This window comes from Podarcis melisellensis (genome assembly GCF_964234715.1).
Source record: "Podarcis melisellensis genome assembly, chromosome: 7".
Classification (NCBI taxonomy): domain Eukaryota; kingdom Metazoa; phylum Chordata; class Lepidosauria; order Squamata; family Lacertidae; genus Podarcis; species Podarcis melisellensis.
The window spans coordinates 56,823,119-57,071,214 of NC_138539.1; the positions used below are offsets into that span (position 1 = coordinate 56,823,119).

Consider the following 248,096-nt stretch of genomic DNA (forward strand, 5'->3'; position numbering starts at 1 on the left):
GAAGATGACTTGCTAAGCAGCTGGATCACACCAGCTCTGTTGACCATTTAAGGTAGCTAGACCAGGACCCAGGTTGGGACCCACAATGCTTTGCAGTCATTGTACTGACAGCTTCCAGTGTTCTGGCCAACGAGAAGAAATGTATTGGGATGTCTGCCAAAGCACCTTACATTTAAGATATTTTATTTAAAATTAAAGCTTATTTTATTAATGTATCTGTACTTTAAATGCATTTTAATTTAGGCTGCTTCTCCTCCTGATGGTAAGATCAAGCATAGCCACATGAGTCTATTCAGAATGTGATGATGATGACCAGTGTTTTTCCTCAAGAAAAATAGGTGCCAGAACTCACCATGAAGGTGTTACAGTAAGTCATTGGGCAGCCCTGAACAGATGCCGGTTTGACAACAGCCATGTTCCCCTTTCGAATGTGCCTTAATGTGAAAGAAACAGCACATCATCTCCACTCGAGCATCCTGTAATAACTGACACAAGAAGTTGCAGATTAATTACCTGCTGTATACCATAAGGAAATACAGTAGTACCTTGGGTTACATATGCTTCGGGTTACATACGCTTCAGGTTACAGACTCCACTAACCCAGAAATAGAACCTCGGGTTAAGAACTTTGCTTCAGGATGAGAACAGAAAACACACGGTGGCAGTGTAGTGGCAGCAGGAGGCCCCATTAGCTAATGTGGTACCTCAGGTTAAGAACAGCTTCAGGTTAAGAACGGACCTCTGGAATGAATTAAGTACTTAACCCGAGGTACCACTGTAAATGTATGTCCTAAGGAAGCAAATACTGTATACATTTTCTTTCGCTGTGATTGTAGACAGGTTATGTATATGGGTTAAATGAAATGCAATATGATCTAGGTAAGGGATGGCCAGTGACCTTGCACACACCAGCCCCTTTTGTGGGACCATACAAGCTCTAAGTGTGTCATTGCTGTGTCACACTAAGGCCCAGCACATATGCAGCAGTCGCTGCACTGTAGCTAAGTCTGGGCTTTGACCCAGAGCGGGCATGAGCAGACAAGCTGTACCCTTGCCTTGATACAGGGGCCCTTATGCCAGATTTCAGTAACTTACTCCCCAGCACGCAAAAGCTAGTCATAGGCATTTCCCTCACCCCCCTTCTCTATTCAGGACTCAGCCAAGAAACGGAGAAGGAATAAATAACAACTAGATGATTGCGAGCCAAGCTGTATGCAGCTGCAACGAAGCTGTTGCAGCTGATAATTGATTTATCAGTCAAACAAAGGGTGCCTGCTGTTAAAAGGCAACAGTTTACATGGCAACTGGGAGAGTTTCGCCTCTTCTCTGCTCTGCCTTCAGCTTCTTGATGAGCACAAGCTCGCCTCCTAGCCAGAATGCAAGTTCAATACATAGTAGCAGGCCATTCATCACTCTTGAGACTGTGTATGTAATCTTTCTTTCAAAGCTGAAAAGGAGAGGGGATCTCACATCTGGAAACCTCCTATTTCAGTGCTATCGGGAATTCAGCCAAGGGGGCAGATGGGCTGAAGCTGCCAAGAGGTCTTTGAACACCAGCTATGAGGAAGCAAAATGGATAGCTAGTTAGATCTCCAGGTCACTGCTCTGCATCAAGCCTTAAGTAAACACCAGGGAGCAGTCCAGAAATGCCGACTATACAATTAACACGGGCCAAAAGTAAAATCCCTGAGTGCCCTGTTCTCCTCCGGCAGGAGGCTAGTTCGTCCCAGCACATGTTCCTGATTGTTCCCAGTTTATTGCCTAACTGCAGCACTTTACAAAACAAAAAACAAAACAAAAAGATGCATTGAACACTGGTGTGATATAACATGATTGCAGGGAGATAAATTGGGAGGCAGGTGCTTGGTGACGAAATCGCACAATCATTCCAGAAGGAACAATGCCAGAGCGTACATTTTCTCAGGGTAAGCGCAACATCTACTACCAGCTGAGGTCTGGCATCTACCCTGCTCATTCAAATGATATATTCTGCATAAAGTTAAAAAATAATGGTATTTTTTTTCTAGAAAAAGAGGTGCCGGAGCTCAACCACGAGCTTCTCCCTTGTTTTTTGATAATGGCAATGGTGCCCATCTGAGAGGTGCCGGAACTGAGTTCTGGCGAGTTCTGGCTGAAAATAAAGCCCTGGTCCAGAGCATTTAGAACCACGCGATGTTCCCAGTGCTGCACATAACACCTAGGAAACCTCCATGGGGGGGGGGGGACATTTTCAGAAATTATCTTCAGCTTTGGAAATCAGGATCCAAAAAAAGGAAGGAAGGCCAATTCATTAAATGTTTGATTTAGTGGTGAACCTGCTTTGGAGAGGGTCAGTGAAAGCACAAGTTGTTCACTGTGATTACGGGAATGAAGAAGCTGCTTCAGAGGAAGAGAGGATTGCCCCACAGCGAGTATCAACCTGTTTTAGAATTTCACATCTTCACCTCCCCTCCCCTCTCTGTTCACCCAAGACTAACCTGTTTGCTTACTTTTCACAGGCATATCTGTTCAGCACAACTGGGGAGGAAAACAAAGTCTGTCTGCCACCTACAGACAAGCTGGGTATTTCGAACAGTTTCAGACATAGCTAGTTCTTAAGACGCCGCCTCCCTGAAAAGGTAGTGGCCATATTTATCTAGTTACGAGAACAAACGGATGCAAATGTAAAGGAATGTTTAGATCTCAACCAAACATTGGGAGGAAGGTTTCTGAACTACAACCACCGTCAACCCCAGCCAGCACATGGCCAGTAGCCTGGGATTATGGGAGTTGAAATTCAGCAGCTTTGGAGGTCCAGAGGTTCCCCATATCTTAAGAAGAGGCAGGATGGCCACTTGCCAGGGATGCTGTAGTTCAGCAGTTCCCAATTGGCAGTCTGTGGACCCCAGGGGGGTCCGCGTAACCCATCCAGGGGGGTCCATGGCACATACCCGTCAACTGTCCAGGACATCCTGTTTTGGGGGGGTCATGCTATCACATGAGAGTCTGGTACCCGAAAACACACAAGGTTGCGGCACCCAAAAATGGGGCACCATACTCTCAGGTGGGTCTCATGTGACTCATTGCAGGAGTGTCGCTTGGGAGCCAAGTGTCCTGGTTTTGCCCTGAGACATGTTGGAGGGTATGGTGGCACCATTCACATAACAAAAATGACTGCAGAGATAGCAATGTTTTCAAAAGTAGGAGGTCCATGGCTTGGCTTTTGAAAAACAGAACATCCGCAGAACTTAGCTAATTGGTAACCATTGCTGTACAATGGTACCTCGGGTTAAGTATTTAATTCATTCCAGAGGTCTGTTCTTAACCTGAAACTGTTCTTAACTCGAAGCACCACTTTAGCTAATGGGGCGTCCTGCTGCCGCCATGCTGCTGCTGTGTGATTTCTGTTCTCATCCTGAAGCAAAGTTCTTAACCTGAAGTACTATTTCTGGGTTAGCGGAGTCTGTAACCTGAAGCGTATGTAACCTGAAGTGTATGTAACCCGAGCAGGAGGCCCCATTAGCTAAAGTGGTGCTTCAGGTTAAGAACAGTTTCAGGTTAAGAATGGACCTCCGGAACGAATTAAGTACTTAACCCGAGGTACCACTGTACGCACCATTCAGTCTCTTCTCATACACATACAAACATAAAACAGCAAGTGTGTGCTTCTGAAAAAAAGGAGACTGCCCATCAACCCCCTTTACTCCAGACCCTGTATGAATAAATCACAATGAAATAGTAATACACAGCAAGCATTCTAAACCTAAAGCATTCACAACAAATGATCATCTAGCCTTTTCTTGATTATCTCCAAGGAATGTTTCACAACCTCCTGGTCCTTATTGTGTGGCCAAACTGCTCTTTCTAATTCAAGCAGGGAATAAGTGCTAACATGAAAAATACTTAACCCCAGCAGGAGTTCATAGGTTGCACAAGCCATAGGCATCAAAGGATATTTGTGTGGGAAATCACATTGCAAATTCTGATTCTCCCTCTAGCCCGTAGGTGGCATAGTTCGACTGCCTGTGTTCTGCAAAAGCCAGATTGGAAAAATGGCAAGAAATGATGAGGAGAACGGAATAAACAGGATGTAACTGAACTTCTTTTTCACTCAGGAATGCGAGCTTCATCCTCAAATCTCATACGGCAGAACGTTAACTGGTGGGAATGATAACAGCTTTCAGATGGGCTCCACTCAATGCCATCAATGGCATCCAATCAATTGCAGCCTCTCCCAAAAGTAGGAGGAAAACAAGCACACAATCCCATACAATGCAGCCTTTTTGGCCTTCATAGGGGAAAAGAAAATAAGTACTCTGGGAAATGAAACATGAAATGCAACACAGATGGAGATTCTGAATAGAGGAAAATAAAAAGATTCTCCTGAAAGAAACTAGCAGAAACGGAATGATGTTATAACTGCCTATTAGCATCTCATGGCAGGTGTAGTCAAGTGGTGTCCTCCTGGTGTTGTTGGACAACAACCCCCATCATCCCTGACCATTGGCCATGCTGGATGGGGATGATGGGACATGGGAGTCCAAGAATATTTGAAAAGCATGGCTACCCCCGTTTTATGGTACCACAGGTATGACTGTATCTGACAATCAGTCTTCACCTTCCCCACCCCAGGTGTTTCCCTGGACTGGACAAAAAGACAGAAAGATCTGTCCCTCTAGATTCTAGATTCTATTCTCATTACCCTCTTAAACCCATGGCAGATGCAGTTTTGGGTTAACACATGCCGACTTGGCACCCACATGGCCATGAGCTGAGCAGGTTGTGTGACACATGCTATGAAGTCAGTTCAGATCAGCTTTTGGCAGTCGATTGCAGCTGCACCTTTCAAGTAGCTGCATCTGAGTTGCAAATAAAACATTGTTAGAGGCAGCACCTAATATTCTGAAGACAGGGAGCGTAAAAAGAGGCTACTTTCGATTGCCTCATAAATCCTCCGACTAGCAGTATTCAGAAAGCATCTTCTCCAGTGCCCAAATACATTTTATGGGATCCGCCATTGTGACGGCAATATCTTCCACCTATAAATCTGATTTTATTGTTGTGAATGGCTGAAAACCAGCAAGCAAATCCTGTGAAATAAATAAACCTGTGATGAGTTCAGAACATGTTGCTGGCAGGTATGCCATTGGCTCAACCCGGGGTAGTGTAGCTGAAAGTTCTCAGGGAGGAACAAAAACTACAGCTGCCACACGCTCATGAGAAATGTGGGAATAGTCCATTTCAGTTCTCCAATGAGCTCTAAAGATGATTTTAGCTTTAAATTTCACATAGCAAGCTGAATAATGATAATGGCTTGATCCACTATTAAAAACTATGTAGTTGTATTAACCCTGAGGTTAGCAAAACCCACACATCTAACTTAGTACACATATGCAATTTAAATGTATGCCATTTTTCAACTGTTTGTTGGCTTGGAGGGAGCAGATACCTAGTCCACCACCTGTTATGTGGCAAATCCCCTGCTAATTTAAAACTAGCCATGCAAAATTCCTGCTGCTGTGAACTTGCTGTGAATAGGCTTGTCTCTGTGGCTTTGCCTCAAAGCAAGGCTGATAAGAGTTTGGAATTTGCCCCAAAGAAGGCTAAAATAATATTTCTTAGTGGACTAGGATGACTGGTATAACTCTCATTTTATAGGAGCTGTTAGAAGTTACAGTAGATCCTTGATACAAGCATGTTTGGAATGGGAAAGCCATCAGTTTGGAGAAGATGACACTGACCCTCCTCTTCCCCACCCCACACCCTGCAGGTAAGAGAAAGGGCTTGGCGCAAATCATGTGTGTATGAAGGGGGGGGGAGCAGTTTGGGGAAACAAAGAGCCTCAAGAGGGATCTGAAAGTTAGATTAATCCTGTGCAGGGTGAAAAGATTTTGGGAGGACTGTACATGCTGGTTGGCTCTGCTTAAGCTCTACCTGTCTGTTTGTAAACAAAGCAGCTATGAATAAACCATAAATATCGTCTTTCAAAAGTAGCCAAACCAATTCCAGGTAGCCTCTAGGATCTCTCACTACTTGGGAGAGTGGGAAGCAAGTCATACTTCCCACTATAGATTTGGATTCAGGCCTATTCATATATTAAGCAGCACACCCAAACGACTGTTATTACTTATTCATTTGCATAGCACTTAATTGCCAAAGTGGCTTCCAAGCAGTTTACAGGCATAACATCAATTACTAAAAAATTATAAGCACACGTAATTAAAATATGCAATAAAGCAACTCAATCAAAACATGAAAACAAGCACCCACATCTTAACATCCAAAATGTGCAATAAACAAATCCCATTAAAACAGCACAAGTCAAAACAGTCAAAACACCATTTTTAACTGTTCAGGTCATGCAGACAAATGCTAGGGAGCTATGGGACCATTAACGCTCCCCAGGCTGCATCCTTTAGCAGATATCCCCAACCATTTGGAGATTGTATCTTGCTGTCAAACTTTCACCAGTATGAATCTGACCTTAAAAGGCCTCTTAGACACACAGTTTCTCTTACATGAAGAGTAGCCATGCCATTAAATGTGATCTTATAATCTCATTGCTAAAGGAATGAAGCTACCAGCATGAGTTTGACCAAACTGTGGGAGGCAGTGGAAGACAGAAGTGCCTGGCGTGCTCTGGTCCATGGGGTCATGAAGAGTCGGACACGACTAAATGACTAAACAACAAAGGAATGAATGCATGTTGGAAAAAACAGTATTAGCTTCCATAAAAGTCATTCTACTCTTAGCTAGAAAATGCTGCAACCTTGCAAGTGATAGTCTGATCTTCCCCATTAATAAGAAATCCAATTTCCTTAGCTCTGGCTAGAATTGTATTTTAGCAATATAGCCTGCCAACATTTCCCACTGATAGCCTCACAATGTGAACATTTTTACCATATTTTGATTGCACAGTTTAACAATATTTTGATTGGGATTTACAGGTCGACAGTATTATGGAGCGAAAAGTGTTTTCCTGACTTGTCACACGTCTTTTTGTGGACTTTGGCACTTTGGATACTTCATAATAAAACAGGGCATTGTGGAGGCCCAAATTTGCAGTTGGCAGTGTTAAAGCTACCTTTGTAATCTAAACTCCAACCCATCTGGATATCTGCAGCAACGGTCCCCAAAGCTAATAAAACAAACAGCAGTTATGCAGGAAATGATATCAGTAACAGCCCGAGGAGGCCATACCTCATGCCGGGTTGCTGGAAGTTCATCAGGGATTCTGATGGTCTTTGTACAATAACAAAGGCTTGCTGCCTTTTGTTTTAGTAATACATGAAAAAGTAGTGCCCTCGGTGACATGGTTGATCTATGCCAGCAAGAAAACAAGGAGTGGAGAATGGATTGGAAATATTGCAGAACAACAGAGGGCAGGGAAAGATCTAGTCAGCTTTGATGTGGAGCATGTACCTTAGCATTCCACAGGAAGAGTGTGTCTGAGGCCCCTCGGAAAGCAACCAGGAAGCAACAGACACATCCCAGCAAACATTTTAAATAAACTTGAACACAGGAGCTTTCCATTCAAAGCTTTCCATTTGAAAAACAAAACTTGAAAAGATTTTTTTAAAAGCTCCAACGCCAACTCAAGATGGAGATGTATAGTACATTCAACATTAAAGGGAAATTTGCAATATTGTATGTGTGTGAAAGCATTGCAAGAATCAGAAGAGTCTACATGGCAGTTCTTATGGTTTTCCCTACTCCAGTAATTAATCAAGGGGGCGTGGGTGGCGCTGTGGTCTAAACCACTGGGCCTCTTGGGCTTGCTGATCGAAAGGTTGGCGGTTCGAATCCCCGTGACGGAGTGAGCTCCCGTTGCTCTGTCCCAGCTCCTGCCAATCTAGCCATTTGAAAGCATACCACTGCACGTAGATAAATAGGTACCGCAGCAGCAGGAAGGTAAACAGCATTTCTGTGCACTCTGGCTTCTGTCACAGTCCTCCATGTGCCAGTAGCGGTTTAGTCATGTTGGTCACATGACCAGGAAACTGTCTGTGGACAAACGCCAGCTCCCTCAGCCTGAAAGCGAGACGAGCGCCACAACCCCATAGTCGCCTTTGACTGGACTTAACCATCCAGGGGTCCTTTACCTTAATTAATTGAGACAGAACAGTTTTAGCACAGAGCAGAAGAAACTCATGTGGATAGTTGCTTCCCTTCACCCAGGACTGAGGAAACATGTGGTCCTCCAGATATTTTGTTGGGGGGGGGGACTACATCATCCCTCACCATTAGCCATGCTGGTGGGGGTTTCTGGAAGCTGGAGTTCAACAACACCTGAAGGGCCAAGAGCTGCTCACCCCTGCCTTAATCTGATGTGGTGGTACATTTTTTGCTCCTTTAAACACATGCTAAGTTCACTCCCTTGGAAGGTTGTGGACTCTCCTTCCTTGGAGGTTTTTAAGCACAGGTTGGATGGTCATCTGCCATGGATGCTTTAGTTGAGATTTCTGCATTGCAGAGTGTTGAGCTAGATGATCCTCCAACTTTATAATTCTATGATTCTATGTATAAAATTCACTGCTGAACAACTTCTCCAGTGATAGGCAAAAAAAGAAAAGAAAAGAAAAATAAGTTCTATTCTATTTCAGGCACATGATTGTTTTCATAGCAACGAATTATTTGTGCTCTTAAATTCTCCATTAAATTGAGTTTGAAATATACAAAACAGCCATGGCCCAGTGAAACTGTAATTGTCTCCAGCCTCTTACAAATATTTGCAGAATCAACACTCAAATTCCCTGGAAGCCTCATTAAAGTAGGACACTATCATCTTCTAGGTGAGAATATCAGTGCAGTAGAAAAGCTTTCAAGATGGGTTTTTTTTAAAAAAAGATTACTTTGGGTGCCTATCTGACTCTGTATTTTTGATCAATAGGGTCACTGCTTTAGTCTTCTCCACCAGAAGCAAGTGAGGCAGTAAAGATTGACATGGCAATTACAGAGGAATGCAGCCATGGCAACTGGAGTTGTCTGCAAATTTCTGAAGTTTCAGTTGAACAGAAGAAAAGATACAAAGAAGTGGATTATCGAACCATTTGCACAGAAGGCAGTGGGCTTCCACTCATGCTTGCAGGTGATCTGTTAAGAATACAGTACCGTGGTACCTCAGGTTACAAACTTAATTCATTCAGGAGGTCCGTTCTTAACCCAAAACTGTTCTTAACCTGAGGTGCGCTTTCGCTAATGGCGCCTCCTGCTGCCACCGCCCCGCTAGCACGCAATTTCCGTTCTCATCCTGGGGCAAAGTTCGCAACCCGAGGTAACTACTTCCGGGTTAACTACTTTCCGGATTTTGTAACCTGAAGCCTTTGTAACCTGAGGTACCAATGTACACTGGCTCAAACTGACCCCCTCATTACATATTGTAAGGCACCGGGCAAAAACATTCCTCTTCTCCCAGGTCTTTGGCTAATGAAGCAATCTATGGCCTTTTACACCATGGTATTGTTTCTGCTTGTTACTATGTTATGTATTTTTGTGTTTTTATATTGTAAACTGCTCTGGGATCCTCAGATGAGGGGTGATATAGAAATAATAATAATAATCTAAAAATAAGGCTGCAATCCTATACCCATTCCCTGGGAGCAATTCAGTGGGACTTGCTTCTGAGTAGACATGAATGAGACAGGGTGATGGGCAGGGTGCTGGCAGCCATCTTGGCTCTGCTGGTGCATTTGCACTGTGCAGTCTTCCCTGCTGCCTCATGCTGGCCCCTCTCAATAAGCAGCTGCTACTCACCTGCCATGAAGTTAGGCAAGTGCCTCTGCCCCACCATGTAGTCTGCTACTAGGTAACACCATTTTGTATATGCTTAGTACCATTACTAGACATACCCCCTTTCCTGTAACCAGAGGCAGAGTTTGATGAAGGGTGAAAGAGGTGCAGAAGGAGATAACATGGGGGAGAAGTAATTCTTGACTGTGTCCCCCCCTGCTTCAGAGGTGCAGCACACCCATTACTCAGAGTGTGCTTAATGAAAGGAAGGAGTGGGTGGTGTGTGTAATCCCCTTGCAATGAGGTTATTCTACCATCCAATAGCTTTAAATCATCATGGGAGAATAATATATGGTGGTCCTAACCCAGACCTGAGGACCTGGAATTTCTTTGTCATAAGACCATGTTTAATTTTCAAGAAACAATGCACTGGGGAACTGACACATAGGAAGCTCCCTCTGAGCATTCAAATTATGATACTTCTTGGCTATATGAACAAATAGCCTCATAACGCTTTCAGTGCTTTGCTTTGCCGAGAGCAACACAACTAGGATGAAACCCATGTTGGTTTCCTAAAAAGGAGAACTGGATAATTTATCTGTTTTTCACACAGGTTGCTTATAATTGTGAGGTTTTCCCACCTCCCACCCACAGCCATCCTTGGACAACTCTGAGAGAAAACGAGTAAGTTTTACTGCATTACATTTTGGGTGACCAGCAGAAGAAGGGATCGAAGAGATTAGCTTGAACAGCAGTCTGCCAGTAAGCCGCTTTCCAAGGGAGATGAGACTGGCAGTCCTCCTGGAGGTAAACAACACTGGTACCTTCTATTGTCGGTTTTAAAAACTCAGTTGGCTACAACTTAGCTAATGTTATAAGGGATTCACGAGAAGTTTGCACTGGACGGCTTCCACTAATCTGAACATTTGTGGCGAGATAGCAGTATTCATACCTCCAGGGAAAGATTGGCGAGATACCCAGATCAACGTTGCCTATATTACAGAGAGGAACTCTCCATCACTTCTTAGCTAGCTCTCGCCTCTAGAGGGAGTAAAAGCTAACTTCTGGAATGGAAACGATCAGGGATATCATCATTTCTTCCCTTCATGAAATTGTGCTTTGCATGTGGATGTGCTGGGCCCAAAAATAGGATCAGGGATGTAAGTGAAAGTGCGGAAGGCAAAGTGTACACATTTCTTACTTTCAGGGGTTTATGGGAGCTTTTCAGGTGGTGGAGAAGAAGGGGGCTTTATTTTTTTAAAAAAGCAATTCCTACATTTTCTCCTCCCCCTTGAATTCTTTTTAAACTTGAGTAGTGGCTACAAAGGATGAACTGATACACACTTCAGAGTACGCTCCTGGTTCTTCCTTGAAGTTTAAACCACATGACTTCAGATGACTGACAGATGGGCTCCCTTCTCCACCTGTCAAAGTGGTCTGTGGAAAGTTGGCCACTACCAGATCTGACCCTGTAGCTGGATTCAATTCCTTACCCTTCGATTAAAACCTTTGCTGCTGAATTTTGTTTAAGGCAAAAACTTTGCGTATGTTAACAAAACTGAAGTTGGTTACTAATTCCGTGTTTGCACGAAAGTTCAAAACACTGTTATAATCAGTAAATATGTGATGTCCTCAGAGGACAACAGCAAATATGGAACTGGGTGTATGCACACCATGATGAGCTTTAGGTGATCCCAAATCTTACCTCTGCACCTGCAGGGGGAGTGTCCTCTTTAAAAAGGAATTTAATTTATTCATGCTGTGGAAACACAACAGCTTTGACTGGAGAAAACTCTCACAGATCTCAGAGGAGGTGGAACCCCCGGTCATGGAGATATATGATATAGGGGAGATCAAAACTTATTTGGAGGATCATTGACATATATATTTTAGTTCTTAAAAACAACAACAGAAGTTTAGTCTGCCATCTTGATTCAAATCATGTTCAGTTGTATCCAAACACAGACAAAAACCAGGCCCATGATCTTAGTGACCATTGGTTATGATGATTGTAGCCAATGCTAGTCCTACTCTGAGTATACCCATTGAAATTAATGAAAATGACCAACTTAGGTCCATTAATTTCAGTGGGTCTACTCAGAGTAAAACTGAGTTGGATACAACCTGGCATCTTAAGAGGTGTCCAAATGAAAACCAAACAACCAACTTTGCAAAATGTTTAAGACCCAAGGCATAGTAACTAGTGAGTGATAAGTCGCCACAAGTAATAACAAATGATCATCCTCTTCCCGAGAGTTGCTAACTTTTTTCTGGGTGGGGCTCCTGTGCCTTGAACAAGTAGTAAAATGATGATGAGAAATTCAGTTGATCAAGTTTTCCACATTGTTGTATCTGCAGCATCTACTCCACAAGATCCTTGCCAGGAAATAGCCGGCAATGTTCCATCAGCCATTAATACCACAGGGCACAATGCTCTATTGTTTTAGAACACGCTGCTGCAAATTAATATGACTTGCTGATTACTGTATTAAGATTGACATTCCAACCCCAAACATTTCTGCCAATATACTTGCAAGCTGCTTTGGCATCATGACATCCTTTGCAAAGTTGTGCAAAGTATCCTAGCCATTCCCACAAAGGCTCAGCAAATCCTGGCACATATGCTACCAATTCAATGTTGTTGATTCAGCCTCATCTGCCATATTAGCTAGAAGCAGGCAGCAGAATTAACATATGCTTTGTGGGTATTGGATGTGTAGAGATCAGAAGATCCAAGCCACATCACCAGGTGGTTAACAACTGATGAGTAGAAACTGGAAATATGAAAACAAATCTTATAGGGCCAGATTTAACTAAGTTCTTGCACTAACAGAAGCCAGCATGGGTCCTGCTAATGCAGTGGGGCTTTCCTCCCCATTCCTCCCTCCAGGCTTCCTCCTCCCAGAACAGCACATGGTTTGGGGGTTGGTGGAGATAGAAATTCTTGCATTGATGGAACAATCTCTTTAGAGCAGGGGTAGGCAATCTAAGGCCCAGGGGCCGGATGCGGCCCAATTGCCTTCTAAATCCGGCCCGTGGATGGTCCAGGAATCAGTGTGTTTTTACCTGAGTAGAATATGTGCTTTGATTTTAAATGCATCTCTGGGTTATTTGTGGGGCATAGAAATTCGTTCATTATTATTTTTTAAAATATAGTCCGGCCCACTACATGGTCTGAGGGACAGTGGACCAGCCCACACCTGAAAAGGTTGCTGACCCCAGCTTTAGAGCAATGTTGAATTCCACCTAGAGTACCTCAACCCAGCTGGTATTGAGAGGCTACCTAATAAATATCACAGTGCCTTTAACAAATAAACTCCTGATTGTTTGAAGAATATGCTTAAATGATTTGTCAAAGGCATCACTCCTGACTACAGTAATACTGATATGCTGCGTATACTTTGAGAAGTTACCCAAGTGTATTTTGCTTAAATCACCCCTTCCCCAGCTGTCTTGTTCCTGTGAAACCTCACCAGTATCATCTTCAAACAGTCATGTTAAAGCCTTGATATCATAAGAAGTATAATTTATCCTGTACATTTAAAATGCCAGTTACTAAAGAACCAATCACACAAAATGTTCTAGGCTTCCTGGTTTTAAAACGCCTCCTGTGCCTATGAACTTGGGATTGTTTACTTGGCAATGAAATGCTAAGATTTATTTTTATTTGAAAAGGACTTGCATTGGCATGTCCATTGTTACATGATTTTTAAAAAATTGAAACAGAAAGGTGAAATGACAACCTCTCCCATTGGCATAAGCCAAAAACAGACCTAAAGAGAAGAGAGCAAACATATTCCCCAATAACCTCTCAACACAGTACCCAGTGGAACAATAACAATAGAATAGGAACCTGAAAATTAGAGAAAGAGGCTACACATTCCCCATCCCTGGTCTAGTGTGTTGTTGTTGAATTCTATAGAGGAAACACCTGAAGCTTGTCAATACCAGCCTCAAAGTCTTGAACTTATGACTTTGGAGAAACATCCATAATATCTTTACTTTTAAGTTTAAGAAAGAGAAGGAAGTCAACTTGATGTCAAAGCTTAAGATCAGAAGCTATGTTTGAATCCAGAAATTCAGTAGCATTGCTCTACCCTAGCTTTGCTGTTCCACTACCATGAAAACACCTATCTGCAGTACAGCGAGAAGCAGATTAGACATGTTTATGTGTGTTTTACATAGCCATGAAGTTTTATAAGGACAGGGCCAGCCTAAGACATTTTGCTGCTTGATGTGAAGCAGCAAAAGGCACCTCCTCTTATTCAAGGTGCATAGGTAAAGGTAAAGGGGACCCCTGACCATTAGGTCCAGTCGTGGCTTTTATTCCAAGTCAGTAGCGAATCCACTTGTTCTCCCCCCCCTTCTTTCCAACCCCCTTTCTGTCTTTGCTGCCCTCTTTCTTTTGCCCCCTACCTCAGGCTACTATTGTAAGGGCTCTGCCAGGCGACCTGTTTCCTGAGTGTTCATCCTGATTTGCTTGCACAAAGCTCACACGGCAGTTGGGCGATGTCTGGTCTTTATGGAGCATTTGTTCCCACTTGTTTTTGGGGAGTTTATATGACCATGAGCATCCACCCCAATTTGATGGATTAGGATTCTACTGAGTCATGAGAAGAAATAGGTACAAGGTATGGAATGTGAGTAGGGATGCGGGTGGTGCTGTAGGTTAAACCACAGAACCTAGGACTTGCTGATCAGAAGGTCGGAGGTTCGAATCCCTGTGACAGGGTGAGCTCCCGTTGCCCGGTCCCTGCTCCTGCCAACCTAGCAGTTCGAAAGCACCTCAAAGTACCGCTCTGGCAGGAAGGTAAATGGTGTTTCCGTGCACTGCTCTGGTTCGCCAGAAGCAGCTAAGTCATGCTGGCCACATGACCCGGAAGCTGTATGCTGGCTCCCTCAGCCAATAAAGTGAGATGAGTGCCGCAACCCCAGAGTCGGCCACGACTGGACCTAATGGTCAGGGGTCCCTTTACCTTTATGGAATGTGAGTAGCAGAGCACCCTCACTCATCTGCCACCCGAGGCCAGCATCTACATTTTGCCTAATGATAGAGCCAGTCTTTATGAGCTTGCAAGGGGCATTTCACCGTGCATCTGACACTAAGCTGTTTGTTATCAGTCTTAGTGCAAATGTATCTTGATGTAAAGAAACAAAGAAGCTAGCTGCCTATGTTTTGTGCCCTTTTAACACTCATAAAGCCTTTTTTAAAAGGGGTCAGAAGCTAAAACCGCTTGATGGATGGGAAAGCAAAGCGGCCTGCCCATTATATTAGCTCTGTCATCATCAGGATTCCATCTGCTTCTAATGAGGTAGCCGATAAGAAGCAACAGCTTGCTCAAGTAAAGAAAAGTTTTTTGCACTCAGCGGCCTCATTTGATGCATGATGTTTTGCTTTTGACATTTGTTCACTCTGTTGAGCTACGGATGCAGTGCACTCAGTTACTGCCCAGCAACAGAGCTGCTAAGTGGCCTTCCTGGCAGATTGTTCTGTTTAATGCACTTTTTATTCCCTCAAAGGCGTGTAATCAAGGCTTGCTCTAATGCTTCCTATGCTGAAGTTAAACTGAAACTCAGAACAAAATGTATTTTTACCAGCCAGCATCCGGAAAAGAAAAGAAAATACTAGGAGGACTCATTACAGGGAGAAGCCCTGCCACTTACTATCCTTTCATGTATTTATAGATGAACATTTAAAGAAATAAACAGCATGAGGGTGGAGTGATAATGGTTCTTGATTCCTCTATGGATTTTGCTCCTGGATTTCCAGAGTGCTCTCATATCCTCTGATCATAGGAGGTTGTGGTGGCGGCAAGTTGGACTTTGGTATTGTCCATATTTTGGCAACACCCAGCTCGCAGTTTGCTTATTGTCTAACTGGCAACAGTAGTGTCTGTCTGTGACTGTTGGGAGTGAGTTGACGGAAACTCAAGCTAGAGCAAGAGATCCAGGGTGGAAGAAAGGTGCTCTCAAGTTGCCCATGCCAGCATTTGGGGCACTCAACAATGTTACGGTTTTGTGATATAGTCCATAGCCTAAGTGGATCTTTGGCTTTCAATAGGAGAGGAGACATATGCTGAAAAAGGAGGAGGAAATAATTCCATAAAGGTTGGGAAAATATGTGAAACAAACTCTCCAGTCCACAAGAAGGGACATTATTACATAAAGAAGCCTGTGTGTAAATCTGCTGACATACATAAATGTTTCCTTTTTACTAGAATTTAAACCCCACTCCTTAGGGCACCCAGGAATTGCTTTTATCTTTCTCACATTATTAGTGTAGATCTTATTATGAAATCCACATATTATTCATCCTTTCAAGCCTTCATCTTTACATCTCTGCATGGGGTTGGACTAGATGATCCTCAGGGTCCCTGCCAACTCTACAATTCTATGATTCTATGAGTCTATGATCATGGTAGTTTGTAGCTAGCAAAGACCCACCTTGGACAGTCCCATCAGGTTGCTTCCAGGATCTTGAGGAGGTCATCTTGTTGAGGTGCCCTGCCATAGGCCAACCATTCCTATCTTATCACTCCTGTTGGAGTGGAAGTCTTGGGTTTATATTTCCAGATCTCTCTTTGTCCCTTAAAACCTCTGGGACAGCCCCCAGCAGTTATGTTCTTCCTTTTCTCCCCTGTAAAACTTCTTGTCCCTGATGCTTATGCTTTTTCTGTTTATAAATCTCTGTGCTCTACTCCCTCTTAGAAATCAATGCTCTTCTGTTGTCCACCTGCAGAACTTTCATGTATACCATACTTGGTTATTGCTGAAGATTTTCTGGCATTGGTACACGGTGGGGTTCTCATCCCATGCATATGTCCTCCTCACAAAAGACTGAAGTGAGGGTGCTTGGGGGCTCCCCTGGTTGCTCAACTTCACAGTCTCACAGGGATCCTAGACTTACCATGGCATCTGATTGTACTGCATTGTGTGCTTGTCATGATGGTTAGAAGACGTTCTCTCAACTCCATGTGGTGAGAAAGAGGATGGGGATGAAAAACAAAAGAAAACACAATGAAAAACTGCAGTTGCAAGAGTGGCCTTTTGATGATGCTACCAGAGGGAGAGGGAGCCACTGTCACTACAGACTTTGGGATAGCAGTCTAGGGACCCAATTGTCAGGAGGACACCCCACATGCAACAGCTGTATAAGGAGTTCCCACCTTAAGACTGTTAAATTTAGAGTCTAATATTACCAAGTCGCACCATTGGCTACAGTAGGGGTTGAGAACATGTTGCCACTTCTATCATCTCTGAAGATCAACCACACAGGCCGGGGCTGATGGGAGTTGAAGACCAACAATATCTAGGGAGCTACAGGTTCCACATCCCTGGACTACAAGGTAACTCATGCAGGTTTGGGTTCACTATCTTCCCAGGCCATTGATGGCATCTCTTTCTGCCCTTGAGCACACTTAGGTTAATCCAATGCTTGCTCTTCTCTCTTTAGGGACTTTTAATTTACAGTGCCGCACCGAGACTTTTACTGCATTGCAGTTCTCCCTTTGATCAGTGAATTATCCCCTTAATTAGTCTATGAATATTAATAACTGCTAAGTACATTGAAGGCAGGTGTCCTGGCACTGCATTTGTTGCTTTTGGAGAATAATGCTTGTTTCATGGAAACAAAAAGAGGATATTTTTGTGTGTGGGAACAATGCCCACTTCTGCAGCACGTACCCTTGGAGAACCAGGATGCTATGTCATTTGGCCACAATGGTCAGGAGCACTAAGAAATAGAATGTGGAGTCATGAGTTCTTAAGAGTTGGAAAGTCTCCCAGTTCCACAGAGGGGTCTTTTTCTTTCTTTTCGCAGCGGGGAGTGGGGTGTGTGTGTGGAGGAGAATATGATGCAAATCCTAACAACAACTGGCTCCAAAACAAGACATTTGTGTTTCTTATTATTTCCTGAAAACCAGCAGAAATATAGAACTAACCACTTTCTGAGGACTACAACAACAACAACAACAACTGACAATAGTTCTGAGGTTCCAAAGGGAAAAGTTCTGAAGGTCTTTCAGGAACCCAGGCCTGTACTAGGGAGAGAAGGCATGTGTCTATTGTGACAACACTGCCTGAAACTATTGGTTGTATTCACAGAAACATCCGACTAAGTTAGGTCCATTCATTTTAGTGGGTCTGCTCTGAATAAAATCTGATTGAATACCCCCCCATGTCATCACCATTGTCTCTGGAAATGAGGACTACCAGCAGAGCAGGGTGAGGCTGATGATGAAGCAAGAACATTTGTATAGAAGCCCAGATGTCCATGGAGGGGCAGTATGGATCCCAATCATCATCAGACTGACCACTTGGCCTAGTCCATGCTTCTGGCAGTCTTGGACTAAAATAACTACAAGAGGAATTGCTGGACTTGAACCCGAAAGCCTGGTCATCCTAAACTGGGAAGAACGGATCTATGAGAAATGGACAAACCACAGTTGTGGTGAACTCCTCAGGCAGACCTGAGATGGCACTACACTGTCCTATCACTACATTGGACGTGCCAATGAAATTTCATAAAAGCTGCAACCCTATACACAGCTGAGAGTAAATCTCGGCTTTCTTCTGAGTAGATATGCCTAAGATTGTTCTGTAAGCTTCTTGAAAGCTCATGCTACAGCAGTAGGGCTGTAGTAGCTTCTGTGAATTTTCTGTGCTTGCTGATTTATCTTTTTCTTTGATTAAATTTATATCCCTGGGTTCAAAATCTCAGCTCAGCCCTGATGCTCACAGCAAAACCCATGCATACCTATTCAATAGCAAGTCCCATTGAACTCAATGGGTCTGAGTCCAGCCATAAGAACAACAACAACATATTCCAATCACTTGGAAAAGTTATATTTGACAAGTCACTATCCCTCTGCATAACTTCTTAAAGTTTTTGAGTCTTGCTTGAAATTGGATAACCCAATGCATACCAACTTTAGCTCCTTGTTAAAAGAGAGGATAGAATACAGACATGATAAATCAATAAGATTATACCTAGTGGCCAATCCACAGTCTTTTAATGATCTATATCCTTTTGTAGTGTGTAGTAAGAAGAAATGCAGAGCGAGATTTTATGCCACTGGGAAGCATATTGCAGCCATCTATGAATCCAGCTTTAATTTTTCTCGAGGCTTCTTGCCAATTAAAGTCTAGATTGATTACTATATATGCTGTGTAACTACAGGATAAACAGAAAAAGGCACAGCAATGATTAAGCCAGGAAGTTCATGGAAGCCATTCATTACAATGCACCAAATTGGTCTCTGGGCCTCTGTTCTGCTCTGTTTGCAATTATTAAAAACTGCATAACGCTACCACACCATGATTACTCCCAGGTACAATGACAGATGCCATAGAAATACAAGAGCCCCTTGATTTCCTTCAGCCTCATTTGCAACCAGGAAACCAAACAATTAAATTGACTTGGATGAGAAAAAGAAGAGCGTACATGCCATAAAACCATGCCACTGTGTTGCAACGCTCTCTGCAGCTGCTACAACTTTTTTTATACTTTTACTGTCTGAAAAGTTTGTGCATCATAAATAAGCTCCGATTGATTTAAAAGTGCAGTTAATGTGACGACACCCACATTTTAAATTTGCTTTAGTTATTCTGCTCAGGGAAAAACTTTAAAAACCTGGTTTTGTGGCTTGCAAGTTCTTTTTGTTTGTTTTGATGTGTATAGCAGACAACACCCTTCCCCCCCTTTACAAGCAATTGCTCTAGTGCTGATTGAGATCCGTGGACTTAAAACCTTAGACAGTTGCCCAGGCACAGGCAATACCCAGAATCAAATAAGGAAAAAGGCATATATAGGAATTCATAAGTAGTTCAAGTGATGGGGAGAGTGAATGCCACCACCATGCCTCTATAGAACAGGGATGCATTTATTTCCAAAAATGTAAATGTGGATGAAGTAATTGTAGTAGTATTCAAAAGCTGGGTGCTACAATCCTGCATTCAACTAAGAGGAAATGTAAAATATAAAATGCTAAATCATTTGTGAAGCCATTCATTCTAATTGGGGCCCATGCCAGATATGGAAACTAGGATTATTTCTTACATCTGTGGTGGCCAACCTTTTTTTGGCTGAGGGCTACACTGCACCATGTTCAACCCTCTGACGGCAAAGTGGGCATGGCCAATTTTCTTTTTAAAAAAAATAATGACAAATGGGGTGCCTTGGGAGGTCACCAAAACCTTTTAACATTATGGAATCACAGTAGAGGAGCCATGGAAGTACTCAGCAATAAAATAAAATAAAATAAAATAAAGAATGAAAAGAATGAATTAAAAATAGACAGTTCTTCTTTCTTGGATCACTGTGTGTAGGGCCTACATGGTGATTTATTAAATCTGGCACCATATATAATTTGCTTAATAATGAGATCTAATTGCTAAATTGCAATCCCCCCAACCTTGTACATCTGTTGCAGAAGGCTAAGAAGTTGCGCATTCAACATGCTGCCAGCCAATCTGTTCTCATTAGTGGGGTATGAAGTATTTTCCTCACTGCCCAATCCATCACGTGCATCCAGTTGCCTCTCACTAACAAAACTGCCCAGACTTGTGGCAACCTTGTTATTCGCTATGCAAAAGGCATGAACCAATGCAGCCCCAGGGCTGAGTCTCACAACCTAATCAGCCTGGCCAGCACCTACGATAGAGAATGTCTGTCTGACTGTCTGTCTATACTGGCCTAGAGCATTGCTGGCCTATTGCAAGGCAGGAATCCAGTGTCACTTCCTTCTGTAGCGGTGTGCCAAGAGCAAACCTGGGCTGAATCATGTGCTTGTCACCAGCTGACATCTCACCATGGTCTGGTCTTGAAGTTAGCATGACTGATTTTTTACTCAGGGCTACTATGTAGTCATCAGCGCCTGAATTAACATGTAAAGGAACTCTCACTGGCAGAACATAACATGGAGCACTGTATTAAACCAAGACAAACCATGGATTCATCTAGCTCAGTATGTGTCAGGGGGCTGTCGGGAGAATGCTGGACAGCGATCTCCTTCATGGCTTCTTGATCATGCCTGGCCTGAGACTCTTTGTTTGTGGTGCATCCACTCTGGGAAGAGTTGGCATGCTAATACAAATGGGTTGTCTATGCATCAGGGATCATTTTGTGAATAGCCACCATTCTGTTTCATTTCGTTTGAATTTCATTCGTTTACTTAGAGATTTCCATTTTGTCCTTGTAACGGCCATGAACTGCTCATTCAATCTATTCTATCCAATGACAGTAGGACAGCATTGGATAAAAACCCACCCACTTCCAGCTGCATCACATCTGGGATGCAGATCTCCAAAACATCTGGCTGTCAGGGAGCCAGGATCCTCCCTAGGGACTTTTATTTACCCATGAGATTTTTATTTTAAAGACACTCGCAGAAAAAGATTAGGCCACGTTTTAAAGCCAGTTGAAATATTCATTACGAAGAGTCATAAAATGTGAGCAGAAGCCCAGCCAAGACTATAATATTAATATTATCATTGCAAGTTGGAACACATGAAAATTTCATGGGCTAATTTCAGGGAGGGAAGTGGACTCAGAGGTTCTCTTCATATTGTGACCCTTTAAGAAACCAAAGGACAGCCCCCCTCATTACCTGAAGAATCCTTTTTGGGGTGGAGGAAGGAGGAAGGAAAAGAAGAGTCAGGATCTCAGGGACAAAGCAACCCTCCCTATTTCATAATGACATAATGATGATGTCATTTACTGAGGGCAGCATGCTTTTCTCAAAGGAAACCTTCCAATTAAGCTAAGCTTTGGAATAGGTAGAGTGCATTGGCATGCATGTATAAGTGTCAAACAGGCACTGAAATTTTTTAGAATCCCCAAGTCCTTTCATTACAACCTACAGAAATGAGCAAGCTTTTGAGTCAACCAGAGCTCTTCATTAGACTTTACATTATGCTGTGCAGGTGGGAGTAAAGCTATGGTGTCTGCCACTGGTCAAAAAAGTCCATTTTTGATGTATAGTTTTAGAAATGGTGTGGCTATGGGGTTCTCATGAAGAAAGCTTGCACAGCAGTACTTGTTTGGAGGGGTGTGTATGCCATGTGGCATTGCCATTTTAGCTCACTTTCCCCATGCTGCAATCCTAGAGACACGGAAAATGAGCACCCCCACATCCCAGATCAGTTTTCCCAGACCTTTGTTATAGTTTCTGCAGAATGATAGCAATTGAGTTGGTTTTAGCTTTTGAAGGCGTGCTGAGTATTGCTGATTTTGTGTCTTTTTTCCTGCCAAGTTGAATTATGCCTTTGTCCTCTTTTTCCAGGACACATCCTCTTCTTCATGGGTATGTAAAATGAGAGTTGTCATAGCCATCCACAGTTAAAAGTAGAATTCGGCAAATGCGCCCTCTTTTTTGCTCTTCAGAATATGGCAACCCTAGTTTTGCTCATATTGTTGAACTGTTGCTGGTCTGGCATTATTGTTTTATTACCGAACTGCTGTAGGTGATTTTTTTGCCCCCCCCCAGGCCACTGTGGATAGGCTGAATTTGAATCTGGGTTTGGTGGGAACCCAGAAGGCTCTGCAACGGCGAATGGGGTGGAGCAATGGTTGACAAAACAGTGGGGCTCCAAGAGGACAGGGAAGCCGTGAGCTGGGCCACAAACCTCGCCCACCACTGGACAGAGTGAGCAGCCGTTAGATTCAATAGCGCATTAGACTCAAGTAAATACGGCATTTATTTAGAGGCTGCCCTTCAGAGTGGTTTCTCTCAAAGCAGCTCTCTACGTGTGAAAAACAATGATGTATATATTAAAAACATCGCAAATCATAAAGCAATAAAACAGGCTCTGAAGCACAATGACACATCTACAAATCATCACCCCAGGAGATAAAAACAGACTAAAATAATGCAAATGTAAAAAAAAGAAAAGAAAAAGCAGAGAGCAAAAGCAGTGCATTAAAAAGACCAGAAGCAGGAAAGTATCATATTGTTACAAAATTTGGGAACCACCCGTTCCTTTGCCTAGCGGTGGCAAGATTCCAAGGGGCTCCATGTGCTCACCCAGGGTCTTGTGTTCCAGTAAGAATCAAGGCAGGCGGAGACTGTCTTAGTTTTAAGAAATATGACTTATTCCCATATTTACACCTGAGTTTGGAAGGAAGGAGTCCAGATCTTACAGCATGGTCCTCTCAAGAGTGCAGCACTGGAGTCTAAGGCATCTCTTCCAGCCTGCCTCCAGGCAGCCTGCCTAAGATAGATTTCCCTCTCTGTTCTCTCGCTTCTTCTTCCCAGCACACCTTGTGTTATGTACTGAGTTGAATAGGATCCAAAATGCAGCAGTCTGATTGGTCCTAGAACAATAGGATCCAAAATGCAGCAGTCTGAGTGGTCCTAGAACAATAGGATTCATAATGCAGCAGTCTGATTGGTCCTAGAACAATGCAGCACTATGATTGGTCTGCAGGAGCCACCCAATCCAGCTCCAGATGGAAGTGAATCCACAACCTGATTGGCCTACAGGAGAATTCCGGAATTAGCCAATCACGTGCAGCCCATTGTGCAAATCATGTACATAAAGCAGATACTTTGGGGGAACATTCATTCCTCCTCACCACTATGAGCTGAATGAAGAGCATGAAATCCACTCTCGACTCCGAGTATATTTCACCTTGCTAAAAACTCGCATTTCCTGTCGCTTCACACCCAGTTACCTGGCAACCTTCTGTTTGCCCAGCCCCAAGAATTCCTCTCAGTTGGGCCATCAATACCTTTTGTCAAGATAACGCCTCTATCTATCCTAGGTCTAGGCCTTGGCTTGGAAAGGAAGCTTAGTCTGTATTCCTCCCCCCCCCCCACTGGATTGCAATCTTCCCTTCAGTACTCCAAATAATTAAAATCCTATTGCTTATTAATTTCTAGGGTTTGGAGGCATCTCACCCTCAGCTCTATAACACCATTTATTTAACTTTTGTGCTCCGTTTTGAGGTTTCAGGGGGAGAGGAGGTTGTTGTTGAGCCTACTTTTTTTCAGCCCCAGGAACAGCACAGCCTGCTCCCAGCAGAGACTCTTTCCTACCCCTCCGCTCCATCCAATTACGGACAAGAGGAGTTTTGCATTCAACATGCCCACTCTGTTTGTATTGGAGGCTATTATTTTACCTGTTTTCCAATGGTGGAACAGGATTAAGGAGACTAAAAATAATTTCTAAATGGCACTTGAGCGGTAAAAGCTACAATGAGAGGGGGGGAAACGCTCAGTATGCATGGTTTTATTTTTTTTTAAGCACTAATTCATATTCAGAAGGGAGCCTGCTGGCTTCCCAGAAAACATGGAACATATGAACTGAAGTAGGAGATAAGATGGGGAGTATATGGGCAAAGGCACTTACAGATTTTTTTTAAGGCAGGGTGGAAGGTGTCTCCTCTATGTACTAAGGCAGCAGAGAGTGAAAAGGAAACTGAAGGAAGGTTGTTTTTGTCCTAGTTTGGGACAGATGCATACCGTCCATCTAAATCACATCCAACACATGTTTAAAGCACATGAATGCCCCCCAAGAATGCTGGTTAGTGTAGTTTTTTTGGTGTTTTTTTTTAAGATTTTAAATTTCAACTAACAAAGCATACCTATACAGTTGTACCTTGGTTCGCGAATGCCTTGCATGACTAGTGTTTTGGCTCCCGATTGCCGCAAACCCGGAAGTGCGTGTTCCAGTTGCAAACGTTCTTTGGAACCCAAACGTCCAACACGGCTTCTGATTGGCTGCAGGAACTTCCTGCAGCCAATTGGAAGCTGCACCTTGGTTTCCGAACGTTTTGGCAGTCGAACGGACTTCCGGAGTGGATTCCGTTCGACTTCTGAGGTACCACTGTACAAGGAAAGCCGGTATACAGAAAAGAAATAAGAACGATGGCTGCATTTGAAGCACATCCAACACACATTTATAGCATGCTATAAACTCATTTTTATTGGCACTGTTAGCCATTGAGAATGAAAGGTAGCATATGTTGTTGTTGTTGGCAACCGCCTTTCTCATGGAGTACACCTCCAGCGGTGAAGCCAAATTGCTGCGTTATCAGCACAGAAATGACCTCTCTTGGGCGCATGCCTGGGCCATGAGTATGGAAGTCCTGAACTGCCCAAACAGCCCCCTCAGCCTTGCTGTTGTTGTCTAAAGGAAAGCAGAGCACTACTTTTGGCACCAGCCTGTCTGCAGGAGTTGCTGGAAGGAGGCATACTGTATAAGGTACTATCCAACCATCTTAGAGATTATATATATTCGTTAAGAGAAAAGTGTTTATTTGATTGTTGCCTCTCACTCTTCCCTTTTTCCTCACCCACTTTATGTTTTGGCCCTGTGGTAAAGAAATCTCCAAGTCATTTAGAATGTTTTAAAATCTCTCATTATAACATAATGTCCTCAGGTTTCCTTTCATATACTGGAGGGAATCCAAGAAATTTGTTGGGTTCTTTTGTCAGTCAAAACAATATGAGGGAAATAAGACTCAAGCAGATCAAATGAGCAGTGCAAAACCCTAAAAAACAACAACAAAAGCTGGCATAAAAGTCTGGCAGGAAATGTTTTGCAGTTCATCAAAAAAGAAAATCAAATAAATATTCTAAAAGCTTTTCAGAAGAAAGCCATTTACATTTTCTAAAAAAGCAAAATATTATGTTGCACAGTTCTGCCTGAAAAATAGGCAATGCATTCTAAGTAGACGAGTTGGAAAAAATAATCCACTTAGAGATTTCAGTAAATAAAATATCCTTTTAGAAAAAAATAAATTGTGTCAAAGGAGAATGAATAGACTAGGGGCATACCAGAAATTTGTTCTTAAAGCCAGCCGTACTGTATGTATATTCTCCATACAATGAGTTTGAAAAACAAAGGAACCCTTTTTGATATACAAACGCTCTTAAGAAGCCAGAGAAAGAAAGACCCAAAGAATATAGAAGAATAACAATGCAAGTGAAAACACACACACAAATGGCTGTGTTTGTTAGTTCAGACCAAGCGTATGAATTGCCTTCCTTCCAAGTTATTTCATACCGCAGACAGTTTTCAAGATTGTTGTTTTCTTCCTGGGGCTGGCCATCTCATTAACAGTGTCATGTTTCATTTTCCCACTCAGAAACATCTTAACCACTTGCCCCCACCACCTGGAAGTGAGCAGGCAAAATAAATATTTTTAAAACTGATAAACATAGACTGTTGATGTCCTCTGCAGAATGGTTCATTTAAAAGTGGGCATCAGTGGTAGCACCAGGCAAAATAGTGGGATAGGAGTGCATAGAGGGGGCAAATCACGTTCTGGGAAGAGTGGAAGGTTCGTCCCATGCATCAAATTTATGAGACAGAAAATAGCTGTATATTTCACATGAATGCTCTCATCCTAAACATATTTTCTTTGAAGAAAGTCTTATTAATATTGATGGAATTAACTTCCAAGTAGGCATTCCAGACCCTTCAAGTGTCCCTAATTCCAGGGGCAGTCCTGGATTTACAGAGGCCGTCCCAGTTTCTGATTTGATCCCAGAATGTCCCGCTTTTCCTTACGACGTCCTTATTTTCATCAAAATGTTGGAAGGTGTGAAGCAAATACGATACTGATAAGTTCTGAAGATGTGTACACATCAGAGCGCATCCAATTCAGTGTGTTTGGAAATGGTTGCTGCAACTGAGCAACGCTCAGGGATATATTTTGCATAATTATTTCTAGTCAGTTGGTTTGATGTTCCGGAAACCTGTTAAATAAACCTTGTTCTGTTACTTAGAGGTTTAGTTCACAGTACTACAGTATATAAACAGGGCAGAGATGGGCCAGACATTCTCCATCGCTGGTTTCAAAACTACTGGGGTCAGCATTATTTTTGCTGCTGCCTAGATTGTCTTCTTGTATTTTTCTTGTGAATTGTCAATGGATTGCTTAATTTTATTGAGTTGTATCCAATGAGAGTCCAACTCAGAGTAAAGCCATTAAAGTCTAATAGACGTGACTAACTTTGGTTCATTGATTTACAGTAGATGGGTTTACTCTGAGTGGAACTTAGTTTCATACAACATATTGCAGGTTTATTCATTTGAGATGTTTTCATTAGCCTAATGTTTAGAAGAGTATTTCATTGTGTCTTGTAATTGTCCTTTGTTTTAAACTCCTTTTTAATATTGTGGGGTTTTTTTTTTAGATTGCTGTGAGCCATTTTGAGCATGATTTGCCATGGAAAGTAGCATACAACTAAAATAATGATGATGAGAAGAATCCATAAAGTGTATACCTTGTTGGGATGACACTCCTCCCGTGCTGCAGATACGTGGGATTGCTTTTCATCCCCTGGTTCCGACACACCTAAGATATTGGTGGTGGCTGGGGTAGAGGGAAATACAACATTGGTTTCACTGCCTTACACTTTGCCCTGCTAGCCTGGAATCGGCAGGGCCAGAGCAACAGTATTGCATTCCTTTGTCTGTTTCCTTTTTTGCTTTGTTTTTAAATTAGCGTTTTGCCCTCCCATTTGAAACAATATTAAATCGTGGTATGAACCAACGATTATCCCAGCATCTGCATCCCACAAGCAGGAGGTTGCAATTGCCCAGATGATCCTCCAGAGCCTAGCGCCAAAGCAAACAAAGACGATAATTCAGCCATTCATCATCCCTTACGCATGAGTGGTTTTCAGTCAACAAGCTTATCCTACCTTACTTAAACCAAGTGTCCTTTGGGCATTGCTAGGAGAGGTCTAAGCTCTTTCAGCAAGAGCAAGATGACTGCTTAAGAATAAGACTTGAGGGGTGAAAGGTTGGCTTGGTTTAAGCCCTGTGACATGACACTTAATTGGCATGACTCAGGATGCCCCCCAAAATTCCCCACATGTATCCTTTGTCATATAATGGCTTATACATCTAAGTCCACACTTTGTTAAGGGGGAAAAGGCCCTTTCATATTCCATGATCAGCTTTTCCTGTAACGGGGCGATCATTGCATCCATTATGGGGATTCGAACTGCCGACCTTCTGATCTGCAAGCCCTAGGCTCTGTGGTTTAGACCACAGCGCCACCTGTGTGGAGCCAAATGCAAAAGTGGATAGAGTCTGAAGAAGTGGGAAGGACCAAATATGTGACTCTCACTTCTGCATCGTAGGCTACATTGCTGAGAAATTGCAGCAAGAGGTTTTTGCACATATGCAAACACATCTCTCCAAGCAAGCAAGCAAGAGGCGTTGCCACAATTCAATGACACATTCTAGCACTTGAGGATGACATAGCCTGTGAGTGTTATACCCTGGGGAGGCTGGATGCCCTGGAGAAAGTCCTCAGGGCTGGATAGAGAGGCCTGGAGGTCTGCACCTGACCACCCCTCCTTACAAGAAAGCTGCAGGATTATAGCCACTATTGCACTCAAGAATTATTCTCTCTCATGCATGTCCTTTTTTACACAATCACAGATTTTTTTAAAGAAAGAAAACCAAAAAATCCACTCATTGTTTATATTTAGGCACCTGGTAGCCTAGAGCAAGGACGTGGGTGGTACTGTGGGTTAAACCACAGAGCCTAGGACTTGCCGATCAGAAGGTCGGTGGTTCGAATCCCCGTGACGGGGTGAGCTCCCGTTGCTCGGTCCCTGCTCCTGCCAACCTAGCAGTTCGGAAGCACGCCAAAGTGCAAGTAGATAAATAGGTACCACTCCGGCGGGAAGGTAAACGGCGTTTCCGTGTGCTGCTCTGGTTCGCCAGAAGTGGCTTTGTCATGCTGGCCACATGACCCTGAAGCTGTACGCCGGCTCCCTCAGCCAATAAAGCGAGATGAGCGCCACAACCCCAGAGTTGGTCACGACTGGACCTAATGGTCAGGGGTCCCTTTACCTTTACCTTTAGCCTAGAGCAGGGCTGGCGAAGCTGTGGCCCCCTCTAGATACCATTGGACTCCAACTCACATCAGTCCCAGCCAGAGATGATGGAAGTTGTAGCCCAAAGGCATATGGCCTACATCTCAAAAACAAAAATACTAGTGTGGATTTAGTTAGTCCTGCTGCTCACTAAACAATGTTTCACTTCTTTTCCTGTCCTACTCTCCTTGTTGGGGGTCCCTTTGGAGCCCCCTCTGCAAACGGCTCCTTGTGGCATGATGTAATTTTTTAAAGGATGCAGTGAAAATGCAGGTGCAGCTAATGGGAGCAAACTGATAGTGCCTCATTATCTCCTGGAGTCTCTGACAAAAAAGGGGCAAGGGGGCTTTCACGCCTGTGTTCTATGGTGTAATTACACAACAATGCCCCATTAAAGGTTTCCCTTTATAACAGCAACGTTCTCTTCTAAATCAGATTATTGTTACGATTAGCCGTCCATTTAAAGAGATAAATACCGGTAATTAGGGTGTTCCTCATGATGGGTTGTTATTAATAGGTGGCAGATGCTCAGTGATACTCCTGTTGGCAGCTTCCTAGACAATTATTTTCATTAACGCCAACAATATTTTCTTGCTACACAAACCAAAAACGATATACCCAACCATGCAGACTAATCAAAATATTATAGCATTTTGTTATGTTCTTGATTGTGTTTCTGGATGCTGTTCAGGCCAATACTATATATTCAAGAGTCAAATAATAGAATACAGAAGATACTCCCTTTATGCCTACATGTACTCCAACTATCATCCCCTTTTAATATATGTAAAAACCAGAAACACACGGTTTTTATTTTCTAGCAATTGCCCCAGGTAAATCACTGTCCTGATTTTGCCTTTGGGAGGTTATGAAGGATCACTGAGAATCTACCACACCTCTCCTGTGGAAATGCCATTCTTGGTTTTTCACAACAGGGAAGGAAAGCATTTTCTCTCTCAGGGGCCACACAGGGGAAAGTAAGGGGGGGCAGGTTTTAGGATTGATTGGCATTCTTGTCTTCATTGGACTTTCTGGGTGCATCACTTCCTCTCTTTTTCTTTGTGCTTCCCCCTTCCATCTCTCCGTTCAACTAGGCTTTACTCCTCTTTCACCAATACAATAAAAGAGGTCAGAGCTGATTGCATGCTTTCGCCCCTTTCCATCACTCCATCCATTTTGGCTCTAACCATTTCTGTTCCCCCAACTCTCCTCTCCAAGCCCCTGTTACCTGTGACTCACTGCAGGGGGTTTTCTGTTCTGGGATCACTGCGCATCAGCCATGCCTCCTTCTATACCTCTGATGCACACCCATGTCTTAGAAGAAGCGGAAGCGATTCCCCAAAGGATGGAGGTGGGTTTGCAGTATCTGGAGAGCTGCATGAACGTAGGGAGGAGGCTTTGGGTATTTCTGTTAGGATATTTCCGTTCCACCTTAAAAAGGGGACAGGCTGTTGTGAGTCACAGCCTACGTATTTCCTGCTCACAGGAAGTTTCTGTTTTTGTATATAGCTGTTGTTTCTCTCTGTGCCTCGACACGCAGGCAGGCAGTCATGTTTTTTCTTTGTTCTGACCAACGCTGAATAAAGTTGTAAATATGCTCTCCTGAGCGCATCTTTCGTTGTGCGAACCCTGCGAAAGGGCGTGCACCAGTCCTTGGAATGTGGACAGCTGTTTCTGAGACTTGTGTCGCTAATTGACTGATACTGTTCTACGGGAGATTGATGGATCGTCCGGAATCGACGTGGAGGCATGATAGCCTTTGTCAACCTGGCAGTATCCCAACAATTTCACCACTGCTCTAGATCAATGTCTGAAGAAATAGAGGGAGATGCGGGGGGGGGGAGGGGGAGGAGAAGAGGCCCAAGGAGGATGACCAGGAGCCTGGAAATCAAGTCCTTTGCAGAATAGTTGACAGAGCTGAGTATGTTATATTATGCAATGCATTGACTTCCAAGTCCCCTTCCACCTTCCAAAATGTTTTATTCTGTGCTGCTATTTTGTAACAACTACAACCAGGTCCATGACTGGAGTAAACATAATAAAAGTGGGGTTTTTTTGGGGGGGGGGGTAGAGAAAGAAAACAGAAGCAATTAGTTTACTAGAACCGCAGACACACCAGCAGAGAAGTGGGGTTTGTGTGTGGGGTTTTCAGGCACATTCTGAACTGTAGTCATTCTCACACAGCCATAAAGCACTGCTTTATCAAAACTGTCAGGATGCCTTATCCAGAAAGCCATGCTATGGACGAAAAACAACAAATCCAAATAAACCCCATTTCTAGCTATTATTGCTGGAACAGTATTTGCATCCTCCTATAAGGGAGAACCATGCTTTAAAATACTGGGAGACCAAGTTTCTGGAGTCTTCCAGTAGCGTAAAAATAATAATAATAATGGCTGACAGAATTCCATAATAGACTGAAATGGGCCTGCCGCCTCTCAGCATTTAGAAGTGCTCTCAGCTTGTGGAGATAAAATTGTCAGAGTAGCTTTAGCAGTAACAATGACTGAAGTATCTGGGGGAATAATGAGAGATAGTCTCTAGAGAGTTGAATATGCGCTTTCCACAATATGGTAGATATTTGCTGGCCATAAGATCAGTTTTGGGGATGGCTCATTTTTTTAGGCCAAGATTTGTGGAATGCTCTCCCCAGGGAGGCTCACCTGGTGCCTTCATTATACATCGTTAGGCAATATGTGAAAACAGTCCTCTTCAACCTGGCCTTGGGCTGATTAATATTCTATGGCTTTTAAATGTGTTGTTGAGAGGGGAGAGAATTGTTTCATTTTAACTAAAACTAGTACAGCTTTTAGCCTCTACTTTTATCTTGTGACCTGCCCTGAGATCTTCAGATGAATGGTGGCATATAATAATAATAATAATAATAATAATAATAATAATAATAATAATTTGACTTTAATTTTTCTTTTTGTAAAGTGAAGGGAAGGATGTGAGAAGGCACCAATTTCTGTTCTGACCTGTGTTGCTCGCATGCAGTGCTGTCTCAGTTCCGCTGCAGTTTGCCCTCCAACAAAAACAGGGTTACTTGTCATGCTGTCTGCTGCGATGGAATTCTACACCCTTAATTACATTAATGAATTACAAAATGAATTAGGTGGTTTGAAGCTGACTTATTTCATACAAACCATATTTAAGATCTGTTAGGTTTGGACAGTACAACTACTGTAGCTGTGGTAGTTCCTTTCCAAAGGGAATGAAAACTTTCAAACTCGTCCTTGCAGCAGAAGCAGCAGGAGAAGCGCGACAGCCTACAACACACTGAGGCTCATTCTCATCTAGTCCTGGGCCCCATGAAGGGGACATGTAGTGCAGACCTTGGCATTTCCTATGTCTACTGCATCACTCTGGTTGACCTTTTATTTTAGAGGTTTGAATTCAGACTTACTTAGAGTAGTTCCACTGGAAGCCATGGACTTATGCTAAGTCTGAATTCAACCCCATAAGTCAAAGCAGTGGCGTAGCGTGGGGGGTGCAGGGGGGGCCGGGCGCACCGGGCGCAACATTTGAGGGTTAGGGTTAGGGGGCACAAATCCATGGGTTAGGGGGCGCAAATTACTTGCCTTGCCCCGGGTGCTGACAACCCACGCTACGCCACTGAGTCAAAGCACATGGCAGATCAGATGCTCTGTGACTTGCTGCAATTAGAGGCACAATTAATCAGAAGCAGGGGAAGGGAAAACCACGCTGGTCTGTGCCAACATCGCTAGAATCATCACAATTCAGGCTTCTGGACTAGCTGCTTTTACACTTGCAGTTGATGGCATTTCTGGCTCCTGATTGTGAAGGGTATGAATGCTGCTGTGATGTTTCTGGGAAAAAGCCAGAACAATATCCCAGCTTGCTTTGGCTTTGTTCAACAACTGGTAGCAACGTTGCCACGAGGGCTTACTTGGAGGCTTTGAAGGGAAAAAATGAAATGGAAAGTTGGAACATGCTGTTCAGTAAACAAAAATCCTCCCTGTGTTTCTGGGTTGTTCAGCATAGCAGGATAACCATCTGTGTCGCTAGGGAGAATCTTACAAAAAAACAAAACGCAAATCAGGGTGGGGGAGGTCCCCCCCCAGTTTCTCTCTCCCCCCCCACAAGACTCTTATCAACAAAGCAGCTCATAGTTCTCAATGGGGTGGGTTTTTTTGCTAAGTTTTCTTTGTGCGTTGCAGATTTGTAATACCAGGAAGCCCAGATAATTTTAGTTTCTTCATATTTTAGACAATTTAGCTAAACAACATGTTTCTTTTGCTTCAGAAAATGCATTATTCTTGACACTCTGTTTGACGGGAACTATTGGAGGCTTTTCCAACAGTTTCAGAAATGAATTTGGAATATTTTTCATGGATGTTAGACTTTCATCCCATCACACCGGAAAGTTGATATGGATAGGCAGGCAGCAAATTGAGTGTGGCTGAGACAGCCATTGACATTTGGATCTTATCCACCCCAGATGGCTTGTGAAAGCTACTCTTCTCCCTTAGCCACAGCGGCTCTCCTGCAAAATGGACATGTTCTAAGTTTAAAATTCAGCTGCTGGTCCACTTAACTTCAATATATGGAACGGGGAAGGAGGCACCATTTTGTCCTTTGCCCGAGGTGGCAAAATGTCTAGGACCAGCCCTTTGAGTTAATAAGGTTCTTTTAGGTACACTTGTGTGCCATTATTTAGGGATAAGGCATTGGGAGCCAGACACCCATACCTCTTTGTACACAGTTGGACTGAAACTGGATTTCCATAGCCCACAAAGTACGCCATTTAGGAAAGAAGGCATTCTCCCATTGTGCTTTCCGATCCTGTCCGGCAATTCCTAGAAGGCACATATGTCTATTGCAAACTCACTGGTTTTGCATGTGCGGCAATTATTTTTGAAATAAGCAGATTACTAAGGGCCTCTCCAGACTGTTTTTAATGATATATTTTGCAACATGTCCTTGATACAATAATAGAGCATTAGTGGTGGATTTCCAGTGGACCATCCACACACCTGTTTGCTTTATTACTTGCACACTCCTGCACTATAACACAACAAAAGTGTGACAACTCCCCCATTCCCCTCTCAAAAAACTGTGGTGTAAAAGTTGCAGGATCTTAGGAGGAAGTTATGGGATATACACTGATTGACAACATAAAAGTATGTCTGCCTTGAAACATTTGCAGGTGCAAACAGTATTGAAAGGGGATCGCATGTAACTGCCCCAATACCATTATGAGCACAAATCAAATTGAATGCAGAGTAAAAAGAACATCTGGAGGAACCACAATTATGCGCTAGGAATGCATGCAAAGGCCTTGTAAGAAAGGGCAAGACAACCGATCTGTGTTCATAACATTGCTACAGTTATTTTGCGGTAGTCAAACAAGGCGAAGAAGGAAATAACTTTGTTATGTGTCTTCCCCTCTTCCTGAAATGGTAGTCCCTTTTCTGCCCACCAAGGTTTCCCAACACTCAATTATTTTACAGCTAGAAGCAGTTTTCTTGAATTTTAAAAACTTAGCCGAACTTCAAATATGTACCAGGTTTTGAAAGTACGGTAATCCCTCTTGGGGGCCATATGCGAAAATCACTTAAACCTCCCTGACGTTTTTACCAGAGATGAAAGCCATCATATTTCTTCTGTCCATTGGTTTCCTGTCCTTCCTGCCAGCAGCATAGAGCAATCTAGGAAAGTTAGTGTCTTTGCCCTCCAGGTCCCCAAATGAACTTCAGAGCTGTTGGAGAAGGGGAGGGAACTGGACATGGGTTTTGCACATCCAGCCCAACACTCTGGTCCTTAGCCCACCTGCTGCTCTCTCCAGATGTTCTTGGCTTCCAATGCCTATCAGCCCCAGCCAACATCTGGAAGCCACCAGGTTGGTGGCTACTGCTCTAGGCAGTTTTGCTGGTACTTCTTCTGATTTTAATTTTTTTGAAAAGAGAAAAGATTCTGCCCGGTTACAAAAAAAGGTGAAATACATTGCAGTCCCAGTCAATGTTTAAGTGAGCAATGCTTAAATTTTACCTGGATTGCAGCCAATCTGTTTGGCTCACAGTGAAGGCTCATGGAAGGTGGAGAAAAGGTGCAGCTGGTTAAATGGAGAGGGAAGCAGTGAATAACATCATGAACAGAGCCACAAAACCAAATCTTTCCCATTTTCTCTACTGGCACCTTGTATAACTGGTTGAGCCAAATGAGGCTTTTGCTCTAAGTGTCCTGTTTGGCATTCTATTTGCTTGTAAGCCTGGTTTGTTTGCAATAAAACAACTCCCTTGTAGATTGAAATATCACAGAGGCATGTGTGGTATGCACATTCAGGACACAAACCCATCTTTCAAGTTCAAATAGCAGCATGACTTCAATTGCCATAATCAGAGTTGGGAACATAAAAATGCAAAAAAAAGAAAAACATTAGCAGTGGTGAAAAGGGGAAAGGAAGAGGCAGTTATCTTTAATTCCAAATTATTTTGGAGCCCAGAAGTGTAGACCCACTGAAATCAATGGACTGAACAAGTTGATTTATTTGAAGGGCTCTGCTCTGAATGTGACTAACTTCGATGATATCCAAAATATATTAGAATTACATTGTATAGAAATGCAAAGGTTAAAAGAAGTTAAAGGTAAAGGACCCCTGGACAGTTAAGTCCAGTCAAAGGCAGCTATGGGGGGTGTTGCTCATCTTGCTTCAAGCTGAGGGAGTCAGCATTTGTTCACAGACAGCTTTTCCAAGTCATGTGGCCAGCATGACTAAACCGCTTCTGGTGCAATGGGGCACCATGATGAGTGCCAGAGTGCACAGAAACACCATTTACCTTCCCGTCGCAGCGGTACCTATTTATCTACTTGCACTGGTGTGCTTTTGAACTGCTAGGTTGGCAGAAGCTGGGACAGAACAACAGGAGCTCACCCCATTGCAGGGATTTGAACTGCCGACCTTCCGATCGGCAAGCCCAAGAGGCTCAGCGCCACCCGCTCCCCTCATACAAAGGTTCCTGTTTATGGCTTTGTAAATCCTAGCCGAGTCACAGAGAAAAATATGCTATTGTGGCTTAAAGTAGGAAAAAGCAGGATGGATGGATTCGAGCATATACTGGACCTCAAAAGCCTTGCACAAAAGAGAGCTGGGTTTTTTTTGTTTTTGTTTTTGAAAAGAAAAAGTTGGAGCATTGTCAATGATCAATTTATGGGTTGAAGCAGACAAGAGAGATGGTTCACACTAGAAGGACAGGAGATGGAGCAGAGACTTGATCTTAAACCAGAAAGACTTGGGACCCTTGAAAGGAGACCCCTTGATCAGGATCAGCTTTGGTGCTAAGATTAGCACCACTTTGGGGGATATGTCTGTCCAGCCAAACCTTTGCTGTTTTCCAGCTTTGTCCTCCCCTGGCATTTAAAATCAGGGTGGAGGGTGTTACATATTATAAGTAATACACACACCAGTTGTACTCTGATTTCTAAACATTTGCTTTTATTCTTTTACAAACACACTGCCTCCAACACCATCAAGCTTTTGTGCCTTAAAAAGGGGGGAGGGGGAGATACTGTGAGTATCACACACTACACAGTTGTCACAGACATGGACTACCAAGAAGGAACCGATAGTTTTAGGGATATAGCATAGGGAGCAGAGTAGAACGAAGTCTGATGCTATATAGCAGCAGTCCTGGTACAATGGCTATGTAGCTTTCTGACAGACTGGGTAGTTTGTAGATATGAAACATGTTTTAAAAATGTGTAAGAAACCCCACAGACGAGATCTCCTTTGGAACAGCATGTGTGTTATTACTGTTCATTACATGTATTCTGCTGGGCTGAAGACTTGCAAATGAAGATTCTCATCTGCACTGTGAGTTGCCTCTATCTTCTAGGCTCAGCATAACAGAGATTGTTAACACAGCACTGGAAATGTTCTACCAGGACCAGCAGGCTCTCACAAAAGACAATAATTGGCAAGCCGCAGGAGAAGCACATTCAGGGCTATGGGGCAATTTTGATTCCCAGACACAAGGCGAGTTCGGATTTTTGAATTTTCCCATCCTTGTTCACATCACAATGGCGAAGCAGGATCTGGCGGAACTTATCCAGGTCAGTGCCACTAATGCTGGGCTACAATGGGAAGGAGGGGAAAGAGAGAGAGAGAATTACTTTCAGAGGACAAAATATCCATTCTCAGGAGTTATTTTTCTAACATCAAGCATGAATGAGAATTCCACAGCAAAGAACAACAAAGAGGACAAAGGAAGAGAAGAGCCAGCAAATAGGAAGCCTCAGTACATCTTGAATGAAGGAAAGAAAGAAAAACAAAAAGGAGAAATAATGGATTTGTGATTTGCAGCAGATGGTGGCATGGCAGCACTTAGTTGATCTCCTGACAGTTGAATCACTTCTGCTTAACATGAGGTGGAGGAGAGAGGTGGCAGTGAGATTGGCACAGTGCAAACACAGCAGCACCGGACTGGCTCTGCCAGCGCATTTGCACCACACAGACCTTCTCACTGCCTTGCCCCTCACTGTCCCAGTAAACAGCAGTGGCTCAGTTGACAGGAAGTCAGGTAAATACTGACACCGCACTCCACTGTCTGCTATCTAAATAGAATGATGCTGTGTGTGTCTTCTCTAAATGTACAAACATGAATCTGGCCAAGTTTATACTACTAGTCCTTCACTTGTGTGCCTAGTTTGGAGGATTTGGAAGAAGGGGTAGAGGCGATGATGGTGCAAGGTATGTACAGCAAGAGAACATGGCCAAAGCCCTATGGGACATAGAGCTCTAGATGGGCCAATGCTTTCCATCCTCTTCTATAATGGAAAATGCTCCACATGACACAAAGTGTTCATGTGTGTATGTGTGTGTGTTTGGAACACTTTCTGGTTCAATGAAAGTATGAGGAAGCTTTTTGTATCTGGAAAACCATGTGCACCTCAGAGTTGCTGTATTGGGTCTATTACATTCATAAATCTGTCACAAGGAAAGCTAAGTCCACATCATAATTTATCACTTCATTAGGTTACCCAGGCCCCCAAGTTAACAAAGTGACGTTCCTCATTCTTTATTGTTCCACAAAAGACCTGGAGTCAGTTATTTGTTTTGGTGCCTTATGATTTTAAGCTACTGAAACCAAGCCACATTTGTCACAAAACCTATGGGAAATAAAACATGGAAACCACTAAGTAGTCACCTTGACAAGTTCCATCATATCTTTTACAAATCCATCCACTTCTGGACCTTCAAGTGCTCCTGTCTTACTCTGGAATATATACATGTAAAAATCATACAGTTTTGCAGACTAGAAACACATCCATCCATGAATACCTGGGTGCCTGTTCTCTTTCTGGCAATATTATCTCCAACCTCCCAAGCAATATGCCTATGGACATTCCAAATCATATGGAAAATCCACTGAATGCTCCTTGTTGTCTTGATAAGGTTTTGTCATGGCAACTACGCTACAAGGAAGGTGGTCATCAGAGCTGATTCAGGCACTCTGATTCAGAAGGGAGCAAGACAGCTGTAATCCTAGTTGTCCCGACTTCTGATATAACGGGTCTACTTGTGCATCTCACAAATAATCTGCCAGCGGCAGATCATTCCCCACCTGTGCCCTGGGCATGCACCAGGGCACACCATGGGGTTGGGGCCGTGGGTGTAGCGTGCCACTGCAGTGGCCCCTCCCCACTGCTGAAAAGCGGAGTGCATGCCTGCTTGCAGTGCCCCAAGAGCCCTGTGTTGTTTTTGTGTTTTATGGTTTTTACTAATATATTTGTTGTTTATTCTCATTGTAAATTGCTTTGAAGGTTTTCTTAAAAAACAAAAACAATCAAGCTGTATATATATTTTAATGAAATAAATGAATCCACTTGATTTCCCTGCATCCTATTCTAATGCAAAGTCTTGTAAAGTCTGATGTGCCACTTGATCAGCATTAACATACCCTCCAACAGTTCTCAGATGAACATAGGGACTTCCTATTCTATTTATTATTATTATTATACCCCACCCATATGACCGCACCGCATTGCCCCCCCTCTAGGCGACTTCCAATATATATAAACACATCATAAAACATAAAATATTTTAAAAAACAACAGGTCTGTCTTCAGATGTCTTCTAAAGGATGTATAGTCACTTATCTCCTTGGGTTGTTTTGTTGTTTTGCTTTTTTTTTTTGCAAAACTCCATCCCTCCAACATTTCTCTGTTGAAAATAGGGGTGTCCTACCGTACCCTCCCAACATTTCTTTGATGGAAACAGGGACACCCTAAAGAAAAGGGGGACATTCCAGAACCAAGTCAGAAACCGGGGTGGCTTCTGTAAACTTGGGACTGTCCCTGGAAAATAGGGACACTTGCAGGGCTTGCAATAATCCCAAACCCATGAAAGAAACAAAAAAATAATCTTACAACATCATAGTGTGCAAAGATTTTTTCAAAATCTCTCTTCCTTTCTTCTGTACTACAAGCCTGAATGGAGGAGAAAAAATATTTTAAAATGTTTTGGGAATTTTTTTTTTTAATGGGAAAAGGGGGGAAGGTAACTAAATGCACTAAAGATTACTGTACTTACATCCAGTTTAAATTGAAGGAGAAAATTTTCCTGAAGAGCCAGAATTCTAAATGGAAAAAGGCACATGGTCATTTTCTCAGATACCAGTTATACAGAGATAGGCATTTCTGCCTGATAGATCTCACAAAGATGAAAGATGAACAGTCTGAGAAACAAAATCCTGTAACATTATGCGTAGGGTTGTCGTTTTTTCTCTCTAGACAAATTCTAGAAGTGCTGGTTCCTCATGACAGGCAGGAATTCAACAGATTTAGCATTTAGGGTAGAGGGAAGACACAGCAATGAGGAAAGTTTTGCCTGTTGAAGCTACCACAGGTTCAACACTCCCTTTCTGAATAAGCTGAAGAATCATTAGAAGCTACCTTGCTAGGTCATTGAGATCCAGTCGTCCATCTTTATTTTTGTCAAAGAGCTTCATCTAAAAAGCAAGATAAGAAAGCCTTTATGAAGCTGTCATTAATATAGGAAACCTGGCATACACAATGAGTCAATATACAGGGGCATTTTACTATTCATAGTGATGCTGCCCACATTGTGGAGTCACATAGCCCTGATGGGCATCATGTCAGATTTGCCAAGGACTGGACAAGCAATCCTCTCTCCTTCTCAGATTTTATCATGGGACATTTGGCCAGATCGCAAAACAGTTTTGAAAGAGTGCATTGTGTGCCTGTCGGATGTATACATGAGAATGATACCAACTTCCTTCTGTCTTTCCCAATTTTTATGGAACTGTCCTTGGAAAACATGGTGGAGCACCATCCATCTTCCTTCTGATAGACAGATAAGTGAGCGTTTGATCCGACTCAGTTTCATGATGAGTATGTTTGACAAATGCTCTTTCCCTCCATAAGCACGTGCTGCCGCTGGGAAATTTCAGGCTCTTAATGTCAGAGCACTCATGCTGATAACTGTAAGAGGTTCTCCCCAGTATATTCAGATTTCCCTGAACTATATTTTGATTGCTCCCCTACAGGCTGAATCACTTCTCTTCAAAGTCCCCCCTTCCCCCGGTCCTTTCCCAGCTATAGCCCTGTTGCTATAAAATGGCAATCACTTTCAGAAAGGAGAAAAGTAGCCTGAATAATTCATGATAAAAGAGGGTTGAGAAACTGAATTTAATTTTTTTAGGTGTTGGGAGATGACTAAACTGTGTATCTCATAGATTAGCTGTAAAATATTCACTACCGGGATAGTGTTTAACTTCTCTTTTATGAATGCTACCTCTTTAGGAATGATGATGCTCTGAAAAACCTACAGGGGGAAATATTGTTGTGTATGTGTTTGTCTACACACCCCTCAAGATGCATAAGTAAATATCTCACCCTCCCAGGGTGTGAGGCCAAAATTTGGTATCCCTCCTAACTCTTGCCATCTGTTCTGCTCAGTTCATTGCATCATAGTTGTGGTGCCCTCCAGCGCCCCCTAGGATCAGGGTCCAGTGCGACAGAACTGGTTGAACTGCCCTAAATCTGCCTCTGTTGTGTCAACTGTGGTTAACCTTAACTAAGCTCCCTTCAAACCATAGTTTACAAAGCCTCATTGGCCAGATTGGACCCTCTAACTGGCCAAGAGGTTCCCCATCCCAGGATCAAGCTACAGCTCTCTCTCCTTTTCCCCACCCCTGAAATTTGAAAGACCAAAGTCTACTCCTGGACACAGAAAGCTATAGTTAAGCTACAATATCCTGAACTTCCCACTGGAAAAGTCATGCTGAAGGGCAAGGGAGAGGATGGAGTGTGCAAGTCTAGGGGAAAGAAGCCTCATTCTCATAACACTAAACTATGGTTTAGATTCACCTCCAAGCCAGCCTAATATGAGCAGGACGCTTCCTCCCCTACCCCTTCCTGACACATTCCATAATTTTTCACAAGTTTCGTTTTTTTGCTAGTGTCGTGGGAACTTGCTGCTCATAGTATTTTCCCTTGCAACTGTGGCGAGAGCTTGGTCCCAAAAAAGAAAAGGATGGTTTAATTTGAATCGGGGCTCATCTCCAGAACCTGTTTTGCATGCCTGGAACCCGATATATCCAATAACAAGCGTAATCAACAAACATTTGGACAGATGTGGAGACAGCAAGGGAAGGAAGACATAGGAAGCACGGAGTTAATCCAAACAAAACCTCCATGGAAACATAGCACATGGATTTTTCATGTGCCTTAAACTATCTGTGATTCTGTAGACAAACTAGATGCTGTTTTATTCAGTAGAAGCATATTGTGTGGTGCAAATAAAAGCCCAGGACTGACAGCTTGTCTGATATTATCATGACCTCCTACTCTAGCCAATGAATAACAATAGCCTTAGCCAGGAAGTGATAATTTTGGCAGGCTAGGTAATGTGATTTGCTGATGAATAAACCAGTAATGAGCTTGCCTTGCATATGGCATTGACAAGATGTAGCTTTGTGAACTGCAGAATTTAAAAACATACTGGTGATTTAATAACGACTGTATGCTCTAATTTATCCAAATGTGATTGGGGAACATTAAAAACATTTCTAAAATCTGGAAGTCAGATGTAAGGAAGTAGCATTTGAACTTAGAAATTAAAAAGGGTTACACTGATACAGGGCACACTGGGATATAATAAGGGACATAGAGACAGTCAACAGAGCTAAGTTTCCACAAAGTGAACTGGATACATTTCTGAGTGGTTTTGAGTGATAACACCCTATAACCTTTAAAATATGTTTGGGGTGGGAGTGGGAATGGGATGGGGTGGTGTTATTGGTTTATGTTTTTTATGTTTTTTTGTGTTCTTATGTTGTATTTTAAGCACTATAGAAATGATCCCTAAAAGTACAGTCTTTTTATGTTGTATTTTAATGTTGATCTATGGATGAAGGGCAGGATACTTAATAAGAAGAATAATAAGAATAATTTTAAAGTAGGTTTCCTTCTTCCCTAGTTGCATGATTAGAGATAGAACTTAAAGGTGACATGTGGGACATGACAGATGAATGCTAATGGCAAACCACTTGTTGTTCATTTACCAAACCTTTTCCTTAGCTGATTTTCACTCCTGGAACAACATGGTCTTCTCTTCTCCTTCAGCCTTTGATACCACTTAAACTGAATGATGTGCTTAGAAACACACTTGCCCTCTAGAATTCATCCTCTCATAAGAGAGTTTCCACAGGTATTGAAGGATAATTGCTCGTCACCTCTTTGGGACCTTTGTGGCAGGATTCCTTCCCTTGTCATCCCTCTTGTGCAATGTATACTTGAGGAGGCCACTTGACAAGGTCAATTTCGCAATATAAGGTCAAGCTTGTGTAACAGCTGCTTCCCATTTGCATGAAGTGCCTCAATGGCTCTTCCTTAAAAACAGTACATCTCTGGGGAATGAGCCCTATCTGAAACCAACTCTCCTGTGGACAAATAGGTACTGGAACAACTTATTGAAAGACACAAGAAATAAAAGGAAATCACAAATACCTGATGTAAAGCCTACTGAAATCAACCAGGTTGCTGCAAGATTACAATGTTAACATATGCAGTAACTCATCAGATGGTATCCACAAATCAGTTGTCTGGGCATGGATAGAAAAGATTTAGTGCCTGTTCAAATCCTTCTTGTGGATATCACAAATATTCTTGTAAAGTATAAGTTTTCAGTCTAGCCTAAATAGGTTATAATGGGTTCCATCTTGATCATAATGCAGTTTATTTTTAAAAATAGTTTTTTTGGGGGGTCCATGAATCTGTAGTCTGTGCTTGTGATGGTGATCATGCCAAGTCCAGGCTGAAAACAACTACAAAGGCCAAGAACAATGCATATGAGAGAAAAAAACCACACTAAATCTCAGTCAGATTGGGCCTGTGGGTTGGTGTGAAATATGGGAGCAGTACACACTGCAATAGTTTTATGATAACTGCTCTCAGTTCTTTTGCTATGATTTAATCTTTGCTTATTTTTCTGCTTTTCTTTCCCCCCTCTCATAATCCGGATGACAGAATCCCTTTTCCCCAAGCAAGATGTTATTCTGAGGTACAGTCCAATTACTTATTCAAAAGCAAAACACAAGTCATCATAAAATAGAACAGGGAATAAATACTGGTAGTTGGTACCAGATGACTTCTGAGCACAAAGGAGATAACTTCTAACCACCAGGGACAGCAGCTCACGACTGGGATGACAGGCTTTAGGGACAATGGCCACATTGGCCTAATTGGACCCCCTAGCTGGCCAAGAGGTTCCCCATCCCAGGATGAGCAACAGCTCTCTCTCCTTCTTTCCCCCCACCCCTTAGGTATCCCCTGACCATTCTTATGAAACGTTGGTCCATCTTGTGCAATAACCATATTGGCTATTTAGAATTCCTGAGAATTTCTATAATAACATAAGTATTTGATAATTTGCATTCTGCTTACCATGGTTTCTGTGTATTCTTGCAGCTTTGCCTTAGAAATGATTTTTCCATGCTGCCGGAAAAGATCTTGCAGAAAGTTCTTTGTCAGGAAAGGAGAGAAGTAGTTTTTACTGTTTCAGATTCATACTAGGAATAATATAAAGGAATCAAGGCCTGTTTCATCAGACACTTCACAAAAACTAAGGCAGTTGCTTGAATGCACTTAATCTGTTTTATATACGATCAAAATATACATATTGAGTAAAGAAGGCATCTGGATAAAAACTCCCTAGAGAACTTACTCTGAGTTCGGCAGCTGAAATAAAACCACTGCTATCAACATCATATTGGCGCCAGATCTAAAGGGGGAAAATGAGTGAACAGTTATCATCTCCAAATTGATGTTCAATACGTAACTATATCTCAGTCTCATTTATGGAGTGTTATGGAACATAGCAAATGTTTGGATAGCGGGAGTTTGGATAAGTGATTATATCCAAGGGTTGCAACCAACACGGGAAGGATTTCAGATGATGGGAGTCTGTTGCAGCCCTTCAGTGGGCTCACTGTGTGGCAATTGTATGCCCACTCTCCCTTGTACTTCAGTCATGGGGAGCCACAGCAGAAAGAACGGGCTGCTCTACAGTATCAGATGGAAAGTAGCCCCCATCACATCAGGCCCATTGCTCATGAATCAGATAGTTTGGGAAGGAGAGTCTTCTGGGCTCGTGTTCCTTCAGGCTGTGCTGAGTCTCCTAGTAGATGAACATGCCAGACTCATTTGGAGCTATTCAGCAGCAGGCCGGATTCAAAAATACGCAGGCAGGTGGAGTTACTGATTTGCTTTTCTAAGACTGAGCATTTATTTAGCATGTTCTCTAGATCTTGGCTATTACCCCACCATCTCTAAAATAAACTGTTTGAAGTGTGCACATTTTGAAGAGCAAAAAAAGAGGACACATTTGCCGACTTCTACTTTTAACTGTGGATTGCTATGATGACTCTCATTTTACATACCCATGAGAAAGAGGACATGTCCTGGAAAAAGAGGACATATGGCAACCTTAAATGGCTAATCTCAGCATTGACATCGTGGAATTATTAACTAACATTTTGTTTCTTTCCAAAATATTTAGAAAACAAGGATTTTGAAACCTGGAAAAAACCTTATGTGTCACTGACAAGTTCCATCTAAAAGAAGTGTGTAAACAGATTTAAATCATTTTTCATCCTTAACCTGGACATGTCGTTACCATGGCTGCATATTCAGATTCATTATTTGTTATGTAAACAACACAGCCAGTCAAGGGACTAAGTGGCTATTTGTATTCCTATTTGTATCCCCTTGTTCTTAGTCATCCTAAGGTGGTAGTTGACATTAGATGGTATTTTTAAATTGAAACACTAGGCCCAGATTAGAAGAGATTTTATTTTGTAAAAAAAAAATTCCCAGTGCACTTGATGGTACCCACCTGGAGCTAATTGATGGTATCCACCTTAGATAGGGCAATATAAACAACTCAATGCCTCAGTTACAAAATTACGGAAGCTGAGTATTTCCTCTGTGGTGTTGTTCCAATATTAATTTTTTTTGCTGCCCCTTCACTATGAAGCTCCAGTGTGGGTTATAACAATTAAAAATATAATATTAAAACAGTTAAAACAAAGTACAGTCAAGATAATAGGCTGGGTCCTAAAGTATACATCTCAGATGTCAAATGGCAGGGTAAAAAAAGGTGCATCTTCAGCATTTGAGGAAAGTGACATAATGAAAGTGTTCAACACACTTCTGTGGGGAGGGAATTCCACACTTTAGAGGCTACCACAGAGAATGTCCTCTCGTGGGCCACCACTGTAAATTTCTGAGGGCAGTGGAATTCCCAAGAAGGCCCTCTCTGCTGATTGTAAGACCTGAGAAAATCTGTAGGGAAGGAGGCTGTGAGTCAAATTTGGGGCCTGGGCCATTTAGGATTTTAAACACTAATTTGGACACCTTGAATGTGACCCAGAAGCAAACTGGCAGCCAAAACAGGGTTTGTGTGAATTCTAAATGTAATCCCAACCAGTAATCTGGCCACTGCATTTTGGACCAGTTGAAGTTTCCATCTCATTTTTAAGTATTGCTTAAAAAAGAATCAGGAGATTCCTCAGAGATCTCTTTGAGTAATGTACAGTTTGGTCTAGTGCTCACAATGGAACCATTCTTAGCCAGGACTCCAGAATGGCCCTCCTTCAGTAGCTGCAGTGTCAATCCCATGTTTTATATTGGACTGAAAAGACAGAGAGTGATCTGGGAAGAAGAATGAGAGTTGTTTGTTAGATGTTTATATGGTGACTTGAGTCATTAACCTAGTAGGTATATTATTTTAAGCGTCAAGCCTCATAATCTCATTTCTCAGGTTCCAAAGTTCAAAGGCACACAATACTTAACAGCTTGTGTTATGTAATGAAAGCTGATAATATTATTCTTGAATTTAATAAACAGCTGTGCAAAAGATCCCCACAGACCATCTGTGGCCAAAAGCTGCACACTGCTTCTTCCATAGCTGATAAGTTCCGCATCATGCAAACTAGGCCATCGTGCTTCACAATGGAGAAGGATGCTGAGCCTCAACATATATGTGACGAAGGGGGCAAACTAGAGATAAAACAGGAGAAGTGTCTACTTTTGAGAGCAAAGGTGTGGGTGTATGGGAGGATTCTGAACCTGCCCCACACCTCTCCCTCACTTACTTCCTTGCTCTCTATCACCTCCAGAGCTCTTTCCTGGACCAAATTCTAATGTTGGAAGTGAGTGCAACTGGGGAACGCACTGGTTGGGTGGAATGCAGAGCCAAGGAAGTGATAGGTACAAGGAGCAAAGTACCAGGTTACGCTTCCTGGAGCCTTTTCTTGGGCTCCCAGAATCCGACCCTCCATCTCATGCTTTGTACTTGATTGGGAAAGACCTGGGTTCAAACCAAGCGTTGGGAAGCTATGGCCTTCCCAAAGTCATTGGACTACAACTCTCATCAGCACTGGTCATTGGCTATGCTGGCTTCTGGGGCTGCTAGGAACTGGAGTCCAACAAATTCTGGAGGGCTACATGTTAGCTACCCCAAGGTTAAACAAATGTGAGCCTCAGCGTGTGGCCAATACACCAACTAAAAGTATGTGATGCAAAATACTTTGAAAGATGGAAACAGACAGCAGGAAATTACACCCACCCGCATGAATTCTACGCTGTTGTCCAAAGGTGTTTCTCTTCGGAAAAGAAGCAGGAAGTTCTCATCCTCCGACAAGAGTATACTTGCAAGCTAAAGTTTTTTTGGGGGGGGAGGGGGGAAAGGTTACATTTCTCAAACTGTTCTCTATGCAGTTATTTTCATCATCATCATCATTGGTGTTATTGTTATTCAGAATAAATTGCTATACCACAAGGACAGAAGCAGGGCAGAGCAAAGCAAAACTACAAAATCTGGCAGCAAAATTCTGACAGATGCTTTTGTCAAAAGGACATTTGGACAAAAAGTTCCAATACTACATTATCTAAACGAACCGGTGAACCCACTCTTTGCAACAGTGCAATTATTATTCCTCAATTGCCTGTCATCTATTTTCTAACACTGCAAAATAAAAGGCAGCTAGGTACCTCTTGTATTTGTAAGCGTCCATCTGCAGTCACATCGTAGGCTGACATAAATCGTTTTTTCACCCTCTGCACCTTTTCTTCTGTTACGGGGCTCTGTGATATGAAAAGCAACAGGTTAAGGATAAAACCAATTTCCCCGAATACAATGTGTTCTCTCCCAACTCTTTTAAGACCAGCCATGCAGGACCTGCAGTGACTGTTTCCTTTAGGCTCAAAGGAGGGGAGCCTGCTGCAAGAGCCATTTTGTTCTGGTTTCCTAACACCCTGCCTTGAAGTCATCTTTGGAAGTGATGTGCACACACACACATACATTATCAGAAGCGACTTGTTCCTTACCAAAATAACAATAGTCTAAGAGCACATGAAGCCACCATCTAACTAACATTAAGCAGGAGTGGGTCTGATCAGTGCCTGGATGAGAGACTTCTTGGAGGCCACATGTATGCTATCTTGGGTCCCATGATGGAAGAAAGCCAGAATATAAATGTGAAAAAGGAAAAAGATTATTGGAAGAAAAGACAAAGTCATGGCAGCTAGACACATTAACCTATATTGCAGTTAGCTTAGCTGAGATTGGGAACCGTTGGTGTCATGGAAGGCTCTGGTGAACAACAACACAATAACTTTATTTAGACAAGAATAGAATAGTGACAGGAAACCCCTGACCATACCCAGATATAAATTAAGTGCAGTGCCACTTCGTGATCAAACTAGACACTCGGACTATCCATACAGATAGAAAAAAGAGCTTACACGTTTATATGAAAGGTTCAGGACCACACAAAAAGAGGAAGATATCAACATGGTCTCTGAAATCTTCAAAGAGCATATCGAACTCCTGGCTGGGAGCCATTGTGGCTAAAACACAGAACAGCACTCCAGGAGATAGTTGCAAAGGGAGGCACCTAAAGGCAAAGCAATACTGCTGCTCCTGAAAAGGATTCGCTGCTCATATGCATCCACCCAGAGCAGTAAGATGTTGTAGGTATATGTAGCTCCCTCTGCATTTCAGACAACCAACTCACCTTGCAGGTACAGCTAAGGATCTCTGCCTGAAACAGTGAACAATTTTTAGCACCAGAAGGGTGGGATATAATTGCTCAAATAAATGTCACCAGGCAGCCAAAACAACAATTTCACTGTATTACTGTGTTCCACACTGTACATAAGAAAACTCCTTTTGTGCCAAGAAGCCGATGACAGCTTGTAGAAATAAGATGGCCTAAATATATTATGAGTAGCCTTTAAAGCCAGTGAGAAGAATATCAGACTTCAAGTGTTAAATATCCCTGAGCTCAGCCTCTGCTCCAAAAGTTAATTCTATGGGAGCCAGGTTAATTAAACTTCATGACACTTCCAAGATATTTTAATCCCATATAAAAAGATAATGTCTGCTTTAAATTCTTTGAAGAAGTCATTAAAATAATCCTGCATACAACTGAACAATATACCAGGGTTTTTTTTAAAAAAAGAAAAAGAAAAAGGGCAAGCTTGGTTGCTTTTTAAAAGAATACCGCATGTTATTATAGTTTAAAAATTTCCAATGTGAGACTGTAACAGAAGTTTAAGACCAATTAAAAAACCACCAAAAAAGTAAAATAAAAGTGAGAATAGAATAGTACATATTCAAATAGACCTTCCTTTGTATAGTCATCTTGGTCTTTTAAATTTAGCTTTCTTCCCACAATGCCATGTATATTCCATCAGCTAGTAACAAATGCAAGATTTGCTCCTGTATTTTAAGTAGAACATATATATATAGCCAACCAAGAACTTCTCCTTGGGGTTTCAATGTTCTGTCCTTATTCATGGGCTCTCATTTTAATGTGATATCAGCAAAGAGATTAATTATTAAGAGATTGTTTAATTATTTCTCCATTAAATATGAAATTAAGTTGGTAACTTTACCAGCAATCCTGCTGGATTGTGAGGCCACTCTCCATTATGCTCAGAGGAGGGATATCAACCCCATTTCCATTTAAAATACATGGAAACAGTAACCAGGAAAAGATTGAGCCTAACTTCCAGGTCTGTTAGAGGGAAATGCAGCTATTTTGACACAAGGACACCATTTCAAACTGTCACCCGCAGCCACCCTGAAGGAGATATAATGAAAGTTTGCTGGCTGAACTTCCAGCTGAACAAATATTTTAAAAGAGGAGACTTTCAATCGGCAATATAGCTGTTCCCTTAAAAAGTCTGAAGCTATGCACAAACCCCACAGATCTCCATTTGAAAACACACACACACACACACACACACACACACACACACACACACACACTGGTCACCACTGTAGGGCAACCAGAAATGAAAACAAACACAGACTCCTCCATTTCCTCATTCATTCCACCCCTTCCCCATTTTGCATGCCCACTGAATTCGGTCAGTCTTTTGTTCTCCCAGCTGGGGTTCCTTTTCTTGCCTTTAGCATTAGTTGAGAACGCTTCAGAGTAGATGAAAGAGAGGCAGGGGAAACATAGTGCTAGAGACTACAGTGGTCATTAGGGAGAAATAACAACAGGGTGCACAGAGGTTAAAAACAATAATTATGGAACAGTTTGCTATTCAAACAGAGACAACTTTCGGAGTGCATAATAACTATTCATTTTATTTCGTCCGACACTTTTAATCTTCAAAGCATATAAGTAGAAATGGTTATTCTTGACAACAACTTAGTTAGGTTGCTTGGTAAGCAGGATCGTCTCATTCTGACGCACACCAACACGGTATGACAAATTCATAACTCAATAAGTCACTGTAAAACAATCACCACTGGGAGATGCTCTTCCAGCCTCCAACTCGCTGCTCTTACAGAATTACAACATTGTTAGAGTCTACACTACAGAACTCTGCAGAACATCAAGGGCATGGAAAGGCAGAAGTGGTCCACACAACAGGTGTGGCAGAAGGAACACCAAGACAATGGAGAACAGGGTCACGGGGTGGCACTTGGGTGAAGATCAGTGAGCAAGCAAGAAGGAGGGATGCTTTATCCCCCGGATGCCAGTCATGTCTCACCTGCAAATGCCAGTCTGGCAGCATTGGCTTTTCAAGAGGCCTAGGAGAAGCAACCTTAGGATCAGGGGCTGAACGTGTCCCCTGGCTTCTTTAGCCAGCTTACCTACTCATAGGACATTCCCCAGGCCATGCCCCTCACTGGTCCTGCCCTGTGTCCTTCTCAAGAGCAATTGTTGGGCCAGGATGTGTCCTTGAATTGTGACAATGCCTCTTGTTTGGCTGGATGAAGGTGTTTGTAAGGGTAACCTCTGAGTTTTGCATGGACGGTACAAAGATAACAGTCTACAATCTTGCTTTGCCCACTTGCCCCTGGCTCCACCACTGTCCTGTGACCTCTGCAAGCTTGCCCAGGGGGACAGGCAGTCCTTAGGCTGAAACAGTTCCCTGCTCCTACCCTGGGGGGGCTACCTTGTCCCCTGCAGGATCTTACTTCCCACAAACACAAGCCTGCCCTATTCACCCTGCCCTTTAACCTTCATGGTACCTGATGTTTGAGGGGAGGAGAACAACACAAACATAATAATGTAAGAAGAGGCATCTGGATCTGTCCAATGCCCATCTAGTCCAGCATCCTGTTCTCTAAGTGGCCTGTCGGAAAGCTGCAAGCAGGACCCAACCACCAGAGCATTTCCCCTTCCTTTGGTTTCCAGCAACTGGTATTCAGAAGCATTCCTGACTGTGAAGGCAGAGCATAATTCTCATGGCTAGCAGCCAGGGGAAGGGAATCTTCCACACTTTCCACTCAGTCCAAGAGACGAGAAGTGAATGATGTTCTCTCCGCTTTCTCGCAGTCTGACTTCCTTTCCTTTCCCTCTTCCAAGTGTTTGGTAGGGAAGTGTTTAAGCAAGCAGGGCTTTGTTATTGAAACAGCAGAAACCCATTAAGATGTAGAGAATCACCTATTGTTCATATATTATGAAATCCATCCTCCCCTTTAAGAAGAATACCAGCAACTCAACATAGTGGGAAATAATGTCTGAAGCAGCTTGCAGTGTTTGCTATGAGTAATTTGAGGCCACTTCCTCTCATTGGAGGTACTAAACCTATTATCAGTCATTCTAAGGTCACACAATCGCAGTTCAGAAATAATTTCTAATCATCCAGGGGTCTTTCCCACTCCCTTTAACTTACTTCTCTCTCATGATTTTTCCTTTGATAGTAAAAAGAGAATCCAAAGTGTCAAGGTTTTATGAACGCAGGATAAAAGGTAAAGGGACCCCTGACCATTAGGTTCAGTCATGGCCGACTCTGGGGTTGTGGCGCTCATCTTGCTTTGTTGGCCAAAGGAGCCGGCGTTTGTCATCAGACAGCTTCCGGGTCATGTGGCCAGCATGACTAAGCCACTTCTGGCGAACCAGAGCAGCACACGGAAACGCCGTTTACCTTCTCGCTGGAGCGGTACCTATTTATCTACTTGCACTTTGACATGCTTTCGAACTGCTAGGTTGGCAGGAGGTGGGATCAAGCAACAGGAGCTCACCCTGTCGCGGGGATTTGAACCGCCGATTTTCTGATCGGCAAGTCCTAGGCTCTGTGATTTAACCCACAGCGCCACCCATATCCCGACATGAATGCAGGATATCTGATCACAAAAACAAGATCACAGTAATCAGAACTCATTTCCTTTTTTGGTGGTTTATGGCAACTGCAGATAGTCAGATAATAGACAGAAGAAAGTAAGCACAAGTTGAGAGCATGGCTGTTTGCTAGTGGCAATCAAAAGTAAAGGGCCAATATGTCAGGGAAAATGAAACAGAACCGCAAAGAACAGGACCTGCACATAATTGACTGTGCTGTTGATTCTACCGTTCATTTTACAGCTGTTTACAAGCAGATCCATTTTCCTAAGCAAGTGTCAATTAACTCTGGAGAAAGACCCATGTTAATTGATTTTGGAAAGCAGAATTTTGCATCTGCAAAACTAATCAGCAATGTTTTGAATAAGCAAAAGACACCTGCTGCCCTAACTCCCTTCATCCAGATTAATGTGTATGCAAACCTCTTGACTCACCTTCATTAATCTAAATGTGTTTTTTTGTCAGTAGCCTAGCATTTGCTTCATGCCAAAATTATGACCAGTGAGTGGGTGGCCAGTGCAGAGGGACTCAGAACACAAACAGTGATAAGAACACCTGTTGCAAAAGGAACCTGAGCAGAACACACAAAGAACAACACTATTTACTTTAGAATGTTTCTACTAAAAAAACAACAAAGTAGGTGGGGAGAGAAATATGGTTACACACTCTTGGCTTGGTCTAAAACAGTATGGACAGCATTGCCAGTTCTCTCTCTCTCTCTCTCTCTCTCTCTCTCTCTCTCTCTCTCTCTCTCTCTGGGTAGAATTAATTTATTACTGCATATTGCATTTAGCGGTGGGGAGAAGGCAAGCAAAAATGTGAGGGAGATAGTGAAAGATACAGGAAATTGAATGCAGATTTCCAAAAAATAGCAAGGATAGACAAGAAGGCCTTCTTAACTGAGCAATGCAAAGAAATAGAGGAAAACAACAGAATGGGAAGAACCAGAGATCTGTTCAAGAAAATTGGAGATATGAAAGGAACATTTCATACAAAGATTACCATAATAAAGGACAAAAGTGGTAAGGACCTAACAGAAGCAGAAGACATCAAGAAGAGGTGGCAAGAATACACAGAGGAATTATACCAGAAGATATGGATGGCTCGTACACCCCAGGTAGTGTGGTTGCTGACCTTGAGTCAGATATCCTGGAGAGTGAAGTCAAATGGGCTTTAGAAAGCACTGCTAATAACAAGGCCAGTGGAAGTGATGATATTCCAGCTGAACTATTTAAAATTATAAAAGATGATGCTGTTAAGGTGCTACACTCAATATGCCAGCAAGCTTGGAAAACTCAGCAGTGGCCAGAGGATTGGAGAAGATCAGTCTACATCCCAATCCCAAAGAAGGGCAGTGCCAAAGAATGCTCCAACTACCGCACAATTGCACTCATTTCACACGCTAGCAAGGTTATGCTTAAAATTCTACAAGGAAGGCTCAAGCAGTATGTGGACCGAGAACTCCCAGAAGTGCAAGCTGGATTTAGAAGAGGCAGAGGAACCAGAGACCAAATTGCAAACATGCGCTGGATTGTGGAGAAAGCTAGAGAGTTCCAGAAAGACATCTACTTCTGCTTCATTGACTATGCAAAAGCCTTTGACTGTGTCGACCACAGCAAACTATGGCAAGTTCTTAAAGAAATGGGAGTGCCTGATCACCTCATCTGTCTCCTGCGAAATCTCTATGTGGGACAAGAAGCTACAGTTAGAACTGGATATGGAACAACTGATTGGTTCAAAATTGGGAAAGGAGCATGACAAGGCTGTATATTGTCTCCCTGCTTATTTAACTTATATGCAGAATTAATCATGCGAAAGGCTGGGCTGGATGAATCCCTAGCCGGAATTAAGATTGCTGGAAGAAATATCAACAACCTTAGATATGCAGATGACACAACCTTGATGGAAGAAAGTGAGGAAGAATTAAAGAAGCTTTTATTGAGGGTGAAAGAGGAGAGCGCAAAATATGGTGGTCTGAAGCTCAACATCAAAAAAACGAAGATCATGGCCACTGGTCCCAACACCTCCTGGCAAATAGAAGGGGAAGAAATGGAGGCAGTGAGAGATTTTACTTTCTTGGGCTCCATGATCACTGCAGATGGTGACAGCAGCCACGAAATTAAAAGACTTCTGCTTCTTGGGAGAAAAGCAATGACAAAACTAGACAGCATCTTAAAAAGTAGAGACATCACCTTGCCAACAAAGGTCCGTATAGTAAAAGCTATGGTTTTCCCAGTAGTGATGTATGAAAGTGAGAGCTGGGCCATAAGGAAGGCTGATCGTCGAAGAATTGATGCTTTTGAATTATGGTGCTGGAGGAGACTCTTGAGAGTCCCGTGGACTGCAAGAAGATCAAACCTATCCATTCTTAAGGAAATCAGCCCTGAGTGCTCATTGGAAGGACAGATCGTGAAGCTGAGGCTCCAATACTTTGGCCACCTCATGAGAAGAGAAGGCTCCCTGGAAAAGACCCTGATGTTGGGAAAGATGGAGGGCACAAGGAGAAGGGGACGACAGAGGATGAGATGGTTGAACAGTGTTCTTGAAGCTACCAGCATGAGTTTGACCAAGCTGCGGGAGGCAGTGGAAGACAGGAGTGCCTGGCGTGCTCTGGTCCATGGGGTCACGAAGAGTTGGACACGACTAAACAACAACAACAACATTGCATTTATACAAAATATTCAGCTTTTCCCCAAGGAGCTCAAGGCATACAGCATGACTCTCCCTTTTTCCATATTGCCTTCACAATACGAAGGTTAAGATGAGAGTTCGTGACTGGCCCAAGGTCACCCAGCAAGCATCATGGCTGAGTGGATATTTTAACTCCCAGGTACTAGTCCAATGCTCTAACCACAATACCACATTGTGTGTGTCTGATATGTCTCATCAGGTGTTGGGCAGGAAGGAGAGAGGTGGGTCACATCCACACCATACATTTAAAGTGCATGGCTTCCCTCAAAGAATCCTGGAAACTGTAGTATGTTAAGGGCATTGTAGCTCTATGAGGGTTCCCCACAGTTCTTTGGGAGAACCAGGGGCAGACTTTGGTAATCTTTAGTAATACGGTGCCTTGAGCGAGGCTAAAATTTGGGACCCCCAAATGGATCTTTTCAGTTACAGTCCCCCCACCCCTTCAGCTCAAATCCCTGTGCAGGGAAACCTCCTGCACTGCCCTAAATTTGGTGCTGGAAGAAGCCATGTGATTTAAATGTATGTTGTGGATAATCCATGTTTCTCCTCCCCCTACCAAACAGCTGAGTGGCAGAATTCTCAACTTCCTGAAAGTGCTCTGCAACAAAGAACCCCAGCTCTTGGTTCTATGTTCAACACCAATTTGCAGGAAACCTCTGCATATGCTCATGGTTATATTTACATGCAGAATATAAGACACAGTACTTACTTCACTGCCCAGTGTCTTCAGCAGATGATGGAAAAAATTATCAAGCTCTTTCCCTTCTATGTAACCGTTGTCTAAAACCGATTAAAAACATATTACTGAATATTGTACCATTAATGTTCAGAATCTAAACTGAAGAAATAACATGCAACATAAACATTTCATAAATCTAGTAACAATTCAAACATTTAGCCAAACTGACACACACATATAAAGAAAATGTGAATGCTTGTTTTTTGCTTTGATAGATTGTTTAAATATGCAGTTACTTTATTCCAGCTTTCTAAATTTAAATATTCCTCTTCTTCAAATAAATAAGAGATATGAAACTTTGTCCAAAATCCACCAAGAGCTTCTCTTGTTTCAGCCTCCTTTGATATCAATCAGATAGCCAAGAACTGTATTGATACAAAGGTTGGAAAACATAGGTACAAGGTGCCAGGCTGCGTATGCCAGAGCAGGCCTACAACTTTAGACTGCAGGCACATACATTTTGAAGTACACGAAAGAGGAATAAAGTTTTCATGCATGTATAAATGCACTAATCAGAGAATTAACATGTTTATTTTAAAACAGAATAAATACGTCTAAATAAAAACAACAATAACAATAATAATTTATTTATACCCTGTCCATCATGTTCCAGGTTGTACACAATCTAGGGTTACAATAATGTATTAAGACATTTTGGGATATGTTGTTTTAGTGTGATGTTTAATGAAGAAGAACCATTTAAATCAAACTTGCATCAGCCTGGAAAGCATAAATGGCAAACAACTGCAGGCAGGCAAATGAGGGGAGTAGTGCAGAGGTCTCCCCACTTTCTTGGTCTCCAGCACAGAAATCAAGCAGTCAGCTGGAAGGAGAGTGGGATTCTGCATTCCTCCCTTGCCAGCCTAAGTAGGCTGGTATTTTATGATTATTTTTTGCATGCTAGTAACTTTGGGGGTCTAATTTACAAGAGTGGTTGAGAGTGTAAGCTCCTTGGAGAAGGGACATGTCCTTTTGCTAATGTTACTCAGCACCATGCACGCTGATGGTGTAAAACAAGAACAGTAACCTCCGCAGGGTTAACATCGGTATTGAAACACAGCAGTGTTTCTTTTAACCAGCAAATTATTATTATTATTAATAATAATAATAATAATAATAATAATAATAATAATAATTTATTTATATCCTGCCCTCCCCAGCCGAAGCCGGGCTCAGAGCGCTAACAACAGTAATATAATACAGCATTCTAAAATCAATAATAGGTGAAAAAAGTCAGCTGATCGAGGTCCACGAGGATCTGTAATTAGCCTTGCTTCTCAATTAAATGGCTTCAATCAGACCCACCAACCACCCTAATCTCCTCTGCGCACCCATGAACACAAGACACTCTGAGATCACGGGAATACAAGCATATGTCTAGTCGAAAATCGAACTTGGAAAAGCAAAAACTTCCTTGCAAAGCAGAGCGAGAAAACTTGGACAAAGAAACACCCCAGCTAGCGCCCGTGCCTACCGCCTTTTCTAGGCGCGCTCCGTCCCTTCCCTATTTAACTCCCAGAGTGGAAAGAGCCTCTCCCGGGCGCACTCACCGTCGGCGTCGAAGCGCTGCCAGAGTCGCAGAAAGGCAGCCGCCTCGAGGGAAGGCAGAAAGTCGCTGTCCATGGTGCTGACGCCTGAGAGACCGCGATGGGCAAAGGTCAGCGCGTCGCGTTGGCAAGTCCAAGTGGGCTGCGCGGCGCTGGGGCTGCTGGCCTCGAGTGCCCAAGAGGCGGGCGGGCGGGTTTTCAGAAGGCAGCCCAGCCGGGGACACGCCCAGGCTCCCCCCAAGATCCCACCTGCTGCCTGGAGAGAAGGTCGGAGCGAGCCAGCAAGCGAGGCAAAGTCGGCTGCTTGCTGCCCCCTTTCGTGCCAAAGTTTCCCTTGTCACCTGCTTGGAGGAAGAGCTGCTGGGCTCGCCCTTGAAGTGAGACTGCTGCCACCAACTTTTGTTGTTTTTTGTAAGGATATATCCTTGTAAGTAAGGCGAGAATATAAGGGGATTTATTGGTGCACGGAGGTGCAAGATGGAATTTAGAAGGCAGTGTCACCAGCTTAAAGGGACTTTGAAGAAGCTTCCTCGGAGAAAGTCGAAACAGCTGCAGTATTAAAAGCGGTTAATGAGTAGGATTAATTCAGAACTGCATTCGCGGCAGGCAGAAGGGTCGGTTTGAAAGCTCGCTTTGCATGCAGCTCTCTCACTTTTTCTTCTTTTTATATTGCCAGAGTTTCAGAGTTGCAAGTACAGCAGCTGTAGAGGAGCTAATCATGCATTACAAAGGAAGCCTATGGAGCTGTTGCTACTTTTGGAAACAATCCAAAAATCACCTGAAATGAATAGAATGAAACCCATAGTGGTGGCTTTAAATCAAGATTTATTTATTTGAAGTGAGGAATATAAATTAGTTATTTACTTCACAGAAAAGTACATTGTTAATTTGTGATGGGCAAGGGTGTGTGTGTTGTTTTTGTTTTTTGTTTTTAAAACCCCCCTCACAGAATTAGGGGTAAATAAATATTACATAATTGTAATGTTGCTCATGCACACAGTGAATTATTCACAAGTTGCTCTGAAGCACCACCTCTGTTTTTAGTTAGTTTTCAGAGTGGCATCAGAGAAGGAAATAGCTGTTGTGCCTGTTTTTCAGTACAGTGGTACTTCGGGCTAAGAACGTAATTTGTTCTGGAGGTCCGTTCTTAACCTGAAACTATTCTTAACCTGAGGTACTAATGGGGCCTCCCGCTGCCGCTGCGCTGCCACCACACGATTTCTGTTCTCATCCTGAAGCAAAGTTCTTAACCCGAGGTACTATTTCTGGATTAGCAGAGTCTGTAACCTGAAGCATCTGTAACTTGAGGTACCACTGTATTCCTCATTTGAAAAGCTTGCAGGTTTTATGAACCACTGGTGGTAGACTGAAGTAGACTTATCTATTGCTCGGGGACAAACTGACCATGGGTTTCTGCAAATTATGGCAAACCTTGGTTCTTACGCTTTGATTATCAACTGGTCTGTGAATGCAGAAGATAAGTTATTACTGCCATATAACTCTTATCCCACATACTGGTGTTTAGAATTACATTAGTATGTGAAAGAGGAAAAGGAAAACAACAACAGCAATTACCTGTAAGTTTTCCATTCTACATATGTTAGTGTTGGCAAACCTTAGCAGTTTTGAAGATTAGGATGTGAAATGGCATTTCCAAGTTAGAAGTTAGAAGAGTAATGCATTGCAGGGGGTTGGACTAGATGACCCTTGGGGTACCTTCCAACTCTACCAACTCTATCTCTATGATATCTCAGGCAAGCATCCTGCAGAACTGTACTTTGTGAACACATTTGCTCTACTACAGTTGCATTATGTACACATGCATCTGCAATATTAGCTAATGCACAGAATATTGTTGCTATTAGGGGTGGCAGCGTCAAATTTCTCTTGAGTGGATCACTAGTCTAGAAAGTCTAAACATACACAAGCACACAAACAGATGAATTAAATCTGCCCAATATATATTAATTTGTCAATTTGGCCCGATTGATAGCAAATGGTAAAAAAACGGGAAAAAAACCACCCACTATCAAATTACGCAAATAATGACTGGTGTGATATAGAAGCTTCTGAAAACAGGCACAAAGTCAATGTTGCATATTGAGGTGTGTGAGAGGGATTCTTAGCAGCATGGCTACAGTTAAAAGCTTGACTTGCTCCCTTCTTGCATGGCAACTGCCTATTTGAAAAGAAAGAAAGAAAGAAAGAACACCACCCTTTCGCTTTTCCTGTCTCTCTTTTCCCCTTCCAATATTCATTTTGACAGTGAGGCTTAATTTTTAAAGGCACTCTTTCTCAAAGGCTGACAGTTAATTGAAATACAACGAAAGTGTTGAGACAGCAATACAAAAGATTTCTAAATGAAAATTCCAGAAAAACAAAAGTACGTACACAATGCAAGTCCACGTTTGTCCAGCTGCTTATCCAGTTGCTTCATGCATAAGTGAGCAAGCTCCATTTGCAATTTTAATATCAGCTTTATTATATTTGGTGTGGCTCAGGGGCAGCTAACTAGTAGCACTGCCATACATCTGGAATTTCCCAGACATATCCGGGATTCATCTGTCAAAAATAGCGTCTGGGCAGAATTCTCAGAAACCAGTTAAAATGTCCTGAAAAACCCAGGCATATGGCAGTCCATATCGGAAGTGTTGGAATTTCACTTTGGGGGGAGATTTTGCAAAACAACAACAACAACCCACCCCTGGTCTGCATGATGATGCAAAACAGTATGATTGACATGTGCACACCTGTCCATACGAATAGAACCTCGTGTTCGCTGCTGGCAACTGGACAACTGCTTGTTGGAATGTCTAAAATACCCTACGGTTATTACTTTTACACTGTTGACACCAGAGAGTAACCCATTAGGTTCCAAAGGTATTTAAGAACTAGTGGCAAGCGCCCAATCACAGAGATTTGCCTCTGGGCAGGTTAAGTTGGGAAATGGCTGGAGTCTCACTGGTACTGAGCTTCGTAGTACACTCAGAACCTATATCCCTCCAGATGCTGCTAGACTACAATTCCCATCATCCATGTATGTAGGCAATTACGGTTGGAGCTGATGGGAGTTGCAGTCCAACAACATCTGGAGTTGCAGTCCAACAACATCTGGAGTGCCATAGGTTTCCTCCCCCTGCTATATAAAAAAAGATAAGGGCCAGTGCAATAGACCCAGGTTTGGATCTTCTGGGTTCTGGTAACACTGTACTAGCATTCAGTGGCAAATAGCTGTCAGCTCAAAGGCTGTACCAGAAGCCTGCATTCAAGAAAATCTTGGAGCAAGTTTGGCAGAAGTAATAGTTCACACAGAGGCCCCATTTTCTCACACACCAGCCTGCTATGACAGCTCCCCTGCATTAACATTTTAATAAAAGAAATATATAGAAATAATGGAGCTAATCTTAAGTCAATAAAACCCACCCAAACCTTTTATGTTCATTGAGCAGAAAGCATGTGGCTGTTGAAGGCCATTAAAGAGAAAGGAAACTTGCCACAAGAACCAAAGCATTCAATTAACCCCATGAGGTCCCAAACTGACTAGAATCACTATTGTGCTCTGGGGTAAAGGGTTTCTGAAATATTAAAAGGGATGTCTCGAAAAAGAATTTCCTCCACATCTAATGAATGGGCTGGAGCAAACCCTTTTCATAATTCTCCACTCCCAGTTTTCAAGAGTGGGAGAATGGCAGCAATGGGGGAAGCTGGAGGAGAATAAAGAGGAAGGGATTGGGAGGGGGCCACGGAATCAGGTAGTTTTGCTTAAGGGGTCATTTGGGGCATCTACAATGTTTGCTTTATGTCAAATATGGGAAGTTCACACACACACACACACCATTGCACATTTCCCTTTCCCCACAGTAATTATCATGTGGGCTTGAGCACCCAGATTCCAATATATCTGTTCATGTGCTGCAGTTCAGTGCAAGGGCGCTGATTACTCTTCAGCACCTGGATAGCTCAGCTGATTAGAAAGTGGGGCTGATAAGGCCAAGGTTGCAGGTTCAATCCCCATAAGGGACAGCTGCATATTCCTGCATTGCAGGGGGTCAGACTAGATGATCCTTAGGATTCCTTCCAACTCTAGGATTCTATTTTGCCACAGCCAACACCATTGCATCATGCTACAAACCACTGATCCTGGAACATTTTCATACAGATTAGAACAGTTGTTGGGAACCTTTAACTGCCCAGATGTTGCTGAACCGCAGCTCCCATCATCCCTGGCCATCGGCCATGCTTGCTAGGGCTGATGTGGAGCAGCAACATTTGGAAAGCTAAAAGTTCCCCACTCCTGTGTTAGAAGAACCAGAGAAGGCCTCAGATTCAATATACCCATCTTGTGTATGGCTTTTTCTCCACACCACCCACCTAACCCCACTTTAGCAAAGTACTTGTAAAGAAGGACATCATTATTACATGAATAGCATGAAGATTATCACTATCATTATTACTATAAAATGTATTGTTAAAATTATTATAACTCAATCTGAAAAGAAATATTGAAATAGAAAAGGTATTCTGAGTTTTAAATTTAACAAGCATTATGTTAAAGCCTGCAAAATGCATTTAAGTGCATCGAAAACTGGATAGGCTATTATGAAAGAAAATAAAAGGCACTAACTAAATTGTCTACATTTGGTTGTCTCAGTTATTGACTTATTTTGTCTTCATGATTGTATAGTAGCACAATGCAAGCAAGCTAAGCTTCTCGCACAGCACTGAACAATAAGTATTGACAAAAATGACTGCCGTTGCCACACCACATTCTATTTGCTATTTTGTAAGAATGTTCGTAATCAAATTCTCTTTTTGCAAAAGAAAATGACTGTCTCACAGATGGATAAGTAAAGCCTTATCCAACCTCCCAACTCTCAAATTATCAAAAGCTGTTACAAGTTTCAACAAGCTTTTCTTCAAGCTGTAAGATGTTGCTAGAAGTAGAGTGAAGCATTTATAGGAGTACTGAATTGTTCAGCATTCAGATCTGCCTTCCGTTGAACAAAAGCTTTCGATAAGAAGTACTGCAGGAGGCCTGGAATCCTAGGACTTGAACCCCAAATTTAGGAGAGCAGAGGGTAGATTCCTCCCCCACCCCTGAGGAACATTGTTTGCTTGTAAATATGTGTAGTATGCATGCTTCGCGTGTACGAGGCAACGGGTTCAATCCCTGGCATCTCCAGGTGTTTTGGGACGCGGGTGGCACTGTGGGTTAAACCACAGAGCCTAGGTCTTGCCGATCAGAAGGTTGGCAGTTTGAATCCCTGCGATGGGGTGAGCTCCCATTGCTCGGTTCCTGCTCCTGCCAACCTAGCAGTTCGAAAGCACGTCAAAGTGCAAGTAGATAAATAGGTACCGCTCTGGCGGGAAGGTAAACGGCGTTTCCATGCGCTGCTCTGGTTCGCCAGAAGCGGCTTAGTCATGCTGGCCACATGACCCGGAAGCTGTCTGCAGACAAATGCCAGCTCCCTCGGCCAGTAAAGCGAGATGAGCGCCGCAACTTTAGAGTCAGTCACGACTGGACCTAATGGTCAGGGGTCCTTTTACCTGTGCCTTGATTTCCCAATGGGAATACAACCCTGGGTAAGCACCTGGAAACCCCTGAAATCTTGTTGCTGCTTGGCAGAGATTAGGAGTGGTGCACAACCTCTGTAACAATATGTTACTGGTGCAACATGGGAGCTGCTAGCCCACGTCACTCACCTGAAATTAGCACTATCACCTCCTAGATATAAGCCTGAAAGCAAGTTAGAAGCAGCAGTTAGGAGAAAGAGTCGGAAACCAAGAAGTCCCTGGTTCCAATCTTGTTTTGGGTTTGACCTTAATAGCTGGCTTTAGGGCAACAGTTATCTCTGAGCCTCAGACATGCCACCTGAAAACAGGGAAAGTGCATCCTGTCTACCTTAGTTGGGGTAAGGTTTATTGTCAACATATGTGAAGTTCTTTGAGCATGCAGGAACAAGTAATTATTTTTTGCTGAAAGGCAACTGTGGTCTAAATGATTCCACCACCATACAGAGCTCTTAAATGTGGATTATTTCCATGGCCTAGGTCAGCATATCACAAGGTGTGAATACAAGGTCAGGTCAATAGCTGTGAATACCAATACTAACTAATTTTCTTCAACAGACATATTTGTTAAGGGGAATAAATATAGCCCAGGATAAGTATCATAAATGGCCCCTTAAAGTTCAAACAATTCAGACATACAACTGAATGCAAAATTATGTGGAATTTTAGTTTTAACTTTATAAATGTGGAATGTTCAATGATAATTTACAATTGCATGTCTGACGGATGATTTAAGACTACAAAGAAAACACGCTTATCTGCCTCACAGCATACAATTTAAATTGAACCTGACACACATGGTTCTGCCAAACAAGCCTTTTCAAAGCAGCTGAGAAGATATTTGATAGGAAAACAGGCAGCAGCCCACTAAGGGGGTCTTTGAACGTTGAAATAAACATTCAAAGTGGGGGAATTGATCAAAGACATGCTGATAGCTGAACAAAGTTGACACATCACTTTCCAGTCAGACCCTGCTATGCAAGAACAGCTAAAATAAAAATTTGATTCTGTTTTGTTTAAAAAATGATCAAATCCTAACTTTATTTTATTTGTAATATGTATGCTGAACACCTGTGGTCTGAAGAACAGAAAGATATGAAAGCCTGCAACATTTCCACATATTTCCTGCATATCGAGCAACAGTGAAAAGCAATTCACCAAGGCACCTACCTTGAAGAAACATGTAGAGTGGAACTCGTGGCTAGATGCTGATGATGAAAATGTGTTAGGCACCTCTGGGTAACTGTTGGTGGAAGGTCCTTTGAGTACAAAGTTATCACAACCTACAGATAATGTCATGGACGTTTAGCTAGGGTGCCACAAACTTGTCTACAATGCTTTTATGCTGAAAGGAAGTCAAAGACTGGTCACAAGGATGCAATACCATGTAATGTGGGATAGTGAAGATGACTGCAGTGTGTTTGTGTGTTTCAGTGAAGCTACATTGATGCAACTCACAATCTGCCTCTGTTCATACTCTTAGTCCATCCACTCCATTCTGTGTTGTGGCTTTGGGTAGAGAAATCTTAGTCACACTGTCTACAGGCAGTCTGTTTTAGCTCCACCCCCTAGTGATGCTCTTACTAGAAAACTCCTGTCTGACAACCAAGAGGAGGTACTTCCCAGAATTGAAAGAATGCCCCATCTAGAACTACTAGATAAATCACTCTGTTACTAGCCAGGCAGGCAGGGATGAGTTGGAGAGCTGGACAGGCCCTCCCCATAGCATCTCAACACTACCTGTAGCCAAGAGTAGGTGCGACTGCAGATGGAAACAACTGCCTTTGCCAGCAAACTTCATAGGAGAGAAAGGGAGTCTCTGTCCTTCGACTGCTGTTGCTTGCTGATCTGCATTATGCTTACACAAAGGAGAAGCCTTTTTCTGTAGGAACTGCCCGACTTTGAAATACCCTCCCTGGGGAGGTTCAATTGGCATTATCATATTTTTGATGCCTGCTCTAGCCATTTTTGTTTGCTCATGAAGTTTAAAAGGGTTACATTTGTTTTTGATGCATTTTTTTAGCTGTTGTATTTTAGATGTATGCTGGGGTTTTGTTTTTTTAATGATCATGTTTCACTTTTATTTTATTTGGTTATTGTTGTCAATTTCCTTGGAATCTGTTTGGATGAAGGGTGGCTTGGGATGTGATTAATTAATTAATTAAACCATTTTTTCCTACCATAGCTCTGGAAGGGGAAAAGTGCAACACTATAAACAAGCGTGGCCCCTTCCATTGTTGGCTCAGGAACCACATAAAGGAATCAGCAACCATCCCTCCAACTTTTTAATTTCAAGATTAACGTGGCACTGAAACATAGTACTCTATGGACACTGATGGGACAATCATATTGGCAAACCTGTTGGGTTTTACATTGACTGGTAATGTAACAAACGTCTATGCCACTGTCCCTTTCCCAACCTATAATGCTTCAATCAACTCTGCAGGCTGCATTAACTTCTAAAAGGATTTTTTTCTGCCAGAGGGTTTTGGAGAAAAAAGCTTATGGGAAATGAGGGGAGAGACTTACTTCATTTCCCCCTCTGCTGTGCCTTTCAGCAGTCATTTAGAGAGTTAACTTTGCTGAATTCAAGCAAATTGGATTTGTGCAGATAGCAGCCCTATCCCTTTCCTGGACACGGTCAATCTAATTAAAACAACAGTTCTTCTAAGAGAGCTTTTATATCCTCCTCTGGTTCTACATGTTCACTTCCTCATTGGAAGAAAGAAAGAAAAATGACTCGAAAGATGGAAAAACCCAGGGTCACTTTGCTCTGCTCACCAGATATGGTTACGAACAACCTTCCTGAAATAATATTACCTAAATGATTATTGTAGAGAAAAAGATTAATGTTTCAAATGTTTAACCTTATGTTTCTGGTTCACTTGATCCCATTTATTTTCATAGAACCCACTTATACTAATAATAATGGCTGTGGCATAATAGATTAAATAATGGTAGAGTTGACCTCTGCCTTCTTACGTGTTGAATTATTTCATTCGCTGTATATTATAGGTTGAAAGAGAAGATTGGCAGTAGTCCTCTAAGGTAAAGGGCTTGTTTTGAAGGCAAACCATGTTACATGTAACTGTCTGAACAGTCTTTATTTTTATTTTTAAAAGCAATTTTAGGATGCTACATTTTTTAGCAGAGAAGGGTATGACACTTAAAAACTCTTCCTATCCTTTGCCAAAGCTGTCCCTCTTTATGCAATTGCAGTATTTCCGTGTGCTGCTCTGGTTCGCCAGAAGCGGCTTAAGTCATGCTGGCCAAATGACCCGGAAGCTGTACGCCGGCTCCCTTGGCCAATAAAGCGAGATGAGCACCGCAACCCCAGAGTTGGTCATGACTGGACCTAATGGTCAAGGGTCCCTTTACCTTTATTTATAAAAGGAAATTACATACTGGGACCTTGCATGGAGGAAGCAACGCAAAGGGGCAGTGCTGAGCAGGAAAGGGTTAAGCATCACTTGTTTTTCCACTCAAAATGGCAGGACTATTTTTCATTATTATTTTTTAAATGCTGTGGATTCACTACTCTCATTTGCATGTATCATGCCTTTTAACTAAGGCCAGGACAGCCCTGCACACAGAGCCCTCCCCTCTTAAACTAAGGTACGCCTGATATGATCCACTTTCCTTAATTTAGCCCCTGTTAGTTTTGATATTTGGTTAACAGTAAAAGAACATTTTTGGTTACTGTTTGCGAACCAATTAATGAACAGATACACATCGGTGTTTGATCCCTTTGTGACAGAGAAATGTAGATGTGGAGGGGAAATCTGTTGATTCACTGGCAGAAACATACAGAAAGCATCACAATAGGATTGTGTAAAGATGATGGGTTGTTGTGCAGCAATATGCCTCATATTCTGCAATGTTACGTTCAGAAGAAATGATTGACTTTAAAAATAACGAAGATTTTTTTGTCCACATGAAGTTACTTGCTACATTATGTACAAAAATTGATTTGAAATAATTTAAATGCTAAGTTTGCCTATATTCAGGGTTTGAAAAAAATGTACTGGAGTATGGAACTATAGATTTATAATTTATAAATATACAAAGGCTTCGAGAAAGTATTTCTTTAAAATTAGAAAGTCATATTCCAGTTGTAAAATCATTTTTATTGGTACAAATATACATTATGAATAAACTCCCTTCAGCGTGTATTATAAGCAGATGCCTGTGAAATATGCAAAGGAAAAAAATGAAAAATTGCTTTTACAGACGAGAATCTACTTTTCTTTCAAAAGTACATGTTAGAAGCTAGAGCGAATGCAGACTGACCCCCCAAGGTGCCCTCTAGAAAATACCAACAGTAATAAAATGTCCATTGCCCGCATTCCAATCAACAACAAACATTTACTTATGGATATGGAAGCATATCAAGTTATTAGTAATTCTGGGTTGTTGTTGTTGTTTTGTGCTTTAGAACAGTACACAAAATGTAGGATATTGTGTTCTTATATACAGTACAACAAACGAGAAAAAAGGTCTCCCAAAGGAGAATGTAAAAATCATATCCAAGCATCTAATATATATTATTTATACAAATTATTTTATTAGTGTGCTCTGTTGATATAATTACAATGTGCAATTGCATTCAGCAAGAATATATTTATAAAGTAAGTTGCGTGCAAGTTTGACACATTTACATTCAGCAGTACAACACCTCTCATGCTGTACAGTGTGGGTTAGTGTAAGAAATTGTCCAGTTCCTTTGCTTGGGGTTTCCTCCCGCAAAGCCCCGCAAAGCAAGGCATTATTTTTATAGCTGCTTCAGAGAAATTCAAGTAGAAGACATGAAAAAATTGCTGGCTTTTGCAAAGGCGTGAAAGGGAATGTCTGGAATCGTACAGATCAGGAAAGAACAAAGGATCAGAGTCATGAAGTTCAGCTACCAGTGCAATCACTGACACTCCCCCCCCCCCATTTCCAAATGCTCCTCTATAAAAGGAGAGTAACTGATCCAAAAGAGGGATAAGCGGTACCCTTATTGTTACAAAAGAGCACTGCCAAATACACGACCAACCAACTAAACAAAAATAAAATCTTTATCAGCTTCTTCACCAGAGTCACTGGACTTGCTTCCCTGCTGACCATCTTTACTTAAAGACCTCTGTTTCTGCTCCTTGTGTCCTGGGCTTCTCTTTGGACCTGTATCAGAAGACAGAATGTTGAGTTGGGAAGTTGCAGAGTGGACATCTTCATTTGCTATGACCCCAGAGCTATATGACCCCAATATCTGCTCTGTTGCTCCAAATTGTTCATTGATTAGAGTTCTGTGTAACTCAAAAGGTCATATCCTACGTTCCAAATAGAAGCTGGCTAAAATAGTAAGTTATGGCCAACATCCAAAGGATATCACAGATAGTGGCAGGATTTCCACAGTTATCATGTATGGCAGGGCACAATCAACATTGACAGGAACTGTCACATTTTCCTGAGCGGAAAGCTCACTCAGAGGACAGGCACTTTCAAAGCAGCACGAATCAAGTTAGGCCCTGCACATGGGGCCCTATCAAACCCAAAGAAACCATGGCAGTAGTGTTTTTCAATAGTTTGGTACTTCTTGACCCTGAAAGGGATCCATGTGTAACTTTTCCATGATTGGAGAGCAGAAATTACCTCATTAGCGTGCAAGTAGAAACACTAACTTGAAACCAACAGAAGGTGGCAGAAATACATTAATTTAAACCAAACCAAAACATATGAGAACTTGTTTACATTGTAAATGTAGCAGCAGATTTGATAATAAATGAACACAGCAATGCTTACATCTGTTTAAAAAGATATTGGTAGTTTTTCATCATATATAAAATCTACAACTAGCCTTACCAAGCAGCCAAGTTGTTGTTGCTGTACAGACAATTTATCTCCCAATGAGAGAAATGGTTTGCTTTTGACTTCCATTGCAATCTTATTATATTGCACACATTGTCAAACTCATTTCATCATAGGCAAAAAGTGGGTAAGTATAACGCAGGAGATTAGAGCAAATTGTTGCCTCCTTTTTTTTGCCCACAGCAGAATGCATGTTATGTGGAATGCATTGTAAAGAACAATGTGCTTGACTATGCACAGGTCAACAATTATACCAATAACCGTTCCCTAAGATAATAACTGAAATTGCTCTCATTCTCTTTAAAGCTCTGATGAGTCACATATGCAATGAGGCATATTCTCAACACAGAAGAAATTCCTCCATGTTTGGCAAGTGAGCACATCTGCTTGTTTCCTATTATTCAGAATTCACCAAAAAGACAATTCCACTCTATTCTTTATCAATGTGAAAACATACTCACTGGAAAACTAAATGTAAGACTAAGAATTCTGAGAGGAAAGAAGAGAATGGGTGAAACCCCGTTTTTTAAAAAAAACACACCCTAAAATCAGATTTAAAGGTTTGATTGCTGAGTTGCAACACATGGTAATTTGATGATATAAGGCCCATTTATTTCAGCACTGAATAGGTAAAAGATCGAACTTTTTTGCTGCAGTGCTTTTGTTCAGCACAGCATTTAAAAACCTGCAGGGATGAGAAGTACTTCCTAACATACAAAAATGAATAATGTAGTTGGGAAAGAAATATTTTCACGTCAGATATATATATATATTTGCTATTCATTAAGACTGCTACCCTGTGAGGAACATGTAACTGTCTCTAAAATTTTATTATTATTATTATTAAAATTGATACTGCACATTAGAGTTCATTTTCAGAAACTAACTTTCTCAGGAAGGAAGTCTGAGGAACTGAGGCAAGAGTCAAATTAAAAACTGAAACATCACTAGGCCTGGATGGCATCCACAGAAGAGTTCTTAAGGAATTCAAACGTGAATTTGCAGATCTTCTAACAAAAACATCACATGCTCTTAAGATCAGCTCTTATACCTGAGGACTGGAAGGTGGCCAGGAGAAGGGAACTAAAGGGGAGCTGGTGGGAGAATGCAGAATTACCATGCAAACAGAAGAACAAGTCTTGCTGAAGCAGAACCAGCAAGGCTTCTGCAAGAGTAGGTCCTGTCTGACTAACCTATCAGAGATCTCTGAGAGTGTCAATGAGCACACAGAGGAGATCCAGTTGACACTGTGTACTTTGAAAATGCTTTCATAAAGTACCTCACCAAAGATTCCCGAGTAAGTTTATCAGTCATGGAATAAGAGGAAATATCCTCTTGTGGATCAGTAGGTGGTTAAGGAACAAGAAGCAGAGAGTGGGAATAAATGGACAATTTCCCCAAGGTACAGTTCCTAGAACACTAAATCCAGTTAACTCTTTTCTAGATCCGCTACAAAGCTGTGGTTCTGGGGAGCTTTCCAAGCTGAGCTGGGCTGTCCTGATGGCTCTTAAATCAGGAACTAGATTGGATCGGGGCATCATTAAGGCAGGATAAAAAGAAGCATGATTCTGAACACCAGTTGGCTGGGAATCACAAATGGGGAGGGTGCTGTTGTGCTCAGGCATTGATTAGTCACAGTGGGAATAGGATGCTCGTCTAGATGAGCCTTTTGGCTTGATCCAGCAGAGGTCATCTTTGGCACTGATCTATACGGAAGTGTCCATGATAATTGTTTTTATTGCTATACGATGTCTTCAGTCTGTATACCTTTGTATGTGAAAGCACAGTTTATAAATAAATAAATATTTATTATTATTACATATAAATATTTAAATAAATACAAATGAATAAAATGAATGAAAACACAGGTACTTCAGGCGTGAGAGCTTTATTAGGTTGTGTAGATAAGTCTCCAGTAGGTCTAATGGTGCTAGGAAATCCTGCTCCTTGATGCATGGCGCAGTGGATTTCACAATTTCAACTTTGCCAGGAATTCTTTGCCAGGAGTTGCTTCAGGTAAAAAAATGCCCACAGCCCTGTTTTCTGGCCCCAGGGGGGATAGGTAAAGGAGAGACCCTGGAATGCCTCTGGCCGTAAGACATTCCTACGTCTAGCATGTGGCAAACCTTTAGTATGTTTACACATAAACATATCCTACTATGCTCAGTGGGGCTTACTTCTAGGTAATAGGATTCCAGCCTCAGAGTTTGAGAATGAAACCACTTAATAAGGTTTTACAAATATATATATATGGAATTAAATATTAAAGCACTTAGTCTGCTTTATACAGAGGAGAGTTACCAGAATTGCTGTGCTGTTCCTTCAGCATAAACCTGAGAAAGGAAAGCACTGAACAAAAATGCCTATTAAGTTGACTAAAGGTTTCAGAAGGGATGTATTGTAACTGACACTAATGAACTTCAAGCTCAACTTGTAAATACCGTATTTAATTTTCTAAGTACAGCTCTTCAAAGAGACAGGTGCTTAATCACTAGGCGTAATCAAACCGCTGAGCAGTTACACTGAGGACTGTTTACATTTGGAGCATGGAGAATTGAGAGTGCTGTTGATTCTTGAGAATGTGACCAAATGTTAAGCCAATGGGCTGCTTGGCATGTCATACTAAGCCAAACCATGGCTTAGAGCAGGTATCAGGGCTCCTGGTGAGGAGATTGTGGCCTCTTTGTTCTTCCCTTGTTGTTTTGCTGAGCTAAGCAGCAGCTTGACAGTGCAGCGATGGAGAATTGGATCTACCTGGCCGGCTAAACCAATAAGCAGAAGTTTGGACTACATGCTAAGCCAAGCCATGGCTTAGCTCAGTGTTGTGCAGCAGCAAAAGAACTGGGGAGAGCAAAGGGATGGCTATCTCCTTCCCAGGAGTCTACACACTCATATGTTCGCGCTTAGTGTGACATGCTAACCAGCCCAATGTTTCTTACTGAACCAGCCTTCCCTGCAGAAGCAAGAGCCTCTCATAAGGACATTCCTTTTTTAGAGATACGCTACAGGGTCAGAAATGAATTGGATAAATATTACACTTGGAGATTTCTACAGCAGGCAACAACTGATGCCAAACTGCATAGGACAAAGACCTATGTACTACTACCTGAACCCATATAAAGGATGTGACTGTTGTATCCATTGCAGAGTTGCAAACATTTCCTGCCCCTTTAATAGGCAGCCCCTGCAAGGCACATGTATCACTCACTGCAGTAAATGACAGAGGCAAATTATTTCAGATTTTGAAGCCTGATTAGCTCAATCAGCAGCATTCTTAGCTTCATTTGTTTATATTATACAATTTAGCAGCCCTAATAATGAAAATGTCATGCTTTACATATCCTGATATTTAGCATGCTTAGTAACACAACAATACACAAGAGAAAATAAGATGGCATTATTTTATCATTTTTGCCAAACAAATCATGCCAATGATTTACTGGTAAAGGAACCGATTAACTGAGTGTGTTGGTCCACATACATTTGTTTTGAACTGTTTCCAATGCTGCTTTTTAAAAATCTGAGGGTGTTACGGTGAAGAGTGGGGAATAAATAAAATGAATAATAATAAAGTTACGGGGGTGAGCGTGAAATGGGAGCCAGACATAACACAGAAGTATAGGTTGCACAAACAGAACTGTAACTTAAAAAGAGAGAGCGGGAGGGTATAGCTTTTAACCAGCCCTAACATATACCAAGAGGTAACAATAACAATATACCTGAAATGTTCTAATCATACACTTCATACTTTCCAGGGAGCTGGGATGGATTGCAGGTTTCTATAGGGGCTGAACATGTGGTCAAAATTCATGGGAGGGGTGTTTTCAGTTACCCCACCCCTTGCTTTTGGAAGCCTTGTAAAAAGCTTATAAGCAGCTCCTGCTGCAGGAGACGGCCTATGAGCAACATCATAGGAGGTGTGTTTCTAGGATAAGGCGAAACCTTGGAGCTCCCTTGTTATTTTTGCTATTGGATGCCGCATGTTGTTTCAGTAATCTTATTATATTTATAGTATTGAAATGTAGGTTTTTTATGTTGTTGCATTTGCTATTGTTTCGCTACATTATTTTGGAGTTGTTTTGCAGTGTTTGTTTGAAATGCACTCCTATTTTCTTTGTTGTAAGCTGCTTTGAGCATGGTTGTGGTTGTGTGTGTGTGTGTGTGTGTAAGCGGGATACAAATAAAATGAAGGAATGAAAAATCCAGTTTTGCCTCTTTGTAATGTGTGAAATGTCTGTGAACATCACCACACCTCCCTTACTCAGCAGATAGAGCACGGTAGAGCTTTTTTAATGAAAGAACATATGAAGAGTCTGCTAGAACAGGCGAATGGACCATCAAGTCCACCTCCCTCTTCTCCCAATGGCCAACCAGAAGCAGGATCTAAGTGCAATCTGTATTGAGATTTGACTTCTGCCAGCCAATGACAGGAGTTCTCTGGGTCAAAGCAGATGGTACACAGAAGGATTCTTTGTATCTAATGCGCAGGTTTTTAGAAATGCGAATACTGTACCAGCTTAGGGAGTGGGGGTGATATTTATCGGGATAACAACAGATGAGGAGGGGCAATTTAACCTTGCCCTTGCCTGCTGAGGTCCTGAGGAAAATCCTTCCCTACAAATTGGTATTTGCACTGGGAGGAAATCGGCATTTGATGCCCAGGGAAATATCAGCTTCAGAGGCAGCATTTTCTGCAGGGCTGCAGCAGGATGAAATTCTGTCTTCATGCCTCCTGCTGTCACAGTAACTACCAGCCCCTCTGGAGAATGCTAGCTGAATTGTTTTGAAAACCCTGCATGTTAAGTGTAAAGATGCATTTAACATTAGCCTCCTGCCTAGTTTGGCCCTGTGACCGAGAAGGAAATGATGGAGGCTGCAGATAACACAAAAGATAATGGGAGATATAATGAGCACCATGGGCTAGAATGGAAACAACCCCTGCAGAAGGGCGAGGCGTGTGCGTGCATGCAATTAGAACACATAATATAGGTAAATTAACACATTATTATGACCAGACATTAAGGTCATATTCAAAATCAGGAACTTTGCAAATTGACTTCCAATAGCTGAGGACATGAACAATTATACCATGGGTAGGCAAACCAAGGCCCAGGGGCCGGATCCGGCCCAATCGCCTTCTAAATCCGGCCTGCAGATGGTCCAGGAATCAGTGTGTTTTTACATGAGTAGAACGTGCCCTTTTATTTAAAATGCATCTCTGGGTTATTTGTGGGGCATTGGAATTTGTTCACCCCCCCAAAAAAAAATATATAGTCCGGCCGCCCACAAGGTCTGAGGGACAGTGGACTGGCTCCCTGCTGAAAGTTTTCTGACCCCTGAATTATACAAAGGGGGGGAGGGGCTGGAGAAATATACTAGCATTCTCACCTTCGTGTGAAAGAGATCTGAGAGCTGGTTGGGGGCTGCTCTGTCCATCTTTTTCTTTATCAGAAGGAACTCTCTTCAGAATGGGGGGAAGAAGAGCAGTTTTAGGGGAACCTGGACCAGATGGAGACTCTGGGATGTCCTCTGTGGAAACACAGCGTGCACACAGAAAAATTCAGTCACCAGCTGCACATCATCTAGGAAATTTGTTCACATAAAACCTACCAACCCACCCAAATGTACTGATTTAGTTTTTGAAAGCATGATAGATGAGGAACAGCCTCAAAGCTAAGTATCTCCTATCCAAAGTGGGTAAGCTGGAAGAAATGAAAGCGCTGAAGGGCTACGTGGCAATAAAGCACAATAGAGGGGCTTAAAAAGTTGTTTAAATATGTTCCAACGAAGCCTCAAAAAAGTTTGTTAAAACCTGCATTTCAATACTCAGAAATGAGGGGAAACAATTTGCTTAATCAGACACAAGAAGAATGTAGTAATCTTTGAGACCTTTAGGGCAGTACTATAATGCAAAGGCTACAAATTAGTACCTCAGTGTTTAGGGGAATATCTCATTCTTTCTTATAATTTACCATTGCAATCCCATTTCTAGCATTTAAAAGATTAGTCAGGATTAGCAAAGAACAATTGAAAAACGCCGCCAAACAAAATAATAACCATTATCTTATTTTCTGAATTTTCTCTTCGGTATTTAACTATTGATTTTTCCGCACATAAGCCATTGTGCTAATGCTAGCGTAGTGTACAGAGGCTTCTCACCAGTCCGAGAGGCAGATCGTGGCTTCTGAGGAACTGTTGGCCGTCCGGCTAGGCTGGGCTTTACTGCTTGGAGTGGGGGCTTTGGGCTGGTAGGTGTGCTGGAAGAACTTCGTGTCCTCGCCCCAACTTCTGTCTTTGGTTCAGCCTTTGTGATTTTCTCTGATGAGGTTACAATAGAGTCACCTTTACTCAGGGCAAACCGGTTCTCTGGAGAAGACTGGTGGAGCTTGGTAACTGAAACAAAAGGACCCAGCGAACATTGAGACCAAGAGTGCAGCGTATTCAAAAGTTTCTAGCCTCCGTAGGTGCAGAGGGATGTGTGTGGACTGACAGTTACTCAGGAAAAATAAAAGCTGCTACTTTCCCCAAGTGTCCTCTTTTCTGACCAATGTGAATATAGTCATTGACAAGCAATATCAGTGAGACATCCAACAGATTTTCCATCTCTGTGGGAGCTTTAGAAGGAGAATGTGCCCAGATTTCTGGAATGGTTTCGGCCGATATATCACTACTCTGGCTCTAGAAACTGGCTTGATTCCCCTGGTCATTAGCACTTTAAGCAAGAGTTATGGTACATGATTGGCTCCTCAATGGGGCCAAGGTTGATGACTGTAACACATGAGGGAATGAGGGGGATAATCTGATATAGTCAGTTTCCATAGAGGAACACCTGAGCATTAGACACAAGCCTGATGATATGGAGAGTGTGTGAGTGCAGAATACTCACTCCTTTACTGTCAGAAAATATCACCACCACCCTATTATTCTCTGAGGTCTGGCATTAGCTGTGTGCTCCAAAAGAAAGCTTTATGAGGCAGAGAGAAACTGGGCTGAGGCTTAGAAAGCCCCAAAATATCTCAATGGACCTTGGGCAGATCTACTCTCATCATTTATAACATTAAAAAGGTGTTATGAAAATGTGACCAACAGAGCAGTGAGCCACCGGCAATGGAAAACTGCCATTAAGCTTTCTAGAGTGTTATACTGAATAGCATTCAGAAGATCAATGTAGATCCAGCCCTTATGTCAGTGACAATATTTCTGTGACAATGTAGATCCAGCCCTTATGTCTGTGACAATGGCTGAGGAGCTGCCCTGAAGACTGGTGTCCAGACAGGCCAACAGAGAAAGAGCCAAAATTCCTCAGTAAAGTCAAGGGATCTTGATTCACCCACCATTCAGCCTAGGATGGCTAATCACACAAATATCTTGAAGGTTGTTTTGGGGTGGATGCATTTCACACTTCTATAAAATACAATGGCCTGTGAATTACCACCCTGGAATTTCTTAAACATGTTAATTCACTTACTGAATTCTATGGAATATAAAGATGCTTAAGTCTGCCTGGGTGATGCTTTCTTTTTTTATTCTCAAATATATATAGCTTATATGTGCTAGGCTTATATACATACACATGTATGTATATAACATGTAGGTTTTTTGTGTCTAATGGAGAAAGCAGTTTTTCTACTTACACATTTTATAACTGCACATAATCCTATCCTACTGAAGCTACTTGCCCAGTCAACTAATGCAGAACATTATATCCCAAACTCATAACTTGGCCCAGCTACCTGTTATTTTACTTCTAAATTCTAAAGAGCTAGGTGATTCAGGACGCAGGCCACTTTCCAAGACATTCTTCTAGCTTACATAGATGTTTTTGTACTTTGACTTGTACATGCGTGCATGCATTCTGTGGCTAAAAGTGTATTATCTATGCGAACAAGATGTTCTTCCAATTTTTAATTCGAATTTTTGGGAGAGTGTTTGAGAAATACTGGTAGATTCTTGTAAGATCTGTGAGAACTAAATGTTCTCTCTCCCAGAATTATTTAAATATATGAACCACCTTTTCCCTCAGTAATATTTTTCTTTCCAATATATATTCTGTTGCCTTCAAAACCCTCTCCCCATATCCATCAGTTAAGCTCGTTCAAAGAGAGGGCTTATGTGGTCAAAACCAAAAAGGATCTTAGCACATGCACATTGTATATATAGGGAGCAAAGCAAATGTCTGTGCAGCTGGCTATGTGTCATTTAGACACCATTTTCTCCCTGGAAGCATGCAACAGAACTTCCCTGTTCCCTGAGCATTGCATAAATCTGCACTGGAGAAATCCTTAGAACAGATTTTAAGGTCACACACAGAGGTGACAAACCACGTAAGTTCCACTGCACAGCTTAAACTCCTTGCATTAGCAAAGGTGGATGTTGCCAAACTACAACTCCCATCAACCCCAGCAAGCATAGCTACTGACCATGATGGCGACTGCAATTCAACAACATCTGGAGGGTCAAAGGTTCCCTGCACCCACACTAGCAGAACTGTTTCTAGGTGGTCCAACTTTCCATACCAAGTCGGCCACAAGAGTACTTCAACAAGGAACCCACAGGCCACACACTGCCTTGCTGTGTGGGGGGCATTCAAAATTTGATACACCCCAGCCTTTGTGCTGCCTTTCCAAATATGGGTAAGTGAGGTGCTGGCTTTGGGAAGAAGGAATGAGGGGTCTGGCAGGGTCCCAAAGCTCTCCCATCTCCTCCCCAAAGCTGGGAAAGCATTAACTAGGCTTGGGAATGAGGTGAGAGGACACTAGGACCCTGTCAGACCCCTGATAGCTCCTTCTCAAAGCCCAGTGCCTCCCTTACCCAGCTTTAGGAAGGCGATGTGAGCTAGGGTGGTGGTGTGTCAAATGGGGCCACATGTTGGACCAACCTGTTTTAGTTGGATACAGCCCAATCTGTCACGGATCAAATAGTTGGTATACCAGCCACAGTCAAAAACAAACAAGACCACCTCTTCTCTTTCTGCTAAATGCTTTCCCCAATTTCCCCTCTTCTTGACACAGATATGAAGTTCACTAGGGCCACACTTTGCCCAGCTGTGCTTCACACAGATGGGGTTGTTTGCATTTAATAAAAAGAGAAAATACACAGTTAGGATGTTTCAGAAGTTAAGAGAGGATGGGAAGCCAAAGTAGCAGCGACAGATGAAGTGGCTACATTTTAAATATTGGTTAAAGTCTGGCAGCCATTTTATATCCTTGAAGTTCCTTAAAGGAGTGACATACATTTTGTGAGGAACCATGGAAAAATGCCTTTTTTCATCCACAGACAAATGAACATTATTTCTGGCACTAATCGGTTCTATTCTACTTCTTAGCAGGTGTCTTCCACTCTAAAATTCCATAAAAACTGAAATGCATTTCTTCCGTCTCCATTTGCATTCATAAGGCAGATCTATAAAGGCTGGAGGGTAAATCCACAGCACACTCTTAGAACCACTTTCTTCTGTGTTCCCATCACTGCTGACTGGAACTTCATTTCCAGGCCTGGCATAGAGGATGCTACTAGTTAATTATTCCCTGTTGGAAGCGTTCTAGGTTAGCTTCCCCACAGTGTAGTGAATGAAAATGAAGCAATCTGCTAAGCAACTGACATCACCTACACATAAGACAGATCAGAATTCTGCCCTACAGAGGGAGTCAAGGAATATAGCAAAGTAGGTCAGCTTTCACAAATATAAGTAACATGTTTCTACTCTGTAAAAATTGGACAGGATATGAATAATATAATTGCACATTTAAAAAAAAATCAAGATTTCAAAAGGGGGTTGTGGCACGGAGGCCAGATGTAAGAGAGGGCAGTTGTGCAGGGAATTTGAGCAGGTGTAGTTTGCACGGCAAGGTGTGGATATGAGGGAAATGGAAACTAATTTCCATGGTATTGTGCAGATAAGGCTCGGTCTGCATGGCTGTAATCACGCTAACAATCAAGTACATTCACAAAAAGTATATTGCCTCTAATCATTCATTTGTACTAACTGATCGGCAACAGCAAGCTTGTGGACACTAGTTAATGAAGTAGCATTTTACTAATAGCAACGCACCTGTAGCACCTCCATCCAGCCGTTCTGAATTCACCGAGAGATCTGTTGAGTCTCTTGAATCATTCCCTAGTTTCTTTAAAACAGAAAGAAAGAAAAGTGTGATAAGGAATCCTTGAAAATTAACAGAATTCTCTTAACTTGGTTGATAGATCACCATTTTCCAAGGCTCCGGACTATTATTATTATCAACATCAACATCCCCATCATCATTAATTCAATCATTATTCATATTCATATTCTTATTTCAATTTATATCCTGTTCTTTCTTGTAAAGGACCCAGGGTAACAAACATGTAATTAAATCATCTCTCTGTCCATTTTATATTGGGGCAGCCTTTGAAGAATATTTGAAAACTCCAGTTGGTACAAAACAAGACAAGCATGATTGCTAACAAGAACCGACCAAAGAGAATATATTTTGGTGGTATAAAAATACCTATACTGGCTGCCAGTATGTTTCTGGGCTAAAAGTGGTGAGATGAGTGTCTTAGCCTTTGAAGCCCTGAATGGCTTGGGGCTCAGGAATCTTAAGGACCACCGGGGGTGTGTGTGTGTGATTCATTCAAATGGTGGAGCTCCCTTCCTAGACATGTGCAACTGGTGCCTACTCAACAATCTTTTTTGGTCCCTGGCAAACTCCATCCTGTTCACCTCTGCCTTTGGTGGCCTTTATTAAGGCCTGAGATCCTTGTAGCTGCCCTTTGCTGGTCTATCAGCTGTGTTTCTTTCTTTCTTTTTTACATCTAGCTTTATTATTTTCACTGCGGGTTCATATTTTTGTTTTTAACTTTATTCATAAAGGTGTTAGGAATTAATTCAACAAGGCTGGATAAATATTTATTCCAGTCTTGTTGCATACCTGCATTTCTCTAGCACTTTCTTCACTCTGCAAGGGGTGGTGGGAATTCTGAACAGCCTTCCTTTTGGCTTCCATGTACTTACGGTTTCATTAAAAAAAATGAATCTATTAACAGAACATCATTTCCCCATGATGATATCAAAGTAGCATTGTGTGCAAACTTAATTGTAATCCCATTCAAGCAGTTTAAATCCCATTTAGGAACATAAGAAGCTGCCTTATACGGAATCAGGCTGTTGTAGCACATCCAACTCAGTATTTACGCTGAATTGTGGTGGCTCTCTTGGGTTCTATATGGGGGCATCCCCTACCCTACCTGGAGGTGCCAGGCTGAATCTGAGACCTTCCATAAACACAGCAGATGCCTTACCCCTGAGCAATGGCTCTGCTACTTCTGCACTCAAACAGGTGGCAACCAGGATGCCTTTATGAAGTCGTGTGAACTCCCCTGTCCTACTTTAGATTTACTACCACCTGTGTGCCCAGACTTGATCAGTTTTTATGTGGCATTGAAAGCTTGACACTGTGCTACATCACATCTGAACAACAGTAAATAATTATCACATTTCAGCAGTCCTTGGTTTACAAGTACATCTCTGCATTATAGGATGTGTGGTCTAAATTAGTTGTTATTGAACACCCTGCGTTGACATTTACCGTAAGCAAAATCTACACTTTGGGAAGATGGCTAGCCTGTGACAACCCACACGTTGCTGAACTACAACTCCCAGAATCCTTCACCATTGGCCATGCTGGCTGAGGCTGATGGGAGTTGGGAGTCCAATAACATCTGGGCAGCCACAGGATCCCAACTGCTGCTTTGAAAGCATTCTTCTCCCTGTATTTTCTAAAAGTTGAACACATCTTCAACGTGTGCATGTTTAGCTTTACACGCTTGGCAAAATGAAAATAAATAAAAATAAAAATGGGGCAAGGATCTGGGAAATTTGTTTTCCCCCCATCCCACCCACCATTAAGCCCATTAGGGACACCTGCCTGTGCTATAAATCAACTTCCTGGCATCCCTTTTTTAATTTTTGGAGATGAAATTTCTAGATAATAGAATTTCATCTTAGTAAACTAGGCCACAAATAAAATAGATTTACTATCATGTACCCATATCTTATAGCTAAAACCATTTCTACACATAAATAAGGTAATGTACATACATTACAAAGTAGGAACATACATCACACAGGAATAAAACATTAAATAACTTATATCCACTGCATCAAAAAATCCTGGAGGGTAAGGCTCCACCATAAAAGCTTTTTGGTTGGAGTTTCTTCACTCTTTCTAGCCAACACCAGATTTTGTAACTTGTTGGATTAGGCCAATAATATATATTCCAATTTCACATATACGTGTGGTACCTGGGAACGTAATTCCCACGTAAGTGGGAAGTCGCATGTATTTTTTTAACCTATTTGATATCTAACTGCACTTCATAGCAACTGCAAACAATACCATCTCCCAAATCTCATTAGTCTTGCCGTTGCTTGCTGGAGAATTCTGTTTTAAACCATCTCAAGTGCTAACTAAGCCATGCTACTTGGTCTTATTTGCACTGCATTTGTTCCTAGAGCTAATATTAAAATCTCTTCAAACACTAGGTGGAGCAAGACCACTGCTGAATATTTGCTCGGAGAGAAGACTAATCCCCTATTCACTGATCGTTCACTGTTCCTGCAAATTCACACAAAAAACACCCCCACCCCGCCCAACATTTGCCATCTTTTCATCTAGCACACATCTGCTCCTCACCAGCAATTGTAGTAGGATTGTACTAGGTCGCACATCAAGTAGTAAATTCCTTATAGTTTTTGTTCCTACCTCAGGTACGTTTAAGCAGCCAGCTGTCACCTCAACACTTATACAAACGTGCTATTTTAACAACAAATACAAAAATATAGAAACCGTAAGTCCTAATGGCAATTTTGAGTATATATCTTGGTCAGAATCAAATGCCTCAAGCTGGCCACCAATATTTAGCTACGTTGTTCCATGTAAGCCCTCAAATGAACTGCTTGGACCATTAAAATGAAAATGTCACTCACCTTTTGTGCAAATGCCGCTCTGCGCTCCTGCTTGGCTTTCATTTCAGCTAAAAGTCCGCTGCCCATCACTTGCACCCCATACCGACGTCCTCCTTGAGGACTGCCTTTGCTGTCACTCTTCTCAAGCTTTGAGGCATCCTCTGAGGACCCTTCCTCTATTGAGTCTGGGGTTTTCAGTTCCTCGTTTTTTTCAGTGTTGCCATTCTGTTCAGTCAATTTAACCTCCTTCTTTGCAGTGTCCGCTGTGGGGCCTTTGGCAGCCCCTTTGGGTGCTGAAGGGTCCTCCGACACCAGAACAGTTGGAGGACGTTCAGATTTTGATCTAGATTTGATTAAATTGAGAAAGCCACTTTTCCGAGAATCTCTTTTCTTCTTTTCATCAGTGGCTTCACCGGAATCATTCGTGTCCCCGCCTTTTGTTGAGGATCTCCTAATAGATGAAAAAGGCACATAAGCTATAATGGCCTCAATTGGACATAACGCTAAACTACGGTTTAGTGTTGCATAGACTCTTGTGCTTCTGCTCTCCATATCTGGTGAGATCACAAGGAGATTGAAAGCTTTCAGTTGTCTTTTGACTAACCACAGTTTTGAGCCATCATAGAACTGTAGAGTTGGAAGGGTCTTCAAGGGTCAACTAGTCCAATGCCACTGCAATGCAGGAATCTCAGATAAAGCATTCATGATAGATGGGTACCCAACCTCTGCTTAAAGCCCTCCAAGGAAGGAGAGTCCACAACCTCCCGAGGGAGTCTGGTGCAGTACTGTATTAAATTCTCCTTGTTTAAATTCCATAGACAGGCTGGTTCTAAATAAAGAATGCACTTTATATTACCAGAGAAGTCAATCTTCTCTGGTAGATTATGTCTACCAGAGACACAGTTATGTGGAGTTATCATACCTCTCCCTGGGGAAGTTCACCTGGTGCCTTCATTATATACTTTTAGGCAAAAACATTCCTTTTCAACCAGGCCTTTGGCTGCTAAATATTCTACAGCCTTTAAAATCTGTCTGTGGGAAGGGGGTGGTTTGTTGTTTTGCTTTAATACTTGTGATTTTATCTTGTATTTTTATTTTGTGAACCACCCTGAGATCTTATGACGAAGGGCGTTACGCAAATTTAATGAATAAATAAAATGGAAGTGAATAAAATAGCATAATCAAGTCAGAACACATTCTGTTTGTCCAAGGAAACGAGGGTTTTGTGGGGTACCAAATTTTGATACCTACCTCAAAATACCCACATTTGCTTCAGCTGAACAAAATCATCCCTCCTGCACTAAACCACTTTGAAAAGGAAATGCAGCATTTAAGTACTGCTTGGCACACTTGTTTCACTGTCTGCTTTTCCTCACCACTGCCTTCCTCCTCAGCCTCCCTTGCTTATGCCACTCTTTAATCCTACACGATGCCCTGCAGTGCCGTGCCATGACATGTAGAACTGGAAGGTCACCAAGATATGGTGACGCATAGGTTTCGCATGCAGAAGTTCCCAGGTTCAATCCCTGGCGTTTCCAGATGCGGCCTAGAAAAGACTCCTTGCCTCAAACTCTGGAGAACCATTGCCAGTAAATATGGAAGATGCTGAGCATCAATGGTCTCAGTATAAGGCAGCTTCCCAAAAGAATGGCTCTTCTGCTTAAATTGCAATCATAAAGAATTCTAATGAACATAAGTGGCGCTATGGTGACATAAACCCAAATATATGTATATTGATGTATTTAGCATATATAAGTCACTTTAACTTACTATTGGTATAATTACGTTTATTACATTAGTGCTAGCAGCATGCTGTACTTGCTATTTTGAATTTTTAAAGACAGAAAACACCCCCAAATATCTACAGCAGCTTCAGCTACTGTACCTTGCTGAAGAATAAGACTTACTTTGAATCCATTTTTGTCACCTTCTTAGTGAAAAATTCGTCAACGCCTTCATCCACTCTTCCCATAAGACCATTCTGTTCGCCATCTTGAGGTGCTGTCGTACTCACCTGATAAGACACATAGCTTTACTTAATATAGAAGCCTCTGGAGGTTCTATATTGCAAGTTATGGGTGTCAAAAGCCATAACTGCGTATGGATTTGAGAAGCAGCAGTTTTTCTTATGAAGAGTGCTGACAAGAGGACAGAAAAATAAGCAGCCAAACAAGACTGAATGTGGCTATCAGAAATCTTAAGGCATGGCTTAAAGCCTGCACATTATTTAAATAATAAAATAATAAGAATCCTAGAATTGTAGAGTTGGATGGGACTATGAGGGTCATCAACCCCCTGAAATGCAGGACTCTTTTGCCCAATGTGGGGTTTGAACCTACAACCCTGAGATTAAGAGTCTCTTGCTCTGCCGACTCAGCTATCTCTCATATGAGGTAAAATATCACAACCAAGATTTTCACTCACCGCAGCTTGCGTGGGCTGTTGTTTTTTATTCCTCTTAGGCCTTAGTTTTGTAAAGTGCTCCAATTTTTTCCCTTCCTCAGAGGGCAGCTCTGACATAAGCCCAGAAGTCCGTTTGTCCACTCTTCCGGAAAGGAACGGGGGGTCTTCTATGTGGATGGGAACTTCTTCCAATGCTTTGTCCAAGTCAAACTCCATCTCTAAGAGAAATATTTGAAGTTTATTATATTTGAACCTCTGCTTCTGTGGTCAGGTTTGTTAACATAGGCATAACTCTGTCAATAAGCCCCTTCAGTGGGTAATGGCATTTGTAAACAGACACGTATGAAGTAGTTTGGAATAACGACAAATCATGCTTTGATGGTTGGATCCGAGCCGCTGGATCACTTTTTCACCCCACCCTTTCTGCACTCCCCGGTTTGTGGCAATCCAGAACTATGGTTTGCACATAGTTTCCAATTCTGATTTGGATATAATGGTGAACTATAGGATGTCTTAAACCAGAATGGGTATGAGGAAATCGGAGCCCATAGGGGAGGGAGAAGCATGTGAGTGCCTGAGGCTTGACAATAACCAGGCCTACAGCATCTAAACTATCTTCACTCATAATGTCTTTAAATATAGAATTGCAGTTATCAAAGTATTTCATCTTTTTTTGTAGACACAGGTTCCTGCACAACTAATACCCCTAAAGAAGCTTGAGCATCAGTATCTATTTTGAATTTATTTTGAATTTAATTTGTATAAGGTTAGATGAGAGCATCAGACCAAATAATGCTTATATTCTAGAACAGAAATGGGTCCTTCACTGTAGTCCATCATCATATTCCCCACAGTCACAGATTCCCCATCCCTGGTCTATTTAGGTAAATCTTATAAAGGTCAATTTATGTAAATCTTATAAATCTTAAGGAAGTAGCTTAATAAATTGTGAAAAGAAACAACCACTTACCAAAAGCTCTGGATACAGGCCTCAGCATTCTGCTGTGGATACTTTTCCTTTTAGACTTAGGAGTCATCTGCAGAATGAAAAGATGGCAGAACTTAATGCCATAAGTGCGGACAGAAAAGTTAGCTGTACCAGTGCAGCTGTTAGCTCTGAGTAAGACTGGAATATATTCTTCCTATTATGAAGTCAACACAGCTGTGAAAGATGGAGCAAAATCAAAGCTCGTTTAATTCTGGATCAGAAATCAAGTGATTTGTTAATCAAGTAACGGTTAATTAAGCTTTCTGTCTTCAGAATAATTCATAATGATCATTTATTGTGCTGGAAAGCATTCAAACCTGGTGTTCAGACTTTATAATGAGTCTGCAAATTCATCACATTTGATGAAATGTGGTTGGAAAAGGAGCAATATCACATAGTGCCATCTGATTTTTAAGAAGTTACTGAGATTTCACACACAACAGTATTATTATTGAACAATGGAAGCATTATCCTAAGCGTTATTTTTAGTCAAGCTACCTTTGAATGGTGTTTTCTATTTTTAGGCATTATACCGACAAAGAAAGAAAGAAAGAGAAAGAAGACACACACGCGCGCGCGCGCACACACACACAGAACAGATAAATTCCTTACTATAAATTGTGCACAGTGTCATTCTTGTAAATTTATCAAATTTTGGTGATAACCTTATACATCACTTTGGGGATTGACTTATTGTAGTTTTAAAATGCTACAATACAAAAATAAACCTAATGATTTATACTCAAAGCTGACCCTTGCCACAATATTCACAACTTTTCTTTCTATCTTTTATGAGTTATAACAATATATGAAATACTCATTGTATTAGGCAGCCTCAGCACAAAGGTTTTAAACTGTAACTGGTTAGTAGTACACTGTGTACACCTTTGCTTAAAACCTGCACTTTTGGAATCACTGTACTTGAAAACAATACATTATTTACTTTAAAAATAAGAGTAGAGTTCACAGTGATAAATCAAAGCCTGAATGTAAAGACCAAGAAGAAATTAATGAAACGATGGATGTACAAATATACTTGTTACTCATTCTAGAACCCACTGAACTCTGAATGGGAGTTTCCTCTTTGATATGACAATCTAGCCTCCAGTTTGGTTGATCTACCTGTTCACACCAGCTGAAAAGAGAAATGAAGCCCTAGGAGATTATCTTGCTCAAGTTTTTCTTGCAGGATCAGATGGGTGAATCTCAAGTCTAGCTAGAGCCTTTTTAGCTGTCAGTGCCATTAGAAGGGATAATGAACGGAAATTCCAAATGGCTGAATAAATAAATAAATGCTACTACTGCCAAACAATGAAAGTATTGATAGGTAGCATTATGCATTATTTGTTTTAATCAAATGTAAGTCACAGTGGATTAAGCCAGCACAGAAAAAAAATGTTGAACAAACTTCACTTCACTTCACTTCATACAAAGTTTATCTGGCCAGTTCACACCTAAGCATGAACATCTGAGGGTGTGCGTACTCACAACAGGAACTGTGGTTACTTTGTTCCTCCCCTGGTCCTCCTGTTGTGGTGTGACCTAGTTTGGCTTAGTGCTAGGACTGAGTCTGCGCTTATGTTTGTTCTTGGCCTACCTCCCCCCTCCCCCCAACCCCCCCAAATACAACTAAAGCACAGAAAAAAAGGCAAAACACCCTAAACAAACAAAAGCCAAAGGAAAGAATTCAACTCCCTCAAGTAAAAAAACAAAGAAAGAGCAAACACAAAAAAAATAGGGAGGGACAGGGGGAGGACCACAAGTGGGGTATCAAAGAGCATTGTTGTGCCCATTGGCACCATGCTGAGAACTTCAGGTATCATCATAATAATCTCATTATAAACAACAGTAGTACTCATCAGGGAAGAGCTTCAGGTGAAACCCCTAAAATAATCTAGTTCCTACTACCGTGGCAAACACAAAAAAAGCCACAGAATCAAAATAGGAAAGGATACAGATTTAGGGTGGGGGTACCTCTTCTGTAAGCTTGATGAGCCTATTCCTATTATTTTGTTGTTGTCTGGGTAACCAGTTCCAGAACCAAAAAGTACAAGTGAAAAGAAACTAAATGATGCTAACCAGTTAATTAGAATCTGAGGTACTTTGGTGTGCAACAACTAGGAGGGGGAACAGGGTCTGATTAAATGCACACAGAGAGCCCTCAGTCCCCCTGCCCAAATTTTCCTCCTCGCTCCACATGGGTTTCTTTTGTACTGCCTTCCGTTCATGCAACACAACATGTTATTTTATGTTTACAGTTGTTTTCCTGATATTTCCCATGTCAACCCCACCCCCAACACACTCACTCACTCCGTGTACTCTCCTTGAATCCTGCCTCTGATTATTCCCCCTTCTGGCTTCAGCTAGTCATCGGGATCTACAGCTTCCTGGCTCTTATTACGCTACATTTACGACAATGTCCAATATATTGTTAAAGCCATGCAAAGTAAACAGATAATTAAACAAAAGCCTAGATTGAAGCAATTTCTTTAATGGGCACTGAGAGGAACATTCCTGCTTAGTTAACTGAGCTTTTGATAGCAGGTGGATTGTGGCTATTGGACACGCTCTGCCTGATTTGAGTAGGATTGAAGAACGTTGTTAGATAGTTGGACTGTAGTCAATGAAGGAAAAATAAAAGGAGGGTTTGATAAACACACTGTTTCCTTTTGCAGGACTGAATGATGCCTTAAATATTAGCACTATATCTGGGTGCATGTTCCCTCGGGCACAGCTTGCATATTTATAAAGAAGCAGACATTCCAAGCATGCCAAAGGTCTTCAGTACTGCCTTGTAACAATATGCCAGACAGTGTAAAAGACTTCCCCTAGAGCTTTCTACTGCTTATGGAAGTGGAGATCATGAAACAATATTATTATTCTAACTGACTAAACCTAAGAGTAGTGGCAAGGCAGAGACAGTGATTGTGTCCTACAGCCACCAGGCTGGAGCAATTAATAACTGTTACACTGGTACACTGATCAATTTGTCCCAACCATACAAAGAAAGCACAGTTTATCTAACTTATTTCATTAATAATTTCTGGCACAAGATCATCTACACATTTTCTTGGTGACTTTAAATCAATAGGGCAGTTTTAGTTGGTAAAATTGAGTGCAAGTAATCTTTTAAGACATGCTCAATGCTGCCATACTAAAAGCTTAATTGAAGATTGCTGAAAACTGCAACTCTTCCATTTTCAGCAAAATGGGATGGAGCAGGGAAGAATCTTGTGTTTACCTATCTATGGCAACTATTATGTTTTGAGTGAATATGGTAATGAAGTGCATACAAGATAATCTCTTTTCTACCTAATTAGCATTTTGGTACCTGCAGAAGCTCGTGATCAAGCCATTTTTTACCTACATATGTTAAGACAGCCTTCTCCAACTTGATACCCTCCAATGTTCTGAACTACAACTCCTATCGGCCCCTGTCTTCTCTAGCCAATGTTCATGGATGTTGAGAATTGTAACCCAAAACACCTGAAGGCTGCCAGGATGGGGAAAGCTGTCTTAAGACATTACGTTCTGCCCATACAGCTGAATTTGAGTGGCATTTGGTTCAGCAGAAAGATTGACAGATAAGCAGACGCCATTCATACAAACCTAAAGGCAACCCAATTAGTATGATTTTAAAAGATATTTTCATTATTAGTCTACTGCACATTAGTCTAGTGCAGTGTTTCCCAACCTTGTGCCTCCAGCTGTTTTTGAACTACAATTCCCATCATCCCTGACCACTGGTCTTGCTAGCTAGGGATGATGGGAGTTGTAGGCCAAAAACATCTGGAGGCACAAGGTTGGGAAACACTGGTCTAGTGTAATGTAGGATGCATGAGAATGCACATGTCTGCTCAGTTTTCAGGATGCAGTATGAATAGCAAATATTCCATCAAATGTAGGAATTGTAGAACATATATATGATTTTTACAGGTGGCAATAACCACTCCTGCATAACCACTTTTGATAAAATATTTGCATGTGTGATGTGACCGTAACTCTTTTCATAGAGACCACGAAAAGCAGAAACAGTATGCTGAAAGTGATGCAAACCAAACCTTCACGAATTGAAAAGGAAAAGTCCTGCAGCGCAGAAGGAGAGAAAACATGTTCTTCCAAGTACCCAAGTTACACTCCAACTCTAAAGCAAAATGGTGGTGCACACCACTCCAGACTCCTGTTGTATCCCACTCTATAACAGCTCATGTCACCTGTAGTACTTGTGTTTGTTGCTCCTCCTTAAACCAAAGCCTGGCTAGCAAACGATCAAGAACAGAAATGGAAGTGTAGAATTGCCAGAGGGTGTGAGCATCTGAGGAAAAACTGGCAAGAAACCTAGTGTATTGATTCTTCCACTGCCCAAGGGGAAAAGTAGGGATTTCTGTTATATCCTCTTATAACTGGAAGTGGAAATTACATTTTAACACGTATGGAGAGCTTCAATTTTGGTATTAGGGGGAAACTTTACACGCCATTGCTTAGCATAATTAGACTTGAAATGACTCCAGAAGAGGTTATACACAAACGTTTCCCTGTTTCCGCTGCCTCTGCTCTATTCCTGTTACATAAACTTGCTGAATGCATTTTCATTCAGATCAGATCCAGTCTCTTTTCCTTTTCTCCCTCTCCCCGTCAAAGGTACGAATATTGCATGCTTGAATGGCATTTGCCAAGCAGAGACAATGCAGTGCAACAGAAAATAAAATCTATGACAGGAAAACCAGTGCCACAGCTACAGTGGGGCTAGCCAGGGTTATTTTTGCCCTGGTGTGAAGTCTCCAGAGGGGCACCTGTATGTGTGGGGGTAGGGGTGTGCCAAACTGGATCTTTGACTCAGGTGAAATAAAGCCTAATTTGCCCCTGGGAAAACCCTACGTTCTGTTCCTTTAAAGCTTTGTTTTCAATAAACTGATCTTAGCATTAATGCACAACTGATTCCAGAGATTTTCTTAGCCATTAACTAGTGATATGTGAACATTATGCTTGGTATTGTTCTCATGTCTTCATGTCTTCGCCACACATTATGCTGGCTGGAGCATCTTGTAAAATCCAACTTCGCTTCCAATTGTCACCTGTTTCTGTTAATAGCTGCACACTGATGGTACAGCATTTCCCCCAACAGATTAGTAAGGCACTACAGAAGCAAATGGAGCAAGAAAAACGAAGTAGGTAAGAAACAGCAAAGCTGAAAACAAAAATACTTACACTTGTACAGCAGAGAGTCTCCATGCAGCCAGAAGAGAAAGATAAAAGAATATGAATGGGCAGAAGATAAAGCAAGAGCAGTTTCAAGGGAGAAGAGTAGGGAGAAGCAAGCAGTGCTGAAATTTGGCAAATAAAAAAAAATATTGAAGCAGAAATACTGAAGCAAAGATAAGCAGAAGATACAAACCTTTCACATTAAGGCAAAATGGGAACAGATTTATATCAGGTGCATATAGATGTGAAACAGGGAAGCTCTCTCTGTGCTTTCATTTATGCTTTATTACTATTCCCTGAAGAGGTGAAGATGACTAAAAGGGGAAGGGGAGCATGAAGACCTCCAGTGTAGAACCTCATGCACTTTCAAAACATTTGAGGATCTTGATTTTTAATTGAAATAATGTAAATTCCTGGCTCAGATGACTGAAGGGCCAGTAGCTTCTTGAACCTGAAGTTGTTATTATTATTATTCTTTATACTGCAGCACAGTTCAGTGTTACATTTCAAACATCTGGGAAAAATAGACGCTTGGTAGAAAACATGCTCTTCTGGTCTATGTCCAAATGCCATTACCAGAGTTAACATAAACGAACAATACATTAAACACATTATACCTTATCTGCCCAAATCAAAAATCAGCAGCAGTTAAAACTCCTGGCACACAAGACTTCAGCCAAAGAGAGATTGAAACAAGTATTTCTTCAGAATCCATTTAAAGGCAAATAAAGATGGGATCGTACACATCCCTGTAACCAAAGAATTCCATAGGTGTGGGGGCCACCACCCAAAAGCTCCTCTTGCTAGTATCATCCACTGGACTGGTGGAACTTTCCAATAAGCCAGAGATGTCATCTTTGAAGTCAATCTTAAGGCTGGGCAAGCTAACATAGGTATGGTTGGTGCCTATGCTGAAGCCTTAGTGCAGGTGGAAAAGTCTTAATTACATATACAGAAACTTTGTATACTTCAGAAGAGGAGAGAAGGTTGCCGTTTGTCTCTTGCACCATTCTATGCATTCTATGGTTCTAAATTGACAGAGTTTTGTTCCAGCTAGTAGCTGTAAGCAGAGGATTTCCCTTTAATTTTAGATGGAAATGGAATGTGCCATTCTTGCCTCACCCACACTGAAATACGTGTTTCTGCTTGGGCAGGAAGAGCCATAGAAGGCTGCCCAGAAGGGAAGTGGAAGGCAAAACCTTTCCTTGCTTTTATTAGACTGAACAGCTAAATACTAGTGTGTTAAACACCATGGCAGCAAGATGCATGGAAAAAAATTCCTCTTCAGGTATCATTTTACTAGCTTACTTGCTGCTACATCCAACAGTTGCTCCAATACCAGTCACAAAACATCTTAAGTCTACCACTATGAAAGTTGCTGCCACACTGTCATTAGCAATGTAATGTCTGAAGAGCCTGGTTGTTGTTTTTTGGCAGGTTTAGCTATCACACAACTAAGGGTTGCATCCAGATTGTACAATGTTCCTAGGCATACGTCCTGGCTTTAAAACTCTGTGTCTGAGCGTTGCTGAGGTGTTTTTTTTTGGTCCCAGAGCTTTCCCCAGGAAAACCCATGTTTTACCACTGAATCACAGCAAATGGCAACTGGGTTTTCTGCAGATAGCCATTTACTCCAATTCCGCAGTAAAACAAGCGTTTTCTGGGGAAAGTTCCGAGACAAAAAACAGCAGCAACCTGCTCGAACACGGAGCTTTACAGCGGGGGACCTGTGTCTGAAAAGTGTGGAAGCAAAAGGAGGTATGGATGAGCTGCAAGAGAAGTATGACAAGCACTAAATTATGCCAGAGCACCACGCAATAGCTCAGCTTCCCATACAATAATCCACGACTGAGTCTGACCATTGTCGGTTTAAGAGTTCACCTGCAAGTCAACTCCACAGAGCAAAAACAAAAATACTTAAATATCCTGTTCAACCTTACAAAGCTACTTCAACTACAACACTAACAGCACCAAGCCTGTATCCAACAGTAAAAGACAAATTCTTAATTTATAAAGTAGCCTTTAGAGAGAATCTTCTTCCTTTCCTTAAGTCTGGACATTAATTCTGTGCCAGTGCCGCGTGAAGATTGCACAGTCATAAAGAAGATGAAAAAATGCACACTTGCCTCTTCTCTTCAGGCAGGTTATGATTTAGTGCTCAAATCGAAGTGAATGAACCATGAAATACTGAGAAAGAATAATGGAGCGTGATCTATATTTAGCACCTAAGTGTGAAGTCTCCAGGCAAATTGGAGTGGTCTGAACAGCCTAGGAAACCTGACCAAGGGTTAAACTAATCATGAAAGACATTAAAAAGAGCATGTTGAGAGCAATACTAAAAACAAAAAAACAAAACCCAGTACATAAAACATCAGAACAAAGTGTAAGTAAGCTTGCTCAACATTACAGCAATCAAAGAGTCTTAATTAGCATTTGAAACTCTGTGGTATATTAAGCAGGGATGCTCTTACGATAGGAAGTCAAATATCCTTTAACGCATATTTGAACACACCAAGATCTGCAGTGCAAATCCCAGGAACAAATTTGATTATGGCTAGATTCATAAGATGTTTCAGAAGGTAACTCTTTCCCCTACTGATGGGATGAGGCTGGGTGCCTTTCATCACAGACTAATCTTAGATTTTTTCTCAGTCCTTTTGTTGCTATGCTCAGGGTTGGAGCATCTCCTGGAAATGACTTCAAATGTTTTTCTTGAATTCTTGGACTCAAACAGGAGCCAGATCTCTCAAGCTTGCACCAGAAGCAAAAGCTCCTTACTGGAAATACAAGCAGTAGTTTGAAAATTTTAAGTAGGAGATCATCTGTTTAAGCTTGAACTGTTATTTACTTCTCAGAATAACTTCTACCCATTTGAACACTCCCACCGTCACACAGAGAAATCTTTGAAGTAAAAATACAATGCTGATATTGTTACTGCATTAACATTAAAGACACAACAACCATAGATCAGACCAAACAACATAGTTGTAGTTGTATGGCTAGTTGTATGTAGTTGTATGGCTATTATTTCAAAAACTATTGGGGCACAATCCTATGGTCCCCCAGGAAGGTGTTCCAGGGGTCATGGGTTTTTCAGATCCCCCTCTCTGATGTTGGGGAGAGAGATGTCTACCCTCGAGAGGGAGATTTGATCTCCTGGCTATGGAAAGATAATACTGAGAAGTATATGAAGGCAAATGTCCCCATCTTTCTCTTATGTGTATCGCTGAGCTTTTAAGAGGGAACAAGAACTGATTTGAAGCCCTTCTCTGGCAAAACCCAGTGCTAAATCATCCACTAGAAAGCTTCCACTAGAAAGATTCTAATTTGCAATATTATGCTTTTCTTTTTTCAATTTTATTTTTTTAAAAAAGTTGCTCCGTCAGTTAATGCAGACATACCAACCACTTTAATTGTAGTTTGTCATACAAAAGAACATAAGAGTCTGCTGGTTGGGACTCTTGATTCCACTGTCAATGAAAACCACACATTCCTGAGTAAACAGCTCATTCAGAGTTTGGCAGATGTAGCGATCACTTTGGCCCACAAGTACCTTATAACTTCTGATGGTGGCTGAGATGTATGTAAGGGGAGGAGCCATTCCTCAGAGGTACAAGCATTTGGCTTGCATGCAGATGGTCCCAATTCCAGAGGTCTTTAGCCAAAAATATTTCATGTGTCAGGGTTGATGAGGAATTTTGTCCAAGGATTTATCAATCTAATTTATATCCCACCCTGTTCCCCAAAGGACCACCGGGTGCCACACAACAAATGATAAAACAAAAAATCACTATGAAAACAAATATGATACAGATGCAAACTGGAAAACATACTAACTTAAAATACTTGTTGAAAGAGGACAGTCTTCAGTAGGTGCTAGAAAGACAACAGAGATGGTGCCTGTCTAAATACCCAAGGGGAGGGAATTCCAAAAGGTAGGTGCCGCAACACTAAAGGACTGATTCCTACATGTGCTGAACAGACTTCCTGATAAGATGAAATGTGCAGGCAGTCCTCACCTGTACAGGCCAATGATAAATTGAGCATACAAGGAGGGAAATGATCTTGTAGGTGTCCTGATCCTGAGGTATACAGAGCTATACACACTAAAACCATTGTCTTGAGCTTGGTCCAGTAGCCAATTCGCAGCCACTGCAATTATTTCAACAGTAGAGTAATGTGTTAGTGATATCCTGTCCCTGTAAGTGGTAGAACCACTGCATTTTGCTTTAGCTGCAGCTTCTAGACCAGCCTAAAGGGTAGCCTCACACAGAGAGAATTGCAACAATACAGTCTGGAGGTTACCAAAACTTGGACAATGCTGCTCCAGCTATTCAGGTCCAGACATGGTCATAACTGACTTACCAACCAAAGTTGGTAGAAGTCACTCCTAGCCAATGAGGTCAGCTGAGCCGCTGGCAACGATGATGAATCCAGGAGACTTCTAGACGATGAACATGCTATTTCAAGGGGAGCACAACCCCATCCACAGAAGGCAATTAACCAATTATCTGGGCTCAGGAACCCCCCACCCACAGCACCTCCGTCTTGTCAGAATTCAGTGTTTATTCCCCACATCCAGCCCACCACAGAGTCCAGGGCTTGAATGGCCTCTCCTGATTCAGATGTTACAGAGAAGTAGAGTTGGGCATCATCAGTGTACCTTGACCCAAATAACCTAATGACTTGAGCAATCTTTTGTCAAACAAAGCTTAATGGTCTGATAGTGTGAGTCAGTAGAAGACTGTTTTAGAAAGTATGGCCGATATTGTTCTGTAGCCAATGCATTTTTTAAAATATATTCTTAAATTTGTAATTATGGTCAACAAACCACTGCCGGCTGCCCTTATTTGATTCTGAACTCTGATACAATTGCCAAGACATCTATAGGTAGGACATTCGGAAAAATAAGAGCCATGAAATAAAGCAATGACAGGCAGTTATGCCCCTTATTTACAAAACCGCCTACAAGAGCTAGTTAGATAACATGTACCATCAATAATGCAGCATGCAGAATTCATGCTGCTTGCTGAATGAGTTATTTGATTATTTTGACCCAGTTTAGCTCTGTATAAAAGATCAGTCTCTAGTGTACATAATAAATAACCAAGAGTCTTGCAGTACCTTGAAGACTGAGATATTTATTGTGCCATAAGCTTTCATGTAGTAAAGTCCACTTCATCAAACAAAATGTTATTCTCAGTTGAAAGGCATGTGTGTGCATGTGTGTGCATATGCACAAACACTGGACGGAAATGAAAAATGTGTACATCACAACTCCCTTGAGAAAGGTCACTTAAGTGTCAAGACTCAGCTGCCTTACTTGAGCTATCTACTGAGCAGAAGAAAGATTCACACACACAATTTTCAGTTTCCTTAAAGTCATGAACAAAAGAAATCCATATAAACAAAAAAGTCTGAGCCAGGGGCAAAAAGGATCTGTACTATTTGTAAGAACAGATTGCCAATACATTCATAATAAGCCTTGGAACGACAGCAGCAGCAACCCAAACCCGCCAAATGTCTGCCACTAAAATGAGCATATAATAAAAATGCAACCATAGATAAAGATAGCTCCATGGCTACCTGGGTGGAAATTTCTGTGCTGACAGAAGCAACAGTTTGCTGCTGCGGAATGGCTTGATTTATTGAGGTAATCATTCCCTGTGTACTGCCAGTCGCTTATAGAGAGGTAGCAGCATAGCACACACTAAAAGATACCATAAAAAGATAACTACAAGAAATAAAAGTGAAAAGGAAGGGAAAGTGCTACCTTTCCTTTTGTCTGCAATGTTTCTTGGACAAATGTTTCCCACACCATTCATATTTACTAGCTCAATTTTTTCAATAACAACAAGCAGAAGTTTAAACGAACTAGAATGCCGAGATCTAGACAAGGGCAAAAGGTGTCTTACCATGCATGTATCTAGGTCTTCCAGACGTTCGATTTCAGTTAGCTCCTCAACTGTGATGATGGAACGTTTCGCAGGTTTTTCCTCTGCTAGTTCAATATCTAATGATTCCTGACTGGGAAGGGGCTTGCCTCGCCGGGTCAGATGATCAGCCTAGAGGAAAGGTTGAAATAGGAGAAAGTGCTCTTAGTAAAAATGAAAAAAAGTTTGATGCAAAGATCATGAGTCAACTCAAGAGCCCTTCACAGAGCAACTCCTCCCAGAATTGGACAGGGCCTTGTAGGAAATCTAGTTCACACCCACCTCCATGCAGGAAATCCAGAACTAGAGCAACTCCCAGAGATGATTGTCTGGCCTCTGCTAGAAGAGCCCATTATCCCGCCAGGTAATTGGCTCCTTGCCAAACAGCTCTTAACCTCAGGATGTTTCTCCTTATGTTCAACAGAATCTACCCTCCCGCAACTAAAGCCCATTATATTTAGTCCTGCGAGCTCTCTCTGCAACAGAAGAGAAGACGACTTTGTCCTCTTCCAAACAACATTCTTCAAGTATCTGGTTTTCCTACATTCTAGTCAAAGATCTGAACTCTTGAGCAACAATTCTCTGACTATATTACAGAGATTACAGAGGGTTGAGGATGTATGCCACATGACAAGCCTGTTTTTAAATGCATATCCAGTTGAGTCTTTGTCCCCTTCGTCCTCATTCACATTGCTACCTTACTAGTATCAATTTACACAGTATTATACAGATATTTTGTCCATTATGGGTGTTAGTGCCACTGTGGTAGCCATTTGTGTAACTACAACGTGTTACACAATCCTAATTGCAATTACACAATCCTAATTGCAATTATAATTTGATTTCTGACCTGTCCTTCACCCTAACATTGTTGGGTGGATTATAATTAAAAATATAATATTAAAGAACAGTTTGAAACAAAACAGATGGGTATAATTTTGGAAGCTACAGTGCAGGTGAGTGCAACGTAACAGGCAAATCATGCTGAGCTGTTATAAATATCTTGAAATACTCAGATCTGTGTCAGCACTCACCAGTTTATGATGGCAATGTGACAATGCGTCAAGGATCTCATCTACGATTCGGTCTGAGAGAAATGAGGCCACTGTCAACTTCACTTCACTGTGTGAAAGTTGAGAATAAGAAAATGAAAGCTTAATTCACAGAAGAGTTTCCGTTATTCTTTACATTACTGGCTGTATGATGTAAAAGTTACAAAGATCTCAAAATTTCTCCAAGGAGAAATGTATGAATGTGCATGTAGGAACAGAGGACATTTAATAATTATTATTAATATTATGAAAATACACAAAATGCCACACACTCTTTCAGCAAATATGATGAATTATTTCTATCACAAAGAACCAGATGTATTTCTACCTTGTTCCTATCCGTCCATTTGCAAAAAAAATAAAAATAAGAATAATTTATTCCCTCCTTCTGCGATACCAATCAGCACCATTATATGGTTGTAAATTGCACTTATTACAGTGCAGTGTGACAACAACAGAAGTATTTGCACTACAAGGCTGGAACTTCTGGAAGTGTTATGTTGATGTTGTCTCAGGGGCCATTTCAAAGATCTGGCACTCTATACAGATGGAGTGCCTTAAATAACCCACACAACAACCAATGTTGATACATGACATAGTTCATGCAATTATGCCACTGCATAATGTGACATCATTTCAGATGCATGTGTGCCATTGGTTTGTACCAAGCTGCAAAATGTGAGAACAGAGTAGGAACGTATGGCACTTCTGAGCCATGGATGCTTAACAGCTATGTGGGGAGCACAGTTAGGCTGCCCTGGTTTCCTTGCAAGGTTGCTGTGACATCTGCAGCGGTCCTGACCATTGTATCAATAGAATTTGATTGTAAACTTAGCCTGGGAGACGAGAGGGTTGAAGAAGACTGGAAGAAATTCAAGATTTATTTGCAAAAGTATTGTAACTTGGTTGAATCATAACAAGGAAGTCAGAGTAGAAATAACTGTCTACCACTAAATTACAATTTCATATCTGAGTGTAACATAAATATTGGATTTAAGATCATAAACAAGATGATAATTTGCTTGGAAAAATTTGTTTGTAATGATGAAAGTGGAAGCGGGAGACGTGAGGGAGTCCACAATAGAATGATAGAAGGAAAGAATGTTATGAAATTTATTTTGTTTGTGAAATATGCATTTGTATGGAAAAAACCTAATAAAATATTATTAAAAAAAAAGAATTTGATTGTAAACTTAAAAAAAAAAACCTGATGAATTTGCAATTTTGTTACAACTTATCTCAGGGCTTTTGCTTTTGTATTAAACAAGAAGAAATAAAGCAGAGGCTAATTGTTGTAGTAAATAAACCAGGTTACATAGAGTACATGGACAGTAAATCAATATTTCTTTTGCTGATTTGCACTCTGTAGAGGTTTTATAGGAAACATTTCCTTTCCAAACTGTGTTCATCATCATTTTATTTGTGAAAAGGTGTATCTGGAGTAGAGATTCTAGGGCAGTGTTTCCCAACCTTTTTTGGGCAAAGGCACACTTGTTTGATGAAAAAAATCTCGAGGCACACCACCATTACAGCCCCGTGACGTCAGCGCGCAGCGTCACGCCGGGAGGGACGCACGAAAGTGTAACTTTCAATTTTTTCCCCCTCCCCCTTGCCGGGGAACCTCCAAGCTTTGGGGGTGGGGGGGGGGGGAGGAGGCAGCAAAGCGAGGGACTGAGGGACTCCTCCAACGACAAGGGTTGGGGAAGAAGAGAAAGGGCTATTCCGCTCCAGTCACGGGAGGGGAATATGTACTGGCCCAACTGGTGTGCGGTCTTCGGAAAGCGGGGTGCGGAAAGGAAGCCTAGGCTCGGGGTCCACCGACCTCGGCGGAGAAAGGCAACAACCGGAGCCGATTACGAGCCGGCGCGTGCGTGCAGCGGCTGGCCTCAAGCTCGGGAAGCTGCGCGCGGCGATGTTGACGCGGGGCGCGCGAGAGCTTGGGGGCGGGGCGGGAGAGAGAGAGAAAGAGTTGACAGCACCAGGCGCTGTTACTTATTGCGCTGCGGACGCTGCCAGCAACTGCGGTGGTTGTGCGGCGGCCGCCGCCGCAGAACGTCCTCGTCAGTCAGCTGAGCTGCCTGGCGGCGTAGGGAGCCGAGGGGTGGGGCTTCCTTTCTGAAGGAGCTGAGGGTGGGGGTCCTCCGGCGCCTTCGGTGAAACGGCGCCGGCCCAGAGCGCTTCTAGGTCTAGGAGGCTGCCTTTGTGCGCGACGTAAAGCCCTCTTTCCCTCCCTCCAGCCCCGTGTCACATGTGGAAAAGGGGGCTGGATCCAGTGACGCAACTCAGAAAACTGTTAGGGAAGCCAGAGCAGGAAAGTGAGTGGGAGGCGGCGTCGCCGCTTTAACCCACGTTTCCTTTTTGAAAGAGAAACCAGTGTTTCCCAACCTTTTTTGGACTCGCTCGCGGCACACCAGGCAACATCTCGCGGCACACTAGTGTGCCGCGGAACACCGGTTGGGAAACACTGTTCTAGGGGATTTCATTCAGTCTGCATTTAAGGTACCAGCCTGAGTTGCATTTGCCAATATACAGATTGGAATGCATTATCTTTTGGTTTTCACACTTCCCTGAAGTTTGTGATATAGCTCTCAGCTAAACAATAAAGAAAAAAATGCCTCCAAAAATAATGTGGGTTTTTTTGCAGTTTTTTTTTCCAAATTTCAAGACTGATGTGGACTCAGAATGAAAGGGATATATAAATGAACATGTGTAAAATTGACACAGACTGTAAATACATGGTTCTACCCATCCCTAATCTGGAAGCCCCCACCTCAATGGTGATAGCCAACAATTCTCAAGAGATCAAACTAATGAATCATATTTAAAAATCAAATAATGAAATTAATTGTATTCTACATTAACTGTGGCACCATAGCCTGAACTTCAATTTCTATATGTGTTGTATAAGACCTTAGTTCTGTGTCAACAAAACATTCTAATCAGAAAACAAAGTTGGACATGCAATAAACCAGTATGTCTGTTAGGACTTTCTGGACCATGAGATGAGCCAAGAATCAAACACATGGAAATCCAGGGCATAAGTGTTTGACTTAAGGGAGGTAGAAACAAACTAAGCCTAGAACCGCTGGTATTCCCCATTTGCTGTTGCAGGGACAGGTAGATGTCTGTTTTTAACAATATACAATTTAAATATGTGCCACTGAATCCACAGACGAACCGAGAAATCATACCAACTTACCTAATTTTATTACGAATGTCAATGCCAGACTGCTCCAAGAGAACGTTTTTAACAAATGTCCGTGGAATGGAAATCTTTTCAGTGCCTGACTCAATCAGATCTTGCCTTATGTGTGCTTTCTTCATTGCACTTGGACAGAGATTTTCTGCTGCATCAACCATAGACTCAAGCAGTGTCTGTTGCACAAAGTGAAGGAAGGCAAACTTTTTCAAGAAACCATCTGAAATACTGCATGTGCTGCTTTAATGCTAAGGCTTGGTGATGTGCAACTCGCAAATTATGAAGAGAAATCAAATTAAGTTCCAGTTCCTACCGACACTTTCTTCTGCCATGCAGTTTATCCCTAGGCAGATTCATATGAGAACGTCTTTTGAAATTACCCAACATATTTCCAGCATGAATTGTGATACCAGCTCTAGATAACTTCAAGTTTGTGTGTTGGTAGCAGCTGAATAAGATCTACACAAATCTTAGTAAGAATTGATTACAAAAAGGAACAAAAAGGAGCAGCAGCAATGTTTTTAATTGAGTGTAAAATACAGAAGAGGAAATGATATTTAATCAACACTGATCTGCTACCCACTAGACATATGAATGCTAATTCAGTTGCTTCAGTATAGACCTCTATACTATTACCTATAGCAAATAGTGACCCGTTTTAATTTTTTTAATAGCTGTCTACAATAAGGAATTTGAGTTTAAGCAGAATGCACTGCAATTTTAAGTAGCCAGCATTGCTATCTTACATGGAAGATCTCAATAAAAATCTGAATAGTGGCTTTGTTTCTAATAATTCCAAGAACTTAACCCGCCACCCCCCTAAAAACCACCATCAAAGCCTGATCAAATAATGAGCAATGATAGCTCAGTACGGTGGGATTGAGCACCTCTATGAAGTTTGCAGATCAAATTACTTAAACTTGACTTTGGTAAAATGGAAGTTGGAAGAGAAACTGAAATACTTTGTTTTTTGTTTTTTGTTTTCACGAAACTGAAATACTTTGGATGCCAAAAGTAGTTCTGAATTTACAAAAAAAGAAAAAAATTGTTAGGTTTTTTTAATAAAACAACATTATAGATAAACATAATGGTGGCACTTTAAAAATTAAAAAGGGTCAAGCAGGCAACCTGAAGAAGCAGGGTGTTGGGGTTTGAGTAGCAAGACTGACAGCAGAGACAGCATTTGATTCCCTGGGATAAATGTCTGTCATTTCAGTTGTGCAGTCAGAAGAAAGCTGAACTCACACACCCTAGCAGAACCACTAGGAGATCCTAGTTTTGCAACTGTAGCTTTTGGCATTATCCCACATACTAGGCTTGGATGAAAAGCTTGCTCTCAAAGGGTTATTTCTTTGGTGCTGCATTGGCTAGGATTTCATCAAGCTATACATGGTCCGCTTTGGTGGGAGGAGTCTGGAAAAGAAGGTCTTTCAAACTCTATGGTCATGTTCAGACGATGAATAAGTTGGGGTTTTTTTGCCAGTGCACACCTTCTGTTTGCTCCTTCATTCACAGCACCAGCAATCAAACCAGAACACTTCCAGTTAGCTACAGTTTCCTGGTTTGGGCAAAATGGGAAACTGTGGTTTACTTGCTTTGGAAAAAGCCAGAATATTAAGCTGACGCCAAACTGTGGCTACCCTGCCTTGTTCTGAAGAGATAAGCATAAAATGGGATTTCCAAGCCCTACAACATAGGAAAGGGCTGCATGCCAGTAAGTCTTAAATCCTGGGAACTTGTGGGAAGATTTAAGTTTGTCCCTTCAAATGCTTCGGCACTCTGGGGATTTGAATCAGTACTCTAAATTGCAACATTTTTTTTTAATAGCAAAGTGGTGTTTCTATAGTCCTTCATTACCTTCCCACTGACTGAGGCATTTTCTTTTTTCTTTTTTGCTTCTTATGAGCAGAAGTCCAATCTGTAGCTTTAGAGCTGCTACTACGTTCACAAATACACTAACACAACAAGCAGTTGGAAGCAAAAGCCATTGCAGGAGAAATTCCAACACTCTATGTGTGATGATTATGCTTCCCCACAGATAACCCTGAAGGTGACAAATTTCCACTGAATTTTAGGCATTGCTTTTTTCACAATGGAATAGATGCTGCTTAGAAAGGTAAAGAGACCCCAACCATTAGGTCAAGTCATGGCCGACTCTGGGGTTGCGGCGCTCATCTCGTTTTACTGGCCGAGGGAGCCGGCGTACAGCTTCTGGGTCATGTGGCTAGCATGACCAAGCCGCTTCTGGTGAACCAGAGCAGCACATGGAAACGCCGTTTACCTTCCCGCCGGAGCGGTACCTATTTATCTACTTGCACTTTGATGTGCTTTCGAACTGCTAGGTTGGCAGGAGCAGGGACCAAGCAACGGGAGCTCACCCCGTTGTGGGGATTCGAACCGCTGACCTTCTGATTGGCAAGTCCTAGGCTCTGTGGTTTAACCCACAGCGCCACCTGCATCCCTTAGATGCTGCTTACCTTCTCCTAATAATACCTCCCAGGGCTGATTACAACAACTAACATCACTAGGCACTATGATTCCCTTTTAATATGGCACGATCCATTCTCCCTAACTTAGTTTTATTCCAAGTATTACTGTTCTTGTTGGATTTTCTTTTAGGCAGTGAAATAAATTACAGCAGGGGTAGGGAAACTTTGGAGTGTGTGCATGCCGGGTCGTTTTTAGAAAGTCACGGCAACCTGCTCTACATTGAAGACGGCAGGTAGATATGGCAACCTGCTCTACATAGAAGATGGCAGGTAGATATGGGCAAGACTTCAAGGGAACAATTGAGAACTTGAAGCGAAGTCCTGATTGTTCCTTTGCTGGAGCACAGCACACTCCCACTCACAATAGAAACTGCTTCTCCTTCCTTGCACTTCTCTTTGAACCTCCAAAAACTAGAGGTTCCCTTTCCAAAACAGTTTTGAACTGCTCTTAAAGCTTCATGTTTTCTGAAGTTTAAGGAGCCACACAGGACTGTTTGCAAAATGGCTTTCAAGCAGCTCTGTGCTGAAATTTGAAAAATTCTGAAAATCGGGGCATCAAAGCGCAGCTTCACCTGATGTCACTCTGACGTCTGGTGATTGACAGGAGGGTGGCTTTCAGCCTGCAGCAACAGCAGCAGATATGTTCTATGCTTAAGATGACTTTTTATTCCCTTGCTAATTATGCTGTTTTAAATATGCATTTTATATTTGACTTCCTTCAGTAATGTTTTCTTCTGAAACTTTTTTTGTTAATTATATGTGCATTCTGTTAGCTGACATACCGTATTTTTCGCCCTATAGGACACACTTTTTCCCCTCCAAAAATGAAGGGGAAATGTGTGTGCATCCTATGGGGCGAATGCAGGTTTTCGCTGAAGCCTGAAGGCGGGAGGTCCCGCCGGGTGCGCAAGGCTTGCGGGCAGCAGCCTGCATCCCAAAGCACGGGGCGAGCTGCGGAGCCCGCCCCGTGCTTTGGGCAGATGTCGGCAAGCCTTGCGCGCCAAGCTCGCAAGGCTTGCAGGCAGCAGCCTGTTCTGGGGGCTGGGGTCAGGGGAAGCTCGGGCTTCCGCCGCACCAGCCCCGTGCCTGGGGGGGAAATAATTTTTTTTTCTTTATCCCCCCCCCCAAAAAAAACTAGATGCGTCCTATGGGGTGGTGCGTCCTATGGGGCGAAAAATACGGTACTTCATACTGTTTTGTTTTATTTCTTGTTTTATTTCTTTAAGGTAACATTTTCATTTCCGGTAAATTATGTTGCTTTGAAGGTATACTTTATATCTGACTTCCTTCAGTAAAGTTTTACTCTGGATTATTGTATTTGAAAGCTTCAACGTGTTGTAAGCCACTTTGCTTCCCCCCCCCCCCTTTAAAATATAAAGCGGTATAGAACTGAACTGAAAAATAATAATAATACCTTGAGTTGATCATCGACGACTCTGGTAACCTCCCCAGCCATCGATTCTAGTGTCTCCTGGATTGGGTTGGATAAGGAACCATTTGCTCCTGCCCATGAAGGTCCACCAAGATGATACAGATTGGGCAGTAACTGTAAAAATTATTGCAACAAATTAACTCAAATTAATCATTATCTACAGAATCCTGTTAAGCAGGTAAACGTAAATAATATATATTTAAAAATACTTAATCTACATTAATATTTTAATAGTGATTTATTCTATTGGAATTAGTATGCCAGTAACATAAAAGCCTGGTACCACTTACAGTTTTGGAGTTCTTCGCATCTTTCATAAGTCTTTCTGCTGATTTCAGATCTTCCTGTATTGTATCAACACCACAGTTTCTTAAAGAGTTGATATGGTCTTGCACTTTGACACATATTCTGTCGATCATCTACAGAGAAACAGAGTGGGAAGAAAAGATAATATTAGCAACCATCAGAAAAGCTGTAAAACATTTTCATTCCCAGTATTCTGGGTAACCTTATGGGGGCCACATGATGGCTAGAGGCAAAAATGGGCAGAGCAAGATTAATCCAGAATGCGGCAGCTAGACTAGTGACTGGGAGTGGCCACTAAGACCACATAACACCAGTCCTGAAAGACCTACATTGGCTCCCAACATGTTTCTGAGCACAGTTCAAAGTGTTAGTGTTGACCTTTAAAGCCCTAAATAGCCTCAGCCCAGTATACCTGAAGGAGCGTCTCCACCTCCATTGTTCAGCCTGAGGTCCAGCGCTGAGGGCCTTCTGATAGTTCCCTCACTGCGAGGAGTAAGGTTACAGGGAACCAGGCAGAGGGCCTTCTTGGTAGTGGCGCCTGCCCTGTGGAATGCCCTCCCATCAGATGTCAAGAGAATAAACAACTATCTGACTTTTAGAAGGCATCTGAAGGCAGCTCTGTTTAGGGAAGTTTTTAATGTTTGATGTGTTGTTGTGTTTTTAATATTCTGTTGGAAGCCTCCCAGGGTGGCTGGGAAGACCCATTATTATTATTATTATTGTTGTTGTTGTTGTTGTTGTTGTTGTTGTTGTTGTTGCTGCTGCTGCTGCTGCTGCTGCTGCTGTTGTTCAGCAGTTCAATTTCTACATGTGCTCACAGAGCCTTCTCTACTCTCCACCCAGGCAAGCAGGAGGCATCATCAGAATTCAAGGACACAAGCCAACCATGCAAAAACAGTCAAGAAGGGTGTAAGGCAGAGCTAGTGAGAGATGTGGCCTTGGGGGAGGCCCAAGGGTCTGGCAGTGATCCTAGGAAGGTCACATTTGGCTCCTGGGTCAAATCTTACTTCAGACTTAGAATGGTGGTTTAGCAGGCGATGGAAAGAATCTGATGTTCAGGAATACGTGTTGGGATCCACAGTTCTACACATAGTCAGTTCAAATCATACTGTTAGGTTCAAAATCTCCTTCCCTACTGAAGCACCTCTGAAAATATGCTCCACAAGGTTGGGGACCCTTCAAAATAGAAGGTGGGGCAGGAGGTTTTGTGGAGAAATTGGTGAAAGTTATCTCCCCTCCACTTCCATTTCTGAAAACCTTTTCTGTGAGTGGAATTTTATGGAGACCAATTTAAATCCAACCCACTGAAAATTACCATAGTTTTTTGTTTGTTTCCTTGCTTGCTTGTTTAAGTGAAATGTATTCACCTGCTGTGTTGTGCTAGTAACTATGCCCTGCTGCAGTCTGTATGCTTGTTCCTGTAGATATTTTCGGGTCTCATGATTGCGAAGCAAATAATTTTCTATCTGAGAACAGAAGTAAAAAGTAAGTTAGGAATATATGTGCATGAGTATGCACACAAACAGTTAACGTATTTGTTTTTAAAAATCAAGTGAGAAAAACAATGAAAGAAATGCAATTTCACGCAACTGATACAAAATGAGTAAACGAGATTGGATCAAAAATGAGTCAAAAGAAAAGGGGAGTACTATTTGAGGCAGGAAAAGTATTATCATCATTAATTTATTGAATTTATATACCGCCCTACACCTGGAGCTCTCAGGGCAGTTCACAGAAAATAAAGCAAAACGTGTTTGCCACCACCAGCTGTTCTGATACATCCCAGTATTTAAAGCACAAAACTTAACAGCCACATTTCTCAGATAATATTGTTAATATTCTCTATATCTGCAGTCACTAGCAATTAGTAAACAGAACATGTACAAATAGCACCACACATACATGTATTTAGATTGAGGGACAAGGGAAATCCTATGGAAAACTTCAGCAGGTTTCCTTGCATTAAAATGCAATTGGGAATTCCTTAATCCAGTGGATTCAGATAGTAACAGGCACAAGTCATTGGTTCAGTTTTTTCCATGGTGGTGCCTTCCTTTGCAACTTTTGGGTGGGGCCCCAACCACCCAATCACTGGAGATGCGAAATTGTTTTTTTAAAATAATTACTAACTGGAAAAAAAATTCTGTTCCGTTGTTTTTGTGTTTTAATTGTAATAACAAATATTATTTTTAACATTGTAATTACAAATTGCTTTGAGTACTGGAAACAGAAAAGTAACTAAATGTATTTATAAAATGGGATAAAAGTGGCAAGTACCATCATGTCCAAAGGTACTTTCAATTCATTGATTTTCACATATGTGAAATACATCCGTTTTATTTGTGTTATGTACCAAAAAATTCTGCTTAACTAGCACTACATAGGACTGTTTACATTATGCTATTATTTCTGTTATTTTCACTTCTCACACTTTATTTGGAGGGAGAGTTATTTTCATGCACTTTTGGATATCATAACCTTTGCAAACATACTCATATGGGCCCCCAGGGTTAAAACACACACACACACGCACACCTCAAGAATTTTGTTCTTTCAACCATGAAATGACAAGCATTTAATAATATTAGTTTCTTTGCTTCTCCCTGTCCATCCCAATCTATAAGTAACTGTAGGCAATACCTTTTGAAGTGCCTCTTCGGTTTTTTCAGGGCTTGTTTTAAGTGCTTGAGACGCATCATTCACAGGTATAGGCATGAATCTTAATGTATAATTTCTTTTTTAAAAAAAGATGTAGAAAAAAATCAGGTTAGACGGGCACATAGAAAAAAGAATTATTTCTAACATTTCTGTAAACTTCCTAGTCCCTTTATCAAATGCGCACATTTTGTTATACACAAGCTGAAACGCTGTATCAATATATAGTTTCCAGGACTACATTTCAAAATGGCTTTGAAACATAGCTGAGATGTAAAAAGTTATATATATGGTGTTCTGCATCAGTTTGCAAGTAGATTCTTACACCCCTTCTTAGAAAATAGATCTCAGTCTTTCATATAGATATAGGAAAATAACTTAACCCATCTAAATATTTTCTTGAAATCAAGCTTTTTAAACAAGTATGCCTAATGAAAATAACAGAGGCTGCACAGCAGTTGTGTTTCATAGCATATAAGAGTATGAATAATAACTACCAAGTGGGAAAAAATGACTGTACAGGGAAGTTTTTAATGTTCAATGTCTTACTTTGCTTTAATTTGTTGGAAGCCTACCAGAGTTGGTGGGGCAACCCAGCCAGATGGGTGGCATATAACTAACTAACTAAATAAATAAACACCTGCAAAATAAAATGTGACTGCCCTATATAATCTTACATTTGGCACAAACACAAAGCTGCTTCACAGTTTTCTTAGTTGACAAGTTTTTTTAAACCATATCTAATATGAAATATGACTTGTTTTCACCCTTACCACATAAATGGCCTATTTCAAGGAACCAAAACTGCTTCATGTTTGGCATCTCTCAGTCATTCTTTTGGTTTGTTGGGGATGACAGTTAAAGTTCTGCTATGACTACTTAAGAATCAGCAGCACTACAGAATCCAAATTTGATGCGCCCTTTCCGGCCAAATTCATCCCTCACCAATCCCTGACAGTTATTCAGACCACAAGCAGGGACCATTTGAGCTTCAGAGGTGGCTCAACAAGCACCCGAGCCAAGCCAGTAAGGTATAGTGGTTAGCACACAGCTTGAATCTGGTTCAAAACATTACACGCCAAGTGGGTTCCATCTTTCTCATGTCTGCAATGTTTGATCAGCCCACATCGTCCTGTGATCCCCTTCAACAGGTTATTGCACTTTACAGACCCCAATGCAAACAAGACCCCATTTTACAGATCCTGCAGCTCACATTCAGGCAAACCGCAACCCTAAAAATAATCTCTCCTTGTCTCTGCAAACTTTCTCCCTCTTAGTTGAGGCAGGGGCCCTTCCCACAGCTGTCTGACTTAACAGCCTACCTTCCTGCCTTTTGCTTGGTTAATGACTCGGCCATTATTAAATAACTGGCTTGTGTTATTTCCAGCCCTTGCTAGATCCAGGAATTTAGGAGTTTGCTTAAATTCTAAACTTTTACTGAATTCAGAGATCCAGAGGAGTCTGACCCGCCCCCCCAATCCTAAAAATATATTTCCAAGGGGAAAGTTCTCATTTCCAAAGACAATTCAGGAAATTTAAAATTCAACATCTGAAAGAATAACCAGCATGTATTTTCACCCCTATATTTACTGTTTCATACTGAGTGCAAAATACATGGATAAAATGCAACTGAGCTCCTTGGAGGAACAGCAAAATACAATAAATTACAGTGGTACCTCATGTTACATACACTTCAGGTTACAGACTCCGCTAACCCTGAAATAGTACCTCGGGTTAAGAACTTTGCTTCAGGATGAGAACAGAAATCATGCTCCGGCGGTGCGGCAGCAGTGGGAGGCCCCATTAGCTAAAGTGGTACCTCAGGTTAAGAACAGTTTCAGGTTAAGAACGGACCTCCGGAACGAATTAAGTACTTAACCCAAGGTACCACTGTATATGTATTTTATAAAGTAATGCAGGATATATGTTATTTAAAGAGAACAAGCAAATAGGAAAAAAGAAATTTAAGCAGTCTAGCAATGTTACTCGTATGCCCAACAGGTGTACTGCTAGCCTATTTAAGTTTTCTGACAACAGATGTAGCAACTAGATCTTCCATGCAAATATAAACCACTGAGTGGTTTATAAAAATTTGGAATGAGGGATAACAACCTACTTTAAAAATATGACTAAATAACCCATAGGCTTCTGCAGAATTAGCTTGCAAAACTATAGCCCTTTGTTTAATGAATACATGACGTTATCCACCAAAATGTCAGTAACTGTGGGAGTCTCGACCTCTTCCTGTGCTATATATTGACTTATTTTTCACTGCTGTGATCCTAATCTATGTTTGGAGTTTTTGTCTCTTGGATTATAACACATTTCTAAAGAGTTATTTCCCACCCTGCAGCCCTGATACAGTCCTGAAAATTCCAGTTATCATAATGCACAACAAGTGGGTTTTTTCATAATTATCTCAACCTGATTCTAGACTTTGCATTTTCAGTCCTGCAGTGCAACCATCAATAAATCACTCCCTATTGAACCAAAGTAATTAAGATGAGAGAATGCAACACTGTTTGTTGTTCTTCATAATGGTTTTCATATTTCTGTAGCAAATATATAACTTCACTGTTACAGTTTGAAAAACTCCCAAACCAATCATTCTCATGCTGTTAAAAAGGAAAACATTGTACTTCTTTTACTCTATTGTTGCAAAAAAAGGGATACTTTGGAAGAAAGAAATAGTTTATCTAAAGTAAGGTTAATTTTTTAATGCAAAAAACAACTACGTACCCTGATAGCAGAAGAATTAGTTACATTACTTGATCTGCTAAGAAGCATATGGAAGAGAATGTTTTCTAATAAAGATGTTTATTAGTTTTCTAATAAAGAACACACACCCCTCTTAACAAATGTTGACATAAAAGGCTGTCTTCCCCATTAAGAACTTTGCTGATCACAGCTGGGGCCATCTTTGTGACAATTATAATACACAACTGGGTGGAACTTACTTTTCTAGAGCCACTGCTATATCTTGGAAACCCTGGGCAGAGATATTATTCTTGTCCCATATAACAGTTCTGTTGAGAAAATAGAAATGACACAGGTGAACGGATGAAGTTGTTTTTTAAAAGAAACAAACAAACACATATTAAAAACTATCAGTAGTAGTGCATTTCCAGTATTTAGAACAGAGTAGATCTGTATGTTTGGTTTGGGAGATTAGACAATATGCAAGAAACTCATGAACAAAGCATGGGCTATGGCATGCAAGACAGACATTGTTCAAGTTAAGGAAGATGTTATGTTTAAATAGGCACATAATACCTGAGTTTGGTGTTTATTTGAAGAGCCTTTGCTAGCATTTTTGCCCCCATGTCTCCCATGCCGTTTCCACTAATATCCACTTTTGTAAGAGATGTATTGCTGCCCAAAGCATTGATGATAATAGTAACCTCCGTCTTCAGCTTGGAATCTGCTAGAGACAGCGACTGCAAGGGCTGCAGAGTAAATAAAGAACAGGCATATCACTGCACTACCCCTTAAAGGTAAAGGGTAAAGGGACCCCTGACCATTAGGTCCAGTCATGGCCGACTCTGGGGTTGCGGCACTCATCTCGCTTTACTGGCTGAGGGAGCCGGCGTACAGCTTCCGGGTCATGTGGCCAGCATGACTTAGCTGCTTCTGGCGAACCAAAGCAGCTCACGGAAACGCCATTTACCTTCCCGTCAGAGCGGTACCTATTTACCTACTTGCACTTTGATGTGCTTTCGAACTGCTAGGTTGGCAGGAGCAGGGACCGAGCAACGGGAGCTCACCCCGTCGCGGGGATTCGAACCGCCGAACTTCTGATCAGCAAGTCCTAGGCTCTGTGGCTTAACCCACAGCACCACCCGCTTCCCACACACGACCCCTTATGCTAGCCCAAATCATTAGATCAACCGGCAGCACAGTTCTGCACAAGATGCCTTGACACAGGAAGTTCTAAGTGAAATGCTACAAATGTAGAATTTTACACTACAAAAGAGCAATACATTCCATCATATTATTTGAAGCTACTGCAAGGCGCAGGCCTGGTTCATATGATCACCTCAATCAGGCGTGGAGAACCTGTGGCCCTTCAGATGTGGCTGAACTGCAACTCCCCTCATTCCTGATCGTTGGCCATGTTGGCTGGGGGAGATGAAAGGTCTAGTTCAGCAGCATCTGGAAGCCACATATTCCCCACCCCTGGGTCCAGACCATGGTGCAGATGGCTGCAAATGAGCTGCAACAAGTTCTGGACACGTGAGGTCCCCTTCCCTTCTCCTCGTCTTTTGTGCACATGAGATATAGAGTAAAAAGCTTTAATAAGAAGGACACTGACAAACTGGAATGTGTCCAGAGGAGGGCAACCAAAATGGTCAAAGGCCTGGAAACGATGCCTTATGAGGAACGGCTAAGGGAGCTGGGCATGTTTAGCCTAGAGAAGAGGAGGTTAAGGGGTGATATGATAGCCATGTTCAAATATATAAAAGGATGTCACATAGAGGAGGGAGAAAGGTTGTTTTCTGCTGCTCCAGAGAAGCGGACACGGAGCAATGGATTCAAACTACAAGAAAGAAGATTCCACCTAAACATTAGGAAGAACTTCCTGACAGTAAGAGCTGTTCGACAGTGGAATTTGCTGCCAAGGAGTGTGGTGGAGTCTCCTTCTTTGGAGGCCTTTAAGCAGAGGCTTGACAACCATATGTCAGGAGTGCTCTGATGGTGTTTCCTGCTTGGCAGGGGGTTGGACTCGATGGCCCTTGTGGTCTCTTCCAACTCTATGATTCTATGATTCTAACCTTTTAAAAGGAAAAACACACAACTAACAAAACCTAACCCTCAATACATCAGTTGCTAGACATTATAGACAAGAAGAGTGCTGCTGCACTGAAGTCCTGCATGTGGGCTTTTCTTGGGCATCCAGTTGGCCTATGTTAAAAAAACAATGCTGGACTGGATGGGCTACTGGCCTGATCCAGGAGGCCTCATGTTATAACTATGCTTTTTTTTTTTTTGACAACATCTAGAAATATAAAATACCCTCTGCAGCTGAATCTGCAGCTCAGTGTCAACACACAAACACACACAGACATACACATGCTGCAGGAGCTCTCTAGATGGCTTGAAAAAGATTATTTTTTCTTGCCACCGCTATACAGTAAGATTAAAAACCCAGAGGGATGGTGCTAAGTTGGAGCTTCCCATTATGCAAACTAGGAAGGCAATGCGCTGTGACTACATAATTGAAAAGCCTGTCCTTGACAAAGAAATGTAACCGTTTTAGTTTAAATGACAGCTATCAAATTACTGTATTAATTCTCCTAATCTCCAAGTGCGCCCTTACTTTATTCGCCACATAATTTAGAGAGCATTAGCTTCACATTAGCCTGGTGCTTGGGAATGGTAGCAAAAGTTTAATTGAGGTGCTTCGTGCTTCTGTCGTAGGTTCTAGCACAAAACTGTAACAGTACAGCTCATCCTTCTGAAATAATAATCAGCTCAGCAATGCTTGTTTACAGTGTGCACGGCAGAGGAAATTTTAAAAAAGTTAATTGGAACAGAATGCAGGAGTTCACCATCATTACTGAGAGTGAGCAAGGGATAAGCTTATCTCTTCAATAATATGTACCATAAGGGATGGGAAATCTGTGGCCCTGGACAACAGCTCCTACTAGCTCAGCCAGGATGGCTAATGCTTGAGGATGATGAACGCTGTAGTCCAGTAACATTGAGAGCACCACATCTTTCCTGTGAATACATTCCTCCTTCCACACTAAGGCTTTCCTGTTCTTTAAACCTGCTTTCTCTGCTTTCATACTAAAAGTGGAACATCTGGCCTTTAATCACAGTCTCAGAAAGAGCACAACTTATTCCTGCATCCAATTGACTCTCAATTACCTAATTATCCTGGTCACGCTGGTAGTTGGGCCCATGGAAAAGTTAAGAACTATTCACCCCATACATGCTTGAAAAGAAAGGCTCTGTGTTTATCAATCTTAGGCCCTATGAGGGGACTGGTAGAGGCCAAATGTTTCTGCCTAGCATGGCTGTGAGGTAAATTTAAAAAACCTGTATAGGGTCTGCCAAATGATCACAGTACTATTTTAATATTTTAGTATTTCGACACTGGATAGTCATTGGTATAAAACACACCCATGTAATAAAAACCACAAGACTTAATGATTATTATACAAAAAGTCAGATTTTAGAATGAATGGATCCAATACTCCCAAACATTCTTATGTCAACCTAAGACAGACATTGCACCAGTCTGTCAAATCCAATAAAATGAAGGCTTTAAATACCATTTCATATGACAACTTTCTTACACACTACTCTGCATGAAAGCATCTATGCCAATATGCAGAGTAGTGTGTGAAAATGGCATGAGTTTCTGTGTTATCATAATTATACCCTGAATTGACTCCTGCACTTGAAACCAGGTGCTGTGCCAAGTATCATCAAGTACTGCAATTCCAAAATTAGAGTTATTTTATTCTTAGGGAACCCATTCCAACACTTCGTGCTCCCATCATGTAACACCAGGAAAATTAGAGGTTTGTCTGCAGACTGAAGTCATTTATCTATAGAGGGGAGATAACTGTCCTCCCCCTTTCCAATTGTCCAGGTGTGGATATTTGGTCCCTTTTTCTTGCTCAGGATTATTTCTATGCATTTCTGATACTCGATGGACCCTTTTGCCTTCCCTATTCCAACAAATCCCTAAGAGATAAATGATTACAAAACTCTGGATTTTTTTAACCTATTTAAGGCTGTGAAATTGCACCCTCCTAATTACTATTTGACTCATCCCTAGAAGGAGACTTCTCTAGTTCCCAAAATATCTTTCTTTCTGACTCCAAAATTTGACTTACTCCTCTAAAATTGGGAATGTGGCTCTATTCAGAGCTTAAAGGTAAGGGGCCCCTGACCATTAGGTCCAGTCGTGGCCGACTCTGGGGTTGCGGCGCTCATCTCGCTTTATTGGCTGAGGGAGATGGCGTACAGCTTCCTGGTCATGTGGCCAGCATGACTAAGCTGCTTCTGGTGAAACAGAGCAGCACATGGAAATGCCATTTACCTTACCACCAGAGTGGTACCTATTTATCTACTTGCACTTTGACGTGCTTTCGAACTGCTAGGTTGACAGGAGCAAGGACCAAGCAACAGGAGCTCACCCTGTCACGGGGATTCGAACCGCCAACCTTCTGATCGGCAAGTCCTAGGCTCTGCGGTTTAACCCACAGCGCCACCCGTGTCCCATATTCAGAGCTTAATAGATCACAATTGCCCTCATCATCATAATGTCCCTGGGGGAAATTTGAAGGAGAGACAGGGATAAAAGAAAAATCAATCTGCATTAGTGGACAAATGGTTGTTAAAAATAGCTCGGAGCTGTTTAGTGGTCATTTTGTTTGGAATATTTCTCCATATAGTCGACCTTATTAGTTGTCCAGTTCAGAGACATTGGTTGCCTAATAAAATCAAAGACAAATAATCTGCACTTTTATTAATACTGGCCTGAGATGAGTCATACTTTGATATATTAAGCTTAATATAACGATAATTTAGAGGGCAATTCTTTGCTCTTGAGTTCTGAAAGCACAGAACCCTGAACCAAATCCTATGAGGGTCTGGAGATCAATTATCCCTGAAAGAGAGACATGAACTGGCATTTATTCATTAGGATGCTCCAATGATTTATTAATATACTGTTAAGATTTCAGCATCAAATTAAATCTCACTTCTAGAAATAGGGTATCAGTGACACCATTAGCCAGGTTGTTCAAAATCCCCTGGAAAACATCTACAAATCCAGTTTCTGGATTAGAACAATAGGCTATAAAAACCCAATTACTCATTTGGGGGAACTGTGAGGAATCTTTCAGTTTTTAAAATGCTCATTCTGTCCAAGTGGTCACATGAAATCAGATTAGATTTTTGAAGCAGCTTAGGGGACCTAAGGCGATACCTAGTTAGTATTAAAATTAGCCTGTAAAATATAAAATTGAAATAAAAATGTATATACAAACAATAAAACAGGAAACAGCCCTGATTAAGTCAATGTAACAGAGGAATTTCTGATCCTGCCAAATTTAAATCGCTAATAGAGTTTCCAGGAGTTCTAAAAAGTCTCTCAGAGGTTAAACACAGGTTTTCATACTTGTATTTGCATGAATACTTAATACATTAACATAACCTCAGTGTTATCAATGACAGTTCTAAAAATATAACAAAAAATCTTGTGGCATACAATAATGAAAAAACTGTAACAAACATAAATCCCCTTAAAGACCCAAGCAAACTCTAACTCTGCCAAAGTGCCACCCCAAAGTTTGATGTCTTTTGATACTGTCTTTTGGCTGCCACTGCCCCTTCCCAGAAGCAACATCTTTTGAAGTTTCAGCCACGAGGGATGGGGGACATGATTGGTCACCTGGCCTAAATGGAATACATATGATCTTGCTGTTAGTAGGAAGAATTCCTTTTCGGCAAGAAGCCTGGCAGTTATATGGTCTCACTTAGCCCTGGGTGGAACCTACACTCCCATGCTGACAGCTAGTTGCTATGTACTATCTGGAACTGTTTCATCCTGCTGATAGTTAATGTAGGAGAGACCAAAGGAGGACAACCCAGGCTTTGCTTTCTCACCAGCAGGTGACTGGCATTGTTATAGACAACAATGCCAACCATCTGCTTGGCCGATGTAGGAGGAGAACCAGTAGATAGATAGATAGATAGATAGATAGATAGATAGATAGATGATAGATAGATAGATAATCAGACAGACACACACACACACAGACACATTCGTTCTGCACTCAATTCCAAAGCACTCAAACTGAAATTTCCATTTTCTTTGCAGCGAAAAACAAAAAACAAGCTTTTTATGGTGAGCAGGTAAACTTCATATGACCTCATAACAACAACCCCAGACAATTGTAGAACGCGATTTTGGATCTCAGGAGTAAGGGAAACTGTTGTTAAAAAGGCAGGTAAATGGACCTTTGAATATTTGTTACTATCTATAAAGCACAAGTGTAGGCCAAAAATCAATCAGACCCTTAAAATGTTTCAACACTTTCAAAAAAAAAGATTGTGTTTTTTCAGTACATAGCTCATTGTTTGCTATATAAATTTGAACCGGCTAAAAAATAAACCTGACTAATGCTTTCGCCTAGTATATATTGTTGACTAATAGCTGCAAGTGAGAGATGGTGGTGTTTAAGACAACTTTAAAGTAGTAGCGTAATCATACTCACGGAATCTTCATCTTGAATCATTTGTACTAAATTATCAAGTACAGGGGACAGATTTCTAAAAGAGGCAACAAGCAAGAGAAAAGGTGAAACCAGCAGTTTTTATTGATTATTCCATTTTAAAAACCCCTCCCACAAATAAATAAAAATCTTACTTGGATTTCATGTTGTTAAAGTTTTTTCCTAATGCCAAGTGTCTTATTGATCGGTTTTTACTAAGCCAGACTATAAGGGTTGAAAGGTCAGATTCCAGGCCTGTGAGGAACCAGATGAAATGCACAGTTAAAATAGATCCCCACGCATGCATTTTGTCACAGGAGTTTCAATCTATAGTTAGAGAGTACTTTCACACCAATTTCCTTAATTAGCAAGAGCACATGCTTTGGTGGATGAAAAATGTGATCTAGTCCCTTATTTTCCTATGGAAAAGCCGTTTTGAGAAGACAATTTTAAAAAGGAAACCAGTAGGTAGAGAAAGGCTTCTTTACTTCAAATTGCCAATTTCCTGAAGATGCTTTTCCCCAGGAAAGCGAACATTGAGCATTGGGTACATGCACAATAGGTACTTGGGCTCTCAGCATAATGGCTGCTATGCAGACAGCTATGTGTTTCAGCAAAGGAAGACTCTCTCATTCTTTTGAGAGTTATGGCCACAATATATTGTTTAGCTAATTTTAGTTGCTTTGAAAAGCAATATAATTCTCCAGCAATTTGATCCTGTTTTGAATGGCTTCAATAACTGCTGCCCAAGAAGATTAATAGCATGAGAATAAAATGATGCAACAAGTGTTTTGCTCTGTGTCTAGACTAGAAAAGAACATCTGACGGAAGTATATTTCAGCATTAGGCTTTTAAGGGTTTTGTGGAAAAATGAGGTTGATTGCATACTTAATTATCCTGTTCTTCAATTCCCCCCCCCCACAGCCTATTATATAATGAAATCAGACTTACTACTCAATGCTAACTATGTTTCTCAGCAAGTCAGATTGCTTTCAATAGGAGTTTTGTCCAAATAAAGCAAGTCCCATCAGGTATGCAGTCTACTTGCAAGAAATATGCATAGGATCACACCATAAATCACCCACATTCCTTAATCCTCTGTGCAGACTTATATGAGTCCTTACCATTGTCTGAAATATCAAGGCTGGCGATATTATGTATTTCTGCTATGCATCCTTCTAAAACCTGCGCACCTCCTGATCTTAGCTAGAGGGGGAAAAGAAAGCATTAGATACCTTTTCACTGAGGGAGTGCTGAGAATGTGGAAAGCAGAGGTTTGCAAATAATGCAAACTATAGTACGAATAAAGCTGAAGTACCAGTACTTCATTTTTTCTGAAAGTAGCTGTTAGCATTTTGTTTAATTGCTACCCTATCGAACAGGAATAATATCTCATGACAAAGTGTATGCTATAAAGGATGACGATGATGAAGAAGAAGAAAATACAAACTACATGCAATATCCTGCTGCTCCTTTCATTAAGTTCAAAATAGCTTCCCAATTCTCCCTGATCTAGGCAGTGATCAGCTTCACATCTGCCTAACCTCTATTCTATGAAAGTATGACACGTTCTGGGGACGCAGGTGGCGCTGTGGGTTAAAGCCTCAGCGCCTAGGACTTGCCGATCGAAAGGTCGGCGGTTCGAATCCCTGACGCGGGGTGCGCTCCCACTGCTTGGTCCTAGCGCCTGCCAACCTAGCAGTTCGAAAGCACCTCCGGGTGCAAGTAGATAAATAGGGACCGCTTACCAGCGGGAAGGTAAACGGCGTTTCCGTGTGCGGCTCTGGCTCGCCAGAGCAGCGATGTCACGCTGGCCACGTGACCCGGAAGTGTCTCCGGACAGCGCTGGCCCCTGGCCTCTTAAGTGAGATGGGCGCACAACCCCAGAGTCTGTCAAGACTGGCCCGTACGGGCAGGGGTACCTTTACCTTTACCTTTATGACACGTTCTGCTATAAAACAACCAAAGCTCTCCTGCACCCAAGTACCAGCAATTAAAAAGATGCTCTGCAAAGGGAACATGTGTAGTGGATAGGCAGGAAGTGAGCTGCTTTGGGGTTAATAGTTGAGAGGCTGCAAGTAATAAATGATGTGTACTTACACAGTGACCAAGCTAATGGAAGCAGGAGGGGGGAAAGTTAAAATACATCAGAGCTGAGCAACTAAAATAGAAGTATTTTCTGCAATAAAATCAGCAGTACATAGCAATGAAGTTTTGGATCAGAGTTAGTAAGTTAGCAGTTAGTCACAAGATAAAACTGAAGTGGTGAGGAAAGGAAATATTTTTTTTTTTTCTAGGCATGATGAAGCCTTGGCTCTGTTGTGTAGACTAAAAGGACCAAGCAGCCTATAAGGAAAGGCAAAGCTGATATCCCGCTTGATATTAATACATTCCTCTCAGAAACAGATAAAACTAAGAAAGGTACTCTGGCTGCTTGCAAGAAGCTGGGCTGGCACTGGGGTATTTAAAGTGGGCAGCTGAAAACTAATTGTACTACTGATAAAAAGGAAACATTCACAAGTTTTCAACAGCATCAACAAGTCTGCTGTCACGCACAGAGAGCCTAACCACTGGGGTCCTGCTAGCTAGGGATTATGGGAGTTGTAGTCTAAAGGCAGCTGAAGACACAAGTATGGGAAACCCTGGATTAAGATAACCTTTTTCAGTTTTGCTTACACTGACTATTTCTTTCAACAGCAAGGCCCTAATAATAATAATAATAATAATAAAATAATAGACCTTCATCTGAATTTCCTCAGTTTCAAAACAGATTGCCATTTTTGCTGCTGCTGTTCAGAAAATCACAGCATAATAGATGCATGTCTGTACAATAGGTGCACTTGTACACAAGGCCAGGCATGTTCTGTAAACAGGTTTTAAAATTGGCTTATTGCTTCTTCAGCATGGCCAACACAAAATATACAGAAACCATTATGTTTAAGGAGAACAATATAATTGTGACATTATAGATTGTAAGCATTTCCTACCTCACAGCTGCTCAGATCTAAAAACACCTCCTTCACATTTTGGTTACAAGCGAGACCCAGTAAGAGTGCTCTGAAAAATGAATTAGAATTATTATTATGTGTCAGGACTGCCTCCAGGTCCCAACTCACAGAGGACTAACGCCCAGTTGATTTAATGTACAAAAGTCTTTATTGAAGTTTAGTTTCCATTTCAAACCCCAGAGCGTGCAGCCCTACGTCTTGACTTCAGATCGGCGAAGTCCCCTCTGAATCACTACCCCTTCCGCACCAGTTTAAGATCCTGGCCCGGCTCCACCTCCTCCGCTGTTCTTTCCTCCTCTGGGTCCTTCTGCCCCCTGGGGTTTCCTCCCTTCTGGACTCTTCTGACGCTGACCCTCCTGAGTCTTGCCCTTCCTTCCGGCGGGCTTTAGGACCTGGCTCCCCATCCGGGCTACCTGCTGTGCCGCTCGCCTGTACATTTGAACTTGGCGCGCGCGCCCAGCCGGTAACCTTCCTCCTGACCGTTCCCCCGCTCTCCGATGTGGGCGTGGTCAACCCTGACTCATCTCCTCTCGCTGGTGGCGAGAACACTGTTCCCGATTCCTGGGACCCCTCCCCCCTACTGTGCTCTGGTGGGGAAGCTGGTCCTGATTTCCAGCTGCTGCTCAAGGAGTCCCCGCTGGCCCCTTCCTTCTGGGGCTTCCCCTTTGGCACCCCCCTCGCCCTGGCCATGGGCGCTCCCTTCTGTGAGTCTTCCGATTCGCTGGTGAGACTCGTGGAATCTCTCTGACCACTGTCACTGCCTACTCCCCCCTCGGATTCCTCCTCCTCGCTCTCCATTTGCTCCCTCTCCTGTGTCTCTGCTCCTGAACCCCTGACATTATGGAACACTAGAATGGCAATCAAGTCACAAGAGAAATTCCTGTTATATATATTTTTTGTATATTGTATGTGTTATTGTTGGATGCTTCTTTGAGAACTACATGGTGGAAAGTGGGATACATTTTAAAACAAACAAACAAAATATTTACTGAAAGGCACTGGCAACGTAACTAAATGTGCTGCACCCTATTTAGAATACACGGTATAATTAAAACATGGTTTGGAAGTGTCTCCATAGGCTGGCACACTTCTTCTGCTCCCTCCTGTATATAGGTTGCTCCTCTATGGTTAGAATATGGTGCCTACTGGATAAGGTTTGTCTAGGACCTATTATAAAATGATAGTTAGCAAAAGGGAAGAGGGACCACATGAGTCTGCAGTGTCCTGAATGATCTAAGCCAAGTCAATAAGTTCTAACACCTTTCAGTTAAACAGAATTAAAGTAGAACATTTATTAATTAAATACTCAAACATCAAAAATCAAGCAAATTAAACCAAACATGAAAGAACTGAGTAATTTTACTATTCATAAAACAGGAACTGTAAAGAAAACACATAACACTGCAGGGAATCAAATACATGACTATTTATAAGCCAAAATCTGCAGAACATTTTTTCGGTCTATTTTATTCATATGAAATCAACACACCCTACTATCAACTTTCCTGCCTACTCATAAATTTACATAACGGAGTGTCACAGTGCAATTTAAAATCTTATGGCAAAATTCACAGCACACTTACTTTAGCGGCTCAGGAGGAAGTTTAGTCCCTGAAAGGTTGATTTGCATCAAAGCAAGGGAACTGCTGAAAAATTGCTTGAATGATGGGGGTACTTCCTTGCCCTTTCTGTAAAGTAATAAGCAGATAGTAGTCAACATCCCCAAACCTCTAAGATATGCTACTAAATCTGCTGTTTCCCACATAAGGTTTGTGATCATTGTTATGTATGTTTACAATCCAAAGAGATACAATTGCTAACACTTATCAGAATGCAATAATAGCATTAATTCATCAGCCTCAAGTGTCTAGATCAACAAGCATCAACCAGCAGAAAACAAACAGGAACTACTGGGTGGTATCCAGTGTGGCTGGTGCTACAGAACTTCAGTTTCCTCCACTCTACCACCAATATCTGCTCTGAAGGGTCCCACAACCCTATGGAGATGAATTTGAGTGCATGTTGGGGCTGGAGGGGACAGGAGAGGAAGGGAGAACTCTGCTCACAAAACTGCCTTGCACAAGCAGAGCTGCAGCATTGGATATGACCGTCTAAAAATAAACTAGTGCACATGTTTTACTGATACAGGCAGGCCCCTCCCCCATTTACACACATTCAATATGTGCACAACTGTGCAAACGTGTATCACACCAAACCCAGAAGTGACTCATGAATGTCACAGAAAGGGGCAGAACGGGGAGGGTGGAATAGGGTATTTGCAGGCTTTTTCAACAGCATTTCAAAGATACGCGACTTCACTTAAACATGCAGTGGCTTAGAACGTAACCCCCACATAAATGGAAAGTTGCATGTACAGAGAAGCTAGCAGCAAAACAGAGATGAAGTAAGAAAACAGTTTTGGACTTGGATCTCATAGGAGGGGTAGGAAAGAACCAACACCCAGCTGTATCACTTTTTCTTTGCCCAGCCCTACCATATGACACTTACAGTAAATGTTCCCTTTTCAAATATAGTTAGCGTGGCAGAGGTAAGAGACAACCATAACATGTACAAGAGGTACTTTACAAATGACTTTTCATACACAGTTATCATGATATACAGAAAACATTGCACGTGGCATACACCTCCCCAAATCACCACAGAGTCACACCATCCAGCAAGATTCTCCACCTTTTTTTATTCCTTTTTCATCCTCTAGTTTCCAGCCTTATTTACCTACACTGCCATTTAATCTAGTTTCGCAGTGCATACAAGCTAAATGCTTTAGTTTACAAGTGCTGGTAATATCATTTCACCAGATATAGTGTTTTTACAGCTCTAAGAATTTTTTTTAATTTTTTTAGGTGGGGAGAGATTCATGATACAGTATCTACGTAATTCACACAAATAACGATAAATGCTGACCTGTGAGAAAAAACTGTTCTGGATAAGTTGAGGATGGCAAGATGCTGAAGGCAGCCATGGAGAAGTGCTCCACACATCTAAATCGTAAATAAGAAGATAGTAATTTTACACTTAAGCCAATATGAAACAGGAAAAACTGGACTTGTCTTTAGTAAATTATTACCATGTCTAATGCACACTCTGTGTTGGATAAATCCAGATGAACAATCGCGTTTGGCTGGGCCAAAAAATTATACAGGAACTATAAGGGAGAGACAGAAAGAGGAATTTTAAAAAATAAGCTTCCGTTTTCTTCTGGTATTCATATCCACTTTTCTGATCTTGAAGGTAACTGCTGCCCTGACAAATATTCTTATTTCACCCATAGCATTCTGGTCCTTAAATACCAAATACCTAGTAAGTACTAAGAAAAAAATACTGCCTACATAAGATCAAATAGTAGCCTTGACATGTGCATGTCTCGGTTTTAAATAATCAATTAACTACCCAGTTTCAAGGAACCATTATTTTTAATTACAAAGTAGATTAGAATACCAGCCACCTTTCAGCCAAATAATGCAAAACAATTTTAGTGAAACTCTCACACAAAGACAGCTATTAAATTGCAACTGGATCTAGTAATTCAGCTGCATCCTCCACCCAGAATTAATTTCCACAAGGCATTTCAGAAATAATTTCATAGACTGAAAATCTGAGAGCTTTATATATACATGTATACATGAATAAACATTCTCATAAAAAGGGGGGAGCTGACATGGGCCATGTTATTTGTCAAGGTTCACAGAAACAAGCAGCTAAATTAAGAGAAGAGCCACTTTCTTCTTTTGCTGAGGGCCTGTAAATCCCTATAAGGACACCACTTTGGCTACTCCCTGCACAGAACCTATGATTGGGGTGGAAGAAAGCAAAATTGCATTCGCCCCACCCACTGGTGTGGCTACCCTGCTTTTCGGCCCACAGGGCAGCAACTGGATTCTATACTAGGGGCAAAGCAAACCAAATTCAAACTGCGTCACAATTTAGAGAGAGCAAGCTCTGCCCTCATATGCAGTTTCATTCACTTTTTCTTGAGGCAGGGTTAAAGAGAGGACATACTGAGGAAGCCAAAAGCTTCCTTCCACTTCTAGCCTTTCTGACACAGGAGTATCTGCACTCAGCTGAAAGGGATTCAGGTACACCTCACTTTCCCTCCATCTTACAATGGAGAAGTACTGTATTTTTCCGTGTATAAAACTAGGTCCCCCCCCCAAATAAAGTAAAAAATTAGGGGGTGTCTTATACACGAGGCCGTCTTAAATCTCAGTCCCCCAAAATAGGGGCCGTCTTATACATGGGGGGATCTTATAGATGGAAAAATATGGGATATTGCTGGTATTGAACGAAACCAGTGTTTTCCCCTGGCGAGAGGCAAGGGGGTGCCAAATTTTGGAACTGCACAGGGTTCCGCTGATTATTTTTTAAATGATTTCATACATTTCAATAGTTTTACAGTCATTTTAACATTTCAAAACTCGACTTCCTTACTCCTCTTTCTGCGGTTCTTTAAATTTATTTGTATCATTTCCTGCAAATTCTAACTTAACTTATTATTTTATTCATCTTCTTTAATTAAATACTCTTACGAAACTGCAGTTTATTACAATAATCCTGCCAATGTCCTTATCTGTTTACAATTTCCATTCTTTTATAAAAAGTTCGTTATCTTGATTTCTTATTTTTCCGGTAAGTTCAGCCATTTCTGCATAGTCCATAAATTTTTATATCCATTCTTCTTCTTTCGTTGGAGGTGCCACTAAAATTTGAGAATGCAAGATTCACCACTGGTGAAATAAAGCATGATATCTGGTTCAGATGTGATGCTAAACCAAGGGTTCTCTTGCTCATGGAAGAACAAAGCCAAAGTGATCTGCTCATTCATGGTAAGCCATTAACTATGGTTTACTATGATAGGTGAACCGGCCCATATTATCTTCCACAACAACCTGAGCCATAGGTTAGGTGCTTGCTATATTGCTTTCTTACAGATTAAGGAAAGTAATGGAAGATGGCTGACAACCTCAGGGGATTATTCCTTTAGTCCCTATAGATTGTTATGAACATCAAGGATCGGAACTATGATGTTCACATGACACATTCGATTGGCAAACTGTCTAAAATGAGGCAACTTGGGAAAACGAATGTACTTTCTACTATTCCCAATTCTCTTGCGATGCTGCCTTCACTAGTATTTACTTCACTGATTGCTTTAACACAACAGATTTGTTTAGGAAGTAGAAAAAAGTAGCACCTACTGAAAGATCATCACCCCGAAGAACATTCCCTGAGAGATCAAGGTGGGTCAGTGTGGTAGCTAAGAGCTGGTTGGCACTCAGTGATTGAGAAAGGCTGTTTACCCCTGCAACAAAATGGTCAACATTTGCTTTTGTCATGCTCAGTAAAGTATTAACATACACTCTGCAAATATACAGTTTCTATGAAACATTTAATGATTTCCTGTTCTGCACCTCATCAAAAGAACATGAACAGCAATGAATATTTAAGATAACAGCACTGCTGGAGAGACTGTGCTTCCCACATGCTGATCATATTCAGTAGAAGCTTGGTACATATAGAAGATGAAAAAAACCAAGTCATACAAAAGTCTGTGGGAGGCTGATCTCAGAAAATAAATATTTCCTTTCTTAAGGTCATAAATGTGGCAGCTTCATATGAAATTGTTACAGTCTTGTTGAAACAGGATCAACCATTTCACAAAGAAAGAAAAGAGCAATAGGTACTGTGCAGGCTACCAAAGGTCTCCAGTCTGTATTCAACAGGCTTATAGGCTAAATGAAATTTTTTTAAAAGGTAGCATGGGAAGGAGTTAGATGGGAATGAACTGGCAGTACAGAGGAAGTCAAGCTTCAGTGATCCAGGGAAGATTCTGCAGAAGAATTAAGTTTTCAGAATCTGATAAGAGATGAAGACTGCTTCAAGTTAGAGGCAGCGGGGTGGGGGTAGGGAAGGAATATTAGGAAGATTGGAATAAAAATGAAACATCACAGCATGCAATGTTATAATTTATTAAGAAAAGCATTTTTTAATAAAAAAAAACCCCTCTTAATTGCTGTGCTCCAAAAAGCAGATCTAGGACAACCAACAATGAAGCTGCAAGGTTTAATGAAAACATGCACTGCAATTAACCATGAAAATGAGCACAAATAAGGAACTCAAGAGCAAGCACGCATGTGATACTCTCTTGAAAAGTGTGTGGAGGGCCAGGCTAAGGGAGAAGAAACCCACTTCTGTATACTCCTGGGATTAATTTACAGGTGATAAGCACAACCAGTTTCTGCATCTAATCTTTAATTGTAATAAAATTCAGCCTTTAGGCTTCCGATTAAATTTCCCAACCATGGCTAAAGCAATGAAGTGTTGTCCTTAAGCCAAGCGAATGTTTTAGAAGATAAGCTAGGCAGAAAGCTACAAAGCTTTAAGAGACAAGATTGAAGGGGCTTTTTAGAGACACACACACAGAGAGGGGAAATCGTGGGTTTTTGTAAGAGGAGGATCTCACATACAGAGACAGACATAAGTGCTCAAAAGAATTTGTTTTTGTTAGGAGAGCTATTTGAGTTTGCTTGCCTCTTTGTAAGAACACTGAAGGGCTGACCCAGTATAGTGATTATAGCTTAAGGTGTGGTGCTTGGAAGCTTCCTGTACCTGATTCTAAACAGAATGTGCAGAAAGAAATCCTTGAAAATGGCAAACACAACATTGACAAAGGTTTCCTGTGCAACTGCAGTTCCTTCATCTGCCTTGACCTGCCATTGAGACACATCCTCCACTTTTCTCCACCTGCACCACCTTTTTAAGCAGAGGTTGGGTGGCCATCTGCCATGGATGCTTTAGCTGGGATTCCTGCATGGCAGGGGACTGGACCTTGTGGTCCCTTCCAACTCTACAATTCTATTATTCTACTTGCCATGCAAATCATGCACTGTGCTGAGCAAACTCACTGCAACTCTACCTGTGTATTTCTGCAGTGCTTGTGATGGCAACTGCTACTGAACTGGAGCTCAATTAATCCTGATGGTCTAGACTACAACATCCAATGGGGCAACAGCTGATAAAAAGTGTGTTGCAAAACATTTCCGGCTCTATTTTGCCTGCCTGATCATGAAAGAAAAGTTCTGAACTGGAGAAAGCACCCAGATAACAGAAGGGAAAACAAAAGCTAATGTGTAATAATGACTTGTACATTTATTGAACATACCTTTAGGCGATAATGAGGTTTTTGATAGATTTAATTGTGTCAGCCCCTTTGGTAGTTTGGCAAACTGAATACTTAGTGAGGACACACCTGTAGAAGAACGAAAGACAACAAAGACTCACACTAGAAATGGGGAAGCACTTACATCGTAAATATTCATGTTTCAATATTGACGCACAGTGTGGTCCAGTTGACACAACAGTATGTCTGGACCTCAAAAGCTAGGTTCAAAACACTGCACATACAGAGATGCATCGTTTGGCTTCTGGCAAGTTGTTTTTGCAAAATGGGACAGACTTCTATTTTGCATGGCTACTATAAGGCTAAGTGGAGAAAGAAGGGAAGTGCCTTGCACACCCACAGACAAAAGGCATATAATGATGCCTTAGCCATTAATTACGATACACCTACGCTTCATTGTAATTTTCAGAATAATCACTTTCCTCCCCTAGGGCTACCCTGGGTGCTGTAGTTTGGGATGGGCTAAAGGTTTGCAACAAAACGTTCTGCACACTGACTAGAATCTTCAAAATTATTTGGGGTGAAACCATTAAAAAGTTAGGTAAAGGTAAAGGTACCCCTGACCATTAAAAAAAGTTAAAGTGATACAAATATGATGGATTTGTATTGCAGATATGCCATCAAGACATGACCCTAAGTGCACTTACTGGAAATACATTCCAGTAAGTTAAACATTAACGGTAAAAATAAAATACATTTCGGCATCTCTTTTATCCCAGAGGAGAAGATCAGAGCAATTTCGTATATGAAATGAGTATTTTTAACAAAAAGAGTGCACACTAATATGTATGTGGAATGTGTGAGAAAGTTAATGAGAATTCCTACGCTTTGATAATGTGCAAACGAGGTTTTAAATATTTAGATTTAAGGAAGGAACAGGAAACCAGATGATGGGCAAGTATCCAAGCCCACCAAATTACTTAACTGACACTTCCTAGAACTGAAACTGAATCCCTGGGATTGAAACATGATTCAGTGTTATGCGGAACAGCGATAAGCTTATCATTCATTATTTCTGTCCTGACTGGCTGCTCTAGATGCTTACTATACCGATGACAGAAAGGACCTCCGCCCAAATTGTATGATATGCTAATATTTAAGCTTGTATTACCAGACACAAATGTATTATTTGCTCAAAAGAATAACACTTCTCCCTAGGGTGAATATTATGGTAATTCTAAAGACTTTGAAAAATACAACATTTGTGGCCTATTAATTCCTACCTCAGTTCCAAACTAATTACCCGCTATTGTTTTTTACTTAAATGCCAGCAATTTTTGTGAAATCAGAACAAAGCTAGGCTTAATTAAATTTATGGCCACTATAACTACTAAACATGACTTGCAGTTTAAAGGGACAGTGACTAAATCCTCAGACATTTGTGAACAAAGGGTATTTACGAAGCAATGGCATCCGACAAAATGTTGTATTGTTTAGACAAAAGCTGAATGAAACCACACTAATCCTCTTATTGGGTGTGTATTAGGAATGGAGAAAATTTAAGTGCTACAGTACCTCTGTCCTCCAGGGGGTTGCCAGCAAGGTTAATTGTATGAAGTCCTGAGTTGGGATTATGGGATAGGGCATTGGCCAGTTTCTGTGCAAAATCTCTTTAAGAAAAACAACAACCATAAAACAGAGGATTATATTAAGGCTTGCAAAGTTGCATCACACCATATTTAAAAGCTTAATATGAAATGACTACTTAAAAAGAATGAGCATAGAATTAGGGAAACTGTTTACAACATTGCCACTATGTACCAATTCTCTTTTACGTTAAGGGTGGCTTTGCCTATACATTGGGTTATGCAATAGGCTTAGCTTCTGCGTGTAGCGCTTAACTAGCCATGCAAAGGCACAAGTATGCAAGGAAAGGAAAGATGCCATATTTACTGGACAATGTAATACACATTTGTGGGCTTCCTAAAAAAAAAAAGATGTGGTATTTTCTTTTTGCATATCTTCCTCTATGAGATAAAAATTATGTAATACAGAATGAAAATTTGTGCAAAGTTACTCTAAGTCAAACCTATTTTCACAAAGCAACAATTTTCTAGGTCTGGGTGGCTTCTCCTGCAAACCCTAAATATTTATTTTGAAGCATCACATATCTTATTTACACTCCTATCATGCACTGCAGTGTTAAGTAGATAAGAGGCGCAATTTTGTACATTTTAGCAATTCTAGGTATGCCTACTCAAAAGCAGGCCCCACTGAGTTCAGTAGGACATATTCTCATGGAAGTGTGAATCAGACTGCAATTTCAAACTCAAAGCTCTTTCTAGCAATATTGGGATTTGCTAAATACCTATGCCATTTAAAGAAAAAATGGACTTACGTTCTAAGACCTGCATTCTCCAGTACTAGCTCTTCCAGTCTGTTAGATCTGCTCACCACTCTTAGGATCTGCTCACAAACATCAGCAGACTGTCAAAGACAACAATGGTATAATATTATATATCAATGAAAACAAGTCAGTATAAGAATGCAGCAAATAACAAACTGCCTTCATACCCAAAGCAAGTGCCTGAAACTATTTTAATGTGGTTGGGCTCCACAGAGGGGCTCTAATGCTCTCTTACGTGAATCACCACATACAAAATGTCCACATCAAAGCCAGAAGCCCACAGAAAGGCATGGATTGGTGGACATTTCAGGTGTGAATACGCATACCAGGTAGAAAATAAAAAATAATTGGTTCTACTGAGCCTATGGTTAATAACTGGAAGCTGGAAACTGTCATTGCAACTCTAAGAGATATGACAATATTTTTTGCCAACTGTTCTGTACTAGATTTTTTTGTCCCTTCAAGGAAAATACTAAAGGAGTCTCCAAGGTTCAAAGAAACCTCCTCTTAAAAACATAAATATGTGTTAGCTAAGCCCTAGAATCATGAAGTGACAGATTTAAAAGGAAATTGGGTGTGATTGGTGAATTCAGTGGGCCTCTATCCATTCTGCCACATCAACACTGGACCTACTTTCATGATTAGCCATGCAGACTTTTAAAACTAATGTGAAAGTGAACTGAAGACTGGAAAAATGAGAAACCAAAATTGGCAGATTCGTCCATTGCTAAGCTCTCACAAATGATTTCAAATTAGATTATATTTTTTTTAGTGAATTGACTTTGAAAATTTCAAATAATAAAGGTTGCTTAACTTACAGATTGTTTAGGGGGGGAACCCATGTCCCTCTTCGTCACCTGAAACAACTTGAGGCATCTAAGATGTTTCAGGATGAACCGGGAGATTCCTGGCATAACCAGGTTATGGTGGCTTAACTTCCTCAATCCTTGGCTCAGCGAGGACCCAGCAGGCTGATCTGAGCCTGTTGGATGTTAAGCCCTGGAAAAGGGTATTTTCTCTTTGCTCAGCCAGATGCTAAACAGAATAACTATACACTGGTTTGCCTTACACTGCTTACTTTATGCCAGCTTCTTGTGTATAGGATTTCTCCTTTCATCAGTGTTTGAAAGTGAACTTTGCATATTTAATTCCACTATATTCTACTGCATGCAGAATTAAAGCAAAACATTTATAGCTGCAAATCCCTCTTTTCATTTGGATAACTGCACCTTCATAAATTCCACAATATGAACCAGATAGTCACCCTTCACCCTAATACTTACTAACTTCAGATCCTTGGAGGAAAGCTTTGTAAACCACTGGTTGTATTCCAGGGCAGCAACTATTGGTATTAAATCCCTAAGGGGGAAAGTACCACATATTGAGAAAAATGAAAATTATAAGCAATGTATGAGAGCAATCAACTTGGCAAAATGTTTTATCTTTATGAGAAGCTGCAATTGTCAGGTTTACAGGCTACGTTCACATGCAGAAAGGATTGACTCTTGATAGGTTAGTAAAAAGGATGGAAGTCTTTGTCCAGTACCAGAATATGTATTGCAAACATTCTATTTTAGTAAATATTATTTTCTCTCTTTTTAGCAATACTTACTGATTATGTAAGCTTGTTTTTGGAATATGCATCATACCTGCTCTTTTGTTTTGTGTGTGTGTGTGAGAGAGAGACGTTTTAGTATTTCAAGCCAAAGTACCTGAAATGTGTAATAATTACAATTTTAGAGAGCTTTGTAAATGTGTAGATCTGTAATAAAAAGTAGGTAGTAAGAGGGAATGCAAACAATTCTGTTTAGTCTGGTTTTTCAGACTGGGCATATTAGATAGGGCATTTTATATTCATTAAAAAGTGAGCACCTGTTTAGAATGCGGTTTCAGCTACTGAATTGCATTTGGTTTTTTATCAGCTTGTGTCACATTTAATCAGTGTAGTAATCATAATTGAGTGCTAAAGGCTTTTAGGCAGCTAGATGATTTAACATAATCCTATGACTGAATGAATCCAACAAGCATCTCTTCCAGTCACCTTTTACTCTAAAGATACTGGTGTCTTGTGAAAAGATAATAAAACTTTCCACACGGCCTCTTCTCTACTTGTAAAGGATTTTAAAAGTAAAACCCTAAGATGAAATTCATTCCTTTAATCCTAGACTCCTTAATTTGATATGCTGTCCCTCTGTCAGCTTCTCCATTAAATTAATACCAACAAAGGCATGCTGCTGGATGCTTCCATACTAACTACAGCAAAATCGTATTAAGTGTTACCATAGCATTTAGTATGCTAGATAGCTTAAAATAGATCTTTAACATTCCTGATCCATACAATAGGACCTTAAAGTTCTAGTTCTCTATAAAGCAATTACTCTGAAAGAAAACTATTTGTACTAAAACTGGCCTGTTTTAAGAGTAAATTTCATCTATTTTCTTCCTGATATTTTACTCTCAATCTTTTTATCTGATACAGATGTTTTTATGTATACAACATCTCCTCTAAATGTCTAGCCCAAACCTGTACATGTCTACTCAGAAGTAAGTGTCCAGTGTGTCCAGTGGCGCTTACTCCCATGTAAGTCTGTATATGTTTTTGGCTGTAATCCTATGGTTACTTCAGATTGAACACATGTAGGAGGTTTCATTGTTGTTTTGGTCTATGCCCCACGTAAAATGACTGTTCAGTGTTGCACCTATTAGCAACGTTGTGTGCTATAAAATACAGAATGTGTATGGTTCCTGGCTGCTTTGGGAGGAAGGGCAGGATATTAAACTATAAACTTCTTTATAAATACAGTGGTACCTCAGGTTAAGTACTTAGTTCGTTCTGGAGGTCCGTTCTTAACCTGAAACTGTTCTTAACCTGAAGCACCACTTTAGCTAATGGGGCCTCCCACTGCCGCCACGCGATTTCTGTTCTCATCCTGAAGCAAAGTTCTTAACCCGAGATACTATTTCTAGGTTAGCAGGGTCTGTAACCTGAAGCGTATGTAACCTGAAGTGTATGTAACCAGAAGCGTATGTAACTCGAGGTACCACTGTAAATAAGTTTCAAATAGGAAATAAGGTTTATTTTGTATTGGCTTACACTAAAAGCTAAAACTAAACATGTGAGAAAGGTATATATTAGCTCACTTCAGATGTGACTGGCAAACCAGTGATTGGCCACTGTGAACAGGATTTGGGCTCATGCAGTCTCTCCTTGCCTTCAATACCTCCCTCCCTGGTTTGAACAAACTGTAGCTTTGCTGTGTTTCCCACCACCCCAATCAGGCAAATTATGGTTTGTGCATAATGAGATGACAAAGGGTCATGAGCACCCTCAGCCAGTATGAACTTGTGTCTGATCATGGCCACTATGATTAGAATCCAAAGATCTATCTTAGGTACGCCTGAAGATTTTCCCAGAGAGACTTCCTTGAGTGTGCCGCGTGCTGACAACAGGCTGACATGCAGTTTTAAATCCCCACAAAGCTAACTTACTATTTGCACGCATGGCTACCTTGTGAAAAGATCTCTGCACCACAGTCCTGCATTGCATGATATTCTTCCAGTTTGCAATTATTTCCTAGGCACTGAAATGCTAACCAGACGTACAACATCAAACACAATATACGTTTTTATTCTCATAATCTAATGCCAGTATCCTAACTGTGCCACAGATACAGACATATTAACTGTCCCAAGAACAAATAAACAGTAGCCTGCCATCTGAACATAAGAACAGCTTTCTGGAGCAGGCCAATGGGCCATTTAGACCAGCAGCCAACTCGCTGCCTAAGGGAAGCCTGCACACAAGACCTGACAACAAGAGTACTTTCTCCTTCTGTGGTTTCCATCAACTAGTATTCAGAAGTGAGCTGCCTCCAGCCAGGGAAGTGAATTGCACCCTTTAAGTGCAAGCAAATAAGTGTGTTGGATGGAAGCATACCAGCAGTTGCATCATCTCAAACACTGCAGATGATTATAGTAAGGTTACCAGATTCTTTTCAGTGAATCTGGGGACACTTTTCAACTTCCTACTAAATAGATGGATTTGGTCAGGGGACTGATTTGTAAATCCGGGGACGTCTGGTAAGCTTATAGAGGCAGCCCAGCAAGCTCACAATGTTACCACTAGACCCAAGCATTGCTCTACATTTCAATGGTATACTGAAAAAGTAAGGTTTACAGATGCACGCAATACTGAGTGCTGTGAAAGTAGCATGGCATATTGCTTTCGACCATGGACAGTTTTTGGAATGTCTCGGGTGCTTACCTGTGGTCGAGATGACTAAAATCTTGTAAATTCAGCTCCCTGGTATCTTGAGTCAGATAAATTGTATCAACATCCTGGTTGGGGAAAAAGCACAACGAAATATATTTTACAGCCGGGATGGTAGAAAGGTGGTGTTTGAGTTCGGTTAGGGCTTTTATAAAATAGAATAAATAAAAACCCCTCTGTCTTTGCACAGCTAGGTGAAAATAAAACTCTGCCAATGAGATTTCTGTACTTACCCACTGAACTTCTTCCCTATATGGGAAACCAAGCCAGTCACAAACACACGCATACATTTGAGAAAAACCTCCTAGAAACAAAAGAAGCAACACAAACCATTTGTCTCCTTTGGGAATTGGTACTTCAAGCTGATGCACATATCTTAAAGACTCGGTATATTTTCCTCTCTTCTGAACACAAACATACTGCAGGCACAATATGAAGCTAGCTGAGTCTAGACCACGTTGCCTGTAATGTACAGCAGGGCACAATGACGTACAAAAATAGCACCTTCCCAAGCCAGTCGCAACGGCACTCTACTCTAACTATACCTTAGAGCTAATTATACCTTTACCAAAAAGCCAAGCCTCTCCTAGAAATAGAATTAAGCCTACCATAAATAGAATACTGTTTCCCAGCACTGGCGATTATACTTTTGTACATTTCAGTCTAAAAAAAAACCATGCACACTCACCACATGGTCCTAACTCTGCCACGGTTTGGCTGTCCCACAATGTCTGGAGATTAGCCAGTCTTTCTGGCGGCTCCATAATTACTTTTTTCATTATCCTTCTGCATGCAAGAGGAAAATGCACATCTGAATTAGAACACAGGTGAAAATGTAGCCTAACCATATTTGGGTGGAATTCAATGTATGTAGTGCTAAGGAGATTGTTCTGCCAGTGCAAGCATTTCCATGTGTTGCTCTGGATTCTGCTAACATAACCAAGTAGCTGAATTCAGCCCTTTATAAATTTAAAACATTTCTACGCCATCCTCCATAACAATTACAACTATATAAATAATAAGTTAATTAAAACCTGATACAATAAACCACAATTATTGAGGCACATGATTGATTACATGTTTTAATGTGTTTCATTGTTTTTATATTTTTTAACAGTTTTTAAACCTCACACACACACAGAGAGAGAGAGAGAGAGAGAGAGAGAGAGAGAGAGAGAGAGAGAGAGAGAGAGAGAGATGTGTAAATGCCCTGGTCTCCTCTGGGATGAAGGGTGGGTAAATAAAACAAATAACCATAATAAAATACAACAGACGACAAAGCAGACTGAGGGATTATGCAAATTCAAACACTTGGGTACATAAAAACATCTTAACTTGGTACTGAAAAGATTGCAAAATAGAAAGCAGGCATACTCCTTTATGGGAGGGCATTCCACAGCCAGGGCACCATCACAGAGAAAGCCTTTCCCCATTGTGATTACATAAGGAAAGCATATGGAATATGGCCTCATGGGAAAGTTAAAACACAGGAGGGATGGAAAGAGGTGCTCCTTCAGCTACTTTATTTATTATACTTATCTACATAAGTGCAAAGAAGGGTAAATTGAAGAAGTTAAGCTTTCGGTTTCTCCCCCCCCCAAATTAATCACACTTCAGATTTATTACATTGGTACTTGCAACAATCAGAGCTTTCCTGGAGTGAAGTGGTTGTTGAACACCTCTCTGCTAGGTCAAAGGGCTGGTTCAACCCACACACTGAACCATGCGAGAAGTGTCCTCAGTCAAGTATATTGTGTCAACCAAGTGATTACAGAAGTAATTCTCTGCAATTCCTGTGATCACAGCAACTTGGAAAGTAGGTAACAGTCACAAAAACTGTTGGTGATGATTTATCGATCAGGCTGCAGGCTTGTCCACAGTAACCATAGATTGGAGTGGTATCCAAAGTGGGCAAACTATGGTCACTGCTAAAACTGCACTTTTTGTCTCCAAATCATAAGCTGAAACCCACTTCAAGCCATGGATGTCTGAACCCTGATGGGGTCACACATACATACACATACACATACACAAATACAAAGAGAATCTGGCTGACTAATTGAATATCAAATATATGCTACAGTTTTCCCAATGAGTACCTACACAGGAGACAGACCAGGGAATATCCTCCTAAGGCATGTTCCAACATGTGCCAAAACTTCATGCACATCTTCAGATGAAGTCAACTTCATAGAAATGTTGCATTTTTCAGTTTCTACAATCAGCTGCATAATGAAGTAGAAAAATTAATGTTTCTTGTGTATATCATTTCAATAATAAATATTATGATGAAAATCTAATAACACTACTGTAAAAAACAATCAATCCAAGTAATAATCTATGTTCCTAGAAATGTGTTTGCTTCATCAACCAATAAAGCCACATATTCATGCCAAAACAGCACTGTAACAATACTGTTGGTGTTATCAGATCAAAAAGTCTTGACTGTGGTGGTTACCACCTGGCCATCTTACAAACCTAAAGGTAGAGGTAAAAGGAACCCCTGACCATTAGATCCAGTCGTGGCCGACTCTGGGGATGTGGCGCTCATCTCGCTTTATTGGCCGAGGGAGCCGGTGTACAGCTTCCGGGTCATGTGGCCAGCATGACTAAGCCACTTCTGGCGAACCAGAGCAGCGCATGGAAATGCCGTTTACATTCCCACCGGAGCGGTACCTATTAATCTACTTGCACTTTTTGTGGCGGGCTTTCAAACTGCTAGGTTGGCAGGAGCAGGGATTGAGCAACGGGAGCTCACCCCATTGCGGGGATTCGAACCGCCGACCTTCTGATGGGCAAGCCCTAGGCTCTGTGGTTTAACCCACAGCGCCACCCGTGTCCCATCTTACAAACCTAGCAAGGAACTAACTCAGGATGCTAGACTGAGTAGACTTGAATGGGCTTTGGTTTGATGTACCAGGGCCATTCTTGTGTTAATTCCTTACAAACCTAGCAAGGAACTAACACAAGAACGGCCCTGGTACCTCAGACCAAAGCCCATTCAAGTCTATTCAGTCTAGCATCCTGTTCTCACTGTGGCCAACCAGATGCCCATTGGACACCCACAAGCAGGACTTGAGCACAACCAAACTACTTTGTCAGTCTCCCACATCTTTTTCTAAGTGATAACACATCACAGAGGATTTGGGAATGGGGCTGTATCAGCACATCACTGCACCATTCTCTTGGGAGAGAAGAATGTGCAGAGATCACCGCAACTGATATCTTCCCACTTGTGGTGATGGGATCACATGTGAAACGTGTGTATGTGTGTGTATGTTTGTTCAACCTCTAGGACAAAACAGTGCTAAACTATGTCAATCTGATGTATAGGCACAGAAAAAACTGGTGACAACCTTTACTTTAAAAAAGAGACTACTAAAAAAAAGTAAACAATTGGATTTATATAGGCCACTTTAGAATCAAATTGTTTGGCGCATATGTAATCCAATTTTGACTTTTGTATGTGTGGCTGTAGGCACTCCAATATATATCAAGTGAAATATGGTCCTAGCACTTTCAAGGGAGATATTCGAAGAGTGATACACTCCATCTTCTCTACTAATTAATCCCATGCCCCACTTAAACATACTGACAAGTGACAGTTGTGTGTAGGGTCTGAAACTTGAATATTCCCTGCTTCCTTTGTACACTATGGATCCCCTCCCAACTTCCTGGTTTGAGACAAACCTAGTCTGCTGTTACGTCTCTGAACATGACAGACCACCATAAATAGAAACCATAATTTGGTATCCTGTTTATGGTTTGTAAAAATCTTGGGTTTGCCCAGAAATGTCATAGCAAACTATGATTTGCTATGAAGCAAGAAGTCAGGGAGGGAATTGTGTGTGTGTGTGTGTGTGTGTGTGTGTGTGTGATGAAGGAAGTGTGGGTGTCTGAGGCTTAGGCTCATCAGTCAAACCACATTTAGATATATTACATCTGAACTGACTCAATGCTTTTCTTTGAGAGGGTAACACATACGGTAAAAGGATGTAAGGGAATACAAACACATGGATTTTTACATGAAAGCTTTGCAAGTTGCAGACTAAGTTGAGACCTCCGTGTATAGGGTGGTGTGTGTGTGTGTGTGTGTGTGTGTGTGTGTGTGTGTGTGTATAAATTCCTGCCTCCTCCTTCTGGAATACTTTCAGATTCTGCTTTCACAAACAACATTTTTTATATATTTTATTTTTACCAAGAAGGAATGAAGTGACATTGGATCCCCCCCCCCCAAAAAAATCTTGTATGAAAGAAAGCATACATTCAGTACAAAGCCAAGTCAATCTGATTTATTGTACTCCAAGTTACAAACCCATCCCCTGCCCCCAATTCAGTATCTACACCTGCTTGCAAATAAAGAATCCATTTGGTGTCCCTTTGCTGACAGAAGACGCTTTAGTCCTAAGAGTCCTTCTAGTATAATAGCAATCAAGGCAATCTTTGCAATTCCCTACCCCCTGCCTGCCCACCATAATCTTCCCTTCCCTTCCTCATGATGTTCTCCAAAAGATCCCAGAACCCTCTGGAGCAGATTTTTGGAACATATGGTAGGGGAAGTGAACAGCCCAAGATTGCTTCAATTCCTATTCCATCAGCAAAAGGCTCTGCTGGAAACCTCCACTTATGTCAGCAGAGGAACACCAATCGGTAATAAGCTATCACCAACATAATTCAGACAAGGCTGGTATTCCATGCACATTTCTTTCTCCATTGGTTTCACCTAAATTAGCATTGGAAAGCGGGGGTGGGGGAGCACAGCTGCCTAATTAGAACATTTCTAATCTGCTATATAGGATTACTGCATCGTTAAATATATTCATAACTGAAATATTCACCTGGCCTGGTTTATTGCAGGTGATTCCTTGGATTTCCAAGTAGCTGAAAGTTAGTTCTAGCTGTAATTCAAACAGAAAATTACTTCGCTTTATATCGAAACACAGCAGTAAAAGCACAACAAGCAAAGATTAAACTATTCTACATAGAATGAGCGCCCAGCCAAGTATCCATTAATAAAGCACATGTCCTTAGCTAGTGCCCTCCCATTGTTTTGGACTACAACTCCCATCAGCCCCAGCCAGCACAGTAATATTGTAGTTATGAACTTTAAGCTTAAAGGCTCAACTCATCTAAGGAGGTTTCTAGTTAGCTAAGTAGGACGGATCCTCTATTTTCCAAGAACCAAGCCTTGGACCCCCTACTTTTGAAAATTTTGATATCTCTATTGTAGTTTTTGTTATGTGAATGGTTCCATGGAGCCCCTGGGTGGGCTACACAGACCCCCAATTGGGAACTGTTAGGTTGTGGGTGAACATATCAGATGACACAGCGATTCTTCAAACAGCTCTTGTTTATTCACAGGCCAGAACAGAACAGAACTGAAGGGTTCAGTCAGCCTGCTTATATAGAGCTCCAGTACAATGTAACTGTAACAATTTTCTAAAACTATCCAATCACTGAACGTCACTTTCAATCCCTTATTTGCATAACTATCTACAGTATCCCCCTGCTGGCCCAGGGTGAGAACTTCAGTACATAACAGAAGCCACTAGTCTAAGGAACAAAACACATGCAAGATAATGAGCCTGAAGATGAACTTGATAATGAATCATTCGGAGTTCTACCCCAAATGAATTTAATTCACAATTAGTTCACTTTGAAATTATGGGAACTACTTTCATGCATAGTTCTAAGATTTTTGCACTAATTTGTTAAACCAGATTTGTTCATTGCAAGCACTGGTTAAGCAAGTTCTAAGTTTATTTATGAACAGCGTTGAGTGTTTATTCCTTTAAAAAGGGATAGAGTTTCTATCTTACAGCAAGGGGGGAGGGGGGAAACAGCACCTCTCTTCCATGTCTCAGCAGAAAACTTACTGCAAGTGTATTAATTTGCAGATTGAAAGAACAAATTTGCATTGATCGTATTTTTCTGTGTGGCTCAGCTTTTCTTTTTTTGGGGAAAGAGATCTGGTATTTTTTCAGCAGTGGTAAATGTATTTGACTATATTCTTATACTTCCTAATGTAACACATTTTATTTGGCATGTTTATGAAAACTCAAATTTGGTTAAAATTACTATACAATACTATTACTATAATATTAATATTACTATACTAATATTTCTATACTACAATTAAACCATGACTAAAATGTGCGCATATATATATATTTTCTCAGGAAAGAGAAAATCAAGCTTCACTCATGTTTTATTTTGTAAGTCTTTCTGAATTTGTTTTGTATAAAAGCAGAAACAAGGACATCTGCCAACATCATGTTAGCCAGAGTCCATATGGAATGAACGATTATCTCCAGATACAAATTCATCATCTGCAAAGAGCACTGGAGTCTTTCCTCTGCCAAGACAATCAGTTCCAATTGTCAGGAGAATCAAAGCATTTCATGGAATATGCTGTTAGACAAGTCATAAGATGCAATTTCGGTCTCTAGAGAACAGCAGACACGATTCCACTGATAATAAATAATGTGGCACAGCAGGCTGTATAACATTCATGTTTTTAAGCTGCAGATACAACTAAGATTGCCAATGAATTCTGGGGGGCGGAATTCAACCCAGCAGCAGGTTTTGGCCCAAAACATATCAACCCATGGTACTGTTGAGAAAGGGATACCCACCAAATTATTTGGTGAGTCTCTATATAGTTCTCCGCTGCTGTGTCAAGATGGTGCAGGATGGGGAGGTCCCAGCACTCACGGTGAAGATGGAAGCAGCAACAAGCCCGGGCATTGTACTAATGACATCAGACGTGTGTACCAAGGTCTCAAAAGCATCAAGTTTTCAGAAGTTGTCGCCTCAAAAATTTTATTGAAAAATGTACCCAAAAAGAGGATTGTTTGATGGAATTATCTTAATACTTGCAGAGTAGTTTAGCCAGCTATAAGTGGTATTCATTATAGTACTCACCTGCAGACATAGCACTAGACAATGGGCCTGTTCATAAATTGCATAAATATATGTAGATGAGCTGTGGAGGAACTTCAACTCTTGTTCGAGACACAACCCCATGCCACATCCAGTTGAAAAATGTGAATCCAAAGAGTATTTAATACAAATATTCACATTTCGATTCATGGTAATCAAGTGTAGAAAACTAATATATACAACCATTGTAGAGGCTAGTTTTTCATGTATCTGGATTTAAAATAACAATATGTGTTTGTGAAACAGCGGTTATTGGATTGCTTTTGTTTTATTATGCATTTTTGTGTTCTCATTTTGTACTTTTACACTGTGAACCATCCTGTGATCTTCGGATGAAGGGCAGTACAGTCGTACCTTGGTTCTCAAATTTAATCTGTTCCAGGAGTTCAGTTTCTGATTGGGTACAAGAGCTTCCTGCATCCAGTCAGAAGCTGCGGAAGGTGAGTAGGATGTTTGGCTTCCAAAAAACGTTTGCAAACTGGAACACTCACTTCCGGGTTTGTGAGCCGATTTGTTCAACAACTAAGGTGTTCAACTACCAGGGTACCACTGTATACAAATTTAATAACTACTACTACTACTACTACTATTATTACTACTACTGATGATGATCCTTTAAGAGATCTACTTTGCCAATAGTTTAGAGTGTTAATACAAAGAGTTCAAAAATATTGTAATGGCATGCTAAATTGGCTTCCAGGATACTCAGACAGCTACTTCACAAGTTCAACAAGGACAGACAAAAATAAATAAATAAGGAAATCCATCCTTTAAAAAAGTTTGGTAAACTAGGCCCTATGTAAAATTAAAAGAACCCATCAAAAAGCACAGCAATACAAAGCTTTTCCTGCTAAATGAGATGTAATAGGGCTGTGATCTCTTAGGACTCCATTTCCCAACAGCCTCTGCTACTCTGTATTCTCTGACCTCTAGGGTGGAGGGCTGAGTTTCTGGGGAAAGGAGGGGAAGCAGGGAGAGAAAGAGAAAAAGTAGGTAAAGTGGTAGAGCCTGAGAGTGGGTCTGTGGGGGGTGGCGAAGCACCACTGGAGATTCAGAAGTGGGAGGAAAAGAGTAAATCTAGCAGTTTTGAAGCAAAGGTAGCCCTGTCTTTGTTTCTAGGCAAAAGGACTCTGTAAAAAAAAGCCTTGAAGCAAGTCCTTTAAAGTCTGAAGTTGTGCAGACAGTTGTGTTCCGTTGAATTGATAAACACTGAAGCTCCCACATGAACAACATTAACTTAAAAAGTGAAATTTACCATGCTACTGGACTGAAAAATGCCTTACCTTGGTAGGAATACGAGAAGTTAACAGAAAGGCCCGGCATGATGTTAGCACCTACAAAGGAAAGAGCAAAAGTTGAAGTCAATGTTTAGCTGTTTTAAAATAAATGTCTACAGCATGACATAAACTCTTGTTACCAACAGGTAATTTTATAAACCAATCTTTGCTCAGGATGCAAGTCTCGGTGAATTTGTTGGTATTGGCATCCAGATGAACATGCACAGGTGAGCAGCCGTTTATCTGACGGTTTGTAAGTACTGTAAAAAATATACTTCCATCACTGATATTTTCAATTGACTAAATCTTATACATGCTTGGAATGATAACAGACCCCACCACCAGACCTTCTTTGAGTCTAACTGGACATTACTGGGAGCAAGTGGTTGGCCAATGACCCACATCTTCCCTGAAAGATATGATGACTTCACTGTGCTCTGGGCATCATTTTCATGATGCAGGGAAACAATGAAAGTGTTGATGTCATATGACAAGTTTCTTGGATGCTACTGGGAATATTCAGCAGGTACATTAAAGTTTGCTCCCATAGCATGTTGAAAGCTACTAGTGCATTTTGTTTTCAAACTGCAAAAAAAAAAATTGTCCCTCCACATTTACCAACAACTTGAAATACCTTTTTTCTATTAATCTCTAAGGAGAATTAGGTTTCCATGAGACCCCAGGATTATCAAAACATTTGCAGAATCTTCAAAGTGAACAACAGGATTGTAGTATCAACATTTCCAAGATGAAAAGATTAACTACAATGCCAGCAGTAAGTGCTATTCATTATGGTAATATATTAAAAATAGATTAACTATTTTTTTAAATAGAAGAATTCATGTCATCCACAGGAACTGAGCATGGTACAAAGACTCTGTCACATGTTAGTTATGAGAAGGAAAGTTTCATGCATTGAAAGGGATCAGAGTAAGACCACTGAACTTGCCCTCAGTCATGTGCACATTGATGTCCGTAATAAGGCAGCCATGAATGCATCTTAGGGTGCCAAACATATCAAGAGGTAGTCAGTTGACTAACCTTGCCTCTCCAAACACAGTCTCCACCTTCAGGTGAGTAACAACTGAAATGAGTTTTATACACAGGATCCTCTGCTGTACAAAGTAACTCTCCCACAATCCTCTGTGCTCATACATGAGAAGACTTACCCAATTTAGACCCAGTCCCAGCACCAACTCTTCTTGCTGCAAGATAAACCCCTTAATAATAGCTGCTATAAAGTTCCCACTCTGCAAGAATTCAACGCTACAATAGCTAAAACTGGGGAGGGAACATTCTGCTCCACTCTGACAATGCCATGCTCTCTCCAGCAGGGGGAACAAACCCATCAGGCATAAACAAGGAAGAATCACAGTGGCCCAGGCCATCCCTTTCAAGCGGGGATGGATAATTTATCCACTATGAAATCCACAAGGTGCATATGTAGAGCTCAGTGACAGAAGGTTGTTATACCATACCTCTAAACTACTTTAATTAACTTTCAATGAAAAATATAGTTCTGCAGAGAAGCTATTGGAAAACTGATTATGGAGTGATTTAACACACATGCTTTACATTCATGGGATGAGCCTCAGGATTATTCCATTGTCACAAGGTTGCATAAACTGCTGACACTGGACCTGTTCCCAGATGGCTCTATTAACAGCAACACACTGCCTTCCACAAAATTAAGTGAGTCTGAGAGCACTATGAAAACAACCATTTTAGGTTGTCATGAAGGGATGGAAAGTATGTGGTTTTTTTATTGATTCATGGAAAACCATTGTAGAACCTTTAATGCTAAAGAATCTTCATTCTGTTCTATTTCAAAATTAGGCTTGGTCACTTTCAGAGCCATTTAAATATGTTAATTTTAGTCAACTATTAAGGGATCACACAGGAAACAGCATCAAGGGGCCTATCTTGCATTTTATAAGTCATACCTTGTCAAGTATTTCTTGTAATCAATCATACCTACTCACATAAAATTTAGACCACCTGTGGTCAACTAAGAGAAGAGGGGATAGATAGATAGAGATCTAGATATATGTCAACTGAGGCACAGAAAGAGAGTCTACTCATCATTAAAGGCCAGGAATAGCTCAGTTGGTGGAGCATGAGACTCTTAATCTCAGGGCTGTGGGTTCAAGCCCCACCTTTGGCAAAAGATCCCTAAATTGCAGGGAGTAGGACTAGATGACCCTTGTGGCCTCTTCCAACTCTGCAATTCTACGACCTATGATCATAACGTAAAAATAATTGATTGCTCATCTCTTGTATTACACACACTACCTTTTTCCTAGATGCTATGATTTTTGTTGTCTGTATTCACCAATGTTTTGAAGCTAGTCTCAAATCCCCAAATTAAAAGCATACCCTAGCAACTGTAGCTTTATCCATCCATGATTAAGATAAGCAGCAATGTAACTTTTAACAGTGGATAGGCATAGGTATGATTTCCTGCAAGAAAGGGGGCAAGCATATGATCTTGCTTGTGATTCCTTAACTGTGGTTAAAATATTAGGATCTCCACAGACACTAAGGACTCTTAGCTTCAGACACATCTGAAGCAGTTAGTCAACTGCTTCAGCAGAGGCAAACCACCAAATTCCCCATTTAATTCCCAGCAGCATCTTTGTATCTCCTTCAACGTAGGACAAGCAATTTACTATTACAGTAACTGTTTATCACAAAAGTTATCAACATTATTCTGCGCACAGCTGTAATTTGTTTCATAGCTAAACAAGGATCTGCTACTGCTTAGCAAGGATAACATGTGACTCCTATCATGATGTGCAATATTTGAGCCCCTAAGATTAAACCTAACTGAAACGCAACAAAAACGGTTTACTGTATAAATGCATCATGGCCAAGTGTCTATCAGTGTTCTGCAATAATTTGAATTGATAGGTCTTTTAAGTAATTTTAAATATTTTGCTCATGTGTGTATTTAAACAACAGAATAGGGACAAATTAATGCAGTAACGTCCTTAGATGCTCCCAGGAGTATTTGGAAGGTGACTTGAATAGGTACCAGCAAGCACATAACAATGAGCTGTGACCTGCATGCACAATGGCATATTTTATTGATGCCAACCTTATATGAGGCAACAAATGTCAGTCAGGCAGCTGCTTAACATCACACAATGAAACTTCAAACTGCCCTTGAGGTACAAGACCAATGGTAACCGTTAAAAAATTGCATTGGTAAATTAGATGTGTATTTTTCTAAGCAACATCAACTCTAAACTGTCTTCCAGCCTCTGAAAAACTGTGTTGTGTTAATAATTTTAACGTATTGTTCCTTTATTCATGAGCCATTACTTGTTCATTTTTTAAATATATTATGGCTTTCAGGTGCATTTGCATGTAGAACCAGTAAGGTGCAGTGGTTAGTGTGTTGGACTAGGACTTGGGTGACCAGGGTTCAAATCTCTACTCAATCATGAAACTTGATGGCTGACCTTGGGCCACTTACAGTCTTTCAAACTTATCTCTCTCTCCTTCACACAGTTGTTATGCATGGAGAGAAAACAGAGGAAGGGGGGAGAGACAGTTTGAGCATATAGCGCCAATCCTGGCCCGAATGCACTGGCTGCCAATTAGTTTCCGGACCCAATGCATAGTGCTGGTTTTGACCTATAAAGCCTTTAACAGCTCAGGACCTCAATACCTCAAGTACTGCCTCTCCTCATATGAACTGAACCGGACCCTGAGGCCCTTCTTTGTGTGCCTCTTCCAGAAGACGTCTGGAGGATGGCAACTGACTGTTGACGAGAACAGATAATTGCTAGAACCCCAGTGCTTAAAAACTTGCACTGGCTGCCTATGCTTGCACTGGTCCAAGTTCAAGGTCCTTGTATTAATTTGCAAGGCTCTTAACTAGAGTCCAGGATTCCTCAAGCACTGCCTAATCTCTCATATCCCTGCCTGATCAGTGAAGTCTGTGAAGACCACTGTTAGTGATGCTTTCTGGTTCAGGTGCACGATCCACCAGTGATCAGTACTGTGGGCCCAATTTTATGGAAATCCCTTCTGGTCGAGGTCAGACAGACCTTTTCCCTCTTGAACTCCTGACACTCAATGAAGACTTTTTTTTAAATTATTCTAGAAGGCATTTTAACTGGTCTGGTTTTATAGCAATAACTGATTTTTTTTACCTTTTCTGTATTGTAATCTCCATACACCGCTCACAATCGTAGTATATAAATTGTTTAATTAATTAAAAATTCATTGCCTATAGGGATATCACAGGCAGCATGAATAGGAGTTTATAGTGCAATTCAGAACCAGTAAAATCACTGGGAAATTGGAAAAGGGCTTGTGCTGTGTTTTGCACTACTTCCCCCTGCATTTCATGAACTCTCAGTTTAGATCTTAAAAATGTATTGCATGCTTACATTTTTCAATTTTCTAGAAAATAAAAAACTTAATTATTTTATTAATAGTTTCATTCCTGTTGTGAAAAAATCCTGCAAATGTTTTACTAAAGGCAATACATATGTCATTTCAACACAACCCAATGTATTGAATAAGCCATAATAAAAAGCATATGCATATAAAATTTATTGATGCGCTTATCACTTTTGGCAATGCTATAAAAACTGTAATGGTCAGAACAATACATTTCACTGTAGCACCACAGCTTCCTTATATTACATTATTCAGCTCCCCCCTCAATTCCCAATTTACTACCTTTCCTTTTGACTTTTGAATACTACATGCTTTTCTTAATCACGTGTTTTTTTCTTGCACAGAAGTAGTACAATCTTTGAACCAAAATTTAAAAAAATCCTTCCAATAGTACCTTAGAGACCAACTAAGTTTGTTATTGGTATGAGCTTCTGTGTGTATGCACACTTCTTTAGATACACTAAAACAGAAATCATCAGACCCTTATATATAGTGAGAGGGTGGGGAAGGGTATTACTCAGAAGGGTGGTGGGAATGGGTGATTGGCTGATAGGTGTGGTAAACCTGCTGATGACTATTAACGACTGCAATTGGTCTTACAGGAAAAAGCAAGGGGTGAGATGGCAAAAAATAGCTTTATCATGTATAATGAGATAAGAATCCAATGTCTCTATTCAGACCAGGTCTCTCCATGGTTTTAAGTTTGGTAATAAGTTGCAATTAGCAACTTCTCTTTCCAGTCTATTTCTGAAATTCTTTTGTAATAAGACAGCAACTTTGAGATCTTGTACAGAATGTCCTGGGAGATTAAAGTGTTCTCCTACTGGTTTCTCTGTCTTGTGATTTCTGATGTCAGATTTATGTCCATTTATCGTTTGGCGTAGGGTTTGGCCTGTTTGCCCAATATAGAGAGCTGAAGGGCACTGTTGGCATACACAATATTAGAAGATGAGCAATTAAATAGTCCTGAGATGGTATGTCTGATGTTGTTGGGGCCAGGAATGGTGTTGTCCAGGTGTATGTGGCAGCAAAGTTGGCATCTGGGTTTATTGCAGGCTCTGGTACCACTGTCCACGTTAAGTCTGGTTGTTGTATTATTGTGAATGAGGAATTGTTTAAGATTGGGTGGCTGTCTGTAGGCAATGAAAGGTCCTCCTCCCACAGTTTGAGGAAGAGAACTGTCATTGTCTAGGAGAGGTTGTAGATCTCTGAAGATGCATTGAACTGTTTTAACTTGGGAGCTGTATGTGATTACTAGTGGTGTTCTGTTATTTTCTTTTTTGGGTCTGTCTTGCAGCAAGTTCTCTTTGAACCATTTGCTATGTGCCAGGAGGTTCTTTATTCCTGAGCAAGTCACAAAGGTGCAGTTTTCAACCGGAGGCTTATAATAGGACTTCTATACATGCTTACCCAAGAATAAGTCCCATTGAACTGAATAGGACTTACTTCTGAGTGGACATGCCTAGATTACATTGCTAATCTTGAAACTCAAGGTTCACTGAAATTGCATTGGAGTATTACCTATATCTATCTTAATAAATTAAAAAATTGTCCAGTAGCACCTTAGAGACCAACTAAATTTGTTCTGGGTATAAGCTTTTGTGTGCATGCACACTTCTTCAGAACACACTTCTGCCTGCACACAAAAGCTTATACCCAGAACAAACGTAGCTGGTCTCTAAGGTGCTACTGGACAATTTAATTCTTTTATTTATTTTGACTGCGTCAGACCAACACGGCTACCTATGTGAATCTATATCTATCTTATTTTACTTGCTTCAGAACTATTTTAGTTTTTATCATCATATGTGTTTTAGATGAGACACATTACCATTTTTGCTTGCATCCTTAGCACTGGATAATTTCTAACTAAGTGATTTCTTATTATCTATGCATCAAGATCGGAGTGGCAGCTTGAAACTCAATTTATCCTTGGAGCAACACTACTGATTCTCCACCTATTTCAATCAAGTATGTTTACAGCTTGTGGAAAACTGTCTCCTCACCCCATGTTGTCATTCTAGTCTTAAAAATTCCAGAAGGTGACAAGAACGTCTATGCTAACCCTCCTCTATCACCCAAAGACATCACATTTCATTCTGCTGCTCCTATTCAACACCCCCCTAAATGGGATAGAAAAAGTTCTCATCACCCATGTCTATCTTTCAAATAAATTAGCTTATGCCTGCCCATTTCCCCTTGGCACAAATCCAAGGTGAAAACACACTAAGGCTTTGTCTAGACTAAGGATTTGCCTTTCATATCTGCTTACCAGAGGGATTGTATTGGTTTGCACCTTTAGTACAAAAGCACTTGGCTGCTGCTGGCATTGGTGCCAATCTAATGTAGGCTGCCTGTGCAAATTTAAAAAGAGACTGTGATCCTATGCCATTTAAAATGGAGTGGAACTTTGTCAAACGTCTCTGAGATCAGGATTTCAGCCTAGATAACTTGACATGCAAGTAGCACAAGTACCAATGCAATTGGTGCACAGGCCTCAACCCATGAATGGGAGCAGTAAGAATGAATACTGCTTTAGAGTATTTACATAGCAAGCTTCTCTCTCAACTGTGAAGCAACGCTTTCAGCCAAATGGGCAGTCATTCCCACATCCAGCTGGGTGTACTTTTTATTCAAAGGGGAACTTCCGCTGGCTGTTAATCTGGATACAGCCGCAGCAAATTTCTACCAGGCAAATGTGGAAATGACTATGCTTTTGACTTATACCGTGCATCCAAGCCACTCTGAGTAAGCCCCAACATCTGTGGCTGAAGCAACGGTTCTGCATCACAAAATACAGGTTTGAGCCTCAGCATCATTTTAGAATATATGTTCCACATGAATTGCCAAGATTATTCTGTGAAGAGATTGTTAGAGAGAAGATCCATCTTTAAGAAAGATTAGACTAAGGTGGCCTTCCAGAGTCTGTAATCACCTGCAGGGGTGCCAACTTGAATAAAATGGGGGGGGGCCTCAGGTAAGCCCCACCCCACATAATTGATCACAATTATTGATAACATACACCATTTAAATGACAATGTTGATGAATTTGAATGGTAATGTCCAGGCCCCTCAAATAATTTTTTTTTGGGGGGGGAAGGGACCTTGGTCGTTAGGAGTTGGCTCTTAAGATCACCTGAATATTTAACTTTATGTATTTTTTTCCTGATTTCGTTAAATCAAGTGAGATCTCTGGTCTACCCAGCATAGAATTGTGTAAGAAGCAACTCTCAGACAGAGGCTATTCCCAGCCCCATGTGATCCTTTAACTGAATATTTCAGAAACTGAACATGGGAGCTTCTTGCATGCAAAAACATGATCCCTCTACAAATCATAGAACTAGTAACAGAAAACTTTTTCCTCCATCTTTTCGGATACATCTGTTTCTTTCTGTACAAAGATATGAGACATTCAGATTTCTATTTCTTAAAACTTATTCCAGGCACACAATATTATTATGCGGGCTAAAAGTTGCATTCCTGTACTTGAAGGTAACCAGAGAACTAATGCACAGTTATAACAAGTATGACATTGCTTATAACATTTTAAATATAAGCTTCCTTGTGAGCACTTGACCTAAAAAGAGAGGTAAAAACAAGTAAGTGAAGCAGCAACATGGGCTGTAGCCTCATACATGTCATACTCGTACTTTTTCGGGTCCCAATTTTCTCTTTTCTCTCTTTTTTTTAAATGGGAGACCACCATAAATGACTGCATTGTTGCTTTATTATTGACGAGTTTTAAGAATTGTATGTAGTTGTGAATATGTATTTGAAGTGTGTGCATACAGAACCAAAATCACAGTTGTTTTCCATAAGACGAGTCAAGTATACATTTTACTGAGGACCAGGCAGATATTAATGATGGGTTTATATTTAGTTCCTTGCCTACTTCGCTAACTTTCTATCTAGATCTGTAAACAACTGACAGTTTCACTAGCAGGTAAGACTGAAAAATACTCTCGTGCACACAGTATGCAGTTTTGGTTCTATACAAAAAGGAGTCCAGCAATATATTTTGCTTATTCAGTATTTTCCCTCACCCAATTCCTTATTTTTCTCCGATTGTAGATGTCAGTGTCAGTATTTTACAAACCATACCAGGTTGCTGAATGACAGACTTGCTGAGCTTAAAATATTGTGGAGGAGGCATGAAGTCAGCATATGAGAATTTAAGTGGAAACTGAATGTTCAATAAGTGAAGAATAGAGTAATTATTCTAAGCACCCTTTTGTTGTTAAGTCTATAAAATAGTCAGTACTCGAGCCAAAGAACCTATCTTATTTTTCCAGCATTACAGGACTAACAAAACGAATGAGGTTTGGTATTTTCCTAGAAATAATCCATAGAAAGTCCACCAATTCACTCTTCTACATAATAAATTTAGAAATCATTAAAAAGTAGAAGAAAAGACATCTGCTTATGCAGGTTCAACACAAGAGCTTGTTAAAATACAAGGATGTCAGTGGGAATGTTGATTTCATAATCAGGCCTCTTCCCCAGGGACAGGATCACTAGTAACAGCAAGAAACTTAATCAAAGTCTTCTAGCATTCCTGGTCCTTTTTCTGTCTTCAATGGCTAACATTTTGGCACTGTGCCCTGCAGGAAGATACTCCAGAGCCAGGGAGGGCACATGCCATCAGCTCCCAGTTGGCCTGAGAGGAGTCTGGTCATCCTTCATTTTATACTGCCTTGGCAGAAAGGCAGTATAGATCTCCAATAAATAAATAATGGTAAAGGGAAATTATCTTTCTATAGGCTAGAATCCCCATAGCATTTAAAGTTTTCATGAAGATTTTTCATTTCTTTCATAAATATGTTTTACAGTAGTTTCTGTAGCACAGTTCCTTCCAGCTCTTGAAGTCATCATATCATAGACTCAAGCACTGTTTACGCACAACAATCTGAGTACAGATTTGAAAACCAGCTGGTATTGATTAAGCAAACTTAAATCTAGTGATTAAACAGCACAAAAGTCAGACTGTAAACAATTTTTTTTTACTAGAACATTGTGTGATCAACGGCAAAGAGGCACAACAAAATATTTTTGGCTGCAACTTGTTTCGATCAGAATAAACTCTCCCGTTCTTACGTGACATGAACCAGATATCTGGTTAACAGTAGATCAATGGTGTACTTTCAGATAGCCTGCAAGATCACAGTTAAGGTCTTTCCCAGACCAAAAAACTGGCCAAGACAAAGATAATGCTCATCACATTCTTCACTGCTGCACTGGATACATGGCTGAAAAGGATGTAAATATGAGGTTTACACATTTTCCATGTTAAGAAATTTCTATTTAAGTTAGTACAAATGCACCAAAGTTTTAAATTCGATGCCTTTCAAGACAGACTTCCAAGAGAAAACATAAGGCAGCCATCCATCAGCTTACAACTCCAATCAGCCCCAGCCAGCAGTGCCAATGGTTAGGAATCGGGAGAGTTTCAGTCTAAAACATCTGGGAGGCACAATGCTGAAGATGGCTGACATTAGGAAAAAGCAAATATCCAATTATGGTTTGCTTCGTTTCTCCAGTTCCCACAATACAATGACAGCAACAAGGCTTCCTTTCTTTCCCCTCAATTCATCCACAAATAGAATGACTCACTTTGCAGCCAAACAGGGCACTGGCACTTTACTTGTTCACAAGTAAAACACAACAAAGTCTTGGTGCGCTATAGCAACTAACAATGATAGGTGGTACCAAATGGTAGCAGGTGGATGATTGCTACAGTTGCCAATTCTGGATATTCTTTACTAACTGAATGAAATCCAAAACTTTGGTAATGTTAGTTGCTGATATTGCACTTTTAAGGTTGTGTTACAAGAAAGCTCAAGGAAGTGTTACTGTAATTCGTATCTTAATTCTAGTAACTCTGCGTCCATAGTGAATGATGATTGTATCCACTGTATTTCCTCACACAGATTGTGAAGAAGATGGGCACCGAATCTTTCAATAAACTGTTGTACATGTTGCAGAATATCTGCTTCGATAAAAGCAAAACTTTACTGTTTTATCTTTCTCAGAAAACTGGGCAACAGTTGGAAACATGAATAGAATTTTCTGAACCACAGCTCAAACCAGAGTTTCAGCATTGTTTTCAACATTCTTTGATGTTGAGAAAGAGGACAAGTTATCATCACACCATTATGCTTGCGTTTTCTTACCAAAAAATAAGTATCCATTACTTCCAGAAGGATTCAACTGTCACTCATCTTCTGTCTCTTCTCTCACGTCCTTCTACTTTCATCACTTTTCTGTCTTTCTGTGTTACCTGCTCATGTCTTTCTGCCTTCCTACCTTCTTGCACTGCCATTTGCTGTTCTCTCTTGCCCATATTCCTGGATCTGACCAGTGGTCCCAATCTATGGCTCGCAGATCAGGCCAATTCAGTCTGTGCCACATGGGAATGAGGATGATGTGACACCCCTGCTCCTTATAACTCTCACGTCCTGCAGCCAGACTTCTGTCATCACCTTCTAGGGCCCCAGATACTCTCATGACGGCAGCCACTGAGCAACCAAGCTACCTACTGCAGTAGACACTTCTGAATTCTAGTTCTCGGCATAATTCCATTTTTTGGAGAAGTCTAGAAAGCCATAGAAAGTACAGCGGTATATCGGGTTAAGAACTTAATTCATTCTGGAGGTCCGTTCTTAACCTGAAGCTTTTCTTAACCTGAGGTACCACTTTAGCTAATGGGGCCTCCCACTGCTGCCGCCACACGATTTCTGTTCTCATCCTGAAGCCAAGTTCTTAACCCGAGGTACTATTTCTGGGTTAGAGGAATCTGTAACCTGAAGCGTCTGTAACCTGAGGTACCACTGTATCAAGAAAGTGAACAGAGTCTTTACACTCCACAGAGATCTTCCCTGCCGCAGGCATAGAAAGGTGGGGCATATGGCGGGACAGAAATCTCTCTTATTGAAAAAGGTTCTTGCAACTCTCATGGAAATTGATAGAATGAGTGCCTCATCAGAAGAATGTGTTCTAGCTCAGATGCCACATATAGCGCTCCTTTGGTTTGGTCAGCTTTAACTGGAGTCCAACACGGCAGCAACACATTTACCATGACCTACCTGGAATAGCCTCACAAACCACCTGTTTGTCCCAACCCACTGGTTGAAGACCAAAGGTCTAACGTCTCTGTGGGTATGCAAATGCTCTCACCACCACAGCTTTCCAGATGTCTCTCCCAGCCAGTTAAAGCTGAAAAGAGTTATGTAAAAGTTTAACATGCTTCTGTTTGCCCTTCAAAAGTAACAGGGAGTTCTACTAAAGATGGGTTGTAGTTCTTTTAATTAAAATGGGAGTCAGCATCTAGAACAGGTACCCCCAAACTCGGCTCTCCAGATGCTTTGGGACTACAATTCCCATCATCCCTGACCGCTGGTCCTGTTAGCTAGGGATGATGGGAGTTGTAGTCCCCAAACACCTGGAGGCCCGAGTTTGGGGGGGTGCCTGATCTAGAGCATGCAGCTACCACAGTACTAACATAACTTTCTATTCCAGTAATAGCTGCAGAAAGGTAGGTTTAGCAGGTATATCTGTACTGGGCCCAGAGCCAGCATAGGCACAAGATTCTGAGCTCTTTTTAAATAAAAAATAAAAAAAAAATTGCTAGCCCATTTGAATGAATGAAAGATATGAAACTAAAGGCACAGGCACTATTTGGGGGGAGAGGAAGGCTTTGTGAGATATGAGCCTGTTTCTGCCTTTCAGTGTTTTAAGCCAAAGAGTGAAGTCAGATCTAAATTAGAATCATACAAACCAGACAAACGAGCCCAAAATGGCCTGAACATGAAGAAAGGACTTCCGGGGTTATTTGCAAGCTTTTTGTGTGTCTTCTTTGGTGTCTCTTAATTCAGGCAATGGAAAAGTGATGTCAGGTTTATTCTGATCCTCTTTTTTGAGGGATGGGGGGGGTGCCTTCCTTGGTACAAAAGTGATTGTTGCCCAGAAAAATAATAATTGAGAAATCTAGGGTTTTAAGTGTAGTTGTGACTCTTGGTTTGCTCTTTATTTTTCAGAGTGAATCAATGTCAGGTATGCTCCAAGAAATCTCTTATTTGAAAGCACTGTTTTATAGTCAGTTCCAGTAAGAAATATTGAGTTTCTACACAGCAGGTGGCATCCACAATGCATTGTGTGTTCTACCGACTAGCTCACTATACTTTATCAGGTAATTGTTCACATGACTCCTATTTCTGAACTATGCACTACATCTAAAGAGTGAACTTTGAGCTCACCATTTACCATATTCATGCTTCGTCATTCAAGGTACAGACTGGGAAGACTTTTTAATAAAAGACAAATCACACATTCATGACACTTGGAAGATATAACCAGAGTTTAATCAACGAGCTTAAAAGGTAATTGGAGGAGAGGTCGTATCACTTTCTGAAGACGTGCCAACTTGTCTTGGCATACACTAAAAATCCTATTAACTCAGATGCAGAATAGAAGGACAAACGAACTTGGCGGGTATCAGGATTACATCATTACTGGGAATCACTTTGTGAAGGAAAATCCATCTAGTTATTGAAGTGTTCAATTTCTCTGTGGCCTGTAAACACAGGGTGGAGTGACTAGTGAAACATGCCTGATGATACAATATAAAAGCAGTCACTTACCTGGTACATGTTTGTATCTTGGTAATGCTGCCCAATATTACAATTTTTGTTACCGGTCTGACTTGCTTTTTGCAAATCTGTTAATTAAATTTCAACTTGGGAAGTAGATAACGCCAATTGTACAACTGAAAATTAGCACTGAGGCTAAAGGAGGCTAATGTTTCTAGCTAGCTTAATAAACATGGATTAATTACCAGAATGGTAACTGAGGTCTGTTGCTGGTTCTTTTTTTAAAAGACTTTTCTGAAACACCTTAAAGGCTAATAAATGTATCTTAGCATAAGCTTTTGTGGACTAGAGCTGACCAGATGCACAGAAACTGAAATGCAAAGAAACAAAAAATAAAATAATAATAAAACCCTGATGAATCTAAAGGCTTCTTTAAATAGTACAATGGGTTGTTTGGGGATCATCTTCCTCCACCACCACCACTAGTATTATTATTATTATTATTATTATTATTATTATTATTATTATTATTATTATTATTAGCTTCATCAAAATAAAAGCAAAACTACAAAAATTCCCAACAACCTATCACCCCAATCAAAACCACTGTCTCTTTAGTGTTCCAAATTTCAAACCATCTTCTTAGCTTGTGAAAGTTGAATGTGTCAGAGTACAAAAGCTTCTGTGTCAGATAAAAACTGTTGCTAAAAATGTGTCAATCAAATTCTCGCTTATCCTTTTAAAAAAACTACAAGATTTACCAAATCCCAATTGCACGAGTTTGAAAAAATTGACTACACTGCCAAACAGTGAAGTGTAAAATATCTGCCCCTATAAGTAGTGTTAAATATGTTTTCTTGAGGTTAAACCAAGGCTTTTATAGAAAAGGTTGTCTTTGTAGGAACTGCGGGACAGCCCTCCAAAACAAACATTATTAACCCACTACCCCTGCAACTGCAGGCAATACAAATGTATGGCTCTGTCAGCAGAGATTGTGCTGATCACAAATCGCCCATGAAAGGGAGGAGATTATGGAAAGTCTGTCCTCAACACCAACAAGTAATACGAGACATAACTGAATGCACAGAAGCAGGCAGATGAATTTAAGTCAAGCCATGACTAGCTGGTGTCCCATTGAAATCAATGGGACAAGTTCAACTCTCTTAGCCTGAATCCAAACTAATACCATTAGCTCTGCTCTACAAAAGTTCTTTTAAAGAGATTTAGACAACCAGTGGTTGATGGCAGAAAATTACCATTTCAGTTAAAAGACCTTTTAAAACTGTCAGGAAATGTTTTAATGGGAATGCATAAAAGCAACCAGCCTGACCCTCTGAACATCAATCACATTTAGAAAAGCAAAAACCAGGGAAAGCTTTCATCTTTTCCTATCAGACACTCTTCTATAGCGAAGCCACAGCTTGAGGCAACTACAGGTTTCAAAGACTTTGCCGAAAGCAGAATGACACTTTCTTTTCCTGTTGTTGTTTTCAAAATGATTTTTGTTGATTTCCTCTTACATAGCGGTAGATTTGTAATAAAAATATTTTAAGTTCGTTAACCATAAACAGTGCTAAACAAAAAGAGGCCCTTTAAAGTCTGTAACTTGTTTGTAAGATATATAAATAAAATTGACAGTTTCTAACCCACACAAAAAACAAGTTTCTGGAGACAGGTCAACGTTTTTAAGATAACTACAAAAGCATAGATTCAGTTCACTGGCAAAGGACAGAGAACGTGGCTAGATTTAGAATGAGGTAAAAGCAGCACAACTGCCAAATTAGGTAATATGCATTGGGGAAAGGGGAACAACATATTTATTTTGCTTTGCTTTTTGGGATCCTTACTAAGGGCATTCTCCCCATTATGCAGTGTGTGCAGAAAAGTCACATAGGAACTATTATATGGAAATAATAATAATAATAATAATAATAATAATAATAATAATAATAATAATAATAATTATACCCTGTCCATCTGGCTGGGTTTCCCCAGCCACTCTGGCTGGCTTCCAACAGAATATTAAAAACAGTACAGCATCAAACATAAAAAAATTCTAAACAGTTGTCTTCAGTTGTCTTTTAAAAATAAAATAGTTGCTTATTGCTTTGACATCTGCTGGGAGGGTGCTCCACAGGACAGGCGCCACCACCGAGAAGGCCCTCTGCCTGGTTCTCTGTAACCTCACTTCTCGCAGCAAGGGAACCGCCAGAAGGCCTTTGGTGCTGGACCTCAGTGTCCGGGCTGGATAATGGGGGTAGAGACGCTCCTTCAAATATACAGGACCAAGGCCTTTTAGGGCTTTAAAGGTCAGCACCAACACTTTGAATTGTGCTCGGAAGCGTACTGGGAGCCAATGTAGATCTTTCAGAACCGGTGTTATACGGTCTCAGCGGCCATTCCCAGTCACCAGTCTAGCTGCCGCATTCTGGATTAATTGCAGTTTCCGAGTCACCTTCAAAGGTAGCCCCACGTAGAGCGCATTGCAGTAGTCCAAGCAGGAGATAACTAAAGCATGCACCACTCTGGCAAGACAGTCTGCAGGCAGGTAGGGTCTCAGCCTGAATACTAGATGGAGCTGGTAGACAGCTGCCCTGGACACAGAATTGACCTGCGTCTCCATGGACAGCTGTGAGTCCAAAATGACTCCCAGGCTGCGTACCTGGTCCTTCAGGGGCACAGTTACCCCATTCAGGACCAGGAAGTCCTCCACACCAGCCTGCCCCCTGTCCCCCAAGAACAGCACTTCTGTCTTGTCAGGATTCAACCTCAATCTGTTAGCCACCATCCATCCTTCAACCGCCTCCAGACACTCACACAGGACCTTCACTTCTGATTTAAAAGACAGGTAGAGCTGGGTATCATCCGCATATTAATGAACACCCAACCCAAACCCCCTGATGATCTCTCCCAGCGGCTTCATGTAGGATATCTTTCTCAGGGTTATCAGTGCATGTCCATACTTAAAGAGTTGCATTCTGAATTATAAAAACAAAGTAAAAAAGCAGATCCTGAAAACTGGCCAGAGTTTAAAAGGCTAGCTAGTCTTACCTTTGATTTACCCAGTTCCGCCATCTGCACAATAGGAGGCACACCTTTACTGAGACGTGGCAATAATTACAGGCTAATTTTTTAAAACAGGTGAGCACAATTATATAGAAAATGTTTTGAGTGAGGAAAAATGAGCTGGCTTTTTTTCAATTTGGCAAGTATTCATTCTCAGTAATGGACTTAAAAAATTGGGGTTTCCACTGGAAAATAAAGCACTGGAAAATTTGGTGCCTCTGGTTGAGCTATGTGAATGCCAGGGATGGAGAATTTGTGGCTCCAATTCCCATCAGCCCCAGCCCCCTTGGCCAATGGTCAGGGATGGTTATAGTTGTAGTCAGTGCTTTTTCCCATGGGGTACACTCAAGGGTATGCAGTAACGGCACCTCTCTTTTTTGTTATTAAAAAGTGTGGCACTTACTGTAACAATTTCATTGTGACTACCGGCAACTATTTTACTAGAGAGGAAAAAAGAGCACTGGTTGTAGCCTAAGCAACATCAGAAATCTCTTCCATCCTCCCCCCAAATTCACTATTCCAGCAAAAAATGGTTAGGGTAAGAGACAAAAAGTACACACCTGACACCTTCACCACCTATGGCATTCTGCAAAATCCCAGATATTGCAGGCCTACAACAGTATAAACAAATAAATGGCACTTCCATACATGGTTCTCAGTGTTCCAAACTTTGATGTAACCTGGTGGAAAATGTACAAATCAACCAAACTTCTTCACAATGAAGCACCATGAAGCAGACACCAATGCTTGGACCACTCATTATCTTCAGATGTAGCACTAAGAATGCATGTTGAGTACTTACATTGCAGAAATCATTTTACAGAGCAGCTGACTCCTATAGGTGATTGCACAGCCGTTTCTTCACCTATTGTGAGTGGCTAGTTTTCCTATGCTGCCCTCAAATATACATCACATATACATGCTTAGAATATAAATCAGAAACCAGCATGATTCTTGTCCATTTCTTTTAATTAAGTACAGTCGTACCTTGGATCTCAAATGCCTTGGCTCCCGAACAAATTGGCTCCCGAACGATCAAAACCTGGAAGTGAATGTTCCAGTTTTTGAATGTTCTTTTGGAAACCGAATGTCTGACGGGGCTTCTGTGGCTTCCAAATGGCTGCAGGAAGCTCCTGCAGCCAATCAGAAGCCGCTCTTTGGTTTTCAAACGTTTTGGAAGTCAAACAGACTTCCGGAACGGATTTTGTTCAACTTCCAAGGTATGACTGTACTGGAGTTTACCATAAAAATATTCTGGCCTTGAGGAAAAAATGCTAAGTAAGTTTTCCCACAGGACTATGGATTGGAAGCTGTGATTTCCAGCTATCTTAATTTGGTGAGTAATATGAAACTATTTATCCAAAAGGACAGGAAACTAAAAATAAGCATTTGTTTACACCCAGCTTTGGCTAAGTCAGAATGTTATTTACATTCTTATTCTCTGCCACAAAGGCTGCCTGGATGACACAAATTTTAAACAAACAGTATCAAATTTAATGAGGTTCCCATGAGATTCTTAAACCTAACCAAAAAACACATTCTTTCAGTTATGAATCATAATTAAAATGATTTCTTGGGCTGACGTCCTTCCTGCTGAAATTCTTCACAGGGAGATGAGAAAGCAGGAGTTGAGCATCAAGCTCCAGGAAAAATTATGAGCAGCTCTTTTTTTTAGCTGGAACTTGCTGAACTCAATTCTGGCTCCTTTCAGGTGAGTGCAATTGCCATTCTAAGAGAAGGAGGGAGGTGTTCATGGTGAGTTCCAGCACCTCTTTTTCTAGAAACTGGTTATGGCACTGGTTGCAAGTGTCAGAATGCAAAGAGGGATCATATATGAAGCCATAAGAGGGGATTTAAGGTGGAAGAGAGAAGGGGGGACCTATGGGGTAAAGAATTAATGTGCAGAGCCTCAGTACCTCACCACAAACTAAACAAGCCACAACTGTAGCATGAACCATTTCCTTCTTGTGGAACTCAGCAAGTTTCTGCATATCAAAACAATGTGGATGTACTGCAAACTAAGATACTGGCTTATCAGTTTCTTTGGCTTTCCCCTGGATTCTTGGAATGACACCGGAAATAGTACTTCGAAATGTATAGGAGGGGATGAGATAAAAGCCAGCAGAGTACTGCACTCCAGTGAAAACATCTCACAGTATTCTCAGATGTGTTTCAGGAGCATTTTTGTTTGAAAAGAAAATTCTAGGTGAAAAACTGGTTATTCATAAAGATGGGCTAAGATTTAAAAATAAAAGGTTCTTAAGGCATTGATACATATCATGCATTGGTGTTCCAAATACAATCACAAGGACTCTCTTGCATCCAACTAGCATTGCTTTCTTTATTTACATGAACAAGTATAACTCTGGACTCCCTAAGGCATTCAGACCCTTTAGGTTGATTTCACTTCTCTCACAGGCCACTTCACTTGGCTTACATAATTGTTCAAATAAGAGAAATATAATATTACTGCACAACTTGTTTCAAAAATAGCCCTGCCCAGGAGATTATTGAACAGTTGAAGAAATACATTTAAAGGAAATGGCAGTGATGTCACTGTAGCTATTTTATTCAGGGGCATTTATTTAATAAAATATCAAAAGCAGAATGGGAGGACCACCCAGAATATAATGTCAAAGATACCTATGGGGCTTCAATCTATATGATATAAATAGAGCCAAGTGACTCAAGTCAGTCAATGGTACTAACTGGGAAGAAGGACATCAAGATGCCAGCACTTGACATGTGCTAAAAATATATTACCACCAGCAGCTGTCAGTTACTGTTGAAAACTTGAAATATTTACTTTTACAAATCAACCTACAATTTTTCCATTCCTAAAACGTACAATGGCCAAACTTCCTCTTAATTCTAAATGCTGTGGGAGCAACCACAGTATTTCAAATCACAAAATGTTTAGGTCAGTTTTGGGGTTTTCTCACAAAACTGACAGAAGCAGTTCCAAATGCTAATTCCTAGAGCAAATGACCACAGGCTGCACTCAAATATTCTGAGAGCAGAATTCCAGCCATAGAACATTTTGGGAACATTACATTTTAATGCTCATTTGTTTTATTCAAAACAGTTCTATACTGCCTTTCATCAGAGATTCCAAGGTGCTTCACTGCAAAATAAACCATATTACCAATAAAATAAATGCATAAACTACAACAAAAAGGAATGTATCTAGTAGTCTTTAGCAAGTGTCAAAGGACTCGGAGTAGATGCTTGTTGCATTTTAGAGGAGGGGTGGTTCCATAAATGGGGTACCACAGAGAATCCCCCCCCCCGCAGTTGCCACAGGATGAGTTTTTGCAGAAGGGATTTGACCGAAGATCTCAATAAATAGTGGGAGGTACACATGGGAGATGGAGTTCCTTCAGTGAAATGTTGCAAAATATACAGCATATTGGTTGCAAGTAAGCATCTATGATTAGAAAACCCTTCTCATTAAATCTGTTTTATTTAAATTAAAGGTGCACATTGAACTCAATTCTCTTGGCAAAGATAATTACAGGGTCCTGAGTGTGCAATGCAAAACAGAGAAAATTCCATTCAAGGTATTATATTTGCTATATGTAGTCTTGAAACAAGAACACTGCCAAATGCAACTTTCAGGCGATGCTTTCACTGCTGAATTCTGAAACCCTATTCAAATGTATATGTAAATAGATCTTTCAACAATTTGCATTTCAGTTTCAGGGGGAAAATATTAACTACAACAGGAAATTCTTCCTAGAGTTAGAGTGATGTATTCAGGGATATAGGCACTCCTTTGCAATATCCTTTGTCTGGCCAAAGTCCAGGATCTTAACTGCCAGAGATGAGTCAGTATTTTGTACTGACTCTAAACTACAAATGTAGACCTGGGGGGCGGGGATGTATATTTCTAAAATTTAGCCCCCACAAATTTATTACGCTTTCAAATCCAGCCTCTGTGTGGAAACACATGTTTGTTCTTCCATTGTGTCCAATGAGACTCAGTGATCCAAACACACTTTATCCAGGCTGGTTCACACAAAGGCTTAACTAATCAGAAATTTATGAGATTAAGCCCCGCTGCCTTGCTGCATCACATGATGTTGATTTTACAGCACACAGATAATGCTGGAGACAGAACAATCTACAGTTTCTTATAATGGAGCAACAGCTTTTCTGACACACCTGCTTTCGAAGAGGATGCTAGCTCTCTCGTTCCTAAGAAAACAAAACCACTGGCCTAGTTCTCCCTTTGGTGATAATCGATATCTAGGTTATAGCACTTCTGGTACAAAACAACCCCTCTGAAGCATTCAGGGAAACAAAAGAGGATAGGAGGATAGCAGCCTTTGAACTGGGGGGAATTGTATATTATTTGAGCATGGTAGGATACAGAGCTTGCTACAGTGTGCAGAAGGGAGTACAACTCTTGAATTCTTTCATGCAAATGCAACATCAGCAAACAGTCTTCATCAATAACAGGAGTTCAATGCTGAATCATAGAATTGTAGATTTTGAAGCGACCACAAGGGTCAAGTAGTCCAGCCCCCTGCAATGCAGGAATCTTTTTGCCCAACGCGGGGCTCGAACCCACAACCCTGTGATTTAAAGTCTCATGCTCTACCAACTGAGCTATCCCACAGGCTCATGGAGACAAAACCTTACAAAACGAACTAGCTGACATGCTGCTACAAACCTGCCATGAAACCAGATGCGGATTTGTCTATTCAGACTGATTAAAATGAAAGCATTGCTATGTAATTAGAGCACGGAAGAACTTGCCAAGACACTTTCCAAAAACATCTTATGCAAAAAGAATTATTAATACCATAAAATGTTCAGCTCTGCATTGTTTCTAAAAGGCTCGCTTTCCACCTTGCTGATTGTAAGTTGACTTAAAAAGGTACTGGCAGTGTGTTATCCCACAGAAAATCCTCAATTTTGTTAACTACTATTATTACCACTGATAAAAATTTCAGAAATGGCACATAAATCAATAACGATTGAAGCTTGGAAATTAAAAGACACCATACATTTTATTAAACTTTTCAGCTTGCTCAAACAGTGCCTGGTGTTTTAATCAACTACGGCTTGAATCCTATACACTTACAGTACCAATAAGCACCCCATCAAGGTGAATGGGACTTACTTCCAAGTCGCTGAAGTATAGGACTGAGCTGTATATCTTCCTTAGAATTGTGCTGTGAAAGTTTGATGATATTATATGTGTTTACTCAGCTCAAGTGTGTAGGATTGCAACATTTGTAAAGTAGGACAGCCACAGTTTAGCTCTTCTAAAACTAATTTCAAAAAGAAGAAATCGGAGTAGATGTTTAATGTACCCACTGAGAAATTACCTAGTACTACAGATTATACTGTAATATCGTACTGATTATCCTCAGTGTAGCTGTTTCCCATGACTGGGAAGTAAAAGCACAATCTACAGTTACAGGCTTGGGCCTAAGCCCTTTTACTGCCACTATTTGACTTACTGGCCTTTCCTACCAACAGATTACCAAATGTGACCTTTGAATCTTGGCTCCTATATCCTGATGCAACGGGCAAGTCTTCTCAGCCTGCCTGTGCCAATTCTAGCAATATTTGGTTTTGAGTTCAGAACCACCTTTGGTGGCTGTTGATTATGAGAACTGGGCTTGATCTTGCAGCAAAGGCTGCTTTGACCTGGCCTGTCTCCAACACAGGCTAGCTCAAAATTCCATGCATAACACACAGCACTGTAGTGGGCGGTGGAGCTCATTAGCTTTCAAAAGCACTGAAAGCTACAACATACTTAGAAGAGAAACCACAAACTCACTTGCACAAATGACAAAGCCATGCTACCAAGTAACGTCATTTATTTGTGCATGCCTCAAACCTTTCTCACAGTATGAAAAATGCCATACGGTTGCTTATGAATGGTCCTTCATTCTGTAAGGCGGGCTTGCCTCTTTTGCCTGCAGTGTCCAAGTAGGAAAGACATGAACAGAGCAGTGATGTTTTCTGCATTTGGATGAAAACAATAAAAAGAATGAGAAAGTGATCTATTACCCCTTGCCAACCTGCCAGAGAATTACAGCGGAATTTTCACTGCTGAAAAATAAATCATTGGACATGCTAAATCAGCAGCCTGACAGTGACAGAACAGTCTGCAGAGTTTCTACACAAAATGCTCTCCGCATGCTGGCCTGCGAAATGGGCTGCACCAAGAGCAGTAACAAACATGCAGGGTTCCCTGCAGTGATCGTTGTGATTTTATTCAACCAAAATGCAACTACAGAAAATGCCCAGAGCCTGTGGCTGAAGGTTTGGGCTGGATAAAGCAACAAGCTTAATTCAGATAAGTTGCAGGTGGAAAAACTGTCAGTTCCTCTCAATGCTAAGTGGAGATGCTCAGGCAGTGGCGCTGGTTTAGGGTGTTTCTTACCAGATTTGGCTAGTTTGCCAGCTTGCCAGCTGCAATCCTGTCTGGAGAGAATGGACTTTGTACTAGGGGCATCCAGTTGGAATGTGCTCTTGCCCAGGGCTGCAATTAATGACAGCTCAGAAACTTCAACTGGAACAAAATGCAGCCACCTGGCTGCTGGTTGGAGCCAGGTGATCTGAGCATACTACACCTTTACTGTACCAGTTCCACCGATTACCAGTATACTTCAGTACTGAATTTGAAGTGCTTGTGGTGACGTTTTAAGCCCCTAATTTTTGGAGACTAAGTTACTTGATAAAGAACTGCTTGTATTCATATCAATTTGCCCATCTGCTTCAGATGCCCTTCAGATGTAAAACTTGATTCTCTATAAGGTTAAGTAGGCCCCAACCATCAACACCCTTAAATAGGTCTTAAAGATACATCCTTTCATGGCTGCTTTTAATAGTCTGTGGGTGTGCCTAGGCTTTTAGCATGGCCATGTTAGTTTTATACTGGCTTTAACAATATTTTGTACTAGATAGAATGTAATAAAATGTCTGTATTTAAAAGTGCATTATGTTTTATTTGTGTACATTTTGTACACCACTTTGGGAAATATCTTGTCTGAAAATAAACTATTTGAAAATAAACAACTAAGGTTTACTTCAAAAACAAAATAAGAGGCCTGCTCCTTTTCTCTACTTTGTATCCTATTCCACCGCAACACTAGCCACACAGGCCTGGAATCTGAATGCCCATCAAATTCAAAAAGAGCTTGAGAGGCAGAGCAAAGATAATAAGGTGTCTTATGCTAGATCAGATTATTTGTGCCTTTACCCCATATTGTCTACTCTGACTCCAGGATCCCAGGCAAGCAACTATCACCTCCTTTAACCTGAATTTGCCAGTTTGAAAGAAACTGGGAAAGTGGGCTACCCCCAGCAAACAGATCTGGCAGTCATGCTGCAGCTTAAAACTTAAACTTGCAAAATTTAAGCAGCATATGAACCTGGTTGCTCCCTCCCCTGCACTGAGGTCCATTCTACCTGCCTTCCACTGCTGTGGTGCTATAGGCTTAATTAATAATTTTATTTGTACCCCGCCCATCTAACTGGGTTGCCCCAGCCACTCCGGGCAGGAAGGTATCTGTAGAAGGACCAGACACTTGAAATATAACTCTCTTACTTGCACCAGAGACCTACTAACTACTTTGGCAAAGCAAGCAAACAAATTGCTGGGTGGGGGGGAGAAAACAATTCAGTCCCTGTAACCAATTCAGGACAGGATTCAGTTATGCTTTTTACCAGAAGCAAAGTGCGGCCTCGCCCCAAAATTAATGTATGTGAGCAGCTTTATAATCTAAATCTAACAGGCAATAAGTAGGAAAAAGCATACACAAAACACTATGGAATTCAGGTATCTTCACAGTCATCCTATAAGAAGCATTAAGTCATGTGGATGTGGGCAGCCTCCCACCATTCTGCACATATCAGAACCAAGCATGGTTATAACCTCCCATATATCTGCAGTGGCAATTCATAATGTAAGGTTCCTGTTTGCTGTGTGTGTGTGTGTGTGTGTGTGTGTGTGTGTGTGTGAGAGAGAGAGAGAGAGAGAGAGAGAGAGAGAGAGAAATCAATTTGTGTGATCTCTACAAGTAGGATACAGCTTACTTCCCATGAAAAGAACACCGCTGAACCGGGGGTGGGGGCGGCAGAAATTACTATACCTGGTAGTCATGTTGTGTTATACTACACCTGACATGGCAGTCTTTTGTGACAGGTGCCCACAGCACTCTCTCAAAATTCAAAATGTGCCCCTGCTCTAAAAAGGTTGGCAACCCCTAACTTTCTGTGCAATTTTGGGTTGTGGTCTTCTTCTTCTTCTTCTTCTTTGTAATGGCAGAAACTTTAAGCTCCTATGCCTAGAGAGCGCTCCTTCTTCCCTTTCACATTAGTTGGTCATGAGGGTCTTGGGAATGAATAAGAGGTCACCTTCTCAAGAGCCAAAAGCCTCTCACAAAGACCCAGACTAGGCCTAAAACCTCCTCTTTTAATACTATCCAATCAGTTAGCTACTGCTCTTTAATGCAAGACCTGGTTCTTAATAGAGCTACACCAGGCAATTATGACAGTAATAATGAACATGTCTTAGCCTGACATTTACAACAACTTAGTTAACAGTTCATCAAGCACAGATTCATGCACACATTTAGAAATGCTGTTTTCCAGCACTCACATTTGTATTCTTCTTTAAGAATTGACCATCTGGTTTCTGAATTAAGAGGGTACATTAAGTCACTTTCTCAAACATTTTTCCCTGCAGACACAGGGGATTTCTTCCAAATAAAACCAATATTCTGTCCCCTCCCCCAGCCAAGCAACTGTTGAACCAACAGCTAAAAATCATACAGCCTGGAATAAAATGATGAGGCTTTTATAAGATTTTGGAATACTCACCATAATGGGGGCCGGAGAGGAATGACATGCGCTATCTCCCTGGAAGGGGTGCCTTTGGGGAAGCCACCTCTTCGCTTTCCACCACCTGAGGCAGCTACTTCAGCCCACCTCATGGGTGGGCTGGCTGTGCCTACACATGCACACTAGGGTCTTCCTTATAAATGTTTATGGACTTTCTTTAATTGTTAGGGGGTGCAAGTGAACATTTGTTTTTGATAAATCATAGGTATTTGGGGGCGGCACACACACCACTGTATTAAGCAAATCTGTTTTATGTGTCCATTCCAAAATAGCAGTTTTTTTAAAATGTGAAGGAACCCTAATATAATTCAAGAGTGACTAGTTGGAAAATAAGAAAATGTGTTTCCTGCTATGCCAGGCACAGTCTCAGTAACAGATACAGTGATAAAAATAATAAAAGCCTTTATTCTTTTGCATAACTTTCAACGACTATGAGTTGCACGCACCAGGTTTTGTTTTCTACATGGCTTTGTAAGTATTCATAATGGTTAATGCATCTGTATTACTGCATCTCACACTTACTCATTTAAAAAGGATTCCTCCTTACGGCTTAGTCTCAACTGCAATAGTACGGTTGACAGAAAATATGAGAGAGCGTCTTGCCTGGTTCTGCTTCCCAGGCACTCAGCTGAGACATGCAGGCTTCCAAGAAAGCTTTTGCATGTTAATATATGAACAGTACTCAGCTCATGCTATTATTTACTGAGTTATTCCTCACGGAAAGGCATTCTTCCAAATCATTCATTTTCTAAATATATCTGTAACTCTTTTGTCGTTTGTTTAACTATCATAAGCCTAATCCAAGGATCTCCTTTCTTAAAACTACAAGAGTCCTTTCAAAGTTACCCACAATGTTTACAGGAAGGGTTATAGTGTAACCGAAAATTAACTTTATCTGCTGTAAAACAGAATTAGTCAATGCCCTTATTTTGGCTCTGGTAGCCCTTAAGATTATAGAATCATAGAACTGTAGAGTTGGAAGGGACCACAAGGGTCATCTAGTCCAACCCCCTGAAATGCAGGAATCTTTTGCCCAATGTGGAGATTGAACCCAAAACCTTGTATAAAGAGTCTCATGCTCTGACTGAGCTAGGAAGAAACCTACAATGCTGGATGTTTTATTGCTCACAGAGTATATGCCAGTGTGTTACCTGGACTGATGGGTCAAGTTCCATACATTTTTGTTAGAGAGAGAGGGGGTGGGAAAGAGAGTTAGGGTTTACAGGTTTTCTAAGGAGGCTTAGAATAAACTGCACTGAAAAAGTGTTCCTTTTAATTTCAAATATTAAATAAAAGGAATGCAACCTATCTACATAAAAAGTTGCTTTGTTCACTTTCAAAGTGGAAGTAAATGCTTGAAGAAACTAGTTATAAACAAAATGTCACTAAGTGAGCAAAAGTATACCATTTACTCGTTTTTAAAAGTAGCATGGGAGCTCCAATGACCAGCAGTGGCCAGGCCTGCAAACTTAATACCTTCATTCACAGGCTCTTATAAGCGCCAGTCCAGCCTAAGCCATTTTATCTAGAGTATCTAAATCTAAGCATATAGGGTTACCTTAGGGTTGGTGACTGAAGAATACAACCTGCACACAGAGGAACTGACATTTGGATTATTGGAAATACAATGCCCATGGAATCACCAAATTAAATGGCTTCCCAAAATATATTATTCCGTCAAGCTTTGTTAAGCAAATGACAGCTCATCACGAATTCCCACACACACAAAAATGTGTGTGTGATGACAGTAGGAATGTTGAAAATTATAACAAGTCTTGAAATGTTAAAGTAGGAACAAACATGAAATAGATGTTTGTTCCCTTTTTTAAAATCCTTTACTATCAGCCTAGATAAATCAATTTTATTTACAAAATATAACTCAATAGCATGTGGCCATGCCTAAATTAAACCATACACAGAGCAAACTTATTGCAATAATTGGCTATAACTCATAAACTTGTTTACTTTCCACTTGAGTAAAAAGGCAAATATTCTCTCATCTTTTGCTTGCTTGCCTTTGTGAACATGCTCAAAGTACAGTATATACTTCAAATTATTTTCTGAAGTAATGTGCACATGTACCTTGCAGAGAGAGAGAGAGAGAATACTACATGTTTTCATGACAAATTATAATTTGAAACTCTGCACAATGAAAAATAATAAATTCTAAAAAGAAAAATGTAAAGCAAGCAGCATAACTAGGAATGATTAAATCATCATAAATACAGGCTGCAATCCTATTCCTAATACCCCTGGAGTTGCTTTAGAGTAATTAGACTGGGAATTTCATTACTCTTTTAACTGGCTTACAATTAACAGCCCTATAATCCTCTTCTAATGGGCAGAAGCAGTAGTTGCCAGTCACAACATTCCACAGCAAAGCACTCAAGTTTACTGTACCTTGAGTTTCTATTATTTTTTAGTCTTTGAAATGTTATATAGAGAAAAACTATCCATCGAGGTGGCAGGAAGCAAGTATGCAAGCGATGTTAGGCCTACTCAGAGTAGACTCATTAAAATTAATGGCCATGGCCAACTTAGAATAGATACATTAAAATTAATTGGGTAAAATTTTGTTGGCTACAACCCAAAGCTTTAAAAAAAAATTATTGCATAGACTGTGCCAATGAGGTATGTTGCTGACCACAATATCAATCTGTTTCCACACAGGACAAACTAGATGTGACAAAAATGCATTAATCAGAAAGCCCACTGTGGTCCTTTAATTAAAGAGCAGGAGGATCCCCCCCCCAAAAAAAACCACAACACACAGGGGGACCAGGTTTAACCCTCCCTCCCCAGCCACAACCCTGACAAGCTCCCCAGCCACTACTATTATTATTTTATCTGATGTGTTTCCTGAGATCACATCCTGTTTGCTCATGAACATCTAGCAGGCTCAGGTTTGTTGTTGTTGTTGCTGTTTAGTCGTTTAGTCATGTCCGACTCTTCATGACCCCATGGACGAGAGCACGCCAGGCACTTCTGTCTTCCACTGTCTCCCGCAGTTTGGTCAGACTCATGTTTGTAGCTTCGAGAACACTGTCCAACCATCTCATCCTCTGTCGTCCCCTTCTCCTTGTGCCCTCAATCTTTCCCAACATCATGGTCTTTTCCAGGCTCAGGTTACTCACTGGAAACATTGCTTCAATGGCAGCACTTTTGCTTGTCCCCATACATGAATGGTTGCATTCATTCTTTACACAGGAGAAAGTAAAGAGATGTGATCAATGTCACCATTGGGCTAGTATCTAAACCCACTTCCTACTGCTAAGAACCTCTGAGTCAAGGAGAATCAAACATGCTCCTATCAGCAGAACCCCATCTTAAGTTCTGTGACAGAATGCGGGCAAGTAGCTGGCAGATAAATATTTTGTTAAAATATGCAGGCAATACTCAGTGTTTGTATTCCACCAACATATGGTCTGTAACACTTATTTTATGTTTTTTGTTGTTGCTGGAATATATTACCGAATCTCAGCTGTTGTAGAAATGCACATTTTAGAAACATAATTTTGAGGCTGCTATGCTTGGCATCCTGACTTGAAAATAAGTCTCTCTGACAGCAGTGAGACCAGGTGCTAACTCAGTAAACCTGGATTCGGCTGCAAGTCCATTATAACTTGTGCCTGCAAACTAGGCATATTTTGGCACATTTTGTTCTGCTTGTGGATCTGATATGGGAGAAGCTGATGGAAGGCACTCTGTGCCGCTGAAGCCACCTGAGACTCAAGGGACAGTGATTGAATCCAGAAGGTTCCATGGGGCCGAGGGACACTCCCAAAGCATCACCCTCTGAAAATGACCATCAAAGTAGGACTGGAACCACCACAAAGCAGCTCCACCCAGCTCCAACAGCTACTCCAGAAGGATGTCATGGTCGATGGTATCAAAAGCTGCCGAGATATCAAGGCGAATTAGCAGGGACATGTTCCCAACAGAGATCATCGTACAGATTCTTATTCCCAAATTATTCTGCTGGTGATTAAAGTTTTTTTAGCAGCTGTACTTATGTGAACAAGTTTGAAAATTCATTGGTGCAATAACTTCCCAAATTTGTAGCCTCTCTCTCTCCTCTCTCTCTCTCTCTCTCTCTCTCTCTCTCTCTCTCTCTCTCCATTTGACCACTCTAAGGCCAATGAACTTGCATATGGGAGCACAGAGTCGAGTGTTATTAACCTGTTCTGGGTACAACCATGCACCTCTAAAAACAGTAGTATGGCAAGAAGAAATGCAGCCAGTGGATCTTTCCCCTGTGACAGCATCTATGAAACAGGAAAAGCTTGTCTGGTGTATTTATCCCTCTCATACAGTGGCTAACATACACAAGCCCCAACAACTGGTAAAACAAGTGGGCATTATCCCATAATAAGCTTAGATAAGGACTCCTTACAAAGAGACCTTAAAAAGATACATATCTTAAAGTCTGCTTTTAAACTAAGGGTCAGTGCAGTAAAACAACGGTGAAATTCTTCACTCTTTTCAAGGCTATTTGCAAGAAGCAAGAAGCTGCAGTGTAAATAGAAGTTCCTGAAAGAACAAAAACCACAGAATGGAATGTGCTGACTGGCCAAGTAATAGCCTTTGGAATGACACTTTAATACCAGCAACATTGTTACCAAGCTTTCAGCGTTTTCCCAATTGGTTAGCAAAAATTTTGTTTTCGTGCAGCTTTAGTTATTCAATTAGGTCAGCCTTTAATGATGTCTAGTTGTTGTAGGAAGCAACCATTAAAAATGTAAATAATTTAAATTAATCTAAATGGATGACATTAATGCCCAAATATATACAGAAGTGGATTATGAATTTAAATAAATATTGCAAGCATACTTACTATATGGCACATTATTTCTACATTTTACAGCATGATCATCAAATGATTAAATATGCAGAGCTTATTAGTACAAACAAACAGTTATGCTTTTCTGGGCAAGAAGGTCAAGAGACTAGTGTAGAAATTCTTGGAAGATACTGACAATACAGTCATCCCTCGAGTTGCGTTTGCTTCACGTTGCATTTTTTCATGTTACGAACATGGCAAACCCAGAAGTGTTTACTTCCAGGTTCACTACTTCGTGCATGCGCAGGAGTGATCTGCGTGCTTCGCACATGCGCAGGAGCATTCTATCGTGTCATGCGCACGCACAGAAGCGGCGCTCTACCTACTGAGTTTTTGAGGTGCAAATGGCACCCCGGAACGGATTGTGTTCGTAAGTAGAGGTACTACTGCATTGACGCATTTCATTATGGCTTCAGGTCTGGTTTCAGAACCAAATCAGCCTTGGTTGCCCTGACAGAAGTCCTTTATCAGGTGAGCAATCCTGTTGCTCTTACTCCTATTTTTCAGTGACTTTTCATACCATTGGTCCTGGCATCCTCTTGGACCAGCTCTGTGGGATAAGAATTGGTGGCACAGTACTATGGTCCTGTAGAATCACAGGTTCACAGAGGAGGGTAGCATTGGGAAACTGCCTTGTCAGGTACATCTACTTGAAACTGTTGGGAGTGCCCATCAGTAGTCACTGGAGGCATAGTAGCCTGGAGTGCTTTTTTCTGCTCCTGCTGGTACACCAATGACGGCTGTTCCTGGACAGGAATAGCCTGGCAACACTGGTGCAGTGGTAATCTCTAGACTGGAATATTGCAATGTGCTCTATCCTTCAACCCTTGAGGTTGGTTCAGAAATTGCAGCTGGTGTTGTATGCTGCAGCCCGACTTTTGGCCAGCTCTATATCAGCACATTTGTTAAACAGCGGTATATAAATGGAATAAATAAATAAATTTGATCCTGCACTTAACCATTTTATGATTTTATGATGTTTTAATGATTTTTTAATTTGAGGTGCATCACCACAATATTTTATTATGAGCTGGGAGTTTAAGTATTTATAAGTAAATATTAAAAGAAAAATTAAAATAGATATCTCAAGCACATATCGCAGAAATGTATCAATAATCTGCAGCAACAGTAAATTTAACAAAGAAGAAGGAAAAGCAGCAGCAGCAATGGCCCATGTTCCTTTCACTAAAGGGAATATTCACAACGGCCACACTGCTTCCAGTTTCTCTTCAGGTACAACACAGTGTATGTTCAAAAAAGAAAGGCCCTTTATCTCCAAACTTGTCCTTCACCAAGTCAGTAGAATTCCTCAAAACATAGAGATTAGGAGCCCATGCAGACACAACACTCCATGCTCCTTAACAATGTTTAATTGTTAGGGCAATGGCTGTCTCTCTCAGTAGAAAATCTGCTCTACATTCCCCCACTGTTTAGGGTTATTCTGGCATCTCTATTGATCACAGCTACTGCTAACCAAGGCCTGCTTTTAACCAGAACTTGAAACATGGCTCTGCTGAGTGTCTGTGTGTTAATTTAATGGTGGCACCAAGGAAATTTTTAACCTGAACGATCTACCGGGCCATATTTATTATTGTTGACCTCAGAAGTAAAAAATTTCCTATCCTTTCTTTACAAACAACAGCAATTGAGAAAATAGTAAGGTTGCAAAAGATTAAAAACATGTATTAAAATGTAGCTTTAGATTATTTTTAAGAATGTTATCCACTCAATTTCAAACATATTTATGCACACTACTCATAGCAAATACTGCCTGTGTTTCTGAAATACGCCACCATATCCCTGAAATGTATTTCCTGCAATGTTTTCATTCATATTTATACACATATACTTTGCCATTATTGGTGCCAGTAGAATTTGACTTACAGGCCTAGACACAGGGAGGTCCAAAACAACTGCTGAAGACAGAAGCCCAGAATGGCGAAGCAATCAGGGCTGATACCTGTTTGTTTGTTTTTAACATTTAGATGAGCAGCCAAAGCCAAAACTCCAGTGAGAGTGGGGAAATGAATATCAGAGGTGTCCTCAGTTCCTCAGTCATTCCTTCACTGTACAACACATGTCTTCATAATTCAAAAAAGAAAAAGGATCTATTTGGGCTTTCCCACTGTTGCCTCAAAACTGGGAGGATAGCTGAACAGCCAGGTCTGAGGACAACCTGCCCAGGAACCCCTCAAAGCAAGTCAGTTCCGTGGTTTATGTCACCATCTCTATCCTATTCTTAAGTCAACTTTCTCTTTCAAAAAGTAGCAATGTCAAAAAGAAATCTACACAGAGTTCAAGAACTCTATTCCAGAGCTTAGATCATCCCCACTCATAGCTGAGTCAGCAGCTCCTCTGGAGGATGCCACAGCAAATAAGCAGCTTAGATCATGTTACGGCAAAAATCTGGGTGCGAGGCTGCTCTGCCACCCAGCTCATCGGACTCAGTCCGTGGGTCCCTGCGGAGGAAAATGAGCTCAGCCGGAGACAGGAGCAAACTGCAGAAGATCCAAGTTTATTGGCCAACAGGTTCAAGACGAGATTGAACCCTGAGAAAGGGGTGACATGAGTTTTTGAAACTTCCCTCCATGTCCCAGAATACAGTGCAAAACACGTCATGAATACATTAAAGAGAGGTTTGGTTACACAGATTACATCATGAATATATTAAAGGGAGGTTGGGTTACACAGATTAACATATGGAGGAGGGAGGGGGGAATATGCAGAGCTGGAGATATGCACAGATAAACACTTCCTGGGCATGAGAAAACAATGGTCTCAAATATGCATAGTCTGGCACCTGACATTGCCTGGAGGAAAGGCTGATCAGAGCAAACTGGCACGTTGATTTTCTATGAATTTTATAGATTTTAGTCCCTTTTGACATTGACAATTGGAAATAAATTGATATATTGTAGCGAAGAAGAAGGTGAAGAAGACATGCCCCCCCCTTCCGTAACAGATCACCACATAATGAAGTCCTCAGGTGAAGTCAGGTTGCCAAAAGGAATTTTAAAAGAAACCACATTTAATTTAAGGCACATCCTGCTGTCAGTAGTTTGGACAGTATGAAGTAGGGGAATTTACTCTATAGGAAAAAGGAAATGTGGAGAGCCCAAGATTAGTACAACAACCTAACTCTGAAAGGCACATTGGCCTGGATTACACAACATGATAAGCCCAACTATGGCAAGCTCCTCCCTGGTCTTCTAAACTTCCACACCACCCTGAACTAAGACACCAGGTTGGGAAACCCTGTCTAATAGATGAGCAAAGAAAAGGATTTAAATGGGTTTTAATGCTGTAACCCACCCTGGGATGTTAGGGTAAAGATAGAGAAATAATTAAACACAGCTCTGCTTGCAAATGCCTTGTTGTGTTCCTCGTGGCAATTTCCTACCAACCAAGGTTAGCTTAATGTGCACTAAAGCTGAAGTCATTAAAGGTGAATAAAAACATGAAGTGACTGCAGCATTAAGCGATAACTAGCATGGCAGACCACATACAGGCAACAAATTCAGCCACACTATCTGCATTTCGTGTGGATTAAAGCTCTCCTTGCCACATATAGCAGGAACCGGTACTGCATTTACAGCAGGAAACTGACTTGTTTGAATTGGTTTTGTGCTTAAAAACCAACAAGTGCCTTTTTCACATCTAATTTCATAGTGATTCAAGACCTGCTGGTACAAGTGATACACAAGTCATTTATCATTTAACTCCTTTTATCCTTTCTTCCTGAATACCTTCCTTAATACCTCTTGCTGGCACTTTTATAATCCAGATATAAATCCTCTACGACTGCCTACTATTTGAAATGTTAATGTTGCAAACCAACATTCCAGAAACAGAATTTGTGCCAAATGCTCGGCACACACTGTTAACACTAGGTAATCAAGATAAAGCAAGTTTTATTTCTTTAAAGCTCATTGTTTAGTTTTTATAGGGTTCATCTACTTGGCACTTATGAGATACCTAGTTTTCAAAGGCTGATCTTTTCTGGCTTGGCCATTAAAAAAAAACAAAAAACAACCACCACTATTGAGTCCATTTGTTTCATTCCTGCCAAACATCTGACAAAACATGAGCCAGTCCTTCCTGTTTATGCCCTAGGAAAAATTCAGTTCTAACAGTGTAGCCCTTCAGAAATGCAGGGAGGTGCAGAATGCTGTGTGTGTACACTCATCCCTCTGGCAAGCCCATGTTGTATTTCATCAGTTTCTGCAAAAGTGTACTTTAGAAAAAGAGCCAAGTTTCTGAATGAAAACTGAGATGTCAGAAATTCTTACTTAGGGACAGCATTTCTCCCCTCTTTTCCTCAAAGCCAGTACATATTTCTATCAAAAGATAATCAAGCACCTATTTTACTATACCGCATTAGGTAAGCAGACAGTCGTCATCTCCCCAGTTGTTAATACAATAAGGGAAGAACACATAAGAAGGTTAGAGAGACCATCAAGTATCTTCTTCCTATTAGGAGGATATTAGTAATATATATATATATTACTATTACATATCATCATCATCATCATCATTATATAACAGAATATTAGTAATATATCCAGAGATGCAGGTGGCACTGTGGTCTAAACCACTGAGCCTAGGGCTTGCCAATCAGAAGGTGGGCAATTTGAATCCCCGCCCCAGGGTGAGCTCCTGTTGCTCTGTCCCTGCTCCTGCCAACCTAGCAGCTCGAAAGCATGTCAAAGTGCAAGTAGATAAATAGGTACCGCTCCAGTGGGAAGGTAAACGGCATTTCCATGCACTGCTCTGGTTTTGCCAGAAGCGGCCTAGTCATGCTGGCCACATGACCCAGAAACTGTACCCCGGCTCCCTCAGTCAGTAAAGCAAGATGAGTGCCACAACCCCAGAGTCGTTCATGACTAGACTTAACTGTCAGGGGTTCTTTACCTTTTTAGTAATCCACAACACTCAACAAAACCAATGAAGCAATATATACATGGCAACATACATATATAGTAAGAGCAAATATTTCAAGAGGGAAGCCATCCCTCAACTTCAGTTACTCAAAACAGATGTCTGGAGGAAATACACGCCCTTAGATGATTTATTCCTTTATGTTAATTTAAAAATCAAGGGCATGACCCAGAAACAAAATACTGTCAACGAAGCTTTAACCAGAGCCCAAACGGTCACCAGCATAAATGGCAAAAAAAGAAAACACACATGCTTTAAAAAGCCCATCAATTCTGACATGCAAAGAAGTCAATAACATTTTTGAAATGTGTATTGACAAAGTATTTTCTTGCCACTGTAAACTAAAAACCCTCACTTCCTCTCCCCCCCCACCCTGAGTTTTCAGTCTTCCCTTTATCACATAAAAACCTGAGGTATCTATAAAATGAAAGTTATGCAATCATGTAAGGGCTGAAAAAAATCTGGGAAATGGAGGTTGGGAGGAATATGCCCCATATTTATCTACAAACTTCAAAAGTGGCTCCACCAAACTGATACAGAATGACACAGAATAGTTGTGGGAGAGCCAGAATATGCATAGAAAGAAAATGAAGGCATACTGAAAGAGGATGTTAGGGTGAGGTCTTTAGACTTGTCATTAAATGCCCTATATGCAATTATTTATCTACTGTATTGTTGCATTTGTATCTTGCCCTTCCTCCAAGGAGCTCAAGGTCATATTCACAAGGTCTTTGTTTGATATGCTTTCTCCATACAGATTTCTACGGGGCAACTACACTGGAGGAAATGAAACAGGTTTAAGAACTACTATATATCCGAAACAGCTTGGTCAGCCATCATACTTCAACTCTTTGCACTTTGAATCAGAGATTATTCAAGTCACATGAGAAAAGGAACCTTCTTGAGTTCCCAATTCTAGTTTGCAGACCAGTTCAAGTTGAGACATTTCTTAGTGGTGGGCAATGGCAGCACCACTTCTGAATGGGAGCCAGGCTCTGCTCCCATCCATGGCAGATGCCTGCCATCATAATTTATCCAAAATCTTACCCAGCATATAGATTTATGAAATATATCGATTTTATAGATCTAAAGGCTTCATAGAAATAAGATTCCCATTAAAACCTGGATCCAGATGTATCCTGAACCGAAGATTAAGGGCTTGTCGAAATAGGATCTCTCTGAAGCAATTTAATGGCTTGAGCATTTTGGATGTTTAAAAAGAAACCTGCAAATAGTGTGCCTGCAGAAACGAAGCGCTTGCCATTTAAGGAAATTACCAAGGTGAGGAAAAAGGGGTGGGGGGAGGAGAACTCTTCTGTAAATGACTGATCTAGCTTCTAATCAGAGTAATGATTTTACCAAGGCTCTCTCTACTGCTTTGGGGAAGTGATGCTGAAACAATGCATCACCTTGTTCTCCCCTTTTCTGGGCTCCTTACTTGGAAAATGCTGGACATTAAAGCCCTAACTAGCCATGCAAAGTCACATATGCCTGACATCATGTCTAAAGAGAGTCACCTAATGCAAATACCATTTCAAGGATCCAGAGCAAGTGCTGCAGCAGCATACTAACATACACAGGCTGACAATTCGGTTTAGATACAACATCAGATGCATGCCCCAGCATCATGTTTAAAATTCGCTTGCTGACTTGGGATTACAAGTAGAAGATAGTTGTTGCAGCAGTTGTAATCTCTCACAAAGGCACGACCTATTAATTAAATCCAAACCGCACCTCAAACAGACATAACCTTGCCCAAATTGCAATGTAACAGACTCCTATATCCACTGGAAAATTACAAAATGAATCTCTTTCATGCAATGATACAGACTTTGCAAGATGTCTTTTTAAATCAATGCCCCACATGTACTGTACTAGAAAATCAAGTAAGGCCTTCAATGTTACTGTATCTGGAAACTTCAAATGGTACAAAGTGTCACTACCAAAAACTAGAAAGTACTATTTAATTTGCACAGATTATCTGGACTCAATTTACTGTGTTTTTCTTTCTTTCTTGCATTAAAGTTGCAAATGCCTTGGGACCCAAATACGTAAAGAGCCCACCTGTACATTGTTCCACACCTTTTTCAACATCTGAGGTCTGAGGCCAAGTGCCTCAACTAACATCTGATGAGATCATGGCCTTCTCAATTACTGTGCCAACTGTATGGAATGCCCTCCCCAGATACTGTGTGTTTCGAATGCCAGGTTAAAAAACAAACAAAACCCTGGCTCATCAAGAAGACCTTTTGTGATTAGTTGCCCTTTGTGCTTGGTTCCTCCTGGTGCACTAGGGTTTGTTTTCACTTTTTAACAAATTGCTTTTTGATGTTTCCGCTCTTGCTATGGCGATTCTGTGTACCGTTTGCGGCTTTGCATTTGTTGAAAGATAATGCAGAATACAGATTTTAATAATAAAACGATTAATTTGCTTCATACTGCCACGGACAGAAGGCAATCCCTTCTTTTATCTGTTAACACTATCTTATGGCGGCAAATCTAGTTTTACTAAAAGTAGAAATTAAAAAACAAACACACACACACCACAAACACTACTACTATTATTATTTTATTTCTGATGGCGCCTGAAAGCTAAGAGTGAGCAACTTGCCTAAGGCCATGAGTTCATGGCAGAGTAAGGATTTGAAACAGAGATTTCTTGGTTTATTGCTCAGTCTCTTAGCCACTTCTGCTACATAAAAGACAGGTGTGATGCAACTAGGTACAAAGAATGTTCACAGATTGTCCTCCCAGGCATTTGATGGAGTATGATAAGAGGGTTGATGGCCTACTGAATTGGAATGTTCTTTCTACTAAAGTCCTGTTGTTCTTTTTAGTGTGTGTGTTCTTTTTGTGGATGAATGAAATGAGTTTTTATTGGAATGCATTACTTTTCATTTCATGCTATGCCTTTTTTGCTTTTACCCTTAACCCTATAAGTCACTTAGAGACTTCTCTGTAGTAAGTGATGAATGTCAAATAACCACAATTGTCTCAATTTCTGAATAACCAAAGCAAAAAGATGGAGGGAACTATCCAAAAGAACGTGGCATCACAAACTTGGGGGGGGTGGTGGCAGAAGGAAAGACAATAAGTTAAAGATGCTTCTCCTGGAATTAGAGAAGAACTACTACTAACCCACCTCATTCTTAATATGGGAGGAGGGAAGCAAGAGTGAAGTGCAAAGTTCAATGGCACTTGTAAAACAAAGCAGTCCACAGTTCTCATGATAATGACAGGTCATGCAGGGTAGTTTCCTGACAAAGTTATAACAGTATGGCTTCACCCCAGTTCTGGAAGACTGCCACGCTGACAGTCTGCTAAAGGTCAATGTTAGGCACTTTCTGAAACACACTTAAGTATTTATTTAAGTAGGACTTGTGGCCAGGGAGAGGCACAGAAGAATTTTGTTTGCATCCATTGTTTTAATTTTCTTACATTTCTATAATCAAATATGTTTTTCCCTTGCCATTCACTTATAGAATAGATGGAGATCATAGCTAAGAGACGCAGTTTTAAGTGCAAGTGGGATAAATATGGAATTGAAGAGGACGAAAGAGAGGAATGATGTGCGACTTCCAACAAGTATTGCAAGATCTTGTTTGTTTTGAAACAAGCCAAAGCCACAGGACTTTATACACAAGAAGTATCTTTTAAGATATGGATACGTTGGGTGCTCTTTTCCACACACACAAAGTTTGTAGAAGTTTTCTGTCCTGCTCCTGACTTATCTGCATGCTTCTATTTCCTTTTACCATGTTAAAATTAGTTATCATGCTAGGAAGGAATCCCGAAAGCTTTCCTTAGGCCTGCCGAGCACGGAGCAAGAAGTTACTCATGGCACTGAGAGGAAACTGATGACAGTGAGGAAAGTAGCCCAGGGTGAGTACTGCAGTTCTTAAAAAGCTATTATATCAACAAATAAACAGCAAGTAAGCACATTATAATTATGAAGTGAATAGCAGCATTGAGTTAATGGCCAAATAGCCAAGAAAGCACCAGCGTATTACACCTTCACAAGTTCTGCACTGACTGCCAATTCACTCCCAAACCAAGTTCCAGGTCTTAGTATTAGTGTATAAAGTCCTTAACAGCTTGGGACCAGTTTACCTGACGGACTGCCTTGCCCCCGTGTCTACTCGACCCCTTCAATCTGCTGAACTTGCACTCTTATAAGAATGTTTGCTCTAAATCTACAGGAAGTTGAGCTTTCAATGTGACATCACCTATGCTCTGGGAATCCCCTGCCAATCAACCTTAGTCAGACCCCTTCATTATGTTGTTTTATAAGCCTGCAAAAAACTTGTTTCAGCAAGCCTATCTGGACATGTAAGAAGTTATGTATATCTGCTTTAAATCTTGCTGATTTTATTTGTTATCTAATTTAAGGGTTCTTTGATTAAGCAGTATATACATTCTTCAAATAAAAAAGAAGTAAGCCAAATGATTAAAATAAAAGCTAGATTGTGGTGTTACAATTCAAGTTTGAGCTGACCAGCACAATCCTAACAGATATGTCAACTTCGAGAATTTACCCAAGGCCAAACAAAAACAGCAAGGAACTGAAAATAACTTCCAGAAATAGGAAAGGGAGAAAACAAGTTGCTAATGCTAAAACACTTGGACAGAATGTCCTCTACTGTGGAATAGCAGAGAAAGTATTCTCTAAACATCATTGATCATCAAAAAGGCTGCCAACTGTAGTTGAAAAGAGGAGTACACCACTTCAAGGCAGTATTTAGCTGTATTTCCCACCTATTCACCCACATTTAAATTCATCCATCACTCTCACAGAGTATATCAAATCAGAATGAACATTTATCAAACTGATACAGGCCTCCCTAGACAGCATGCACAAGACACTAAGCCAGAGACCATAATTGTCAGTAAGTTCATAAGGCATTTTAAGGACTTTGACAACCTTCACTGTTGATTTTCTTCCCAATTTGTGCTTCTACTTTTTTCAGCTCAAAGGTTCTTCTAAATGTGCCAAATGGTTAACAATTCTTCCTGAAGAATCTTGCTCCATATGAATTTACTAGTCACCTAACAGTCTGCCAACTAAACTTTCTACAAACACCTAGTGCAGTGTTTCCCAACCTTTTTTGGGCAAAGGCACACTAGTTTCATGAAAAAAATCTTGAGGCACACCACCATGCCAGATGGGGAAAGGTCACTTTTTACTTATGTAAAAAAAAATAAAAAAATAGTAACTTCCAACAAATTCTGTAGGTCTTGTTTCTGAATCATTAAAGCTGCATTTGGGAAGGATTCGTAAGGGCGCACAGCAACTCAGTCCCACCAACTCCACAGCAGGGTTCTCAGGTTCAGTGAAGGGCTCCCTCAGGGGGGCACATATATACACCTGGGCTCCCGAAAAGCTACCGCAAGAGCCCTTCAGGAGTTCACATAGCGCAGGCCTGAAGGCTGCAGCTTCCCACTTAGCATCCCGCCAGAGGAGGAAACCTCAAGTGGTCGACCTGTTTTTCCCCCCTCCCGCCTCCCTTTTGGAGCGCAGAGTTTTGAAGGCCGGCATCAACTCCGTTTTCCCGGATACTTCCCGCTCGAACTGAGGGCTGGGTGAAGCAAGGGCGGCGCTGCGCGTTTTACCTCCACGGCGCAGGGGCTCTGGCTCGCCTTCAGCCACCGCACGACAGCGCTGGCTGCCACTTCGTCCTGCAGCAACAGCTCCAAAACAGCCGCCATGCCCACCTCTCTCCTCCTCTAGCACTACCGCGCGTGCGAGCCTCCGGGGCGGGCGCACAAGGAGCGTGGGCGCCACCCCTCGACGCCGTCCCAAAAGCCGCCAAAAAGCCCTAAAAAAAGAGGAGCAGCAAAAAAAAACACCACACACGGGGGGCGTGTTCTAATTCGCTTCTAACTCCGGGTTAGAGCGCAGCACGTGGAGGATGGGTGGGGAAAGAGAGAGGAGGCGCACTGATAGAACGCCAGGCACGGGGGCCGCCAGGGAGAGCCAGCACGCGCCCCGCCCCGGACGCTCGCGGCCACCGCCGTCCCTCCCTCCCAGGGAAGGCGGGATTAGAGCAAGCGCCCGGGCAGCAAGAAGCGCCCGCGCGCGCCGGCCCTGCCCTGGATCCCTCAGAACTGCCAGTCTCTGGGAAAGTGGGCGTGGCTTCAGAACTCTCAGGCAGCAGCGCCCGCCGCCCGGCAAGGCTTCCCATTGGGAGGCGCGAATGCTTTAGTGGACGGGGATTGGTGCAAATATAGGCAGGGCGGGCTGAGAGGAGGAGCCGCCGCCGAGGAGCAGCGGCACCAGCAGCGTTTCCTCTCCCCCCTCCCCTCCCGTGTCAACAAGCGGGGCGCCTGCGCCGGGGGTTTGCGCGTCAGGCAGGCAGCCAGGCAGGCAGACGGCGAGAGCCCCGCGCTGGGCGGCCTCTCCTCGCCGCCGCCGCCCCGCCTCTCGCCGCCCGACTCACCCGCCTCCCTCCCACGGCACACCAGGCAACGCCTGGCGGCACACTAGTGTGCCGCGGAACACCGGTTGGGAAACACTGACCTAGTGGTCTGAATCCTTGTGCTTTAATTTCTAAGCATTCCGTTAAAAGGTAAAGGGGTAAAGGGACCCCTGACCATTAGGTCCAGTCGTGGCCGACTCTGGGGTAGCGGCGCTCATCTCGCTTTATTGGCCGAGGGAGCTGGCATGTGGCCTGCATGACTAAGCCGCTTCTGGCGAACCAGAGCAGCGCACGGAAATGCTGTTTACCTTCCCGCCGGAGCAGTACCTATTTATCTACTTGCACTTTGACGTGCTTTCAAACTGCTAGGTTGGCAGGAGCAGGGACCAAGCAACGGGAGCTCATCCCGTCGTGGGGATTCAAACCGCTGACCTTCTGATCGGCAAGTCCTAGGCTCTGTGGTTTAACCCACAGTGCCACCCGCGTCCCTTATCCTTCCCTTAATTTAAAGACAGGTGCATTTACAGATTTTGATGAAGATATGTATCAGAGTGCTGACTGAAACATGGTATATTCTTGTTGTGGAGGCTGTTAGCTTGAACAGTGCCACAGAGAAGTACTTTCTATCAGAATTGTGGTGTTAAGGTCCCTCCATATGCGATTTAGCCAAATTAAGTCCAGTAACGTCTGCTGTCCTTGCCGGCTGGTGCTAGCATGAAAATGCTGCATTCACACATGTGACATTATGGTCATGCAAGTCATCAGGGATGACATGGAAACACTGAATACAATTGCACTATTAATACCTACTAGAAGACACTTCCAAACAACATTGAGCACTACCGCATGGAAGTGCTTTTTCACAATCTCCATTTGGGGCCTCACTGTAACATTTAAGTCATTTAGCATTAGCAACCTTTGCGTGGCTCAACTCCAGCTGTCTTATAATATATTCATGTTGGTTTTGTTCCACAACCAAATCCCACTTCTACTTAAGGTTATTTTTATTTCCCTGAGTTAAATAGATCGTGACTTTGAAAATTAGTTACCAAGAGTGTTTTCCCTAAGGAGTAAAAAAACAGCACACTGGTCTTTACCAAAGCCATGTCAGAAGCTAACAGTTGAGATTAAACAAACTGGGGGTGAAAGCAAGACCAACAGAGTATGAAAACTAGAAGAAGAAGAAGAAGAAGAAGAAGAAGAAGAAGAAGAAGAAGAAGAAGAAGAAGTAGTAGTAGTAGTAGTAGTAGTAGTAGTGGTGGTGGTGGTGGAAGTGCTGAATGTCTAAATAAACCAAATGATTGCAAATAGTACGTGGGGATAAAATCTTCCATTGGGGACACTGTGAATTAGATTAGCTACAGAACTTAGAAACAACCCAATATTAATTTTCCTTTTCTCCCAAATTTATGTGAATGTTTAGAAAGTAAAAATCTACAAAAAGTAACCCTAAAAATCAACTATTAAGAATTCAAGCTGCAATCCTACAAATATTGCCCCCATCACCATGTCCTATATTCAAGCTACACAGAAGTTGCCATTTTGTAAATAGATCAGTGAAAATAATTTATTTGTTACATTTATGTAGCACCTTTCCTCCTGCAATGTGAGGCACCTAGGGCCATTCAACCAAGTAGATTCCTGTTCAAAATTTCTTAATGAAGCAGTTCAAGTTAATGAATAACTCCAAGCTATTTTTGACCTCAAAATAAGAAAACAGCAAGCAGAAGGCAGTGAATTGCCATTAGCATGAGGGTGATCCTTACTTTTTTGTCCAAGATGTTTAAAAATGTTTAAAAACCTCAGAAATAACCTGAAAGCATATGTTACTCAGAGTTTCATTTACTCATTGCTCATAATGCCAGAATGTAGACATTCTGGGGCACTAAGATAACACTCTTAAACTGGCACTTGTACTCAACCCTCAACATTAGCCTTAATGTAACTTAGGATCCCTATAGGTAGCTACTTTTATGAGGGCTAGCCCACAGGGAAGATGCCCGCGCCAGGCTAAAAACACAGTTTAGTGTGACATAAAAGAGTATAAGTAAGCCTCAAGGTCACACACTCTGGAAGAGTTTAGAAGCTTTTGCTTCTACTTTCCATAACTACACTTTGTGCAAACTGAAGAACTATGGTTAACATCACATACCATTTTGTTTAACACAAATCAACTTGCATATGGAAAGTCAGGAATTCTCCAATATATTCATTTACAAAATATGTACACTTCAGTCAATAACGGTGCACACCTTTAAACTGCTGCCTTTCTATGCAAAATACAAAGAAACAGAACTTTCCTAGTTGACACTTCTTGACAAATAAAAGCAGCACTTTAATTATACACATGGTTTATGGTCTAATGAACAGTGCCCATATTTTGTACTTGGACACCCAATAGCAGACTTAGCAGTGAGAAGTGCAAAAGGGTGATAAGGAAATGTGAAAACACTAAACTTTAGCTTGTTTTCCAGTGTTCAATAGAAATGCAATGTATCAACTATATCATCTAGCACCAATAACAGCAATAATTTTGTGCAAGTCAAAAAGTCACTCACATTCTATTATGTGAATGAACTGATCAGTTAAATGAATAATTTTTTTTAAGACAAAAAATTCTCCATCAGTCAACATGCATATTCCAGACCTTAAGTAGGGAGAATGCAAGGTGTAGAATTTAGGGCCATGATTTTTTTGGAGAGAGGGAAGGAAGGAAAGAGGGAGAAGGAGAGATCCTTGCAGAGACACTGCATATAAGATACTTCAAATTCTTTAAGTAGCTGATCGCAGAAAGAGGTATGGCATTTATTAATATCACTAATGCTCAGTAAGTATGCGTCAAATGAAGAAAGCAATCAAATTGTTCATAGGGGAGTGAGCATTTAACACTTTTTGAACACAAGCTTACTGCTTCTTGCCTGCATCTGATATGCATAAGCTGGCAGGAAATCTTTCAAGTCTATGACAGCTGTTGTGTTACAATACATCAGGCTCAAAAATATTCCGCGAATCTGATAGTCATAATACAAACTGCTTTCTGCTGACAGCCTGTTCTCCTTCACACCTATGTAAACACATATACACATTGTGGAACAAAATTTCAAAACTGTTGTTCTGGAGGAATGAATTTTGCTGTTGTGAACAACTGAATATCAAAATCAACTGTACATCTGTACAAAGTAATTAACCTGAAGAAATGAAAGAGTAATTTTTCCTGCACAAACCTACAGGTAGGATTATGTAAATTTCACAATCCTAATTCATGTCCACATAAATTAGCACCAGACACAAAATTAAACCAACAATGTGGGCTCTCTTTTTGCCTTTTTAAAAAGTAAGTTTTAAGACATTAAGAATATTGAAAAAAGAACTTCAAAACGTGGACAAAGCCTGGTGAGAGTTCTGAAGCAGTAGGTTAAGCATTATTTCTGGTAGTTAAGGGGTAGAACTTCAGTGTTCCCTTCCTAACATTTTACACAAGCAGAACAAGTTGCTCCCAGAGCCTCCAAAAACCCCTCTAGTACACATAATTTTAAATTATTTGAATTATTTAGAGAGTTCCTCTGTGCAGACTTTGGCAAAGGAAGGGGAAATATTTGGGAAGTGTTCCCTCTGTTTTGTACTCTTGCTACAGAGCTCAAGCACCATATTGGCAACTTCCCACGCAAGCATGCCTGCATGAACATTAATTTGAACATACTGTAAATATCTGTCTTTATCTGCTGTACTCTTAACTTGATAGTACTAGGCACAAATCTAGATTGTCAGGCCTCCAAATATCCTCTAGCAAGAGACCATGATCAACATGACTGTCCCCTCTCCCAAGTGGGAGAAGTCTCTAACAAGACAGAGCTTTGAAACAGGAAAGGAGGGAAACCCACTGCATCTCCCCTCCTGCCACCATGATTACAGAACGCTCTTCCTTTCCCCTGCTTCTCAGATACACACACTGAGAACATGCAACAGGCATGAAGTCGGGGGTGGGTAGAGGTTACATGCCAGTTTTCCTTCACCTGAGCTGTACAACCAAACTCTTTTCTTTCTGCCCCCCTCCCCCTACAACTACAATACAGAGGAAATGAGAGATTTTAAAAGCCAGACAACTTTTTCAAGAAGAGGAGCAAGAATCTAGCAAACCCAATTGGTGGCCCCCTTCATTTAAATTAAGAGAACATCATTTCTGAGGGCTTGGAATAACTTGTTCAACATGAAGAACATTGTCATCAGGGCAAAGGAGCGTACTTACCAATATTTTGTTATCCACTTTGTCGCTCTTGACTTCTAGCTTAACTTTCTTCTTCACTGAAATTTTTATCTTCCTCCCAATCACATCCTTGACACTTTCTGAAATAGTGAAGAATATAAAATTGCTTTCACTGCTAAGAAGTAAGGGAAATATGAAATTATGCTACTATTATCCTGCCAAGCAATGCTCTTGTTTCCAAATAAACTTAAATGACTAAACTAAATGTTTCCACTGTTTTAGTAAACAGTCAAACCACACATGCCTATACATTCTCTACTGCACTTTGGAAATCTGTACTCCTTTGTCATTGAGCGTTAGGTAAATAATACATTGTAAACAAAGAAAAGTCTAAAGAGGAAAGCATAGGTTTACTTCCTCCTCTTACCAGAGAAAGACATCTATGACCTAAAGTAATCAGATACTGAGGCACTCAAATGTTTGATCTCATTCATATTCACAGCAGGCTCTCGCATTTAGGAAGTCGAATAGTGCAGGTTAGATCCAGTGCCTTGTAAATGCAAGCTGCGTCACCCCCTAGATTGCAACATCAAAACAGTTCTATGTGTTCTTATCTGAGAGCTGTAGAATGGCCTCTCCAGAATGGATCTCAGTCTAGGAGTTCAGTCTCCTAGGGCCTGTGTCGATTTTTAGTACCTTGAAATGTACTGGGAGCCAGTGTAGGTCTTTGAAGACCAGTGGTATGTGGTCTCGGCGGCCGCCCCCGGTCACCAGTCTAGCTGCTGCATTCTGGATTAGTTGTAGTTTCCAGGTCACCTTCAAAGGTAGCCCCACATAGAGCGCATTGCAGTAGTCCAAGCAAGATATAACTAGAGCATGCACCACTCTGGCGAGACAGTCCGCATTAGGTTTTATACATTTAAATATATGCTATTATGTTTTCATGACTATCTTCAAACAACTTAACTAATGCATCTTGGTATCATGTCTCTTATAACACATTAACCTACAGTGCAGAACAGCAAGGTATCACTGCTGCAAGATGATCCACCCAAAGTACTAAGGCACCTGCACTAACTGAAACTGGAGGATATGTTGATCCACCCTGAAGACATAGGAATACCTTCAAGAACACACAAATGTGTATGATCAAGCTTTAATTCTGAAACCTGACAGATGTTAGGGTAAGTCATATTATATTAAACATAACATCTGATTTATGTTTACAATAGAAGACAGCTCACCTTTGTTTTCCTGGATGAGCAATGCAGCCTAATAAGTCATTATATATGAATCTATGCAAGTGTCTGCCTTTCTAGACATTATATCCATCTAGAAGTTGGCAACAAATGATTCAAATATACCTGATAGTTCAAAATATTGTTATTTTTATACCCAACTCTTCCCCACCCCTCTATCAATGGGTAAGTTTCTTTACCCCCATTATGTGCATAAAAAGAAACAAGCAGATTTCTTTTCTGGCGTCTTACAGTAACCGAACCAAGATGCTCCTGCACTATTTACCCATGCAACTATAACTCTTTTCCTATCCAAATATTCAGAATCATTACATACATGACGAATTTAACTATCTATGCACTGCCAGACATTGTGTCAAGACATTGTTGAAGTATGCATTATTTGCACAGCGAGTAATAGTGTCGTTTATTCAAAGGAGATGATAAAGCAGTTGAGAAACATAACATATATATATATAGGTAAACAGTTTGAGGGATCCATTTGTGTGTCACATTCTAGCACAGTAAACAAAATCCAGAGCAGAGCTGTACAGGTGAGGATTCTTAATAGACTCCATTGAGTAATATGGGTCAACAAAACAAATGGGTTGCAATCTGGTACACGTTTGGCACCAAATACTGCTGCTAGGAGCTGGCTATCTGATTTCACCAGGGTAATATTAGTGGATGATCTAAAGTTATTAATCAGGATTATGTGCAATAGCACCTTCATTTCCTTTTCGTGCTCCTCCACACAGTATAATTTTTTTCAAACCGTTTCTTTTCAAGTGCATTTGTAGAAGACTAAATAACATATGCAGGTAAACCTAAAAGGATTGCCCTCAACTTATGCCCAGCTGTTTCAAGAAGCAGCCATCATATATGTACTTGCATTAGCAGTAACGAGATTAGAGGAAGAGGAGCAGTGAATGGTGGATAGTCAAGATAAAAAGATGTGCTGCATCTGGAAGCATAAGACGACTTGCCTTTTGCTGGAAAACCACTATGCCTCAGGCTACAATCCTGGGCACACTTAATGTAGGAATAAGCTTCACTGAACTCAGCGAGACATAGCCACAAGTAATATACCAAGGATCAGTTTCAGTTCCTTCTCTGTAAAATGGAAACCCCATGAAATTTCATGGCATGTTTGAAGTGGACCAGGCAAAGGAAATATTGTTGCACACCCCATGAATCTTCCTGATATGATACATTAAATATTATAATAGGTAACTAAATCTTGTTATGAACTGTCCTGGGAACTTGGCTATAGGGCAGTCCATAAATGCCCAAAGAGACTACTTACCCCAGTAAATAATAATTTTCACAGGGATATATTTTTAATTAACAAGGGCTGAACTGCCAGCCATATTGGCTCCCAGTCCATTTCAAATCGAGACACAGGGAAGGGGCTTTTTGAAATCTCCCTGTCCACAGTCTGAACAGCAACAGATGCTTTGGCAGTCCTCTCCTTATGCACCTGAGCATCTTAAGCCCATCCGCCTAGCAGCTTGGCTTGCACAGCGAAGCAAGGTCCATAAGCAAAACACTCTGGAGCGCATTTGCACCGGAGAAGGAAAGGCTAGGAGGTTCTGCCTGCTTTTTAAGCATCACTTTTCGCACGCAACCTTGCAAGACCACCAAGCGACGGAATAACCCAAGAACCCTTTCCCATTCTTCGCGCGCCAGAGACTCGACATACGTCTGGGGAAGAGCACAGGAGGGGAGAGATCATCGCTAGGGTTGGAGGCTCCTATGGGGCCAGATGGGGAGAGCCAGCAGGGCAAGGGTGGCGAGGAAATGCTGGCGTCGAGAAACAAGCCGAGAGGGTTAAAGATTGCTTTCACTTAGTTGGCTCGCAGATGCCGAAAGCTCCGCTCCGTTCGCCTAGTTAAAAGGCTGCCTAATCTTCCCCTCCGCCCCGTAAGCAAATCTCCTCCAGCGATGCCAAAAAAACAGGGGAGGGGGAGGGCGGGCGGCGGAAGCGAGAGCTGCTGCTTCAGCTTACAGACGACCCCCCACCCCACCCCCCGCACCTTTCCCCCCGTCTCCCAGAGAAAACAAGTAACTGCAGCTTCCCACCACGCCTCCCCATTCCCGAAGGAGCATTTAATGAAAAGACAACAGGATATGGGCGAGGAAGGCGTGGGGGGGGGGGAGAGAGGAGGAGGCAGGCAGGCATAGACTTTAGCCCTCACCTTAATACCCCTGGCAGGAAGCGACCCCCCTCCTCCTCCTCACCTCTCCCAGTTAAGTGCCCATTATGAACCCAGGAAGAGAAATGGGGGGGGGGGGGAGGCGAGGGACATGCTTACCTAGCAACTCTTTGGGAACGTCGGAGCTCTCTTCGGTCATCGTTGCCCCCCGTCGTCTCTCCCCAGCGAGGTGTGTGCGCGGGGGCGCGCTGGTTGCCGGGGACAACTCGCGCCTGCTCGCCGCGAAAGAACTGCCCAAAACGCAATTATTTTGGGGAAGGGAAAAGAGGAGAGGGAGGGGCAGCGAGCTGGCTGCGGCTGGTGGTCTCTCTCTCCCCCTCCTTTCTACCCTTAAAAAAATCGGTAGGTTTAAAAAAAAGAGACCAAAAAGCGGAGGGTTACTTAGGAGATTATTGCTACATGACGCCTCTCCATTTCGGCGAGAGAGCTCCAAGGGCGGAATGGTCTCCCCGAGGCAGAGACCGCGGCGCTAATCCCCTCTTCGCCGCCGCGCTCGTCAGGCTCGCCTTTCCTCCTTCCTCCTTCCCGCTTTCCCCTCCTGCCTCACGCAGCCGCCTCCTGGCTTGAGGTGCAAGCGGAAAGCGTGGGTGGAGGAGGAGGAGGCGGAGGAGGACGTCGCAGTGGCGGTGGCGGCGGCATTCCTTACTCCCGCAGAGAAAAGCCCAGCCCCGGCGAAGGGCTTCGCTTCGTACGCGCCCACACGCGCGCCCGGCGGCTCCAGCCGAGAGGCGGCCTCTTCACCTCGCGAGAGCCGCCGCCGCCGTGGAGAGCGTTGCGCGCTCGCTCTCTCTCGCTCGCTAAAGCAGCAGAAAGACTTTCTACTCAGCCGCGTTTCCTGCCAGCCCTACATTTGCAACAGATTCCATGCGCGCAGCCAGGGAGGAGGGAGGGAAGGGGGTGGAAGAAGAATTAAAGACATTTGTAGCAATCCCCTTGGTCCCTCCTCCCTCCCCGCTCAAATCACAGGATCCAGCATTAAAGAGAGCGCCGGAGAGAGATCAGGGGGGCCATCTGCTGGTTTGAGGCGGTCTAAACCGGGGCAAAAAAATAGGGATCCCTTCCCTCAGCCCCACCCACTGCTCCTGCTCCTGCTCCTGCCCCCACCTCACCATGAATCCCCAAGCAAGCGGTTGTTTTGAAAAGCTGCTTTGGAGTGAGCCGCATCGAACTAAATGGGTTTTGATTCGGAGTAGGACTGGGCTGGAATGCACACTTACCTGGCAGTGAGGCCTCCTATTGAACTTCCTCTGAGTAACATCCAAAGATTCCAGCTCCTTTGCACTCGGAATTCTCATCAGATGCTTTACAATTTTTTTTAGATCTTAAAAGTGTCTAGGCTGGGTTGTTGTTTTTTTTAAAAAAAGTACATTACATATTTTATTGTTGTAAGCTGCTTTTAGGCCTGCGGTGGTGATAAGGGAGAGACACCTTTTAATAAACAAATAGTGGGGAAGCTTTGCTTAGCTGTTTACTCCTTCCTACCCAGTTCTGTACTGGAGGTGTGATCTTCTGGGGAAAATAAAGGACTCTCTTATGAATGCTGGTGTTCCTGTTCAACACTGGAATGTATGGGACCATTGAATAAGGCCAAAGGCCGGTCTAGACCTACATTTTGTTTTGACAGTGGCCCACAAGATGCATATGGGAAGCCCAAAAAGATTACATGGCATGGCAGTGTAGAGGTTCATGTCTAAAAAGAGGTATTGGGGACCAGTAATCAAGTAGTGTGGCCCGCCTTCTGCTGCAGGGGTAAAAATGGATATGGAACAAGGGGGAAATGCACCTTTTACCTCAGGCTTGTAGAACCTATAATCCTCCAGGTACTGTTAGACCAGAGAGCCCATTGTTAATACTAGCTGGAGGTGATGTGAGTTGGAACTACACCTGGAGGACCACCGGTTCCACATTCCCGTTTTACTACTACTAATAAGAATAAGAATTTTTATTACTTGCACCCTGCCCAAGTGATAGGGTTGCCCCAGCCACTCTGCACAGCTTCCAACAAATATAAAAGCATAGCAAAACATCAAACATTAAAATGTTCCTGATGCAGGGTTGCCTTCAGAGGTCTTCTGAAAGTTGGATAGTTCTTTATCTCCTTGACGTCTGATGGGAGGGTGTGACTACCTCTGCCTGGTTCCCTGTAACTTTACTCAGTGAAGGAACTGCCAGAAGGCTTTCGGATCTGGACCTCAGTGTCTGGGCTGAACGATGGGGCTGGAGACTTCCAGAGATGCATTTAGTGTTGTCACTCTGTCTCTACACCATCACCACAAGTGCTATTATCTGCTTGGTAGATAAAACCTGCTGTTACCAAAAGCATGTTTAACTTCAGGAGCTTTAGCTGGGAGAGAGGCCTGCCACCGACATATTAATGGATGGTTCAAGATCCCCTGAGGGCTTGTGCCGTTTCTCTAAGAAGAAGACAGACTGGCCATGTACCTAGAGTTTCTTTTTTAGTCCCTTGTGGTTTGAACTGGTAAGAAGAACAAATGAATTCGTTAAGTCACATTGATTGTTAATTAATGCTTTCTGCGTACCCAGTGGCACATACAGGGTGTTCTAGCGCCGCATCTCTAGGAGTCACAAAATTAAATAAAAATTTTTAAATGGACAGCAACAGGGCTATGGGCTGAAATGGTAGGTGAGATACTTGTAAAATTATGGATATACTATTGTTACAAAAGAGGGGTTTTTTCATGTCAAAAAGCAGTAGAGAGATCTTCATTGTCCAGAGAAATTCAGGACAGTCAACATTATCATTACTTACTTTTTTTTGCTTCTATTGCTCTCCTATCCTCTTCTGTCCTGCTTCAACAATCCCTTTATTATCTTTTGCCCAAGATAAGCTTTTCTGCAATTCCTTTGAAGCAAGAAATTCCTTTCCGTCATATAAGAATGCAATGCACAAACAGTGCCTTCTACTTTGTGGCCTGACTGCAAGACGGGAGTTCCTAGCATATACGTTTCATCTTATTTTAATTGTATTAAATGAAATTATTTTTGCATCAATTATGTTTTAATTAACTTTTCTTCTTCAATTGGTTTTGTCAGGCTTTGCTCAAAATTGCATGCCCAAACGAAAACTTGTACTATCATATAATCACCACTCATGTGAATTGGGTAACAACAATTTAAGGATTTGTTTTTAATTCAGCATCAAAGGGCTCTTGCCTTTTTTAAACAACCCTTGGCAAAGACTCTGTGCTTTTCAAGAACTGCCTGTTTGGCATCGGTTCTCCTGGTGAACCTCCTCTTTCTTGCACGGAAGCACAGTAATGGGGAGACTGCATCTGTTCAGCCTGCCATGTATTAAAGGACAGTTCTAGCCTAATACGTATTTCAAATATAATATTTGCTTTTTCCCGTGTACATTAAGAACATATGTAGAGGACAGGCTCTGCATGTAGAAGATCCCAGGTTAAGTCCCCTCTCAGAAATCTTGGCAAACTGCTCCCAGCTGTGTAGAAAACAACACTGAACTGGATGGGCCAATGGATTGAGGATAGGAATGGGTGTTCTCACTGTGCTTCACATTTTTCCTTTCCTGCCCTGGGGCCTCCTGGCAGGGGCAGAGGAAGGGGGGTGCGGTGTGGGTGGACCACCCCAGGTGTCTTCGCTGAGGGGGTTGACATTTGGCGTGCCACCCGCCCACGACTCCCAAGCCTACCCCGAGCCATCGGGGGAAGGGAGGGAGCTGCACCACTTTGACGGCGGCATTCCTCCCTTTCCCCTTCATTTTGACAGCTGGGGGAGGCTTTGGAGTCATGGGTGGGGGGGTGCCGAATGTCCACCATCAGCGGCTTGCTCTGCCTCCGTGGGCAGCTCACTCCACACCAGCTGCAGGGTGCATGTGCCACTCTGTGCACCCAAGCGGCTATCCTGTGCCTGGGAGGGCACCCTTCCCCCCCCCTTGGGAGCATGCCCACCCTGGGCAGCACAGGCATATGCTTCGCCGCTGCCTCCAGGGGTTGAGGTGGGAAAAGTTCCTGCCAGAAACACCATCACTGCCATGCAGCATATGAAATATATGGTGGCAGCATTTTTTTAAAAAAATACGAGCTAGGGGTGAGTGTCCTGTTAACTTTTGGCATTCCTGAGTCTCTTCCACCCCTCCCATTTCTGCCCCCAAAAAAGTTCCTATCGGAAGCTACTTTAAATAGTTAAAAAAATTACCAGCTCTCAGAAATTTACTCCGGGGAAAACAACAAAGAATCTTGTGGCACCTTAAAGACTTCACAAAATATATTTCCACAGGCTTTTGTAGACAGAGTCCATTGTGTTCCAGAGATGCTCCTCTGGAGAGACATGATTGGAAAGGGTGTTGTGGTAGTAAAAAGTGTCGTTGGGGAAATGAAATGCAGAAGTTGTATCAATGTAACAAGAAGGGGTAACAATGAAAACCATGTTATTAACTGTGGGATGGACATTCTGAGGAAATCAATGGGTTTGCTACCTGCTGTCAAATAAGGAAATTTCAACCTTATTGGGGGGGAGTGGTACAGGAGTGGAAAGGAGGAATGGTGTCACCACATTTTTAAGGTGAAAGTTTACCAGAGTTTATAACTGTTTAGTAACTTCAATGGGAGTCATGCTACTATTGAAATCAATATGGACTTAAATTAGTCAATTGATTTCAGTGGGCCTGCTTTGAGTATGGCTTAGATGCGTACCACCTGTTCACTATAAACACACAAATCTCTAATAATTTATCAAAAATGTATTGACACTCAGTGTATGTATTTGCTAAGTAGAAATAATTTAAAAGGGGGAGGTAGGGAACATATTTCTCCCAGCACCCAGTTCATACAACGCACGATAATTTACGCTGGCAGCAAAAAGCCTTCATAAGCATCAATGACCATATGGCATTTCTGGTTCATATAAATAATGATCTGAGTATAAAGTCTTTAACAACTTATTTTTCTCTGTCTTCCTTCATGCACCCATGGCAATTTATTGTGTTTAGTCTCAGAGGTCAGGTACCAAGTCTAGTTGAACCAGTCTTCTTCTGTGGCTATGTTGTGTGAAAAGCATTGGTGGCTTTTTCTTTCTGTTTATGTAATTAAATTCCATACTAAATTCAAATTCCAGGCCCCACTTCAGTTAAACAACAACAACAACCAACCAACAGAAAACACAGGAGATTCAGTTCATAGAATATCCATTCATGCCACTTTTACGACATTGTTCCCAAATTTACCCACTTTTTCACATTTCTAGCAGGTATGGATATAATTTGCTCCACTTTCCACACATTAACAACAGATGTTTCATTCATTCATTCATTATTTAAATTTATACCCCATCCTTTATCACTTTCATGATCCCCGAGCAGAGAATTGTTAACAGGTGGGGGTTGCTAGACATGGAGGAATCAAACACCAACTTATAAGGATGTCATGTACATGGCAGTAAGAATTTTATGGGGTTCTCCTGTGCAAGCCTGGCCTTGATTTCCTTTGGAGGTCACAGGAAGTTTATGACGTTTTGTAATATTTGAATTTATTTACAGATATACAGGTTGATTCACAGCTGAATATTCCATGCCCCCCCCCTCAGAGTTTGTGGGTGGGGGCAGGCATCACCTTTAGATCTTTGCAGAGAGCAGCTCAGTCATCTTTGTATATCTTAGCCTCAATCTTGTCTTTCGCATCTGCAGAACTGCAGGCTTCCTTGCATGATCAACATTTCTTAAGGGGGAGGGAGGAGAGCCTAGCTTGACCATTCCAGCAAGCAAAGCAGTCCAGCAGGTTTGACCAGTTTTGAATTGGTTAACCCTCTCCTCCAAACTTAAGACTCACTGGACTTCCAGCAGTTCCTCGAGATCTCATAACAATGTCTCAAAATAGTTCTGCCTTATGCTACTGCAAGGCGATAAAGAGAAAATAATTTCACAAGTTACATCACTAATATCTATTGCAAATGTTTTATTAACTTCTTACTAATGTGGACCGTTAAAATTAATCTCCAGCTTTGTTACTATAAGGACCATTGCATTTTTATCTGCTTGCCACTCTCTTGCAAGAGCCCTGTGTGTTCTAATTAGAGCTAAGCAGAAAAGAATAACTGCTGATGTTTGTATTTTCAAAGGAGAGCTGCAGCCATTGTCACACTGTAACCCAATTATCAATGTGCAACACCTCCTCTGCTCCACCTTATTAACTGAAGAATGGGTGTTTTTCACCTTGCCTAGGAGCATCCTCTTCTCCCACCCTTCACACCATTTCCTTAATATCTAGTCTGAAGATGACTTCTTGCTTACTACTTTGTCTGCCCCTTCCTTCTTTCCTACCAAACCTTGCAGCCTCTTTTCACTCCCCTCAGGGTTGCGTTGGTAGTACAAATGTTGCAGCCTGAAAACAATAATCATATATAGAACAGAAGAAGAGTGCACTCTCTTCCCCAGTCTTGAAAACAGAGATTATTTCTCAGTTAAAACTGCTGTTTTTTGTGCTTGTGTTGTATGTGGTTGATAAAGCTTCAAAGGGCGTTACATCCCAGACATAGGAGCCAACTCCTTGGTGCCGAGGTCCCTTTGCCCCTCCCCAATAAAATATTTGAGGGGGGGACAGCCCCCCAAAAGTTTATGTGCACTGCCATTCAAATGGTGTGCATGTGCCTCATCATGTGATGGGGCGGGGCTTACCCAGTATTTTATTCAACTTGGTACCCCTGATTCTAAATCTGCAATCAGTCTTGAATACAGTGGTACCTCGGTTTAAGAACAGTCCTGTTTACGAACTATTTGGTTTATGAACTCTGCAAAGCTGGAAGTAGTGTCCTGGTTTGAGAACTTTACCTCGGTCTAAGAATGGAAGCCGGATGGTAGAAGGGCACCGGCGGTGGGAGCCCTCATCAGGGAAAGCACGCCTTGGTTTAAGAACGGTTTCGGTTTAAGAACTGATTTCCAGAACGGATTAAGTTCATAAACCGAGGTACCGCTGTAAATTAAAACTCAGGGCTTGTCCACATTTGAGCATTGTTTAGCTGTTAATGCTGTCCGCCCCATTTGAATTAGACAAGAGTCATCACCAATTGCATACCGTATATTTGGATCGGAGGAGGAACTTCAATCTTTTCCATTTTTAGAAGTAGCCATTCCCTTTTGTGCTTGTCCTTACCTTCCAGTTTGTTGATTCTGTTATCCCAATTATGTATTGACAGGGCACATATGCCCAGATAGCCATGCCCACCTTGTTTTATGAAAATCTCCCCACACAGGAGGTATACAAAAGCACACAGGCAATTGAAAAAATGTTTGCACAGTTTTCTGCTTTTGTGCTAATATGAAGGATCAAAGGGGGGGGGTTAGTGCCTCACACCCCCTTACTAGCAGCCTGGAAAAGAAATGAAAACAATGGTAAATTCTAAGCACATAATTTTCAGATTGCTGCTCAATATTTCTGGTGTAGATTTTTTTAAAAAATGTGGCCTGCTTGTGCAGTTTCGTAGTTTTGTGCAAATCTGAGGGAGGGGGAGAGAGAGAGAGAGAGAGAGAGAGAGAGAGAGAGAGAGAGAGAGAGAGAGAGAGAGAGTGAGTCCATTCAGGAGCACACTGGAAAGAGGAGCACAGCCAGAAGAGAAATTAAATGGAAGCACTGAGGAAATAGTGGGGGTAGCAGAAAGTGACCATTGATCCCCCTCCCCCCTCAAACACTAAAACAAATTATCAGAGGGCCCAAATGGCACTTTTCAGAACCTGATTTACCCCAACTTATTGGATCATTCCCTTCCTGGGTAAACCAAAAATAACAGGGGGACAATCAAGGCTGATGTCTGTGGGTAATGTCATGTGGACTATGCACATTAAATGTGAAGGGATTTTTTGTTATTCTTTTTTCTTTTTTTCTTTTTTCTTTCTATTATGTTAATTGTTTGTATTTTTGTATTTTTTGTATTTTTGTGTTTTTGTATTTTTTCCTGTGTTTTTTCCCAGTTATTGTCTTACTCTGAAAATCTTAATAAAATATCATTTTAAAAAATAAATAAATGTGAAGGCACCAACATAAGTCAGTGTAAGGATTAAAGATACCAGTTAATTAGGACCAGAAATCCAAACCACATAAGGAAAATAAAACAACCCATGTTATTTAACAATACTACAAGTTCAATAAATTTGTCCCAGAAGCTCTTTATCACAATACTATGCTCAGAAAGCTACTAACCACAACAGCAGATGATTGCCAAAAAAGTAGGGGAAACTTGCTCAATGGCAATCAAACATGCACCTTCAGCTATGGCCGGTCTTCCAGTTTTCCGGCAGGAGTAACACCAAAACCTTCTCTGGCTGGTCGTTGGAATATGTGAGTCAGTCCTAGAAGCTACTGGACCCCAATGAAGACTCAGAAAAAGTGGTTTTCATGAAAGGCAGTAGGGACTGGTCTGTATCTCAAAGATAAATGTGTCTGTTATCAATGTGTTACAATGACTATGTATGTAACACTTCTGTTAATTGTGAACTACTCACAAAACTGACTGCAACACGGTGGGGTTTCTGGCAGTAACCCCCCTGCTTTTACTGAGGTGGTAGAGTTATCCATTTAAACAGAAAGAGTTATGGTTACCCACAAGGCACATTGTGTATAAACATTAGGTCTCTGCTTTGGTATAAATATGTTTGGAATTGTAGTTTGTATTTCTGAGTTTGCCACAGTGCCGGATCAACAGATTTTGTCATTGGGACACAAGCCTGCACTACTGCCCTCCTCGGTCCCCTTTGTGGAACTCATTTGCCCTCCCTCTCAGAGAAAGGGAGGGAAAGTATCTACATTATCTACTGATCTATAAATCTGTAGACATAACTACTTTTTATGCTATTAAAAAGAAGCTGCAGCAGAACCGAAACAGCAGCAAGGCTATTGCATTTTTTCTCCCTTTACTGCTGTCTTTTTCCTGATTTACCTGCCCATTTTAATTGTATTGCTGCTGTTTTCATGTGACTAAGCTGAGTACAGTGGTACCTCGGGTTACATACACTTCAGGTTACATATGCTTCAAGTTACAGACTCTGCTAACCCAGAAATAGTGCTTCAGGTTAAGAACTTTGCTTCAGGATGAGAACAGAAATTGTGCTCCGGTGGTGCGGCAGCAGCAGGAGGCCCCATTAGCTAAAGTGGTGCTTCAGGTTAAGAACAGTTTCAGGTTAAGAACAGACCTCCGGAATGAATTAAGTACTTAACCCGAGGTACCACTGTACTAGAAGGGACTCAGCTTGCCTTAGACCAGGATTTCCCAAATCATGTCTTCTTCACCATTGACTATTCTGGTCAGTAAATGAGCGGTTATTCACTGGATCAAAACTGGCTGTCGTTTGTCTGTTCTTTTATTCCTGCTAACTGCAGTCACAGCTTGCCTTTGCTTTGCAACTTTATTATTAATCTTTATCCTTCCCCCATGCATAAACCACTGCTGGCAGTAATCTTAACTGTTCCACTGACAGGAAAAATTATAGGGTGTTCAACACACAATGATAATTCTCTTTCTCTGGCACTAATTCATTTGCGCTGCCATCAGGAAAGCATCATCAAGCTTTCAATGCATTATCACTCGCTTATTGATAGGAGACATTCACTGCCTGCACATTCTTCACGGGAGGTCAAAATGAGCTTGCATTCTGCGATGTCCTGTTGAATTTTCTACCCTGGGAAATTCTGCGAGTTCCTGGTTTCAGCTATCTGGACTGCCAGCAAAATTAGCACAGAAGAAAAATGCTTTTAAACAGAGTGTGAGATACAAATTTTTATAAACATATCAGCCTTTTCTCCAGATAACAGGGTCTGGCATTTGTGACACAGCTAAAATTATTTGGATTATCTTTAGAGCTGCCAAGAAAAACCTCTGCCAGAATAGATTTAAGAACATTTTGCACATTGAAGGGAACACCTTCACCTTTTCTCAGGAGCTTTTTTCCTTAGGAGCTGTCAACCAATTCCCCCCCCCCCTTCAAAATTGTTTTAGCATTACAGGGTTGGACACATTAAAAAATAATAATCAAAGTCTGTGTTGTTGTACTACTTACCTCACATCTTCCAGTTATAACACCAATGTCAGAAAAGTCTCAGATGGGTTTTTCTTTTGAAAAGGAGATATACCTAGAGGCACATCACCCTTCTTTGCCTATTTGAAAGCTATCAACAGCCTGTTGTTATCTCAAAGTGCTTGCATAAGTGTCACTAACTACATGATTCTATGCATATATTTGAGCTGTAAAAGGTGTATTTGAGCCTCTGTTGTACTTTCAGTGTTCATGCATGAATGCTGTCAATGTGGGAGAGAACCCGAGATGAAAAAATAAATGTGCACTTGAACAATTTTATATAGTTTTATATTTCGGTTAAGAGCCAATTTAAGCCTCGTACATATATTTAGGACGATATGTAGCTGTGTCTTCTTCTCTCCCCCCCAATTTATATCCTGCCCTTTCTCCTGAAAGAGGCCAGCACATAAAATAAAATCATAAAATAAACTACGGAAGCATTCTAAGAACATTCTCTCAATTTTAGGGTTGCAAGGGTTTTCAATTGTCAAATTCCTGGGTAAACGGGATTTTGTGTTTTTTTTTAAAAAAGAGAATTGTTATGAAAGTCAATAATAGTAATTATTTATTAGATTTGTATACCACCCTTCATCCAAAGATGACATGATGAAGGAGACAGACAAGAAGGGAACCACCACTGTAAAGGCCCAGTCTGAAAGCCTTCAGTGGCAACACCACTAAAAAGGCCCCACCTGCCGATCTCACAGGGCATGCCAGCCAGTAAATCACACAGCTCAAAGTTGGAGTTAGCTGTTTATCAACACCTTTCTGATTCCAATGGAATGGAGAGGTGAAATTGTGTGTCATAAACATATAGATGACACTGTGGCCCAGATGACAGCTCTCAATTGTTTCATATAGACATAAAGTAGCACAGGACTGAATGGACTTTTGTGGGACTCTACAGAACCCAAGCCATGGAGCTGAGTAATGATCTCCTAGCTTCTGCAGGTAGCATCAGAACGTCTATACAGTGGTACCTTGGGTTACATATGCTTCAGGTTACATACGCTTCAGGTTATAGACTCCACTAACCCAGAAATAGTACCTCGGGTTAAGGACTTTAGCTCAGGATGAGAACAGAAATCACGCGGCGGCAGCGGGAGGCCCCATTAGCTAAAGTGGTACCTCAGGTTTCAGGTTAAGAACGGACCTTCAGACTGAATTGATTTCTTAACCTGAGGTACCACTGTAATACAGAACTTCCAACTCCTACTTCCTTGAGCCATTCCAGAAAAACACCATGCTAGTGGTATCCAAAGTAGCTGAGAAACAAAAGGGTCACACAGGTTTGTCTTGTCTCTCTCCTCGTTGTAACTTCACAGAATATTGGGTACCGTATGAATGTATGAAAACATGTTTTGGATTTGTCAACCATGAATCCTGCTCAGCTAAAAATAATTAGTGGTCCTTCCATTGTGTTTCAAAAAAGATTCAATAAATCCCCAAAGCAGACTTTCCTTTGATTTTTTTTTATAATTCATTGATAATTTATTTATTTTTAAAACCCATTCACAACCTGAATGTGTTTCGAAATCAGAACTTGGCCTCACATGATGCAGAAATGGCTGAAAACCTAATGAGAAAGCAAAACCTGCGGAGACATCCTAAAATAACAGGAAGGTGGGCAGGGACATTCCCTGGCGACCAAGGAAGAACTTGTAGCATATTGGTTTGCTAGTATTGGTGTGTGATTTTGCCATAATTAATTTTGTATTGGGAAAACGTGATTCCCCCCCCCCACCCGCCAACAGCAAAATATAGGCTGTCAGCTCAGCAGCTCAGGATGAACATGAATACAATTAGACTCTTGACAAAGCTCATTAGTATTTTATCTGCAGCGCTGATGGGATTATTCAATGGGGGGAAGGTTGTTCTCACAAATTTCCTAGCTATGATTACAAAAGAAAAGAGAGAGAGAGAGAGAGAGAGAGAGAGAGAGAGAGAGAGAGAGAGAGAGAGAAGGGATGGGGGTAGGGAGCAATTACTGCTCTTTATTTTTCATCTCTCCTAGTCCTAAATGCATTAAAATAACTAAATGTGAAAGAGTAATTCTAGACAGGTGAGGCTCAACTGATACTTTCTTTCTCACAAAGCAAAGGTGCTAAAAATGTGATCATATGTTACAGCAAGGGGGATATGAAAGCATTTTGCACTGCCTGAAAATTACCCTTGGCTGCAATGCTGTGAGACAATGGAAGAATAATAAAATATGACAATTTGGGAAAAGGTGTTAGTAACTACAGGTGAAGACTCTTAAAGAAGAATTCCTTAGTCATGGAGCAAAAATGTTATAAGGGCTTTACGGGCTCAGGTAGTTCTTAAGTTACCTTGGACCCAAGTTGTTCAGGTTTTTTTTTTGTATCAATATTGCTTTGGGGGAGGGCAGAATAGTTTTATTCCTCTCAATACTTTTATATTGTGGCTTTGCATTGTTTTCATTCTTATGTATACCACCTTGAAATCCATTTTTGGATGAAGGTACAGTTTTTAATTTTTTTTAAAGGATAGGTGTCTATGCGAAAAAATGGGGCTGCCCTATTGATATTTCAGGTTTCATTTATAAAGGTGTGGCATAGCACTCTGGATACTTGGAAAGATCATACACCAGTAGTACAACATATGCTTTAAATGGAGAAGGTACCATTCCCTGGCCTCCCTAGTTAAAAGGAGCAGTAGGGGTAGAAAAGACCCAGCTGAGGAGTCAGAGAAGTGTAGATTGTAAGATTAGGGTTTGCTAGGTGAGAGAAACACATGATTCATTGTAAGGCAGCATCATATATTCATGTGAACATATTCACCTACTTTTGGGGTGGGATTGCTGAAATGAATGCACATTTGTGGAATGCCACCTTGGCTTCAGTGGGATGTAACAAGATAAAAATGTCTGCCGACGCTGAAAAGTCAGAATCAAATAAATAAATATGAGGCACTTGGTAACCACATGACTTATTTACCCTGTGCCTCCTGTGACACTGGAAATTCTAAGCTCCATTCCACAGATGGGTCACCACAATTCAGCTGTTTAGAAAAAGGGGACCCCACAGACCGAGAACTGAGCTGACTTAGATTTTGCATTATAGAAGGTGCCCTGTGGAGTCTTAAGGGTGTGGTACATACTCCTGTTTACTCCAGGCACTGCCAACTTCCAGTTTGGGAAGCAGTTTACACACAACATTATCGACAATCCATATCTATCCTGTCGTTTCTTATGAAAACCTGTGGTTTGGTGCCTTTCATCCCAAACCAGCCTCAATCCAGATTGAGACAAAGAACAATTTAGCTGCGATTTAAGACAGCAATACACACACAGCCAAAAACTATGTCCACAGTTACCTCAGGACAAATTCTTCTTCCCTTGAGATTCTGGGTTCCTCTCTTCCTAATAGCAAGTAACAGCAGGGAACTGTCTGATTTTTTACCACGCCCTTCTTTCTGATGAGAAAAATGAAACTACAGTAACCGTGAAACAGTTCTTCATGTGAGGGAGGATTGACACCTAGTGGCCTAATGCTGTCAAAAGAAAGAAAAACTGAACATGTGATTCCCCCAGTAGTCTGAACTTCTGTATGGTCATGTTGTAGACGTAAAATATATTCGTGCACATATAGATTATTCAGTATTAAATAATCTGGCCTAGCATAACCTTTTCCCTTTTAACATTGACTAACACAGTACTTCCTTGTGCTTATGCACCTCTAAAGAGATGTGTGCCTGGAATGGCAAATTGTCTTCCTCCAGATGAACTGCCATCATTCCTCACTATTGTGCATGCTGGCTGGAGCTGGTGGAATTTTTTGTCCAACAACATCTGGAAGGCTAAAGATCGCCCACTCCTGGAGTATACTCAAGATCACTAAATGGACATAAATTCCTATTTATTTATTTTAAAAAAACTGATTCCGGGGTTGTGGGTTCAAGCCCCACATTGGGTGAAAGATTCCTGCATTTCAGGGGGTTGGCCAATAATAATAATAATAATAATAATAATAATAATAATAATAATAATTTATTATTTATACCCCGCCCATCTGGCTGAGTTTCCCCAGCCACTCTGGGCGGCTCCCAAACAAGTGTTTAAAACAGTACAGTGTTACATATTAAAAACTTCCCTGAACAGGGCTGCCTTAAGATGTCTTCTGAATTTCAGGTAGTTGTTTATCTCTTTGACATCTGATGGGAGGGCGTTCCACAGGGCGGGCGCCACTACCTAGAAGGACCTCTGTCTGGTTCCATGTAGCCTCACTTCTCGCAATGAGGGAACCACCAGAAGGCCCTCAGCGCTGGATCTCAGTGTCCGGGCTGAATGATGGGGGTGGAGACGCTCCTTCAGGTATACAGGACCAAGGCCCTTTAAGGCTTTAAAGGTCAGCACCAACACTTTGAATCGTGCTCGGAAACATACTGGGAGCCAATGCAGATCTCTCAGAACCGGTGTTATGTGGTCCCAGCGGCCACTCTCAGTCACCAGTCTAGCTGCCGGATTCTGGATTAATTGCAGTTTCCGGGTCACCTTCAAAGGTAGCCCCACATAGAGCGCATTGCACTAGTCCAAGCAGGAGCTAACTAGAGCATGCACCACTCTGGCGAGACAGTCTGCGGGCAGGTAGGGTCTTAGCTTGCGTACCAGGTGGAGCTGGTAGACAGCTGCCCTGGACACAGAGTTAACCTGCGCCTCCATGGACAGCTGTGAGTCCAAAATGACTCCCAGGCTGTGCACCTGGTCCTTCAGGGGCACAGTTACCCCATTAAGGACCAGGGAATCCCCTACACCCTCCTGCTCCCTGTCCCCCCAAAACAGTACCGTATTTTTCGCTCTATAACACGCATCTGACCATAACACGCACGTAGTTTTTAGAGGAGGAAAACAAGAAAAAAATATTCTGAACGAAACAGTGGGTGCATGATTTTTATGGTTCATGCTGTGGCCACAGACATGTGATCTGATGGTGAGTTTGGGGTAGCCCAATGCAAAAATCCTGAGGATCCATGTGGATCCTTGCTTTGTAACCACGTTTTAAGTGGGGAGGGAAGGAAAAGCACTCAAGGGAGCACGCGTGGAGAAGGAGCTTTTCGGTGAGCTGAGCGGGGAGGAGGGAGGGAAAGAGCACTGTTGCTTTAAAGGTATACTTAAGCTACTTGCCCTGTGCCTGGGTTTTTTCCATTTAACAGTTTGCAGCCTTTTCCTTCCGCTCCTTGTTTTGAGGCAGAATAGATTTGAGCAAGTGAGGAGGACTTGGATTGCAGGGGATTCACCATTAGCTGTGTAAAAGTGCTCCTCCTTGCAGTCTGAGTGATAAGCAGCCACCAGCAGCAATAGAATGGAGCACAAAAAAGTGGTAGGGGCACTAGGACCCAGACAATGCTCGAATCTATCCTGCCTGAAAACAAGCTGCTCCCTCCCAGCGGATCAGCTGAGACGCGGGGATTTGCGGAGTTTTCCCCTCTCCCTCATCCCCAGCCTTTTTTCTTTAACTTCCTGGTTTTCACTGCGTGGCTCAGAGCTCGAGGTTGGTTTTATTTTGCTGCTGGTTGCTTAAATTTTATCTTTCCTGCCGTCCCTCTGCAGCCTCATTGCTCTGTTTAGAGAGCTCACGGACCTTTGCTAGCGTCTGTCCCTCCTCCCGTGTAAGCGGCTGCTGCCCGCTTTGCTGCCATGGCTCTCCTTCCCTCCCTCCTCCCCGGCTCCAGGTCGCTTTAAAGCAAGCAAAGCGAGAGCCTCGTAGAGTGTGTAAGCAGCTCCCGCTTTGCTTGACTGACGGCAGCCATGGATCCAATCCGTGCATTCGCTCCTTAACACGCACAGGCATTTTCCCTTACTTTCTAGGAGCAAAAAACTGCGTGTTATGGTCCGAAAAGTACGGTACTTCTGTCTTGTTAGGATTTAACCTCAATCTGTTAGCCACCATCCATCCTCCAACCGCCTCCAGGCACTCACACAGGACCTTTACCGCCTTCACTGGTTCTGATTTAAAAGAGAGGTAGAGCTGGGTGTCATCTGCATACTGATGAACACCCAGTCCAAACCCCCTGATGATCTCTCCCATCGGCTTCATATAGATATTAAAAAGCATGGGGGAGAGGACAGAACCCTGAGGCACCCCACAAATGAGAGTCCAGGGGTCTGAACACTCACCCCCCCACTTTCTGGACACGGCCCAGGAGAAAGGAGCGGAACCACTGTATAACAGTGCCCCCAGCTCCCATCCCCTCTAGACGGTCCTAAAGGATGTGATGGTCGATGGTGTCAAGGCCGCTGAGAGATCCAGCAGAACTAGGAAACAGCTCTCACCTTTGTCCCTAGCCCCCCGGAGATCATCAACCAGTGCGACCAAGGCAGTTTCAGTCCCATGGTGAAGCCTGAATCCCAATTGGAAGGGATCCAAATGGTCCACATCCTCCAGGCGTGCTTGGAGTTGTTCGGCAAACACCCGCTCAATCACCTGGCCCAAGAATGGTAGATTTGAGACTGGGTGATAGTTGGCCAAATTGGCCGGGTCTAAAGTTTTTTTTAAGAAGCGGTTTAATGACTGCCTCCTTCAGCGGATCTGGGAAGGCTCCCTCACAGAGGGAAGCATTCACCACCCCACGAAGCCCATTGCCCAGCCCTTCCCGGCTCGCTTTTGTCAGCCAGGATGGGCAAGGTGGTCGGTTTCACTTGTCCAAGCAGCCTGTCCACATCCTCGGAGGTATCAGATTGGAATTGATCACATGTAACAGGAGCAGACAGAACTCTAGCACTCTCCTGCCCTGGCCCTGCTCCCACGGTGGAGTCTACCTCCCTTTGAATCTGAGCGACTTTATCTGCAAAAATCTTTGCAAAAGCATTGCAGGATATCTTGGGGTCCCTACCAGGCCCCGGTGGTACAGATGGTTCCGATAGATTGCGAACCACCTGAAAAAGTCTCCTGGTGCTGTTTTCTGAAGATGCAATGGAGGCGGCGAAGAAGGCCTTCTTTGCCGTCACCATTGACACTTGGTAGGCTTGACGTTGAGCTCTAGCCCATGTCCGGTCTGATTCAGAATGAGTTTTCCTCCACCGACACTCTAGCCACCTCAACGATTGTTTCATCGCCCTCAGCTCCGGGGAAAACCACGGGGCTGTCCAGGCTCCATGCAATCGGAGAGGGTGCTTTGGAGCCAGACAGTCAAGCCCTGGTTAACTCCGCATTCCAGCGGGCCACCAGGGAATCAGCTGAAAGGCCATCAACTTGAGATAAAACATCCCCTACCACACTCTGGAAGCCAACTGGATCCATTAAGTGGCGGGGGCGGACCATCCGAATCGGTCCCACCTCCCTGCAGAGGGGAAAGGTTACGGAGAAGTCCAGCTGCACCAGGAGGTGATCTGACCATGGCACTTCTTTTGTTTCGCTTTTAGTTAGTGTCAGATCACCAACATCCGTAGAGGTAAACACCAAGTCTAAGGCATGTCTGCGGCTATGAGTTGAGCCAAACTTATTCAGGGACAGCCCCATGGAGGCCATGCTTTCCACGACCCCTTGTAAGGTCGTGTCGGCATGGATGTTAAAATCCCCCAGGACAACAAAGCTAGGTGTCTCCAGGAGCATATCCACCACAACCTGAAGCAGCTCAGGCAGGGAATCCTTGGTGCAGTGGGGAGGTCGGTACACCAGTAGGAATCCTGTACGGCCCCTATTGCCCAACTTCCAGAACATGCACTCAGAAAACTGGGTCTTCCCAATAGGACGCCTGGTGCAGACTAATGACTTCCTAAAAATCACTGCAACCCCCCTCCCCGCCCACATGACCTGGGTTGCTGTGCGTAAGAGAAACCTGCTGGGCAAGCAGCGGCAAGGACAGGCGCATCTGCTTCATCCAACCAGGTCTCTGTCACACATGCCAGGTCAAATCCTCCATCCACAATCAGGTCGTGGATGGCAGTGGTTTTATTCATCATTGACCTGGCATTATACAGCAACACCTTCAGGTCATGTGGGTTTCCCTTGCTGATTCCTGTATTCTTCCGGTCAGGACCAGACCTGGAGGCAGGGATAGTCCTCAAACAACGACTAACCCTGCCTCCTCGGTAATGACATGGTCTGGTCTTAGCATAACTCTTCCTCCTGCCCATGATCACTGAGATCGGGTGTCCCAATACATTCCCCCCTGTGGAACCTGCCCCAGCCATTCTATTGGCTGAGGCCCACTCCCAGGCAGCCCTGACCCTTCCCCTTAAATGCAAAATACAAACTATATAATAACTTAACAGAATAATAAAAATAAAAACAAAGCAAGAAACAATAGTGCTCAAATTAAACTACTCCCCACACTGACTAAATGCTTATCCCACCCCAAGCAAAAATAAAATAATAAAATAATATAATATTATAAAAAACAACCACCACCATTTAAGGTGCTGCAGATTAAAAGTGCTTAAAACATTTTAAACCATTTTGTCCCTTGCTGCAGGTAGCTCCTCAGGCCTCTAAGCTGTAGTGGTGAGTGCAGGCCCCACCCCCCTAGGCCCAATGGAGTTGGCAGGAGAGGGAGTGGTCTTCCCAGCACTCACCAGAGCAGCAGCAGCAGCAGTGTCCCGGAGGCCTTGATGGAGGCCCTCAAGCTGTGGCGCTGAGTGCAGGCCCCGCCCCCTAGGCCGGATGGAGTTGGCAGGAGAGGGCACTCAGATGACCCTGGTTTCCCTTTCCAGCTCTACAATTCTATTATTCTACATTTTGTAACTTTTTTCATATTTCTCCCCACCCCGAATTCAATCAAAGCATAGCATACCTCTGGAAAGTAAGTTAAAAATATTTAAAGCCTACACATGACATAAGCAGTAAACAAATATACTGCACAGAGAATAAAATCAGTGTTGCATATGTAAATTAAATGATAGATCAAGGATGACATGCTTGTGTCCCAAGACTGATAGATGTCATCAATAACTTTGGAAGGGGGAGAGAAATATAAGATAGACTGAGAATGATCAGTGGCCATGTCAGTAGGACAATTTTTTTGTTAGGGAGGCTAATTGGAACTTGCCTTTTCAGTAGTTAGCAGGAGCAGCTGAACCAGCTCCTGGCACCACCACCGCTGCTGCTTATCAAACTTTCTGCTAACCTGTTCTATTTCTGCACCATCCCAGTAGTGTAGACTTCTGCTTTCCTATGTTAGAATTGAACTAGGTGCCAAACTGGATGAGTTTTGGATTAAGTGGACAACTGAACTGCAGAGGCCAGCATGTATTCTTTTTGGAATTATAAATCTGCAAGCATGAAAATATCTTTAGATTTGTGACCACAGCTGATCTAGCAGAAAATCATCTTGCAGATACACTAGGCTCTAAAAGTGTAGAAACTCTGAGCATGTTTTATGGGCCTGCCCGGTTATGACTCCCTTTTGGCATGCGGAAATGAAACATCTCAATTTTATACAAGTAAGTAGGATTTCTCTACCTATCAATTATTGTTAAGATACTTATCTGTGGAATGAAACACCAAATAGAATGCAGACTATTGATTGTACAGGCAGTCATTGTGCCCAGGAATATTACCCCTAACTACACCACAAACGGAACAATTAACAAAAGACCTTGGACTTAATTGTAAACAGACCTGACATTTAATAGAGCAAAAGACATGTGAAAGAAATCAGGAATTCTGACCTCCTAAACCACACCTTAACCATAGCTCCCTCTCCTTCCCTCAGCGGCAGCAATGCTTAGCTTTGGAAAGCCAATTGTGCAATGCTGTCCTGCCAACCTCTGCTGGTTTTCTTCATCATCAATCATCATCGTCATCATAGTTGTATGCTGCCTTCCCGTAGTTGAAAGTATGCTCAAGGCAGCTTACCACATAAAAAGATTTACATAATTAGAAACATAACAAAAGTCATAAACAGTAAATAAAACACATCAAAAAGTACACAACCAAACCGAGCAATTTCCACATAAGTTATAAGTTACAAGTTATGTTCAGATGTTTATTTAGGTTGTAAGTTACGTTCTTTGTTTCTGCAGATAAAATCAATAATAATATAAATTAAAAAGAACAAATCGGTCTGCTGCTTAACGGTAGAAATGACAGTTTAAGGCTGGAGTTGCCTTTTTTGGCCTTTTCTTTCATCTCTCTCAAGACCCAGCCTTGCTATATAGTTTATCTTTCTTATCGGGCCTCATTGGCCATTTTAGTCCCAGGCTTTCTGTATAGTGTATCTCTATAATGAGGTCCAGCTCTAGGTTTGATTAGTCATGGCTTCCTATAAATGAAAGGGGGCCCTAGGGCAAAAAATTGTAAAGGCTCCTCTTGATCCTAAACACCCTGTTTTCTGTTTCCTAAGATGAAGCAGAAAAGGCTCATGGATTGGCCATTTCAGCTCCCCTGTCTGCCCCCCTCGAAAGATCTTCTCTGGCTCCCTCAGCCTCGTGCTCTGCTCCCTCAGCAGACCAAGTGCTAGGAAAGAAGGTACACCCAAGCAAAAAGGAGGCTAACAAGTGGATTGTCAATTTAATCCTAGCTCACTTGAATACCTTGGAGCAGGCATCCCCAAACTAGGCCCTCCAGCTCTTTTGGGACTACAACTCCCATCACCCCTAGCTAACAGGACCAGTGGTCAGGGATGATGGGAATTGTAGTCCCAAAACAGCTGGAGGGCCGAGTTTGGGGATGCCTGCCTTGGAGGCTGGACCCAGCAGGAACCCTCTGGTTGTACTAGCCACTCGGGCAAGGATCAATCCAGTTTTCATTTCCCGGTGGAAACAGTGCTTTGCCTGGGGATGGGGTTCTTCAACTGCAGCAGTCGTCTCCGCTCACTGCATGTGAGCAGGTCTGGCAGCCATAGTGGTTCCCTCTGGGGTCAATACTCGACCACCTGTGCATCTGGTGTCGGAGCAGACATCCTGAGGTGGCTTCTTCAGCTGCTGCTCTTTTTGACTCTATTAAGTTGTGGGCGAACATAGCAGACGATTATTATTTAAAAAAACAAAACAAAAAAAAAGCCCTGCCATAGAGGTATTCATGGAACCTCTTCACTCCAGCCACAAGTGCCAGTGCCTCCTTGTCGAGCTGGCTGTAATTCCGTTCCATCGGAGATAGCGTCCTGGAAAAGTAGGCAAAAGGTGCTTCTCTTCCGTCTGGAAAACGGTGACTAAGGACAGCGCCGATGCCAAAAGGTGAGGCGTCGCGGCCTGGATTCACTGTACTGTACCAGCACGCGGTCCGATGAAAGGAGAGCCTTGACCGCGTTGAAGGCTGCCATCTCCCGATGACCCCAGGACCAAGGCGTCTTTGTGCTGAGGAGTCAGTGAAGAGGCTCAGCCACCGTGGCTTTGTGGGGCAGGAACATGTTATAAAAGTTCAGCAGCCCCAGGAACGTCTGCAACTCCGTCTTGTTCTTTGGGATGGGGCCTGCTGGATAGCGCGGATCTTGGATGTGGTCGGGTGAAGGCCGAAGGCGTCGATAAGATAACCCAGAAACTCTACCTGTGGAACGGCGATCTGGCACTTCTCCCTCTTTACCTTGAGTCTGGCCTCTTGGAACCTGTTCAGCACGGCACGGAGGCGCTCAAACAGCTGCTGGTGTGAGTCTGCGGACACCAAGACGTCATCAAAATATGGTATCACGCCCGGAAGCCCTTGCAGGAGACGCTCCATAAGGCTTTGGAAGATGCCAGGAGCCACACTCACCCCGAACTGCAACCGGCGGCAATGGAATGCCCCTCGGTGGGTGACGATCGTCTGGGCTTCAGCAGTGGCATCATCGACAGGCAGTTTTTGATAGGCTTGGGCAAGGTCCAGCTTAGCGAAGACCTTACCCTCACCCAGGGAATGCAGCAGGTGTTGGACAACAGGAATCGGATAAGCGTGCTGCTGAAGTGCCTTGTTGATCGTGCACTTGTAGTCAGCGCAGATTCTCACCGACCCGTCTGGCTTGATAGGCGTGACGATGGGGGTTTCCCACTTGGCGTGGTCAACCGGCTCCAAAACTCCTTGGGCGATCAGCTTGTCCAGTTGTTCGTCCACCTTAGCATTGAGAGCAAAGGGAACCCGGCGTGGCTTTAGCTTGATGGGGGCGACTTGTGGATCAAGGCTAAAGGAGATGGGCGTACCTGTATATTGCCCCAAAGTGCCGTCAAAAACCTTGGCAAAGTCTTTGACCAGACTCTCAGTCTCTGCATTAGAGATGCAATTGATGCCGGTGACTTCCAGGCCAAGGGCATCAAACCAGTCTAGCCCTAGGAGGCTTGGCTGCTGACCTTCGACCACCACCAACCGGAGCAGGCCCGAAAAATCCTTGAAGGCGATCCGGAACCGGCCAACGCCTACCACGGGAATGTCGTTTCCCTGGTAGTCTCTCAGGTGTACGCGGTGAGAGTCGAGTTGCCTTTTGGACACTCTGGGTACCAGTCTTTTGATGGTGCTCCAAGACACAATGGACAGGGCAGACCCGGTGTCGATCTCCATATCACATGGAGCTCCTTCAATGAGCACCGTGACATTCAGCTTGCGTCACGTAGGTGAGTCGGTTTGGCCAATCGTGGTTCCAGATGGGCAGCAGCAGTTGGTGAGAGCGGAACAGCTTTCCTTGGCAGACTGGAGTGAAGACTTGGACTTGCGAGTCGGTGAAGGGGGGGTGTCAGAGGGATCTGATCGGCAGACCTTAGCGATGTGGCCCCTTCTGGAACACTTCCTACAGATGGCATCTCCGAATTGACACTTGGCACGGGAATGGTTGCCTCCGCAGCCGGCACATTCCGGTTGGCCCTTGGACTTCTGTTGGAACTTCCTGCGCTCCTGCTTTGTCTGGTGCATGTCATTGTCTTCACTGGAGGATGCCCCATCACTGCTGGCCTCTTCATGATGCACTGGAACTGGCTTCCTAGCAAGACGCGAGCTGCTGGATTTGCGGATCTCCTGGGCACAGCCTCCTCAATGGCTTTCTGTAGAGTGAGGTCTGGCTTGGCGAGGAGACGCCGTTGCAGATGGATGTCCCGGACCCCGCAGACAATTTGATCCATCAGGGCATCGTCTAAGTCTCGGAACTCGCAGTGCATTGCAACCTGTCGCAGGGCGGTGATGTAGTTGTTGATTGACTCCCCCTCTGCCTGGTTCCGGTGGTAGAATGCATGGCGGGCAGCAATCTTGGATGGCTTTGGTGCGTAGTGGTTGTGGAGCTTCTCTTGGATCGTGTCCCATGGTGTTGCCTGGACTGCTTCAGGCGCAACCAATGCTCGGGCCGTCTCAAACACCTCAGGCCCACAGAGGCTGAGGAATAGGCCCTGCTTACGTTCCTGTGATACTTGCGTCAGCTCATTGGCTTGGAGGTAGCAGTCGAACCGAGCAAGGTAGGAGTCCCATGATTCAGAGGCTGGCACAAAAGGCGGTAGAGGCACAAGTGAAGCCATGATTCCGATGCCGGCGTGAAGGGCGATGGATGGAACACTGTGCTCTAGCCAGAACAGTCAGCTCTGAATTGGTTCTGTTCAGTGATTTCGCTCAGTGATTCAGCTCAGTGCTTCAGCTCTGCTCAGAGGTGGCTGCATCTGGCTGTGCTCTGATGTCCGTCCATCCCATCCTCGTCGCCAGTGTTAAGTTGTGGGCGAACATAGCAGACGACACAGCGATTTCTCCAGAGCAGCTCTTTATTTATACGCTGGACAGAACTGAACAGCAAACAGCTCAGCCGGCCTGCTTTTATAGGCAGCCAGCTGTCAACATTGTAGCAACAACAACCCAGGGTTTCCTGCCTAAAATAACTGACGTGGACCTGAGTGAAAACTATATACAGTATCCCCCTGCTGGCCCAGGGTGAGAACTTCAGTACATAACTGTTCAGTTTCTGTTAATTGATTCTCATGGGAAACTTGCAGATTCTGGCTTCAAACAATTAACTCAAGGCAGTGTCAATTTACTCTTGGCAGAAAGCCCAGGTCAGCTTGACCTAGAAACTGCTTACTCTGATTGGTTAACGACCAGCATTCAACTCTTAACTAGGGATTGCTAGCTCAGTTTGATGTGAGGTGTGTTAGGAGTAGAAGTGCTGTGTATGGTTTTGAGAGAGAGAGAAAGAGAGGATTTATTTTGCTTTTATTTGTATGCAGAAACTCTGCTGGTTTTATTTTCTCCTTTTTAATAAATCCTGTAAATAGTTATTCTGAGTCTAGCTGACTAGTCATTACTGCCGCAACTAGCTTCTTCGCTGTGCAGGAAAACTCTGCTACGTTTGGGCTAAAGCCAATAGGGCTATGCCTGACACTTCAAAGTTCCAAGAGGTTATGGGCATTGTGCTGCCAGCCTGAGTTGCGGTGGTGTCAGCATCAACGGCGTTGGTTCCAGTAGTTCCAGAAGTTGTTGTTCCTGGCTGGTTCCTGACCGTGGTGAGCTGGTGACGCAGCGGACAGAAGAACAACAGCTGCAGCGTGTGAGTGCTGGGTGCTGTGGTTCCTGTTCTCTCTCTCGGTGGTCGTGAGTAGCTGGTTCCGGGTTCCAGGGACATCGCTCTCAAGATGGCCTCACAACCAGTTCAGATGGCTTTTGAGCGTCTGAATGACTCCAATTACTTGCTGTGGTCGGAACGCATGCAGGCAGTGCTGCAGAGGGATCGTCTCTGGCAAGTGGTGAGTAAGTTTCCTGCGAAGCCTGATGATGAAGACCTCGATAAAGACCAAAGAGCAAGGGCCACAATTGTCTTGGGGCTGGAAGATTCCCAGTTGCCGTATGTGAGGGGAATCAAGACAGCTAGAGGTGTGTGGCAAGCACTTAAAGAACTCCATGTGCGTGAGACAGCGGTTTCCAAGCTGTTCATTCGCAAGGCATTGTACAAGGCAATGTTACAGCCTGGGGTTACAATGCAGGAACACCTACACAGTTTACAGTTAAAGTTTACTGCGCTACAGGAAAGAGACTGTGCATTAGACCAGCAGGAGAAGGTGGCTATTATTTTGAGTTCTCTCCCGGAAAGCTGGGATAATTTAGTTTTGTCTCTAGAAGGCATACAGGAGCGTGATTTATCAGTCAGTTATGTTTCTGGGCGTTTGATTGAAGAATGGCAGAAGAGGCAAGAAAGGTCGTTTGCTGCAGAGGCTTCTACAGGCGGGCAGTTTGGAGGGAGTTCTCATGCTGTGCCAGAGGTGAAGCAAAAGCAGCGTACCGGTGAGGAGTCAGCGTTTGCTGTTAGGCGTTGTTTCCGATGTGGGTCTTCAGCGCATCTAAAACGACAATGTCCGGAGTTGGTCAAGTCTCAGTGGCCGGTGCAGGAGCAGAGACGAGATCAGCAGCAGCAGCAGCAGCAGCGTAAAAAGAAATTCTTCAAACGAAAACAGTCGGCTCAGCTGGTGACCGCTGTGGTCAAGATTGCTGATGAGAAACAAGCTGTCTGGGTGGTCGATTCGGGAGCGTCTCGGCACATCGTAAATTCAGATGAATTGTTTGTTTCCAAGAACTCAGCACAGCGCAGCCAGGTGGCTCTAGCAGACGGAAGTACTTCCGAAGTGATTTCAGGGGGTGCAGTTTTTGTTCCTTGTCTTCGTGAATGTCTGCAAAATGTACTGTGTGTGCCTTCATTAAGGAGCAATCTGATGTCTGTAGATTGTTTGCTAAAAGCTGGGTTTAAAGTGTATTTTGAAGGAGACAGTTGCATTATTAAGAAGGCTGGTGAGATTTTAGGCACTGCTAAGTCAGAGGGAGGTTTGTTTTGGCTTAAAGCAGGATCTCAAGCTGCAGCAGTAGTCAGTAAATCTCAGCCTGCAGTGAACAACAAAGCTATACATGACAACTGTGTGCACTTATTGCATAGGAAACTGGGGCATGCTTGCTGGAAAAGTGTACTAAAAATGTCTGAATTGGCTGATGGGGGTAATTTAAAGAGTTGTAACAAGTACCTTGATTGTAATGTTTGTAAAAAGGTTAAAACCCACAGAGTCTCTTACCCCAGAAGTGACAGAGTTAGTGAGTCACCGCTACAGCTGGTTCACATGGACGTAATTGGTCCATTTGCTGTAAGCAGGGGTGGATCGCGTTTTTCACTAACAATTGTGGATGACGCCACACGTTATTCTTGGGTTTTTCCCATGAAGAACAAGGGTGACGTGTTCACTAAGTTTAAAGGCTGGGTGGCATCTGTGGAAAGATTTCTATCCACTAAACTTAAAAGGATTCAGACGGACAGAGGTGGCGAATTTATGTCAAATGCTTTTAGAGATTGGTTACAAAAGCGTGGCATCGGGCATAGAAAAACGAACGCTTTTTCCCCAGAGGAGAATGGCGTTGCAGAGCGAAAAAACAGATCTTTACAAAATATGATGTTTGCCATGCTTGATGATGCTGATTTGCCCATGTCTTATTGGGGGGAGAGCATGCTCACCGCGTGTTATCTCCAAAATAGGCTCTTTCATCAAACAATAGGTACAACCCCGTACTTTAAATTGTTTCAGAAAAAACCCAAAATTGACCATTTGCATGTGTTTGGATCAAAAGCCTGGGTATTAATTCCAAAACAAATGAGAAAGAAGGGAGATCCTAAGACCAAACAGTTAGTGTTTGTGGGTTACCAGGAGCTTGGAAAAGGTTTCCGCTTTGCTGAAGGGACAAATGGCATTGTGATCTCCAGGAATGCCAGTTTTTGTGAACATAGTGGCTGGGAGAGACTACATGCCAATACTGAGGTTTGGTTTGAACCTTCCCAGGAGCTTCATGACTCTGAAGGTAGACACAGGGAGTCAGAGTCTGAGGGGGAGGAAAGTTCAGATAAGAGCTCTCAAGAAAGTGGAGTTAGCCAGAGACCAGTTGCTAAGCAACAAAAGAGAGGTCGTAGTTCTGAAGAGGAAAGTGGGTCAGAAGAAAAATTTTCTCCCAGAAGGTCTAAAAGACAAAACAAAGGAGTGCCTCCAGTGCGTTTTTCTCCTGATACTGCAAATGTTTTTAGTGTGATTGCAGAACCCAAGAGTTTTCAGGAGGTGTTAAAGTTACCAAAAGAGGAGGCAGAGCGCTGGAAACAGGCAATGGAGGAAGAGATGTCCTCTCTGAATGAGCACAAGGTCTTTACACCAGTAGCAGCGCCTGAGGGGGCAAAGATTGTAGGCTGCAGGTGGGTGTACAAACTTAAACCTCTGGTGACAGGAGAGTACAAATACAAAGCTCGTTTAGTGGCACAAGGATACTCTCAGAGGCCTGGAAAAGATTATGACGAGACTTTTTCCCCTACTGCTAAGGGGGACAGTGTAAGGCTGATTCTAACGCTTGGAGCAAAGAGAAAACTCCTGTTAAACCATTTTGATATCCAGACTGCATATTTACATGCATCAATATCAGAAGACCTGTATCTAGCTGAACCGCCTGGTTATGAGACAGGTTCCAATAGAGTGTTGAAATTAAACAAAGCTCTATATGGTCTCAAACAGGCTGCAAGATCTTGGAACAAATGTTTCCATGAGGCCTTAGTGTCATTTGGTTTCAAGCAGAGTACAGCTGACAATTGTGTTTATGTACGTGGTACAGGCAGTGATCAAGAGTTTTGTCTGATCTATGTAGATGATGTATTGTATGCCTGCAAAACAGATAAACAAACTAAAAGGTTTGCCAAGCAATTGTCCAGTAAGTTCAAAGTGAAAGACTTAGGCCCGGTTAGGACATATCTAGGGTTGGAAGTGTGCTGGGCCCAAGATGGCAGCTGCCTAATTAGTCAGCAGAACAAAGTTAAACAACTACTGACTACATACAGAATGCAGGATTGCAAAGGGGCAGTGGTGCCTATGGATCCAGGTTTCATAAAAACACTTCATACAGATGAGAGTCCTGAATTTGAACATCCTGATGTATATCACTCTGTAATTGGAAGTTTATTGTATCTAGCACAGTGGTCCAGACCTGATATTAGTTATGCAGTAGGCATATTAAGTAGATTGGTCTCAAAACCCACACTAAATGCCTGGAAAGGGGTAAAACAAGTTCTGAGGTATCTCAAACAGACAATTGGCTATATGTTACAATTAAATTCTTCAGAGGATGAAATGTTGAGTTGCTTCTGTGATAGTGACTGGGGAAATTTGCTGGATAGAAAATCTGTCACAGGACTGGTCATAATGGTCGGTGGAGCTTTAATCAGCTGGCGGTCACGCAAGCAAGACGTTGTAAGTGTGTCATCAACGGAATCAGAGTACGCCGCATTGAGTGAATTGTGCAACGAGGTGATTTATTTCAAGCATTTGTTAGCAGATTTAAATGTAAATTGTGGAGAACCAGTACAAGTTTACATTGATAATCAAGCTTGTATAACTTTAAGTAAAACAGAGGGTTTCAAATCACGTTCTAAACATATCTCTGTAAAATACCAAAATGTGCGTTGCTGTGTACAAGACAATATAATCACCTGTACTTATGTATCAAGTGAAGAAAATGTAGCAGATGTGTTAACTAAACCATTGGCAAAGGTAAAGAACAAGCGAATGTGCAAGGGTTTAGGTTTGCTGGAAAAATGATCTTCTACATTGATGTTAATTGTCCAGCAGAATCTGTGAGGGGGTGTTCAGTTTCTGTTAATTGATTCTCATGGGAAACTTGCAGATTCTGGCTTCAAACAATTAACTCAAGGCAGTGTCAATTTACTCTTGGCAGAAAGCCCAGGTCAGCTTGACCTAGAAACTGCTTACTCTGATTGGTTAACGACCAGCATTCAACTCTTAACTAGGGATTGCTAGCTCAGTTTGATGTGAGGTGTGTTAGGAGTAGAAGTGCTGTGTATGGTTTTGAGAGAGAGAGAAAGAGAGGATTTATTTTGCTTTTATTTGTATGCAGAAACTCTGCTGGTTTTATTTTCTCCTTTTTAATAAATCCTGTAAATAGTTATTCTGAGTCTAGCTGACTAGTCATTACTGCCGCAACTAGCTTCTTCGCTGTGCAGGAAAACTCTGCTACGTTTGGGCTAAAGCCGATAGGGCTATGCCTGACACTTCAAAGTTCCAAGAATAACAGACTCTTAGTCTGGAGTTGGGGCAATGCACTTTGGAGAACCTTTGCCCTCACTGGCTTTTTGGGTTTTTTTGCTTCCTTCCGCCATTTTGGTGACGGGGTTATGTGAGTTTATTTTCACTGCTCTTTCGAGAGCACGCTAAAAATACAAAGAAAAAGGATACAAAGAAACATTGCTGTTTCCAACTCTCTCACAGTACTAGATTTAAATAAGACAAACATAGCTTGTTGCCATATGAACTTTGTGTGACACACTATCTTCTCAGTTCTTTATTCCATACTGGGTGTACCTCCACCATCACTCTTCCTATCTTACTAATATTTGCCATGGATCTCAGCCATTCCCTTTTCAGCTGGCATCAACACCTGTGAACCTCACAAGCGTATGCAATGTTTTTTTCAGTATATGCCAGTACATAACTTTCATTTCTAGATGTACACCATTGTGTATATAAACTGCTGGCGACCTTATTAAAAGTAAATGATTTTCTAGCAATCAGTTCTCAGGCTTTTTTCCACCTTGCTATAGCTGCTGTAAAACTCTCAAAACTTGTAGTTTCCACAGTGTCAGCCCCACTGGAGTTTACAGGTCCTTCTTCCAGAACCAGCCTATGATGTTCGTGAAGCAGAATAAAAATTTATGACTTCATTGTTGTCGCCGCCAGGGATTCAGCATCATTTCTCTCCTCTAACCTGTTGATCCATTATGGAGAAAAAGTAAGATTTCTATCTTAATTATTCTTCAACATGTATTATTTTAAAATAATGCAAGAGATATGCAGAATAACGAGTAGTACAAAAAGTTTAATATATAAGGAAACTGATTGAGAAAGCTGACATATTTGGAATAAACTGCCGCTTTTTATTTAGTTTTCCACAATTTATGTTAACATCAGGGCATAACAGCAGCACTGTAGCAATTGTATACCATTAAATGAAGAGCATATTGTATTAACTATTCAAATATATATTATACTATTTGCATAACACATATGCTGTGCAGTGAGTGCCATGTGAGATATAGTCTTTCTGTAGACTATAGCACATATTTAATGTTATGTAAAAAAAGTTCCTTTGCTATGTCTTATGTGTGAGTGGATCTCATCCATTCTATATGTTATCCCCCCCATAAGTTCATTTACATGACATGAGACATGTGGTTGCTTCTTCCATTAAAATAACAGCTGTGTACGAATAAAGAAGCATGCATTTACGGGAAGAGGTGATATGTACATTTATATCGTCTTGAACCTGAGTCATGATCCTATATAGTTTAATAGTACATATTCAACATGTATTATATTCAAAACCTTTGTATATATTATATCTAGGAAGTTCCCCTCAAAAACTATCTTACAAATCACAAATGGCATGCATTTCTTGCTGGGCAAAAAGGCTCTGTAATTTATCAGAGGCTGAGAAATAGCAGTCATTTTGATTGTAGACATTGGCATCACCTAATGAACTACTTTAAGGCAGCACATTCATACATTTCTTTTCTTTGGATATAGCTCTATATTCTCAGTGGATATGTGTGTTTGCGATGGAATGGAATTTCTTAATGTACATGTTAGTATTTGAAAGTTAATTCCAAGAACAAAGATAACAGATGATATCCAACTAAGCCTTGTCCAGAATAGAACCATTGAAATTAATGGACTTAAGTAATGAAGTTGGGTATCTCCCAATAATTCTTAGCAACAATTCATCTCTCACAGCTGGTCAGCTGAGGAAAATATATTGAACAAGTTAAAATAATTTAAATAGCTGGGGCTTTCGTTTTCACCCTGTAACAAGTGGAGCAAACATTGTTATGTTTTCAAAGCTGAAAGCTGAACACATAACATGAAATGTGTTAAGATTCATGTGTTGTGCGGAGGAGAATGCAATTTGATAATTCCAGCAAATAACAATTTAGATTAAGTTTGTAGGGTGTTGAGATATATAGACTGTTTAACTCGTTAAGGATCTAGATACCGTACAACAAGTTTTTCAAGGCTGACCTAAACCACCTGCACCATTTCCACATGCAGAGAGATGATAAATGCTCTTGTATTTAGCATATGGTGTGTGGAATTTTAGCTACGTATTGAAATGTTCTACCATGGATACACTTCTATGTAGGCTCCAGATGGAGTAGAAGCAGTCAGGAAACATTTTTAGAAAATCACGGTTTGCAAACGGAATGGACTTGATATATCCAATTTACTATATTTAAAGCAACATGGAAGTAGATCCCCATTTCATTAGACTATAGGATACTGAAATACAGCTTCATTAGGCAGCAGTAAAGCTTTCCCACATCCCCTCCCCCAGTGCCTAAAATATTTTAAACCACACATGCTAAATACAATGATTAGTTGAGCCACATTAATTTTCGAGAAAGACATTTCCTTTGAGCTTTGAAGTTTTAATCGATGACCACAAAATGTCCTTGAAGGACATCACTCCTATGTGAACATTGCAGGTGTGGTTGCAGCAGTGGCAAAAATGAATGATCTTCCTCATTCTTTACTGAATTGATCAAGCACAAGGAAAGTTCAACAAGTGGGGGGGGGGGGAGGTGTGGGAACAAACCTGGCCCCAGTCAGGAACCTCTCATTTTGCAGCCTGTGTATTCCCAGTTGACTGCACATAACAGAGTCCATTAATTTTGGCTTGGCTGCCTGGGTATCCTGCAACAGTTGCAACAATTACCGTAAATTACCGTAAACGCTTTGTTGGCGTGTTGTGTTGAACCTACTTAATGGGAACAGGATTAAAGGTAGACCTGGATACTGATGACTTAGGAGACAGGCACAATCCCAAACTGGTGGCCTGTTGAATGATCAGATAAGATCAAAGCACATTTTGTTTTATCCTCAATCCATCTGCATACCTTCTAAAAATACAGGTTTATGTACACATCATCCTGTTTTTATATATAAAATTGAGGATATTATAGTAAGTTAAAATACATTTAAAAGAAAAAAAGAAAAATAGAAAAAGAAACCTGAAACAGAAAAAAAAACATTTTTAAAAGCAGAGGAAAATAGCAATAACAAAATAACCATAAATTATAATTAAAGTCACAAAACTATATAGTATATATATGTAGATGAATAAATGAATTGTTTCCCTCAAGTATACATTGATTCATGTGTCACTATGGTTTCAACAAATACATTCCAAAAATCATTTAATTTGTTCAGGCATAATCATTGTCTGAAAGTGAACTGTTCATAGGTTGCAAGAGTTGTCACGTCATATATCCATTAATTGAAGGAGGGCACATTTTTATCCTTCCAATGTATGAATAGAATATCTTTTTGCAGATGTTCTACCATTTGAGGCGGGAATTTTTAATGGCAGAGGGCACCTCCTTTTTTGCACCCTCTTACCACTATCTCTTATTACTTCTGTACAAGTCACACACAAAAATATTTAATTTAAAGATCTCTTGCCATCAGAGGGGAATCCCATTCTGTTTCACCACTTGAGGTGAAACAGGAAGATGTTGCCCTCACCAAAGTCTCACTTACTGGGGCGTCACAGTGGCAGCTTCTGGAAAAATATTTCAGGTGACAAATGGGTTTCGATAGTTGAATTTGTTGTCTTTTTACCTGTAATGCTTTCCTTATTGCTATATTTCTTACTGTTAATGTGTTGCTTCCCCCCCCCCATGTAATTTTTATGGAAATTCTAAAATCAGAGGAAATTTACAGAAAGAAAATAAGAAAGAAAAAGAGAGAGAGAAGAAGCTGAGGTGGGGGAGAAAATTAGGCAGCATCGATACAGACATGGAACACAAGTACAGGAGAGTATTTTTGAAGTTTAAAAATATAAAGGAAAATACCACAATAATTGCTGATATGTTGAATGTGAGGTAGATCCAGGAAAAATGTTGGTTTTAATTCCCTTGCTTTGTTATCATGTGATATAATAATAATATAATATAATAATAATAAATAATATTTAAATATTTAAAGCAACATGGAAGAAGATCCCCATTTCATTAGACTATAGGATACTGAAATACAGCTTCATTAGGCAGCAGTAAAGCTTTCCCACATCCCCTCCCCCAGCGAGGCCGGGCTCAGGGCGGGTAACAAGCAATAATAAAAACAAGTTGAATGATTACAACTTAAAACAAAATTAAAATACAACATTAAAATATTGAAACATTAAAATATTAAAATGCCTCATTAAAATGCCTCATCGCAGGAGGAGAAGGAAAAGAAAAAAGAAAGAGAGGGAGGGAGGGAATCAAATTGGCTCCAAGCCAAAGGCTGGTTATAAATTTCACAAATAATAAATGAATAAATAAAATGGAAAGGGCAGGAGTGCATTACTTCTAGATCAGGGGTCAGCAAACTTTTTCAGCAGGGGGCCAGTCTGCTGTCACTGGCGCTCTCTGATTTATTGACACAAAGCCAGCCAGTAATTTGGTGAACCTAGCCTTATCTGTGTCATTCGTGCACAGTGCACAGGGTTATTACCAATTTGGTGCTGTGGTTCAAGGGGGGCTTCAGTTAAGTTCTGGAGGCTCTGGGTGGAGCTCTGCCAGGTGGAAGCGGGCTGGGGCATCATTTCCCTGATTGAACATCCCACACAAATACCCAGGGGTGTTGTAAAGCTATCCAGGGGCCCTCAACCTTCTATAAAACTGAACATGCAAAGGGAAAGAAAAGAAAACGAGAAAATGTCCTCTTTCAATCCACGCTGGATTCTTGAGCCGTGCAAAGCGCCAGCTTCCGGAGTGACGTGAGGAGGGCTGTAGTCTGGTGGGCATCGGGTCATCTGGTGGGCGTTGGGCATCTTGGGTCTCTTCCAACAAGGCTGGAGCGATGTCTGGGCATCTGGGTCCAGTCTGGTGGGTGGTGTAGATCAAGTGTCACAGATGCCGGTGACTTTAACAGCTGTAGATAACAGGGCAGTCTCTGGCCGGTTTACCTGTCAAGAGAAGAGAAAAACAGACACGGCAGCGACTGCGCAGAACAAATTGATAGATAACATTCACACACAAGGCATAGTAACTCAAAGGGGATAGCATGGCAAGAAACTTTGCAAGGGGTTAACAGTTCTGTTCCTTGGGTTAAGTTTTGCCAGCTGAGATTTTTCAAAAGTCTTTTTCTCTGCGCACTAAGTGTGAGAGCTTTTGTGGTCTGTAAAACATGTTGCAAAATTTCAGTTCATCTGCCAAGTTTTTGCCAGTGTTAACCAAGAGGGGCACTGTGTCCCCTGGCTTCTGGCAAAGTATCAAAGTTTCAAAATTCCTATGTTATGCTGCGGCTCCTTTTTCAGAGTAAAATTGCACCTCAAAAGAAAAACTTGACAAAGTTCACAGAAAGCATTCACTTGCTTTTTCAAGAAAGTCACTTTCCAGGTTAGTACTTGGGGCAAGAGGGTGGGTAACCTTTGGCATTCTGGGTTTTTTGTCACTTGACTGTAAATCCTAATTGGCTCCAGGCAGTAGCAGGTCAGATAGCTGGCTGAATGCAGCAGTGTCCTTCTGTGATAACTGCCAAGAGATAAGCTACTCCAAGCGCCTGGCACAAGGGGGAAAAAAAGCTGATGTCCTGTTACTGCATGAATGAATGTTAGAAACAGTTAGTTCACTTGCTTCTGCAACAGTCTTTTAGCAAGAACAGAGATGAGAAGAAATCATTTTTGAGAATGTGTCGGTGGGGTGTGTCGGGCGTGGGGCCTGTGGGCATTCCATTTCCCAATGACCCTCTTGCCTGCAGATGGCGCACTGGCTTCTTCCCTAGGCGTCCTGCCCCTCCCGTGGACACCCTCCGGGATTGCATTTCTGGCTGCTGGCTTCTTTGAAGACAAACCCCTAATTATTTTGGCCAGGTCCTCTTCGAAAGAAAGAAGGATTCTGATTTAGGGTGCTTAGAGGTCTGTGGTCCTGGGCGTCGGATGACTCCAGGGGGTCGTACACTCGGTGGGGTGGGGCCAGCAAAGTGGAGTTTTAGCTGCCTCAATTGCAACATCAGTATTGTCCGCTGCCCTGAGGGCATGTATCTTGCAGATTTCCTCAATGGTCAGTATTGTAATCCTAAGGCTCCCTCGGGTTTAATTGTCTCTTTTTTTTAACAGTTCTGTCCTATGTGGCTCACAAAGCCTTCTGCTCTTTTTCTTTCTGTCAATTCACATCCTTGCATTGTGCTGCTTCTAGAACCAAGAAGCCACACCCAGCTCACTCTTTTGGATTGCTTACTGGCTCTATCTCACGCGGCTCTTTAAAATCTTCTGCTCTTTTCTTTCTGTCAATTCACATACTGAAATACTCTTTTGGACTGTCTGCTTGTCCATTTCACCTGATTCCTTCTGAATTTCACCATTCTTAACTTCCTCTTTTCTTTCTTCCTCAGTCTCTTTGCTTTGGGGGTTTGGGTAGGGGGAACCTCATTTAGCCCTGGTGCAGTTGCTGCATAGGGTGGAGGGGGGCTAATTATTCCTCCTTCCTCTTCTGGGTCTGGCAAGACTGCTGGGTTTTTTCTTCTAACTTGTACTTGCTGCCATACTGGGCACAGTTTGGCACGGCACGGGTAATCACAGTTCTACGTTTCCTAAGCCATGGGGGACGGTCAGGAACTTCACATTAGTGTTGGAGTCTATTTTTCATCAGGTTTTTAAAATCCCCAATCTTCTCCCCTTCGTGGCATCTTTCCAGTTTGTTCAGGAAACATTGCAGGGGGCCATGGGAGTTGTTTTACTGCTTTTTCTCCATGACCCTGGAACCCTGGAACACTTGGGATACTGGGACACTCCCTCCTCCTAACATAATTTCTCTCACTCAGTCACAGACCACACGTTGCTTTCAATGTCTCACACACTCAAAACATTCACTGGAGTGTCCCACACGCACATTCAGAAAAACCCACGCACCTCCCTCAACCCCCTTTTCACCAACACCAAAACCACAACCGGCAGCGCTTAGACTTTGACCAGGGCCCAAGGGCACCTTTTTCCCCTGCTTCTTCTGGGCACAAAACCAACAACCAACCACAACCGGCAGTGCTTAGACTTTGACCGGTGCCCAGCAGCACCCTTTTTGCTGCTTTTCTGGGCAAAACCAGTGGCACCTTTTCTACCCTACTGGTGGAGCTGATCAAACTCTCTTTGCTCCCACCTAACCCTGTGGAGCCTTACCTTTGTCCTCGAGGTACCTTCTTACGGCCATTGCTTTTTCTCCGGTCCTTGCTCTGTGTCCACTCAGGAACGGCTGGCAATTCCTCCCACGAACTTTGCAGGATGTGCACTGGAACTGCTGACACGAACCGAGCTGTTCACCACAGGGACGCCTTGGACTCACATCCCTTATCCTCAGGGAAAGCCACTTCCGGCCTGCCCAGGAGGTGGGGTTGCGGGCTTCTCGCCCACCCCACATGAGCGGGGGCTGGTCCCAGCCCCCGCGAGAGCAGGGGAATCCCGGCCGGGCCAGCCCCCCCCCAGCCAGCCATTCACTGGCTGTTTGGGGGGGGCGTGGTTTGCCCTATTTAGAGCCGGCACGGAGGGGGCTCGCCCTCTTTTCGCCGGCTCGCCCTCACGTTTTCCCACCCTCCCTCCCTTTAAGTAGGCTTAGGTAGGTCTTTGACTTTGCTATGGACTTCGGTCTGTCGCCGCAAGGGGCATGGTAGGAATTTTTCCCAATTGGCAATTTCTGGCCTTTTGGTTTTTCGCCTACCTTGTAGCAACTCGTCACAACTTCTCGGCATTTGGCGGTAGGCATTGGTAAGAAGGGGTTAAGAGGATGTGTGGGGGGGGAGGAACGCCATCACCTCCCCCCAGCGAGCGAAGGGTGGTCCGTTAAAGGACCCCGGGGGGCGTGGCCCTGTCCGAAGCCTATGGAGGTGTGGGCCAAAGGCACGCCCCAGAGCGGTGACCCGGGGGAGCTCCTAGTCGACGTGCCTCGCGGGAGTCTCCCCCGATATAAGGTTAACCCTTCCCCGTGTCTCCAGCAAATGGGCTGGAGCCGGATAGTCGTTAGGACCAATGCCTATGCCAATGCCTCTCATTCCTGAATTCAATAAAGTTGTGGCCTAATTCGCCCAATTAACCTTAAATTTGGTGTCTCGTGTCTTTATTTATCCTGGCGGGGGGGCGGGAACTCGCCACGCAATCTGTTTTTCCTGGCCAACGCACCAAGAAATGTTGCCTTATGAGGCTTTGCCTTCGGGTGGGAAAAATATTGCGCCTGGGAAAGGGAAGTGGGAGTCAAAAGACACTCAAGGAATAGTTTCGGAGAAAAGGCTTTTATTTCTACCATCCATGAACTGGTAGAAGGAGCAAGTGTGATAACTCACAAAAAGCATGCACGAGTTCACAATCATGTGCACAAACATATATACCCCTTTCCAGTTCCCTCCTCCTTTCTCCTCCCTCAGGAGTCCTGCCCCATGATGTGTTCCCCTGAGCATGTACAGAAAGCTGTCTTGGAACTATTGTGGACTCTTGGCAGGAAAGGGGGTGAGGGGTTTTCAGTGTGTTCCAGTTGTTTCATTCTTGTGCTTTGGCATGGTTCCCGGACAGAAAGTAAGTTGCAATGTGGTTCTTTAGCAAGGCCAGAAGGCATGAGAAAGGCCTGAGAAACAATGGACTGTTCTCTACCTTTGTTACAGCAGAGTGGAATGTTTCTGGTGCTTAGCTGCTGAGAAAAATGATTTTGAAAAGCTTTGAGAAGCTTTGAGCCTGCTTTGGGGGGGCTGACTTCGGGCCTAGGTGGGCTCACCTGTCCTCACCTCCTACATGACCTTGTTGGGGGCCGGACTATATTTTGAAAAAGAAAAAAAAAGAACGAATTCCTATGCCCCACAAATAACCCAGAGATGCCTTTTAAATAAAAGGACACATTCTACTCATGTAAAAACACACTGATTCCCGGACCATCCGCGGGCTGGATTTAGAAGGCGATTGAGCCAGATCTGGCCCCTGGGCCTTAGTTTGCCTAACCATGTTCTAGATACTAGGGAGATGGCTGAAATATGCAAAAAAAACCCACCCCTGATGTCCTTTAAAAAGACACATGCTTTAAACCCGAAAATAAACAGGAGAAGAAAAATGCTGTTGTTTCCTTGTCCTTGGTCCAGCTGAAGCATTCCAGCCCAGGGTTTGGGGAAGTCTTTGAAAGAGAATAATAAATATTGGCATCTAATTTGTTAAGCAAAATGAATTCTGAAGATGTTTTCTGATATGTTTTCTGAGAAACCCAAGCTTGTTTTGTTATCTCTTACTGCTCATTATTTGGTTTCAAATAGTGTGGAGCAAACCAGCAGGACACTGCTGTCACTTACACCTTCTGAGGTGGCTGTACTCAAGGAAGGGATAAATTTCCTAAAGAACAAAACGGATGGGAAGAATTACATCTTGTACAAGGAGAAGGACACGCTCCGTGCATGCAAGAACTTGTGCAAGCACCAAGGAGGATTGCTTATTAAAGATATTGAAGATCTGACACAAAAGTAAGGCCAGACTTTGCCCCATTTGCGCTCTCTCTTTCTGTTCGCAATAAATATACTCCCGTAAACTGATAAGCATGGGAAGTACTAAGAATTCAGATAGACAACTGTGTAGCATGCTGGGTTGTTGGGGTTTTTGGAAAGCTGATTGGTTAAACTTGAAACACTATTCCTTTGTGATGATGGGGCTCAAGATTTGCCCCAGTGAGAATGAGTCCATCTTAAAGATTGACATTGGCGGCAACTTGCCCTCAAGTCCATGATAAGTATTATTATTATTATTTACTATTTATACCCCACCCATCTGGCTGGGTTTCCCATGAGAACAAGGAATGTATTTTCTGCAGCAACAACAAAAAATAGTGTAGCTAAGGATCTTCATGATGATGACTGAAGTTCCAGAGCAGGCAAGTTGCCAAACAGGGCACCCCCTTTCCCCTCAAGTCCTCTTAGGTCACCCCCTAGCTCCACAGAACTGCACCACCAATGAGCCTGTTCAGAGGTGGCTCAAAGAGAGACGCATGCATTTAAAAGCTCTATCAAGGAGACCAGCATATTCAGATATATATGGCTGGCAGCAGTGGACCTGGGGGTCTCAAATATCAGTGGCACCCTGTGTGATGCCAAAAACTGGCAACCGCCTCCCCTTCCCGCCTCTGGCATTCCATTCTAAAGCATAATTGCTGCGTCCCCTGTGGAGGTCCTGTGGCTACGCACCCAGTGTGACTGAACTGGTTGCACTCTCCTAAATCTGCCTCTGTGGCTAGTTAATAAAAATGTTTTTGCAATATTTCTGCCATTTCTTCCTTAGCCCCTTCCCCCTTTTCTACCTTGTCCTGTCTTGCAGGTCCTTTCCCCACAGTTTTTTAAAAATGTAATCATATATTAGATGTAGCATATACTTTATATGTACAGATTATCTTGTCTTGTGTAATATTTTACATCTTCCCTGCAATTCCTAGAGTTTGGTCAGAATGTAGAGCAGAGAAAGAAATGGTGACTGGTCACTGATGCCTCCACTACAAAGTTCTCTAGTTCTCTAGCCTGATACCTCTCATACTTGACCCAGGATAATCCAATACTGTGCTTTATTCTCAGCTCTGCATTTTTGTAAGTTTAATAGATGTTATTACTGTATTGAAAAATCACTTGAAGATGCTCCATGAGAAGCATTTCCTAAATGAAGTAAATAAATAAAATCGGCCCAGCATTCTGGCTGTGTGAGATATTCAAAGCACATTGTTCCCCTCAAAGAATTCTGGGCACTGTAATTTTTGTGGGGGGGGGGGGTAAATGTTAGAGCCCGTAATCCTTCAAAGGGAAAGGTTGTGTTTCAAATGTGCTTTAAAAGTAGTGTGTACCCAGACTCTGACTATTATTCTATCCTAAAACTGCTTCCTTCTCTTTGTGCAATGCATCTTTCCCAACAACATGGCATCCGAGTTCATTGGCTAGCTTCGCGTTGCTAAATATTTATAATATTGCTCTAAGAATTTACACTTTAAAACCCCCATTGTTGTTATTTCTGTTGTTGACTTTTTAACCTAGATGTGTACGTTGCACTAAGCATAACTGGAAGCTGGATGTGAGCACAATGAAATACGTTAACCCCCCAGACAGCTTCTGCCAAGATGAACTAGGTAAAATGTAACGTCTGCTGCAGCTTTTTATAGCAGTGCCGCGCTTGTTATTTTCTTGCTCTGTGGCTTAATAGAAATACAAATCCAATTTGCTCAAGTTAAAGAGTTTGATTTGATTTATATTGCTTACTTTGTTGGCTGTCGTGCATAAAAGTCAAAAACAGTAAGGTATTGGATTGGTTTTTTAAAAGCCAAGCATGGCAAATGGTAAAAGCTATTTTTTAAAAACAAAACAACAACAACTTTTCCCCCCTACAGTAAAACATTTTTGAGTAAACATCTAATAACACTCGATTGGGAGCCGCCCAGAGTGGCCGGGGAAACTCAGCCAGATGGGTGGGGTATAAATAATAATTTATTATTATTATTAACCCTAACTCTGGATAATTCTAACTAGGGAGGTTCTGCCCCCACTTTGCCAACTACGTATCACTCCCCTCATGGTAACACCTTAGACCTTCTTTCCACCCCAGCCAACTAATAACTACTGCAAATGCCCCCTTTGCTCCCAGATACTTCCATCTGTCCCCCTCCAATTCCTTCTCTTTCCCTTCTGCCTGTCACCAGAGGACTAAAACGGTCATACTAACCTACCCTTGCTACGGTCATATTAACCTACCCATATTAACCAACCCCTATTGTCACACCCTTTGCTCGGAGCTGCCCCACCCTTTCCCTGCCTTTATAGCCTAGATAAACTTAAGCAGTAACAGGCAACACGTGGCTAATAATGTTCTAACAACATCTATGTAACCTGTGCTATTTCACAGTTCTTGAATAGAGAACATATGGGGGAGATGCAACTAATAAAACAAGTCAATATTGTATGAACAAAATGAGAGAAGGTAATCAATCAATATCACCGAGGCAAACAAGCCTTTCAATAGTCCCAATCCTGCAATCATGCGATAATAGAAGCTCAAAGCGTAGCATCGAACAAAATTAGACAATATAGTCCATCGGTACAGAAGGAGGCAAACAAGCCTTTCAACAGTCTCAATTATATAACTGTGTATGTTGTAACTCCAATTACATATTCAGCAGTACAACGGAGAGAAATAAAGCAATTAGGGTTGCTGTAAAAGACAATGAAACACAGCATTTACTGACTAGTGCTTGATTAATAGAACTCAAATAGCTGCTAGAAAATTCCGTTGCATGATATCCAGAATGGCTCACAGGCTGAGCCCAGGTTCCATTAGTGGAAGAGAACAGGGTTCTTCTGGTCCAGCAAAGATAGAGCTCTATATCATGGTATTTTATGTTCAGAGGGGTAGATGAGCAAAAGCTTCAGCCTCCAATCAAAGAAGATCTTGGAACTTTGCTCATTTTGTATGTAGACAGGTGCTTTGCTCTTGACCAGACCAAGGGAATATCTGGGAGACAGGTAAACAGGAAGAGAGTTCTCTCTTTCCTCCTGCCAGATAGTTCATTGAGAATCAGGCAACGAAACCAAAAATCAGTGCCTATGTGTTAGCTAGGTTTAGGGGTTATGAATGAAGCAGCAGCAGAAGCAGCAAAGCAGTGGTTTATTTCCTCTCCTTCTAGTTGTTGAAACAGGTCCAGATAATGGATTGGTGCTAGTTGAACTGAATCCTCCAAATCCATGGGATACAGAACCCAGAGAGCCTGAAGACCTGGCTTTTGGGGAGGTGCAGGTAAATAAAAATCACCAACTTTTTTATGTACTGGGGCTAGCCTCTATGGCCTAGTGTGCACATGGTGCCGAACTATTGTTTGTTTAACAAACTATGGGTAACTCATGAGTTTTCCCACAGACAATTACAAAAAAATAGGACTTCCGGGTTGACGCGATCGGTTTAATGGCGGATTCCCTCCGAGCTCCGGAGGGAATCGGCTCCATCGAGGACGGGTCTTGCCGCGCCGGCGACGCGGGGGCCCTTAGAAACCACAGGTGCTGATACCTGTGGACCTGGTGACTCGGTGGGCACCTTAAGCGCCCTCCTTGACAGTCGAAGAGCCTTTTTAAAGGCTGCGGAGAAGGTCTGAGGAGCGGCGTGGTGCTGAGAGTAGACCGCTGCCTCGGTGGAGCGAAGCCGCAAGCCATTGCCGGAGAGCATCAACTTTCTTCCTGACATTTGGACTGAAACAAACACCCTCGTGAGTAAAACGAAATTTGGATTTTAAAAGAAATTAACTCCTTTAATTTGGCGAACGGGGGGGCTGTGTCAAAAGGAAGTCCGCACCCCCCCCCTGCATGCACGATCTGAAGCAAGGAGCGAAAGCCTAAGATCGGATTAAAAAGATCTTCTTTTTGTCTTTTGGGACTGATAAAAGATTCCATCGATTTGCGAAAATAAGTCAAAAACAGTAAGGTATTGGATTGGTTTTTTAAAAGCCAAGCATGGCAAATGGTAAAAGCTATTTTTTAAAAACAAAACAACAACAACTTTTCCCCCCTACAGTAAAACATTTTTGAGTAAACATCTAATAACACTCGATTGGGAGCCGCCCAGAGTGGCCGGGGAAACTCAGCCAGATGGGTGGGGTATAAATAATAATTTATTATTATTATTAACCCTAACTCTGGATAATTCTAACTAGGGAGGTTCTGCCCCCACTTTGCCAACTACGTATCACTCCCCTCATGGTAACACCTTAGACCTTCTTTCCACCCCAGCCAACTAATAACTACTGCAAATGCCCCCTTTGCTCCCAGATACTTCCATCTGTCCCCCTCCAATTCCTTCTCTTTCCCTTCTGCCTGTCACCAGAGGACTAAAACGGTCATATTAACCTACCCTTGCTACGGTCATATTAACCTACCCATATTAACCAACCCCTATTGTCACACCCTTTGCTCGGAGCTGCCCCACCCTTTCCCTGCCTTTATAGCCTAGATAAACTTAAGCAGTAACAGGCAACACGTGGCTAATAATGTTCTAACAACATCTATGTAACCTGTGCTATTTCACAGTTCTTGAATAGAGAACATATGGGGGAGATGCAACTAATAAAACAAGTCAATATTGTATGAACAAAATGAGAGAAGGTAATCAATCAATATCACCGAGGCAAACAAGCCTTTCAATAGTCCCAATCCTGCAATCATGCGATAATAGAAGCTCAAAGCGTAGCATCGAACAAAATTAGACAATATAGTCCATCGGTACAGAAGGAGGCAAACAAGCCTTTCAACAGTCTCAATTATATAACTGTGTTTGTTGTAACTCCAATTACATATTCAGCAGTACAACGGAGAGAAATAAAGCAATTAGGGTTGCTGTAAAAGACAATGAAACACAGCATTTACTGACTAGTGCTTGATTAATAGAACTCAAATAGCTGCTAGAAAATTCCGTTGCATGATATCCAGAATGGCTCACAGGCTGAGCCCAGGTTCCATTAGTGGAAGAGAACAGGGTTCTTCTGGTCCAGCAAAGATAGAGCTCTATATCATGGTATTTTATGTTCAGAGGGGTAGATGAGCAAAAGCTTCAGCCTCCAATCAAAGAAGATCTTGGAACTTTGCTCATTTTGTATGTAGACAGGTGCTTTGCTCTTGACCAGACCAAGGGAATATCTGGGAGACAGGTAAACAGGAAGAGAGTTCTCTCTTTCCTCCTGCCAGATAGTTCATTGAGAATCAGGCAACGAAACCAAAAATCAGTGCCTATGTGTTAGCTAGGTTTAGGGGTTATGAATGAAGCAGCAGCAGAAGCAGCAAAGCAGTGGTTTATTTCCTCTCCTTCTAGTTGTTGAAACAGGTCCAGATAATGGATTGGTGCTAGTTGAACTGAATCCTCCAAATCCATGGGATACAGAACCCAGAGAGCCTGAAGACCTGGCTTTTGGGGAGGTGCAGGTAAATAAAAATCACCAACTTTTTTATGTACTGGGGCTAGCCTCTATGGCCTAGTGTGCACATGGTGCCGAACTATTGTTTGTTTAACAAACTATGGGTAACTCATGAGTTTTCCCACAGACAATTACAAAAAAATAGGACTTCCGGGTTGACGCGATCGGTTTAATGGCGGATTCCCTCCGAGCTCCGGAGGGAATCGGCTCCATCGAGGACGGGTCTTGCCGCGCCGGCGACGCGGGGGCCCTTAGAAACCACAGGTGCTGATACCTGTGGACCTGGTGACTCGGTGGGCACCTTAAGCGCCCTCCTTGACAGTCGAAGAGCCTTTTTAAAGGCTGCGGAGAAGGTCTGAGGAGCGGCGTAGTGCTGAGAGTAGACCGCTGCCTCGGTGGAGCGAAGCCGCAAGCCATTGCCAGAGAGCATCAACTTTCTTCCTGACATTTGGACTGAAACAAACACCCTCGTGAGTAAAACGAAATTTGGATTTTAAAAGAAATTAACTCCTTTAATTTGGCGAACGGGGGGGCTGTGTCAAAAGGAAGTCCGCACCCCCCCCTGCATGCACGATCTGAAGCAAGGAGCGAAAGCCTAAGATCGGATTAAAAAGTTCTTCTTTTTGTCTTTTGGGACTGATAAAAGATTCCATCGATTTGCGAAAATAAGCTTTTTTCTGTCTTTTCAAGTTGTGCTGGAGGAAGAGGTGTATTTGGGAAAATTTTTGGGAACCCCCACCCGGGATCCGGGAGTGTCCCGCATTAGCCTAGCCTGAAAGAAAGGGAGTTTGACAGCTGTCATCTGAGCTGTCAAACAGCGGAATCAAGATAAGAACTGTATCTTTATATCTCTCTGATCCAAAGGTGTTACATTTAACCAGAAGTGGCTGGAAATTAAGTAACAACAAGTAATAACAAAGTAATAGACTGTTGGTAAAGGGGAAAAAAATGGTAATCCCCCTAGGGGAAACCAGAGACATTACAATGGCTGCAGAAGGAAAATTACAAAGAGAAATAGAGAGAGCCCTTTTTCTCGTGGGAATTCTACAGGAGCAAGAGATAGCTATGGACAAACAGCTCGCGGCTTTGATTTCAAAAACAAGCAACTCTATTGATGGAACTGAGGATATGACCTTGAAAGATTCTGCAGCTGAACTGGAAAAAGTTTCTTTGAAGTTGGAGGACAAGGAGTCCGGAGGGCAAAAAGTACAGGAACAGGACTTCATGCAGCAAGGGGACAGAGAAGTTTATTGGATTATGGATTTTGAAAAGAGAAAAGTAAAGGAGGAAGTTTTTGGACACTATAGATGGGAAGCTGAAATAATGAAGAAATACAACTGGGACTTCCTCCTCTTTTCTGGCATTGGTGAACGTGATTTAAGGGAACATCTGGCAGAACCCCTGCAGCAAGTCTTTTCAACTAGGATTGACTGGAGAGAAGGTGAAGAGACCGCATTAGACCAGTGTTTCCCAACCGGTGTTCCGCGGCACACTGGTGTGCCGTGAGACCTTGCCTGGTGTGCCGTGGGAGGGAGGCGGGAGAGGCGGGGCGGCGGCGGCATCTCCTGCTGGATGCAAATCCAAACATGGCGGGCGCCTCCCTCGCTCCTTTGTAGGCGGACCATCGAGAGAGAAAGAAAAGGAGGCGAAAGAGCGAGAGAAGGCGCCTGCGCGGAAAGAGGAGCGAGCAGTGCGCCTGCAAGCCGCGGCGCCCGAGATCGCTTCTCCCCACCGCCCCTTGCTTCAAAAGAGGTCCGGGGACAGCGGAAAGCGCTGCCCCCGGACCTCTTTTGAAGCAAGGCTTTGCCGGGAGAAGCGATCTCCCCGCAGCCCCTTGCTTCAAAAGAGGTCCGGGGGCAGCGGGAAGCGCAGCACTTCTTCCCCGCTGCCCCCGGACCTCTTTTGAAGCAAGGGGCTGCGGGGAGATCGCTTCTCCCGGTGCTCCGAAGCGGGGCGGGGGGCGGGAACACCTGCCCCAGCCGCCCCGCTTCGGAACGCTGCTCCGAAGCGGGGCGGGGGGCGGGAACACCTGCCCCAGCCGCCTCCCTTCGAAACGCTGCTCCGAAGCGGGGCGGGGGGCGGGAACACCTGCCCCAGCCGCCCCGCTTCGGAACGCTGCTCCGAAGCGGGGCGGGGGGCGGGAACACCTGCCCCAGCCGCCCCGCTTCGGAACGCTGCTCCGAAGCGGGGCGGGGGGGCGGGAACACCTGCCCCAGCCGCCCCGCTTCGGAACGCTGCTCCGAAGCGGGGCGGGGGGGCGGGAACACCTGCCCCAGCCGCCTCGCTTCGGAACGCTGCTCCGAAGCGGGGCGGGGGGGGCGGGAACACCTGCCCCAGCCGCCCCGCTTCGGAGCGCTGCTCCGAAGCGGGGCGGTGGGGCGGGAACCTCGCACCCCGCCGCCGGGCATCGGAACGATGCCCCGATGCCGGGCGGTGGGGCGGGAACCTCTCCCCCCGCCGCCAGGCATCGGAACGATGCCCCGATGCCGGGCGGTGGGGCGGGAACCTCTCCCCCCGCCGCCAGGCATCGGAACGATGCCCCGATGCTGGGCGGTGGGGCGGGAACCTCTCCCCCCGCCGCCCGGCATCGGAACGATGCCCCGATGCCGGGCGGTGGGGCGGGAACCTCTCCCCCCGCCGCCCTGCATCAGAACGATGCCCCGATGCCGGGCGGTGGGGCGGGAACCTCGCACCCTGCCGCCGGGCATCGGAACGAGGTCCTGGACCTCTTCTGAAGGCAGGCGGGGGCAAAAGTCTTTGCTCCCCCCGCCTGCCTTCCCGGGACAGCGGAGACTTCTCCGCTGCCCCGGGCGATCTTAAAATGCTGGCGGGCGGGAGCGAAGTGTTCGCTGCCGACCCCCAGCATTTTAAAATCTCCTCGGGGCAGCGGAGACTTCGCTCCCGCCCGCCAGCATTTTAAAATCGCCCCGGGACAGCAGGGGCTTTTAAAATGCTGGCGGTCGGCAGCAAAGCCCTCCTGTCCCCGGAGCTTGCGGGGCGGGAGGTGGGAAGAAGGGCTTTTCTTCCCACCGCCAGCCTTCAGAACAGCCTTCTGAAGGCTGGCAGTGGGAAGAAAAGCCCTTGTCCCCGTCCCCCCCAGCCTTCAGAAGAGGTCGGGGGACAGACTGTCCCTGGACCTGGTCTGAAGGCGGTTTCCCTAGGAACGCATTGATTTTCAATGCATTCCTATGGGAAACCGTGCATTGCAAGACGAAAAACTCGCAAGACGAAGAGACTTGCGGAACGAATTAATTTCGTCTTGCGAGGCACCACTGTACTTTTTATATAGTCAATATAGGCACAGAGTTAATTTTTTTAACATTTTCTAATGGTGGTGTGCCTCGAGATTTTTTTCATGAAAGAAGTGTGCCTTTGCCCAAAAAAGGTTGGGAAACACTGCATTAGACATCCCTCGAGACTTGAAGACCAATAAGAAGGACTATCAACAAAACAGGCAGAGAGAGACTCAAATGGCGTTAGAGGCCTCAGATGTGAGGAATCCGGGCTAGGAGTTTTATAAGAGGGCAGATATCTAGGAAGGGACAGATATCCGGACAAGGAGGGAGGGGGAAAATAGAAAGTTTTAAAACTAGTTTATGACTTTTGGGTTTTATAATTTTGACTTATATTTTAATATGAAAATGGGGAAATTTATGGTATAAGAACCTCGATCGATCTTAGAAAAAGAATTTAAGGTATATAAGAAAATGGGATAAATAAGTTGGGCCTAATAAAGGGAATTAAGCTTAAATATAATAAGAAGAGGTTTAAGGAATGAAACAAGAACTTGCTGAATTAAGTTGGAAATTTGGGATGCATGGGTGGGGGTGGGGGGAAGTCAATGAAAGAGGGTTATGAAAGAATCTATTTGTGTTTATTTCTCTCTCTTTTTTTCTTTTTTTCCCTTTTCTTTCTACTTTTTCCTTTCTTCCTTCTTTTTTTGCTTTGTATTAAAATTTGAAAATTCAATAAAAATTATATTTAAAAAAAAAGACAATTACAAAAAAATACAGCTTCTTTCTCCTGAGTCTAGTTCATTTCCAAGCTATTACTACATTGTGATTTTTTTTCTTTTTTAACCTTTAAAAAAATAATTAAAAAATGCAGTAAAATGTGTGTGTGTGTGTTTTGATCCCTCAGACTGCAACAAAACTGGAAAACTGCACAAGCAAATTTACACAGGCAAATTTACTATTTCTAGATTGTGTGCTTTTGCACATTTCTTGGGTGGGGAAGTTTTTGCTGTTGTTGTTTGCATGCCCTGTCAGCACCTAATTGGCATAATCGAAATCAGAATGTAGGGACAAACAAAAGAAAATGCTCACTGGTATGAATGGGAAACATTGAAGTTCTTCCTCAGAGACAAATTCAAACACATGCAGGCTTTCACTAGTCTGGTCTAATCTGAATGGGGGGAAGTGAATTAGCAGCTAAATAATGCTCAGCAAGGACAAGCCCAGAGACCCCCAGTTTCTCATTCTCAACATCTTTCACAGTGAAAATTGTCACAATTCATTCAGCCACTCTGTAATCTTCCTCTCCTCCTCCAGCAATCCTGAAGTTCTGGATACACCTTAAGTTTGTGGCCTGTTTATTCAGCATTCTTTCAGATTTGATTGCACAAATCTTAGATGTTGTTAGATAATGCCCAGCCTTTATTAAGCATTCATTCTGATGATCAGGGATGATAGGAGTTATAGTCTAAAACATCTGAAGGGAACTCTGCCTCAGCCTAGTATACCTGAAGGAACGTCTCCACCCCTACCATTCAGCCCAGACACTGAGGTCAGCTCCGAGGGCCTTCTGGCCATTCCCTCACTGTGGGAAGTGAGGTTACAGGGAACCAGGCAGAGGGCCTTCTCGGTAGTGGTGCCCGCCCTGTGGAATTCTCTCCCATCAGATGTCAAGGAAATAAACAACTATCTGACTTTTAGAAGACATCTGAAGGCAGCCCTGTATTGGGAAATTTTTAATGTCTAATGTTTTGCAAAGTTTTATGTGTTGTAAGCCACCCAGAGTGGCTGGGGAAACCCAGACAAATGGGTGGAGTAGAAATAATAACATTATTATTATTGTTATTACTAGGTTGGGGAAGTCTCTCTATGTTTAGTGTGCCTCCCAAGAAGGGAACATATTCTCATCCTGGCCTTCTCATGTGTCTCCAAGAGGATCTCAACCCAATGCAAGTCTCCCACCCACACCAATTCTGAATGCTCTTAGCAGTTCCTATTTGGCCTCTGGCCTCTGCACAAAGTTTAGATATGCTAGCTACCCATCTGACTGGGCACCCTCCCTATTCAGTGTTAGCCAGAAGCGGGGAGGTGGGGAAACGGGAGCTGATGTGCTTGTGTGAACATAAAAGTACAGAATGTGTGAAACAGAAGTGGCAGTATGTGTGGACCTTTGGGGAGGGGGCACAGTGGAAGCAGACAAAGCAGAGGAAATGTTTTTGGCAGTGAGGCAAGGTCACCTAGTCTCTTTTTTCCCCTCTGGGGATGGCCAAAGGAAGAGGCACTCCCTGCCCAGCTGCATGTTTTGGGGCGTAGCAGCCAAAGAGCAAAGCCAGCCATTGGGCTGTATTTTCTTCTGCAGAAAGGAAGTGGAAATCTTCTCTAACATCCGCTCTCAAAATATCACCATGGGGACATAATAGAATCATAGAACTGCAGAGAAGGAAGGGACCCTGAGGATCACCTAGTGCAACTCCCTGCAATGCAGGAATATGCAGCTGCCCTATACAGGGATCAAACCTGCAACCTTGGCATCATCAGCACCACACTCTAACCACACTCTGAGCTGGCCACGCTAGGAAACAGTCAGTGGCGTAGCATGGGTTGTCAGCACCCAGGGCAAGGCAAGTAATTTGCACCCCCTAACCCTAACCCCCAGATGTTGCGCCCGGTGCGGCCGGCCCCCCCTGCACCCCCCACGCTACGCCACTGGAAACAGTTCTTTTCTTTTCAGGCACACGGAACATGACAACACTGATCCATCTCAGTCTTGGGTTTCTGTCTGCTCTTAGGTAACTTATGTAACTCATGCATGTATGGACCTCAAACTTGGAGACAGAAGAATGATCTTCGATCCGTGGCTCGTTGGCCCTGCTTTTGCGCGCGGATGGTGGTTGCTTCATGAGCCACCCAGCGACTGGCTGGAAAGACTGTGTCGTGCAGATCTAATTTACATCAGCCACATGCATTCTGATCATCTCAGGTATCTGTGCGTATGATAAAAAAGAGAGGGGAAATTACTTATGCTGTCATCTTATGCATTCTTACCTGGGGCTGGTGGTGTGCAAGCTGTATGGCTTTGTCCCATGCTGCTCTGGTGACACAGGCATATAAGGAAGCATATAAGTAGCACATGCCAAAGTTCTGCCTCCTGGATGGCATTTATAAGGAAAGGAAGAACATCATTAGTCGTGCCATTCTTGTGCATAGTTACTGATGCCTGCCACCCCAATCTCCAAGTGGTTTGAGATTCTAGGGATTCCAGGCGCTTACTCAGGGTTCAGTTTCCTTCGGAATGAGGGGCAGTGGAGACTGCGGTGTCTGTAGAATATATGGTTTACAGTGGTACCTCAGGTTACAAACGCTTCAGGTTACAGATGCTTCAGGTTACAGACTCCACTCACCCGGAAGTAGTACCTCAGGTTAAGAACTTTACTTCAGGATAAGAACAGAAATCGTGCGGAGGCAGTATGGCAGCAGCAGAAGGCCCCATTAGCTAAAGTGGTACCTCAGGTTAAGATCAGTTTCAGGTGAAGAACGGACCTCCAGAACAAATTAAGTTCTTAACCAGAGGTACCACTGTATTTACACATATATGCAACCTGAGCCTGCGATGGAGGAGCTCACAGCATTAAAGGTCCAAGAGGGCCTTGGTCCATAGCCACAGCTTTGGATTCAAGCAGAATCCAATATGCCTATGGGTGGCCTTGAAGTGAGCTTCACTTGGCTTTCTCACTCTCCAGGAATCCTGGTCCCATTATTTTAGTGCTTTTCACTATATATAGCTGACACCACCACCCCAGTAAAGTGACTTGAGGATTGACCGAGAGTGGCCACCAAGACCATATAACACCAGTCCTGAAAGACCTACATTGGCTCCCAGTACGTTTCCGAGCACAATTCAAAGTGTTGGTGCTGACCTTTAAAGCCCTAAGCAGCCTTAGTCCTGTATACCTGAAGGAGCTTCTCCACCCCCATTGTCCAGCCCAGACACTGAGATCCAGTTCCAAGGGCCTTCTGGTGGTTCCCACACTGCGAGACATAAAGCTACAGGGAACCAGGCAGGGAGCCTTCTTGGTAGTGGCGGCCTCCCTGTGGACACTCACCCATCAGATGTCAAGGAAATAAACAACTATCTGGCTTTTAGAAGATATCTGAAGGCAACCCTGTTTAGGGAAGTTTTTAATGTTTGATGTTATTTCCTGTTTTTCATATTCTGTTGGGAGCCGCCCAGAGTGGCTGGGGAAACCCAACCAGATGGGTAGGGTAAGTAAAGGTACCCCTGCCCGTACGGGCCAGTCGTGTCCGACTCTAGGGTTGCGTGCTCATCTCGCTCTAGAGGCCGTGAGCCGGCGCTGTCCGAAGACACTTCCGAGTCACGTGGCCAGCATGACGAAGCTGCAGCTGGCGAGCCAGCACCAGCACAGCACACGGAAACGCCGTTTACCTCCCCGCTATAAAGCGGTCCCTATTTATCTACTTGCACTTAAGAGTGCTTTTGAACTGCTAGGTGGGCAGGAGCTGGGACCAAAAGATGGGAGCTCACCCCACCGCGGGGATTCGAACTGCCGACCATACGATCGGCAAGTCCTAGGCACTGAGGTTTTACCCACAGCGCCACCCGCGTCCCCCAATATTCTGTTGGGCGCCGCCCAGAGTGGCTGGGGAAACCCAACCAGATGGGTAGGGTATAAATATGTTATTGTCCTTTGTTTGTTTGTTTCCTACTCTCCTACTTTTCCTACTCTCCAGTTACTCTACATTGAAGAAACTTGCGGAGAGGAGGCCAGATGTGCCCATTTATGTTGGGAAGACAGAACGGCCTGTATTCTGGTACCTCAAACAGAGTGGTGTAAAGCTGACCAATATTAACATTGTCCCATTTGGAGTTTGGCAACAGGTCTGATGTCTTGACATTTTCTGAAGTTTATATTTTCTAAAGTTTGGAAATAATCCAGAAGTTTCTAATCAGAACACTACCAGACCATGAATAAGCAACAATATTTTTAAATTAATTAATTAATAATTAATAAATAATAAAAATCCCTAACACACAATTCTTGCACGCCACCCAAATTTCCAAGCAGCTTGAGACTCCAGGGCTTCCAAATGCTTATGCAGGGTTCAGTTTCCTTGGAACGACAGACATTGAAGACTGTGGTATCTTTAGGCTATATGGTTTATTTACGCATACAACCTGAGTTTACGATGGAGCGGTTCACGGCATTAACACCTCTTGCTTCTCCCATAGCCACAACCTTGCATTCAAACAGAAATCAAGAATGTCTCTCCCTCCCTCCCTCCCTTTCACATATCAACTCTTGTTTTTGCTAAAACAACAACAACAAAAATTCCTTCCAGTAGCACCTTAAAGACCAACTAAGTTAGTTCCTGGTATGAGCTTTCGTGTGCATGCACACTTCTTCCGATACCAAAAACTTGTTTTTGCTAGTTGAGGGAGGGGAGCCCACCCATTTTCCCTCTGGCGCATAGCTGCTTCCTTTGTTACCCTAACAACTCACACTTAGGGCCATTACCAAGAAACTGGCCTGGCTATTCCAACAATTGAATACTTGCTGGATCCGGGAATTAGAAGGGACTCAGACATATAGCCTAATACCCACCCACCCCAACAATATTGACAGAATTAGGGAATTGAGGTCCCAATGCTCCCAGTACTCATCACATATATATCCTAAGATGGAATGTAAACATATAGGGTGAGCCGATGAAGCAAGACTCTTGACTCAAGTTGACTCTGCTTCATGTTGACTCTTGTTGGGGGCCATGAATGAGTGCTCTTTGCTGGTTCCCGCAGCAGCCACTAGCTCACCACCTCATGCTACTTGGACATGTCCAACCAGTTCAGAGACAACTGGTGGACCTAATCACCACACTATCATCTGATCCACAAGGAACTACCCAGCGTTCCTCAAAAATATCCTATCCTTGTTGCTACTAAAATGTATTCTGAGGAGGAGGAGGAGCATTACTAACACCAATAACACCAGAGGGTGCATTACTAACAATAAGTTTAGTAGTAACAAGATACTTATGGATAAATAATCATGCAGCAGACTGTTGCTTGCAATTAAGGTTGGGTAAATCTGTCAATTTCTATTGGTTTCTATCCATCCTGATCTTAAACACAGTTCTCAACAGTTCTACATAACCTTGCATTTAAAAAACCAACCAACCAACCAACCACAACAACATGTTCATGGAAGTTGATCAGGATTTTATTCAAATTTATTCTATTATACACATGTTTCTATGCAATTTCCCCTAATATACACCTTAGGAAGCCATAGCACACCAATGCCATTCTAGATTGCATTCCAGTAACTTTTTTTAAAAAAATAATTTTTATTAACCGACCAATCAAATCAAATCAAATCACATAAATTACAAATTACAAAGCCGAATTTTAAATTTTTGTTGGGGGTACCCATATTTCAAGTTCTGAAGGGGATCCAATCATCTTATTGCTGCTGCTTTAATGTCCACAAATCTGTCCAAATAATGTTCACAATTCTATCCAATCCTTTCTTGTTGCTTTCCACATCTCTTCTTGTTATTTTCATATATTTTTCCTTTCTCTTTGTCACCTCTGATAGTCTCCACAAGCGGATTGAAAAAAATTGTAATCCTGTGTGGGTTCTTCCATTCGTAGAGTGGAAGAGTCATATCTCGTTAATCTTCACAGGTCTGTCACTCCCTTTCTCAGTCCTCTGAGGAGGTTCTGCTAGCAATCCAGTATGAAAACAAATCCATAGCTTCCTCCTCCCAATCATCAATCTTTTGACAGAACCTGCCAACATGGAGACCTCTTTTTATTGCTGCGTCATTCCAAAAGCCCTTGTTCTTTTCTCGATCTCCATAAGGCAGACTTTTGGTTAGTAATTCATTTCCACACAGTTTTTAATCATCCTGCTTAGGTCAGTTTTGCAACGGTTCTTTCTTGGGGAGGGGTTACTGGTTAATCACATAGAAGAAAAGAAAAAAAGTCCCCCCCATCCAGTCCCGACATACCGAACCTTTGATGTATCTTCTTCATGATATATTCCTGTTAAATCCAACCCATCACTCTACTTTCACAGAGGTCTCTTCAATTAGCAGTCTTCACTCCCGTTCTTCACTTGAAATATGTGCATTTGCTTCTTTCTAATTGTTTATTTCGAGCTACTGCAACCAGTGCGCGATCAGAGACAGCGTCCGGGAGAGCCGGACCCACACAAGGGCTTTGTGCCTAGTGCCCTCACCCCCTTCTTTCGAATCAAGGGGTGATTTATGGCCACAGCAGGCAAGGCAGCGTTCCCCATATCCTTGGGGCAACGAGGAAGGCTGCATACTCCCATATCAGCCTCTTAATTACCTCGTGTGAGCCGGAGAGATGGTATTGTCGGCCATCTTCCAATGCGCCCCTAGCGGCCCCCTGTATTCCAATAACTTTTTTAAGGGATTACAGCCAATCATAGACACTGTTTTCTATAAATAAAAATGTCCATGTCAAAATTCATAGTAACATATGCTTTGATTTCTTTTAAGGTGGACAGGAATCTTAGATTTATGATACTGATGGATGGTGTTCACCCTGAAATAGATACTTGCATCATTATTGAATATAAAGGTACCTGAATGTAACAGTAATTACTATGTTGCATTTGATACTTTTTTTGTACTGTGCTTCAAATAAAAAAGTGGAATGATTCAGATACTCTGTATGATTAGTGCAATTTTTCTGTTTTCCAGCTTTGACCTACTTTGAGGTTATTCGTAACTTCAGATTATTGTACTTTACTTTTGTAAAGAAAAACCATTCTTGCTCCTTTACACTTCAGGTTTCTAACAAAAGCTCCCAGTGCCTAAAATATGGTCCTTTCACCTTGCTCTGAAATCTCAGCCAGTTCTGGCCTGATCTTGCTGGGAAGATGTTGGGACACAATTTTAATTGAGAGTTTATCTTTGCATAGGGCACAAAATTCTGAATACAGTGGACTGCACCAGGCCCAATGGTGGAAAGCTTCCAGAGAAGGTTGACCTCATGATGAGTGACTTTGCAGGTGGAGCATCAGGATTCCCAATGGTATACAGCGGAGGAAATTACACTGGTAATGAACCAATGCATTCTTCTAGATAAGATGTCCATTTTTCATAATATTTTGAAGCCTCCATTAGCCAACACTTTTATTTCAAGCCAACACCTCCCTTATCTCTTGAGAGACAAACTAGCAAGCACACACAGCAACATATTTTTTTTAATTTGCCCCAAAGAAAAACATGGAGGAAACGTGAGAAGAAGCAAGAGCTCTTTCTATGTTGTCAGATATCAACCCAACAACATAAACCAGGTATTGGCAAACTCCGGCCCTCCAGATGTTTGGGACTACAATTCCCATCATCCCTAGCTAACAGGACCAGTGGTCAGGGATGGTGGGAATTGTAGTCTCAAACATCTGGAGGGCTGGAGTTTGCCTATGCCTGACATAAGCATACCCAGGCAACGTTAACCATCAAAACTAAAACCCACCCAGGCAACAAACAAAAAAACGCTCACCCCCAACTCAAGCATACCTGGGCAACATCCATCCCCGTCCCACTGAAATCTGCCCAATCAAATGTGTGTGTACATGTGTGTGTATGTTTGTTTGTTTGTACACACACACTGTTCCTGGACTCACAATGAAGCACTCATACCACAAACACTTGGTGACCAAAAGCAGCAAAAGGTCCATGTCAATTAACCCAGAAGAGTATTTAAAAGCTTGGAAAAAATATGGAATACCCCAGGCATAGGCAAACTCTGGCCCTCCAGATGTTTGGGGCTACAGTTCCCACCATCCTTGACCACTGGTCCTGTTAGCTAGAGATGATGGGAATTGTAGTCCCAAGCATCTGGAGGGCCGGAGTTTGCTATGCCTGGAATACCCCCTTGTCTGTTATCATGTACAGGCATTCTGGGACCCTGCACACTTGAGTGAAATGCACATAAGTGGGAGGCCTGCTGCAGTAAATACATCTTCCTGCCCAACAGCTGTTGAGTGGGGTAGCGCAGCAGTAGCAAAAGCTTTCGCGTGCCATTTTTGAGCCGTGGGAGTCTTATTTTCTGGACTTTTGGCTCACTGATGTCCCTCTGGGAAGGGTCTCCTCATGAACCACAAGGGCTTTCCAGGTCTTTCCTGACATTTCAGGTTAGAATTGAATTATTTATTTATTTATTTTATTGAATTATTTATTTATTCAATTAACTTGCATGCGGCTGCGTAGATTGTGCACAAGTGGAGGGAGGGATGCCTGTAGCAGTGAGACAGATCTTCTGTGCAGTCTCTTCCCCTGATTTCTTTCCACTGGACAGATGGCCCTTCTAGATTTCTCTTGCTCTGCTTCAAGTGTGAAGGTGATGCTGATGGAGGTGATCAATAATAATAATTAGTAATGAAGAACATAACTTAAAATCTTTGTGGGACAATTAAGATCCCCCCCCCCCCAGATTGCACAACCTAGGTCCAATAAGTGCTTTTGTTTTTCAGAGGAGAAGAAAGCCCAGTTTATTAAAATCGAAAGGAAGAAGCTGCTGAATTACAAGGCCCAGCTAGTTACTGATCTGAAGCCCAAAATCTACTGTCCTTTTGCGGGATATTTTGTTGAAGCTCATCCTTCTGACAGGTACTGTCTTCCTGTTCACTCTTTAGTCACCAGTTGTATCACAATAATTTTGCACAAATGTGATCAGTGACGATGTGTGAAACAATGTGTGAACTGAAATAGAGCTAGCCTGCAAGATTTGCACTCCTCCAAATTTTGCAGTGCATTTCTCCAGCCAAACGGTGTTTGCAAAAATGCATATATTGGGGAAAGGTGTACATAAAAATAAAGATATTAGTGAAAATAACATACAAAAATGCTTTATAGTAAGGGAAATTGCTTGCGAAAATGTGCACATTAGTCAAACCTGCATATTAAAATGTGTCTATTAGGAGAAAATTGCACTGAAATGCTGGTGATTTTTCGGGATGATTTTAAAAACAAACTGCAAATTGCTGGAAAATATGGAGAACTGAATTTCAGACTGGAAAAATAAGAAAGTGAGAGAATAGAAATTAACAGATCCTTCCATTCTTATCCCCCCCCCTTTGCAAATAAATAAATTAAAATGCCACCTGCTTTGAATTTTTAATGGAGGTGGGGGTTATTATAGGCATTTCTGTGTAATGTGTGGTTAGCCCTTTCCTACCTAATAATGTGATTAGCATTTAAGCCTAAGAAGAAGACTATCAAATAATGCTGGAATCAGTGCTGTGTTCCTTTCCAACCTATTTTCATAATTTCCACCATGGCACAGAATGTATTGGCTTATTACCAATTGGTAAATGGCCTTCTAAATGTGGAATAAATCTTCCACTAGTAGAAAAATTGTTTTATCATTGCAGGAGAGACTTGCCAATAAAAGTGAAATTAAATCCAAGGTTGTCTTGTCCTGGTCTGATAGCAGTGAGGCAGGGCAGGACCACAGACAGCTCCAAATGAAGAACTTGCTCTGAGTAAGGTTGAGATCACTCTGAGCTTTGAAAGTTTTGGAACCCAGACTACCTGTCCCTAAATCCATCCTCTTGTTGAGGATAACTACAGATTCTTAAGCATTCTGACCTGAAGAGAGGGACTCTTTATCTGTTCCATAGCCTTATTGAACTCGCTACACCACTTCATCAGTAAGGTACTGTGGGAGATAAAGCTATAGTTTGTTAAGGATGCTGGAAACTATGGTTCTGTAAGGGGGAAACTACACTTCCCATGATTCTTTGGGGAAAGTCATGTGCTTTAGGTGTATGGTGCAGATCTGCACCATCTATCTTCAACTATCTTCCACTTAATCTTGTTCTCTTGTACAAGTAAACAACGCTAGTGGCTATTTTCCTTCCACTCATGATTTTGTGTCTCCAGTGCTATGGAAACATCCAATTGTGTGTCTTTCCTTAACCTAGTTACATCAAAGAAACAAATCTCAAAAATGACCCAGAGGAGTTGAACAGACTAATTAAAAAAAAATCTGAAGAAGTTTCAACATGGACACCAAAACCTGGAGCCACTTTGGACCTGGCAAGGATGCTCAGAGATCCAACAGACAGGTGATCCTAATGTACTTCAAATTAAGTATTTATTGAATTTCTATAATTAGGTTTTGAATGTTTGTAATGCCAATAAATCTGTTAATCAGTTTTTGTTGAAGTGCTTCACTGGTGTGGGCAGGAGAAGCA

At 42.2% G+C, this 248,096-nt stretch overlaps 3 protein-coding genes across 3 annotated transcripts; 1 reads left to right on the plus strand and 2 right to left on the minus strand.

The window, feature by feature from the left end:
* Positions 1–35,984: 35,984 nt before the first annotated feature.
* SCGN (secretagogin, EF-hand calcium binding protein) lies at positions 35,985–57,357 on the minus strand. The gene is made up of 11 exons (XM_081919372.1): positions 56,666–57,357; positions 55,086–55,156; positions 47,088–47,180; positions 46,663–46,752; positions 43,759–43,815; positions 43,479–43,556; positions 39,465–39,520; positions 39,103–39,148; positions 38,940–38,999; positions 37,718–37,786; positions 35,985–36,644 (listed from the first exon to the last, which is right to left on the minus strand). The coding sequence occupies exons 1-11, from the start codon at positions 56,736–56,738 to the stop codon at positions 36,516–36,518; spliced, it is 822 nt and encodes a 273-aa protein (XP_081775498.1). The 5' UTR covers positions 56,739–57,357; the 3' UTR covers positions 35,985–36,515.
* An 8,982-nt stretch (positions 57,358–66,339) lies between these two features.
* Positions 66,340–190,179, minus strand: CARMIL1 (capping protein regulator and myosin 1 linker 1). Its single transcript, XM_081919423.1, has 37 exons — positions 189,841–190,179; positions 186,330–186,427; positions 140,967–141,017; positions 137,580–137,639; positions 134,845–134,966; positions 133,430–133,527; positions 132,975–133,045; positions 132,736–132,809; positions 129,755–129,830; positions 128,463–128,551; positions 127,640–127,734; positions 126,107–126,193; positions 124,143–124,246; positions 122,015–122,092; positions 121,852–121,928; positions 120,510–120,614; positions 118,906–118,975; positions 117,043–117,124; positions 116,074–116,173; positions 115,922–115,976; positions 109,959–110,131; positions 109,643–109,711; positions 106,671–106,764; positions 105,398–105,496; positions 104,015–104,143; positions 103,707–103,838; positions 99,804–99,979; positions 96,587–96,674; positions 95,535–95,684; positions 84,400–84,466; positions 83,451–83,647; positions 82,934–83,040; positions 81,048–81,477; positions 78,132–78,204; positions 74,240–74,473; positions 73,469–73,609; positions 66,340–67,393 (listed from the first exon to the last, which is right to left on the minus strand). The coding sequence occupies exons 1-37, from the start codon at positions 189,878–189,880 to the stop codon at positions 67,272–67,274; spliced, it is 4,113 nt and encodes a 1,370-aa protein (XP_081775549.1). The 5' UTR covers positions 189,881–190,179; the 3' UTR covers positions 66,340–67,271.
* Positions 190,180–222,470: 32,291 nt separating this feature from the next.
* On the plus strand, positions 222,471–247,971 carry LOC309374809 (cytidine monophosphate-N-acetylneuraminic acid hydroxylase-like; the record flags this gene model as incomplete). The annotated part of the gene is made up of 10 exons (XM_081919989.1): positions 222,471–222,571; positions 227,952–228,155; positions 229,701–229,792; positions 231,341–231,450; positions 239,634–239,824; positions 241,594–241,741; positions 244,390–244,471; positions 244,815–244,952; positions 246,372–246,507; positions 247,824–247,971. The coding sequence occupies exons 1-10, from the start codon at positions 222,486–222,488 to the stop codon at positions 247,969–247,971; spliced, it is 1,335 nt and encodes a 444-aa protein (XP_081776115.1). The 5' UTR covers positions 222,471–222,485.
* Positions 247,972–248,096: the final 125 nt, after the last annotated feature.

What these genes read in the sequence shown, in the direction of transcription:
- SCGN (XM_081919372.1), bottom strand. Translation starts at nt 56,738, where the DNA reads ATGGACAGCGACTTTCTGCCTTCCCTCGAGGCGGCTGCCTTTCTGCGA. An exon ending in TGAAGACACTGGGCAGTGAA is followed by an intron (nt 47,181 to 55,085) that starts GTAAGTACTGTG and finishes TTCATATCACAG; the next exon opens with AGCCCCGTAACAGAAGAAAA. An exon ending in GACGCTTACAAATACAAGAG is followed by an intron (nt 46,753 to 47,087) that starts GTACCTAGCTGC and finishes AAAAAACTTTAG; the next exon opens with CTTGCAAGTATACTCTTGTC.
- CARMIL1 (XM_081919423.1), bottom strand. Translation starts at nt 189,880, where the DNA reads ATGACCGAAGAGAGCTCCGACGTTCCCAAAGAGTTGCTAG. An exon ending in AACCTCATTATCGCCTAAAG is followed by an intron (nt 124,247 to 126,106) that starts GTATGTTCAATA and finishes ATTTTGTTGCAG; the next exon opens with GGGTAAACAGCCTTTCTCAA. An exon ending in TCGTCGATGATCAACTCAAG is followed by an intron (nt 99,980 to 103,706) that starts GTATTATTATTA and finishes TTTGTGCAACAG; the next exon opens with ACACTGCTTGAGTCTATGGT.